The sequence below is a fragment of the Chrysemys picta genome, chromosome 23, assembly GCF_011386835.1.
Source record: "Chrysemys picta bellii isolate R12L10 chromosome 23, ASM1138683v2, whole genome shotgun sequence".
NCBI classification, from domain to species: Eukaryota; Metazoa; Chordata; order Testudines; family Emydidae; genus Chrysemys; species Chrysemys picta.
Window position 1 is genome coordinate 1838970 of NC_088813.1, and position 288358 is coordinate 2127327.

The 288358-nt window shown below is 46.5% G+C and overlaps 5 protein-coding genes and 3 long non-coding RNA genes across 23 annotated transcripts; 6 read left to right on the forward strand and 2 right to left on the reverse strand.

Annotated features, from left to right (window-relative positions):
* Positions 1-13764: 13764 nt before the first annotated feature.
* Positions 13765-145854, forward strand: EYA3 (EYA transcriptional coactivator and phosphatase 3). 13 transcript variants are annotated; one of them, XM_042861690.2, is made up of 19 exons: positions 13774-13921; positions 54844-54942; positions 60804-60876; positions 65605-65648; positions 68262-68341; positions 77231-77297; positions 83652-83794; positions 95119-95256; positions 102456-102541; positions 103902-104085; positions 108498-108637; positions 111969-112052; positions 120666-120755; positions 123759-123817; positions 126611-126771; positions 133396-133510; positions 134371-134492; positions 136320-136420; positions 142386-145854. In XM_042861690.2, exons 3-19 carry the CDS (start codon positions 60844-60846, stop codon positions 142464-142466), a joined length of 1728 nt encoding a protein of 575 aa, XP_042717624.2. In that variant the 5' UTR covers positions 13774-13921; positions 54844-54942; positions 60804-60843; the 3' UTR covers positions 142467-145854. The 13 variants fall into 13 exon arrangements, with proteins under 13 accessions (XP_008171144.2, XP_042717625.2, XP_042717627.2 ...); XM_008172922.4 differs by lacking the exon at positions 60804-60876 and having other exon boundaries at positions 13765-13921; XM_065577220.1 differs by lacking the exon at positions 95119-95256 and having other exon boundaries at positions 13775-13921.
* A 2198-nt stretch (positions 145855-148052) lies between these two features.
* Positions 148053-170581, reverse strand: XKR8 (XK related 8). 2 transcript variants are annotated; one of them, XM_065577227.1, is made up of 5 exons: positions 170149-170581; positions 159135-162311; positions 158014-158115; positions 152184-152380; positions 148053-150624 (listed from the first exon to the last, which is right to left on the reverse strand). In XM_065577227.1, the coding sequence occupies exons 3-5, from the start codon at positions 158091-158093 to the stop codon at positions 149894-149896; spliced, it is 1008 nt and encodes a 335-aa protein (XP_065433299.1). In that variant the 5' UTR covers positions 158094-158115; positions 159135-162311; positions 170149-170581; the 3' UTR covers positions 148053-149893. The 2 variants fall into 2 exon arrangements, with proteins under 2 accessions (XP_065433299.1, XP_005306902.2); XM_005306845.4 differs by lacking the exons at positions 158014-158115; positions 159135-162311; positions 170149-170581 and adding an exon at positions 155184-155690.
* Positions 170582-199058: 28477 nt separating this feature from the next.
* On the forward strand, positions 199059-220487 carry SMPDL3B (sphingomyelin phosphodiesterase acid like 3B). The gene is given in 12 exon segments (XM_005306844.5): positions 199059-199383; positions 207138-207351; positions 213212-213309; positions 215121-215264; positions 216184-216356; positions 216518-216698; positions 218489-218502; positions 218504-218623; positions 219941-219984; positions 219986-220203; positions 220206-220285; positions 220287-220487. Coding segments are annotated over 12 exon segments (1386 nt in total). The 5' UTR covers positions 199059-199316; the 3' UTR covers positions 220320-220487.
* Positions 220488-227715: 7228 nt separating this feature from the next.
* Positions 227716-242934, forward strand: RPA2 (replication protein A2). The gene is made up of 9 exons (XM_005306841.4): positions 227716-228234; positions 229017-229120; positions 231942-232043; positions 232205-232318; positions 235165-235239; positions 236588-236701; positions 240189-240299; positions 240758-240852; positions 242156-242934. The coding sequence occupies exons 1-9, from the start codon at positions 228216-228218 to the stop codon at positions 242238-242240; spliced, it is 819 nt and encodes a 272-aa protein (XP_005306898.1). The 5' UTR covers positions 227716-228215; the 3' UTR covers positions 242241-242934.
* A 4108-nt stretch (positions 242935-247042) lies between these two features.
* Positions 247043-270091, forward strand: LOC103306443 (uncharacterized). The gene is made up of 4 exons (XR_010594637.1): positions 247043-247103; positions 252169-252261; positions 266247-266299; positions 266761-270091. It is a non-coding gene; the product is annotated as an uncharacterized LOC103306443 (long non-coding RNA).
* THEMIS2 (thymocyte selection associated family member 2) lies at positions 247799-282414 on the reverse strand. 3 transcript variants are annotated; one of them, XM_005306843.4, is made up of 6 exons: positions 282235-282412; positions 261989-262129; positions 260065-260475; positions 252725-253758; positions 252202-252379; positions 247799-250148 (listed from the first exon to the last, which is right to left on the reverse strand). In XM_005306843.4, the coding sequence occupies exons 1-6, from the start codon at positions 282326-282328 to the stop codon at positions 250048-250050; spliced, it is 1959 nt and encodes a 652-aa protein (XP_005306900.2). In that variant the 5' UTR covers positions 282329-282412; the 3' UTR covers positions 247799-250047. The 3 variants fall into 3 exon arrangements, with proteins under 3 accessions (XP_005306900.2, XP_005306899.2, XP_042717629.2); XM_005306842.4 differs by having other exon boundaries at positions 252707-253758; XM_042861695.2 differs by having other exon boundaries at positions 249966-250148; positions 252209-252379; positions 252707-253758; positions 282235-282414.
* On the forward strand, positions 250143-251391 carry LOC135977246 (uncharacterized). Its single transcript, XR_010594638.1, has 2 exons — positions 250143-250817; positions 251072-251391. It is a non-coding gene; the product is annotated as an uncharacterized LOC135977246 (long non-coding RNA).
* Positions 270833-271958, forward strand: LOC135977247 (uncharacterized). The gene is made up of 2 exons (XR_010594639.1): positions 270833-270939; positions 271856-271958. It is a non-coding gene; the product is annotated as an uncharacterized LOC135977247 (long non-coding RNA).
* Positions 282415-288358: the final 5944 nt, after the last annotated feature.

The window sequence follows — 288358 nt, forward strand, 5'->3', positions numbered from 1 at the left end:
AGACGTAGCCTAAGTCATAAGGTGTAGTCCCTGGCCCTTTCAATCAGTTCATTCTACAGTTGATGTCCCTTAATGGGCCATCAAGCAGGCTTAGTGCTGATGCTATTTTGTCAGGGGGTGTCAGCCAGAAACACAGCACAAGTTTGGAAATACAGATATACCCTACAGATCTATAATTCCTAATACAAACGTGATACAAACATATAAACAAGATTATCATACTTTGCAAATCGTAACATTTTCAGATACCTATATCTTACATAGCATATCTGGTCAGATTCCTTGCAATTTTACCAATATTGGTATCAACACTCTTATAAAGTGATCCATATATTCCATACAGTGTCATACCGGATACCATACTAATGTGGAGAATTAGAAGAATTCTTCCATTAACTCCGCCTCAAAGAATTCTTGCACAACAGAGATACCACCACACACAATTACCACGTCCTCACATACAGTCATAAAAAAAAAATCATCTTACTGGACACCCCACAATGGATGAAACCACACTCTTAATAATTACATTGATTGTCTCAGGAAAAAATGGACTGTGAAATCCTTAACATCACATCAGTACAATCTCTTCACCACTGAAAGGGCAGCAATACAGCCCGTGAAATCCAACCACCAAATAGTGGTTCAATAGACAAAGGGGGTGCCATTGTAGTCCTCAACCGTGATGACTACGTTACCGAAGCCAACTGACAACTCTCCGACATCACCTACTATAAAGAATTCAAAGCAGACCCCATATCACAATTTACCAAGGAATGTAAGGATATTATCCAATCCTTCTCCAAATAACTCCAAGAGAAACTCTACAACCTCATCTCCCATGAACCTACCCCAGGGACCTTTTTGCTTCCAAAATACATGAACAAGGGAACCCAGGCAGACCCATCAGATCTGGCCATGGCACTCTTACTGAAGGAATATCAGTACTCATAGAAAGCATCCTCAAACCACTCACCACACAAAGAGCCAGCTTCCTCCAGGAGACTACTCACTTCCTCCAGAAACACTGCAACATTAACAACCTCCCTCAGAACACTATCCTTGCCTACCTATACACCAACATCCCTCACAATGATGGCATCATTGCCTGCCTCCAATATTTACAAGATAATGAACAATACTCAGATATCCACCCCAAACACATTGCCAAACTCTTCCATTTCATCCCCTCACCCATAACAATTTTACATTCAACAACAAACATGCTATTCAAACCATGGGAACAGCCAGGGGTACTAGGATGGCTCTCCAATATGCCAATCTCTTCATGGGCCACCTTGAAGAAGAATTTCTGGACAAATGCACCACAAAGCCAATGATATACCTGATCTACATTGATGATATTTTCATCCTCTGGACAGAGGACCTTCATAGATATCCACCACAACTTCAATAACTACCACTCATCCATTGAACTCTCTCTAGAACACTCTCACACTAGTGTCAATTTCCTGGACAGCATGATTAGCTTCAACAATGGAACCCTACAGACAACTATATAAATGAAACCCACGGATTGCCACACCTACCTTACAGATCCAGTAACCAACCAAAACACACCAAGAAATCTGTTATCTACACCAGGCACTCAGATACTACAGAATATGCTCTCAGGAGAAAGCTGGGATATACACCTTAACACACACTTAAAGCCACCTTCACCAAACAAGGACATTCCACCAGAGAAGTAGATTGCATCATGGAATGAGCCACTCAAATACCCTGATAGAACCTGCTTCACTACAAAAATAAAACCTCCTCCGACCACAAACTGCTAATCCTACCACCCCACACTGGAACCCATATGGGGTATCATCAAACAATTACAACCCATTCTCAATGGGAACCACATCTGAAAGAAATCTTTCCCGAACCCCCTCTTCCGGCCTTCAAACAATCCCCCAACCCCTCCAAGCTCATCATCAGAAGCAAGCTCCCCACAGACCAGGACAGCAACTCATAGCAACACTAGACCCTGCCAAGACAACAGATGCAAAACCTGTAGCCATACCTTCACTGCTACAATGAGCAACACTCCCCACAACACACCTTTCAAGATCCACGGGTCCTACGTATGCCTATCACATGTGGTGTACCTCATCCAGTGCATTAATTGCCACAAAAACAACTATGTGGGTGAAATGAGACAATCACTATGCTATCAAATGAACTCACATGATAAGACGATGATAAAAGACAAAAACACCATATCACCTGTGGGTGAACACTTTTCACAAAGCAATTACTCTATGTCTGACCTCTCAGACGGCATCCTCAATGGAAACTGCACCCCACGTTCAAATGGTGACTCTGGGAGCTTAAATTCATAGCTGTGCTAGACACTAAAAATAAATGATTGAATATAGACACTGGATTTGTGGCTTATTACAACTATCTATAGTTCACTAACCCCTCCCCATCCTGACTGAAGAGGTGTTAACAGACCACTTCACCTTGATGGGCTGTGACGGGATCCCCACGGTGCAACCTGGACTGTGGGATCGCTGAGTCCTCTGAACCCACCAACCTGGGTTGCCTCTCACACTGTGATGCTGATGTCAAGCTACAAACCTCTGATAGGCACTGCACTTATACAGACATCCACAGACAGGGACACACCCAACTGAGTTACATGAATGATTTCCCAGTCACGCATGAAGCATCAATACAGAGGTTCCAACCAATTCCCCCCAACTCCGCAGTCTTGCACCCCAAAACTGTACCGTCTTGCATTGGTCAGAAGCCTGGCCAGTATAAGGTCATTACCTAGTTTGCCACTCCGACAAAAGGGTAGTGGGCGTGCAACAGCACTTGTTAACCAGAGCTGAGATTTCCCAAGCACTTCAACCAAAACACACTGTTTTAGGTAAAATATAAAACAGATTTATTAACTACAGAAAGATACATTTTAAGTGATTATAAGTGGTAGGCATAAAGGTCAGAGATAGTTGAAATGAAAAGTAAACACACATTCTAAATCCTAACATTTAGTCTAAGCAACAGTTGAATCAAACAATGTCTCACCCTGACAGATAGTACAAGCAGGTTATAGTTCCTCAATACACAGTCTGGGACTACCTTCCAGCCTGCAACCAAACTTCCCCAGTTCAAAGTCTTTGTCCTCCAGACATTCTTCTATGGTGTTGAGTTAGAGGGATGGGGAGAGAGAAAGAGAGGGGCTAAGTGATTATATCACTTCCATTCTTTTACACTTTCTTCCTCCTTGCTGTGACGAGGAGATCAGGAAGTCCCCACTGGTCAAGCAGTCTCCACTGCATACGTGCCTTCTCTTGTTGTACTTAAAGTACTGCACAGGATCTTTTCAGGGGGAATAAGGCAAAACGCCACATTTATTAGTAATACATGTATTCCTTAACACTGTATCATATGCATATAATATATTACACTTACACTCACACACACACACACACAAACACACTCCGTCTTGTTGTTACCAATTAGTTGCTCCCCTTAACTTCACTGGCCAGGTGAGTTAGATGGGGGAGGGGTGGAGCCGGGCTTCTGCCGATTCGGATCGATGCTCCCATGTTGACAAGATGAGACCCGGGGTCCTCTGCAAGACACCTCACTTTTATAGCAGCTTTCCTCTTATGCAAATCTATACCAGATTCAAACTCTGTGTCTGTGTCCATTGGTCCTTTGTGCTGCTTTCTTTTGAGTGTTGTCCCAATGCTGCAAAGAGGGTGTTTCCAAAAGAAGGTGCTTGCTTCTAACCCCCGAGGCCGTCGGTATGTTTGCTTGTCTTTAATGAGCCCACTTGATACGTTTTATTGTCCTTGGGTCTGGCTCCCAGCCCCTCTCCAACAGTTGAGGCTGTCTGGAGGTGCTGCCTTCCATGCCTTGCTCATCCACACTTCATTCATTCAACAGGGCAATTGATTAAGAGTGGGGGGGGAGAGCTCTTGTTCTACTGCTAGCAAAAAGAAATTTTTCTTCTATCTTATTCTATCCTTAGGGGCTATAATATTATACCAAGGGCAATGCAAAGTTTCTAAATGAGGCTTTGATACAAAGTCCCATGAAAACGGAGGTCACACGTGGGTAGACCCACCACAAGGTTATATAAAGAGGCACAATGTAAAGTCATATGAAAATTATCAGAGATTTATCTACACTCTAAGGAGTCTCTGAGATAGTGGATTCTTTTCTTGATGGGTGCTGATGAGCCATTAATGCTGTCTGGCTACCGATGGCTACTCCTTTGTTGTAACTGAAAGGCTGGTTGTGGGTGTTCACAACATATTTCAGAAACACACACAAATACTTCATAACTTCACGTACAATGATGGTACATACAATCCAACAGGGTATTAATGTTCAACAGATCAAGACTTTTAAAATGATACCTCACAAGGTATACTTTGTACAAAAAATATCATAATCATATCACAGTGGTCAATATGGGGGTTCCAGAGTGCTACTTTGAGGTACAGTGTGTCCTGAGAAATAGGTATTATCTACTTATGCTAAACAATCTGTTCCACCTCGTATTTAGCTGTGACACTCATTTCCCAGACCGGAAGAAGAGCTCTGCGTAAGAATAGAATAGAATATCAGGGTTGGAAGGGTCCGCAGGAGGTCATCTAGTCCAACCCCCTGCTCAAAGCAGGATCAATCCCCAACTAAATCATCCCAGCCAGGACTTTGTCGAGCCTGACCTTAAAAACCTCTAAGGAAGAAGATTCCATCACCTCCCTAGGTAACCCATTCCAATATTTCATCACCCTCCTAGTGAAAAAGATTTTCCTAATATCCAACCTAAACCTCCCACACTGCAACTTGAGACCATTACTCCTTGTTCTGTCATCTGCTACCACTCAGAACAGTCTAGATCCATCCTCTTTGGAACCCCCTTTCAGGTAGTTGAAAGCAGCTATCAAATCCCCCCTCATTCTTCTCTTCTGCAGACTAAACAATCCCAGTTCCCTCAGCCTCTCCTCATAAGTCATGTGCTCCAGCCCCCTAATCATTTTTGTTGCCCTCCGCTGGACTCTTTCCAATTTTTCCACATCCTTCTTGTAGTGTGGGGCCCAAAACTGGACACCCTATTCTAGAAGAGGCCTCACCAATGTCAAATACAGTGAAATGATCACGTCTCTCGATCTGCAGGCAATGCCCCTACTTATACAGCCCAAAATGCCGTTAGCCTTCTTGGCAATAAGGGCACACTGTTGACTCATATCCAGCTTCTCGTCCACTGTAACCCCTAGGTCCTTTTCTGCAGAACTGCTGCCTAGCCATTTGGTCCCTAGTCTGTAGCAGTGCATGGGATTCTTCCGTCCTAAGTGCAGGACTCTGCACTTGTTCTTGTTGAACCTCATCAGATTTCTTTTGGCCCAATCCTCTAATTTGTCTAGGTCCCTCTGTATCCTATCCCTACCCTCCAGCGTATCTACAACTCCTCCCAGTTTAGTGTCATCTGCAAACTTGCTGAGGGTGCAGACCACACCATCCTCCAGATTAATGAAGATATTGAACAAAACCGGCTCCAGGACCAACCCTTGGGGCACTCCGCTTTTTACCGACTGCCAAGCTTGAAAGCTTGTCTCTCTTAACAATATAGTAGAGGCCTCATAGTTCCAAACACCAGAGTTACAAACCTACCAGTCAAGCACACACCTCATTTTGAACCGGAAGTAAACAATCAGGCAGCAGCGGAGACAAAAAAAAAAAAAAAAAAAAAGCAAATACAGTGCAGTACTGTGTTAAATGTAAACTACTAAAAAAAAATAAAGGGAAAGCAGCATTTTTCTTCTGCATAGTAAAGTTTAAAATCTGTATTAAGTCAATGTTCAGCTGTAAACTTTTGAAAGAACCATAATGTTTTGTTCAGAGTTACAAAAATTTCAGTTATGAACAACGCCCATTCCCAAGGTGTTTGTAACTCTGAGCTTCTACTGTAGAAGTTGGTCCAATAAATTCTCATTCACCTTGTCTCTCTAAAACCATAAGCGACAAACTATGTTTAATCGTTTTAAAGGCCGTGTTTTCATTGTGTGAATTATATCATTAAAAAAAATATCTAGTCCAGTCCCCTGCACTCAAGGCAGGACTAAGTATTATCTAGACCGTCCTTGACAGGTGTTTGTCCAACCTGCTCTTAAAAATCGCTAAGGATGGAGATTCCACAACCTCCCTAGGCAATTTATTCCTGTGCTTAACCACCCTGACAGTTAGGAAGCTTTTTCTAATGTCCAAACTAAACCTCCCCAGCTGCAATTTAAGTCCATTGCTTCTTGTCCTATCCACAGAGGTTAAGAACAACAATTTTTCTCCCTCCTCCTTGTAACAACCTTTTATGTACTTGAAAACTGTTATGTCCCCTCTCAGTCTTCTTTTCTCCAGACTAAACAAACCCAATTTTTTTCAATCTTCCCTCACAGGTCATATTTTCTAGACCTTTAATCATTTTTGTCACTCTTCTCTAGACTTTCTCCAATTTGTCCACATCTTTCCTGAAATGTGGCGCCCAGAACTGGACACAATTCTCCAGTTGAGGCCTAATCAGTGTGGAGTAGAGCAGAAGAATTACTTCTCGTGTCTTGCTTTCAATACTCCTGCTAATACATCCCAGAACGATATTTGCTTTTTTTGCAACAGCGTTACACTGTTGACTCATATTTAGCTTGTGATCCACTATGACCCCCAGATCCCTTTCTGCAGTACTCCTTCCTACACAGTCATTTCCCATTTTGTAGGTGTGCAACTGATTGTTCCTTCCTAAGTGGAGTATTTTGTATTTGTCCTTATTGAATTTCATCCTATTTACTTCAGTCCATTTCTCCAGTTTGTCCAGATAATTTTGAATGATAATCCTATCCGCCAAAGCACTTGCAACCCCTCCCAGCTTGGTATTGTCCACAAACTTTATAAGTGTACTCTCTATGCCATTATCTAAATCATTTATCAAGATATTGAACAGAACTGGATCCAGAACCGATCCCTGCAGGACCCCACTCGTTATGCCCTTCCAGCATGACTGTGAACCACTGATAACTACTCTCTGGGAACGATTTTCCAACCAGTTATGCACCCACACTTATAGTAACTCCATCTAGGTTGTATTTCCCTAGTTTGTTTATGAGAGGGTCATGCAAGACAGTATCCAAAGCCTTACTAAAGTCAAGATATACTACTTCTACCGCTTCCCCCCCCATCCACAAGGCTTTTTACCCTGTCAAAGAAAGCTATCAGGTTGGTTTGACACGATTTCAGAAGAGAAGAATGAGGGGGGATTTGATAGCAGCCTTCAACTACCTGAAGAGGGGTTCCAAAGAGGATGGAGCTCGGCTGTTCTCAGTGGTGGCAGATGACAGAACAAGGAGCAATGGTCTCAAGTTGCAGTGGGGGAGGTCTAGGTTGGATATTAGGAAACACTATTTCACTAGGAGGGTGGTGAAGCACTGGAATGCGTTACCTAGGGAGGTGGTGGAGTCTCCTTCCTTGGAGGTTTTTAAGGCCCAGCTTGACAAAGCCCTGGCTGGGATGATTTAGTTGGGAATTGGTCCTGCTTTGAGCAGGGGGTTGGACTAGATGACCTCCTAAGGTCCCTTCCAACCCTGATATTCTATGATTCTATGATTTGTTCTTGACAAATCCATACTGACTGTTATTTATCACCTTATTATCTTCTAGGTGTTTGCAAATTGATTGCTTATTTATTTGCTCCATTATCTTTCCGGGCACAGAAGTTAAACTGACTCGTCTGTAATTCCCCGGGTTGTCCTTATTTCCCTTTTTATAAAGTCTGTTTTCATAAAGACCCCTGCCACCCAGCAACTGCAGATTCCTAGAACAGATCTGTAGGATTTGAGCCACAAGAACATTACTACCTCTTTTGCGGATCAGCCTCTAGAGGAGAGGTTCCCAAACTTTTTTTATTGCGTACCCCTTTGAGATCTACCAGCTCCCCATGTACCCCTTTCCACATCCAGCTTCCTGCGTACCTTTACCCTTCTCATCACTGACAATTTGTGTGTTCTTAACACTACCTGTCTTTAACCATTTGTCCATATTTCACTCTTACCCTCAGATGGATAGCTGCTAGGCAATTGAATCCGTGCTTTACGGTGATTGGAGACAATGGCTCTGTACCTCAGCATCTCTGTGATCTTATTGGTTCAGCTTGAAGTAAATTAACTACCCTATTTATATAACAAATTCCCATGGAGTTTTAAAGTTTCATCTGAGTAGCTTATTATGAAAATACAATAAAATTAATAAATAAAATCCACCATTACACAATTTCTCCCACTTATCCCCAGAGATGTCTCACATACTCCCAGGGGTACACGTACCACCATTTGGGAATCCCTGCCCTAGAGGGAGTCTTGACATATACAGAGAGTAATTCACACACCTATTTGCTAGGCAGAATATCTGCAGTTCTATCCCTGAATCTGGAAAGGAAGTGTAATCTAGTGGTTAGCAATAGGATAACAAAAACACATAGGTGTAGCACATTTAGTCTGACAGGCAGTGCAGATCAGCAGCTAAAAATAGGGTCTATCGTATTAGACACCTATTCCTAGAGTTCTATTCCCAACTGCAACCTCTCTGGTGATTTGTAAAATGGGGTGGCTACCACTTGACTACCTTCTAGGATTAAGGCATGAGGTCTTGGTCTATAATCAGGGCTATGAAGTGCACAGAAATACAAACAACAGTCTGTAAAGTTCCCAACTCAGTGCACCTTCCCTTAAGATGTGTTGATACTTTCACTCATTAGAAGAGGCAACCTGAATAGTCTTAAAAAGTTGAACATTCTGAAAAACTAGTATCTCTAGAGACTTGCAACTATGTTATATAGTCAAGTCAAAGGGAGTGTACTGAATACAATAAAAACACAGTGAATATTGTAATGTGAAATTTAAAAAAGCCTGACAAGTATTAAGGCTATCAAGTATGTTCCCTAATTTCTAACAAAGTCCTCCTGAATGCCACACTTCATGAAAATTAAATAAATACGCTACACTTCTATGGTGCCTTCCATCCATGGTTCTCAAAGTGTTTTACAAACAGGCGTCACAACACTTCTGAGATATGTTTTGCTTACTGAGCAGAGAAAATTATTTAGAAAGTTTAATCATATGCAGAACTTTTTTGGATGATAATCAAAAGCTGAAAATATACCAATGCATTCAGGAGCAATATGAAAAATAAATGGGAAATTTATCATCTTCATTTAATTTCCTCCTTCTCCTCCTCCTCTAAACTTTCTTATATTCTGCTCATTTCACCTGTAATTAGCTTCCAAACCTAACTAATACGCCGACCTCTCTCCCCTTCCTTCACATCCCTCCTAACATTCACTATGGCTTGAGAGTACAATTTTTTTTTTTAAGTAAAATATCAGCGTACCTGTATGATCTTATTACTGCAACCATTGTTCTACCTAGTTTCCCTTCTCTCCCTCTGCTGCCCCCACCCTTTTTTTTTATTAGAGAGACAGTGTGTGAGGTAATATATTTTACACTGCTCTACAGCCAAAATGCTTCTGAAATAAATGTAGTAAAAATTTACTAATTCTGGGTCACTGAGAACGAAAATGATGCTTAAAATTGTTGATTGGCTCTAGTTTTCAAGATATGCTATTGGGTCAGTATATACGACCCTTGACTTGGGAATGGCGGAGGATAAGTGAGTTATAAAGGGAAGGGATCTCAATTTAAACCAGAAATGACTAAAATACATCTTTGACTGGATCTATGAATAAATCTATGATTGGGTTTGGACAGTACTTGCTTTTTAGGCAAAACAATGAATGATGCAATCTGAAGCTGACATTGCGTCATACATGATATGAATTGCATCATGTTATTCCTAGAAGTCATGGATGATGCAATCATAATGAAGCTTACATCACTCTGCTGAACAAATTGCCCTATATCAGCTCTAGAAATCATACAGTGTCGTACTCGCTTATTTGTCAGTGTTTGATTTTGCAAAGGGACACATTTCTGTTTAGCCAAAGTGAGCAGAGATGCCTCGTACTTGTGTGAACAGTGCAGATAACTTCTGCTATATTTGTGGTGAAGTGACTTTTGCATCACAAAAGCGCAGTATAACCACTATGGTTAAGAAAGCCTATCACCTTTATTTTGGCTGCAAAATTGGAGATCAGGACAAGAGGTGGGCCCCAAACATATGCTGCAACACTTGTGCAACAAATCTTCACCAGTGGTTGAACAGGAAAAGGAAATCTATGCCTTTTGCAGTGCCAATGATTTGGAGAGAGCCAACAGATCATGCCAGCAATTGTTACTTCTGCATGGTGCCTCCAGTTGGGAAAGGTGTGTCAAAGAAGAAAAAGTGGACTGTGCATTATGCAAACATTCAATCAGCTATACGCCCAGTACCCCACGGAGAAGGACTGCCGGTTCCTGATGCACCAGAATCATTTTCACTTGAGTCAGACGAGGCAGAGGAATAGGATGAAACTTCTGGTCCTGAACAATCAATGTCACAGGACCCACATTTTCTCCCATCCTCCTCCTCTGAACCACACCTCATAACACAAGGTGAACTGAATGACCTGGTCAGGGATTTGGAACGACCCAAGAGTAAGGCAGAGCTGTTGGGCTCCAGACTACAGCAGTGGAATCTCCTGGCAGGTGATGTTAGGGTTTCCATGTTCCGTGACCGTCAAAAGGATCTTGTCCCATTCTTCTTCATGGAAGGTGATCTTGTAGCCTGCAACAACCTCGATGGTGTGATGGTAGCCCTCAACATCGTTCACGATCCAGATGAGTGGAGACTGTTCATTGATTCATCGAAGACGAGTCTTAAAGCTGTTTTACTGCATAATGGCAATGTTTTGCCATCAATTCCAGTTGGTCATGCAGTCCATATGAAGGAAATCTATGACAACATGAAACAACTTTTGAGGTGCATAAACTATGACCAACATCAGTGGCAGCTTTGTGACGATTTGGAAGGTTGTTGCTCTCTTGCTTGGTCTGCAGACTGGATACACAAAGTACTGCTGTTTTCTCTGCGAATGGGATAGTTGTGCAAGAGATTCCCACTACATCAAGAAAGATTGGCCACTCTGACAGTCATTGGAGCCTGGGCGGAAAAGTGTTCAGCATCCACCACTTGTTGAATCAAGGAAGATTTTGTTACCACCCTTACACATCAAGCTGGGTCTAATGAAGAACTTTGTCAAGGCCATTGACAAAACACAAGCAGCTTTCAAGTACCTCTGTGGAAAATTTCCAAGGTTAAGTGAAGCTAAGATAAAGGAAGGGGTCTTTGTTGGTCCTCAGGTTCGTGAACTTCTTCGAGATGATGCATTTGACCATGCACTGCATGGCAAGGAAAAGACAGCATGGAAAGCCTTCCAGTTAGTGGCAATAAATTTTCTCGGAAACAACAAGGCAGACAACTAGAGGTTGTTGGTGGAAAACCTCCTCAAGGCATACAAAAGCCTTGGTTGCAACATGTCACTAAAGATACATTTTGTGCACTCTCATCTAGATCTTTGTCCACCGAACTGCGGAGCAGTGAGCGACGAGCACGGCAAGCGATTTCACCAGGACATTGCAACAATGGAGAAACGCTATCAGGGCAAATAGAGCCCATCAATGCTTGCAGACTATTGCTGGACAGTGACAAGAGATGCTCCATTTAATGAATACAAGAGACAAGCCAAGAAGCGCCAAGTAGACACTGAATAGGACTAAACTATGTACATAATAGTTTTTTGCCTTTTGTTTCATAATACATTTTATGTATATAACCCTTTTGCTGATTTTTAAAGTGTTACATAAACAGGACAGGTGAAATATTATCATGTAAAACAACCATAAACACATGAAAAGACCTAGGTTTACAATTTATGATTAAAACTCTATCTACACAATATACATAAAAAGAACAGGAGTACTTGTGGCACCTTAGAGACTAACAAATTTATTAGAGCATAAGCTTTCCACGAAAGCTTATGCTCTAATAAATTTGTTAGTCTCTAAGGTGCCACAAGTACTCCTGTTCTTTTTCCGGATACAGACTAACACGGCTGCTACTCTGAAACCTGACAATATACATAGACATAAAATGTAAAAACTTAAATATCTTAGAAACAGTAGCCAATCAGTTGTTTTAATTGTCATATTTGAATTCAGCACATCAAAATACATAATAAATAGCACATTTTATCTCTGAAGCAGACGACTTCTCAAAAATTGTAGACCAGTGTTATTGGACCAACTTCTGTTGGTTGGAGAATCTTTCAAGCTACACAGAGCTCTTCCTCTGGTCGGTGTAGCTCTATGTAGTTTGAAGGCTTGTCCCTTCCACTAACAGAAGCTGGTCCAATAAAAGCCTGAGCTTCACTGCTCTGGGCGGGGGAACCAAAGCCAAAGGGCTTTCAGCCCCAGGCAGGGGGCCTGTGACCTGAACCGTGTCACTAAGGGATGTAGTCCTCAGGTTTCGGACCCAGTCAGTGAGACTCAGGCTTCAGCTTTGGCCCAGTGCAATGGGGCACAGTCTTCAGCTCCAGATGGTGAGGCTTGGTCTTGGGCTTTGACTGCTGACCCCAGAAAGTCTAACACCAGCCCTGGCGACCCCACTGCATGATCAGGGTCTCACCCTGTAAGCTCCCATGGGCATGGCTCACACCTTCACTTGTTCCTGTGTCATGCCTAGCTTGGGTGCTCAGCTACCAGTACAGTAAGCAAACCTCAGCATCAGGCAGGAGTGGTGCTCGCCACCTCGGCAATAGACAGCACGCCTCCTCCACACATCCCGACTGTTTCACTGCATGTCATGACATGCCAGAGCAGGGGGTGGGCAAACTACGGCCTGTGGGCTGGATTTGGGCTGCCAGCCATTTCACTCCTGCCTGTGATTTCCTGCTGGGGAGCGGGGTCTGGGGTTTGCCCCGCTCTGGCATTCCAGCGGGGGAGCAGGGTTGGGAGCCAGAAGCAGCGACATGGCCCTCCGGCTCCTATACGTAGGGACAGCCAGGGGACTCCACTCTGCACGCTGCTCCCACCTCAAGCGCTGCCCCGAAGCTCCCATTGGCCGGGAACCATGGCCAATGGGAGCTGCAGGGACCGTGCCTGCGGAAGGGGTAGCGTGCAGAGCTGCCTGGCCACACCTCTGTGTAGGAGTTGGAGAAGGGACATGCTGCTGCTTCCGGGCACCACTTGTGGTAACCCCAACACACTGCCCCAGTCCTGATCCCCCTTCCGCCCGCCAAACCCATCTGTCCCAGCCCAGAGCCCCCTCCTATACCCCAAACACCTCATCCCCAGCCAGTGCCCTCACCCCCCGAGTCCCCTCCCTCATTTCTGGCCCCACCCCAGAGCCTGCACTCCAAACCGAGCCCTCACCAACTCCAGCACTCAGACCCCAATTTTGTGAGCATTCATGGCCCGCCATACAATTTCTATTGCGCCAGACGCTCGGTCCTAGGCAGGCTGACGAGCCGGCACTGAGCAGCTCCTGGGTGACACCTCGTGGGCCGGACTGGTACCTGTAGGGGCACCTACAAAGGGGAGGCGGGCGGGCCTCAGGCCGAGGTGCCGCTTTCGCCTGGTTTATGGCACTAAGCCAGGTGCCCCGCGCTCCCCACAGCTCGCCCCGGCTCCACAGGCTGATCCGGCCTGACCCGGCCCGAGCGGGCCAGCGTCGCTAAGGCGACCGGCCCAGCTCCCCGCTCGAGCTGAGAACGAAGAAAGAACCAAACCAAGCCGAGCCGGGCCGCTCCTAACCCCACCCTAGCGTCACTTCCGGTTGAGCGGGGTTCTGCTTCCGGGTTACGCTGCCCTGGCTGGGCTCCGAGCTGAGTGTTCCTTGTACCGACTGCCACGGCCGCTGCCATGTCCCCCACGGGACGCATTGCCGGGGTCGGCTCCGGAGCTGCCTCCTCACGGTAAGAGGCTGCTCCGCTGGCCTCTGCAGGCTCCATCTCGCGAGACCCAGGGACCCCCACCATAGCAGCCCCCCCCCCGACGAGAGATACTCACGCGTGTCTTGCCCCCCTTCCGCGTGGATATGCCTAGCCCCTCCCCGGGACCTGCAGGCGGGAACTGAGCGGTCTCCCCGTCACTGTGCCCCCCACGGCGCTGCTGCTACTTCACCCCGCCAGGCCTCCGCTGTGTGTCGGGGCCGGAGCGCCCGGAGATGGATCTCCTGTGGGGCCGCGGCTGGGTGGGAGTGTATGGCAGCTGAGCTTAGGAGACAGGGGGCTTGTGGTCACTGTAGTGACTAAGGGCTGGCTGGGGGAGGGGGGATAACCCCTGAGCGAGCCGTACAAATTAATGTGAAGGTTTCTTTCGTGTACAGCCTCAGTGAAACGGTCAGTGCCTATAAATGTACCAATTTCCTTGCTGAGTCCTTCCATCCAACTCCAATAGCCTCTAAACATGGACTTACTTTCTGTACCTGTGGCTAGCTCTGTTTCTGCAGCATGAAAGCCTATAGAGCATTAACCATATTGTGATGTATTGTCTGGATTCTAAATACAGAGTTCCAGATTGTTAAGAAAGCATGTGCTTGTGGACAATTAAATGAAAACCTCTTCTCTATATGCAGCTACAGTAAAAAGAAAGCAGCAAAGAGTCCTGTGGCACCTTATAGACTAACAGACGTATAGGAGGATGCATCCGAAGAAGTGGGTATTCACCCACGAAAGCACATGCTCCTATACATCTGTTAGTCTATAAGGTGCCACAGGACTCTTTGCTGCTTTTACAGATCCAGACTAACACGGCTACCCCTTTGATAGTAAAAAGAAACAAGATGTTAGGGCGCATAAGAATGGGATGGAGAATTAAAGACAAAATGTAATACCATTATATAAATCAGTGTTACACCCTTAGCTGGACACTGTGTGCTGTATTGGTCATGCCATCTCAGAAAGAATGTTGTAGAATTAGAGGGGTTTTAATTCACTTTTCTCTTATGGTGACTTCTGTCTGTAGCTGTACAGGAATCCTAATTTTCACTATCTGGGAAAAGTTTGCTGTTCTGCTGACATTATGTAGCCGTGGCCTTTCCTTTCCTTAAAATCATGTCATTGTGAATACCGTTGTGCCCTTTTGTGATGTGATTTTGATTGCGTACAGTATATTTCACAAATTTTTAATTAGACCTTAATGCTTCTTATCACTTAAGATTTTAGGAGTGAACACTCATTTATGGCTTAGATGGTTTAAACTTTATGTGAAATTGGACTTTGAAATGGTCACTGGCCCATCAGCCTAGAATTGTGTGCTTTGCATTTTGTGGTACTGACTGCAGCAAGTCCTAGATATTGGCTGACCATAATTCTCAGTCCTGATTCATTTACCATCTGTAAACATTTTTAACCTTTAATGTCTAGTTGTAGGGTAACTTTTGAATTGGGCTGTATATAAAAAAGTATCCGTATTTTGCAGAGTGTGTGGTAATAGGATTTGTGGAAGAATCTCCATGATAAGCTAGCATACTGTTTCTTAGTTTCATGTGCCACAGGCTGAGCTTATTGGTGTAAATAGTGGGCCCCACAAACAGCTGATGACTGTCCTGGATTTATGGTGAGCTTGATCTTGGTCAGGATCCAAAGACACACAGGAAGACTGGGTAAAGCAGATTGGAATGTTTTTGTTTGATGGACAGATCTAGTTATTAAGATAAAGTGGTCCCAAAATGTTGTTCTCCTTGGGTATTGAGGTGTGCTAGAAATGTATACAGTACATTGGTGTCAACGGTATATTGGCAAGTCAAAATTGCCCCTGAATTAATATTTGGAAAAATTCAACCTGATACCAGTAGATTTTTTTTTTTTCATGCTTTGCAGTGCTAGGCTAGTGCAGGAGAATTTGAATGTGAAATTGACTAAAAACTACTTTCATTGTCCTACCTGCGAGAAATGGAAAAAGTAAATGACATTAAAGGTGTAAAGCTAATTAGATTTTTAACATTTTCAGTTTTAATCTTTGTAAACTTGTAAAAATGATACTTAAGATGACTGCCTCTTTAATGTGCCAAATCAGGGTGTAAGGTTACAATATTAGGAAGTCAGAGATACATGAGGTGGTTTGAAATAGTGTCAAGCTTTGCTATAATAGATCTTTATGGTGGGGAGAGACTGCTTAAGGGAACTCTCGTTTCCTAAGCCCATAAACTCTAGAATTACTGGCAGAGACTGCTAATTTTTATTTAGTACCACTGTGGGCAGTGCACGTCTGAGACAAATGACAATGTTCCTGCCCAAGGACTAACAGTCTGAAGCCCTGATCCCACTAGCTAATCCGTACAGACTCCTGTGTCCATGTGGATGAGGTCAGTGGGGCTCTAAATGAACATAAAGATCTATCACTAGATATCAGCTTGCAGTATCACGACCCAGGTTACTACATAATGTGATGATGCATTATAGTGATCAATAAGGAGGTGGTGGGAAAAAAGAGGACAAAGATTACAGCAATATCTACTTTGGCTAGTAATACATTCATGTACCTTGTGGGTTTGTAACTTGGATACTTCCACTATAAGAGCAAGAGTAAGGTTTTATATATCTCACAGAAGGGATTTGTTTTAAGGAGAGTCTTGAGAAAGAAGATGAGGCATGGTGAGCTAGGGATCCCGGGCAGCACAGGGCCAGTAGCCCGGAGCCCCTGGACTTCCAGGAGCTAAGCAGACCTGTCACACTGAGGAGATTTAAACTTCAAGACTCCTTATAAGAAATGGAAAGGGAGGTGGATATTTTTTGCTGTTTTTAAAATGAAATAGGCAGCTAATATTGTTTTTAAAATTATTATGAACAAGTTTAAGCTTTGTTGTAATGTGCGTTGTTTGCCTGAAGACCTGAATGCTTGTGTAGGAGGAACTCTTTGAGTTGGCTTCTTAAATACCTTTATGCTGTTTCACATCTGATACTCCTTGATGAAACACAGGAGCCTTGTCTTATAAAAGGCTTATTCAAAGTGACACAAGCTACGAAAGTGAGATCTTGGAAGAGTGTTGCCATTTTCATAATGTAATAAAAATACTATAATGATTAATAATGGTGTGTAATAAGCATGTTATAAAAACAAATTTTATATTCCCAAGATCACTGCTTTTATAATTTATACTCAGGTAAAGGAGAAAATCCCTGGAAATACTCATTTTTAGGAGGGGGATTGCGAGACTTGACATTTTAGTGAAAGGGGTGTGTTGGGTTGGATCACAGAACCCCCCTTGGGAGCTGCCACCCGATGTGACAAGACTACTTCTACCCCTGCTTTCCCTGCCAGCTCGGGACCCCAGCACCCTGTCTTGCTGAGCCAGACATGCCCGTCTGCTGCAACAAAGACCAAGGTTTGAATTACTTGCCCCAAAGCTGCAGGTTTACCTGAAAGCAGCTAACAGAAGTGTTCCTGCTTTAACACGCAGATGCCCAACTCCCAATGGGGTCTAAACCCAAATAAATCTGTTTTACCCTGTATAAAGCTTATACAGGGTAAACTCATAAATTGTTCGTCCTCTATAACACTGATAGAGAGAGATGCATAGTTGTTTGCTCCCCCAGGTATTAATACATACTCTGAGTTAATTAATAAGTAAAAAGTGATTTTATTAAATACAGAAAGTAGGATTTAAGTGGTTCCAAGTAGTAACAGACAGAACGAAGTAAGTCAGCGAGCAAAATAAAACAAAATGCACAAATCTATGTCTAATCAAACTGAATACAGATAATCTCACCCTTAGAGATGCTTCAGTAAGCTTTTTCCTCAGACTGGACACCTTCCAGGCCTGGGCACAATTCTTTCCCCTGGTACAGCTCTAGTTCCAGCTCAGGTGGTAGCTAGGGGATTCTTCATGATGGCTCCTCTTTTCGTTCTGTTCGACCCATTTATATATCTTTTGCATAAGGTGGGAATCCTTTGTCCCTCTGTGTTTCCACCCCCCCTCACTGGAAAAGCACCAGGTTAAAGATGGATTCCAGTTCATGTGACATGATCACATGTCACTGTAAGACCCCCAAGCCTTCATTCCTCCCAGCCAGACTCACAGGAAGGCTTGCTTGCAAACAGAGCCATCTAGTCAATTGTCCTGGTTGATGGGAGCCATTAAGATTCCAAACCACCATTAATGGCCCACACTTTGCATAATTGCAATAGGCCCTCAGAGTTATATTTCATATTTCTAGGTTCAGATACAAGAGTGATACCTTTATACAAATAGGATGACCACACTCAGTAAACAATAAGCTTTGTAATGATACCTTACGAGAGACCTTTTGCATGAAGCATATTCCAGTTACATTATATTCACCCATTAGCATATTTTTATAAAATCATATAGACTGCAATGTGACGAGGGGTTCATAGGTTGTTAAAGTTTGGGAACCACTGGTCTAAAGGCAGGGAGATGCACAAGGAGGTGATGGCCAGTTTGACTACTGCATTATCTTGATGTAAACTTCCCTTTTCCATTCGCACCCTGACACCACCTACAATGTGGCTATCCATTTTTAATACAGAAACTTACAGCATATTGAGAACTTGGAATGCAGTAAAATATCAAATAAATAATCTGGACACTGTCCTGATTGTGCAGTGCTGTGGGAAAGGACTTAATCAGTGTGTTCAGAATTATTGTTTGATATCTGGATGTATTTGGCACAGTTCAGGGCTAGCTGCACCCATATCCTTCACAGTATTAAGCTGGGTATTGTGAAGTTTGTAACTTGGCTAATTTAACCTGCATTAGGCAGAAACTTGGTGTATAGGATTGTCACAGGGTTTTTATCTCTATCTAAATAGGGGCACCCTCTCTTCAGATGTTTCCTGCACTCACAGCTATAATGCCTTCTGCATTGGCCTCTGGCCTCCTAGTCCTGGAGCACCTGGCCCTTACAACCTCTCCAACTTCCCTCTTGTAGGATTTTATACAGCTGCTGGTCTTGATCAGCTACTCTCACCAAATAGTCCTGTAAGTATACTTGGGTCTCCCACAGTCTCTGTTGATTTTCCAGTATCTGTCCCCATATAGCATGGACCCATCCCTGTTGCTTATGATCTCCCTTCTGTTAGAGTGGCACCTCCGGCATCAACTCTGGTATGGGATAACTTCTCTCGGCCAAAGAAGTCTGTACTGTAGGAATCTCCATCTCTCTTTCCCTTAGGGGTTCTTTCTTTGTTATGGCCCCTTTGTCAAGGTTCGACTCCCTTACAGTATCTAACACCTCACCTTGGGGTGCTCATCATGCACAGTCTGTCACTGATCCCTTTTGTCAGGGATGACTATCATGCCCATATTCACCACCAATTGTGATGGGGTCGTCTACAGTGCTCGATGGGTGCCTCCTCCTGGTGGTTCTGGGTATTAGCTCTGAGGCCGACGCCCCTTCCAGAGGTTGCACTTTGTCATTGTCTCTTTCTCACTCTGTGCCCTCTTTTTCACTGCGGGAGCTGCAGCTTCCTCTTCGGGATTCCACCGTCCGTCCAGGTCACTCGGCAATTTCCCCTTCCAGGTTGGTCGTTAAAGGTTCTCTCCAGAAGGAGCATCAGGCAGCCCTCACGCCTGCCGCCCTGACTGTCGCTCCCGCAGTGATGCCAACAGGCTTTGTATCCACTACCCTTAGTAATACCGGTTGGCAGGGAAACCCAGGCACACCCTCTACTCTGAGGGCCAACCCGGGGCCCTTAGTAAACAGTTAAGGTCTGCATCTACCCCAACCTTACTGTTCTTACCCCTGGACTCCTTCCTACCATGCTGCTTCTCCCCTACTTCAGGCAGAGGGACTGCAGGATTCCTCCCTGCTGATCCTTACATGGTTGTGGGCCTCCTGGCTTTATAGAATCCCCTCCTGTCCCCTCACAGGTGAGCTTCCTTCTAATTAGCTCCCTCCACACAGCCTAAAGGTCCCCAGTTTGCAGCTTAATTGGCTGATTTGGCCCACTGGGTCTAATTCAGCTTTTGCAGGGCCAGTGTGGGGATTACATCCCATCACAAATATCTTCTCCAGCTATAATCTGAGTCCATGTTTACGCTAGAAAGCTTTATCAGTAGCATTTTTGTCCACATACAGCTCTCTGCATTGCAGTATTTCTAGAGCACATGCGGGCATGACTGCCTTTGCCAGTGCCACATGTCCTCACTGAAAGTGGTTGTATCATCAGAAGATGGTATGGGGCACTGTGGGTAGGCAGCCCAGTGTTCCTGTGCCACTGTCCAGTGTGTTTTCTTGTGGGAGGTTTTTGGAGTGCATTGGGGGATACCAGCACTCCTCTCAGGGAATTGTGGGAACTTGGCATTAAACGCCCACAATTCCGTTTGATACTGTAATCTTCTCTTTTTGTGCCATTTATAAAATTCCTAAAGTTCCTCTCTTACATCCATCTGTTCTTCCTCATGCTACTTTTCAATCTTTTTGCCATCTCACTGGCAGAAGCATGGCTGCTGAACAGATCAATGGAGTTCTCATGTCTGTTTTAGAGACTGGGCACCAAATTCTTCTGTGTTTATGGAACTTCAACAGCTACCACAGCGCCAGCCATGCAGCAGTGAAAACCGGAATACCAAGGAGGGAGTGGATGATGCAGATAGTGACTGACAACTGCTAGCTGCTGCAGGCATTCTCTGACCTGGTACATGCAGTGGAGTGGTATTTCTGGGTCTGTGAGTTGAGCACCAAGTGGTGGAATCAGATCGTGATGCAAATTTGGGATGATCAGCCGTGGATGCAAATTTTTCACATGTGGAAGGCCACATTCCTGAAGTTGTGCACTGAGCTTTCTCCAGTCCTCCAGTGCAGAGATACCAAAATGAGAGCTGCTTTTGACAGTGGAAAAGTGGGTGACGATCGCACCCTGGAATCTTGCCATCCCAGATTGCTGTTGATCTGTGGACAATCAGTTTGGTGTCGAAAAATCTACAGTAGGGCTGTCATCATCTAAATGTGCAAAGCCATTCAGCACGTCCTGCTGCCAAGGACTGTGACTCAATCTGGGCAATGTGTAGGAAATAATAGAGAAATATTATAATAGAGATACTATGCAGTGGGTTTCCCAAACTGTGGTGAGATGATAGGACACACATCCCCATTCTGATAATCCTCCCTCCCCACCTTGTTTTTGAGACTATAAATAGAAGGGGTACTTCTCCATGGTTACGCAAGCATCGGTGGATCACCAGGGATGTTTCACTGATGTGAACATTGGGTAGTCAGGGAAGGTGCATTGTGCTCACATCTTTAGAAGTATAGGACTTCTTGAAAAGCTGCAAGCTGGGACACTTTCCCCTGACTGATGTATTAACATTGGTGGGGTTGCAGTACCAACTGTGATTCTCAGTGGTACCCAGCTTACTGTTTGCTTCCCTGGCTCATGAGACCGTGCAGCAGGGACCTGGATGGCAGCAAGGAAAGATCTAACTACCACGTGAGCAGGTGCAGGATGATGACTGTTGAATGTGCATTTAGTAGATTGAAAGGACGCTGGAGGTGCCTCATGATTCGGCTGGATCTCTGTGAGCCAAATATTCCTATTGTTGTTGTTGTTGTTTGTTGTGTTTTAAATAATATTTGTGAAGCAAAGGGAGAAATGTTGTCACGAGGTGGAAAGGAGTGTCTGCTGATCTTTAACAGTGAACTTCCAATATGTTTAAAACAAATTTCAGTAAGGTTTAACTTAATTCAGTAAAGTTCATTCAGGATATTGCAGGAAATTTTCAGTCTGTCACACTGCTCATCCCTCTTGTATCCCAACTGCGACATCTTCTCTGCCATGTCCAAATTATTTCAGAGGGTATTCCTCAGCTGGGCTTGCACTGCCTCTTCTCCCCACAGGCAGACAGAAACCAAGACTTCTTTCCTGGACCAGGCAGCAGCACATGGCTTTCCTGCAGCTTCAGATGGAGCCAGGTGGGCTATCAGGAAGAGAAGCATTTCAAAAACACTCTGGGATTTTCAAAGGCTTCCAGTCAGTCGGCAGCAAAGAACAGAACTGTGGCCAGAGCAGTCACTATTGTGGGGACAGGGGCACTTGTGAGAATGTGCTGGAAGACTGTTTTTACGAATGCAGTGTCGACACAGGCATTTTATTGGTGGAATAGGGCTGGTAGGTGGCTTCTGTCATTTGGGGAGGTGGCGTAATTTGATCAGAAAGTCAGAGTTTTACCAGTAGGATTCAAAATTGAGTATGGATGCTCACAAGGATGTGCCAAAATAAAGCATGTTTTACCAGTAAAACTTTGTAGTGTAGAACAGGCCTAAGTCACCTTAGATGTCTTTTTAGTTGACAGAAACAGTATTTTGTTGTTGTTGTTGTTAAAGCTCAGTGCTCCTCTTTCTACTTTCAACTAAAAAACAAATTGAATTTTAATTAAAACTGAGACTTGGCAGGCTGGTACATGCCATGTACTACACCCGTCCAGTGATTAGGTCTTCTAAAAATCTTTGTTATTCAAGTTTGAAAAGTGACATTATCAGAAGCCAACTAGCTAGAGACCTATGTATAAACGTGACCTTCCAAGCAATGTTCAGGAACAGCGCTCTGATAAGAATCTGAGCAGCTGCAAGTAAGGACCGGTCTTCTTACCAGAGCATTACCTATTGCACTTGCTGGTGGGTCCTATGACTAGTAGGTTTAGGAGAGCCTTTTTTCACTTTCCTTCCATCTTTCTCTTGCTGTGAATTCTCTCTTAGGGTTACCATATTTCCTAGCCCCGCCCCCATCCACTCCCTCCCACTTCCCACCCCCTGATTGCCCCCCTCAGAACCTCCAACCCCCCCTGTTTCTTGTCCCCTCACTGCCCCCTGCTGAGAACGCCCCACCCTAACTGCCCCCTAGGATCCTTCCTGTCCCCTGACTGCCCCGATCCTTAGCCACTCGCATGGGTGGTAGGGTTGTAGAAATTTTGGTGGTGCCCAGAACCCGCCCCCCCCATCTGCCTAAGGCTCTGGGAGGGGGGTTGGGTGGGGGGAGGAGGTCTGGGGTGCAGGTCCTGGGCTGGGGATTAGGGTGCAGGAGTGGTGCAGGCTCTGGGATAGAGTTTGGGTGCTGGGTGCAGGCTCTGGGCTGGGGCAGGGGGTGGGTGTGCAGGAGGGGGTGAGAGGTGCAGACTCTGGGATGGAGTTTGGGGGTGGGAGGTGGTGCAAAGGGAGGGGGTGCAGGCTTTGGGAGGGAGTTTGAGGGCAGGAGGGGGTGTGTGGGAAGGAGGAGGGGGTTTGGGAGGGAGTTTGGGGATAGGAGGGGGTGCAAGGGTGAGGGCTGTGGGGCTGAGAATGAGGGGTTCATGATGCAGGAGGGGGCTCAGGGCTGGGGCAGAGGATTAGGGTTGGGCAATGCTCCCTTATAACCTCGTTTGGCTGCCTGCTCTGGCCACTGTTTGTAAGATTCTGTGGAAGAGCAGTGACTTTACAAGGGAGCATTGCACAAGTTCCTCTTCTCCTCCTCCTCCTCCCCCTCCCTCCCAGCTCTTCCCCCACCGCCAAACTGTTTGGTGGCACTTAGGACTTTCTGGGAGGGAGGAGGAGGAGCAGGAAAGCGCTGCATCTCCACTCCTCCCCCTCCGTCCCAGAAAGTCCTAAGCACTGCCAAACAGCTTAGGACTTTGTGGGCGGGGGGAGGAGGAGCAGGGATGCAGCTGCTCCGGAGAGGAGGTGAGTGGGGGTGGGAAGAGGTGGGCCTGAAGTGGAGCGGGGACAGGAAGAGGCGGGCCTGGAGCATCCCCCGGCAAAGTTGGCGCCTGTTCTTCTCCGGGGAAGTTGCCGCTGCTCCTGTAAAGGTGCTTCCTATTGTTCTTGCCTGCAGCTGGCTGTGCCTGTGTGCGGTAAGCCAGGGGCACTTCCCAACCACAGTACAGTACTGTACAGTATATAATGTCTTTTGTCTGCCCCCCCAAAATTTCCTTGGAACCTAACTGCCCGCATTTACATTAAATCTTATGGGAAAATTGGATTAGTTTAACATCGTTTCACTTAAATTGCATTTTTCAGGAACATAACTACAACGTTAAGTGAGGAGTTCCTGTACATCTCAAAGGGATGCCATTTTACCACTCTGGTACCTCGAGTGTCTGATCTATCTCTTGTTCCAAATGTAGCTGCAGAAAGGTCTTCATGAAGCAGTGCTACTTGTACAAACTCAGCAGATTGCTTACTCACAGACCTACTAGTATGCCATTCAAGAAAAGTGCAAGGTCATACATTTAGGGATTAATAACAAGAATTACTGTTATAAGGTGGGGACACATCAGGAACAGGTACAGAGAAGGGCTACTAGGATGATCCGAGGAATGGAAAACTTGTCTTATGAAAGGAGACTCAAAGAGCTTGGCTTGTTTAGCCTAACCAAAAGAAGGCTGAGGGGATATGATTGCCCTCTATAAATATATCAGAGGAATAAATACCAGGGAGGGAGAGGAATTATTTAAGCTCAGTACCAATGTGGACACAAGAACAAATGGGTATAAACTGACCATCAGGAAATTTAGACTTGAAATTAGACGGAGGTTTCTAACCATCAGAGGAGTGAAGTTCTGGAACAGCCTTCCAAGGGGAGTAGTGGGAACAAAAGACATATCTGGCTTAAAGACTAAGCTTGATAAGTTTATGGAGGGAATGGTATAATGGGATAGCCTAATTTTGGCAATTAATTGGTCTTTGACTATTAGCGGTAAATATGCCCAATGGCTTGTGATGGGATGTTAGATGGGGTGGGATCTGAGTTACCACAGAGAATTCTTTCCTGGGTGTCTGGCTGGTGAGTCTTGCCCACATGCTCAAGGTTTAGCTGATCCCCATATTTAGGGTCAGGAAGGAATTTTCCTCCAGGGCAGACTGGCAGAGGCCCTGGGGTTTTTTCGCCTTCCTCTGCAGCGTGGGGCATGGGTCATTTGCTGGAAGATTCTCTGCTTCTTGAAGTCTTTAAACCATGATTTGAGGACTTCAATGGCTCAGACACAGGTTTGATACAGTTCTGTGGCCTGCGTTGTGCAGGAAGTCAGAGTAGATGATCATAATGGTCCCTTCTGACCTTAGTCTATGGTTCTATGAAGACTGATGCCAAGGTTAGTGCTGTGGGAAGAAAATGCCCACAAATGGCATAACAAATTACTAATGTGGGTGAGGTCTAATTGCTGTGCTCCACTCCTGTTCTCATTCCCCAGCTCTCGTATCTTCTCCTCAGGGTCTTTACTCGTCAGGCTCTCTGGCTAGGCCATGTAACTAAGCTACAGACTGTATATCCAAAAGGTTACACGGTATTGTAGCTAAGCTGATGGGGTTTTCTCTTTCCATTCCTCAGACAAGCCATCATCTTTTACCTCAATAGTTTAAACTTTAACTCAAAAGAAGACTTGAATGATTGTGCAAGGTCTACATCCTTTCTTGGGGATGTCCCAAACTTGATACAACACATGGGTACAGAAGATGGCCTCTCCATCCCCTTGGAGCTGTAAACTACAGCTCTCAAATTGCTCTTGGGCTAGGAAGCTACATTTACTTTCCAAAAGCCACCCCATGCCAAGTCTTGAAATCAGTATTCCTCATACCTGAGACTATCGCAGATCTTTCTCCTCCAAGAACCATAATCTGAAACAAAATCAGGTCAAAACTCACAGTACCGCTTTGTCCTTGGAAGATCATTCTTATCAGCCTAGATGTCATATCATCACAAGGAATTCCTCTCTGAAAATTCTCCAGTATAATCATCTGAGTTGGATTATACTGGTCTTTTCACTGCTGACCTAATCTGCTTGAGAGAGATTGAGAAACTCTCCTCCTTAACCAAATGGGATTGGTTTAAAATGAAATGAAAGAAGAGAACAGTATTTTTTCTTACACCAGAATCACTTGGGAAAAATAGTAAATTATAAATAACTCACTGCACAATGGAAGGAGAGGTTAGAGGTCGCTCCAAAGCAACATAAATTTTTGACCTAGACTTAATCACCAGTTCTTTTACTAAAATGTAGCAAAAATTACTTCCCTATTACAAGTCAGCACAGCTCTCCCTGAGCAGCTCTTGGGAGAACACTCCCAAACAAAGAATTGTTGTTAGCCCAGGAACTTCAAGGATTGAAGGAGAAGGCTGAGATTCTTTTTTTAATCTTTTTTGGGCACATCATCTAATATATGAGCTCTTGAAATTATAGGAGCTCTTAAAATTTCAGGAGCCCCTCACCTTGATTTTCCTAGCTTCTCAAACTCCTGCTCCCCACCCGATCTGGGAGGGGAATAAGCCAAGCCTTCCTAGATAATAATAGTAAAAGATATAAAGGTAATAGTGGATGCAGTACTTCTGGACTTGGGAGGGGGGGTGGGAGGGCTTTAATTCTGGTGGGTCCCAAAAAGAGATTCTAAAGGTTTTACTCCAGTTTCCTATAGTATCCAAAAGACACTGAGGTTTCTCCTTAATGCTTGACCTAGCCACACTAACCCTATTGGTCATGAAGGCCTAATTGGATATGGGAAAAACTGGTTCTCCTGGTCCAGAAAGTAATTGCCCAGACCACACATGTTCGGCTGACCTGAAGGAAGCCTGTCTCCATGTGCCCATATGACAATGACGCCAACACTTCCTCCATTTTGAAGTAAAAGGACCAGCAAAATTGGTTTGGCCTGTGCTTCAGGTCATTACAAGATCAGCAGTACTGTTTTGTCTGTCATCTCTGCTGTGATCAAATCTAATGGTCATTCCGATGATCTGTTTGAGCCAGCAAAGGTAATGATAAAGGTACTGTTGTGCAGTACTCCACACAATCAGGATGACTCCTTAGTGATTATGTCATGATTTCATTATTGACCTGCAAAAGAGTTCCCTTGTTCCTTTTTGAAAAACATTATTCATCAGATAGTTCCCTAAGACATAGAAGACTCCTATTTTCTCAAGAGAAGTTAATCAGGATCCTAAATGTGATCAACCCATTGATCCGATCTCTAATTGTATTGGCTCTGCCGTGTCTGCCCCTGACCAGCATGAGGGAGTTTTGTGTGAACGCCATAATATAGGTCACACACCTTTGGGGATCCCTGCAAATGTTCCTTCTTAAACATTGGAACTTTCAGGACCAATATGTCTCATACTGTTTCTCCCAGAAATGGTGGAAATAAAAAATGAACCAGCTCAGGGAAAATCCCTGGCAGACTCTTTTGTTTGGAGTAGAGCCAAAATCAAGAAAAATGATCCTGTTGGGGAAACTCATCACAATATCAGTTTGTTGGAGCTAAAGATGGTCGTAAATAGTGTAGAGTCCTTACTTCACGAAATTCTGCAGTGTCTCAGCCTGGCATATCAAACATGACTGTGACGGGGCATACACACTCCACACTAGCATGGAAGAGATTAAGGAGCTGTTTTGAGCTGGAGTGGCCCTGCCCCTGTGCATCTACAGATCAGGTCAGGACTGAAGGAGATAAGAGGAGGAAACTGCTCAGATGAGGACAACTCTGGGAAGGTAACAGGCTGTTGAACTTGTCCAACGCTGAAGAGAGGGCTGGCAGCCTGTAGAGCCTCTGCCCTCATAGAATTTGGGAGCAGATTCCCTGAACAAAAAGGGGAAAAAGAGTGAGACTTAAACTGGAGCCCCAGTGACCTCTGGAGTATGCTGTGGAATTCCTAGGGCCCTCTGAAGGAAGAGGGGCCCATCTCCCTGAAAGGAGCTGTCTACTGTTTTTTCTTTTTCTTTCTTTGGTTGAATTTTGTTTATTGACAGGTGTTGTTTCGCATGAGACCCTGAGAGAGGGGCTGAAGGTTTGAGCACTGGCTGTCTAGAAAGACACTCTGCAGTACCCACTGGGGCGGGAGTAATTAGACTCGCATGTGAGCGCACCACATGCATCTCCTAAAGGGGAAGCTCTATCATGTACAGATTCATGACAATTGGTGGAGAATATGGGCATGTTGATAGCCCTTGGGATAAGGGAAAATGGTGTTGCTTAAAAAATAATGGACCTCGATTATTAAAATGGGTTGTGGAGATCCCTCAGTTTGCCCAGCAGCAACAGTAACAGTTGCTGCAACAGTTGGCCACTCAATAACAACAGCAGCAACAATTGATTAGTGATCTAGTAGCCCAGCAACAGCATCTGCAGGAACACCTAGTGCAATAAATGCTGTTCTTTTTCCAGTCTGGGGTGGCAACAGGGAATCCAACAGCACAGACCTAAAACCCAACCACATCGACTGCATTGATCCTGATGAAGCGTATGAAAATGGGCCCTGGTGATGACCCTGAGGCATTCCTTATGACATTAGAGTGGGTGGCGGTAGCAACATGGTGGCCCCAGAGTATTGGGCCATCTTGTTGGCTCCCCTCATCTGACCGAATGTTCCCAGCTAGTCTATTGGGAGATCAACCTGGTGACTACTCAGGATTACCCCAGAATTAAGGCCACCATCCTCAACTACTTGGAGATCACAAAGGAGACACACCAGTGGCTAATGTACTGGGTACTACAACTGGAATGGACAGTATGTAGTCACCTACCTGGATGACTACTGTTATTTATTTATTTATTTATGACATCCTCTACAGTCCGGAGTGGGATAGCCACATAAAGCAGTTCGGAGCAGTGCTCCAGGCCCTCGCACATGCTGGCCTAAAAACTAACCAGGAAAACCATAAAATAGGGAACCACAAAGTCACCTTTTTGAGATACACCATGGGAGGGGTCTGTCTGTGGCCACTAGTGAGTAACGCCAAGTGTTGACAGCTGTCCAGTGCCCACACAAAAAAACAAATCCAGTGCTTAGTGGATCTGGCAGATACTATTGGCGCCTTGTGCCAGGATTTCCCACAATTGCAGCCTGCCTCCCAGACCTTATAAAGAAAGGAAGGTTTGAGTAGTCGGATGACAAGGCTTTCAAGATATTGCAGGAGCTCTGGTCCTCTTTAATCCAGGCTTTTCAAACGGATTTATCCTGCAAGCTGATGCTTCAGACTTGGGTCTAGGGGCAGTCCTTTTGAAGGAGATTGAGGGAGAGGAACACCCATTACTTTATATAAGCCAGAAGCTGTTCCCTCGAGAAAACATATAGTCCATTATAGAGAAGGAAGCACTGGCAGTAAAATGGGCTGTGGACTCCCTATGGTATTATTAGTTTGGGAAACCCCTTTTCTTTGGTCACAGACTGCGGTGAGTTAGATGGAGTTGTCTTCCTGGATTCTGGCATCAATGGTTTTTGCCAGTAACTTTTCATGAAATCTAAAGTGGAATATATCTGACAGCTTCCAGACTATGAAAAATACTAAAGCACAGATAATGTGCTGGTAGCTGTCATTACAGGGGAGCACTCTACCACATACAGATTCATGACTGTGACAAACAAACAAAAAAGGCTTACATAGACTGGCATGGAGGAATAAGAGCAGGTCCTGAACTGAAGTAGCCACCAGGATCTTATTCCTGCTGCCCAAGGCCTGTTGATGAAAGCTATCTACATACAAGGCAAAATGAACTTTCGAACTAACTGGCACGGTCATCGAGACCCGTTACTGAGCAATTGAGAATTAGGTCAGTGTGAGGGGGTGTGCATATCCCACACTATGGGTGGAGGAAGTCCCGCCCCTCAGACCGTACTGGGCATGCTCCAAGTGCTATGCTAGTATAAAAGGGAGCAGCTCGGCTCAGTCTGCGCTGAATGCCAGAGAGGAAGGACCTTTGGTGGAGGCTCCAGCTGAGGAACTGTCACAGCCCTTGCTTGTGGGAACCAGCAATCCCGAGATCCAGATTGGAGATCTGTGGCCAACGGAGCCCCAGGGAAGTACCTGTGCTGAGGAGACCAGGGATCCCGATGCCCCATGAACTGCAGCTTCACGAAGCGTGGTAGGAAGTGAGCGATTGGTATCTCCCACCCAGGGAGAGTGAGCGATTGGTATCTCCCACCTGTGTGAGGTCAGCGGGTTTTGGTGGGATTCCCTGCTGACCCAGTGGCAGACCACTCCACCACTGTTAGGGCCTTGGGTCAGGACCCGGTGGAGTCAGGTGGGTCCAGGCCCCGTACCCGGGCCGCCACCCTCCTGGTGGCGTCCACTCAGGTATTAGCCATTAGACCACACTGCCCTGTACCTGAGGGCTGCTATATTGACCCTGGCTGCTATGCCACCCTGCCCTGTACCTGAGGATTGCTATATTGACTCTAGCCATTAGGCCACGCTACCCTGCACTCAAGGGCCGCAGTATTGACTCTGGTCACCGGGCCAAGGTGCCCTGAACTCAAGGACCACTGTATTGACTCTGGCTATTAGGCCATGCAGCCCAGAACCCAAGAGCTGCTGCTTTGACTCTGACCCTTGGACCTCATCATTGCAAGGCCCAAGACATCTGGTAGACAGTGACCACGATGTCAGCACACCCACTGTCCACGCCACAGTCTGGATGTTTTCAAGGAGCTGAGCACCAAATGGGTTTCTCACTAGGTGAACTTGTTAGTGATCCAGGGCAACAGAAAAATACTGATCTTTTGTTCTCTATATTGGCTTCCAAATGAGGGGAAGATATGGGAATGCGAAATAACCTAAAGTTGCAGCTGTATGCCTTCCCTCCAAGAGCTCCAAGTGCTCACTCCTCACTGTCCTCAGAATTCTTGGCTTCCCAGCCTGTTTCAGATTTCAGTCTAATCCCTGGAAACTTCAGACATGAGAGGACCTCCTTTGCTAGGGTTCTTGAATCATCTGGATGTTTAGAGATTAGTGGCCAATGCTTGGAACCAAAGATTTATTGCAATCAAGATATTCTCAGGATCTTGTTAACTTCCTCCTGAAATCGAGAATCCCTTTGTTCACCTGAGAATACATCAGTATCAGAAGGACTTGGTTTATGTGGTGCAGGAATCAAGGGATTAATCTTCTTGTATTGATGAAAAATGCACAAAAATCTCTTTTGGAACTTTTCTACAGTGGTTGAGGTCTCAACTTCTTTGAAACCACCAGTCTTTTCCGCTCACGTGTTTCTCACTTCTTTAAAAGTTGTAGCTTGGAAAAAATGTTAGGTCAAAAAAACCCATTGGGACACAAACTTAGTTGGTGGGGGTTGGTCCTGCTTTGAGCAGGGGGTTGGACTAGATGACCTCCTGAGGTCCCTTCCAACACTGACATTCTATGATTAGTTCTGCAAGTGGGGCTTTCCAGGCCTGTCATATTTTGTCCAACTTTGTAAACCCTGCATGTTGGCCAGCTATGTCAGTAAAATTGGCAGTCCGGCTGAGGCATAGTCAGGGACTAGCCCATGCCTTACCTGTCACGTGACTACAACTGAACTCCCTCTGCACTCTACTTCCTTTACTGCTGTCCTCTCAGTAAGTCCCCCCACACACTTGCATAAATCCTTTGGCTATTTCTCTTCCCTGCACATAGACTCAGATTAACTTGGATTTGGAGACTCACTGACCGTGGTTAGTGGTGAGCCTCGGGGCCGATCATTTCCACTGCTGCCATCTGAAGGCAGCAGCTGACCCAGCCCAGGCCACTGGCTGCAATTCTGAAGTTACTACTGGGGGAATTCTGTGCTACTGCGGAATGCAGAGTTTTGCAGAATTCCCTGTTTCCCCTGCAGAAATTCTGGCTGCACTAGGGGCCTCTGCACTCTGCAGAGCCCAGTTCACAATGAGCGGAGCGCCCAGCCTTGCGTGGCTGGAGGTTGCATGCTGTTTGATCCCCATTCTCTTGAGAGGAGAGAGGGTCAGAGACCCAGCCAGCTCTTGCAAAAGATGAGGAAGAGGCTGGGCTCTTGTGCGGGGTCATGTCTGGGGCTGCCCCATGGCTGGTCTCTTTGTGGAGGGGGGGGGACTGGTGTCTCGGGGCTGCCCTGCAGCTTGGCTCTGTCGGGAGGGGGGGCTGGTGTCAGGGGGTTACCGCTTGGATGGACTCTGTGTGGAGGGGGCCTGGTGTCAGGGGGCTGCCCCGTGGCTGGGCTCTGCCCCGTGGCTGGGCTCTGTGGGGGTAGGGGGGGCAGCTAGTGTTGGCGGCTGCCTTGCAGTTGGGCTCTGTGCGGGGGGGCTGGTGGCAAGGGGCTGCGCTGTGGCTGGGCTCTTGGGGGGGGGGGTCATGTCTGGGGGCTGCCCCATGGCTGGGCTCTTTGTGGAGTGGGGACTGGTAACCAGGGGCTGCTCCACAGGTGGACTCTGTGGGGAGGGGAGGCTGATGTCTGGGGGCTGCCCCGTGGCTGGGCTCTGGGGATTCTGGCGTCTGGGTCAGGTGCTGCCCTGTGGCTGGGCTCTGTGTGTGTGGGTGGGTGGGGTAGACGGGGCGCTAGTGTCTGGTGGCTGCCCTGTGGCTGGGCTCTGTTGGGGCGGGGGGGAGGCGGCTGGTGTCTGGGGACTGCCCTGTGGTTGGGCAGTGGGGGCGAGGGGTGCTGGTGTCTGGGGCTGCCCCGGTCTGGGGGTGGGGCTTGTGTCGGGGGGCTGCCCTGCGGCTGGGGTCTCTGGGGAGGGGCGCCTGGTGTCAGGGGGCTGCCCTGCAGCTGGGTTGTGTGGGGAGGGGGGGGGTTAGTGTCTGGTGGCTGCCCCGCGGCTGGGCTCGGGGGAGGCTGGTGTCTGGGGGGCTTCCCTGCAGCTGGTTTCTGTAGGGAGTGGGGGTTGGTGTCTGATGGGCTGCCCTGTGGCTGGGCTCTGTCGGGAGTGTTGGCTGGTGTCTGGGGGGTGCCCCGCAGCTGGGCTCTGTGGCGGGGGGTAAGGGAGGCTGGTGTTTGGGGTGGGAGGTGTCCTGTGGCTCGGCTCTTGGGGGGAAGGGATTGTGAGTGTCAGGTCTGGGGGGACAAATGGGAATCTGTCTGTGGGGTGCAGGAGAAGGGAGGAGGAATAGACAGCCAAGGGCTGAGAACAAATGTGTGGCCAAACGAAGTTCCGTGAAATCCATCTTAGTCTCCTCTGGCATTTGGAGAAGAGGCATTTATGTGAACTAAATGAATTGTGGAAGTGTTTATTATCTAGGGGGTTAATCTATTGTTCATGCAGCGATTGAATGGACTGAGTGTGGTGTAAGCTTTTTAAAATGGTTCTTGATGAAAAACTGTTTGTTTTATAAAGTAACCAGATGGCACTTAAATAATTAAAATAAGTAATAGAATTGAAAGACAAGGAAAAAGAAATGGCGGGAGTAGATTGAAGGACAAGGGGAAGGCGAGAGAGGAGAAATAGGTGTCTGTTTTTCACTGTGAAAATCTGGTTACCATAGCTGCAAGCCCTCACTAAACCTCTCGAATCCTTGTAGATGCCTTGCCATTATTTTATGCCTCAAGGTAACCTTTTTGATACTGATTACCTTAGCCAGGAGAGTAAGTGAACTTGATGCACTCTCAGTAAAGGAACCATATACTTCTATTTCTGTTTAGGTAAAGTAGTACTAACCTGGTCTGGACTTTATATTCAGAAAAGTCTCTGGGTTACATCTGAGACTGTCAGCAATAACAACTTTATGCTAACTATGGTTAGGCTTGGCAGAATTCAATTTTTACTTTTTTATAATTTCAATGGACAATAAATACGTTCATTTTTAAGGATTTTATTTTTATTTTTTATTTAAATTTTCAATTGTGGGAAATCATGGAGGGGATCAGACAATTTTTTTAATGACAGTAGATGTTTGAAATTCAAAAAGTTAAAGCTTTATAACCATTAAAGCCTAATTTGTCAATATTGCATGTTGAAGTATACGAAGTAAATAGCCTTAAATTACTCTAATAAATTCTCAAGCAGTATTTTTCTTTCTTTGCCTATCTGTAAGCTTCCATTATTATCAATGGAAATATCTTTTTAATCGGTTTGTGTGTCTGGTGAAATCAACGTTTATTGACATTTGTTGAAAAAAATCTAATCCTTCCAAGCCTAACTATGATTAATACTTGAAAAGATCCCAATGCTGGTAGGGAGGAGTTTTCTGATTCTTCTCCATCCTCTAGAGCAGACCTGCACAACTCATAAAGTGGCGAGGGCCATATTACTCCAAAGAAAACAGCTGAGTGCCGAAACCCCCCGAGAGCTGCCAACCCTGCCCCAGCGCCACCCAAAACACAACACCGCGCCACCCGCCCCACAAAAACACCCCCCCCCCCCAGCGCCACCTGCCCCGCAGAAACAAACCCTCCTTCCCCAGCGTCACCCCACCAAAACAGCAGTATTGAACCTCGGTAATTTGTTATAGCGGGCCCCAAAGTTAGTATAATTAAGGTAAAAGAAAAGTGTCTTTTTGCTAGAAGTAGAATAAGATCCCCCCCCACTTTGTAATCAATTGCCCTGTTGAATGAATGAGGTGTGAATGAGGAAGGTGTGGAAGGCAGGCACCTCCAGACAGCTGCAACCCTTGGAGAGGGCAGGGCCGGCTCTAGGATTTTTGCTGCTCCAAGCAAAAAAATTTTTGGCCGCTCCCCCCTTTTTTTTCGTGTCCCTCTGCCCCCGACCCCGCCACAACTCCACCCCTTCTGAACCCCTTCCCCAAATCCCCAGCCCTGCCTCCTCCCCCGGTGTGCCGCATTTCCCCCCCACCATTGCTTCCTGCGGGCCCCCCGTGACCTTCGCCCTAGCTCACCTGCGCTCCGCCTGCTCCCCTGGTGTGCTGCTGCTCCGCTTCAGGCGAGGGAGGGCGGAGAAGTGGAACAGTGGTGCGTTCAGGGGAGCAGGCGGAGCGGAGGTGAGCTAGGGTCGGGGAAAGCAGGAAGTAACGGGGGGGGAGAGGAACCGCTCCCCACTCCAGCTCACCTCCGCTCCACCACCGTCGCCTCCTCTGAGTGCCCGCCGCTCGGCTTCTCCTCCCTCCCAGCCTTGCTGCACGAAATAGCTGTTTTGCATGGAGGAAGCCTGGGTGGGAGGGGGGAGAAGTGGAGCGGCAGCGTGTTTAGGGGAGCAGGTGGAGCAGAGGTGAGCTAGGGTTGGGGGGTGCAGGAAGTAACGGGGGGGAGGGGTAGAGGAACCACTCCCGCTCCAGCTCACCTCCGCTCCACCACCGCTGCCTCCCCCGAGCGCCCCGCCGCTCGACTTGTCCTCCCTCCCAGCCTTGCTGCATGAAACAGCTGTTTCGCACGCGGCAAGCCTGGGAGGGAGGGGGGAGAAGCGGAGTGGCGGTGGCGCTCTCAGGGGAGCAGGCGGAGCGGAGGCACTATTTCCCTATGCCCCAGAGTCGGCGCCTATGATGGCCGGTGCCAGAATGCCGCCCCTAGAAATGTGCCGCCCCAAGCACCTGCTTGTTTTGCTGGTGCCTGGAGCTGGCCCTGGGAAAGGGGATGGGAGCCAGACCAGATCAGTAGAACAGGTCAGCCACCGACTTGCCGCTCGCCTCCTCAGCCCCCCTCCCCCGGCTCGCCGACTCACTCCCTGCAACTGCCTGCTCATTTGCCTACTCACCCCCCCCCCCCCACGGGCCGCACAGTGAGCCCACCTACTCAACCCACGTGGGCCGCACAGTGAGCCCACGCGAGCCGCATGCGGCCCCCGGGCCACATGTTGTGCAGGCCTGCTCTAGAGTTTCCTACTATATGCTTTTCCCAGTGTTGTGGGTCCTGAATAGGGAGAGAGAGATCCCTCTTGGGGGTCAGTGGGTGTGTGTGTGTGTGAGAGAGAGATGTTGGTCTTACCTTGTGAATAGCTTCAGGTCCTGTTTCCACTGCAGTTCATAGCTTTGCAAAGTAGTAAAGGCATAAACTGACATGATACTTGGGTTTAATCCTCCTCACAGGCTCCTGAACAGCATCAATGAAACTGATAAGAGTTATGTTAATTTTGTTCCGCTTTTTCAAACAGCAGTGAGCCTCAGCAGGCACGCTGGAGCTCTCTGTCTGCAGATCTTTTTGGCAAATTTTTGTTCTAAAATGATGTGACCAATAGAAGGTGTGAGAGAGCAATATAAGCTCAGAAAATAAAGAACTAATAATAAAGCTATTAAATCAGCTGGAGTTAGCAGTTGTAGTAAGTCTTCAAGATTGTTTAAATCCCAGTGAAAGCTTCTTTTCTCCTCCCAGATTAATCATCACTCCCATAGTATTAATTTACAGTAGACGTTAGAGTTGTAATATTCATTTCTTAAACTTATATTGTTTGTTGGTGTCGTCATACGGGCACATGGAGACTTATATTGTTCAAGTGCTGAAATACATGTGAAAGATGAACCAAATACATTTTATAAGAAAAAGTACTTGTGCCTACTAAACACAGTCCCCTCCAGAGCCTGGGATGGAACCCAAGATCCCTGAGTCTCATCCTTCCTCTGCTGTCAGCAAATATCTGTGAAACCCATTGGCAAAGCGTCCCAGCCCTCACTAGTGCTGGTGTACCCAGAGGATAGCAACTTACTCTTACTATCATTTACTCCATTAGCTCAAGTGACAGAGGTCTGTGAGGTGGAATTATGTCAAGGAATTATGATGTGATTGGAATAACAGAGACTTGGTGAGATAACTCACATGACTGGAGTACTGTCATGGATGGATATAAACTGTTCAGGAAGGACAGGCAGGGCAGAAAAGGTGGGGGAGTTGCATTGTATGTAGGAGAGGAGTATGACTGCTCAGAACTCCAATATGAAACTGCAGAAAAACCTGAGAGTTTCTGGATTAAGTTAGTTAAGTTAGAAGTGTGAGCAACAAGGGTGATGTTGTGGTTGGAGTCTGCTATAGACCACCAGACCAGGGGGATGAGGTGGACGAGGCTTTCTTCCGGCAAATAACAGAAGTTACTAGATCCCAGGCCCTGGTTCTCATGGGGGACTTCAATCACCCTGATATCTGCTGGGAGAGCAATACAGCAATGCACAGACAATCCAGGAAGTTTTTGGAAAGCGTAGGGGACAATTTCCTGGTGCAAGTGTTGGCGGAACCAACTAGGGGCAGAGCTCTTCTTGACCTGCTGCTCACAAACCGGGAAGAATTAGTAGGGGAAGCAAAAGTGGATGGGGAACCTGGGAGGCAGTGACCATGAGATGGTTGAGTTCAGGATTCTGACACAAGGAAGAAAGGAGAGCAGCAGAATACAGACCCTGGATTTCAGAAAAGCAGACTTTGACTCCCTCAGGGAACTGATGGGCAGGATCCCCTGGGAGAATAACATGAGGGGGAAAGGAGTCCAGGAGAGCTGGCTTTATTTTAAAGAATCCTTATTGAGGTTGCAGGAACAAACCATCCTGATTTGTAGAAAGAATAGTAAATATGGCAGGCGACCAGCTAGGCTTAATGGTGAAATCCTTGCTGATCTTAAACACAAAAAAGAAGCTTACAAGAAGTGGAAGCTTGGACAAATGGCCAGGGAGGAGTATAAAAATATTGCTCAGGCATGCAGGAGTGAAATCAGGAAGGCCAAATCACACTTGGAGTTGCAGCTAGCAAGAGATGTTAAGAGTAAGAAGAAGGGTTTCTTCAGGTATGTTAGCAACAAGAAGAAAGTCAAGGAAAGTGTGGGCCCCTTACTGAATGAGGGAGGCAACCTAGTGACCGAGGATGTGGAAAAAGCTAATGTACTCAATGCTTTTTTTAGCCTCTGTCTTCACGAACAAGGTCAGCTCCCAGACTACTGCACTGTGCAGTACAGCATGGGGAGGAGGTGACCAGCCCCTCTGTGGAGAAAGAAGTGGTTCAGGACTATTTAGAAAAGCTGGACGAGCACAAGTCCATGGGTCCAGATGTGCTGCATCCGAGGGTGCTAAAGGAGTTGGCGGATGTGACTGCAGAGCCATTGGCTATTATCTTTGAAAACTTGTGGAGATCGGGGGAGGTCCTGGATGAATGGAAAAAGGCTAATGTAGTGCCCATCTTTAAAATAGGGAAGAAGGATCCAGGGAACTACAGGCCAGTCAGCATCACCTGAATCATGGAGCAGGTCCTCAAGGAATCAATTCTGAAGCACTTAGAGGAGAAGAAAGTGATCAGGAACAGTCAGCATGGATTCACCAAGGGCAAGTCATGCCTGACTAACCTAATTGCCTTCTATGACAAGATAACTGGTTCTGTGGATGAGGGGAAAGCAGTGGATGTGTTATTCCTTGACTTTAGCAAAGCTTTTGATCTGGTCTCCCGTAGTATTCTTGCCGGCAAGTTAAAGAAGTATGGGCTGGATGAATGGACTATAAGGTGGATAGAAAGCTGGCTAGATCATCGGGCTCAATGGGTAGTGATCAATGGCTCCATGTCAAGTTGGCAGCCAGTATCAAGCAGAGTGCCCCAAGAGTCGGTCCTGGGGTCGGTTTTGTTCAATATCTTCATTAATGATCTGGAGGATGGCGTGGACTGCACCCTCAGCAAGTTTGCAGATGACACTAAACTGGGAGGAGTGGTAGATACACTGGAGGGTAGGGATAGGATACAGAGGGACCTAGACAAATTAGAGGATTGGGCCAAAATAAATCTGATGAGGTTCAATAAGGACAAGTGCAGAGTCCTGCACTTAGGATGGAAGAATCCCATGTACTGCTACAGACTAGGGACCGAATGGCTAGGCAGCAGTTCTACAGAAAAGGACCTAGGGGTTACAGTGGACGAGAAGCTGGATATGAGTTAACAGTGTGCCCTTATTGCCAAGAAGGCTAACGGCATTTTGGGCTGTATAAGTAGGGGCATTGCCAGCAGATCGAGGGACGTGATCATTCCCCTGTATTTGACATTGGTGAGGCCTCATCTGGAGTACTGTGTCCAGTTTTGGGCCCCAGGCTACAAGGAGGATGTGGAAAAATTGGAAAGAGTCCAGCGGAGGGCAACAAAAATGATCAGGGGGCTGGAGCACATGACTTATGAGGAGAGGCTGAGGGAACCGGGATTGTTTAGTCTGCAGAAGAGAAGAATGAGGGGGGATTTGATAGCTGCTTTCAACTACCCGAAAGGGGGTTCCAAAGAGAATGGATCTAGACTGTTCTCAGTGGTCGCAGATGACAGAACAAGGAGTAATGGTCCCAAGTTGCAGTGTGGGAGGTTTAGGTTGGATATTAGGAAAAACTTTTTCACTAGAAGGGTGGTGAAGCATTGGAATGGGTTACCTAGGGAGGTGGTGGAATCTCCTTCCTTAGCGGTTTTTAAGGTCAGGCTTGACAAAGCCCTGGCTGGGATGATTTAGTTGGGGATTGATCCTGCTTTGAGCAGGGGGTTGGACTAGATGACCTCCTGAGGTCCCTTCCACCCCTGATATTCTATGATTCTAGACCTCCTAGTTCACTACACTCTGTGAAATTACCCAGAAATGTGCGACTTGTACTGCTCAGTATCCTTCTGAACAGTTGACGCTCATAAAGCCTGTCATTTCATCAAAGGAAAATAATAATGCACCAGCCTTGTTATCCCAACTGGAGTTTCCCACACACACTTAACCACTGTGTTTGGATTACAGTATCTTATTGTTTTAACTTATTTACTACAGAAAGATTGGTTACAAAAGAAAATAAAAGGGTAAAACGCAAGCTAATTCCTAATAACAAGCTAAGTGAACTTTAAAGCAAAAGGTTTTGTCTCACCATATTCTGCAGAAAATTTCACAGGTTCGGTTTCCTATCAGCTTGGGTTCAGTTTTTTGAGAGGAGTTGATGTCATGACGTGGGGGAGGGATAGCTCAGTGGTTTTAGTATTGGCCTGGTAAACCCAGGGTTGTGAGTTCAATCTTTGAGGGGGCCATTTAGGAATCTGGGGATTGGTCCTGCTTTGAGCAGGGAGTTGGACTAGATGACCTCCTGAGGTCCCTTCCAACCCTGATATTTTATGAGCAGAGGTGAGAGAGGTAAATTCGAGTCCACTGTCTCTCATTCTTATGTCGCCCTCCCCTCTTTGAGGATTACCCACAGCTGGGGTGCAGGCGACAAGCAGTCTCTGGACTGTCCACATGATTAAATGAAAATTTCTTGTTTATACCTTCCTCTGCTGCAGAATGGCAGCTTAAGCTCTTTAACACCTGGCTGGGGCCAGTGTAACTTTGTCACTGAAAAACTGCTTTGTGAGTGTTACCCAGAATTACAGCATATTTCAGTAACAATCATATAGTAGAGTCTCATAACTGCACATATAGTGTTGCTATACATAGTCCAACAGGATAATGATATTTAGCAGATTGACTTTTCAAGTGATACCTCACAAGGCATACTTTGTACAAAATTTAACATAGTCTTGTAAAAGTGGTGAACATAACAGTATAGACCGTCACACGCTCCTTCCAGCTTCTGCAACAAATGAGGCCAGGGTCCAACAGTCTCCTTCTCAACACAACACTGATTCATTCACTGAGCAACCTCAATCCTGTGCACTGAATGAGGGAAGGGCAACTATGGAAAAAACAGTATGTAATCACGTAATTTAAAGACTGTATCATTATGTATATGCATAGACAACCTTAATTCTGGAATTCCTAACTATGGAGTGCTTAGCTTTGCAACCTTACTAATTTCAGGTTTCATATTAGCAGCCGTGTTAGTCTGTATCCGCAAAAAGAACAGGAGTACTTGTGGCACCTTAGAGACTAACAAATTTATTAGCGCATAAGCTTTCGTGGGCTACAGCCCACTTCTTCGGATGCATATGCATATCCGAAGAAGTGGCTGTAGCCCACGAAAGCTTATGCGCTAATAAATTTGTTAGTCTCTAACAACCTTACTAATATTCTTTTAAAGACTTTTTTGTGTAATTATACTTACACATAACTTGCACTTAATTTTCAAATGGCTATGCTTTCTGCAACATCCTTGTGAGGTGGCTAAATATTACACCTGTTTAAAAGATTGAGTGAGTTAGTGAGGTAGAGAGGTTAAGCGACTTGCTAACAGAGGGAGATAAGTGTCAGATGGCATTAGAACTAATGAGGTCCTGCCCTCTAGTCCTGTGGTCAGACCACTACTTCCATACTATCTTTCTTCTGAAGTAAATTTTGGGAACATGATGGATGTGTTAACTGGCAGTAAAGCTTTGAAATTTGATGTTGAAACAATTTTCTTTTAGTAAAAATACTAAACTACCCAAGAATTCATTCCTTCTTTAAATTTTTGAGTGGGTTACTATGGCAATCTATGGTTGCTAAGACGCAAATTGCTAGATGTCCTAGAACTGCTTGCACCATGATAAGTATCATGGCCACTCCTAAAGCAAAATAATAATGAGAAATCACTAAGTTTGCCATAGTTACTATGTTTTAAATATGGTTGTGGCTTATGGCTGAGCACTTAAACAGATTTGGGGAAATGATGAAAGATCTGTTTAGAGATAAATCTTCAAATGTGCTGGATCTTGGCAGCCCTTTAATAGTCAACATATGAAGTCAAGACATGCATTTGCAAAATATTTATTGCTTCTTGTTGAAAATAAAATTGAGGGCAGCCTAAGGTAAATAAGTACAGGACACTCTTAGTGATTAATATGCTGTGGCTGTGTGAGCTGACCTGCTAGAGCTCTGAAAAGGCTTTTTTCTGGAAAGCTATTTACCTCTTGTGTTTTAACATGCAGTGCAGTCTGCAAAGGTTAGCTACAAGAAAAGTTTAGCAGTGGCCTGTAGAGGGTGGTGGTGGTTTTTTAAAATGCATTTAAAAGAGTATTGTAAACTTTATTTTGGATAGATTTTCCCTCAGAAGATGCAATCCTAGCAATTGTATAGATTTTCTGTGTATGTATAAAAGTACATACAAGCCACAGAGACATGGCTTGCTTGCGTGAGTAGATAGATATGTGTATAGCACATGCGCATAATTTAGTTTCACAGAGCAGTGTTTAGGGACCCCATCATTGCATGTTGACTGAAAACAACAATTATACTCTGGACATCCGATCTATTCAGCACAGTTGTAACTCGATTGTGAATTTAGAAACTACGTGTTTGATCAAGGTGTAAATTCAGTTGTTACCAAAACAGGAAATAATCTTGCTGTTGCTTATAATGTTATGTTTCTGTGACCAAGAGGTTTCTATCAGGTAGCTAAAAATGAAAATGTTGTAAGGGTAGATAATTTTATGTTTGTGATCTAATTCTGTTCTCTCTAGATTAGTTTGAAGGGACATTTGGGATGTTTTAGGTTCAAAATGTAAGGTTTTGTTTAAAGAAAAAATATTTTGCATAAATAAGATGAAAATTGATTTGCTTTCATATACTATGTTTTTTGAAATTCCAGGGAAAACAAGTTTTTCCATTTAAAATTCCCCAGCTGTATTTGCAATCCAAACATTAGAGCACTGTATGAGTGTTAGAGAAATAAAAACAACAAAAATGACCAATATATTCTTTGTTCCAGCTAAGTGTACACTGAAAAGCATTTGTTGTGATAAGTTAATTGGAATTTTAAAATGATCACTTTTAAATACTGATCTTGTGATTCAATTTGTCCACCTGATGAAACCATTTGTTGATGTTATGCTATCCGGTAATGCATCCACATGTCAAACTGCTCTTTAAGGTTTCCAAATAAAGTGATTGGTTTTTGCTGACATTTACTTATCTTCCATAATCTTCATTTCTCTTTGCACTAAACTATCTGCCAAAAATATCCAACCTATGTTCCATCTTTTAACAATGTGACTAGTTTATTATAAGTACAATGAACTTCATCTTCAAATTACTTTGCTTTTCACAACATCCTTGTGTCGTGGAAAGAATCACCCACGCACTGATTTTAGTTCACAGACTCAGAGCCTGAGGCCTTTATTGCAATACGTACCAAACGCATTTGGGGTGCAGTTCAAAAACTGACACCCCGATGGCCGCTCGCAGGCGGGTTTTTACTTCATTAAACCGCAAGCAAAGTACAAACAATACGTCATGAGTTAAGAAACTGGGGTTGGGGTCAGTCCTCCCCCCTCCCCCGGTACCTTCCTCATTATTTTCCGATAAGTGGGTGTTTATTTGGGTAGAGGGGCGCTTGGCGGTTTTCCCCAGGGGTGGTACTTGGCATCAGTTTGGGTACATTTCTCGGCAAGGCACACCTTATTTTCCGGGGGTTTTCGGTTAAGGGTTGGGGGGGGGTTATCATGGGACGCTAAAAGAAGATCTATGGTTAATTTGCAGATAGCTGGAATTGGAAAATGTTGCAGATAGCTGCAACTGCAAGAATGATTAACTCTTTGCAAAAGCAATTTCTTAATGTAAGCGGATATTCTATGTTTCGAGCGGTTTCATAAACTTGCGGTTATTATATTGTTAAAGCAGTTTCTTGCTGTAGCCTTTAGCATTGTTCTGTGTTCCCCCCCCCCCCCCACTCCCCCCTCTGGTCATTACCCTTGACCGAGTTTGGCAGAGAACCGTGTTGTTCAGTCTTGCTCAGGCTAAGGCCTGTACTACTCTGTGTAAGGGCAGTCAGCATAACAGATCTCTGTTGGAGGGTTTATTTCGGGGCCTTCAGATTCAAAGCTCTGGCTATTAAAAAGAAGCCCCCCCCCCCCCGGTTCTATTTCCCCACACTTGTGAGGCAGCTATATATTGTACCTGTGTAACAGACTGAGTTGAGTTAGAGAGGTTAAATGACTTGCTAACAGAGGTAGGTAGTGTCAGACAGGGTTAATAATCAGGAATTCTTGTCCTGCAGTCAGACCTCTACTACAGTATATTTCATCTGAAGTTAATTCTTGGGACATGATGGATATGTTAACTAGCAGTAAGGTTTTGAACCCTGGCATTTGTGCACCGGACTGGACTAGATGACATCTTGAGGTCCCTTCCAGTTTTATGATTCTATAGTTTCTTCTAGTAAAAATGCTACAAAGGATTTCATTCTTTCTTTACATTTTTACACAAGTGTGCAAACTAAATGCTTTAATATTTGTAATCCATAATTCCATTTTAGCCCCAGAGGGTTTTTAGCCTGGACTTTGGCACACTGGATCATTTTCCTTTCAGAAATAAAATAGATGGCTCATATAACACGACTGCTATTTTAAGGAGCAATTAAGGAGATCAGAGTTTGCATCTCAAACTTGGTTCTTTATTCCCTGTCTGGGAATGCTATCAGGCAAGTCAATATAGCCCCTAGCTTCATTAACTGTATGTTTTATTCAGACACCCTTGGTGCAACCTAGGAGGGGTATTTAACTGGCTGTGGAGAGCTAGCTCTCCTCAGCTGGAGGGAATGGATCACCATGATCCTAAGTCAGGGGTCGGCAGCCTTTCAAAGAGGAGCCATTTTTTTGTTTTTTATCTTTGACCAAAATATTTTGAGAGCCGCATCACACGCAAAGCTACTTGTAGAGTTAGAATTTATCTACTAATAATAATTGAACATATTAAAGTTATTATTACTCACCAATACTTTTAATGCGACTTCTGCCATTTGAATTTGAATATAAACAGGAGGGGGCAGGGGATTGGGGTGCAGGAGGAGGTGTGGGGTCTGGGAGGGAGTTTGGGTACAGGAAGGGGTTCTGACTTGGGGTAGGGGGTTGGGGTGCGGGAGGGGATGTGAGGTGCAGGCTCTGGCCGGGAGGAGCTTACCACAGGCAGCTCCCAGCCAGCAGTGCAGCAGGGCTCAGGCAGGCTGCATGCGGTGGCCCTATGCCACTCCTGGAAGCGGCTGGCTAGCGGCACGTCTTTGCGCGCCCCTTGGGGAGGGGGCGGGCGCGGGTCTCCATGCGCTGCCCATGCCTGCAAGCACTGCCCCTGCAGCTCCCATTGGCTGGGAACTGGCCAATGGGAGCTGTGAGGACGGGGGCAGTGCACAGAGACATGCCAGCAGCCACTGCTTCCGAGAGCAACATGGGGCCAGAGCCTGCTGCGCCCCTGGCTGGGAGCCGCTTGTGGTAAGCGCCTCCCAGCCAAAGCCTGCACTTCGCACCCCCTCAAAAAATGGCTGCCCCCATGCAGGCAGCCAAAGGGATCTGGCGCCGCAGGTTGCCGACCCCTGTCCTAAGTGCTTAGGGAATTAAGGGGGGGGGAACTCTATGTGCGGAAATTTTTAAATTACATTTCTAATAAAGCAAATAGAGTGGATTTATTCATGAATGGGGCTCAGGAACATTGTTACAGAGTAGTTCTGTGCATGAAGAAATGAAAGATTCGGTGTATGTTTTTCCCTGAACTGACTTAGTCAATTATACTACAGTACTTAAAATCTTGGTGTACGCAGCTTTTTGGCTTGTTTGTACCTTGGTTTATTTCCTGCCTGGTGTCCATTCTATATAGATTATTATACCATGCTCATCACCATAGTGTCTGAATGCCTTCCACTAGTACTAGGTGTTATGGTAATACTACTAAGCAATGTGACTGTTTATAATTTGTATTAACATGTGTCACATGTTTGTTCTTGGAGTGGAAGGTGATAAGGCTTATGATGGTCCTTAGTTCCTTGGAGAGTTCATTCCACAGTCTTGGAACAGCCCCCAAGAAAGCTCTGCTGTTGCCCTTGATGTCTTTGTTCTTTTTTGTCTTTTAAAAATATATATTAATTTGACTAATGTTAACGTGTTATGGTTCTCCGGTTTGTACTAAATCATAAACAAGAGTTAAATTTACCTCCCAGCTGGGTTCCCAATGTTTTATTTTTCCCATCAGAGATATTCCTCCCTTACACAAACCTCATCTTTTTAAGTGTAGGAAGGCACATTAAATAACACGTAATTGAATGCCCTCAAATTTTGTTAGCCCGTTGAGCTGCTTTATGATCTGGTTGTTTCATGTCCTTCATAATTGCCTGGGGCTGCCAAATAGCATTTTTCATGATCTTTGACTCAGTCTGCATTGCTGGGCCACATGTTTAAGGAATTTCTCTTGTACTTAAATTTAAGACACAAGAGCTGAAGTAAGAAGAATGGCAAATAATTCACTTCTCGTAGGAAAGCTGCGGGCTGTTGGGTTTGTGATGTCTCAGACAGATTTTTTTCAGGTGGTAGGAAGCTTTTAGTATTAGCATAAAGTTTAGAATGTAAAGACTAAAGTTGCCGTGATAACTGCTGCTGATTGTAAGGCTGTTTACATATTGACACATTACTCTTTTAGGTTAACCGTATATCCTAACATGACCTAATCATTCTTGTTTGTGCCATAATGCTGCAGGTAAATGTTTTCCTTCTTAACATAATGTGTAATCATTAGAAAACAAGATTGCCCTTACCAGTAGTGCTACTAACCTCTGTTCACTCATTCATGTCTCCTCATAGGTTGTAACTTATTTTCATAAACCATTTTAAAATAATGCTTCATTCAGGTTAAATATTATTTTTATATTTAAAAAACCCTAAGGGGAACTACAGTCTATTACATTTTAAATGCTTTGAGAAGTTAGATTATTTACTTTCAGAGGTTTCTTAATAAAAATCAGTGACTCAGCAAATCTACAGTTCAGCTGACCTGGATCATAGAATCATAGATTAGGGCTGGAAGAGACCTCAGGAGGTCATCTAGTCCAACCCCCTGCTCAAAGCAGGACCAACACCAACTAAATCATATTATATTGGCTATATTGCTCCAAAGTACTGAAAAGCCATAAGCATTTCTTTGATTATTTACCTGGCAGCGTATGGGATCTTATGAATATTGACAAATCTTTATATATGTTCCTAAGCAATCAGGAATACTCCAGCCTTTCCAAGAGATTCATTTTACTTTTAGTGTTTTTCTGCCTTCAGAATAAAATGATTTTATCATACTAGAACAGAACTAAAATTTCATGTGAAATAGTAAAACACAGATTCCATAACTTTGAAGTTTTAATAACAGAAAGAGCGACGCAATTCCCCCAAAAAGCTATCGTGAAGAAAAGTTGATCTTCTGTTAAAATCTAAAAATGCTAATTTAAAGGGCAAAGAATGCTTCTTTTAATATAAAAGGACTAATTTTAATTAGACTTTTCTAGAACTCTTAAGGAGTCCTGTGCAATTATGGATCTATTAAAAAACACAACCTTTTTCTAGAGTGGAATCCCTAATATTCTAGTTCTCGGGCTATAAGGATTTAATTTCTAGGTTTTATATAGAATTAATAAAATTTAATATGGAGTATAAATGTGGTTAAATGATAAAATGAGAAAGGAGAAATCTCTTGAATTGTGATCCCAAATTTGGAACAGAGCTGTTAACTCACCTGTTGGTGTTTCTGTTAAAGAGAATCACTAAGATACTGGTTCCATGGGGTTTTACAACTTCTCACATGGAAAAGATATTAAAATGTAAATCCAGTGCATTCAGGCAAATATATGTGTGTGGGGGGGTGGAGGGAGGAGAAGGGCTTTCTTCCACATCTGGTGGGAGGGTCTGAAGGTAGCCAAATTTTGGATGTGTATCCTGGATATAATTTTTGAAATTAGTTTTTGAAAATCACTGGATCCAGATGGCATCTGATCCTTCAATCCTACTTCAGGGTTTACTTTTGAAAGGGGAATTATCTACTTAAAAATTCTAAAATTCTCTCATCTCTTAGTGGCATATACATTTTATTAAAAGCCTTTTTTTCTGTATCACTGGAGTTAATATTGGTCACTGAATGCTGCTGCTACTTTTCCTTCTGAGCATGTTTTTAAAGTGAATTTTGTGTTATTGAAAGTTGCCAGATTGACCATTCTAGAGAATCAAGCCCTCTTTTTGTCCACTTAGTTATCTGTTTGCATTGTTTTGGAGGCACAAGCTTCCCCAGGTGCACATCCTGCCATCCCTCTGCCCTTCACTGACCCCTTCAGGGAGAGAAAAAGTGAAGTTTAGTCCTCAGATTTACTCACTCCTAGACAGCTCTACCAGTAAGAATTCCAGCTGAAGCCCTAATTCATTTCACATAGGTCTGAACTTAAAACAAAATGGAAAATTGTCTAAATTTGGAACTAAACTGAGGCCCCTTGCTGGCTGATTCCAGGTAGAACACTGATTAATTGAAGAAAAGGACTTGGATGTGGGGAATAGGATGTCACTAATGGAAATGAATGCTGGGAGTTGAATGAAAAATGGGAAAATTTTGGCCAGCTGATTAATGAAGTAGTGGGAAAACCTGAGGAACCCATCTGAACTGGCCTTTGGGTAGGGACCGGGGCACAAGGAAGTCCTCTCTTGGATCAGGAAGGAGACCTCTCTCTCTCTCTCTGCTTGTATGCATGCCTGCTTGTATTCTGACATGGAGGAACAGAGGTCATTGTGTGGGGAATGAAAAGTTACCATCTTCTGGCTCCAAATTCAGACTAATAAAGCAATTAGCAATGCAAATACAGAAATCTTCTTACCTATTTAAGTGGTTCTACTTCCTGATTCCTCAAAAGAGTGATAGTACAGTATACGTCGGGGCGGAAACATGTAAACCTCCTTGTGATATTTGTACAATAGATTCAGTGCAATCATTGACCTTCTGGGATCTAACAATTTAATACTTTAACTACCTCCTTGGGATAGAAGCAATGACTGAGACTCTTAGGGCTTGTCTACACTGCCACTTACAGTGCTGAAACTTTCCTCACTCAGGGATGTGAAAAAACACCCCCAAATGATGCAAGTTTCAGCACTGTAAATTGGCAGTGTAGACAGTGCTGGGAGCCGGGCTCCCAACTCTGGGAGCTATTCCCCTCGCAGAGGTGGTTTCTCTCCCAGTGCTGGAGCCACGACTACACAGCCACGTTAAAGCACTGCCACGGCAGCGCTTTAATGTTGGCTGTGTAGACATACCCTTATTCAAACTTTTACCTTTGCTTTACAGTGTGAGAGTGGTGAATTGAAAAATACAGCAATCCAGAGGTGAATTTTTGGGTCTAGTCTACTCCACCCTTTAGTGTCAGACTAAATTGAAAGCAGTTTGCATAGAACCTTGTTTGAATAGTTTCTGTTAGCTTTTTTCTCATCAGTACAATTTTTGACAGAATTTGCTGCTGACAAAAGGATTGACTGTCCTGGAGGGCGAGAGCCTCCAACTACTGTGTAGCCACAGAGAGGCTGTAACAGTGCAATCTCGCTAAGTAATCTGCCTCAACCCTGTCCTGAAGGGTCCAGCTCTCTTTAGGATAAGAGAGGAAGTTGAGCGTCCTTGGTCTCTTATCTCAAAATGCCAACTAGGCTAGTCTAGTTCAATTATATTTACTTTTGTTCTGTTAACTAGAACATAGATAGCACTAGACAGTTTTTTCTGTAGTCAGCATTGTCACTGGAAAACTAGGCATATTCATTCTGCAAAGAGGCGATGTATAATAATGTGTACAAATACTGTAAACGGACTTTAGAGGTAGAGTTTGCTAAGAAATGGCTTAAAAGTCTTCAGTGTTTTACAGTTTATTTTAAGTTTTACTGGTTACTTTATTTGTAGTCTCTCATCTTGACAGCATTTTTCCCCTAGGGACTCCTTTTCCGATTGGCAAATATGGATTTTTATCCCCCTGTATATTAATAGGAAATTTTGTCCCTCTGTATTAGTATGGAAAATTTTTATTTTAACAACTTCAGCTTCTGTTTATGCCTACTATCTACAGCCTACTGCACACCAGTATTGCCTATGTTGTAGGAAGCAGCAGCCTTCACTCTACATTTATTTGCTTTAGATTGTTTTAAAGGCAGACCCCTTAAGGTTCCTTCACTGCATTCAGTTTCTGTGTTTTATTTCCTTTGTTGGTTTATGGTATTAAAAAGGCACATGTGGGAATATTGAATTTTTATATTAATAGTGTTTCTAATAGATCCTTTGAGTATAGTACAAAGTGAATGTGAACAGAATTTTTCTTATTGACATTATAGATGGTCCAGAAGGCCACAAATGCTTGAATAATTTGCTGAGATTCTGTGCTATATTATCACTGCTCAAAGACATGCTAATCTAGTAGGTGCTGTATGTATTGTACAATAATCATTGTATGGAGAGAAGGAAATTAAACACCCAGCGCAAAAGTGACAGTAATAAAACAGATTCAATGCATCATAAAGAAATCAGTGGAGTTTGTATAGTATCCATAAAATGTGTGGTTTTCTGTAACTTAATTAAGGGGAATTAGCTATTTCACAGAAGCAGCTTTTGATATCAACTATAAATAAATAAATCCGACGAAGTGGGCATTCACCCACGAAAGCTTATGCTCCAGTACATCTGTTAGTCTTAAAGGTGCCACAGGGACTCTCTGTTGCTTTTTATAAATAAATAAGTCACTTTCCATTTTTTTTCTTTTTTACAGTGTATTAAAACTTTGTATACAAGCCTATAAATCACAATTGGACTTAATTTTAAATAACTACAGTTTTTTTGTTTTGTGGTTCCCATATGGAGTCTTTAACTCCATGTTATGACTACTGCATTAGTGTATCTATGCACCATGACAGTATGGCACAGCATCATTGTTACAGTAGTAAAACTAGCACTCGCTTTTTGGATCTTCTACAATGTCAGTGTAAGAGAACCTGGTAACAATACAGTACATAATACTAATTTAGTGTTCCTGTCCTTGTCTCCCTCTGCTGTATTTTTTAATTCAGTGAAACCCTAAAGGAAATAAAATACAGACACTAAATACAGAAGTGTGTCCTCAGGGATCTTCCACATCTCATTGTGCCTAGGCACTGCACAGTTTCTGAATACTGAGCACTCTGCAATACCATAAATTTTGAAGTGTTGAGGTATATTTTAAGGAATAATCCTGCATTGGTTGGATGATGGACTAGGTGACCTAACAGAGCTGTCTCCTGTCTAATTCCGTCTGCCCATAGGGTAGAGAAATGGGGCAGATCATCATGAAATGTCTCTTTTTCCATTATAGCTCAGAGCCTTAGCATTATTTTAACCCCTTCATTCCAGAATTAATTGCTACCACATGCAGAAACACTATATTAGTGGTCCTTGGAGGGATAAGGGATTGAAATAAATGTGTTAAATGTTGTACATTTTAAAACCTCAAAGTGTATCATAGTGAAATATTTCATTACAGTTTTCTATTTAATAACTTTAATTTCATTATTTGAAATTGTGTAAAATCTGAAAAGTATACATTCAGGCAAATACGGTTTGAGCAAAAAAGCAGGGACTGTTTTTTAATAAAAAAGTATCTAAAGTGCTTTTCACTGATATTTTAATTATTTGGTGGTATTCATATCACAGTATCTTTAACTTTAATCATTTGCAGTTTGAGAGATGTACTGAGTTCCAGCTGACATTTTAAAGACTCAGAGCCAAAGCCTATGGTTCTGGAAAAGGAGATTGCTATTTGCTACTAATATCAGTCTGGGTTGCTGAGGGAATTATCTCCATCCTTACTAAGTTTTAACATTCCAAACTTGCCTGTTTAAGATTTTTAAAATAGGATTTAATGCAACAAGACTCTTTTTACTTGCCAGCACTTTTAACACACGTTTGGCATGGAGATACAGTGTCAGAATTTTGCTATAGAAACAGAAGCCAGAGAAATTGATATATGAAATGTTATAGTCCATGCTTCTGCTTTTTGTGTCTTTTATTTTGAAGTTTAGGAGAATGGTTTTTCAGTAAATTGAACAAACTAAAGAAAATGGTGTGTAAAGAATCTATCTTTTTGGAATTTTTTTTTTTTAATAATACTGGCTCTAGCAAACCGCTATTTGCCCATAATGATAATAAAGTATCTTAAATTAATTAATAAAATTACAAATCAGGTTTAAATAAAATAGCACTAAAACTTTATTAATTTGATTCAGATTTCAGTGTCACTATATTTTCGTAATTCTATTTTGCAGCTGATGAAAATTGCTATTTATTTTTAGTAGAATATTGTTTCTTGAAGTTCAGTTCACTGAACTTGTCCTTTAATAAAACAATTATTTTTTTCACAATTAAAAAAAGAAATGTACTGTTTCACAAATCTTATTCAGAATCTTGAAACTCCAGACTGCCTCCTGTCATTCAGAGTGGTAGCCGTGTTAGTCTGTATCAGCAAAAAGAACCCATTTTTTCATTTTCTGTGTGTGTATATATATTTTCCTACTGTATTCTCCACTGCATACATCCGACGAAGTGGGTTTTAGCCCATGAAAGCTTATACCCAAATAAATTTGTTAGTCTCTAAGGTGCCACAAGTACTCCTCGTTCTTTTTCCTGTCATTCAGTGGCTTGCTGTAGGTTTTTGAATTATTCATGTTTTGTATACAGTACAGCTTTATATTCACAGGTACCAGTTACTTTCCTCCTGAAAATACTCTGATTTCTTAATCTGTTGAGCTGTGACTTCATGTTTTTATGAGGTTAGCCATCATTTGGAAGCTTTGAAGACTACATAGGGGACCTAGGGATGCTGAGGGTGTTTTTTTTTTAAAAACCAATACAATAATATTTTACCGATTGTCCACTGGAAAGTGTGTAGATACAGTTGTCAAAGCATGGTTACCTTAATGGTTAAAAAATCTGCTTTTGAAATTAGTTTGTAGTAAAAATGGTGAAAATTAGAATTCATTTTCTCTAACTTTTTTACCAACTTTCTGCCAGCAAAGGTGTGTGTTTGCTAAATAATATGGCATATGCCACCCATCTTGTGTCCTGACAAAAGGTGAATAAAACATTAAACAGACACTCTAAACTAAAAAGCTATGTTGCTTAGAGAACTCCTAATCCTCTATCCAACTGCACTACAGTTATCCCAACCCCTGTAATGCGTGCTTTCTCTTCCGTTGGTTGTGTTCTGTGTGCTTCTCTGTAACCCTAGCTACAACTTGGATTGGTCTTTATAGGATGTCCTCTGTTTAAATGGCTATTCATTATAGCAAATGTTTCACACTCTCCTTTCCTCTGTGAAACAGTCTTGGCTCAAGTTCAGTTGCCACTTGGACAAGAAGTTTCTCCATTTTGATTTCATTTTGATTTTGGTGTAGTAAATGGTTTGATTTGGAAAAGCTTTCTGCATTCATGGTAGCAAGCTGTCCTATTTATTTGAAAAGGAGGATCTTATTGTAATTGTAACTCTATAAACTAGATGTGAGTTTGGATTAAGTTTTTCAATGCTAATTCCAGCATTTGTGAGAACAAATTTGGCCTTTGATTTATTTGAAAAAAAAAAAATAAAATAAAAAATTTAAAAATCCAGATCAGAAAACTAAGAAAGTTTTCGCTCTTGCTTTCTGTAGAAAACCAAACCAAATAAACTTTTTTTTTTAATGGAAGCATTAGGTCAAAATGTTAGATAGGATTTGAATCAAAATCTGATTTGTAAAGTAATATTCTTCTTTTTGTTTCAGCTGTAAACTTTCAAAGAATTTACTCTGTAGTTCTGAAAATATTTCAAGAATCTTTAAATTCCACAATTTTCCTTTCCAGTCTTTATTTATTAAAAGGAGTAAATTACAATTAAAAAGGAAACGAACTTTTTATATGTAAGATGATGCTATGAATTTAAACTGACAAACTACAAATTCAGTCTACCACCCACTCCTTCATCTGCTGTGCGGTGTGTGCTATACACAGTAAATTTTATATATATATATTTTTATATAAAACGCACGCGCACACACACCCTCCCGACCCCAACCCCAAAATGGAAAACTGAGACATTTCAGGTCAAACAGGTTTTGTTTGACCCAAAGTGAATTTTTTTCATTTTTTGTTTTCCAAGAAAAATTTTAAAAAATTAGTTTTGGTTTGAACTGAACTGGATTATTTGGCTCAGTTTGAGTATATTGTGTAAGGTCATACCTCTTGACCTATTTATTTTTTCATTGGGATCATTTCATTATATGGAAGGTGCTCAGATACCACAGTAAGGGGCAAAATATAAGAATCTAAATGCTGAGAGAACAGCGGCTATATGATATGAATATAGGGCCAGTCCTGTTTCCATTGAAGCCCATGGCAATGTGACAGGATCAGAGTCTAACACAGTCAATAAATTATGAACATTGCTGTTATTTATGTATTCCTAAATTATGATGTATTCTTTCAGTGCTTTTTGTGGTTGCTTTAATCTAGCTGTAAAATGGCTGTGTACTACTTTTGTGTGCTTCATGTGTCTTTTTGTGGGAAAGACTGATTTTTAGGGAGGGTATGAAATTGTTTATATCTTAGTGTACATCATGGGAGAAGTGCCTTACTCCATTGAATGCATATTGAAGGTAAATCAGTTCTTGAAACACTCGTTGAGTTCAGTGTTATGAACAGAGTTTGGCTGACGGTTTTTACGTCAGTGGTTTGGAGATAAAGAGGTAATCGAAGAGAAATTAAACTTTAAACTGTAATGGTTCATATTCAAAGTTGGGTGTCACTATTCAACCTCTTACATTTTGCATCCTGTTGGTACTGTTTGTTGGCATAAGTCTAGTGGATTTTATTTTTTTAAATGCCAAAAAGCCAGCCAATGAAAAAAACACTGCGGAAGTAATGTTTTTTTTATTTTTTGAGTAGCAGACTATAGGAATTCAGTAAAACGATTCTGAAAGTAGTCTCCTTCAGAACGCTCACTTTTCTATGGTAATTCCAGTGAGTCTTGACTCTTGCTTGTTACAGTCGGCACTTAATACAGATAGCATTTAGTACTAAAAGCTTTACTTTCTTTGAAATTAACTTTTTCTTTCAAAGTAAAAGGTCCGACTACTCATTTTTAAGTGTACAATTTAAATAGTTATTGCTAATAATCAGTCTTGCTTGTAGAAACATTTAGTTGTGAGTCATGTCCTGATTTTTTGTGTGACAGTTATGTAAATGTTCTAAATTAAAACAGGTTAGATTGTATCATTCTGTTTACTGACATAGTAGCCTGGAGTTGATCACTTAAATTAACTCTGGTAATCCTAAAGTGTTTTTACAATCACAGCGCACGTGTATGATTGAAATGTTTAATATATTGGCTTCTATAGTGAGTATGTTACAAGTGAAATGCAGTAGAAATGTGCCACGTGCATTTAAAAACCCCCCACCATTGTTTATGTCTTTGGGGCTTAATGGTAAATCTTTGTTTTAGAAAACCTCCATATGCGAGTTTGGTCTCTTATTTTAGAGATGGCAACATGACTTTAGAAAGCTTGAGAGCAGAAAATATAGAAATGAATATTCTCAGATAGCCTAAATGATAAGCACCCCACAAAGTATATAAAGCTATGAACATCTTTTTTAACAGGCTTTGAAGACTGCAGATGAAGACACACAATCTAAACATTTAAGCATATTAAAAATATTAATACTCATGGAAGAGGCACAAGACTTACCAGAACAACCTGTAAGTATATTTGTAAAATCTTATAAATTATTGGAAAATAAGTCAGTAATCTAAAAAAAGTCAATTGTGATTATTCTAATGGATAACAGGAAATATGCCTTACATTTGTTGTGTGTTTCTAGATGTGGGGATCATTCTTCCTGTTGGTAAAATATATTGGGCATTAGCCTAACTTGGGTTATACAAACTACAGTAATAAAACAAGTAGATAGGTACATTTGAAGTTTGTAATATCTTCGTTTAAAATCATGGATAATAAATATTTGCTTTGTTCAGAACTTGTAAAATGAAATACATGGTTTCAAACCATTTATAGAAAATGAAAAATTACTATTTAAGATAGCACTTGTAAAATAGTTACTGTAAACTCTATGCTCTTTAATTTCTTCTGGTACCCTGGAGAGCTTAGAGAAGTTCCCTATTCTCTAATACATTGTGAGCAGCTGTTGCAGGAAAGCAGTACTGTCACCTTTAATTTAATTTAACAGTGTCTGTAGGTAAGAAGTATGGTTGGAGTGATATATGATTTTAAATCCTATTTGCTGCATCCTAAAACCAAAGTTCTGCTAATAAAGATTTTAGGGTGAATAACTGATTTAAATACTGTAACAAAAACAAGACATTTTAATTTTTACTATTTATATTTACAGTTTCAAAATTCCTCAGAGGTGCTTCTTATCACTGACTATGCTCTTCTTGATAGAAAATTTGTCAACAAAGTTCTTAAAGATATTTGAAATGTTAGTGCATATTTGTTTTTTAAATTACTTAGATGGAATGTTATTGTCAGTTCTGGAAGAGTAAATGTGAATGCAGGATAATAGTCAGCATATTTGATATAAAAGTCCTACATCTAACTTTAAAGTAAATGCAACAGTGTAATAATTAAACACATTACTTTACAAACAAAAAAATTAATGACAATGTTATATTTAGAATTCAGTCAAGCTTGATGCAAACAAAACAAGAAAACATGACTTCATTTTTATGGTAGCCTGTGGCTACTTTTTATATTGAAGTTATCGAATGTACTAGAAAACATGGGGGTATTTTTGGGAGGATTGTAGATTTAATAATCTTTGCATAGGAAATATTTTGGGGATGTTCAGACTAGTTAACTGGAGGAGATACAGTTCTTCAATCTGAGAAATCTAGTTAATATTTTGTAACTCTTCGTGTATCACAAGAATGGATAAACTGACATGGGGGCATTCAATGAAACTGAAAGGCAGGAAATTTAAAACTAATCAAAGAAATACTCTCCTATACTACACACACACGAGTGGGAAACTGCCACAAGAAGATTCAGTTGAGATTCAGAGCTCTGTATGATTCAGAAAAGGATAAGACATTTATATAGGTAATAAAAACATCCATAATAGCATCCATAGGTCTATGAATCCTCATGCTTCATTTATAAGCCAGCCACTGACAGGAGTTAGGAGGAAACTTTCTCAATGGGCAGATTATTCCAAAATTACCCACTATGAATTTCCTTGCAATTTCCTCTGAGTCTCCTAGTAGCCACTATCCGAGATGGACTAGTGGAATAGATTGACCACTGCACTGATGTGCTATTTGTATTGCCTGTAAATATTTGTTTGTCACCTGTACCTAGTGAAGGAGGGAACTAATGAATGTAGCGAACATTATTTTTCACAGTGAGAGCATTGTTGAAACCTAGTGTTACCATTTAAAAATAAGGAAAGGAATGAATTCACCCTTGCAAAATTCTACTAGCTCATTAGCATTTGATTGATATTTTATATATCTGGGTTCCCAGTTTTTCCCCCTTTGATTAATTATGGCAACTGTTACTTTGAAAATGTAATCTATTACAAACTATTGATTACTAGTACAAAAGATAGTGTTACATATTATTGATTACTTATCTGATTTATTTTACCAAAATATTTGGAAGAATGGGGAAAAAGGAGTAATTCCAGACAATTTATTATTTCCTATTTCAGTCGGTATTATTCAAATGTGGAATAACTGTAATGTCTGCTTGAAGTTTACATGAATTGCTTTTTATAGATGTTGTGTGGTATGATTGTTACCCATCTCAAAATATCCCACCATAAAGGTTATGTCCTGCATCCTGACATCTTGATAGGCAGGACAATTTAGTCGCTGTTTTTTGCTGTCCCTTCTTTTCTTTCCAAGTGCTTTGCAACAATAAGAGGGGGCTGTCTGCTGCATAGTGTGGGCTGCCACTCAGTGGTTTGGGGTTCCCAGGAGAAGGACTGGGAATTGAAGACAAAGGTGGGGAGGTAGGTATGTGGCAAGAGTGATGGTCAATGATCCAAGGGTTACTGTTTCTTATGAAAAGTTATTGTATTATTTATCGGGATTACAATTTTCAAAAGTAATCCCATACCGTGATCTGTTTAAAAAAAAAAAAGTGATATAATTATATGTAACTTATTCTAACCCAGCATGGCAAAAGGTGGGCAAGTAGATTTTGTGTCACGGCTGGTAAATTTTTCTTGACAGTTTTGCAAAATTGAGATAAAAATTTCAAGAATCAATAAAATCTCATGAGCATGGCCAATTTTAAAATATGATTTGAATACTCATCATAGACATCCAGCATATATTGCCCTCCAATATGGTGATTACTTCCCATAAACACCAGCAACAAGAAAGCTAGAGCTGCTGCTGCTGCCAGAGCAGAGAGGAGGAATAGCCACCATTGGGCTAGAGTGATGACCGAAAAATGCATTGCTCTTCACTTGTGCATGAGCTTTCAGTGTTGGGCAGTATTCTGCAATCTCGGAAGCTGAGATTGGAGCACTATTTTACTGCTGTTGCATTCACAGCCAATCATTCTGTTGTATTCTTTTGCTATAACTAGGAGCCCTATTGTTGGAGTTACAAACAGCATGCAAATGGTTCAGGCTAATCGATTAAACTATTATGGAGACATTACAGTTGCTCTGTAAAGTTGAAACTAAATTTCCATTATAATTCTGACTTTACCTCCAAAATAGATAAAAAAAAAAAATCTCATTCTCAGAACTAGTAGGTTAAGTCTTAGACTGAGGTAGAATTTTTCTACAAAATTTGACGCTTTTGGACAAGGGGTTTTTCAGTTATGAAACCCTAGCATGAGGAGGTGGGCGGTTCATCAGTGTTGTTGTTGTTGTTTTTTTTTTTTTTTTTGCCAGTTGGTAGCAAAATAAAATAAAAACTAGAAAGGAAAGAGATGAGATTTGGATCCTTGGACACTAGATTAGCTGCAATGTAGTTTTGAACCCCGGAGTTCGATCAAATCATGTCACACTTTAATCATTAACTTTTTCATTTGGAACATTGGTGTGGACCTCAACTTTTTTTTTTTTTTTTTTTAAGCTAAATCTTTGTCCATTTCACTTGCAGAGGGAGACCTCAAACTATAGCCTACTCACTGGGTCACTGATTAGGAAGCTTCTTCCAGTAGTCTCACCAAGGGACATAAGTGATGGGGGGAGCTGGTTGTAGGTGTAGGGGCCAACTTACTTTCTAAGGCTCATGGGAGAGGTGGTGTGTAGGGGACCTGATGAGGTGTATGTAGGCAGGATGTTAATATAAAAAAAAAATATGGAGATATACTTATCTCCATAGATCTGGAAGGGACCCCAAAAGGTCATCAAGTCCAGCCCCCTGCCTTCACTAGCAGGACCAGTTTTGCCCCAGATGCCTAAGTGGCCCCCCTCAAGGATTGAACTCACAACCCTGGGTTTAGCAGGCCAATGTTCAAACCACTGAGCTATCCCTTGCTATGATTTACTGGGGGTTCTGCCCTCCTGCAGACTGTCCTGCCAGCAAAAGCTGTTTTCATCCACTCCACCCCCTTCTGTCTTTTGGTGGTTCACAGCAGTGGGACTCCCTGCTGAAACACAAGTGTGCCAGGTGGAGAAGGCAGGGAAGAACTTGTGTCTCCTGGTTGCTTTTTCTTTTTGTGCCTGTAGCTCCTCCTAAGTGCTCTTTTCACTTAGGTCTGTTTGTTCCCTTATCCCTAGCTCTCTGATGAGGAATCAGCTATTTTCTGGAGTTGTGCATTGTGGAAGACAGGTCTCTGACTGGGGGACAAGGGCAGAACTGCCAGGAGCAAATTGCTCTGTGTTGTAAGGGAATGCTCAGGAGCAGGAAGAGAAGACACATCTCCTGTTGTTCATGTCAGCAGGACTCCACAGGAGATTCATTAGGTTCAGAAGTGAAGTACTACCGCTCAGCTTTTCTCTGCAGCACTCCCTTCTATCTCCCCCACCTAGCCCTCGTCACTCTTTGAAGTCTACCTATGTTCCCTTGCTGAATGCCCACTCACCACCATCTTCCACATGCCCCCAAGTTTCTATGGCTTGCAGGAGTGCCACAAATATAAGGATTACAAGGGGTAGATCTTGGGGAGGTCTGACAAGGCTCACAAAGCTCACCTGGTGGATAGCACATTTATGCAGGTAAAGGCCTCCTTATGTGCTCATAAAGTCCGCTGGAGTCTTAACTCCCCTCCTTAGGATGATTGAATTAGTGATACTCCACCTCTGCATGCCTCAAGAATTGGGGGTGTGGTTGGGGAAATGCTCCACAAGATTTGGGAGGCATTGTGGCTAATGAGCTGAACATGAATTTCCAGTGTGATTCTGTGGCCGAAAGGACAAATGTGATCGTTGTTTGTATAAACAGGAGTCCTGAGTAGAAGTAGAGGTTATTTTACCACTGTTTTTGGCACTGGTCTGACCACTACTGGAATCCCGTGTCCAGTTCTGGTGTCCAGAAGTCAAGGAGGATGTTGATAAATTGGAGAGGGTTCAGAGAAGAACTATGAGAATGATTAAAGGATTAGAAAACATGCCTTATAGTAGACTGAGCTTGAGTTCACCATTTAGATTAACAAAGAAGTTTAAAGGGTGACTTGATTAAAGTCTGTAAGTACTTACATGGAAACAAATATACGATAATGGGCTTTTCAGTCAAGCAGACTGTTGAACCTAAACAAATTCAGACTGGAAGTAAGGAATACATTTTTAACAGTGAGGGTATTTGGTTACAGGAACAGTTTACCCAGGGTTGAGGTGGATTCACTGGCAACTTTACAATCAAGACTGATTTTTTTTTTTTTTTTTTTAAGATATGCTCCAGTTCAAACAAGAATTATTTTGGGGAAGGTTTATGGCCTGTGTTGAACAGGATGTCAGACTAGATAATCACAATGAATCTTTCTAGCTTTGGAATCTGAGAGAGAGGGGGGAAAAAAGCCCATGTTAGCCCTTAAAAAAAGAAAGAAAGAAAGTTCACACACAAACGTCAAAGTGTAGGTTGTAATGGCGTCCTTAATTCTGGTATTTTCTAATCTTTGCGTGCTTGACTTTACAATCGTAATAACCTACTTGGTTTTTTGTTTGGGATATAGAGAACTCTTATCTCCATAGTTAAGGTTGAAGTTCAGCTCCTACTTATAAACTTATTTTGACCCCTTTACCCCTAATTTCTCCAAAACTAAACCAATTGGTTTAAAACTTTACTTGTATGATCCTGTGCTAGAGTCAGATTTTTCTGAAGTTTGAGGAAAACTAGATAAGCTATTTTTGGGGAAATATGAAGGTTCAGAAAATGAGGCGATCTCACCTCTTAACAGTTTTTGTAAATGTTAGGCTCATCATACTTCTAGAGGCTTGACTTAGAACTCCCCTTCTGTTTTAATCTATCTGTTTGCAGCGATGACTGTCTTTGACTAGTTTTGGGGATTTGATGGTGGAATTATTTAATTATTGAACTTTCTGCATACATTGCCTGACTTTAACTATGGAGCCATGACCAGTGCCTTCATAATATTGGCTAATTGGAATTTTTTTTATCTTGTCATTATTCTGATGCAGACATTAAACAACTTGAATTTCCCCAGTACTGGTAGGCATTATGGCATGCGGGGAGTCCTGCAGAGCTTTCGAGGTGAGGAGGGATACGTATGGTGAATCAGGGAGGTAGGGTGAGGTGGGAAAAGAGACAACTTGAGAGAAGTTTGGGGAGGAGGAAACTGCTTTCCAAGTACATTCACTTTGCATTTTCTTTCCTCGAATGAGGAAGCAGGGAGTTACGTGGCTACTGGTTGAGCGGTCAGAGGAGGAGCAGAATCTTCCCCCAAACTACGCACAACATCTTTTTATCTGACTCCAAAATTCCTCTATTGATACTGATTGTGCACTCCTGTAGCATTTAAACTGACATGTGACCTCTCTTTAAATTGCTACAGCAAACTATTCCCACTGTATATGTAGCTGCCAGAAAATGAACTGCTTTAGTTCCTATAACATTGTGGAATCATTCACCAGGACAGTTTCTGTAAAGCATATGGGGTATCAAATATAACATTTAAAGGTGATTGAAACACAAACCTATGAGGGGGGAATACCCAGAACTACTAAGTGCAGTTTTGAGAGCACTCGTGCCTTTTGCCACAGCATCTCTGGGAATCAGGATTTTCTGCACCAGTTGCTATTACAACAAATCCCACTTCTGCCTTGCCATTGAAGGTATACACACACTAGACAGAAGCGGAGGGAAAATGGGACTCCCTGTATGAGCAACCTGAAGTAGAAGGAGCAATTGCCTCTTACTGCCTGTCGTGCTGGCCAATATTGTCTCATTGTTTCCTTGTGCTCCCTCATCTGTCTGTCTCCATCTGTTATCTCTTGTCTTATGCTTTGGTTGTGAGTTCTTTGGGGGCTGGGGCTGTCTTTTGATTTTGTGTTTGTATAGTGGCTAGTGCCATGGGGTCCTGCTCCATAGCTGGGGCTCCTAACTGCTGTGGTGTACTAATACTAACTGCCTTGAACCAGCCTCTTTTGAATGCTAGCAGGGCAAGTCTGGAGCCACTCCTGCTGTGGGCTGCAGGCTAGTGGAAGCTGCCACATGGGTAAGGGCCTCAAAGGCGGTTTGGGAGAGTGAATGATGTTGGCATCGGCATCTTGTCTTGGGCCATTGTTAGGAGGTGACCTCCCAATGAAATATTGATTCTTCATTACTGAGCTACTTACAGGCAGGGGTAAAGGGTGTAAGGCATTGGTAGAATTTATTATGTTTTCCCTGATAGGTAAGGAGGCGAGGGGTGGGGACTGGAGGTGAGCATGGGCAGACAGTGGGGTGAGGAGGAGAGTGGTGGGGGAGGGGGGCTGGCGGAGGATTAAGGAGGTAAGCGGCGAGGAGTAAGGAGGCAGCAGGGTGAGGAGGGTGGGGGAGGGTCTGGTTGCAAGCGGGAGAGTGAGGAGGCAAGTGGGGGTGGTAAGGAGGCGAGGTGAACATGGGCGGTGAGGACTGGAGGCGAGTGGCAGGTGGACGGCGGGTGAAGAGGCACGTGGCGGGGGGTAAGGAGGCGAGGTGAGCAGGGGCGGTGAGGAGGAGGGGGTGAGGATTGGAGGCGAGCGGCGGGTGGACGGGGGGGTGAGGAGGCAAGTGGCGGGGGGGTAAGGAGGCGAGAGGTGAGGTGAGCAGGGGCGGTGAGGACTGGAGGCGGGTGGACGGGGGGTGAGGAGGCACGTGGCGGGGGGTAAGGAGGCGAGGTGAGCAGGGGCGGTGAGGAGGAGGGGGTGAGGATTGGAGGCTGGTGGACGGGGGGGGTGAGGAGGCAAGTGGCGGGGGGGTTAGGGAGGTGAGGGGAGGTAAGGAGGCGAGAGGTGAGGTGAGCAGGGGCGGTGAGGACTGGAAGCGAGCAGCGGGTGGATCGGGAGGGGGCGGGGGGAGGAGGCAAGCGGTGAGGTGGGAGGCCCTGGCAGAGGAGTAAGGAGGTGAGCGGCGAAGCATGTGTGGAGGGGCTGACGGAAGAGTAAGGAGGCAAGCGGCAAGCCAGCAGCAGGGTGAGGAGGCAGGAGTGGGATCTGGCTGCAAGCGGGGCAGTGAGGAGGTGAACAGTGAGCCATCAGCGAGTGGGAGTTCTCGTGACGGGCAGGAGGGTGTCTGTGGCCAGGAAGTGAGGAGGGACACAGGAGGCGGGCCCGGGGGGAGAAGGTGAGCGGTGGGTGCATGGGCAGCTGTTGGAGCCCCCTGACTGCACCCCTTCTGCCTGCACTCCCGCCCCCTGCACCTGGAGCTACAAGCCCTGAGCACCTCCCCACCCGCCGTGGCCGGAGGAGCCCTGGGCTGGCCGAAGCCCTGAGACCTGCCCTCCCCCCCACCCTCCCCAGCTGCCCGGAGGAGCAGCCACAACCGTGCCTCCCTTTCCCTCCCCAGACCCAAGCCACCCAAATATGTTTTTCATTATTTGGACTTCTATTATGTAAAAGCATTTTAAATTTACTTCAGAATCATTATACAGACAACCACTTTTACCCAAAAAGCAAAAGAAACAATAATAAAAAAGACAAGAGCACCTTATTTGTGTTTCTGTTCTGTTAGGTCCAGTAAAGAATAGAGATAACTGTGCAAGATTTTTATTATTGAGTCTGCAAAAAAAATAACCCCAACCCTTACATAAATTACAATGATTTGGATGTATATATGTGCATATTATTTTATTAATTTTAGGAAAAATAAATAATTTTAGGAAAAAGTGTAAGTGCGGCCACCAGCAAGAATTGGTGGCCACACTCCGAGGCCACCAAAAAAATTGTTGCAAGAACCCCTGGCCTATGGGCCATATATGAGCTAGTAGAGGGCGATTCTCCTGCCCCACACGACCACTCTTGGTGAGATCTCAGCTACCCCTCACCCCAGCTACCCATCAGTTAGTTATTGCTCTCTAGCATGGTACACCTGAATAACACAAAGGGAGCAGAAGGCAGCAGAGAGAGTGCCCCAAATTGACTGGGCCACTTTGACCTTTCTGAAATATTTTGACTCTCAGTTCGAAAAGGTTGGACACTCCTGCTCTCTGTGTCCTGATCATGCGAATAGCTTATTTGCATGGAAGGAGCCAAAATTAGTGTGATGACAGATCACCATGCTTTGTATTAGAGACATATAAGAATAAAATGAATTGCAGGGGTAATTTTGGATTATGTCCATTATGATACATTCTACTTTGCACAGAAGGGAAGATGGGATGCTAGCATCTCTCGGGGGTAGGTAGGATTAAGAGAATTTAAATGGCTTGTTTGAGAAGTACTGCAAGATCTGGGGACTGGAAGCTGAAGTTATAAAAATTAAAAATTGGAAACAAGACACAAAGTCTTCATAGTATCAGAGGGTAGCCATGTTAGTCTGTATCCACAAAAACAACGAGGAGTCCGGTGGCATCTTAAAGACTAATGGATTTATTTGGGCATAAGCTTCCGTGGGTAAAAAACCCACTTCTTCAGATGCATGGAATGAAAATTACAGATGCAGGCATTGTTATACAGACACATGAAGAGAAGGGAGTTACCTCACAAGTGGAGAACCAGTGTTGGCAGGGCCAATACAATCAGGGTGGATGTAGTTCACTCCCAATAATTGATGAGGAGGTGTCAATTCCAGGAGAGGAAACATTGCTTCTTTAATGAGCCAGCCACTCCCAGTCCCTATTCAAGCCCAAATTAATGGTGTTAAATTTGCAAATTAATTTTAGTTCTGCAGTTTCTCTTTGAAGTCTGTTTCTGAAGTTTTTTTTGATCATGTATGGCTACTTTTAAATCTGTTATAGAATGTCCAGGAAGATAGAAGTGTTCTCCTATTGGCTTTTGTATGTTACAATTCCTGATGTCCGATTTGTGTCCATTTATTCTTTTATTAGAGACTGTCCAGTTTGGCCAGTGTACATGGCAGTGGGGCATTGCTGGCATATGATGGCATATATCACATTAGTAAATGTGCAGATGAATGAGTCCCTGATGGTGTGGCTGATGTGGTTAGGTCCTCTGATGGTGTCGCTAGAGTAGATATGGGGACATTGCCCAAACCATGTGTCAGTATAACAATGCCTGCATCTGTAATTTTCACTCCATGCATCTGAAGTGAGGTTTTTTACCCACAAAAGCTTATGCCCAAATAAATCTTAGTCTTTAAGGTGTCACCGGACTCCTTGTTGTTTTTTTTAAAAGTCTTCATAGGATCCCAGTCCATTTTGGACCAGAAGTGACTGACCAAATCTGTGTTTAAATTGATCCCCCTACAATAGCACATCATGCTACCATTAGACTAGTGAGCCATCCACAAATGCAGTATTAAATACTAGTTTAATTTCTCTTACTCTAAAATGCAATTTGGGACTTCTGATTTGCTACTGTTGTGAACAAAGAAATGATTTAAACTTCTTGCTTCAAGTATTACCTTGCTAGGGAGAGGGTAAGGGAATCTAGTTCATGGCAGCTGAGCATTGGGTGCAGTTTGAGTGCTAGATCTGTTGAGAATAGAATTGTTTTAGAATTAACGGAGTTCCTTGGGTTACAAAGAACAGTCCCTATCAAACCTTGGGAGTTGAGTATCCCAGTGCAAAAAAATGTGTAGGGGCATGGGGGAGGGAGACGGGGAAAAAGCAACCTTGCAAACAAATTCTGGGGTAGAAATAGATGTTTAAATCAGGGAATTTACAGGTTTCACTATTTAACTCCAGGACTCAAACACAAGGCTACTTGAATTTAAACAGCTACTTATAGTAACGGTGTTGCAAACAATGATTAGCTTGTAACTGCAGCCTGTCACTTGTGTACAGAGATTGTCAAGGACAGATCTCTCTCATGGTGTCTTTGAACATTTTCATCTTTGCAGGTGAAAAAGGCCAAGATGCAGGAATCTGGAGAACAAAACTTAAGGTGTGTAGTACTGATTTTGATATTAGTGTTCACCAATTGTCAGTTTCTTGTTTTCATTGTATGCTTCAGTTGAGAAAGCAGTTTTATGTTGCTGTATGAATTTTTCACAAGACATGGGCTTTTATCATTTATCTTCCTTTTGTCAAGTAACACAATTTTGAGAAATTTCTGTTTTAAACAAAAATATTCTTTGAGACACAATGAGCTTTTTTAAGAATGCTAAATCTTGCCAAAAGCATTTTCTGTGAATGACTGCATAGAATTTAAATAGCATCAACTTACATCTTGCTTTTAATATTGCGTTGTAGTGCTTTATTTAATACATTCCATGGAGCAGTCAGGTGAGACAAGTATTCACTGTGTAAGGAATTCTCTGACTGATAGGATCTTTTATTTTGGAATTAATTCAGTGGTACATAGTTTTTGCTTAGTAGCTGCTTTTAAGTACATCTTTACTTTGATAATATTAATCACTATTACTACATTTAGAGAGAAGCACTAAATGTGACGGGTTGGATCACAGAAACCCCCTTGGGAGCTGCCACCTGATGTGCCAAGACTACTCCTGTCCCTGTTTTCCCTGCCAGCTCAGGACTCCAGCACACTGTCTTGCTGAGCCAGACACTCCCGTCTTCTCCAACACAGACCCAGGGTCTGAATTACTTGCCCCAAAGCTACAGGTTTACCTGAAAACAGCTCACAGAAGTGTGCTTGTCTTTAGCACTCAGGTGCCCAACTCCCAATGGGGTCTAAACCCAAATAAATCCGTTTTACCCTGTATAAAGCGTATGCAGGGTAAACTCATAAATTGTTCGCCCTGTATAACACCGATAGAGAGAGATGCACAGTTGTTTGCTCCCCCAGGTATTAATACATACTCTGAGTTAATTAATAAGTAAAAAGTGATTTTATTAAATACAGAAAGTAGGATTTAAGTGGTTCCAAGTAGTAACAGACAGAACAAAGTAAGTCACCAAGCAAAATAAAATAAAATGCGCAAATCTATGTCTAATCAAACTAAATACAGATAAGATCCTCACCAGTTCTAGAATGCTCCCTTTTATAGACTAATCTCTTTTTAGCCTGGGTCCAGCAATCACTCACACCCCCTGTAGTTACTGTCCTTTGTTCCAGTTTTCTTCAAGTATCCTGGGGGGTGGAGAGGCTCCTTTTTTAGCCAGCTGAAAACAAAAGGGAGGAGTCTCCGAGGGATTTAAATAGACTTTCTCTTGTGGATGGAGACCCCCTCCTCACCCTGTGTAGAATCCAGTCACAAAATGGAGATTTGGAATCACATGGGCCAGTCACATGCCCATGCATGACCCAGGACTTGCAGGTAGCAGCCATTACCCACATGCTACCTTGAAGTCCTCAGGTAGACTTCTTATGTGGATTGGAGTCTTCCAAGCTCTTTTGTCTGTTAAGTGCTTCTGACTGAGCACTTAATTTGCACATTCCTTTCCCAAGAAGTGACCAAATGTTCTAACTAAGGCTACTTAGAAATCAAGCAATTATAAAGCCAATATTCATAACTTTGAACACACAAATGGTGCCTGCATACAACTAGGATGAACATAACCAGTAGATCATAACCTTTACATAGATACGTTACATGGCATATGTAGCAAAACCCTATTCCAGTTATATCATACATACATTTCTGAGCACCCTGCCCATAAAGCCTTTTGGGGTACACTGTCACACTATGCATATCAAATTGTATGAGAAAATGAGTGGGACAGCATTGTCTTTTCTGATTGTCTTTCTGTCTTTAATTGGATTGTCATGACCCATGAGTCTCAAACCTGGGTCTGCACGATTTCCAGGAGCAGCCGAGCTCCAGCCCTCCATCTGGCAGTCTGCTGATGCTCGCCTGCCTGGGACCAAAGAAACCTAGCTCCAGTTTGAGGCTTTGCCCCTGCAGTCCTATTGGCAGAGTCCCGGAGCAGCTGACTGGCTGGCTGGTCCTACTTAAGCCAGCAGCAGGAACAGGAAGCTTTCCAAACAACTGGGCTCCACCCCATTCTGGACTGCGGGTCTTGTGCTTCCTGCTCCTGCTGCTTGATTTCCTGGCATCTGATTTGTGGTTTTCTGCCCTCTCGGTGTCCTGATCCAGCCTGACTCTGGTTCCTGATTTGTGGTTCTGATCCCCAGTTTGTCTCCTGCTTCTCAGCTCCTGGTATCCTGACCCAGCTGACTCCTAAACCATGTCTTGTGACCATGGACTCTGGCTCTGACTACTAAGTTTGGCCACCCACAACTCAGCTGTGACATGGATTATTTTTGTCCCTTTGGGATTTTTCACATTTACACATTACAACAAAGCTTATATTAGATTTCGGTGTTCTATTAAAAGTTTATTATTTTGAGAAAATTAGTGAGTTAATACTCTGAAGGAGGTGAGGATTTGAGGTTTGTACAAAGAGATGCAAGGATATCTTTCAGATTCTAGTGTGTTGGTATATGTGAAATAGTGCAGAATGCAGAGTGTTTCCCTAGCAGCCTGTGGCCATTGTTAGCTAGGAAGGTCAAAATCAATTGCTTAAAATTTCCCGTGCTGTTAGTGCACAGATTAGTGATGTTGGTAGCTAATGTGTGCTTTTATCCTTTCAGTCAAGTGAGCACCACAGAAGTCAGTGATCAGAAATCTGAATCTTCAAGCCTTGGCCCAAACCTTCCCATGTCAAGTGAAAGTAAGGCTCGTTCTGACCCTCTCACTCCCTTCTTTGTGTCCATTGGGTCCTCTGCACCAAGCACAAACTTCTTGGTCCTGCACCATTTACCCCACCTTATCTTTCAAATCTAATTACTTATCAGAGGCCATCCCCTGCTTTTGCTTCACTAATGATGCCAATCTCCATCTCCCTCCTGTCAGTTTCTCTCACAGACACCTTCCTGACCTCTCCCACGCACATCCCTGTTCTTGAGAAGAACTCCTGGTCAAAATTCACAAAGGCACTATCGCAACCTCTTAAATCACTCTTTAAAACCTGCCTTTGCTGCGATGCCTACAAATCATTACTGCCTGGCCTTGGTTAGGTTGGTGACCACCTGTGACTACTAATGCAACATTTCTGCCTCTATCATTACCGTGTCTTCCCTATACCCCTGTTTGCCTGTTCATTCCTCTTTGTGCATTGTCTAAATCCTAGATTGTAATTTCCTTTGGGCAGGGACTTTTGTTTGGTAATGACAAATGAATGTGAACCGTCTCTCATAAATTGTCACTACCTCAACACAAACATTGAGTGGAGTCTTTTACAATCATTTGCACTGCTAAAGCACAGTTAATCTGAAGCTCTCAGAGCTTTACAGAAAAAGTTTCTCAAAACCACTGTGAGGGTAAGTAGTTTCATTTTGCAGATGGGAAACTGAGACGCAGAATAAATAACTCGCGGAAGGTCACACAGTGAGACAGTGGCAGAGGTGGGAAGGGGAGTACATCTTCTGTACTTGATGTGGAGCTAAGTGTCATTAGCATACTGTTACCCCTGGAGTTCAGAATGCCTAAAAATGTCCCCTAGTGCCTTTAATACAGATGAACAAGAGGTGACAGAATAGAACTCTGTGAGGGTCCCCGTTTGAGAACTTCCATGGTGCATACTGTCTACAGTCCACTGAGGGCTTGTCTATATGAAGAATTAGTGCATAGCAAGCGGAGGTATAAATCTATAGTGCTTGCTGTGCACTAACTGGCTGTGTGGACCTTGCTACTGCACTAAAAGTTCAAGTGATGGTCCCTGTTGTATTCCACTGTGGTTATGCTTGCACATCATGCGCTCAGAGTCAGAGAATTTGAAAGTAGTGTCAGTTGTTTCCATGCATGTGCCCTGACTTGCCTTGTGCTTCCATCCAAGGTGATATAAAGGGTGGGGTGGACCGACTGCATCTCCAGTTCCTTCTCACCACCACATGGTCTGGGTCAGAACCTTCAGTGTCCTCTCTCATGCTGTTCTAATTGCAGTTGTAAATAGCTTTATCAGTTTTTAAGGCAGTTCACCTAGTTTTATTTAATTTCTAGTTTTAATAGTTAATAGTTTTAACAGTTTAGTGAAGACTTCAGGAGTTTCCTGCCCCCATTCGTACCCCTGTTCAGATACCAGACTATTACAAGGACTTTGGGCTTCAAACTGCGCCTCTTGCCTGCTGTCCCTCTCAGTCAGCAACAACCAATTCAACGCTGCCTCGACTGCTTGGGAGAAGCTCACGTCATGGCTATGTGCAGTCCTTCCCCAACTGTACCCGAGAGGGCTGTGCACCTCATCTCCACAAGTATCTCATGGAGGTGACCATGAGACTGCAGTCAGACCCAGGCCGGGGAACATCCCTCCTTCCCCACCGTACATCAGCCTGATTCTGCGAGGAGTGTGCCTCCTGGTGTACGTCCGACTCTGATGCCAGCGGGAACCCTCACCCCCTCCACCCCGACCCCATGATGAGGCCTTGTTGGGAGATTAGGAAGTACTCCAATAAGCCTGGGACTAAGTCTTCCTCCAAGTTCAGGAAACTGGACATTCCCTCCACCAGCTCAGCCCCAGGGACCAAAGCGCATTCTAAGTCCCACTGGCCCGAGAAGAAGACATAAGACCCCCCTTCGGGGACCACTCTAACAACAGTATTCTTACCCAAAAGGTGAACTCCTTGTTACAATGAGAAGCAATAAAACACGTTTCTCTAGCATATCAAGGAACAGGTTCTACTCTACTTACTTCCTCATACCCAAGAAGAGGGGTGGCTGGAAACCAAACCTCAGTCTCTGCCACTTCAATTGCTTCATCCTCAAACTGACGTTTCACATAGTCACATTGGCAGCAATAATTCCATCCTTAGAAAAAGGCACGTGGTTCCCGGCTCTCGATTATGAAGGATGCTTACTTCCACATCGACAACCCACCCTGCCCATAGACATTTTCTCAGATTTATGGTGGGCTCCAACCATTTCCAATACAGAGTACTACCTTTTGGGATAGCTACTGCTCTGAGTCTTCACCAAAGTATTTTCTGTAGTAGCAGTTAAAATAAATAAAATAAATTAAGTTCACATCAGGCTTTATGGTTTTCTTGGTTTTCCATACCTTGATGACTGTCTCCTAGCCGCCTGGTCCTGCCAAGAAGCACACTCATCTATCTTCATGTTACTCAGCCTCCTTGCTTCACTAGAAGTCAGCATCAACATCAAGAAGTCAATCCTCAACCCCACGCAGTCATTGGACTTCATTGGAGCTACCCTAAACTCTATCACGGCACAGGAATATCTGTTTACAGACAGATTTCAAGCAATGAATGTCGTCATAGTTCGCATCACAAACAACCATTTTGTACCAGCCAAGATGTGCCTCTCTCTACTTGGCTATATGGTTTCATGCACCTACGTGACCCCCTTCATTAGACTTCACCTTCTCTGCCTGCAGACATGGCCTCAGTCAGTGTATTCACTGAATCGTCACTCTATGAACCTCATGCTGACAGTCCCACCCAAGATACTGTCATCCCTCCTATGGTGGACAGGCCCACATCGCATGTGTGTGGGAGTCCCCATTTTTTCCCTCTTCCCCAGACAGAACTGTTATTACTGACATGTCACTATTCGGCTGGGGAGCACATATTGATGACCATACCACACAAGGGAAATGGACACTTTAAGAATCCAGAATGCACATCAATGTCCGAGAACTTTTGAGCAGTAAGAAGAGCGTGTGAATCCTTTCTTCCACTCATTTACTCTCATCATGTCCTGATCATGTTGGACAACACCACCATGGTCTTTTACTGCAACGAACAAGGAGGAGTGAGATCCACCTCTCTATGTGCAAAAGTGTTCAAACTCCGGAACTGATTCATCAGTAATCAGATTAGCCTATCCGCGGCCTATATTCCGGGGACACAGAATGTTCTCACAACGTCACTCAGCAGTCATTTTGCGATCAATCATGAGTGGGAACTTCATAACGCAGTGCTACATGACATCTTCACGCAATGGGGGGCCGCAACCAAGGACCTATTCGCTTCTCAGACAAACAGCAGGTGCACCACATACTGCTCCAGGGGAGCCTTCGGTTACTGCTGTCAGGATGAGGCCCTCCTTCTCTTTTGATCACACCAGCTCAACTATATCTTCCTTTCTGTACCGCTCTTACCTCAAGTGCTCTACAAATTCCATCAAGACAAGGCAACGGTCATTCTGATCGCCCCCTTCTGACCCAGATAATTCTGCTTCCCCAATCTTCTGCTCATGTCATCCTGGCCACTGATCCCCATCTCGTACTTCCTGACCTTTTGACACAGTGCAATGGCGAGATCAAGCTCCCCAATCCGTGTCCACTTCACCTCAGTGCATGGTACTTGGACGGGCATCAACTATAGAACAGGCATGTTCCTCAGTGGTACAAGACATTCTCTCTAACTGTAGGAAAAAATTCCACTAGACAATATTACTGAGCTAAGTAGAGATGTTTTTTGTCTTGGGCACAACATAAGAGTTTTACCAGAAGCAACTGATATTCCCCCAATCCTGGACCACATTCTATCCTGGTACGCATTGGGCCTTGCCCTCAGCGCTTTGAGAGTCCACCTAGCGGCGATCAGCACATTCCATCCTCCTATGGAAGGTTACGCTATTTTTACACACCCACTAACTGCTAGATTTTTGAAAGGCCTCGTCAGAACCTTCCCACCTCTCCAAACAATTGCATCTCAATGGGACCTGAATCTGATACTCTCAATATTAATGAAACCCCACTTTGAGCCAATAGAATCTTGCTCTATGTCCCTCCTCTCCATGAAGGTCGCCTTTCTTGTTGCTATTACTTTGGGGAGGAGGATAGGGGAACTCAGATGCTATGATGGCAGATGTGCCATTTACAGTCTTCCACAAAGATAAGGTTTCCTTATGCCTACACCTGAAATTCTTACCTAAGGTGATCTGTTTCACATTAACCAATCCATTTACCTACCTGTTTTCTTCCCGAAACCACACGCATCTGCAGAAGAACGTCTTCTCCATTCCCTCAAAGTCCAATGAGCTGTAGCCTTCTGCCGGCAGAGAACGAAACCAATCAGAAAGTTTATTTACTGAGGTAGCAGAGAGACTTGGGATAGGCCATCTCCACCCAGAGAATTTTTCAAATGAATTTCTAACTGCATTATACTCTTCTACCATCTGTCGAACCTCACCCAATAGAGGTATGAGCTCACTCCAAGCTATGACCACGGCATCCCTTCAAGTTGTGCCTTTTATAGACCTGTAAAGCATCCACGTGGGGTTCTGTCCACATCTTGGCAACACACTATGCCTTGGTGCAGGACTTGGCAGCAGATGCATCCTTTGGCATGGTGGTTCTTTGCACGACCCTTCCACCCTCATCCTTGCACCTTCTTCCAAGAAGTACTGCTTGCCAGTCACCCACACTGGAATACAATAGGGACCATCACTCAAAGAAGAAGAGGAGATTAGTTCCCTGTAACTGCAGATTCTTTGAGATTTGTAGTTGCTATCTATATTCCACTACCCACCCGCCCTTCCCCTGTGTTTTGAATCTGTCTGATTCACAGTGGAGAAGGAACCAGAGACACAGTCTGTCTGTCCTGCCCTTTATCGCCTTGGACGGCAGCACAAGGCAAGTCAGGGAACATGTGTGGACCAGTGGACTCTACTTTCAATCCAGTCGCATGGGTGCGCATGTGTAACCCACAGTGTAATACAGAAAGGAACCACGTCTCAAAGAATCTCCAGTTACAGGAAAATAACCTCTCCTAGGGTTACCATTCGTCCGGATTTACCCGGACATGTCCTCCTTTTCGCGCTAAAAATAGCGTCCGGGGGGAATTTGTAAAGCACTCACAATGTCCGGGATTTCCCCCTCCCCCGGCAGAGCGAGCGGCTGGGAGGGCTGCAGAAAAATCCCGGGCTGGACTCCTGAGCAGCTGTAGAGGAGCCGGAGCCGCCCTGCATTCTGAGTTGGCCTCTCCTGCAACCCGGTCTGGCAGCACTGTGCAGGGCCAGGGACCGGGTTTTGTTGTGCAGGGCCAGGGACCGGGTTTTGTTGTGCTGGGGAGCGCAGCCACGTGTCCGGCTCGGCTCGCACAGAGCCCAACACCCTGTTCTGAGCAGCAGGGTAAGGGGGACCGGGGGCAGGAAGGTTCTGGAGGTGGCAGTCAAGAAACAGGGGGGGCTTTTGGGGGGGGGGGTGGAGAAAGTTTTGGGCAGTCAGGGTACAGGTAGGGGGTAGGGTCCTGGGGGGCAGTTGGGGGGGGTCTTAGGAGGGGGCAGTTAGGGGACAAGGAACAGGGAGGCTTAGGGGTGGGGTTCTGGAGGGCAGTTAGGAGCAGGGGTCCCAGGAAGGGGCAGTCAGGGGACAAGGAGCAGGGGGGTGGGGAGCTGGGAGTTCTGGGGGGGGGCTGTCAGGGGGCAGGAGTGGGGAGAGGGATCGGAGCAGTCAGGGGACAGGGAGCAGAGAGGTTTAGATGGGTTGGGAGTTCTGGGGGGGGCTGTCAGGGGGCAGGAGTGGGGAGAGGGATCGGAGCAGTCAGGGGACAGGGAGCAGAGAGGTTTAGATGGGTTGGGAGTTCTGGGGGGGGCTGTCAGGGGGCAGGAGTGGGGAGAGGGATCGGAGCAGTCAGGGGACAGGGAGCAGAGAGGTTTAGATGGGTTGGGAGTTCTGGGGGGGGCTGTCAAGGGGGCAGGAGTGGGGAGAGGGATCGGAGCAGTCAGGGGACAGGGAGCAGAGAGGTTTAATGGGTTGGGAGTTCTGGGGGGGGCTGTCAGGGGGCAGGAGTGCGGAGAGGGATCGGAGCAGTCAGGGGACAGGGAGCAGAGGGGTTTAGATGGGTTGGGAGTTCGGGGGGGGGCTGTCAGGGGGTGGGGAGTGGTTGGATGGGGCGTGGGAGTCCCAGGGGTCTGTCTGGGGGTGGGGGTGTGGATAAGGGTTGGGGCAGTCAGGGGACAAGAGGCAGGGAGGCTTAGATAGGGAGTGGAGTCCTGGGGGGCAGTTAGGGGCAGGGGTCCCAGGAGGGGGCAGTCAGGGGACAAGGAACGGGGGGAGGGTTGGGGGTTCTGGGGGGGCGGGAAGTGGGAGGGGCAGGGGCGGGGCTAGGGCGGGGCTCCTCCCGTCCTCTTTTTTGCTTGCTGAAATATGGTAACCCTAACCTCTCCCCTAGTGCACTTTGACCTACTGCTGTTTAGAAATAGGTCAAAGCACACTAGGGAACGTTTAATTTAAGGTTGCAGGACCCACACGGCTGGTTAGTGTGCGGCAAGCTAGTGCGCTGTAGATTTACATCCCGTCTTGCCACACACTAGCCCTTTGTATAGATAAGCCCTGAGACTTTCTTTGTCATCTCTACTCATAGCCCGCAACATTCAATAGTTAATATTAAGCAGCAGAGGGAGCTATTTCATTAGCTTCTATAAGGTCCAGACTATGTTTGCAGGATTGTAATATCAGACTGGATTACATCATATAATTAAACTATATCCCAAAACACTAAGTTAAAAAAGTTATTTTGGTTGCAAAGTCAAAATGTCAATTGAAGGTTGTCTGTGCAACTGTAATTTAGCCCTCTAGTGCATACAGTTTTTTAATTACATAATCACATCCTATTATTTCTACAGAACCCCTGCCTCATTCAGTGCACAGGGCAGACTGCGCTCAGGGAATGAGGCCGCTCTTATGCTCATCATTCAATGTGTGGTCTTTGCCTTATTTACCATGCCCCATCCAAGCCCTGCGCTGACTACAGAGTTAGTAATATGCTCATTGGCTCCTCTGTGGCTCTCATTGATGTAGTACGAAAGCCTCACAGACACTAATGAATTCATATTCACAACTTCCCTTTGAGGTAGGAGAGTGTTTATAATCCCCATTTCATAACTCTGAAAACTGAGACAAAGAGAGAGGTTTATGGATGCATGTTGAATCAGTGGGAGAGCCAGAATCCGAACTCAGGATCCTGACTGCCAACTCCTGTGCCTACAACTCCACATCTTACTGCCTTGCTGCCAGAGGTGGTGAGCACCCACAGCTCCCATTGACTTGACTTACTGTTCTGAGCACTCAGCACTTCTGTGCATCCGGAACCCCAAGTCGTCACATTAGGCACCCAGAAAGTGAGGGGCATGCAGTCAGTGGTCAGCTGCCAACAATATTGGTTTAAGAAGCATGGGAAGTGTGTGGGAGAGCCAGGATAGAAGCCAGTTCTAAGTAGCATTTAACTGCCTTTACCCTAGGACCATCCTTTTTCTTCCTCCAGTTCCCTTCCTCGTTCTCTGTGTGCCTTCCAACTTCTAGAGCAAATGAGGCAAAGAGCCCACAGACTAGAATGACCTCATTTATTGCACAGCCCTGATTCATTCCCTGAACACCAACTGCCCTGTGCACTGAATGAGGCAGAGGAAAAACAGTAGGTGACCATGTAATTATAGAGTGTATCATAAGGCACACGCAGAACATTAAATATGAGATTTCTGCACTTTTGAGTGCTTGCTCTTGCAACCTGAATAACTTTTTAAATTTCCTTTTGCTTTTTTAAACAGAAAAAAGTAAAAACATTGGCATGTACAACTGTAATAAACTTCACATTAACAGTGTTTGAACTGCCCCTCAGATGTACTACTTGAGCTACAGGGCTAACTACATTAGCTGGCAGCAGAAGGCTGTTACTGTATGTGAACAAGCCACTAGAGGAGGATGGATAACCCATAGAAGCAATACTTGACTAAGTAGCCCCCTTTTACTGACAGTATAGCTAAGGACAAGATATAGCAGGTTCTTCTGAACAGGCGTTGAGGCTAAGTGGATGCGTTTTCAGACTGGCCCTGTTATGCTGCCCCTGAACTCTTGTCTCATGTAGTGTCCCCAAGGGGGAGGTGGGCTGCCAGGGCCATGTGAAGGATCCAGAGCAGGTGGTAAAGCTTGGTGCTCTCTCCATTGCTGCTACAGCTGTTCTGGCAGCAGCCAGGCTGTTTCTCAGCTCCATGAGTTCTTGTCCTGTCCCCCAAGAGATGGGTTGGGGGATCCTGCCTAATGTGGTGCCACCAGAGGGAGAAGATGGGCTGCTGGGCCCATGTATTTTGGGGGCAGGGGAGAGGTGTCTGGGGGCAGAGCCTGGCTCAACTTGGCCTCGTGGTCTCTCTATCCCTTAGCCACCATAGCTGCTCCAGTAACAGCTGGGTTCCAGGGGATTTTCAGTGCAGTGCATGCTGAAATGAAGCATTGGTGCACGTGCAGAACTGTAGAATGTTCAGGGGATTTGTCACACTCCCAAAATCAAGGAAATGAAAGCCATAGATTCTGGTCTTATTGTCTGTGAAGGGACAACTTGCTGCTCTGAATGATGCACTTATTTGCAGGGGCAGGAAGTTACATTTTTCACCCTGTTTAAACATATTTGTAAATATTTTTTAAGCCATATATCCAAAGCACTCCAAAAACTTAACAGCTACATGGTTTGTCAGGTTAGAACACCTTGTGGGACGTGCTAATGTTTCACTGTGATTCATTAAGTTTTGTTACTTTTTTGGAAATTGTGTAGTTTAAAAAAATCCTTTCTTTACAATTCTGTTGTATAAAATGTTTCTTTTTCAGTTCTGACATGCACTGATTACATCCCAAGGTCACCAAATGACTATACCTCACAGCTATATTCTGCAAAGTAAGTTGAAAAATTGGTTCTAAATTTTATAACTGCATTTTTCTCTAAACTGTTAAAACCTTTGATTTAGTTCTGAAAGAATTCAAATATGAAATTGCAGAACTACTAACTGTGGTACATAACCTGTCACTTTAATCAGCCTCTGCACCAGATGACTGGAGGATGGCTAATGTGACACTAGTTTTTAAAAAAGGCTCCAGATGCGATCCTGGCAATTACAGACCAGTACTAACTTCAGTACCAGGCAAATTGAAACTATAGTAAAAAAATAGAATGATCAGACACACAGATGAACATGATTTATTGAGGAAGAGTCAACATTGTTTTTGTAAAGGAAAATCATGCCTCACCAATCTATTAAAATTCTTTGAGGGGAGTCCACAAACATGTGGACAAGAGTGATTCAGTGGATGTAGTGTACATGGACTTACAGAAAGCCTTGACAAGGTCCCTCACCAAAGGCTCTTAAGCAAAGTAAGCAGTCACGGGATAAGAGGGAAGGTCCTCTCATGGATGAATAACTGGTTAAAAGATAGGAAACAAAGGGTAGGAATAAATTATCAGTTTTCAGAATGGAGAGCGGTAAATAGCAGTGTCACCCAGGGATCTGTACTGGAACCAACATAATCATAAACGATCTGGAAAAAGCGGTAAATAGTGAGGTGGCAAAGTTTGCAGACGATACTCAGGATAGTAAAGTCCAAAGCAGACTGTGAGGAGTTCCAAAACGATCTCTCAAAACTGGGTGACTGGGCAACAAAACAACAGATAAAATTCAATGTTGATAGTTGCAAAGTAATGCACATGGGGAAAATATAGTCCCAACTATACAAAGAAAATGATTGGGTCTAAATTAGCTGTTACTGCTCAAGAAAGAGATCTTGGAGTCATTGTGGACAGTTCTATGAAACATCTGCTCAATGTGCAGTAGCAATCAAAAAAGCTAACAATGTTAGGAACCATTAGGAAAGAGATAGATAACAAGACAGTAACTACAATAATGCCTTTATATAAATCCATGGTACGTTCACACCTGAAATACTGCATGCAGGTCTGGTTACTCCATCTCAAAAAAGATATATTAGAATTGGAAAAGGTATGGAGAAGGGCAACAAAAACATTTAGGGGTATGAGACAGCTTCCATATGAGAAGAGATTAAAAAGACTGTGACTTTTCAGCTCGGAAAAGAGATGACTAAGGAGGGATATGATAGAGGTCTATAAAATTGTGAATGGTGTGGAGAAAGTGAATAAGGAAGTGTTATTTACTCCTCCTCATAACACAAGAACCAAGCGTCACCCAATGAAATTAATAGGCACTAGGTTTAAAACAAAGAAAGGGAAGTATTTCTTCACCCAACACACAGTCAACCTGTGGACCTCGCTTCCCGGGAGTGTTGGCCAGAAGGCCAGAACTATAACTGGTTTCAAAAAGGAACTAGGTAAGTTCATGGAGCATAGGTCCATCAATGACAATTAATTAGCCAAGATGGTCAGGGATGCAATCCCATGTTCTGTGTGTCCTTAGTCTCTGATTGCCAGAACCTGGGAGTGGACAACAAGGGATGAATCACTCGATAATTGCCCTGTTCTGTTCATTCCCTCTGAAGTATCTGGCATTGGACACTGCTGGAAGACAGGATACTGAGCTAGATGGAACATTGGTCTGACCCACTATGTCCATTCTTATGTTAACCTTCCCCTCCTCCCATCTCAACCTGCATTTAGCAGAACCTTTAACATTGCAGAATGGTATTTTTATAGACAACAAATTGGCATTGCTGCATATGTGACCCAGTCCAGCACATGGTGAAGCCAATGGAAAGACTGCCATTGGCTTCAGTGGGAGTTGGATTGGGCCTTTAGTGATTGCTAAGGTATCATGTCACTTGGTAATGACTGAGAATATAAAGTATTATAGACTCAAGCCCAAGGTATTCAGTGAATGAACAAACTGGACATGAGTGAAAATGAAATAGTTTCCTTATGTATAAAATCAGACACACCGGAGAGAGAGAAAGGAAAGGGGTAAAATTTCCAAACGCATCTAACTGATCTAGGAGCCAAAGCCCCACTGACTTCCAGTGGGATTTAGGCTCCCATGTCACTTATGTCCTTTTGAAAATTGTACCTAGGATCTAATTCACATAGATGAGTGCAGAAGGATTCCCTGTTGTCTCCAGTGCTTTGTTTTCTCTAGTCTTAAATATTCCAAGTGAATGAGCTTCCCCCACTTCCCTTTGGAGACTGTTTCACAGTCACAGTAACTGGATGTGTCCTCTCGTAGTCATCTTTATTGTTCCTTCTCTTAATTTTATTCTATTGCTTCTAGTTCTGCTCCTTTTAGCACCCTGAATAATTCTTGACCCTAGTTACTGACAGTTCCGTTGTCCCTGAGGAGCGAAATTGTCATGGTAGGGCTCTGGAGTAAGGTAGGTGAGGCTCACTTGGTTAAGGGCTGTGAACAGGACTGGGGCTCTGAGTTTGACCGGGTGTTAGGGGGCTGTGTCTGGAACACTGGGTAGATATGTTCCTGGGGAGCAGGCTGAGGGGAGGCAGCAGGGTCAACCGGGGGGGAGGGGGCTCACCTGCTATTTCCCCCACCATTCTCAGAAGGGACAGGGATGCACACCAGAAGGAGGGGGGAAAAGGAGGGGAAAGGGAGGAGGAAAGGCCAACTACTCCTCCCCAATAGGCTGCAAGCAGGGGAGGAGGGCGCCACGGGGGGCGGGGAGCTTGGGGACACCAATCAAGGTAGGGGAGGGACGCGATTACCAACACGTGTTGGAAATACCGGTGCCTGCGGCTGCCCTGGGAAAAGGAAGGACTATAATATCATTGGGGGGGTGCAGTGAACGAAGGAGCTCAACATAAAAGGGGAAGGGGTACAAGCGCATAGGGGTGAGACATGGGCTCGCTTAACGAGGTGACTGGATGGTGGGGGAGGGAAGGCAGTGGAGAAAGGAACGGGCTGGAAGCAGACCGGGGCAGGAAAACTGCAGGGGCTAACTGCAGGGGCCAGGGCAGGGCAGGCAAACTGGCAAATTCCCAGGGACTGGAGCGGGGCAGGCAAACAAACAGAAAAACTGCTATGAGACCTGAGCGGGAGGGCAGGGGGGCAAATATGGGCAGTCAGAGGGCAAACTGCTGCGGGAAGGCCAGTGGGCAAAGCAGAGGGTGAGGGAGGTCCACCAGCTGAAAGGAGCAGAGGAGAGGAGGGCAAGCCTAAAGGGAGGGGAAAGGCATTTGTGCCCACGTGCCCTTGCACAACGCTGTCCTTGTTTGCTGCTGCTGCAGTCCCAAATGGTGGGAAAAAAAGGGTGAGGCAAGTGGCTGAGTGGAGGGATGAGGAACAGGTCCAGGTGGTAGGTGGGGGGTGATGGAGGGGGCAGCAGCAGTGGTGGTGGTGATGGGAGGGAAGGGCAGATGGACCAGGGGGAGGGCTTCACGCTGCTCCCCTTGCACCCCACAGCAACAGTAGCTACCACCACCACAAGAGCAAAGCTGGAAAAAGTCGCTCAGTCCTGCAGTAAGTCGTCCTCCACAGTGTCCTGCAGTGGTCCTGCATGCTCTCCCTGCAGCAAAGGTCCTCCTCTTCCTCCCCAAGGTAGCAGCAGGCTTCCAGACAACAGCAGCATCTACTAGCAGACAGCCAGGAGGGACCCCACAGGTGGTAGCAAAGCAGTGTTGGGGTCCTCAGTCCCCCTCCCCAAGGAGCAACAGTCGCCAGCAAGAGCACCAGCCGGTGAGGTAGTGGGGGGTGGGGAGGGAATCTGGCCCAGACGAAGCTGAAGAGGGTGCTCTGGGCCCAGTAGTAGCAGCTCCACGCCACAAGAAGGTCCTCCTGTTGGTTTCCAGGAGGTGGGCAGGCGCAAGCCCGCCTACAGCTAAAGGACTCTCCCCCAGCCTATGGCGAGGATCCACTGAGCCCAGGACTCAAATAATTACGGTGGACAACAGAAAAAAATAAGGAGGACAGGTGTGAGGGTCAAAAGTAGGAAACCTGGCAGTTTATGTTGATGGGCAGGCAAACTGTTGCCTTCTGAACCATGACGAGCCTTTTCAGTCTTCTGCCTTCATTCTCAGGTTGCAGTGCATCTCTGGTCAAGTGAAAAATTCTCTAGCCCGAAGGTTGTCAGTGCACAGGTCACAGTGCCAGGTCCTCATCCATCTGATTTACCACGGATGAAAAAAGATATCTTTACCAGCTGTGGTTACCTGGATATCTGGTAGCAGTGAGGTATCTAGGAAGGCCCCTCTGGGACTCAGAAGATCTGAGTTCAGTTCCTCGCTTTGCCACAGATTTTCTGTGTGACCCTTGGCAAGTCACTCAGTTTCTCTTTGCCTCAGTTCTCCATCTGTGAAATGGGGATAATACTCCCTTTCTTCTACCTGGTGTATGTCTTGTTGGTTTAGCCCCATGTCCTGTAAACATGTACCTGCTTGACTTTAGCCGTGTGAGAAATTTTGCTGAAATTAGTGGTTTCACTTATGTAAAATTAACCATTTGCATGAGTTTGTAAGGCTGGGTCTAAGATTGGAAGCTCTTCAAGGCAGCAACTGTTTCTTACTGTATACATGTACAGCACCTGGCACAATGGGCCCTGATCTCAGTCATAGGGTCTGGGCACTACGCTGCATATTATCTTGATGATTGGAGAATAGATGCCCTTGATGGAAGATGTTATGGTGTTTGCTCCTTCCTATAGATATTTCCCTCTACCCATCATCATGCCTTCTATCTCACCAATATTTAGCTTCAACTGTCTCCTCTTTATTTAGGCATTGATGACATCTAAGCACTTGCATACCTGGGAAAAGGAGCTGTCAGCATCAAATGTAAAGGAAATGGGAATAATCAGATGGGTTACATCTCCAGTGTACTCTTCGTACATAGTTTGATATTTTCTCAAAAGGGAGCTAGGTATTCTGATCCTAGTCACTGGGACTTGGGGCCCTTTTAGCCTCCTTTGAAAACCCCAGCCTAGATGTTTACCATTTACTTTACATATTAAGTTCCATTTTATTAGGGGTTGAATGTAGAGTTTCCTTTTGGTCATTTCTAGGATCACTTGTCTTTCCTTTTTTGAGGATTGATACTGCCTTCTCCACCCTACCCACCATCCTCTGGTACCTCACCAGTACTCCATAACTTTTCATAAATAATGGTTTGGTAAGCTTACAAGCGTAGGATGCGTTTTCATCCGGAAAGTAGAGAAATGGATCTCACAGAAATCCTAAGTGTTCCCTTGCCTGGTTCTTATTAATATTAGGTCTTCATTACTTCCTAACTGTCCAAACCTCTCCTTTATTTTTCTTGATGAAACTAGATTTAAAAAAAAATTCAGTAAGCCATTTAAGAGGTGTTACTGCTATTTCACCCTCCTAATTTATTAGTGGCCTTACTTTCATGCTAGTTTATTTTTCCTTGATCCTTATTATAAAACCCTTCTCTTATTGTTAGCCTTATTAGCTACCATTAGCTCATTCTGCTGTTTTCTTTCCCTATCATGTATTCTGTCCAGATTTTGTGCCCTTCACTGAGATGCTGGAATGCCTTTATTGACTGTGTATTCTTATTCAGTTGCTCCCTGCTCTGTCCCTTCAGTACAGTTTTTTAAACCTCAGCTCAGAGCTTCAAGCCACATTGTCATCTGCTTGTTCTTTATCTTGTTTTAAGACAAATTGCCATCACCTTGATTTTCATCTTAGGATGTCCCAGCCTTCTTCTATACTTGTAGATTTTAGTATTTTCTCCCATTGCACAATAATTTCTAGATACCTTAATTCTCCATATTTGCTTTCATGCAGTCTCATAACCTCATACTGCAGTCGTGTATTAACGTGTTAAAACACTTACAAATTGTAGTATGGTCAAGCTCTAAGGCATTGCATTGTTGCCAAGCAGATGGGATGGCTTTCATTAACTTGGAATATTTTTTACTTTTTTAACCATTAAACGTTTGTAACAGTGTATCCCTTTGATTAATTGATATTAATGATGCTGGCTGGGATTTCTATGAGAACTCTGTGCTCAAATCCTACTGAAACCAGTGGAGCTTGCTACTAACTCACTTCGACTCTTCCGAAACTATTAAAAACTGTGGGAAAGCATCCTGACTTCCTTGAGGTGCTGAGTACCCACAGCTCTCTAAGACTTCATTTGGAGATGTGGATGCTTGGCATGGTGGAAAATCAGACCCAGAAGCTTCTGTCAGCTGCTATATTATCCTCCTAAGTTCCTTAAAAAGTACATGTCCCTGTATTTATAATTAGCACATGTTTCTAAAGCGCCCTTTCAGGATGTGCATGATGAGAGCTGCAGAATGTGAACATTTTAATTCTTTTTTATAGGCCATATGCACATATCCTTTCTGTACCTATATCAGAAACGATGACCCCTTATCCTGGTCAGACTCAGTACCAAGCGCTACAGCAGACTCAGCCCTATGCCATCTACCCTCAGACAACCCAGACCTACGGACTACCTCCTTTTGGTAAGGAGTCAACAGAAAAGTTGTCAAGTTTTAAATTGTCTCTTCAAACAATGTATATAATTGTACTTCCCATGCCCATTGCTTTTCCAGCAAACTTCCCAGACGTGTTAGAGAGAAGAATTTACAGAAGAGACCGCAGGCGTGGCTTTCAATAATAGAACAGTTGGAAATGAGGGAATAGTGTGTTTAGTTGACAGCTGTTCAGGTTTAAAGTGCATTGTCTCTGTGGTGGGGATGTGTTAAATAGATCTTGTAAAAAAATCTGATGTAGTCACAGTTAATTCTGGTGGACTGGCAAGCTGACTGCAGGGATGTTTGATACTTGAAGATCACAGTTTTCTCGAATTATTACTTGACTGCTTCAGTGCTGATTTATGTACCAGGTGAAATGGGACAAAGCATCTCTCCAGTGTTGCCCTATCTAACATCTCTCCACTAGGTATCATCTTTCTTTCCTTTTTGCTGGTACATTAGTACTGGCCTATTGGCTAGTATTAAAAGACCTGTTGCCTCACCTTGCATTTCACTGCACGTAGATTGCCTGTTACACTGTCTTTGAGATTACTCAGCTAATAATAATATTTAGCTCCATAGCTCCTGTTAGGTATTAAGCCACTGAAACAGATGGTTACATTGCAGTAACATTTAAATTCTGCATTAGCCATTTCAGGGTGTCATGAGTGATTGTATGAGTGAATTTTCCTTTGGATTTTCTCATTTTCTAATATTGCAAACCCCCAAAATTAAAAAATTATGAGTCAGACCCCAAGAAATCGTAAGGGTGTCGCAAAAGTAATGAGAGAAACAAAACTTAATCCTGTCTTTTGGACTGTGTTCTGATTTTTGAACACCCCCCCCCCACCCCCACCCCGCCTCCTCTCTAGTGTGTGGGTGGCAGTTTGCTTCTGTAACTTACATGAAAACAGTGTGGCTTTATCACCCGTTAGCAGCTGGACCACATAGTACTCTGCAGCTGCGTCCATTTGAAGAGATCTAGTTCTTCAGCTTAAGTGGTAGTGGCTCATGATTTTATATCCACGGTCCAGGGATCAGTCCCACCAGATGACCCCAAGAGATGCATCATTACATTTGACTATGCTGTTTAACCAATCCTGATGCCTAGCATCTCACTGCTGTCTTACAATACTTGTGTAGCCCACTGAAATGTGTGTATGTCATGTCTCCTTGTATGGGCTAGTCGACAGAGAGTAACATGCTCTTCCTCTCACAAGAGCTTCTACAGTAGGGGCCAAAACTGCCTCTATCACTGTAAACCTGGGAGAGTTGGCAACACTGTCTAATTTGCCATGTTGCTTCTAAAAGATTCGCAAAGTGGAAGGGACTTGGCTCAGTTTTATTAGAGACCTGGGTTCTATCCCCAGCTCTGTCTGCTGAAATGGTGCAAACTCTGTTATCTCATTTGTGAAATGGGAGAATAATGGTGTTTCTTGGGTCAAAATATGCATGTAAAAAAAAAAAAGCTGATATTAGTGGGAATGATTCCTCATCTAATCACTTATATATTGAGGGTCTGAATCCTCCAGACCACCTTCTTTTCTGCACTAGTGTTGAGAAATTTACCCTTTGATAGAATCATGGAATCGTAGGACTAGAAGGGATCCCGAGAGGTCATCTAGTGTAGCCCTCTGCACTCAGGCAGGACTAAGTATTATCTAGCTCATCCCTGACAAATGTGTGTCTAACCTGTTCTTAAAAATCTCCAGTGACAGATTCATGACACTAGCTGGATGAAAGCTATAGAACTAGGAGTCTTTGGGGATGTGTGTGTGTAGGAGTGGCTGTTAGAAATTCTGGCTCTTTGGAGAGTGGTGGGAATTGGGTGACTTTGAGGACTTGCTGCTTCATCACTTTCAGCCCAGACTGTGTCAGTAATGACCGAGATTTATTACCATTTTGGGGACGTTCATGGAAAGAGGTCAACTGAATTGGTGGTGTCAGCAGAGTCCCTAGTGGGTACCTACATTGGATTTGCTCCCCCCTTGGCATCCATCTTGCTAGATCCTGAGATCCGTGTGGGTGGTGGAGACTGAATTCCCATTTCATCCATGGGGTGAAGCAGGGGTCAGCACAGAGAAACTTACTGTGCTGCAGTTCTCTTGATAGCTAGGTCTTCACTCACAATGTACTGTTCATGAACACTCTGTTCGCTGTAGGAATACATAGAACAATCAGGCTGTATTGAGCAAAATGAAACAAGAATGTCAGTCTGCCTCTGCAGACTTCCCAGACTATGGTCTTGAGTGCATGTGTGTCTGCCTTGCTGTGTATCCGGTCTGTGTTTCAGGACGTTGTTTCAGATTCACATATAGTTTTCTGTTAATTTGAGCATTTGTTTAGAGGTTCATTCAGTTGCTACCATAGATGACCTGCACCCTGATAGTTCATTTACTGTAAACGTGAAGAATATGTATTGCTCTGTGTGTTCTCTTGTCTTCCTACATGTGTTTCATTGATTATCCTAACAGTGTGTGAATTTGGTTGGGGTTTTTTTGTTTTTTGTGAAAGTGTTTAGGCCAAGATTTTAAACAGCACTTAGATTTAGTGTCTAAGTCCATATTTAGGGATCTAAAGAATTGGTCTGATTTCCAAAGCACTAAGAGCCCTGCAGCTCCCATTGCCATTAATGCTTCTGGGGGAATTCTGCACTACTGTGCACATGCAGAATTCATGTCTGGCTGCAGAATTTTTTTTCCACAGAAAATACATTCTGCCTGAGAAGTGCTGCAGTTCTGCCTTTCATCCACCAGAGGCCGCTATGGTGCCAGAACAGCCAGCAGCATGAATGCAGCCAGTTGCTGGCTGTTCTGGCACCACAACAGCCTCTGGTGGGCAAAAGGCAGAACTGCAGCACTTCTCAGGCCGCCTGTATTTTCTGGGGGGCAGAAATTGGGCGCAGTGGCACAGAATTCCCCCAGGAGTAGAAGTTCATCACAGCACCCTGCCCGTGGAGCCTGGTTACGACAAACAAAGTGGGGCACACAGGGTTGCGGGGGGGGGGGGGGGGAAAGAGTGTCACGGACTGGTGTTAATGGCTAGTGAGCTGGATAGACTGGGAGTGTGAGCTCAGGAGCTAGTGGGGTGACAGCATTGAGCCAGAGACTGAATGGGAGTGGGGGTGCAGGGTCACATGGGGATGGGAGAGAGAGGCTGCAGAGCCACATGGTGATGTGGGGTGTGGGAACAGGGCCTGAATGAATGGGCAGGGCCGGCTGTAGGTTTTTTTGCTGCCCCAAGCAAAATTTTTTTTGGCTGCCCCCCACCCCAGCCCTGGGCTCTCCCCCCCGCCCCCCACAACTGCACCCTCCTGCCGCCCCAGCCCTGGGTCACTGGTAACTCGCTCCCAGGGCAGGTCATTCAGCAGGAATTTTGGATGTGCACAGAACACAGATAGGATTGGTTCCCATATGGTTACAGAACTGCAGTAAAGTGGAACAATTTTCAGCTTGTGTGATTGGAGGATATCTGGATGCATATTATAAGACTGCCCTACATAAATGAGAAAAAGTTGAGGTGCCTTTATTATTCTTTTGTTCCATTCTTTGTTTCTATGGGGAATGCACTATCACGGTCTTCCTTTTAAACAAATAAAACTAAAACTTAAAAAAAAAAAAAAGGCAATGGCTGTTGAAAATCGCAATTCCAGTCCTAATAACCACTGGGAAGCATTTCTTGCTCAATTTATTCTACTTTTTCTACAGCAAGTTACAGTGGATCAGTATATTTGATTTGGGGGAAATGAAGTAACAGCTGCCCAAATTGAGCTTGAGCACTCCTGAATTTTGAGGTGTTCAAATCTGGAAGGCAGGTGCTAGATTCCCTTTCTGAATATTAGCTAAATCTGGAAAGGAAAAGTCAATTTCTGCTTCCAGGGCTCAGAAGTGGAAACCCTCCTAAGTGCCCGGTACTGTATCTAAAGCTGCCCAGGTCCAGAGCCTCCCATCCCTTACTTTTCATTTTAAATTCTAGTGGGATCCACATACCTCCCTTGCTAGGCTTCAGATAGAGAGGTGCACCATCCATTTAGTCCCCCCAATTCCTTCTTTGGGGGACAGCCCAGGGCTGGGGCGGCAGGAGGTGCGGGTGGGGGGGGAAGAGCCCAGGAGTGGGGCAGCAGGGGGTGCGGGTGGGGGGAGAGCCCAGGGCTGGGATGGCAGGAGGTGCGGGTGGGGGAGAGCACAGGGCTGGGGCGGCAGGAGGGTGCGGGTGGGGGCCAGAGCTGGGGCGGCAGGAGGTGCGGGTGGGGGGAGAACCCAGGGCTCGGGTGGGGGGAGAGCCCAGGGTTGGGGCGGCAGGGGAGTGCAGATGGGGGGCCAGAGCTGGGGCGGCAGGGGATGCGGGGGGCGGGGGGGGGGAAGAGCCCAGGGCTGGGGCGGCAGGGGAGTGCAGCTGGGGGCCAGAGCTGGGGCAGCAGGGGGTCTGGGCGTGGGAGAGTCCAGGGCTGGGACATTACAGAGGTGCGGGGGGAGCCCAGGGCGGGGGGGGGGGGGAGGGCAAAAAACCTAGAGCTGGCTCTGTTCCTACCATTCACAGCAAGCTGCAGATTTCAGTTCCATACTCCTTCCCCCCACCCTTTCCTGTTGCTAGTGGCCAAGGAAATGCTGGGAAATGTAGTTCTTTCCCTGCTCCAGGGCTGGTTCTATAGGCAGGGAGCTAACTAAGGAACTACAGCTCCCAGGGCCCCCTGTTGGTTCTCAGCTCCCAGGCTGGATTCTTGGGCCCCTTGCAAATCTGCCGCCCCAAGCAACTGCTTGCTTTGCTGGTGCCTAGAGCCGGTCCTGTGAATGGGAGAGGCTTGGGGTCAGCAAGGGTCTGCATGGAGGAGGCTCCCCAACTCCCTAGCAGTCCCTCCCCTCCCCGAAAAAACCTCTGTTCCATACCTCTCCCACCCACACCCAACAACCCACCAGGTTCACTCCAGGCTCCTTTCCTCTCCCTCAGTTTTTCTATTACCCCTAACTCCCCCAAACCTTTGCATTGCTTCTGATGGGTGCAGGAAATACGTTTCTGTTTTGTAGTTTGAATGAATTATTCAAAGTTCTGTATTAATATGCCTAGTAAGGAATCTATTTGTAAAAAAAAAAAAATTACCAGAATCTTTTTTTTTTTGTCTGTATTGTTACAGACATGCTTGCTGACAGGTATTTTGAAATAAATTACCAAAATAATTGAAACTGGCTTGATTATATTGTGTTATTTTGACAAAATATGCAAAATTTTGCAGAATTTTAAAATGTCAGGCACAGAATTTTTAATTTTTTTGTGCAGAATTCCCCCAGGAGTAGCCTTTAGTAGGAGCTGTGGTATTCTGAGCACCATTTAAAACCCGACCAGTTGTCTGAGTATGGATTTAGGAGCCTAATGGTAGGTTCCTATTTTTTTAAATTTTGTCCTTAACCAAATGTGAGGTAGGCATTGAAAGATGTATTGTATTAACATATTTAATAACAGCCCCAGGATGATGTCACTCTCTGGGGATGGCACATGCTGAGGCTGGTCAACAGGTAGGAGCTAGGGGGACTGAGCATACTCCATGTGGATGGATAGAGAATAACCCTGGCAGACTCAACAAAACTCTACTGAGCATGTGCAAACTTGGCTAAATTTGAGCAGACTTTCAGAAGGATGGGAAAAAATGCATTTTTGACCCCAAATGCATGATGGCACTAGAGCTTCTCAATAAAGTGGTTATTCCATTTTTTTAAGGAGAGCAATGAGGGTGGAAAAACAATAACAGAAAATGTGGAAATGGCAGAGGTGCTTAATGACTTCTTTGTTTTGGTTTTCACCAAAAAGGTTGGTGGTGATTGGACATCTAACATAGTGAATGCTGATGAAAATGAAGTAGGATCAGAGGCTAAAATAGGGAAAGAACAAGTTAAAAATTACTTAGACAAGTTAGATGTCTTCAAGTCACCAGCACCTGATTAAATGCATCCTAGAATACCCAAAAAGCTGACTGAGGAAATATCTGAACCATTAGCGATTATCTTTGAAAAGTCATGGAAGATGGGAGAGATTCCAGAAGACTGGAAAAGGGCAAATATAGTGCCAATCTATAAAAAGGGAAATAAAGACAACACAGGGAATTACAGACCAGTCAGCTTAACTTCTGTACCTGGAAAGATAATGGAGCAAATAATTAAGCAATCAATTTTCAAACATCTAGATGATAATAAGGGGATAAGTAACAGTCAGCATGGATTTGTCAAGAACAAATTGGAGGGAGGGAGAAGAATTGTTGTTCTTAACCTCTGAGGATAGGACAAGAAGCAATGGGTTTAAATTTCAGCTATGTAGGTTTAGTTTGGACATTAGGAAAAACTTCCTAACTGTCAGGGTGGTTAAGCACTGGAATAAATTGCTTGGGGAGATTGTGGAATCTTCATCATTGAAGATTTTTAAGAGCAGGTTAGACAAACACCTGTCAGGAATGGTCTAGAGAATACGTAGTTCTGCCATGAGTGCAGGGGATTGGACTAGATGACATCTTGAGGTCCCTTCCAGTCCTGTGATTCTATGCATTTCCCCCTAATGGACAGCTGAACCACTTTTGCTGAAACTTTCATAAATAAATAAATTACATCTGAGGTAGATGCCCAGCATGGAAAATTTCAGCCCAAATGGTTTAAGTTTGGCATTATCCTTGCTCTCTATAACAATAATGTGAATGGCTTTGTAAGATATGTTACATCACCTTAACATATGTAGGTATTTTTATAGCAGTTGTGCTTAGTGATCACTGTAGTTAGGGTTGAAAAAGGAGTTTTCTTCTGAACCCCTCTTTTCATGTTTGGTCTCAGCCCAAAAATGAAGAGTTTTCTTCAGCAAATTTGAGCCAGTTGTGTTCAGCCATCTTTGAATTACCGTATATACTCATTCATAAGCTGAATATTTGTGGTAAAAAAGTGACGCATCAAAGAGCGGGGGTCAGCTTATAAACGGGTCTACACCAAAATTTGATGATTTTAAACTCTATAGAATCATTGAATTGAATATCTAATACAGGAATTGGCAACCTTTGTCCCACGGCCCGCCAGGGTAAGCACCCTGGCAGACCGGGCCAGTTTGTTTACCTGCTGCATCCGCAGGTTCAGCCGATCGTAGCTCCCACTGACCGCGGTTCGCCGCTCCAGGCCAATGGGGGCGGCAGGAAGCGGCGGCCAGCACATCCCTCGGCCCGCGCCGCTTCCCGCCACCCCCATTGGCCTGGAGCGGTGAACCGTGGCCAGTGGGAGCCGTGATCGGCCAAACTTGTGGACGCGGCAGGTAAATAAACTGGCCCGGCCCGCCAGGGTGCTTACCTGGCATGCCGCGCCACTTCCCACAGTTCCCATTGGCTGGGAACGGCTAACCGTGGCCACAGGGAGCTGAGGTGCTTCATGCCTGCAGACACTCCAAGTAAACAAAACGTGCCGACCCGCCAGCGGCTTACACTGACGGGCTGGGAGCCAAAGTTTTCCAACCCCTGAAATATAGGGGCGGCTTATGAAAGGGTCATACAGTTTTTGCTATTTTTACCTATCCATTTTTGGGGGGGTCAGCTTATAAACAAACGGGCTAATGAATGAGTGTATATGGTATATCAAATTGGGAAAAGTACACTACTTCCTACTTTTAAAAACTAGTTTCTTTCACTGTGATAACTCAAACCCAGCTGAGCTGTGAAGGTTCTGTCATGGGCTTCTCATGGATACACACATCACTGTGCAATTTCCATCAGCATTACATAAATTCATTAAGGCCACATACAAAGATGTGAAGTAGTCTGTAAGGATGAACAACCGAGCAACAGAGTGGTTAAGTGTGGACAGTGGCGTGAAACAGGGCTGCATTTTATCTGCGCTCTTGGTTGGCATCACCATATACTGGATAATGAAGAAGTGTATTAGCAACACAAATACTGGTATACCATGGATAGGTGGCAAATGCCTAGAAGAACTAGACTTTAATGATATTGTGCTACTGAACAACATCCCCTGAAAAGTTACAAACAGAGACAGACAACTGGGCAAAAAAAGCAGACCAAGCAGGGCTCAAAATTAGTTATGCTAAAACAAACATCCTTGAAACCCAGACAGCAATCATTAACATCACATTAAAAGGCAGAAATATCAAGAAAGTAGAACAGTTCATCTACCTGGGAATCACCATGTTAGCCAATGGAGACCTCAAGAAGGAAATGACATCAAGGGTAGGAAAGGCATCCACAGCATTTACTAAACTCAACAACGTATGGAAATCAAATATATACATCACCAGAACAAAACTCTGAATTTTCAGTTCAGACATAATTTTGGTGCTAAAATACGGCTGCGAGAGCTGGAGGTCTATTAAGACATTAGACAGAAAATTAGACACCTTCAAAAATAAGTGCCTATGAAAGATTCTGGACATTGGTTGGAAAGATTTCTTCACCAGTTAAAAGATCTGAGAATCACCAGCCAGCAGCTTGTTTCCACCAGAATCGGAAGGAAACGCTGGATATATTTGGGGCATGTAGAATTATAGAATTGTAGGACAGGTGTTTGTCTAACCTGCTCTTAAAAATCTCCAATGGTGGAGATTTCACAACCTCCCTAGGCAATTTATTCCAGTGCTTAACCCCCTTGACAGTTGGGAAGATTTTTCTAATGTCCAACCTAAACTGCCCTTGCTGCAATTTAAGTCCATCACTTCTTGTCCTATCCTCAGAGGTTAAAGAGAACAATTTTTCTCCGTCCTTCTTGTAACAACCTTTTATGTTCTTGAAAACTGTTATCATGTCCCCTCTCAGTCTTCTCTTCTCCAGACTAAACAAACTCAATTGTTTCAGTCTTCCCTCATAGGTCATGTTTTTAGACCTTTAATCATTTTTATTGCTTTTCTCTGGACTTTCTCCAATTTGTCCACATCTTTCCTGAAATGTGGCGCTCAGAACTGGACACAATACTTCTGTTGACACCTAATCAGCATGGAGTAGAGTGGAAGAATTGCTTCTAATTTCTTGCTTATAACACTCCTGCTAATACATCCCAGAATGATTTTTTTTTTTTTTTTTGCAACCATGTTTCACTGTTCACTCATATTTAGCTTGTGATCCACGATGACCCCCAGATCTCTTTCTGCAGTACTCCAACACACAGACTCCCACATGAAGCTGTCAAGTGGAAACCAACTGGTGTGAGGAAATGAGGGTGCCTAAAAGAAATCTTAAGAAGAACCCTTAGCAGGGACGGCCGAATAGTTTATCTCAACACCACAGAACAAATGGAAGCAGCAGCAAATGACTGAGGAATGGAAGAAGCTGGCTTCTGCCCTATACACCAACATTGGCACAGGAAGGATTTTTTTTTTTAAAGGTAAAGGAAATGTCTAGAAGCTGGTAGCTGCCCTTGAGCCAGACAAATGAGACTGTTTTGCTTTCCTCTGTCCTCTTCTACTTAAAAGTAAAAGAAGGAACTTGGAAATTAAATACAAACAAACAAAAGTAATCCTACTTGTAAGATTTCCCAGTTAAAATGGGGAAGAGGCTGTCAGAAAATGAAGAGTCTCTTTAGCAGTTCTATCTCAGCCCCTTGGCCCTTGTGCAAATCCGTGCTGTTACTTATCACCTTATTATCTTCTAGATATTTGCAAATTGATTGCTTAATTATTTGCTCCGTTATCTTTCCGAGTACTGAAGTTAAGCTGAGTGATCTGTAATTTCCTGGGTTGTCCTTATTCCCTTGTTTTATAGATGGGCACTATACTTGCCCTTTTCCAGTCTCCTGGAATCTCTTCCGTCTTCCATGACTTTTCAAAAATAATTGCTAGTGGCTTAAATCGCTCCTCAGTCAGTTCCTTGAGTATTCTAGAATGTATTTCATCAGACTCTGGTGACTTGAATACATCTAACTTGTCTAAGTAATTTTTAACTTGTTCTTTCCATATTTTAGCCTCTGATACTACCTCATTTTCACTGGTAGTCTTTGTGTTAGATATCCAGTTGCTACTAACCTTTTTGGTGAAAACTGAAACAAAAAAGTCATTTAGCACTTCTGCCATTTCCAATTTTTTTGTTATTGCTGATGTTGGAGTTAGTTCAGAAAGCAGCTGAAATCAGGAGCTTAGGAGGTCTGCAGAACCCTGCTCCTGACTAGGCTGCCTTGTTGAGATGCTGTTCGTGCTGATTCAGTTCCCACCTGAGTGCAGTAGGCAGAACCTTAAAGGGACATGTGCATTGAGAAGTCATACTGCTATATGTGTGCCACTATTGTTACAATTCCAGTGATCTTAAGGACAGGTTTCAGAGTAGCAGCCGTGTTAGTCTGTATCTCGATTATCACTTCAAAGGTTTTTTTCTCTCTCCTGCTGATGATAGCTCATCTCAATTGATTGGCCTCTTACAGTTGGTATGGCTACTCCCACCTTTCATGTTCTCTGTATGTATAAATATCTTCTTTCTGTGTGTTCAATTCTATGCATCCGAAGAAGTGGGCTGTAGCCCACGAAAGCTTATGCTCAAATAAATTTGTTAGTCGCTAAGGTGCCACAAGTACTCCTGTTCTTTTTAGTGATCTTAAGCAATACCTGTAAGAGATTTGAGGAAAAACTTATTCTCCTGTTTGCAGTTTGTTTACTTTGTGCATTTGTGAGCCCTGCCTATGCAGTCAATTTCACTGTTTTCCCCTGAAGGCAGTCAGTCATTTCCCCCCCATTTGTCAGTTTTTGCACAGAAACAAGGGAAATAATTTTTTAAAAACAAATAGTCAAGTGTAATTGTAAAACTACATGAATCGGCAGGAGATTCAGGGTCAGGTATAGGATCTGACACTACTTTTAATTCGTCTTTTTTTTTTTCTTAAGTACTAGATAGGAAGTTGAATTCCCCTTTAATGCTGTAGGAGCCACCCAGTGTCCATTGACGCCATTGGAAGGACTGCCATTGACTAAATGAATGCTGGATCATTATCTCACTGAGTAGCAGTCTGGGCTACTGAGAACACTTTGTAGCAGTCCAAGTCCCAGAGAATGATGAGTGGCTCCTTGGTGCCAGCATTGCAATAGCTCCTATTGTTGAGTCAAAGAATTTTCCATTGAAAGGTTTAGAAACTACCCTTGCTGGTCTCTAAGCTTTTCTTTTTCAGCTAGCTTTATCTCAGCAGCTCAAATCCAACCCGAGAATCAGGAATTTGCTATTGCAAAATAAAAGCAATATTATTTTTTATATGTGACTTTGTCAGTCATTTACTTTGGTAACAAGCAGACAAACTGTTCTCAGGTAGTAAGCATTCTGTTTGGTCCCAGCGTATTTGTTTGTAACTGGTCCAATTTATCTGATTCAGGTGCACTGTGGCCAGGTATGAAACCTGAAAGTGGTTTAATTCAGACTCCATCTCCAAGTCAGCACAATGTTCTTACCTGCACTACAGGGTTAACCACAAGCCAGTCCTGCCCAGCACATTATTCTTATCCTATTCAAGGTAACTTGGCATGGTTTTTATCTACATCTCTCTTCACCTATTCGTGTCCAGATACCACAAATAAAGAGGTCAGCATGTTTGCTCTTGGTTTGTGCATGCTTCTCTGTGCCTTGCAAGCCATATTTTTCTCTTCTTGTACGCTCCAGACCCTGTGTGTTGTGTGTGTGGTTTGTACTCTATATAGAGCTCTGCCTGCACCCAGCCGGGTTATGCCATGCTGATGAATCCTAACAGGGTGAAGAACAAAAGCGGGGTCGGAAAGAGGAGATTGAATGTTGTTCACTTGCATGCCGCGCCTCAGAATGCTCTTGTAACTCAAGCTGTTTCTTAGCAGTCCTGGGCATGAGTTGCACTAAGATTCATGTGTTGCTTCTTGAGGAAAAAGGGTATTCTTTTCTGTGTGCTAGCTAGGGTGGCAGAGATGGTCTGCACTGGGTACCAGTGTGTGTGCTTGCTTCACTATACAAGGTCAGCTAGAAAGTGAAGCTGTAGACACTGGAGCTGGATACAAATATCCACCCACCCACCCCCTGCCAGGGACTCACATTTTAATATTGGGAAGTAAAAGTGCTGCTTAGTTGAAAAAAATGTATGCAAAGTTACTTGTTTCAGGTTTGATTTTTGCCATTTTATTAGTGAAAATGTGTTTTCCGGTGAAAATTCATCCTTTGACAAATTTCTCGGATTTTTGAGAACCTCCTAGAAATGCCTTTTCAGAAAGGAATTTCAAGAAGTGCTAGTTTCTCATTTGTGTGGGCTTTAACATGACTTAAATTGTACAGCTGATGAAGTGCAGCATTAAGGCGGATGCTTTCTCAGCTCACTGCATTGTGATCAGGAAAGGCCCAAGGATGCATTTATCCTGAACTCATTTCCCATCATAGGGTTAGAAGGGACCACTAGAAACATCGATTTGTTGTGAGTTAAAATGGAAAAGTGACTGTCTGTCTAGAAATGGCACCTTTCAGTGAAGCTGCTCTGCGTGTACCTTTGCTGACAAAAATAAATTTTCACTTCTTTGGAAATTGCCATAAAAATAAGATGATATGTAAGAGGTTGCTGGATGCTGTCCTGTGTCCTGCACCATCACTGGAATTGCCATCTAAGTTCCAATTGCAGAATACAGGCTCACCGGGGGTGATGTGAGAGGTAGAAGAAATCCAACTTGACCCTCAGATTCTTGGAGTTTGAGGTTCTTCACTTACAAACTGTACGCATTTGATACGCAGTGAGAGTATAAATTTGGAGCCCCATGTTATCCTTTGGATGGAACCGCCTTTCAGAGCATAATTATGCTTTCTGGAAAGTGTCAGTCTTCCCTTTGAATTGTCCAGCTTTTTTCACGGTCACTATTATCGTCTCATCATATAGAGATAATGACATTTTCTAGAGAGAGTTTTGCAAGCTCCGATAAGAGCTATTTCTTACTTCTGTCATACCCCATATCACCACCATCAGAATGAGACAGAAAGACAAGACGTGGGACGGCAATTCAGGAGAAAGAGAGGCGGGGATTAGTAGTGAGGAGAAGGAAGGAGGGATTATTTATTTGTATTGTAGTAGCACCTAGGAGCCTCAGTCAATGATTATGACCCCATTGTGGTAGACTTGGTACATGTATAACAAAAAGATAGTCTCTGTTCCAAAGAACTTCTAATTGAAGTCTCAGATGAGAGAACAGGTGAATAGAACAGACAGATAGGGGAGAACCAAGAAACAATCATACAGCACTGCTCACCATGATAGGCAGTGGTCACAACCTGCCTAACCGTTGTAGGCATCAGGGGGTTTTCAGGAGGGATTGGAAGGAAGATACTGAGGTGCTTTGCTGATGGTTCCAGGCAGCTCCTCCCAAGTGTTAGAGGCAGCCGGGGGGACAGCCCAAAGGTGCGTTTGAAAGGTTAACCAGTAGGCACTGAAGGCCAATATCGTGGGCAGAGCAGCATCACCATCACGTGACAGAGAATAGATGGGTGGGGGTAAGGTTTGAAGGGCCTTGGAAGTGAAGACAATAGTTTTGTGTTTGGTGCAGTGGAGAACGGGGACCCAGTGGAGGGATGCAGAGAGAGGGGTGATGTGCTCGAAGCCATGAGCTAGGAAAATGATCTCTGCAGCAGCACTTTGAATGGATACAAATGGGGCAAGATGGGATTTGTCCAGGCTGGAAAAGAGGAGGGTACAGCAGTCAAGACACAAGGTGATGGGAATCTGGATGGGAGTTGTGGATGGAGAGGAAAGGATGTTACTCAGGAAAAATTGGCAGGGTTTAGGCACTGCCTGGTCATACGTCTCTAGAAAGAGGGCCGGGTTGAAGATAACCCGCAGGGATGGGCCTGAGTGACATGAAGGATGGTAACTTCATCCATGGTGACTGGAGTTGTGGGAGGAGATTAAGAGGTGTGGCTGAAAGAGAGAGAAGGCACTTGATGAGGAGAGGGAGAATGTTCTGGATTTAGGGCAGCATGATAAAGAGGGCAAAGCCAGAGGGGGCAAAAGGAGATAGGCTGGCAAGAGGACAGGGAAGGGAGAGAGGAGTGAGTTGGGATTTAGCTAGGCAGGCTCTCCATTTAGTTTTAAGCCGGACAGTCCTGCTTTTCTAAGGATTGTCCCCCGTCCGGTACTGAGACCAAACTGGATGTGGTTTCACCAGGTATTGGATGGGGGATGTCATTTTGAAGAGCCCCCTGCCCTCTGGCATAACCTTGCTGCATGGGTTTTCAAAATGGTGTCCATCATGTGGCATGGTGCGTGCGAGATCTCACAAGTGGGGGTCGGCCCACATCATTCCCAGAAGTACTGGAATGTCTGGTGTTCTGTGGCTGTGTGAGTGGCCATACTAGATGTAACCAGGGGCAAGCGTAGGTAGGGCTTGTTCATGATGACAGGAAGTCTGAATGAAAAGGCTGGTGTGGTCTGAGCAGGGGAGATGCAAATTTAGCAGCGGCATTTGGCCAGGCGGGAGATGGTTAAAGGGAAAGATGAGAGAGGTCTTTGCCTTGGGGACAGTGAGGGGAGGGTGAATTTGGGGGATAGTAGGAAGAAAAACTTTAGGATTTAGCAAGGCACTGGATGCTGGGAGGAGGAGGGAGCACTGAGATATGAGCCTGGAAGAGCGGGAGGGAGAAGTTGTCAGTGTAGACAGAAAAGGAAGGGAGATGGAATGGTGGGGTTAGGAGGAAAGATCAGGTCAGTTTTTGGAGTGAATGTGGTAGATTTGGTAACCTCACCATAGAGGTGGTAGTTGAAAGTATCCAAGAAGTTATGGTCACTGGGAGAGGAGAAGAGGTGGATATTGAGAACAGAACGAAAGCTTACGCCCAAATAAATGTGTTAGTCTCTAAGGTGCCACAAGGACTCCTCGTTGTTTTTGCTGATACAGACTAACACGGCTGCCACTCTGAAACCTAGAACTATTTGGGACACCAAGAGAGAGCTGCTCCTCCCCTATTAAAGGACATGCTGCAGAATAAGATGCTGTCAGCAAGGTAAGAGGAGATGCCGGAGATCTCTGACACACAGAAGAGATGAGATTGGAAGAGAACATGATCAGCTGTGTCAAAAGTAACAGAAAGCAAGAAAGATGAGGGCAAGTGAGATCCCTGTAGATGTAGCTATTAGAAAGCCAGTAGTGGTGATCCTGGAGAGGCCATTAATGTAGTGGAAAGAGCAGAATCCAAAATGGAAAGGATCAAGGGCAGAGCTGGAGGAGTGGAAAAGCACTTTAGTAGAACAGACTGTTCGTTTGTTTGACTTCAGAGTCAAAGGGGCTTAGAGAGATAAGGTGGCAGCTAGAGTCTTAATGTTACTTAAGCATAATTATTCAGAATAAATGCTCTTTAAAACAAACCCTAAAAACCTGACAGAAATTACAGGAGAAATATGTATTCAGTGGTATGTGGTTATGCTGTATTATTGGCCCAGTTGATATGTATTTTAGTTCAAGTTCTGCATGTTTTGGTCTTCAGACTTCTGCCTAAGTAATGCCATGGCTCAGGACTCTGGTGAATGCCCAGGTGCACTTACTGACTTAGAAAACTTGGGTAGTGTACTCAGATGAACATAAAAGCTCCCCCTGGAGCTGAAAAGCAGATGATTTTCTTTGAGCTAATTTTGCTAATGTATACACCTGGGAACCCGCAACTCCCACCCTGCATGCCAGAGGGGGCACAAACCACTCTGGTCAGATGTGGAAGGAACCGCTGTTCCTTGCCTCCCTCACTGCTCCACTCCATGTAGGAGCAAAGCAGCCAAGTCAAACTTACAAAATTTGTCAATTCCACTTCTGCTTTGCTCTGCTCTCTGTTATTAGCATGTGAAGCAGAGCAGGATAGGGCATTTTAGGATGGTTGAAGTAGAGCATTCTGGGGTAAATGGAGCAGTGAGGGGGGCGGTGAAGATGCAGAGTCTGGAGAAGCAATCTGGAAACAGGAGGGAGAAATAAAGAAAACTGGGGGTGGGATAACAGAAGGAAGACACAAACCTCTGTGACTCCATTTAAACATGGGCCCTGGGGATAATTCCTTTTGGCATGTCAGAAGGGCAGAACGATGTTGCTGTATTTGTGGCACTCACACACACAGAAGAATTGTTGACCCTCAGGGTAACCTGTGTCAGGCGGTTGCTGAAAGAGCATTGCTGACACAGTTTAATATAACCCTGTTAAAGACCTGGTACATTACAATATGTAAACAGGTGGGCCATGACAAGGCGATATCCTCAGGGTGTTGGGTAACAAGAGGAAGCATGTCTGTGTTGCTACCAGAATCCCAATATGTTTTTTTCCTTTCTATAGTTTCTTTGACCCATTTTAATGGAGCAGCAGCCTCCTGTCCCTGGTTAAGGCTGAGAGTTGCTTTCCATTGTAAGCCTGATCTTGGCCTCCCCTCTAACTCCTCAAAAATCTTTTATTTCAACTTTGGAAAGTGTGTGTGTGGCCTGTGACCATAGACCATTCCTTGCTCAAATCTGAGATGCTTCTTTGATCCCAAGGGGTAGGCAAGGGCAAGTCCTGGGACTTGAGATAAAGATGGAAAATCCTGTTATGGTTAGTGTTACAAAACCATTCTGTACTGTTCACAAAGGTGAGGGATTTACAATGTGCCACCGTAGGTACCCATGAACAGTGGGGGCACAGCAGCAGCACAAGGACTTCACCTCACCTTGACCCTAGTGACTCCTGTAGCCCTACAGAGCTCTTAAGCTTTGCAGGTTTCCCCAGAGGATCCTACAGGTGTCCTGGCTTCCTGACCAGCTTCCCCAATCATTCCCTCCCTCCCCCGCTCTGCGGGCTCTCAGGCTTCTCCTAGCTCCGTACTGGGAGCAGGAATCAGATTTTCCTCCCCACAGACTTTTCAAAGGAGTTTCTGTAGGCCTTAATGGATTCTGCATGGGGCCAATGGCTCTGCCAGTGTGGGTGGAGCGGAGGCAGGGCACTAGATGTTTCCCATTGAGAGATTCCACCCGAGTGGGGCTCACAATAAATAATTGGTTCTCTTTCTCCAAGAACACATCACCTTGTGCAGTTGTTCCCCATGTTCCCCTTTCCTTGCTAAGGCTTCTGTCTGGGTGCAGGGATCCCAAGGTGATGAAATTCCTCTGAGGCTTCCACAGGATCCATTGCAGAGTTCTGCTTCTGGGTTGGTGAGGAGAGTTTCCAAACAGCTGTGCTGTGTGTGTTGTTTTGAGAAAGGGCATCTTCTAAATGTGCTAAACTCCTCTTTCTGTGGGGCTTCCTCTTCAGGATGGCATTCCTGCACCAATGGTGTCTTTAGAGAAGAGAGAATTACCTCACTGTCATTCTGCGTTTCTTGAGATGCCATCTTGGAGGGTTCTCTCTCACCTCTCTGAGGGAAGGTCACCTTTCTTGGGTATTTTTTTCTTGCACCGGGATTTTCCTTTTTCTCTAAGGCACATCTTGGATCAGTTTTTCTTTTCGGGAGCTTCAACTCCTACTAAATTGAAGGAACTGACTGGAATCCTCAAAGGGCAGCATCTAGACTCACCAGGAGGCAGCATGCGATGACCAGGAAGGGCCTGGTGTGAGTTCTTCCCTTCCGCTGCCTCCCTCAAGGATGGGAAAACACCAAACCATTGAAGAGCCTGGGTTGTTTTCCAGTCTCGTGCTGAGATTCCTCCACAGGTGGTATCTGTAGAAAATGATTATTTTTTTTATGGCAGGAGATAAGATGGATGATACTGTGCAGTTTCCACAAAGATTTCTTTACAGTCTGTGCTACCAGGAACCTTTGTTTTTATGGAGTTTGGGCAGGCATGACGGAGGCATAATGGCATTCTCTGATTGCACCTAATGTGTACGTTTGGATTTCACTGGACGTGTCATTTTGGGTTTCGGCCGCCTGAGACCCAAAGCAGACCGCAGTCTAATCTGACTATTCTGCTACTTGAAAACCATAAATGCTCTAATTTACATCCCTCCCCAAAGGGAGGCGCCTCCAGGGCTTCAGGTGAACTAAAATTGGCTGAAAATGCAACCCTTCTATAGATCGGGTTGCTAAGCATCTCAAAATATTTGTACTAGTAAAATTGTATCTGTAAGTGCATGGTCTGTCTCACAGAGCTGCTGTCAACAGTAATCTCAAGGGACCTGTTCCAGAAAATACTTGTAATTTCACATGGATTTCAAAGGTTAAATACCAACAGTTTCTCAGTATGAAGTAGCTTTATATGTAATGATTTAAATGGGTTTTAGTATTTCCTGAAGTTGTTGAATTCAGTGGGATCAAATATTTTAAGGCCTCATCCACAATGTTGGATAAAAATGTTATCAGAACTAATTTAAATGCTATTCAGATCCCTTACTGTTAGTATTGATTTATTTGTTTTCATCTGTTGTAACAAATACAGACAAATACATCTTGTGTTCTGGTCTTTGTTGTCCCAAAATTTGAAATACAAATTAATAGAAAAACACATGACATTAACCTAATTAGCACTATTTGCATGGCAGGAATGGAGGGGGCAAGGCCTTATGAAAAGTGTGATATAGCATATTATAAAAACATAGTTTTAAAACATTACGCTCCATCCCTACTGTCCTGGCAAACTCTGTTTAAGCTATTAGTTAGTGTAGTTAGGACTAGAAATGTGACTGCTTCACAGTTACAATAGGTCTTCTCCCTTTTACATTATTAAAATATATTAACATATGGTCATTCTTTGATTTATTTATTTTTTTACAGCATCAACTACCAATGCTAGCTCAGTCTCCACGTCCTCGACTGTTGTCAATATTTCAACACCAGCTGTAGCCAGCATCTCGCACCAGGTAAAACATCTTGCTAGCTTTTCTTCTCTCTGGCACATCTGGTGTAGCTTTTATTTTCAAATATTCTGACATCACAGTAGTTGGAGTGTAACTGTTTATTCATTTTTTTTTTAAGTACTTGAGTATTTTAAGGCTAAATATTTGTCACCACTTTAAATGGTCCCCAGAGCTTGTTCACTGCAGCATTTTCTTGCCAATGGGGACACCTAGTTGGGGCATGAAGTAAATTCAAAATTTTGTTGTTGGGCACTGGATTTACAGAGAGCAAGTTCACTGTGTGTGGAGAATTACTTCTGTGGTTAAAGTACAGGGCTGGGAGTCAGTAGATAGCTGAGATAGCTCAGTGGTTTGAGCATTGGCCTGCTAAACCCAGGGTTGTGAGTTCAATCCTTGAGGGGGCCACTTAGGGATCTGGGGCAAAAATCTGTCTGGGGATTGGTCCTGCTTTGAGCAGGGGGTTGGACTAGATGACTTCCTGAGGTCCCTTCTAGCCCTGATATTCTATGATTCTGTGATTCTCCTGACCACCACAGATTTCCTTTGGGACCTTGAGCAAGTCACTTCACTTCCTTGTACCTCAGTTTCCCACCCTGTCAATTTAGAGAGAAGTGAGGGTCAGTAACCATAAAGCACTTGGAGATCCCTGTGTGGCAGGCACTACAGAAGTGTAAGTAGCATAACTATGATTAGCTTAGGGCTTATCTACACTTATAACACTACAACAGCACAGCTGGAGCGCTTCAGCGTAGACGCTACCTACACCACTGAGAGGAGGTCTTCTGGTAGTGTAGGGAATCCACCTCCACAAGCAGGAGTAGCTAGGTCAATGGAAGAATTCTTCTGTCTACACAGTGACTTAGGTCAACTGAACTACGCTGCTTAGGGGGGTAGATTTTGAACAGCCCTGATCGACGTAGTTATGCAAACCTAATTTTCAAGTGTAGAATTCTACAGCGAAGAATATAGTCACACAGCTTTTTAAACCCTTCTCAGTCTCCCTCAGCAAGGAAAGGGGAAGGGGATGCATCCAAAGAGTCTGACAAGATGGTGAGCAGAGAGGGAGAACCCTTCTGATATAGTTGGAATTTAAAAACCATTCATTAGCAGGCAACACTATTTCTTCTCCCTCCGTAAGTTTGGAGTGGGCGATCCTGTCTGCCTACTTGCTCTTTTCCCCTTGGGGACCAGCTCTTTCTGCCGTAGAGCGCTCTCACGGTGCTGGGGGCCAAAGCAGAGAGAGCCTGAACTTTTGCTGGCGCTTCTCTGTCCCAAAGGCATTCTAGCCCAGCAGCCCATTTGGTTTTCAGTGTTTTCTGAGGAACAGCCTTTTCCTACCTTATTTGATCCTTTCTTTGAATAGGAATATCCTACCTACACAATTCTTGGCCAAAGCCAATACCAGCCATGCTACCCAAGTTCTGGCTTCGGGGTTATAGCGCCAGCAGATAGCAGCCTGGAGAGTACCATGTTAGCAACCACCACATATCCAATTGAAAAAGCAAATGCCATGGTGCCTACGCGGACGGCGCATAGACATTTATCTGGTAAGTGCTGCAGCTTTAGTAGGGTGGATTTCAGACCCCCTCTGTTATACAGCACGCTGGCGGGCCTAGCAGGGAGTGCAATTCAGAAGTGTAATGAGGGGCATCGTTGTGTGTTGATGTGTGCAGCGCATATTCCGTCCATTTTCAGGGAAGGATTTTTGCCATTTTGTTTCTCCTTTGGGCCTAAAATATCTGGTTTCCTGACCCATTCTTTATCCTATGCTCCCACTACACACCCTTCAGTATGATGTGGAAGACTGTGGAGGTCATATGGTTATAGGTGCCATCTGCGTTAAACTTCTGCAGTCTCTGGTGGCTGCTGTCAGGTGGGAATTAAAGATCCCTTGGAACACTTCAAATAAAAGTTAAAGATAATTTTGGGGGAATGGCCAACATTCCCTCTCTCAATAACATGCTCTCATGTATGAGCTAGTGCAGCTGTGTCACTGCACTGCGGGCATCTAACTCAGTGTTGTGCAAAGCATCTGGGATTCCTTAGCTCTGAAAGTCTCTGCATGAGAACAAGTTCTTTCCCAGCATTGCTCATGAAATTCTTCCCTTGCCTTCCTCCAATCCTCTTTGTCATATTAACTGGCACTGATGAAGGCAGCTCTGCTTGTTGCCTGTTCCCCCATGGTGACATCCATTTTTCACAGTGCTTCTGAAGCAACTTTCTTCTTCCAGTGAGGGGAAACAAACGTGTGCTAAGTAAAGACTCCTTTCCGAGTGGATCAAGTTTCACACAGTTCCTCTAGCTCTAAGCGATACCCAGAGCCATCCCATTAGTTGTTTCTAAGGCCCTTCAGGGAAGGGAAATGAAAGTTAAACCAGGCTCTGCAGAGGAAGGGGAGCTGACATTTTCTTTTCTAAATTAGCAGATGTTTTGCCCCTCTCTACTCTGATAGACCCAACTTCCCCGTGATGACCACTTCCCTTAGCTATGGTAGGATGAGCTGGTGAAAGTTAGGGTTGGGAAGGTTATGAGGAGAGATCCTGAGGGAAAAAGACACACTCACTTTGCACTTATATTTATGGGCTGAGCTTGAGGCCTTACGCTCAATTTGATGGTATTTCCCTGTCTGTCTGTCACAGGATAACTTCTGAATGCCCTGTCCAATTAATTCCAAATTTCAGCAAATGTTCTAGGTATCAGTGTGCACCCTGTTGTGTTGGGGGGGAAATTGGAAAACCAGGAAGGGGAAAATGGGGGATACATGGAGCCGTTACCGTGTGTTTAGCACAGCCACAGCTTCATGTACCTGTGCAATTGGCTGTAGATCAAAGAACTGACAGATTACACCGATGAGTATCTTCCAGCATAACAGTACCCTGCATATAATCTCTGCCCCCCCCAATAGAGTGTAATGTGTTAACACCCTGAATTACTTTACTCCCAGACAGAAAGAAGAGAAATAATAATGATGAATAAAGGTGGGGGGTCATACAGAGCCATGGTTGGGGGTGAGAAGAATGGGGGCATGCACAGTGCCCCTGACATGAGGGGGAAAAGGGGATAGCAGAAAATCCCAGTGGGGAAAAGAATGGGGGACCTTGGTATGGGAGTAAGGGGGATTCGAACACCTTGGGAATAGGGGACCCTAGCTGGGAGGGGGACCCTGGTATCAAGGAAAATGGGGTACACACAGGGCAAAGCTACTGACATAGTAGGCAGAATGGGGAATCCTGGAATGAAGAGAGGAAGAAATGGTGGCCCCTGGCCTGAGGTAGAAGGGGGAATGGATTGCACACAGCCCCTGACTTGGGGGTTAATGGGGGACCCTGGTATAGAGGGAGGAGGAAATGGGGGCACACAGAGCCCCTGGTATGAGGGGTGTGTGGGAGAGTTGCTGGGAGTCCTTAAAGTAGAGGGGGATGGGAGGGTGGCCCACAGGGGGCTGATGGAGGGATACAGTAAGCCCCTGGTGGGTGCAATGAACTCAGCCTTCACAAGCTATGAAGCGTCTTATCCCCTAGTATGTGTCACAGTCTCACACAGAGATTTCATATGTAGAGGGATAGGGTTGCCAACCTCCAGAATTGTCCTGGAATCTCCAGAAATTAAAGAAACATCTTTAATTAAAGATTGTCATGTGATGAAACCTTCAAGAATACGTCCAAACGAAATTGGCAGCCCTGTCAGAGGATGTGAAAGCACTTTACAAAACCCACATTGTACAGCTGGGAAAATGAGGCACCAAGAGAGGAAGGATGTTTTAAAAACAGAGAAAAGCTGTAAGAATAATTCAAGGCCTAGAAAACCTGCCTTGCTGCGAGTGGTGAAGGAGCTCAACCTGTTCATCTTATCACTCATCTATAAATATTTACAGGGACAAGATTTCTGATTGTAGCAGGCTCTTTAATCTAGCATTCAAAGGCATAACAAGATCCAGTGGCTGGGAGTTGGCCAGCAAAGTTCACCTGGAACTAAGATGTACTTTTTTTTTTAATAGTGAGTGTAATTAACCATTGAAACCGATTGCTAAGCAATGCAGTAAATTCTCCATCATTTGGACTCTTTAAATCAAGATCAGATGTCCTTCTAAAAGAAATGCCCTAATTTAACTACAACTCATTGGCCTTCATGCTGGAATTGTTGGGTGAAATTTCCTCATTGATCTGAGGTAGAAACCAGGAAAAGAGAAATTCCAGAAAGCACTTTGTATATAAATGTCTTTGTGTGTCCCGTTAATTTCCCCAGTCTTTTGTCAGGTATTTTAGTTAAAAGATGCAGCAAATGTAGCCGAGAAGGATTTAACTGTCGGTCTAAAGCTGTTTTCCTGTTGGCTGGCTGACCTTTTTTGCTGATGTCATGTCATGATTCAACTCACAATAGTGCGTGATTGGGACCTCATCACCAAAAAGCCCACATCCCTTTCTTACAGGGGTAGAGACGGCTCTATTACTTCCTGAGCCCCTCACAGTAGGATTGAGGGGGCAGTGGTGGTTTCCCTTTTGATGTGCCACTGTGGGAGGAGTGTTAAGCCAGAGCCTGGCTAGGCTGCTTGGCAAAGGCTGAGAAAGTTGTGGGGCCGAGTTTAACTAGCTGCTGCTTAAAAAAACCTGATTTTAGATTTAGGGCTCCCAGTTCAGTAGCTTAAAATACTTTAAAGAGGGAAATTAATGCCTACCATTGCACCTCACCTGTTAGACCTGCTGCCTTTTCGGCAGGGTCTCTTGGCCCTTCAGCAACAGTTAACTAAACAGGGGTGGTTTAATACTCCCTGTTGAGTCTCTCCTATTTCACACTGCATTGAAAGTGGTACAAGGTACTAACTGCTGGGGGATGGGCAGTGAGGAAAGGCATCCAACTAGCCCAGGAACCTGGGGGAAACGAGATGTTAGATGAACTAACTTAATAATAAGTGTACTCTAAAATGGGTCAGAATCCTTTCCAAGAGAACTCTTTCTCAGGGCTCAGGGTCTTGCAGGAACCCTCTACAAATATTGAGTTACCATTTTTTAAATTAAATTTAAATAGAAGTAGCTCTAATAGCAGTAAGGCAGAGGAGGGTTTTATTCTTGGTACAATTCTTAGGTGGCTGGAGGAACTCTGCCATTGATCTTGTACCTTACCCAGCTAACAGCATTCATTTCTGGGTATGTCTACACCAGGGGTAGGCAACCTATGGCACGCAAGCTGATTTTCAGTGGCACTCACACTGCCCGGGTCCTGGCCACCGGTCTGGGGGGCTCTGCATTTTAATTTAATTTTAAATTAAGCTTCTTAAACATTGTAAAAACCTTATTTACTTTACATACAACAATAGTTTTGTTATATATTATAGACTTATAGAAAGACACCTTCTAAAAACATTAAAATGTATTACTGGCACACGAAACCTTAAATTAAAGTGAATAAATGAAGACTTGGCACATCACTTCTGAAAGGTTGCCGACCCCTGGTCTACGCTATTTAAAAAAAAAAAAAAAATCTATGGCACAAATCTCAGAGCCCAGGGCAACTAACACAGGCTTGGGCTGTGGGGGTAAAAATTGCAGTGTCGACTCTGGCTGGAGCCCAGGCTCTGAGGCCCTCCCATCGTGGGGTCTCAGACCCTGGGTTGCAGCCCAAGCGTCTACATTCAATTTTTAGCCCCATATCTCAAGCCCCACAAACCTGAGACACCTGATCTGGGCCAGCACTGTAGATGTACCGTCTGACTGTGCCCCCATCATGGCTTACTGCTGAATTGACTGGGGAGATGGGTGTGTATTGACATGACTGGACAGAAAAACTATGCATTTGCTCTATGTAGGTATTCAACTGCTGGTGCCTCAGTGAGGTGCAATAACATCTCATGTGTCCTGACTCTGATATATGGCCAAGAGCTGTCAGGAGGAGAGGTGTGTTGGGACTGGGTGCTTATTTTGTATGATCATGAGATGGGAACAGTGTTGTGTGTTTCTTCTAGGAGATCCATCCACAAGTCCATCTTTGCCAAGAGCAACAGCCAGTAAAGAGTTAGATGAGCAGACTAGGAAAAACATGGCTGGGAAAAACAGGGGCAAGAGGAAAGCAGATGCCTCCTCCCCTCAGGACAGTGAACTGGAAGTAAGTGAACAGTCTGGTTTTCTGATTAGTCGTTTTGGAAGAGCAGTCATGCCAGCGTGTTTCCCTTCCCCTTTCTGGCAGGGGAAAGGGGCTGGGATAATTGGGTAAAAAACAGGAGGCGCACTGGAAGTCCAGAAATGCCGCTCTCTAACCAGAGGCACAAAATTAAGACACTGTTGATGGAGCTCGATAAAAGAGCGGTGGGCCATTCCTATAGGGGACACTCCACCTAACCACAAAGTGGGTGACAGAGCAAGCTTGGCCTGATGAACTTCATCCTAGGGTACTTAAGGAACTAGCTGAAGCTATCTTGGAACTGTTAGCAATTATCTTTGAGAACTCCTGGAGGACAGGTGAGGTTGCAGGGGACTGGAGAAGGGCAAACCTTAGTACCTAACTTTAAAAAGGGAAGCAACGAGGATGTGGGGAATTATAGACCAGTCAGCCTAACTTTGGTACCTGGGAAAATATTGGAACAAATTATAGAATCATAGAATCATAGAATATCAGAGTTGGAAGGGACCTCAAGAGGTCATCTAGTCCAACCCCCTGCTCAAAGCAGGACCAATTCCCAGCTAAATCATCCCAGCCAGGGCTTTGTCAAGCCGGGCCTTAAAAACCTCCAAGGAAGGAGACTCCACCACCTCCCTAGGTAACGCATTCCAGTGTTTCACCACCCTCCTAGTGAAATAGTTTTTCCTGATATCCAACCTGGACCTCCCCCACTGCAACTTGAGACCATTGCTCCTTGTTCTGTCATCTGCCACCACTGAGAACAGCCGAGCTCCATCCTCTTTGGAACCCCCCTTCAGGTAGTTGAAGGCTGCTATCAAATCCCCCCTCATTCTTCTCTTCTGGAGACTAAACAATCCCAGTTCCCTCAGCCTCTCCTCATAAGTCATGTGCTCCAGACCCCTAATCATTTTTGTTGCCCTCCGCTGGACTCTTTCCAATTTTTCCACATCCTTCTTGTAGTGTGGGGCCCAAAACTGGACACAGTATTCCAGATGAGGCCTCACCAATGTCGAATAAAGGGGAACGATCACGTTCCTCGATCTGCTGGCAATGCCCCTACTTATACAGCCCCAAATGCCGTTAGCCTTCTTGGCAACAAGAGCACACTGTTGACTCATATCCAGCTTCTCGTCCACTGTGACCCCAGAACTGCTACCTAGCCATTCGGTCCCTAGTCTGTAGCAGTGCATGGGATTCTTCCGTCCTAAGTGCAGGACTCTGCACTTGTCCTTGTTGAACCTCATCAGGTTTTTTTCGGCCCAATCCTCTAATTTGTCTAGGTCCCTCTGTATCCGATCCCTACCCTCTAGTGTATCTACCACGCCTCCTAGTTTAGTGTCATCTGCAAACTTGCTGAGAGTGCAGTCCACACCATCCTCCAGATCATTAATAAAGATATTAAACAAAACCGGCCCCAGGACCGACCCTTGGGGCACTCCGCTTGAAACCGGCTGCCAACTAGACATGGAGCCATTGATCACTACCCGTTGAGCCCGACGATCTAGCCAGCTTTCTATCCACCTTACAGTCCATTCATCCAGCCCATACTTCTTTAACTTGGCGGCAAGAATACTGTGGGAGACCGTATCAAAAGCTTTGCTAAAGTCAAGGAATAACACATCCACTGCTTTCCCCTCATCCACAGAGCCAGTTATCTCATCATAGAAGGCAATTAGGTTAGTCAGGCACGACTTCCCCTTCGTGAATCCATGCTGACTGTTCCTGATCACTTTCCTCTCCTCTAAATGTTTCATAATTGATTCCTTGAGGACCTGCTCAATTATTAAGCAATCCTTTTGTAAGGATTAAGCAATCCTTTTGTAAGCACCTAGAGGATAATAAGGTTATAAGGAATGGCCAGCTTGGATTTTTCAAGAACAAATTATACCAATCCAACCTAATTTCCTTCATTGTTAGAGTTACTGGTCTCGTGATTAAGGAGGAAGCAATGGATATGATATATCTTGCTTTTTAGTAACCTTTTGACAGAGTCCCACACAACATTCTCATAAGCAAACTCATGAAATGTAGTCTAGATGAAATTACTTTAAGGTGGGTGCACGGCTGGTTGAAAGACTAGTCGGAGTACGTATCAATGGTTTGCTGTGAGACTGGTAGGGTGTGTCAAATCAGGTCCCGCGGGGATCTGTCCTGGGTGTGGTACTGTTCAATATTTCATTAATGACTTGGATAATGGAGAGTATGCTTATAAAATTTGTGGACGATGCCAAGTTGGGAGGGGTTCCAAGCGCTTTAAAGGACAGGATTAGAATTCAATACAATATTTCAGAACTGTACTGAATTCCACCTTGTTGATTTCAGACAAAACTAGTGCCAAGTTATATACTTAAAAAGCAAAAATCAAATGCACAGCTCAAAATGGGGAATAACTGCTAAAAAGAATCTAGGAGTTCTAGTGGATCACAAATCGAATATGAGTCAACAATGTGAGGCAGTTGGTACCATGCTAGGGAGTGTTAGCAGAAGGTGTTGTATGTATGAAAAATCCACACCCCTGAGAGATGTAGCTATGCCAACCTAATCCCTGGTGTAGACACTGCTAGGTCAACAGTAGAATTCTTTCATTGATCTTGCTACTGCTTCTCGGGGAGGTAGATTAACTACTTCGCTGTAGTGAGTGTCCGCACTGAAGTGCTACAGCAGCTCAGCTGCACCATGTGGCTTTTTACATGTATACATATCATCGGACACAGAAGGTAATTGTCCCGCTCTACTCGGCACAGGTGAGGCCTCAGCTGGAGTGCAGTGTCCAGTTCTGGGTACCGCACTTTAAGGAAGATCTGGATAAATTGAAGAGAGTCCAAGAGGAGAGCAATAAAAATGATGAAAAAGCTGACAGTGAGGAAAAGCTGGACATGTTTAGTCTTGAGAGAAGAAGACTGAGGGAGAACTGATAAGTCTTTAAATATGTTAAAAGCTGTTATAATAAGGATGAGGATCAATTATTCTCTATGTCCATTGGCGGTAGAACAAGAAGTAATGGGCTTAATCTGCAGCAAGAGGGATTTAGGTTAGATATAGGGAAAACTTTTTAACTATAAGGGTAGTTAAGCTCTGAAGCAGGCTTCCAATGGAGGTTGTGGAATCCCTGTCATTGGAGGTTTTTAAGAACAAATCAGACAAACACCTGTAAGGGATGGTCTTGGTTTACTTGGTCCTGCCTCGGTGCAGGGGGTTGGACTTGATGACTTCTCGAGGTCCCTTTCAGCCCCACGTTTCTATGATTTTTCTGTTTGCTGCAGCATGGTAGTTGGAATATCCCAAGATTAACCTCCTTTTGTAATTCCTTTCCCAGCGAGTGTTTCTATGGGACTTGGATGAGACCATCATCATTTTCCATTCCCTTCTCACAGGGTCGTACGCCCAGAAATATGGAAAGGTAATATTGTCTTACCTCTTTCTCAGAGGTAAGATCATAAATGTTATCAATAAGTATACATTAATTGTAGGTGAAAGAAGTAGAAAATGCATACTCCTTCTTCGAGTGATGGTCCTGTTGTATTCCACTGAGGGTTATATGCATGCCTTTCCTTTCCTACCCGCACCCAGGAAGTCAGACTTCTCTGTGCCTTAAGAAGCACCTCATGGAGGTTGCCATGGGACCGCAATTGGATCCTGGCTGGGGAACCCTCACCTGCCCCCATACATTGGCCTGAGCAATCCAGGAGTGCACCTCCTGCTGTGGAGTCCCAGTCCAGTTCTGCCTGTACCAGCACTATGGACCCGATGCTGGGGCCTAGCCATGAAACACAGAAGCATGCGCATAAGCATGGCAGTAAGTCTTCCTCCAGATCCAAGAAAGATGCTACACTGCCGTGAGTTCTGGCCATGGTGGAGCCCACAAGAGTGACAAGAAGTCACATCGTTCGCCAGATCCACCAATCCCGGTTCCTGAACCACGCATCCCTCCTGCAATGGCTTCGCTGGCGCAGCGTGAATTGTCTGTCCTGAGGCAGGTACCCTTACTGGCCCTGGTTCCGTCCGTGAACCAGGTGCCGTTGAAGCCAGGGAGAATTGGATGTGCTCTTGGGCCTCACAAACTTATCCTAGAATGGATAAGGTCTCCGTGTGTTCTGGTCCATTCACCTGCTAAGAGGACCCCCTCTCCTACATCAGATCTGCCTCCTTCTGGTCATGTTCCTACAGCATACCCTATTCCATCGGCACCCCCATTCATTTAAGACTCTGGTTCCTCTGAGTCTGAGGATTCATATGCTACCTATGGTCCACCACTTTCTCTTCTTTCTATGAAGGTCACTTGCCTGGTGACTATCACCGCTGCAAGAAGAGTTGGCAAACTGGGAGCCATGATGGCAAACCCCCCTTTCACCACTTTTCATAAGGATATAATTTTGCTGCACTTGCATCCTAAATTTCTACCAAAAGTGGTTTCCCGCTTCTACTTCAATCAACCTATACATTTGCCAGCCTTCTTTCCCAAACCACACACCTCAAATGAGGAACGGCAGCTTCACTCTCTCAATGTCCATAGGACCCATGCCTTTTACCTACAGAGGATGAAGCCCTTCTGGAAGTCTCCTAGACTGTTAGTTGCCATAGTGGAGAGAATTAAAGGCCAGACCATCTCCACCCAGAGAATCTCAAAGTGGGTCTCAGGATGTGTTACGCTCTGCTATCAATTATCGGAACAGTCCCCACCAGGTGGGATATGGGCCCATTCCACAAGAGCACAAGCATCAACTACCTCCATACTCCACAACGTGTCCCTTGCAGACATGTAAGGTGGCCACATAGATTTCGGTACACACCTTTTCTTCTCATTATGCTTTAGTTCACAATTCTGCAATGGACACCTCATTCAGTGCAGTAGTCCGCCATTCCACGGTTCTCCATCATCTTCCTTGCACACTCCTACTACATAGGTACTGCTTGTTAATCACCTTCAGTGGAATACAATAAGGACCATCACTTGAAGAAGAAGAAGAAGAAGAAGAAGAAGAAGTGGAGGTTACTTACCTGTAACTGGAGGTTCTTCTTTGAGTGATTGCTCATGTGCATTCCAGTAGGTATGTGCACGCTCCGCATGCACGATAGCTGGAAAGCTTTTCCCCTAGTGGTACCTGTTGGGTCAGCTGTGGAGACCCCTAGAGTGGCGCCTTCATGGCTGTGTATATATGTCCCTGCCAACCCACCGCCTGCTCAGTTCATTCTTACCGCCCATGACGGTCATTGGAACAGCTCAGTCTCTTGTTTCTGCAAGTGCCTTACTTAGTGGTTCCTTTGTTTTTCCATGTAAATAGTTCAATAGTTGTTAGTTAGTTAATAGTGTAGGTTAGTTTAGCTTACTTTGGGGGGTTTCCCCCCTGCTCTTCACTCGCCGGGGCTTGCCTCGGTCTTGGGTTTAAGGCGTGCGAGAGGTGTGAAAAACCTATGCGAACAAGTGATCCGCATGCCACCTGTCTAAAGTGCCTCGAGGAGGGTCATCAGACAGATAAGTGTCCTATTTGCAAGAGGGTCAGACCTAGGACTAAGAGGGAGCGTGACTGTTGCCTGAAGCTCCTCCTGATAGAGTCGGCCCTTCAGCCAGAGCCAACACTGGCATCCTTGGTGTACAGTGCACCGGCCTCGGTGCGGGATGTCCCGGCACCGAGGAAGGACTCCGCCAGGGAGCACCGGCACTGCTCCCCAGCCCGCAAGGCCAGTGCCATGTGGTGGCACCGTTCACAGTCCCCGGTGCCACATAAGAAAAAGAAACCAGAAAGGGGATGTTCCCCTGCCAGGAAGCCGAGGAGAGATTCCAGTGGGGTGCGTCCTTTGGTGGGACACCCGTGGTCTGGTCCCCAAGAACCGGCGCCGTTGTCTCCGGTGAGAACAGACTCTCCTAACCGGGACGATTTGGAGGACAAGCTTGACCTCCCCTCCATTCTGGACACATAGGAGGCGGCTCGAGACCTCATTGCCATGATGGTGCAGTACCCGGCTTCGCAAACTCAGGCAATGCCAGTAGCACCAGTGACGGCATTGACTGTGGCATCGTGCCTGGCACCCCAGACAACTCCGACACCCGTCACAGCACCGATGGTGGCACCGCCGTTGATTCATCATTGGGGGAAGCCCATGATGTTACGGCGCCGATCTCCATCTCCCCGGTCCCGCTCCCTGGCACTGTCAGGCTCTGCTCCCCCATGGTCGGGTACAGAGTACTCGTCAGAGTCAGACGCAGAATTGTCTGTGTCCTGATGCAGCCACCACCGTTCCCGGTCCCGGCACCGATCCCAGCACCATAGGCGAGCGGAACAACCGGCACTGGCCATCACTTGGCCACCCCAGTGGCAGGGCCGAGTGCAGTGGCCTTTTTGGGCCTACCACCAGGCTCAAGGTCAGGGATCTAGGCCGGTATCGGTGGTATCGGCCCCCCATGCCCCTCCATCAGTGACGTCGATGGCATGCTACACCCCTAGGGCCCCTGAGGACCCAGCACGGGACATGGCTGTTGAGTGGCCACATACAATCACAGCCCCATCTCCACCGACGTCAGTGGCACCTGATTCTCCGGTCGTGGGCCGCTCCAAGGTACTTGGGAACTAGAGAACCTGAGGGGCAGGAAGACCCCGTCCCGGGAACCAATTCCTCTTCCTCACCGGACGAGGTGGTGGCGGGCACCTCCACCACTCTACCACCAATGGACACCAAAGGCCACCAGGACCTCCTTAGGAGGATGGAAGTTAACCTCAACTTCTAGGCAGAGGAGGTTATGGAGGATTCAGATCCGATGGTGGACATCCTCACTCCCGAGGGTCCTTCTAGGGTCCCCTCATAAGGACAATTCAGAATACCATGAAGGTGCTCTGGGAAACCCCGGCCTCTATACCACTAATGGCTAAAGGGGTCAAGAGACGCTACTTTGTGCCGCAAAACGGCTATGAGCACCTTTTTACCCACCCCCAACCGGGGACTTTGGTGGTTGATGCGGCAAACCGCAAGGAGTGACAAGGACAACCAGGTCCCGCACCTAAGTCACGTGACGCCAAGAAACTGGATCTCTTTGGCCGTAAAGACTATTCAACTGGTGGGCTCCAGCTTCACGTAGCAAATCAGCAGGCAGAACTTAGCCGATAGCTTTTAATTCTTGAGCTTGTTGGCTAAGTTTCAGGAGTTAATCCCAGCTGACTCGTGCAAGGAGTTTGGTGTGCTCCTTGAGGAGGGTAGAGTAGTATCTCGGACTGCTCTCCAGGCAGCCCTGGACATGGCAGACTCTGCGGCTTGAACCATGGCCACCGCAATAGCAATGAGGCACAGTGCATGGCTACAGGTTTTGGGTATCCCGCCAGAGGTCCAGAACACTATACAGGACCTCCCATTTGACTGAGGGCCGGTTCACCCAAAATACGGACACACGCCTGTGCAGCCTGAAGGACTCTCGGGCGACTCTGGAGTCTCTGGGCCTACACACCCCAGCGCCTCAGAGAAAGCCCTTTAGACCTCAGCCCCCGTCCCGCCTCTACCCGGGGCCTCCTTGGCAAGATCCCCCTTGGAGGAGGGGCAGAAATAATAGGAGGTGCCCACCTCAGTCCTCCTCAGGCCAAGGCCAGGGTTCAGCCAAACAACCCCCTGACCTCAAGCCCAACTTTTGAAGATGCGCCCGAGGCTGGTGCACCAGTTGCCATCTTTTATCCCTTCCCCCCCTTGTGAATCAATTCTCTCGCTTCTACCGCGCTTGGTCTCAGATCACGTCAGACCGCTGGGTCCTCAGCATGGTGGGGGCAGGATATTCTATCCAATTCTGTTCCCTCCCGCCCTCCCAACCCCCTTTCTCGTTCCTCTTCAGGGACCCCTCTCACGAGCAACTCCTTTTACAAGAGGTGCAATTGCTCCTCGCTCTACGGGCAATAGAGGAGGTTCCTCAGGAATTATGGGGCAAGGGGGTCTACTCCTGGTATTTCCTCATCCTCCAAGGCCAAGGGTGGGCGTTGGCCTACCCTGGACCTATGAGACCTCAACACATTCATAAAGGTGAAGTTTTGCATGGTCTCTCTGGCCTCCATCATTCCCTCCTTGGATCCGGGAGACTGGTACGCCGCCCTCAACTTGAAGGATGCATACTTTCACATTGCTATTATCCCAGCCCACAGACGCTTTCTCAGATTCATGGTCAGTGGCCGGCACTACCAGTTCAGGGTACTCCCATTTGGCCTGTCAATGGCCCCCCGGGTGTTCACCAAGTGTATGGCAGTAGTGGCGGCCTTCTTCCGCAAGCGCCAGGTGCAGGTATTCCCGTATCTGCATGACTGGCTCATCAAGGCCGAGTCCCAAGCACAGGTAGCAGAGCACATGTCCGTGGCCTGGGCTACGTTTCACAGGCTGGGACTTGTATTGAACGAGCCCAAGTCCACACTGACCCACACACAAAGGATAGAGTTCATCGGCGCTCTCTTGGACTCCACGCACATGAGGGCGTGCCTTCTGGAACCGCATTACAAAGCGCTCACAGACATTATCCAGACCCTTCTCCACTTCCCCACAACCATGGTCAGAAATTGTACGAGACTATTGGGGCACCTGGCGGCCTGTACATACGTGGTACAGCACGCCAGGCTGTGCCTGCGGCCCCTCCAGGCATGGAAGGCGCAGGTGCACAGGCAGGGCAGGGACCCATTGGACTCAATAGTGACCCTCCCACCTCGCATTCTCTACTCTCTCCACTGGTGGCTGCAACCACAGATGGTTTGTGCGGGTGTACCCTTTGCAAAACCCCAACCCACGCTTTCCTTGGTTATGGATGCCTTAGCGCTCAGTTGGGGAGCGCATCTGGGCAATACCAGAACCCAAGGCCTCTGGTCCCATGCAGAGAGATCACTGCACATCAACGTGAGGGAGCTGAGGGCGGTTCGCCTGGCAAGCCAGGCGTTTCAGGCTCGTCTTCAGGGCATGTGCATATCAGTGATCATGGACAATACTGCAGCGATGTTCTATATAAACAAATGGGAATGCTCACTCCTCTCCCCTCTGTCAGGAAGTCCTCACGCTGTAGGACTTCTGTATCGCCCACTCCATACACCTGCAGGCGTCATACCTTCCGGGGGCGCAGAAGGAGCTGGCAGACCGCCTCAGCCGCTCGTTCCATGGCCACGAGTAGTCCCTCAGACTGGACATTGCTCACTCAATTTTCCACAGGTAGGGCTCTCCCCACATGGACCTCTTTGCAATGCAGAGCAACAGGAAGTGCCAGAGATTCTGCTCCTTCCTGAACCACAGCCGAGGCTCCACCGCGGACACCTTTCACTTATCATGAACGGGTCAGCTGCTGTACGCGTTCCTGCCATTCCCCCTCATACACAGAATGCGCCTCAAGACTCGTCAGGACAGGGCTTCCCTGATCCTCATAGTGCCAGCGTGGCCTCGCCAGCACTGGTTCACCATGTTACTGAACCTCTCAGTGGACGGACCAGTAGCGCTCCCTCTCTCTCCGATCCTAATCACGCAGGACCACGGCTGTCTACATTACCCCAACCTGGAGTCCCTCCACCTCATGGTGTGGAAACTCCATGGCTGAATCCTCTTGAGCTTCAGTGCTCATACTCAGTGAGGGAGGTCCTGTTGGGAAGTAGGAAACCCTCCACATGAGCCATTTACCTGGCTAAGTGGAAGCATTTCTCCATTTGGTCTCGACAAAGGGGAACTGAGCCACAATCAGCCCCAATTCTCCTTATTTTGGACTATCTTTTATATCTCAAACACCAGGGGTTAGCAATATCATCCCTGCGGGTACACCTTGCGGCCATTTCGGCCTTTCACCCGGGAACGGCGGATGGGTCAGTGTTCGGTAACCCCATGGTGGGCAGGTTTCTTAAGGGCCTGGACAGACTTTATCCTCCAGTATGTCAGCCTGTTCCCCCCTGGGCCTCAGCCTGGTCCTATCCTCGCTCATGGGGCCCCCCTTTGAGCCCCTGGCTACCTGCCCTCTTTCCTCCCTTTCCTGGAAGGTGGCTTTTCTGGTGGCTATAACTTCCACTGGAAGGGTATCCGAACTCAGGGCACTGACCTCTGAACTGCCTCATACGGTATTTTATAAAGACAAGGTGCAGCTACGCCCCCCCACCCTGCATTCCTGCCTAAGGTTGTCTACCAGTTTCATGTGAACCAGGATATATTCTTACCTGTGTTCTTTCCTAAACCCCATGCCACTAACAGGGAGCACATGTTCCATTCCTTGGACGTTAGATGTGCCTTAACATGTTACATTGAACGCACAAAGCCGTTTCGTAAGTCACCGCAGCTCTTTATTGCTATCGCAGAAAGAATGAGGAGGCTCCCGATCTCGTCCAAGCACATCTCATCATGGATCACATCCTGTATCAGGACTTGCTATGACCTGGCCAAAGTTCCAGCCCCTCCGATTACGGCGCACTCTACCAGAGCGCAGGTGGTGTCCGCAGCTTTTCTGGCGCAGGTCCCTATCCAGGACATCTGCAAGGTGGCGACCTGGTCTTCAGTTCACACCTTCACTTCCCACTATGCCATCACCCAGCAGTCGAGGGATGATACTGGGTTGGTAGGGCATCCTACGCTCAGTGATTAGGTGAACTCCGACCCCTCCCCCAGGGTAACTGCTTGGAAGTCGCCTATTGGAATGCACATGAGCAATCACTCGAAGAAGAAAAAAACGGTTACTTACCTCTCGTAACTTGTTCTTCGAGATGTGTTGCTCATGTCCATTCCAAATCCCACCCGCCTCCCCACTGTCAGAGTATTCTGGCAAGAAGGAACTGAGCAGGCAGCGGGTCGGCAGGGACATGTATACAGCGCCACGAAGGCGCCACTCTAGGGGTCTCCATAGCTGACCCGACAGGTACCGCTAGGGGAAAAGCTTTCCGGCGATCATGCACGCGGTGTGCTCACACACCTATTGGCATGGACATGAGCAACACATCTCGAAGAACAACAGTTACGAGAGGTAACCGTTTTTTCTTTGAGATGTGTGGTTCCTATCTGTATTCCAATTCCACCCTCTTTCCCCTCTGCGGTGGAGAAGGAACTGGAGACGCAGTTGGTCCGCTCTGCCCTTTGTCGCCTCAGGCGAAACCACGAGGCAATGCAGAGGCACTTGCACAGACTGATGGACACTACTATTTTGAAAAGCTCCGGCTCTGGGCGCATGGCACATGCGCATAACCCTCAGAGGAATACAGATAGGGACCACGCATCTTGAAGAACTGCCAGTTTACAGGTAAGTAACCTCCCCTTTTATTTGAACAAAGGGGTAACCACTTCAAAGAAGAGAATACTAGATCAAGTACCTACAGAGCTAGGAGGTGAAGACTGCAAACACATTCATTTTAATTAAGTACAAGGCTATGAATTGATGTATTTTTGAAGTGCAGATGCTGGCAGAAATTAAGGATCATGCCCTGTGTAATTTCAGCCCCTTTGTGCTGAGATCATATAATAACTTTAATCATTTGGAGGTTTCATTTGTCAAATATTTTAAGTGCTTAAATGTAAACTAAAAATAAAAATATTTGTTTTACATTTTAAAAATATGTCAGTATTACAGCTGCTATATAATTTTCAAAATAAATGAGCAAAGCACATTAAGCTTGCTTTTTTATTGTGTGGTCACTTTCTTGCTAACTCCAGTAATTAACAAAGCATGTCCCTGGCATTAGTATGAATAAGTGAAGTTCCAATATAGAGTGAAGATAAACAGAGCCTCTCCGAAACATACTGAACAATCACAAATAATTTTTCTGTTTTGCTGCTGGAAGTATGTCTGTCCAAACCGTAGAGCGCTGGAGTTTGATTTGTTTTGCTTTGATACTTTACTAGAATCTGGCTTTTCTTCAAGTGCCCACAATATTTTTGGAATATTACAATCCATACAATTGAATGGTATGAAAAAAAAAATCCCCATGCCAGCACATTCTAGCCTTGGGATCCAGTGGGAATCCTGTGAAACTTCATTGGCAAGAGGTTTATCTCTATTTTAGTACAGAACCAGGGCAAAAAAAATTTTTCCTGTCTTGTTTTCCAGGACCCAACTCTAGTGATTGGTTCAGGTCTGACAATGGAGGAGATGATTTTTGAAGTGGCCGACACACACTTATTTTTCAATGACTTAGAGGTATGTGCCAGTTGTTTGTTCCGGAACCTAAACATCAGAAACTTCCTGATGAGAATACTATTTCTAATGACAAACACAAATGTGAAGCAGAACTTAATATGAAAATCTAATAGCATCTACCAGAACTAAAGCTGTACAGGAACAAAGCTGATTTGTGAGCCAAGATCATACAAAATGGAATGTACTCTGTCAATCAGCTTGCTGTAATTGACAAATACAGAAATGCTGTTGAGGTGTGTAAGGCCTCGCTTTACTCAGCCAATCATAATCATTCATTATAAATTAGAATATTATATATAATAAATATGGCTTACCCCAAGGAGGTGTGGAAGTACTTCAGATTCTGCAAATAAATGGTTGGGAATAGAAATCAGATCTTACTGACGTCTAGTCCCTTACTATAAATTCTAGTCTACATTGCCCCTGAGAATACAGTTCTATTTTTAAAAAATAACACTATAGCTGCTGGGTTTAGATCAGGAACCATGAGCTATTACATGTGTGAGCATCTCAGTGTACTCCACAATTGCTTTTAAAAATGCAAAGATTAGAAAAATTAAAAATATTTCATTAGTGTTTTCAAAAACGTATTTTTTTGTTAATTTTCTGCTGGCCCTGTTCGGCTTTGAGCTTTACAAAGAAAGTCAAGTTATGTCACCATTCCAGCTCATGATGCTTATCAGGTCTCCTCCGCACAGTGCAGTCTGGATGGTCTGAGATGGTAAAGCCCAAAATACAGTCTCTCTTGCTGGCAACTCAGTGTTCCAAGGTAGAAGGAGCTACGTAAATGATTTTGCCTTGACATTTATAAGCGATTGCTTAATCTTGGCTGCATTAACCTGAATTTGATACAAGTGTAAACATGTTCTATGATGTTACTACTGTAGGAAATGCACTTTGGGCTAATTAAAGGCATTGAAGTGAGGATTTTGAATTGACTATAATCTCCCTATTGCCACCTGTCACAGTTTCCGACGTTACTGCACTTCTGACTCTTTTGTAGACTCTTTGCTGGCATCCCACTTAACTGATGGGTAGAGTCTGAGACATTTCTCAGGGCAGAGTCCTGTGAGTTTCTCCCTCTAGACTGGGGATTTCAGCTGCAATTTCTCCTGCAGTTCACTGTGGTTGTCCCAGCACGTCTGAATTTAGATCAGCACCTGCAGCTCTACTGTCTCTGAGGCAATTGACTAGCCAGCCTTCATAAAGCAAAGTATTTATTCAGAACAAAAGTATTACAGAAAAAATGTATCTTAAATACAGTCAGCAATTCACCTACAATATTCAAATGGCCAGACAGGTAGGTAGATATCTGTTACCTCCTGCCTGAAAGGAGAAAGGAGCATGTCGCAGCTCTCTCACATCCTGGTGACCTGCCTTAACTTCAAGACTTTTAAGAACATAATTTTTAGTATAGATACATAATGCCTTAAATATTATCTGTACACACATTTCACTATGATTATTAAGAATCATATCTCACATGCCACCCTCTGGTGAACTATTATGCAGATCTCTGATCCAGGGGATCCCTGTAAAACCCCTGCACTCTCTGTGCCCTCTGCCAGTTGGCACCAAGGGGTCCATGGGTCCCAATTCCCATCAACAACAATGCGAGCTCTGCACTCAGGTTTGTGTCCTGCACTATATTCAAAGTTTCCCCTGGTCCCTTGGTGGTGTCTGTTCTGGGCTCTTTCTCCAGTTCCTCATGTTTGCTACCACTGGTTCAGCTCAAATGGGCAGAGCGATGTTGGGATCAGTAGTTTAGACGGGGCTCCAGGCAGCCACCAGTGTTTTAACTAGACCGAGCCAATGACTGATTTGTTTGTTTGGTGTCCAAACAGAAACATCATAAAAAACAAAATAAAAAGGTTAGTTTCAAACCAAAACTGATTTTTCTCTGTTTTTCTCAACGAAACAAAAAAACAAGAAAAAAATTCATTTGGCTCAAACAAATGTTTTGAATGTCAATTCGAACCAACATTTTATTTGAAATGTTGATTTGAAACAATGTCAAATTGATGTATTTTTAAATTTTCAAAATTTGTTTTCAGGTTTGGGGTTGCTTTTTTTGGCTGAAACTGTTCAGACTGAACAGAGATGCTGGATTTATGGCTGCTTATAACAATCTGTAACCCACTAACCCCTTCTTTGTGTCCTATAACTGCAGAGGTGTAATGGGCCACTCTACCTTGAATTGTCCCTTACAATAGGTACTAACTACTTATGCTGAACAATCTGTTCCACCTTGCATGTAGCTATGATGCTCGGAGTACCTCCCCCAGACCTGAAGAAGAGCTCTGTGGGTATGTCTACGCTGCACTAGACACCTGTGCCAGCTGGCTTGGGTTGGGACTGTGTGGCAGTTTAATTGCAGTGTAGACTTCCAGGCTCTGGCTGCAGCCCAAGCTCTAGGACCCTCCCACCTCGCAGGGTCCTAGAGCCTGTGCTCCAGCCCAAGCCCAGAAGTCTACACTGTAGTAAACAGCCCGACAACCCAAACCCTGTGAGCCTGAGTCAGCTGGCATGAGCCAGTTGTGGGTTTCTAACAGCAGCATAGACATGCTGTGTGGGGCTCACAGTTGGTCCACCTCACTCACTTTGTCACTCTAAATGAGCATCAGAAGTTCAGTCAGGGTAAACTCCGACAATTTCAATTATTTGTTCAAATGTTCTGAACCTTTGAGTCGCAAACCTGAATTGAAATGTCATGGGAGCAAACTCTGTCCAGACATTTCTGGTACTTTAAGTTCCAGTCTTGGCCAGAACCTGCAAGTGCAGAGGTGCTGAGGAATGAAATCTGAAATGTGAGAGGCGAAGATAACTGAAGTTCTTTGAACCTCAGAAAGGTTCGTTTTGGGAGACAGGATGGAAGATTTCATCTAAACCAGTTTGCTAATCCTATTGGGTAATCTAAGATTTGTACATATACAACCAGCCAATTTCTGTTCTATCAGTGCATTCCTCAGCTACAGCAATCTGTGGGTCTTTTGTCTTCAACAGGAATGTGACCAGGTGCATGTAGAAGATGTTGCATCAGATGACAATGGACAAGACTTAAGGTGGTATATTCAAGATGTGTGTGGAGTGAGCACCTGGTTTAATGCTTCTCTGTTTGAGAGATTTACTACAAGAAAGGCTGTGGGGGAAGGGGAAGCTTCTTAGCCAAACAATCCAGCATAACCACTTGTGTGCTCAGTTGTACTATCTGGTGGTTGAAACAGGCTCAAAGTCTGAGATCTTGCCCTCTGAAAGTCCTGCCAGAGTCTTTGACATGACACCGTGCAGCTGTGACCTAGGGTGAATGGTTGACACAAGCTAGAAAGGCCTTCTAGATCATTTTGGCCAGCACAGGCTTACTCCTTTGTTTGTGGTTCTCACAGTTTATCATAGAGGGGCCATCTCCCAATCTAAGCTTCCCACTTTCCCTGGGCCAACTCTACACTTTGATTCAAAGTAAAGCAATATTAGAACAGTATTGAGGAGACAAGATGGGTGCAGCTGTTTGGGTTGTATCTGTGCTTCTCCTTATGGGAGGGGAGGTGGCGGTGGTCCTTGGCATCTCATTTCTTCTCCCTGGCAGGGGTGTCCTTCACACTTGCTAGGCCTGAATCTCCTCCCATACAGGCAGCTCTGCTCTCGCCAGACCATTCTGCAGTCAGGTTTTGGACTGGCTGCTGCCCCTCCATATATGATGGTCTTTGCAAATTGGCTTGATTGAATTTACACCAAAGAAACTGTCCACAAAGAGATGAAGCAGCCATAGAGGGTTCAGAAAGTGTTTTCCCCCCTCTCCCAGTTTACCCAGATTGGGATAGTGAGAGCAAGTGCACAGTGCTGAGAGAAACGAAAGACAAATTTCTAAAATTTCAGCTATTCACATGGAAACTGGTCAGCTGGGATAGGGTTTAGCAAAGCAGCCTCTTGACCCCTTACACAAAGGGTTTAGAGCACACAAGAGGAGAGGCTTTTTGTGATCTGGGTTCACATAAAACTCAGGTGTCGGTCTGAGATATAACTATAGTTGGACCATTAATTAAGTGACACCAATATAATTAAGTTAAAATGGTCACAGAAGACTGCAAGGAACTTCAGAGGAACCTAACACAACTAGATGACTGAGCAACATGCTTGCAGATGAACTCGGGTATTGACAAGTTCAGGGAAAAGCACGTTGAAAGGAATAATTTGAACTACTTTGGCTTCCAAATTAACCCTTCAGAAAAAGAGACCAGGCTATGGTTGTGGTCATGTTTGTGAATGCATCGACTCGGTGCAAAAAAGCAAACAAGGTGTGAAGTGTAAACAGGCTAGAGAATACCACTGACAGCATTTATAATGGCATGTCCTTACCTTGGAAATTGTACCCTATCACCTGACAATTGAAAAGGCAGATTCGGTTCCAGTCTATTTAATGGGAGAACTACTGACACATTAGTTTGAGTGTAATACAGTACCAGACAATCTTGGACTGAATTATGAAAAAATTGTCTAAATACCTAGAGGAAAGAATTATGGGTAGTAAGCAGCATGGGCTCAGTAAACCTAGACTGCACTTGACAAATCTGCTGGCCTGAGGGAGACAGGTAACACAGTAAGGGCTGGTCCACACTAACCCCCCACTTCGAACTAAGATACGCAACTTCAGCTACATTATTCACGTAGCTGAAGTCGAAGTATCTTAGTTCGAACTTACCGCGGGTCCACACGCGGAAGGCAGGCTCCCCCGTCGACTCCACGTACTCCTCTCGCGGAGCAGGAGTACCGGCGTCGATGGCGAGCACTTCCGGGATCGATCCCAGAAGATCGATTGCTTACCGCCAGACCCGGAGGTAAGGATAGACGTACCCTAAATGTGACTTAACTAGATTTCAGTGAAACCTTTTTGTATAGAAGCCAATGAAAGCAGGAAGTCAGAAAGCAACTGCAAAGAAAACTGGAACACATTGGCTGAGAGGCAGCAAGATCTTAATGGGGAACCACCAAATGAGGGAGATAGCTAATGGGCTCCTATAGGCAGTCTCTGGCTTGTGCATCTCAATACAATATGATCTGAAGTGCAACGTGAGGTTAGTGAGATGCCCTAAACCAGGAGGGATTCTCAGAGGTAGCTTTTATGTAGTTTAGGTTCTAGATACATATCTGTGAATTTAAACAAATTTATTAGAACTTTTCACTTAAAAAAAAAAAAAATCCAGTGTCTCGAAGCCAGGAAATGTGGCAGTTCGAGCTCAGCAGTGAAAAAGGGAAAGTGACTTATTTAGAAAGCCTTAGTGCAGAAACAAGTGCCATTATGTGTGTGTAGAGAGAGGCATTTCCAGTAAAGCAAAGACCTCTTGACCTGTTCAGACTGTGCTGGGGACGCTGCGTGGAGTGCTTCCTGTCTCCTCAGTTGAGGGTTGAGAAGAATGATGCCAATGAGAGAAGATGAGACCTATGAAAAGAGAGTGATTACAATTGATTACTATGGCCTGGAGGAGAGGTGATTAAAGGGGAATATAATGCTATATAACTGGGAGGTGTTAGCTGAGGGAGGAGAAGACGGTTTCTGTAGTTGAGGGAGTGCAAGAGGAATAATCTCACACTTCAAATGCAACGGTTCAGGTGCAGTAGTGAGACCAGTTGAGCATTGAAGTAAATTGCCCAGTGAGCGCACAGAGTCCCCATCTTCACTGGTGCTGAGGAACAGGCCCGTTTAGTGTAGACAGGTCCTGCCTGCAATGGGGGGAAGGACTGGTGGTCCCAGAGGCTTGATCAGCCATGGTCAGAGAGTGAAACTAGAACACCACCAGTTAGGAGGGTGTCAGCCAGCCTGCTGCTGTAGCTTGTGTAACAGGTTTGTTTTTCTGCTCTAGTAACTACAGTTTCTCCACGGACGGCTTCAGTGGCTCAGGAAGCAACGTAAATAACAGCTCCACCGTAGGGGCACAGGGGGGAGTGGACTGGATGAGAAAACTGGCTTTCCGCTATCGTAGAGTGCGAGAGATCTATGACAAGCACAAAAGCAACGTTGGAGGTGAGTGCAGGCCACACGTGTGTGCACAAGTGCTGGAACCTTGACCACAGGGTGGAGTTTGAGCATCATGCATAAAGCGGGGTTCTTGCTAGAAGCTGTTCCACATTCAGTAACTTTTACTTGTCCTGGTGCTTGGGCATTAGCAAAGTCACGACCCCTTAAGGCAGCATATGGGATCCACCCTTTGGGAGAGCCCAGACCCTTCATTGTTTCCATTTCCTAGCTTCAGGGACATGGCCACTCTTCCGGTGACATGTTTCATCATTTTTATGTGTTGAAAATGCATTGGCCATAAGAACGGCCGTACTGGGTCAGACCAAAGGTACATCTAGCCCAGTATCCTGTCTTCCAACAGTGGCCAATGCCAGGTGCCCCAGAGGAAGTGAACCTAACAGGTAATGATCAAGTGATCTCTCTCCTACCGTCCATCTCCACCCTCTGACAAACAGAGGCTAGGGACACCATTCCTTAGCAATCCTGGCTAATAGCCATTAATGGACTTAACCTCCATGAATTTATCCATTTCTCTTTTAAAACCCTGTTATAGTCCTAGCCTTCACAATCTCCTCAGGCAAGGAGTTCCTGTGTGCTGTGTGAAGAAGAGTTTCCTTTTATTTGTTTTAAACCTGCTACTCATTCATTTCATTTGGTGGCCCCTAGTTCTTACATTATGGGAACAAGTAAATAACTTTTCCTTATTCACTTTCTCCACATCACTCACGATTTTATATACCTCTATCATATCCTCCCTTAGTCCCCTCTTTTCCAAGCTGAAAAGTCCTAGCCTCTTTAATCTCTCCTCATATGGGACCTGTTCCAAACCCCTAATCATTTTAGTTGCCCTTCTCTGAACCTTTTCTAATGGCAATATATCTCTTTTGAGATGAGGAGACTACATCTGTACGCAGTATTCAAGATGTGGGCGTACCATGGATTTATATACGGGCAATAAGATATTCTCTGTCTTATTCTCTATCCCCTTTTTAATGATTCCTAATATCCTGTTTGCTTTTTTGACTGCCGCTGCACACTGTGTGGATGTCTTCAGAGAACTATCCACGATGACTCCAAGATCTTTTTCCTGATTAGTTGTAGCTAAATTCGCCCCCATCATATTGCATGTATAGTTGGGGTTATTTTTCCCAATGTCCATTACTTTATATTTATCCACATTAAATTTCATTTGCCATTTTGTTGCCCAATCACTTAGTTTTGTGAGATCTTTTTGAAGTTCTTCACAGTCTGCTTTGGTCTTAACTATCTTGAGCAGTTTAGTATCATCTGCAAACTTTCCCACCTCACTGTTTACCCCTTTCATTTATGAATAAGTTGAATAGGATTGGTCCTAGCACTGACCCTTGGGGAACACCACTAGTTACCCGTCTCCATTCTGAAAATTTACCATTTATTCCTACCCTTTGTTCCCTGTCATAGAATCATAGAATAGAATATCAGGGTTGGAAGGGACCTCAGGAGGTCATCTAGTCCAACCCCCTGCTCAAAGCAGGACCAATTCCCAACTAAATCATCCCAGCCAGGACTTTGTCAAGCCTGACCTTAAAAACCTCTAAGGAAGGAGATTCCACCACCTCCCTAGGTAACCCATTCCAGTGCTTCACCACCCTCCAAGTGAAAAAGTTTTTCCAAATATCCAACCTAAATCTCCCCCACTGCAACTTGGGACCATTACTCCTTGTTCTATCATCTGGTACCACTGAGAACAGTCTAGATCCATCCTCTTTGGAACCCCCTTTCAGGTAGTTGAAAGCAGCTATCAAATCCTCCCCCCATTCTTCTCTTCTGCAGACTAAATAATCCCAGTTCCCTCAGCCTCTCCTCATAAGTCATGTGGTCCAGCCCCCTAATCATTTTTGTTGCCCTTCGCTGGACTCTTTCCAATTTTTCCACATCCTTCTTGTAGTGTGGGGCCCAAAACTGGACACAGTACTCCAGATGAGGCCTCACCAGTGTCGAATAGAGGGTAATGATCATGTCCCTCGATCTGCTGGCAATGCCCCTACTGTCTTTTAACCAATTCTCAATCGTTGAAAGGATCTTCCCTCTTATTCCATGACAACCTAACTTACGTAAGAGCCTTTGGTGAGGGACCTTGTCAAAGGCTTTCTGGAAATCTAAGTACACTATGTCCACTGGATCCCCCTTGTCCACATGTTTGTTAACCTCTTCAAAGAACTCTAATAGATTAGTAAGACATGATTTCCATTTATAGAAACCATGTTGACTTTTGCCCAACAATTTATGTTCTTCTACGTGTCTGACAATTTTATTCTTTACGAATCTTTTAACTAATTTGCCTGGTACTGACGTTAGACTTACCGGTCCGTAATTGCCGGGATCACCTCTAGACCCCTTTTTAAATATTGGCTTTACATTAGCTATCTTCCAGTCATTGGGTACAGAAGCTGATTTAAAGGACAGGTTACAATCCATAGTTAGTAGTTCCGCAATTTCACATTTGAGTTCTTTCAGAACTCTTGGGTGAATGCCATCTGGTCCCGGTGACTTGCTACTGTTAAGTTTATCAATTAATTCCAAAACCTCCTCTAGTGACACCTCAATCTCTGACAATTCCTCAGATTTGTCACCTACAAGAGCCGGCTCAGGTTTGGGAATCTCCCTAACATCCTCGGCCGTGAAGACTGAAGCAAAGAATTCATTTAGTTTCTCCGCAATGACTTTATTGTCTTTAAGTGCTCCTTTTGTATTTCGATCGTCCAGGGGCCCCACTGGTTGTTTAGCAGGCTTCCTGCTTCTGATATACTTAAAAAACGTTTTGTTATTACCTTTTGAGTTTTTGGCTACCTGTTCTTCAAACTCCTTTTTGGCTTTTCTTATTACATTTTTACACTTAATTTGGCAGTGTTTATGCTCCTTTCTATTTACCTCACTAGGATTTGACTTCCACTTTTTAAAAGATGCCTTTTTATCTCCCACTGCTTCTTCTACATGGCTGTTAAGCCATGGTGGCTCTTTTTTAGTTCTTTTAGTGTGTTTTTTATTTTGGGGTATATATTTAAGATGGGCCTCTATTATGGTGTCTTTGAAGAGTGTCCATGCAGCTTGCAGGGATTTCACTCTAGCCACTGTATCTTTTAATTTCTGTTTAACTAACACCCTCATTTTTGCATAGTTCCCCTTTCTGAAGTTAAATGCCACAGTGTTGGGCTGTTGAGATGTTCTTCCCACCACAGGAATGTTAAAGTTGTTATTATATTATGGTCACTATTTCCAAGCGTTACCGCTTGGACCAGATCCTGTGCTCCCCTCAGGACTAAATCGAGAATTGCCTCTCCCCTTGTGGGGAGCTGCTCCATGAAGCAGTCATTTAAAGTATCGAGAAATTTTGTCTCTGCATTTCGTCCTGAGGTGACATGTTCCCAGTCAATATGGGGATAATTGAAATCCCACACTATTATGGAGTTCTTTATTTTGATAGCCTCTCTAATCTCCCTTAGCATTTCATCATCACTATCACTGTCCTGGTCAGGTGGTCGATAATAGATCCCTACTGTTATATTCTTATTAGAGCATGAAGTTACTATCCATAGAGATTCTATGGAACATGTGGATTCACTTAAGATTTTTACTTCATTTGATTTCACATTTTCTTTCACATATAGTGCCACTCCCCTGCCCACCACATGACCTGTTCTGTACTTCCAATATATTTTGTACCCCGGATGATTGTGTCCCATTGATTGTCCTCACTCCACCAGGTTTCTGTGATGCCTATTATATCAATATCCTCCTTTAACACGAGGCACTCTAGTTCACCCATCTTATTATTTAGACTTCTAGCATTTGTGTACAAGCACTTTAAAAACTTGTCACTGTTTATTTGTCTGCCCTTTTCTGATGTGTCAGATTATTTTTTATGTGAATGTTTCTTGTCTGATCTGGCCCCTACTTTATCCTCTTCCATCCTCTCCTCCTGACTAAAACCTAGAGAATCTCTATCAATAGAAAGAACAGGAGTACTTGTGGCACCTTAGAGACTAACAAATTTATTTGAGCATAAGCTTTCGTGGGCTACAGTCCACTTCTTCGGATGCATAGAATGGAACATATATTGAGGATATATATATACACATACAGAGAGCATGAAAAGGTAGGAGTTGTCTTACCAACTCTGAGAGGCCAATTAAGTAAGAGAAAAAAGACTTTTGAAGTGATAATCAAGCTAGCCGAGTACAGACAGTTTGATAAGAAGTGTGAGAATACTTACAAGGGGAGATAGATTCAATGTTTGTAATGGCTCAGCCATTCCCAGTCCCCATTCAAGCCTAAGTTGATTGTATCTCGTTTGCATATCAATTCCAGCTCAGCAGTTTCTTGCTGGAGTCTGTTTCTGAAGCTTTTCTGTTGCAAAATTGCCACCCGCAGGTCTGTCATTGAATGACCAGACAGGTTAAAGTGTTCTCCCACTGGTTTTTGAGTGTTATGATTCCTGATGTCAGATTTGTGTCCATTAATTCTTTTGCGTAGAGATTGTCCGATTTGGCCAATGTACATGGCAGGGGGGCATTGCTGGCACACGATGGCATATGTCACATTGGTAGATGTGCAGGTGAACGAGCCCCTGATGGTATGGCTGATGTGGTTAGGTCCTATGATGATGTCACTTGAATAGATATGTGGACAGAGTTGGCATCGGGCTTTGTTGCAAGGATAGGTTCCTGGGTCAGTGTTTTTGTTCAGTGATGTGTGGTTGCTGGTGAGTATTTGCTTCAGGTTGGGGGGTTGTCTGTAAGCGAGGACAGGTCTGTCTCCCAAGATCTGTGAGACTGAGGGATACAGACTAACACGGCTGCTACTCTGAAATCTATCACTAGACTCTCCTCTAAGAGAAGTCTCTGTCCGATCCACGTGTTCCTCTGCAGCAGTCGGCTTTCCCCCATCTCTTAGTTTAAAAACTGCTCTGCAACCTTTTTAATGTTAAGTGCCAACAGTCTGGTTCCACTTTGGTTTAGGTGGAGCCCATCCTTCCTGTATAGGCTCCCCCATCCCAAAAGTTTCTCCAGTTCCTAATAAATCTAAACCCCTCCTCTCTACACCATCGTCTCATCCACACATTGAGACTCTGAACTGAACTGAAAGGCCAGAACTGAAAGGCAATCTGATGCGATTTGCTAGTTATGTAAGTCACCTTGATCAGCCTCCAGTGTCTTTAGCAGTTATCTTTCCATTAAATGTAAAATGTCCCATTGGAGCTGCTTTTGTACAAATAGCTGCATATTGCCCACCTTAAATAGCTTGAAATAAATCATTCTACATTCAACATTTATTTTCACAAACCTTAATTTGTTTCCCATGTGAAAAAGGGAGATGTTCGAAAGGTTGTTCAGCAGTACAGAGTGCAGAATGAGATTGGTCTGTGATGTGAGATAGAGAATCCCATGACTGGAATTGCAGCGTGTTAGGCCTTGTTTGCATTAACCAGGCTTAGCTTGTGTTGGTATGGTGCTGGACTAGAGTTGCTGGAGGTCAGGACTGAGGTGAATTGGCACAATGTTAGCTGGTGAGGAGTGTGAAATGTTGCACGTTATCACGCTGCCTAGGTCTCCCTAGGTTCACTGGATTCATCCTTAACTGCAGCGAGTTTTCCTGAAATGTGCGCTGTGTGCACTGTTCAGACTGCTGGGCCCACAGTCTGGTGCGTCTTTTTATTAAAATTTGTTGGCAGAATTCTTTGAATTCCTTATCCAGTTTCTTCTCTTCCCTTCTTCCCACAAAAAGTGTTCTCCTAACAACCCCAAAACTCTGTATTGCCCACACTAACCCAGGAGCGGTAGTGGGATGTGCAAATGTACTGGTGATAGCACTACTAACCCTTGTATTTACGTCTTTTAACTAAAGTTGAAAGTCTCTTTCTAAAAGATCTGTATTCTAGCTCTCAAACCTACATTCTGGGCTTGGTACAGGATTTACTGGATGGAATTCTCTGGCCTGTGCTATGCAGGAGGTCAGACGGGATGATCAGAATTGTCCCTTCAGGTCTTATGAATCTATAAATATAGTGCTTTACTGCTTCAGTGTGCTGCACAGATATCTCTGCCCCGATGTCGAGGATGTTAGGTCAGCATTTTTCCTTTCTTACAGATGGGGAAGTTCAGGTACATAGAGATTATAGACTTGCCCAAGGCCACACAGTAGTAAGTCAGTGTCAGGACTGGGAATACAACCCAGGAGTTCCTACCTAGCTCCTTGTCCTTCACTCAGTGCACTTTGGAATGGAACAAAATGGAACAGATTGTACTGTCAGTACTCTAAGAGCTAGTTTTACACAATCATGTCAAAGTATCATGAAATGCCTGCCCTGTTTCCTTTTCCCCACACTCCTTAGAATTCAAACACCAATTACAATCCTGACTTCCCAGCCATGTCATCTGTGTGCATGGAAACTGATTTACCAGCTGTTGTTTTCCTAATCTCACAGCCAGGTTTGAAACAACCCTTCTAACATGCCTTTTCCAGCCAGTCAGACCAGAAAGCACCGCTGTTACCTTGAGGTCCGAATGGGGCAGTTCTCTGCATTGGACAATACTTCTACTTGGGGAAATATGGTTTTCTAAGGAGCTTTTTGTTTGTCTGCACCTCCTATAGGCCTCCTCAGCCCACAGAAGAGGGAAGCTTTGCAGAGACTACGGGCTGATATAGAAGTGTTAACGGATTCCTGGCTGGGAACTGCATTAAAATCCCTACTTCTCATACAGTCCAGGTATGGAAATGGGGCCAAGTTACTCAACAGTAACTGTCCGTGACCAGCTGCCCAGGCCCCGCTGCAGTGCCCATGCCTCTATCAGAACAGAGAGTAACTCAGCAGAACTTGTGGAGGGGCAGGGTGCTCAGGCATAGTGATCTTCTTACCTTGCTGCTTGCCTAGCATTATGGCAACACACCAGTGCCGAAAAGCAGAGCAAAAGGTTGCAGCTAATGGTTGCAGTACCCATGCACCACTTCCTCTAGCTACCTATTCCTTAGCAGCATTTGGATCCCCTGGGCTCTCTCTGTTCCCTCCCACTTTGTGTTTCCTCCCCCCTCAGAGACCTGGGATACAGCAGCCCTCTGTTTGTAGGCTGGGCCTGGCTTCGGCAGGTGTTTGTTAATGTCTTGAAAGTGCTCAGAACAGAAACTGAGTGCTCCTTTCCCAGTGGCCAAAGGTGCTGCCTCCCCCACCCCAGGGGAGTGAGGGACGGACTTCTGCATAACAGCATATTGCCTTGCTGCTGTGTTCTTAGCTCAGACTCAAACTGACTTGAGTGCTGATGTCAGTGACTTGGAACAGAAAGCAGTAGTGACAGACAGAGCCCAGCTACTGTTAAAGGCACTGAATGCAGTGTAAAGAAGAGGAGGGATGTACAAAAAGTGCTAAATGTAAGAGAGGGATGAAGGGGAGAGCAAGGAGACTTTTTCAGCAGGCAAAAAGAGAGAGGCTAAATCATGATCTGCTTTGAAAAGTCCAGCAGTGTCCAGCAGAGCACATGGCCCCTGCTATGGTTGCCTAAGCCAGCTGTCCAGAGCCAGCCCCTGCACCCTCTGCCATGGCTGGTTTTCATTGTTTCTTCTTTTACCCTTTAGAAAAAATTGTGTGAATGTCCTGATCACGACGACACAGCTGGTGCCAGCTCTTGCCAAAGTTCTCTTGTACGGCTTGGGAGAAGTGTTCCCCATTGAAAATATTTATAGTGCTACAAAAATAGGTATGGTTATTGCTCCAAATAGCTCTTTGTTGTTGCCAGGGGTGCCTGTTTGAGAGTGCTGGCTGGGACCTCTAGAGGAAGAGCCAGGGCTCAACTATGTCAGGGATTTTAGCACTGTTGCTACATTGCCAGTGTGGATGGACTGCACTAGCATAATGCAGTGCTTGTACCTTCACAGCTTATCCTGGGGTAAACCCCATTTTACACTGGTGCAGAACATTCATGCTAGTTTGGCACTTGGGTAGCTGCCCAGATGCAAAAAACCCTAATGTAGACAAGTCCCCAGTAACACAGCTAAGTTTGAACAGCACTGCCCAAGACTGCCAATTGAGGACTTCTGCCCTCATCCTTGTCATTGGGCACTCCACAGACAGCACAGAATATGGCTTCAGTACAACTCCTGAAGTATTCAGATTGTTTTAACACATTCTTATCTGTAGATATTTGAGATTTAAGACTCTTCAGTAAAACCTCTTTAGGAAATAAAGAGTCTGCAGCCACCTGACATATAGTGTTGCAGCAGACAGAGAGCCATTGCTAAAGGGACTTGAAAGAGGCTTTGCTCAATTGGCAGAGTCTCACTGTCCCTCTCAATCTCCAGTTTTGGTCAAGCCCTGTGTTGGGATGTGCAGGAGAAGGGAGGGCCCTGGTGCTGCTGGCCAGAATCCCATGGAGAGCACAGGCCCTGCTGGCATGCCTCTGGGAGCTAGATACCTGACAGAGTATGAGGGTAGGCCATGACTTTACCCTCCTCAGCACCGGACAGTAGAGCCAGCTGGGTGGGGGAGTGTACTGCACCCTCTCAGGAATGGCATAGCAGCTGCGTGATGTCTGAACTGGCTAGCAGTCCTGTTGGGGAACCCCTTGGCTTGCATCCCTCAAATGGCCTGGATATGGCAGATGGGCCCATCTAGTCACTGGAGCTAGATCTATAGTTGCTTGGTGTTTCCAGACAATCCTTGGGGAGGGAGTGGCAGGCACAGACAAATCTCTCCCTGGTGCCCAGCTCCTCTAGTCTGCAGTGGCTGTGAGCTCATCCTTCTAGACAGCCCAGTACTGGATTTGAAAAAGACATGGACTGGGGCTCCCCCATCAGAGAAGGAGCCAGCATTTGTATTGTGTGCTTTGAAAATGACCATCTCTCTATCCTGCAATAGGAAATCAGCACTGTGCAAACGAGAAATCCCTGATGCCTGGCTCTCTCCAGCTGCTCCTGTGAATAGGAACAGCTTAGAATCATAGAATATCAGGGTTGGAAGGGACCTCAGGAGGTCATCTAGTCCAACCTCCTGCTCAAAGCAGGACCAATTCCCAGCTAAATCATCCCAGCCAGGGCTTTGTCAAGCCGGGCCTTAAAAACCTCCAAGGAAGGAGACTCCACCACCTTCCCTAGGTAACGCATTCCAGTGCTTCACCACCCTCCTAGTGAAATAGTGTTTCCTAATATCCAACCTAGACCTCCCCCACTGCAACTTGAGACCATTGCTCCTTGTTCTGTCATCTGCCACCACTGAGAACAGCCGAGCTCCATCCTCTTTGGAACCCCCGTTCAGGTAGTTGAAGGCTGCTATCAAATCCCCCCTCATTCTTCTCTTCTGGAGACTAAACAATCCCAGTTCCCTCAGCCTCTCCTCATAAGTCATGTGCTCCAGTCCCCTAATAATTTACCAGTAGAGTCCAAAGCAGGTGTTCTATCCTTGCCGAGGAGATGGTAGCCTTGTGAAAGGAACCAAACGAGAGTCTGCCCTTGGCCAGGCAGGGTGGGCCTGTGCTGGGGTGGATAGTGCTGCTCCCACGAGCATTCACCATTGGGGTGTGTTTTGGCAGGTAAAGAGAGCTGTTTTGAGAGGATTGTGTCACGATTTGGAAAGAAAGTAACATACGTGGTGATCGGAGATGGGCGCGATGAAGAGATAGCAGCTAAACAGGTGAGTGTCTGGGATTGCAGCCCAGGTTGTGGGGCTGATGCGAACTGGGAGGCTGGGCTGCCACTGCTCTTCTTTTCCACAGACTCTGCTTCTGGGGCTTGGCTCTTCTTCCCTGGCTGCTTCCCAGTGGTGTGGAGCTCCTCCCCGATCCTCCTGTGACGTGCACTCCATCCCTGCTCTTCCCCTCTTGCCTCTATGTAGCTGTGATCCCTTGGCCTCTTCACCTTTTGGTGCCGTTACCAGCATTAACTCTGTCACATTGCACTCCTGTAGTGTTCACCATTGTGTACGTCGGTGAGGATCCACTGTAGGTGTGCATGCGTCTCACATACATGACATTGGATTCTTTTGAATTGCAGTACTTGGCAGGGACAAGCATGTGCCCTGTGTCTCTTTGTGCTCCCCTGCCAGGTCAGAAAGGACAGGCAGTCGCAACCCTCCCTCAATTCCCTCTTACCACCCATGGCTGCGAGACAGCCTAGATGGTGTCCGACCCACTAGTCTTTCACTCCAGCTAAACTTATCAAAAAACTCCTTCAGATCTTCTGAGATTCTTCAGAACCACCTTCATTCTTTATTTTTATTGGCCTACTCTGTTCTTAGCGCTTGTCAAACTAACAGTTGCTTGCAGCTCCCCTGTACAACCTGCCCATAGAGACAGCCCCCCTGTACAGGAGCTTCGAATGGCAGACTCAAAACATGCTGCCTTCTAGCCCCACTCCTCCTGCGATGGGCTGATTCCTCTGAACGACAGGCACAGCAGGTACCTGTTCTGCTGGGGAGAGCCTCGCATCCCAAGCAAAGACTCGGTTTGCCTATCCTCCCCTGCAGGAACCCACAAGTCAAGGGATATGAGGCTGAATCTCTGTCTTCTGGAGCAAGCTATGAGAGTGGCATTGGATGCAGAAGAGCCAAGCTCAGACCCCTTTAGTGATCAAGCCTGCATCTTCCAGTACAACAGGCAGGCCATGCCAAAGACCTGTGCAAACAAAACAGCACCAAAGCCAGAGCCAGCACTGGCAGCAGTGTGGACATTAGGGCCAAGCCATCAGTAGCCCAGACCTGGAAATAGGGTTTCAAGAGGGGTCTCCCTAGCCATCAGGGCAGGAGCTCGGTGTCCTCCCATAATAAGGATCACAGGAAGACATTGGGAGACAAGCCGACCAAGTCGCATGTGGCGCCGAAGATGAATGGAGAGGAGAACACTGTGCTGCAGCAGACTCCACTGGTACAGGTACCAGAAATACCTCCATTGATGTCGATTCTGGTACTGGCAGTACAGACTGGGAGTGCACCAGAGCCGCAGTCGGCACAGACATACGCAGTAGCACCCACACACTCCTTGATACCAGTGCCACCTTTTCTATCAATGCTGCCTATGGAAGAGATGTTGTCCTCTTCGCTATCCCCAGGACATGCCTCTCTATTGGAGTCTAGCAGAGACCCGTCACCACTGAGGTCTATGAGCAGTGCCACCAATAAACCAGAGGGTCTACAGACTTAACCTCCAGCATACTTGCATTGGCACTGGTCTGGCCAGCAACCTACCAGAACTTGCCCTTTGAGGCTTCAGAGCAGTTCAGTGAATGGACTGAGAGCACCCTACATTCACTGATTCCAATGCGACCTATGCTTTCTGGGAAACTACACTCCCCACCCTCAAGAAATGCATACTGCTCTCAATCATTGCACCAACAGAGACTGCATATCCCGTTTTACCACAGACATTCAGAGTACCAGGCCAGCAAAGGTACAACAAGGCATGTCAACAACCTTCCTGCTCCTCAGCCCCATGATGACCCATCAGCACATTTGATTGGACAGTCAAGAACTGCATAACCAGTCCACTGAACACGACCTTTGGAAGCCACCTCACCCCATTCCACTGGGCATGGTCTGTGCTAACAACAGACAGATGGGGCCGGAGATCATCGCCCAGAGCTACTCTGTCCAGTTCCATTCCCTACCTCATACCCACCTACCCCCGCCCCATCCCTCTTCAGACACCCTTTTAACAAGAGCCTATAACGAACAGAAGTGGCCCCGTTGCCTTGCCTAGGAGCCATAGAAGAGGTACCTCAGGAGTGCAGGGGAAGAGGCTTCTAAACCTGATATTTCCCTGTCTCAAAGAAGAAAGGGGGTCTTCACCTATCCTAGACCTGAAGAGACTCAGCAAATACATATGCCATCTCAGGTTCAGGATGGTAATATTTGCCTCCATTGGCTCCAAGCTCCACTGGTTTGTGGCTCTTGATTTTCAGGATACATACTTCCACATCGCCATCCGCTCAGCCCACAGGAAGTATCGAGCATCTCAGTGGGGCCCGACCATCATCAGTACAGGGTTCTGCTCTCTTGACACTCTACGGAGTGAAGAATGTTCACCAAGTGTCTGTCTGTGGTGGCCAACCATCTAAGGAAACAAGGAATCTGTCTCCCCTTATCTAGACAATTGGCTGGTCAGAGGCAGATCCTGAGGGGAGACCAAAGCAGCTCATATCCTCACTCCATTCTCCCACTTGGGACTCCTGGTGAACCATGAGATGTTGTCTCTTGTACCGGCACAGACGTTAAGAGTTCAAAGGAACTCTGCTCAACTCCTTTGAGGAAAGCTTTTGCCAAACTGAGGACAAGTTCCGGTCCCTGCAGTTGTAGTGTGTGACCCGCAGACAAGGCCAACAACCACAGTGTGTACATGTCTAAGACCCTTGGCCTCCGTGTGCACATATGTGGCTCTACTTGCCAGACTTCACCTCAGCCTCCTGCAACACTGACTGAGGACAGTCTATTCCCCATCTCGGCACCTTATGACCAAACAAGTCTCGGACCTACCCCATGTCCTGCAGTACCTCAAATGGTGGCTAGACCCATTGTACGTAAGAAAAGGGGTACCTTTCTTAGTCCCCTCCCTGATGATGGTGCTGGTCACAGGCTGGAGTGTCCACCTGAACCACCTGCAGATGCAAGCTTTCTGGCTTCAGGATGATCTAAAACTCCATGTGAATGTCTTAGAACTGAGAGCCATCAGGCTGGCTTGCATAGCATTCTTGCCTGCCCTCTGGAATGCCACAGTGCAGATCCTTATGGACGATACTCTGGTGATGCTCTACATCAGGGGTAAGCAACCTATGGCATACGTGCCGAAGGCGGCACACGAGCTGATTTTCAGTGACACTCACACTGCCCGGGTCCTGGCCACCGATCCAGGGGGCTCTGCATTTTAATTTAATTTTAAATGAAGCTTCTTAAACATTTAAAAAACGTTATTTACTTTACATACAACAATAGTTTAATTATATATTATAGACTTGTAGAAAGAGACCTTCTAAAAACGTTAAAATGTATTACTGGCACGCAAAACCTTAAATTAGAGTGAATAAATGAAGACTCGGCACACCACTTCTGAAAGGTTGCCGATCCCTGTGCTACATAAACAAGCAGGGAGGTACTCAATCATCTCCTTCCTGCCTGGAGATGATCGTGTTCTGGAAGTGGTGCCACTGACACCCAGTGATTCCAGTAGCTCTGCACTGAACAGGGGTCAGCAACAACCTGGCACCTTCCTGAGCAGGAACGCGGAAATCCATCCCTAGACCCAGTGTTTTGCTGGTGGGCTATTCCCACCATAGGCCTATTTGCATGGTGAACAATGCCACGTGCAAGGACTTCTGCTCCATGGGAGGTTTTAGTCCCACTCCCTTACAGACATCTTTCTACTTCAGTGGTCTCAATACCCAAGATCAGATGGGACCAAGCTATGATCATAATGATAACCTCTTACAGGCTGAGACAAGTTTGGCTGTCAGGTCTCCTGTAGACATTCCCACTAATACACTTTTCCACCTACCTGGATGTGCAATTGCAGAACCAGGGGCTGGTATTGCACCTGGACCTGTGGTTGCTGCATCTGATGGCCTGGATGTTGGAAGGTTCAACAGGACTGATGGAGACTGCTCCCTGCAGGTCCAGGAGATCCTTCTACAGAGTCAGAAACCCTCCTGTGGGAAGACTTGCTCCTCAAAGTGGAAAAGATTTTCCATGTAGACAACTCAAAATGATGTAAACCCAGCTAAGGCCCTGATACCAAAGATTCTGGACTACATACTGGTCCTTGAAGCAGGCAGGACTAGGCCTTAGCTCCCTTAAAGGCCATCTGGCAGTAGTATCAGTGTGCCACACTCCAATGCAGTCACACTCAGGTTTTTCACACCATTATAGTGTCAAGATTTCTCAAGGGCCTTCTCCAGACCTGCCTCCAGTAAGAGACCCTACTCCCACATGGAAGATTCATGTGGTTCTCCTATAGTTCATGGAGTCCCCCTGAGAATAATTAGCGGAATGCTCATTGTGCCGTCTCACCATCAAGACTGCCTTTCTCATAGCCTTCACGTCAGCACACAGTCAGTGAAGCGCAAGCTCTCATGGCTGGACTGCCATGTACACCCTTCCACAGAGACACAGTGGTGATGAAACTGCCCTAAGTTCAGAATTCCACCTGAACCAGTTTCTATCATTACCAGTCCTCTTCCCAAAGCTGTACTCATTGCTAGGAGAAAAGAAACTTCATGCTGTGAATGTTCCAAGAGCCCTGCTTTGTTACATCAACAAGGCCAAGCCTTTCAGACCTCTCTCTGCCTCTTCGTGGTCATATGTGATGTGTTGAAAGGCCAAGCCATCTCATCCCAGCAAATCTCGAAGGAGATCACACAATGCATTTCCACTTGCTATCAGATGGCTGCTGAGCCTGCCCCTCCGAACATCAAGGCACACTCCAGCAGGAACAGGCAACATCTCTGGCCTGCTGCAGAACTATACTGATCTCTATAGGGCAGCCATGTGGAGCAACCCACTGACCTTTGTGAAACATTCCACAGGTTCGGGACAGCAGTTCTTCAGTTCAATCCCTGTTTGATACAGCCAAGACTCCTTGTCCCGCTATCCAGGGAGAATTACGAGAGAACTGAAGGAGGGTCATGGCTGTCCTTCCCTTTATGCCCTCATATGGGGGCATGGGACACATGCACAGCCTCGATGGATGCTGCTCAAAAGACCCCAATCTCACACCAGAGGTGCATCCGAACCTACAGTGGGATCCACACTGACCACATCATCTCAAAGAAACATAATTGCTGGGAGGACAATAACCCTACTTTCCCTTCCCCCAAGCTATGCTGTTTAACAGTGGGTATACGTATAGTAGAGTTAACGTGGTGGGAGATCCTTTAATTTGGAGAATTACCTGACTCTTGAGGGCTTGATTTCTCAGCCTTAATGTCTCCCTTGGGTGCTTCCTTTTTTGGTTGCATTTAACTTGCATTCATAGACTGTTAGTACAATATCATCCTCAGAGAATGTTACTATATTACATTGATTGGTGAGGTGCAAGGTCTCTGAAATGAATGAGGACTCCGTTCCTAACAGTCGTTAGATCACTAGATTGCTCCTGGTTAACCCCTCTCAGTTTTACAAATTAGACTAATAGTGGGTATTGACAGTTTGGTTAAGCAAGCTGTTCAGGCTTGTTCAATCCAATCCTGCTAACTATGTGATCTGAGACACTCTCACATGCACTAAGTCACTGTCTGAACAGTCATTATGCAGACATGACTTGCATGCATGCTGTGAGCTTTGTGTGCCATGCAACTGCTTTCTCATCTAAGCATGCTCCTCCTGTAAACTATGCAGCAAACTGTCCTCTGAGAGCAGCAGCAGCTTGCCCAAAGCCTTCTGTAAGGTCAGCACCTTCTGTAACCCAGCTGACTGCAGCCTTGTCCACCCTGAACACACAGGTGTGGGTAGCACAGGCGTGAACAGGCCAGCGGAATCCTGGTGGCCCAATCCTGGTGTATGTTAGGGCCTGTCAGCTTTGGGACTGCATTGTCAAACTCGACCTGTGCTCTTTGATGTGACTATGTGGAGATGGATAGCTGTTCTGTAACAGTGGTTTTGTAACTGTCTGTTGCAGCACAACATGCCCTTCTGGAGGATCACGAACCATGCAGACCTTGTGTCCCTTCACCAGGCCCTCGAGCTAGACTTCCTGTAAGAAGCTGAGAAGAGCAAATGTAGCTCCTTTCAAGCCCCTCTCCAGGAGGGGCAGAAATCTTGTCTATCTGGGAGCTTTCTTTTCACCTTGATGAAGAAATGTAGCTTATGCAAACTCTACAGTAGGAGGTGACACCCAGTCACTTCCTCAGGAGCATGGGTACTGCCAGGTACAAAGGGGTTTACCCAAAGCAGCAGACACAGTATAGCTACAGTCTTTAATGGTTCTCTGTTTTCTAAAGAAGGGAATGGCTGAGGTTAAGGAGCTCTTGTTGGTAATCTCCAGAGATTCACTGTGCATATCCTTGTGGTAATATAATAGCAGCAGACTTTTGTAAGATCCCTCTCCCATTCTAACCAACTTAATTATAGACCCCACAGTGAATGTATAGACATTATTTTTATAGAAAAGAGTCTAGCATCTAGGGCAGGATTGAACTTTCCCCATCTTGCAAGGCCAAAAAGTCTGTTAATTTTTCATGGGAAATATTAATGAAAATGACAAATATACCTCTGTCACTGTGCAAATGAGCCCCTCCCCCGCCCCGTCTGTTCAGAAGAGTTAATTTAGTGCCATTTCTTTAGATTGTTTTGTTCCAAGGCAGCTTCACTGAATAGTAACAAGGGAGAAGGGCATGTATCCGGGACTTGTAGTTCCCGTATAGGAAAAGATCGGCTTTCCTAGTGAACCCTTGGGTCTCTATTCAGTCACCACAGACCCCTTCCCCTGGGCCCTGTCTCCCAGCTAAGAATTACCAATTTCTAGCCTCGCCAATGGCCAGTGATCGGGACTACAGAGTGATGGGCACTATAGGAACATGTGCTGTATTTCATTCAGCACTGCTGATGTGGTGGGAGGTTCTTCACTTGGCCACCAGTGATTTAAGGCACAATTATTCTTTCAAATTATATTAGGAAAAGAAATGTCAGTGGGCTTTCTGGGCTGTTTCTTCCAGTTCCATCCGTGTCCATTAAGTTCCTGTTGGCAGAATCAGGTTCAGTTGCTTGGATTTCTCTTTCCACTATGCTACAGCCCCAGTTACACCCAACAAAAATCCATTTGTCAGTGGAATTCTGTTTTCTAGGACAACTGAGACCAAGAGCCACTAGCAATGAGTGGAGACACTCACCCATCCACCCCCACTGCACCCAGACACGGATTGTAGCTACATTGACCTTTCTGCTAGGGCGTAAGTGACATCAACTCCCAGTGAGAAGACCTGTATCTTAGCACCACCCTGCTCAGTACCAGCCATGTGTTAGACCTTGGAGATTGTCACCTCCAAGTCAGGGGCTTCATGTCAGAGGCCAGTTCCAGTGTTAGCTGCAGGGCTTTGTTCCGCATAGCTCTCCCCATCCCATGTGAAATTCTTCTGCCTCTTTCCTAAGCATGTGCCATGGCAGCACCTGAACATGTAGCTACTCGGAGGTTCCTGTGTACAATGTAGGAGCCTCTCATGCTCAGCAGCAGCGCATCCTCTCTGCTGTTCGTGCTCAGCTGGGATACGAAAGGTTTGAGGTATCCAGAGGATCCCATCTTTAGACATCCTGAGCTCCCTAGACAGCCCTTGATCCCTGATCTGGAGCCTATAGAGGGGGTGGTCTGGGAAGCTCAGCACTTCACTCCACAGAGCTACGCACTGAGAGGGACACTGAGCAGCTGCTTGGTTTGGCCATAGCTACCAAAGTGTCTGTCCTCCTCCCCCATGCCATCAAGCTCATGCATTTCTAAGGAAAGTGTCTGTGCCAGAGACACTTTCTGAGAATTCGGCATTATGGCTAGCACCAGCTCAGCTGTACGGGTGTTGGCAGTGCTGGAGCCTCCTGTGGAGAGCCCGCTGGCTGCTGCCACTGTTCTAAGCACTGTCAGCTCTGAACAGGGTCAGGAGAAACAATGACTGAAAAACTGGTGGCAAGCAGGTGGCCCCTCTAGACTAGGGCTCCCAACCCTGCTAACCCTGGGACAGCTGGATGGGTTTGCTAATCTAGGCAGAGCCAAAGTGGTGAGAACTGGGAAAGCATGGAGGTCTCTGGATTTCAGGTATATTTAGATCTTTGACCTCCTTGATAAAACAACAAATAAGCAATGTCCTTTCCCAACTGCCAAAGGGAGCTCTGGGACTAGGAGCCTGCCTTTCTTGTAATATCCACTCACTAGGCACTAGCTTTGCACTCTGACCTTAAGCTGATATACTCCAGAGCTGGGTGCATTTGTAGCTGGCTCCCCAGGAGACTTCTTCCATGTGTTTAGTGCCGTGTACATAGAAACCATTCAGTCTGGGAAGCATCTTCCCTGGTAGAGAATCTGTGACGCCAGTTTCAACAGTGAGTAGTTACTTTATGGCTCATTATATGGGAATTGTCCTAATGTTTGGAAATACGTCTGTATTTGTAACTACTGCTCTGTTCCCTGCATTGGCGGCCTGAGGGAGGCTGCCTGGTCATGTAGTGTTCAGATACACTAGCGTCTCTTGCTCGTGTTGCTGCCATTACCCCAGTGAGGTTTACACACTGACATTGGGAGGAGACCCCATTGACCCTGCTCTTCCTAACATGTTGTGTGCTGGGGGAGAAGGACTCGGGGCAGGGTAGGCATGCACTGTATATGGTGGTGCCCCTGTGTTTGGGGAGGCTAGAGGAGTGTGGCGAGGGGTGTCCTATGTGTGACAGGAGGTCCTGGAGTTGCCCTGTTCTCAGCTCCTTAAAGCACCTGTTTGTAAAATAAAGCCCATAGAAGGGTTAGCTACTACATTAACCACTGAGAATGGAGAGGAGCCAGCAGGAAATTAGCCACATGAAAATGCATAGTTTCCAAAGACACAGATGCTGTGTGCGTCTGAAGATGAGAAGTCTACTTTGGATGATCAAAGGAGAATCCGTTCTGGTTTCCATAAGCATCTCTCACTGGTGAGGGTCACTAGCTGGCCAGAAGCTGTCTTGTAAACATGCTTGAGGCACTTTGTCCTGTGAAACTGAGCCTATTTGGAACATGTGTCATACTTCAGTGAGCTTAACTTGGGATTTGAAACCTGTGCCTTAACCTTGGAAAACTCCCCCTTCACTTCAGTCATTGTACAAAGTAGAACTGCAGGGGAGCCCTGCCTTGGGGGGGATCCCCCGGTGCTCGTAGTGAGTGTAGAAGCCAAGGTACTGAGCAGTCAGATAGCTGGCAGGCTTTGCTTTGTGTTTGTTTACTTCCGATTATTTTAAGGAACCTTTAAGACCTCAGCAAAACTTAGGCTGAGTGTGAAACTATTGCAGCCAGTGATATTTCTTAGCGATATTTATACGATGTCTCCTCGAATGTATGTAAAATACTTTTCTACCAGGAGGTTGATGGTACATTTCTGTGTTACATTAATAAAGGTTAACCTGGCTGTTTTATTCTTTCCACGGCTGGCTGCATTTGTGAGACTTGTCCCTTCTCTAGGGAGCTGGCAGGCGTGGGATTCTCTTCAGAAGAGGATTGTTTGAAAATGCCTGCTGTTTTGTTGCTTTTTGATTATTTTCGATTTGATTGTAATTTAAGCAGCACAGCCCCCTAAGATGCTCCCTCTGAGTATTCCTCTGTCCTCCAGGCTGAGTCGGTAAAGTCTGTGTCCTCAGCTTTGCTGTAGCTCCATTACTTTAAAAACCAGCCTGTTGATGCTTGCTGGTTCCCAGTGCCCTGGCAGGGCTGCATTACCCCTTTGTACTCGAGTATATTAGCAAACAGGTGGTTCCCTCTGGACCCACCAGATGCCTTACACAGAACCAGTTGTTGGTTGCAGTGTATGTATGTGACTGAGGGCATTAATGGCTGTGGATTCCGTGACCAGTCATGTTCTGTGAGATGGGAACTGTCCTATAAACTGGAAAAATAAAGTCTATTTTCTGTAATAATTGCTATGGTCTATTCTCTGAAAACCTGACTGTCACATCCCCGCCCAGCAGGAATTGTGCCCTGACAGGGATGGTGTCCCTAGCCTCTGTTTGCCAGAATCTGGGAATGGGTGACAGGGGATGGATCACTTGATGATTACCTGTTCTGTTCATTCCCTCTGGGGCACCTGGCATTGGCCACTGTTGGAAGACAGGATACTGGGCTAGATGGACCTTTGGTCTGACCCGGTACAGCCGGTCTTACGTTCAGTGTAAATGGCACTAAAGCCACCCAGCTGGCTTTAAAATCCAATATGACAGCCCTGGAGCTGATTATAGGCCGGGGAGAATTCTGAACCCTGCCCTGGAGGGGCCATCTCTCAGGGCGAATGAGGAGCGTGCTGTTCATGGTTCATGCAAGACTTTTGCTTCTGTGCTGTGGCTGCCAACATGGGGTAGTTCATGCTTGCTGCGTGGGCTGGACAGAGAACCACAATTGCTCATGCCGCAACATTGATGAGTTCTGTGACTTACGTGGAATTTTTTTGATGTTTAAATTGTTTTTATTTTTAAAAATAAACCTGTTTAAAATGAAATCTAAATTTAATACAAAATCTGTTACAGCTAAAACTTCTTCTCTCTTAAACATTTAAATAAAAAATAACTGCTGAATCCATGAGCCTCTAGCAAAACCTTTAGGTTAAAGGCTGTTTTTCTGTAGAAAGAAAGATGTTTTCCCCGATTCTAACTTCTGAGGTCAAGCTTTATAAATATGGCACAATAGGTCTGGAGCTGCGTTAATGGCTTGATCCTGTGGGGGACCTGGGGATGTGCTACTGGGTGCAAAAGACCCAGTCTCTGACTCTAGGATATGCCATCATGTATCTCGTCAGGCTCATCCATTGAGCTTTCTCGGGGGTGGGGATCTCATACTCCTTTTTTTTATAGCTTGCCCCTACCTGAGCCCTTATGGCCTCAGTTTTCAAATTATGAATATTTATGACTCCATCCGCTATGGACACTTATTCTCCAGCTCATGAAAAAACACTGATCTGCCTAGTAACTCCTAGCCCTCGCTTCTGAATGGGGCTGGGCACTTCCAGTAAATGGCCTCGCGTGTGTGCACAGACATCCACTAACTTCTGAACTGCCTCCCTCTGTCTCTAAACAAGTGCAATACTGCAGTGCAACAGGCATGTGGGTTACACAAGCAGAAGTCTTGGATTGCTGTTAGTTCTTTGGGCGGGCAGGGAAGTTATGTAACAGGGGAGAAGGAGCAGATTGTGCAACCAGAAAGGAGCAACACCAGTGTCAAAACTGCACTGGGAAGAAGGGACTACATTCTTGTGTGCAGCCTTAGTTCTGATTTCAACACCTGGAAACTGGGGGAGAAATAGCTACCATGGCTGCAGGTTGTAAAAAAGACCCTATTAGAATAGTTTTGAGAGATTCCCGTACCTCTGGGTAAAAAAAAGAACACGTGCTGAATGTAAACAGTGCACCGAAAAGATGCAAGGCACACCGATCTTGGTATATTAACTTCTGGCTCCATCATCTGTTTTTAACAAGCATAATTTCAACAGGCTTTGGATTATATCAGAATGGCCTTTTTGGTTTACTTGGTCTGGTTCTCTTGCACCTGTTTATAACATGCTTTCTTTATTGAAAATAACTTGCCCTGCTTTCCATGTAAATTCCCAAGAAGGCAAAAGTTTTAGACCAATTATCACATCTGAAATAATCAGTTTAATTCACTGACCAGTTAATCCCTCTCTTTGATAAATCATTGTTATAAATGTGAAACATGTTTTGATAAGACATTTATGTAAAACAACTTTTAAGGTAGTTTTGTTTAATAAAAATAAATTTTATATTGTTTTGTTTGTTTAAATTCCAGTTACCATCCTAACAAAGCTTGACACAAATGAGCAAGAAGTTATCTAGTAAATCACCATTTTCTAACATACTAAAAATGTACAGTTAAGAATCTGAAAATATTAAGCTGTATAATTGCTTACATAAATGTATATCGTTGTAGTGTACTCTCTGAGGTAGCAAAAAGCTGTTCCAAATCTAGTGTCAAGCCTCTCTGGGGTTGTAAGTCAACATGTTTATCTCACTTCCTTTAAAAAACGACTGAAGCACAAATGGAGAAATTGATTTAAATAATTGATTTTAATCAATCCACCCTGCTTTGCACAGGCCAGCTGGGAGCAGTACTTGTCCCAGTCCAGTCCAGTGTGCAGTTACCCCCATCCCCACCTGGGTGGGCCCAGTCTCAGTGCTGCCAGTTCATGACGTTTTCCCAGGCATGTGCTTTGGGCTGCAGCTACCCGGCAGTGACACAAGACGCTCCAGGCCGCTAGCAAATTTGAGTCCTGCCTGGGGGAAAAACCCCTTCTGAGTGTCTGCCTGACTCATTTGCCCACCGTCTGGGGCTCTAGCAACCCACAGTCATTCTCACAGGAGGTATGGAAAGAGGAGGAAACAAATTACTCCACAGCCAAAGACAGCACCCCTCTCGCCTGTGAATAATAGGGACAGCGCCTCCACTCCTCCCCCACCCATGGGCCTGGAGGACGGTGTGGAAATACCATGGGTCCATGCAGGGTGGGTGGGGAAAGCCCCCCCTCCAGGTGCAGGGGATGTTTCACCAGTATGGGCCATGTGGGGAAAAGGGTTTCCCTCCCTTGCCCCACAAGGCACATCTCTGTAGACCCACAGCTCCCTGCCCTGCCCCTTGGGGTGGTGTGAGATTGGTGGGGGCGGGGATAGGGCTGAGGCTGTGGGGGAAGCTTTTGATCTGGATTTCCAACCCTCCTGCACAACACCAGATGGGTGGCTACTAGGGGGTGGGTGTTCAGGGTCACCCTGTACTGCTTGGGCATAAGGGGCAGCTGGCACCAACAAGTCATCCATCCTGGCCTCCAACTCCCTCCCACCACACTGTTTCAGCTGGTACTGACCTTTTGCAGCTGGCTGGAAAACCCTCCAGCAGTGCCATGGGTTACCCACTACTACAGGGAAGCTTTGAAATCAGCAACAAAACACAAGTGCAGGGAAATCCCAGACAAATGGAAAATCTAGCAGGTCCTGCCAAGAACAGCACAGTTTCCCATTGAACTCTGCTGAAACAAAGCAGGGGAGAGCGTGGCAGGGAAATGGGGATGGGGCTCAACAGGGCAGTGGGGGGAGGCCACAGAAACCAGCAGGAAGAAGTGAGGAGTTTGCTGTAGGGGAGCAGGTCCCAGGGCAGAGGCCTGACAATAAAGGGTTAACTTGCTGCTGAGCCCACTCGGCAGCCAGCACTCTTCTAGCGGGTTTCTCCTGACACTTGCTGCATTGCCTTTCCCACGGGAAGAGCCAGCCCAGAACAGGGGTCACAGCTACTAAGTGCCAGTGCTCTCGGCCCGCCCAGCTCTCTCCAACCTCCTCTCCCTGCCACAGCTGCCCTTTCCGTAGGTGTGGTGCTCGGGCCCTGGAACGCTGGAGCCAGGTCTGGAATGGGATCCCCCAGCACAGATCCCTGAGGTGTAAATCCCTCTGCCTGGAGCAGGACAGCTGTGCTCAGAGAGACATGTCATCTAGGACACCATTCCCCCAGTTTTGTCCGGCCTGCAAAGAGACCAAGAAGTGGTTCTGGGACAGCTGGTACATTCGTCTGTTCACAGGGGCTGGCGCTGGGCTAGCTCGGAAATGGGCTAGTCCTTCTGCAGTGTCTACTTCATCATAGCTCGCCTGGCGCCGGGTCTGCAGCGTGGGGTGGAGCCACTTGTAGTAGATGATTCTCAGCAGCAGCCCGAGCACAGAGCAGACCAGGGCAGCGAGAAGCACAGGGAGCAGATAGGAGCGCTCACGCAGAGGGGCATTGTACCAGAGCCAGGAGCCAGCGAGGAGCACACTGTCCACCAGGATGAAGCTGTGATAGATTGCGCTGCGCTGCCGCGTCTGCCCCTTGGCCACGTTGAACCAGCAGAAATATAGAATCACGGCCACCGTTGCCCTGTAGAGCCATTCCCGCCTGGGGCACTCCATGAAGGCAGTGTCCTGCAGCCAGACCCAGAGGAGCATGGCAGTCCAGATACCCAGGAAGTGCAGGCCGATGTAGGACGGGAAGAGTGTGGCGAAGAGTGCGATTGCCAGGACGCGGGGGCAGAGGAGGAGGAAATTCCACAGAAAGTAGATGGTGGAGGAGAGCGGGCCCAGCTCATGCTTGTCCAACAGGAAGCAGCGGAGGGACTGGTGATAATCCAGTAGTGACCATGCCACGCATAGGGAGGCAGTGCAAATCCCAAGCCCTATGACAACAGCGGGAGAAAGGGTCACCGGGGAACACAGGCAGTGGGGGCAGCTGCATGGGGCATCAGGCAGTGGCTCAGGCCCGGGGCAACAGTGACCAGCCTGGAGAGGTGCTGGCTTCACCCCAACCAGGCCCTAGATCAACAAACAAAGCCCACTGCTCTCAAGGGCCCCCCAGCAGGACGGCTCTGTGTCACAGCTGCTCTCAGGTCCCTTGCACACCTCGCTCGCCCGCCCCACAGGTCTGCGCTGAAACATGCCACTTCCTGTTTCAGGGAGCCCCAGAAATGCTTAGGAAGTACCCAGCCACAGGCCAGCCCTTATTCTATGCTCTGCGCCCTGTGAGATGCCTGGAATGGGAGTTCCCCACCCCCACGGGGCAGCACCAGAAGAGAAGTGCTGCCAACAGCCGGGGGGAGGGGCCTGGGGGGCACCATGGGGCTGGGAGAATGACTCAGCCATCTCCATTTAGGACCGAGTCGGGTATAGCCACAGGACCTGGGCCACAGTGACAAGCCTCTGAGGCCAAGGCCAGAGGCACTCTGCTACTTCCTGACTAAGGGGGCCCAGCCTGGAGGGAGGGATTGAACCAAGCCTGATTTGTGCCGCCCCCTGCAGCCAAGCACTAAACACTCAGGGGAAATCCTGACCCACTGGAGTCAATGGAATAGCATCTGGCCCTCAACTGAGCTGGGGTCTCAGGGTTGGCCCAGTTTTGTGTCCCACTGGGAAGCTCTGAGAGCCAATCAATCTCCAAGGGCACTGCCCACCCCACATGTGCCCAGACACAGGGAGATGCCACGCCTGTACCTGGCTAGGCACACGGCTCCATGGGCCCAACACACCCCTTTCCCAGCTGAAGCAAGGTCTCGGCTAAATGCAGGGCCCTGCTTTGGCCCCTCTTGTTCAGTGTGTTCTGCCTACCACCTCCCAGAGAGGATCCCTCCCCATGGGCACCAAAATCCCAACCCCTCCCCTCTTCTCAGAAGGCTGCTTTGCAGCATCTGAGATGGGCACACTAGCATGAAATGGAAACACCTGCGACTAGGTAACAGTCCAGTCTCCCAGCAGCCAGAACCCCCTTCCTTGCAGCACAGCACAGCACAGCACAGCACATCCCAACCTCCCTCCTAACGCTGCAGGGTCTGGCCAGAGGGCGTCCCAGGTGCAGAGCCAATGCAAGCAGAAGGTACCGAGCCTCTAGGGATTCACCGCCCTGCTACACTGGGCAGCTCTGTAACTGGAGCCCGGCCCTGCACGACGCTCAACCCCAGCTCTGAGCTAATGCGATGCCTAGCGAGAAATCCCCCAAGGCTGGGACCACAAGACACTGTGGGCAGGAGGGGTCAAGCTACATTCCCAGGGAGAATCAGCACCTCCCCAGTCTGACTGATGGGCTCCAGAACGAGGCCCAGCTCTCGTATCCTTTAGAAGCCAGAGCTGAAGAAGCTCAAGGAATTGTTCCCTTATCCCACTCACCCACTCCTCACCAGGTGGCTCTGTGATAAGGAATCCCCAGTGCCCTGCCCCCACCATGCCCAGGAGCTGTGCCACTCACCCTGGAAAAGCTCCACCTTGTTTGTATGCAGAACAATGGAAAGAGCAAGCGTGAGCTGAGGGGTGCTCTCCAGGAAGGTCTCAAAGAGGCGCAGCATGCTGATGTCGTGGGACAGGAAGACAGCGTAGCCTCGCTCCTGCTGTGGTGCAGTCTCTGCCCTGCATACTCGCCAGCCCACTCTCAGCATACGGAGACACCTGTGCAGACATCACGGCCCTGCCATGAGAGGCTGCTCTACACCAGGCAGCACCTCAATGTCACAAACACACAGCTCTGTCTGTCCGTCACTAGTGCGTGGGATTCCAGAGCCAGCCTGCCCTCAAGACAGCTCTAAATCTGTGCTGGACAAAGTGAATGGGACACTCATTCATGCCCTTCACGTCAAGGGAAATCTCATTTTAATCCCCAGTACCTGCCTTTCCCTGACTTCTATTATGGACAACTATCTATGTCGCCAGTCAGCATTCATGATATGGATGCTACAGAGCGTATGCTAATGCCAGGGTCCCACAGCAGGTTACGTTTCCTGCATGAGTAACTTCAGAGTGTCACTCATTTGGGGGGCTTTGGGCTGCGTTTGACAGGCTGAGATCTCACGCTCACTTGTCAAGTCACTTTAGGCCCAAAGTTTAGGCTGTATTAATAATCCACCATCAGAAGAAAGAAATCCAGGGGCATCATTTTCTCCCCAGTTCCAATGAAAACAATTTTTGGCTTGGGTTTAACATTCCCCTGAAGTATTTGCAACCCAAACACTGCAGCGAGGAGCACTGCATAGAGTGACCTGAAATCCACTAGAACCAGACCAGAACCAAAAGAGAAAGTGACTTGTCTATTTTCCTTGTCCCAGCTGAACAAAGCACAACCCCCAGCAATCAGCTGAAGTGGTGAACAGCAAACAGTCCGCCCAGTTTTAACCACCATAGGTTCAATTGCAGGAAGTGACATTGCTTTTTACACACAGGATACTGGCGGCCTGAAACACAGCCCCAATGTGCAGAGAACCCTGGGAACTTCAGCAGTTTGTTTCTGTGCCCTGGGCAGAGAATGAATGAAACACTCCACCAAGAGAAGAACATGGGGAACTGCCAGAGGCAGTGCTGGAGAGGGACAGGCCCACATGAGCCCAGCGCAGCATTGAGGCTGTCTGCATCAGCCTTTTCTTAGTTACTAGCTCTGCAGCACCCCCTGTGACCTCAACAACTAGCGTATGGGGGCTGCCAGCAGAATACCCAAGCAGGTCTAGGAAATGGGATGGTGGCCTCTGAGTACTGTCTACACTAGCATTCTTGGTGCTACTACTCCCAGCAGAGCAAAACCAGCTAGCAAAGGTGGGACATCTTAGGGGAAATGGCTGGAACTGACAAGGCAGCTGCAGTAGCTTAGGTCTCCTCTGCACCAGAAAACAGCACAGCGTCAACAACTAGGTTAGCTGAACCACTGCTCTCTGCGCTTGCCGCTGGACTGTACTGGTGCAGCCAACCCCAGACCTGAGGTCGTGCAGGCAAGGCCTGAGGGAGCTGAGTGTGTTTCACACTTAGGCCTAGTTCAAGCAGAAAAGGTTTGCTGGTATAACTGTGCCAGTGTAGCTATACGAGCAAACCCTCCTCCTGGAGGTATAACTTCTGCTTATACCAGTTCCACAAGCAAAGTCACCTATACTGGCTAACGCACTTTTATATATACAGCCACATCTATACTAGGTGATCTGCCGGAATAGCAGCGCTGCAAACAAATCCACCTCTGACTGTCATTGCTACACCTGCAGAAGTGTAAGGGCCTGTCTATACCTAAGCGCTGCAATGGCACAGGGTGCAGCTATGTCACTGTGGCACTTAGTGAAGACACCAAGGGAGAGCTTCTCCCACTGGCACAGGAACATCACCTGTCCAAGAGGCAGTGGCTATGGCAACAGAAGAGGCCCTTCCATCAACAGCACTATCTACACTGGGGACTAGGTCGCTCTCAGGTGTGGGAGATCCACACCCCTGAGGGACGTTGTTATACCGATATAAGTTGGTAGTGTAGACCAAGCCTTACTGTAGACCTGGCCTTCTTGTGCATGCTGGGAATAAAGACAAAAACATGCACTGTTTTGTATGCGTTAGCACCAGGGAGTCACACAGTTCTGACGTTTCCTTATGTTGTCACCTATTGCAGTTGCCTCTCTGCAACCAAGCCCTGCCACCTACCGAACAAGTCCCTGACCAGCACATTAATGTTTGTATAATGGAGGGGCACCAAGGAGGGGAAAATGAACAAAATTACGTTGTCTTTCAAAATCAGCTTCATCTGGGACCACAACCCTACAGTGCACTAAGAATTACTGAGGGGCCTCGCTACCAGGCAGGAATACAGGTGCCTTGACTGTGCACTTCCACACCCTCGCTCTTTGGATTTCAGTTGAACCTTAACCCTGAGTTTGTAACAGCTGGTATGGGGATAATTACAGCCGCATTGTGATATTTTAACCCTTTGGTTACTGACATGTACTCAGCCTCAACTCCAGTGTAGTGTAGTTTTTATTTGTAAATTATAGTGGGAAATTCAAATCTAGCCTATATGGAGCAGGCTACCTACCCATGGAAGTGACAGCAGCTGTGATGATGAAGGGCAAGGCAAGGCGAAATGTGTGTTCACCGCACTGGGGAGAAGGCTGCGAATGCAGAGCACCAGTGGCACAGGGAAGGTGCTGTTGGATGTGCAGACCAGTCCAGCACCTGCCACCAGGCTAGTGTTGCAGTTCTGAGCCAGGGGAACAGGTAGGGGTATTCCCACCCACTTGTGCCTAAGGAAATTACCATTCACTCTGGCACCATTAGTTTCCTCCCTCCAGGATCTGTGTGTGCCCAGCAGCAGGGCCTGCAGGAACCTTCTGGACCCCTCTCCAGTTGAGGTCAGCGTGAAGGACAGGTGGCCCTGGGCTGCAAGATCTCAGCAGAGGGTGAGTTACTGGGCAGGGGGCACTTAACCTGCCTTCACCCTCGGCAGTGCCCTTACCTGTAGAGATAGCCCAGCTGGAAGAGGTGCACCACAGCCAGGCAGCAGCAACTGGGAAGGTCCTGCTCGATGTTGTCCGTCTGGTACCAGGCCCAGCTGAAGAACTGCATGGCCAGGGAGGAGAGGCCCAGCAGTGCCAGCACCAGCCCCCCCCAGAGACAGTGCCCAGCCTGCATGTAGCTGGAGGCCACCCACAGATCAGCGACCAGGTCTACCAAGAAAGCAGCAGTGCCCAGGACGGCGAAGAGCAGGTCCAGGTACCGGTAACGAGGGGATGAGGGCTGGGGGCCACCAGAGCCATGGCCTGACCCTGCCATGGCACAAAGGGGCCACAGCCCCACTCTCCCTGCACAGCCCTGCTCTCTGCCTGCTGTGCCCAGAGCCGGAGGGGCCGGCTCCTACCCCCCGTCTCCGGAACCCGGCTGCCCTGGGGGACCCCCCTGAATCCCCTCCTGCCCCTTGAACCCTCCTCCCCGGCTCCCTCCGCTCCGGGCTCACCCCGATCGCTCCCCGGCCCCACAGCGCCGCACTAGACAAGTTCCCGGGCCGCAGGCGGCAGCGGCTTGTCCGGGGGCGGAGACAGGGAGGGCGCGGCCGAGCGGCCACGGGGCAGGACTTAGGCCGCCGCGCAGCCCAGGCCCGACCCCGACCCTCCAGCCCGGAGCTCGGCGGCGCCCGGGCAGGAGCGCAGCCTGCAGGGCACGTCCGGCCGGCGGCTCCCCAGCGCTGCCGGGGCGGGCGGGCGGCGACCTGCGAGCCCGCGGGGGAAGCTCTCCCCGCACAGCCTGGGCTCAGCGAGGGCCCCGGCGCAGCGCGCCTGGCTCTCACCGCCCCACCGTTAGCCGCAGCGGGGCTCGGGATGCTTCGTAATGATTGAAATCTACCTGCAAAACGTATTGAAACGACCAGGGAACGCATAAGACACGGGGGAAAACGCGTTTAAAATGCTCAAAAACCTGGTCTTTATCTTTGAATTATGCATTACATTGTTTTTAACGCCCAGGAGTCTGGTCCATCTGCATATTAAACACCAATATTTTTCTCATTGGTCATACAAAGGGATAATGTCACAAGTGCAATAACAGCTGGATTGGTAATAATCTCTCTGTCTTGGTAAAGTTACTGGGGCAAAACATTACCCCAGCCCGTAATTTATCTATCTTCAGCAATACTCATGGTTCAGTAGAGCTGTTCATTATTCCATTTTAACTCCAGGCAAAGAATTTGGATGATAAATGCATATTTTAAATTAATTTCTTCTAAATATTCATAGTCAAGTGTTTTCATGGCAAACAGCATATTTTCCTTGACAGCAGTGTTGTAGAAAAATGGCACAAAGTCTACATCTTACAGGGAAGTTTTGATGTCTCAAACGGTGATACATTTAATTTCAAAGAAAAAAAAAAAGACAGGGTAAGAACACAGCGCCACCACATTTTCCTTGCAGCAACTATTAATATCAGTATTTTAGGGGATACTGCAGGCACAGCAATGAACATTATCAACCATGTCAATTTTCAGGAAGTGACTTCATTGTAGTCTCCTAGACCAGGGGTGGGCAAACTTTTTGGCCTGAGGCCACATCAGGGTTCCAAAACCGGAGGGAAGGCTGTGCCCCCCAGACAACCTGGCCCTCGCCCCCTCTTCTCCTCCTCCCAGTCCCCTGACTGCCCCCCTCAGAACTCCTGCCCCATCCAACCCCCCTGCCCCTGACCCCCCCCCCCCCGGGACGCTGCCCCTATCCAACCCCCCCTCCCCCACTCCCTGTCCCCTGACTGCCCCAACCCCTATCCACACCCCCGTCCCCTGACGGGCCCGCCGGGACTCCCACGCCTATCCAACCCCCCCCCATTCCCCATCCCCTACCACCCCCAGAACCTCCGCCCCATCCAACTGCCCCCTGCTCCCAGTCTGCTGACTGCCCCCCACCACCCGCTGCCCTTATCCAACCCCCCACCCCTTTACCATGCCGCTCAGTGCAGCAGGACTGGCAACCGCGCCACCCGGCCAGAGCCAGCCCTGCCGCCACGCTGCCCAGCAGGAGCTCGCAGCCCCGCCGCCGACAGCACGGCAAGCTGAGGCTGCAGGGGAGGGGGAAGAGCAGGGGAGGGGCCGGGGGCTAGCCTCCCCGGCCAGGAGCTCAAGGGCCAGGCAGGACGGTCCCATGGGCCAGATTTGCCCACCTCTGTCCTAGACCTTGCTTTTTTTTTTTTTTTTTTTTTTTTTTCCATTTCCGCACCCAGGGTGCAAATATGGGAAAGTTACAGCAGTACAGAGTCAGCCCCACATCATGCACCACTTTAAAAGAGCCAGTAGTACAGTTAGGAGGCCTTGGATTTGACCAGTTAACATGTATTCATGCAGAACCAATATGGCCAGCTCAAGGGTAGTGACAAAGACCAGGAAATCCCTTGTCGATCATCTGAGATTCATAAGAAATTGTTAGTCTCTAAGGTGCCACAAGTACTCCTGTTCTTTTTGCAGATACAGACTAACACGGCTGCTACTCTGAAACCAGTTTTATAACTGTTTGCATTGTTAGATGCATCTAGCCTCAGTAAAGAAGGAGTCCACTTGACCATTTACATGTGGCAGGTGGAATAAATACTGTGATTGTGCTCAAGCATGGTTGAACTTGCCTGGTGATAACGGATCCATTGCAGAATCATTTCAACAGCACCTGTCAAAAGAATTTGATGGCATTCCCAGTGACACGGGGTTCCACCTCACCTGCTATAGGTATTTTATAGACAAGCAGTGCAAAGAGTGCAAGAAAATGCTGTGCTCAGCATTTGATATCACCGGGGAAATGGGATGATGCACAGTCTACCTCTTCCAGCACCAGCTCCACGCCTTTGTCCAGGCCCAGAAAGACACTTCATTCAAGATCTGGCCTCCCAGTTTGTGCATCTGGACCAGTACCCCCAGCCATCTGTGGAGAAAGAAGTGGTTCAGGACTATTTAGAAAAGCTGAATGAGCACAAATCCATGGGGCCGGATGCGCTGCATCCGAGGGTGCTAAAGGAGTTGGCTGATGTGATTGCAGAGCCATTGGCCATTATCTTTAAAAACTCGTGGAGATCGGGGGAGGTCCCGGATGACTGGAAAAAGGCTAATGTAGTGCCCATCTTTAAAAAAGGGAAGAAGGAGGATCCAGGAAACTACAGGCCAGTCAGCCTCACCTCAGTCCCTGGAAAAATCATGGAGCAGGTCCTCAAGGAATCAATTCTGAAGCACTTAGAGGAGTGGAAAGTGATCAGGAACAGTCAGCATGGATTCACCAAGGGCAAGTCATGCCTGACTAAAATAATTGCCTTCTATGATGAGATAACTAGCTCTGTGGATGAGGGGAAAGCAGTGGACATGTTATTCCTTGACTTTAGCAAAGCTTTAGATACAGTCCCCCATGGTATTCTTGCCAGCAAGTTAAAGAAGTATGGGCTGGATGAATGGACTATAAGATGGATAGAAAGCTGGCTAGATCATCAGGTAGTGATCAATGGCTCCATGTTTAGTTGGCAGCTGGTATCAAGCAGAATGTCCCAAGGGTTGGTCCTGGGGCTGGTTTTGTTCAATATCTTCATTAATGATCTGGAGGATGGCATGGATTGCACCCTCAGAAAGTTTACAGATGACACTAAACTGGGAGGAGTGGTAGATTTAGTTGGGGATTGGTCCTGCTTTGAGCAAGGGGGTTAGACTAGATGACGTCCTGAGGTCCCTTCCAACCCTATGTGACAAAGTTCCTCCTCTATCTTGGTGAGTCCTGCACTTATTGGCGGATTTTCTTGCCTCAGAGATTCACCAGGTGGGTTGGGGAACAGCCCAGAGACCTTCCCCTCTGAGAGAACCCACAGTCCAGGTCAATTGGGAGGTTTGGGGGAAACCCAGGCCCACCCTCTACTCCGGATTCCAGCCCAAGGCCCTGTGGACTGCAGTTGTCTATAGTACCTCCTGTAACAGCTGCATGACAGCCACAACGCCCTGGGCTACTTCCTCATGGCCTCCTCCAAACACCTTCCTTAGTTCACCACAGGACCTTCCTCCTGGTGTCTGATAACGCTTGTGCTCCTCAGTCCTCCAGCAGCATACGCTCTCAGCTCCTTGCGCCTCTTGCTCCCAGCTCCTCACACTCCCACCACAAACTGAAGTGAGCTCCTTTTTAAAACCCAGGTGCCCTGATTAGCCTGCCTTAATTGATTCTAGCAGCTTCTTAATTGGCTCCAGGTGTCCTAATTAGCCTGCCTGCCTTAACTGGTTCTAGCAGGTTCCTGATTACTCTTGTTGCCAGCCCAAAGGGCCCGAGGAGGCAAAGAGCGAGGTTTGTTGCCCGGTGTGCTTGGCACCAATAAAGACACCGAGGGGAGAAAGCAAGCCAAGTTTATTTCAGAGCTCTGAAAAGGCACTAGGAGACCAGCATGTCTCAAATCAAGTGCAGCACATATTAGTACGTTGTATTTTATATTCCAAGCAGTTTTTGTGTAAGCCTTTGTCTGTTACTGCCTCTTACCCCTTCCACCCCTCCCTTTTCGAGCAGTTACAGCAGACACACATTGTGGCTTATTAGAACAGTTCCCATTTGTATGCTTATTTATGGCCTTGTAGATTTATGCGCACGCAGTCTTACACAGTCTTTCCCTCCCCATTTTCCCCCACATTATCACTACAAGTTTTGCTAGTGTGAACAAAACTACAGCTGTCTGCTTTAGCATGTAAGTAGTTAGCATAGAAGAAGTAGGTGAAAGTTCTCAAGATGGAGTCACTGTGGCTGGCTTAGACCCAGAGCAAAGGAGTTTCATTGGCTCGTCTGGCCTTTCACTCCCCCGAGTTACCTGGTAGCTATGCCTAGTGACACCAACAATCCCTCCTTTGAGAACACTCAACAAACCTTTGTCAGAGTTTTCTCATACTCTAAAGACAAAATGCAATTAAGTTCCATAGAATTGAGATTATTAATGAGAGAATATAAAGGAACCTCTGGGGAAGGGGAGGTACAGATTTTACATAGGAGCACTTTACAACAAGCGAGCAAAAGGAAAAGAACAAAACATACCACAACACCTGTGAGCAAGATGCAAACAATGCTTCCCTCTAGTCCCCTTAGACCAGGTAACCAACCCCAAAGGGAATTAAAAATAGTGGGTTCCCCTTCCTGGGCCTTCCACTGGTTCAAGGCCTGTTCGGCTGACAAGATATACTTGTTAATATCCTGTGAAAACTTTGGGACATAGGTACAACATTTTTTTTTCAATAAGGGCACATACTCCGTTCCGTGAAGCTAACACATAATCTATGGCCTGGCGGTTTTGCAAAGCCAGCAGTCGAAGCTGGTACAGCTTAGCACTTATGCGTTTCTCTATGGCCAGGGTATCATTGGCAAACTGAGAAATTTAGACAGTCTCCTGTAGAGTTGGGTTAGCCATCCCACCCCATAGGTAGGGAGGGATATTATCCCAAACCTGTCTCCTTCACCAATGGGTTCAATGGTAGCTCTCAGGGACCAATAGTACCTAGGGCGACCTGATGGAATCTTGGTGAGAACATGGAGGGGAGGAGCGAGATAGCCTTTGTAACAGTTACCATGCCAACCACGAGGGAGCCATGTATAGGCACTATTACTACAAACCCAGAATGCTTCACCATAACTAGCCTTTCCATTGTTACCTTGTAGGTCCCGTAGGGTGGCTTGTGGGGAAAGGGCAAAGAATGCAGCGCCGGTTTGCCAACTGGTGGCATTTAGTAAAGGAACAGTGAGCTTTATACCAGGACCAATATAAAATCTACATGTATTACTGCCTGCAAACCAGGTATGATTACTTGTACTGGCTTGCTGATAACATATGAGACCAGCGGGTGGAGAACGTAAACAAATAGGCTGGGGCTTAAGAGTGCTACTATAGTGGGAATTCCAAGAGCCATTGTGTAGGCCATAAGGAGCTTCCACAGTACAGTTAGATTGCAAACTCAAATTGTCAGAGGTGCTACTACGGGTAACCATCCACCTTTGACAATAGTCTGACCAATTTTGGGAAACTACTTTCCAGGGCAATCCCGCTGAATGGTGGGGAGTCTGGGCACATATCCAACAGTTGGAAAGATTGAACTCACGGGCAAAGGCAATTTTCAGGGCCTCATAGGTATTGATAGCCATATTTGCAGGGATGGCTCCCCATCCTGCATGCAATGTGGATGAAACATTAGGTTACAGGAGTGCTTCTGTGACAAAAAGGAATGTTGTGAGAGACCCTAAACCTGAACCCATATTGAGATTACAACAACCCAAATGCCCAGTGAATAAGAAGTATTGATATCAAACAAATAAAAAAATAAAAGGACCAGGACCCTAGGTTAGGTTGGCCTACTGTGAATAGATAAAAAACAATGTTCAGGGTTCTTGCGGGGAGTGTGCTGTGGCTGTTTAGAGAGATTACCAGACATTCCCAGTGACCCTCACTGTCTTTTGAATAACAGCTTAAGTCCCAAATCGTGGTTAGCAGTCTTTTCAGCAGGCTGGACAGTTAGACTCATAGACTTTAAGGTCAGAAGGGACCATTATGATCATCTGGTCTGACCCCCTGCATGCTGCAGGCCATAAAACCGTCCCTACCCCTTCCCTGGACTCTGCTGTTGAAGTCCCCAATCCTGTTTTTAGTGACTGCAATCGGCAGAGACCCTCCTGCTAGAGATCCCTGCCCCATGCTGCGGAGGAAGGCGAAAAACCTCCAGAGGCTCAGCCAATCTGCCCTGGAGGAAAATTCCTTCCCGACCCCAAATGTGGCGATCAGTAAGACCCCGAGCATATAGGCAAGAGTCTCCAGCCCGACCCCGTTAGCCATTATACTATTTACCCACCATTGCTTGGCTTTCCTTGACTACTATGTTTTACCATTAAACCATTAAACCAGTTCACTGTTCAGGAGCGGGTACTGCTTTTAGTCGAGAGTGATGAATCCAGTTTTTGTGTCATTCGACTTTGCCGCTGTGTGGGAAACAAGCTGGATCGTGTGGGGTCCCTACCACTTCTCTTGGAGAGGTTCGTCCTTCCAGGTCCGCACGAGAACGGAGTCACCAGGTTGCAGGGAGTGGACCGGGGTATCCAGCAGAAGAGGCTGTGAATTTTTGGTGTATCTGTGAAGAGAAGAAAGAACAGCAGACAGAAAACACATGTACTGAGACAAGAAACCATACCCCTTCTCCCACTCCCCTGCCAGAACCGGTGTACCATTCAGAGGCCATGCCCTTCCAAACATAATCTTGAAGGGACTAAGCCCTAACCTACCCTTGGGGAGAGCACGAATGCGGAGTAACACGAGGGGCAAAGCATCAGGCCACTTAAGAGAGGCCTCCTGACAGACCTTTGAGAGGTGTCGCTTGAGTGTCTGATTTATGCGTTCCACTACTCCACTGGCTTGTGGTCGCCATGGTGTGTGGAGCTTCCAGGGTAGGGTTACCATTCGTCCGGATTTACCCGGACATGTCCTCCTTTTGTGTGCTAAAAATAGCGTCCGGGGGGAATTTGTAAAGCACTCACAATGTCCGGGATTTCCCCCTCCCCCGGCAGAGCGAGCGGCTGGGAGGGCTGCAGGAAAGTCCCGGGCTGGACTTCGGAGCAGCTTCCTCCTCCCACCCCCCCCCCCTGCATTCTGAGCCGGCCGGCAGCTCCTCCTCCTGCAGCCCGCTCCGGCAGCCCTGTGCAGGGCCAGGGACTGGGTTTTGTGTTGTGCAGGGGAGCTCAGCCATGTGTCCGGCTGGCACAGAGCCCAACACCCTGTTCTGAGCAGCAGGGTAAGGGGGGGCAGGAGAAGGGACAGGGAGGTTCTGGAGGGGGCAGTGTAGATCAATCTCTGATAATTTTCATATCACTTTACATTGTGCCTCTTCATATAACCTTGTGGTGGGTCTACCTACGTGTGACCTCTGTTTTCATGGGACTTTGTATCAAAGCCTCATTTAGAAACTTTGCATTGCCCTTGGTAGAATATTATAGCCCCTAAGGATAGAATAAGATAGAAGAAAAATTTCTTTTTGCTAGCAGTAGAACAAGAGCTCTCCCCCCCCCCCTCTTAATCAATTGCCCTGTTGAATGAATGAGGTGTGAATGAGCAAGGCATGGAAGGCAGCACCTCCAGACAGCCTCAATTGTTGGAGAGGGGCTGGGAGCCAGACCCAAGGACAATAAAACGTGTCAAGTGGGCTCATTAAAGACAAGCAGACATACTGACAGCCTCGGGGGTTAGAAGCAAGCACCTTCTTTTGGAAACACCCTCTTTGCAGCATTGGGACAACACTCAAAAGAAAGCAGCACAAAGGACCAATGGACACAGACACAGAGTTTGAATCTGGTATAGATTTGCATAAGAGGAAAGCTGCTATAAAAGTGAGGTGTCTTGCAGAGGACCCCGGGTCTCGTCTTGTCAACATGGGAGCATCGATCCGGATCGGCAGAAGCCCGGCTCCACCCCCTCCCTCATCTAACTCACCTGGCCAGTGAAGTTAAGGGGAGCAACTATTTGGTAACAACAAGACGGAGTGTGTTTGTGTGTGTGTGTGAGTGTAAGTGTAATATATTATATGCATATAATACAGTGTTAATGAATACATGTATTACTAATAAATGTGGCGTTTTGCCTTATTCCCCCTGAAAAGATCCTGTGCAGTACTTTAAGTACAACATTTTGGTGGAGAATGCGAAAGGGGGAGCAAGCATAGAATCCACAGTTATTATAAAACTGGTGTGCACACCGCCAGCTTTAGCAAGCCTGGCGCTATAGGAAAAAGAGCGTAAACTTTCAGTTAATTAACCAAACTCTGAAGGATATAGGAGTTTAGGTTTAAATTGTGTTTCTCACTGTGATCCGGGGAAGGATCTAACCAAACTCTGAAGGATATAGGAGTTTAGGTTTAAATTGTGTTTCTCACTGTGATCCGGGGAAGGATCTAACCAAACTCTGAAGGATATAGGAGTTTAGGTTTCAATTGTGTTGTAGAGGTACATACACCCTCAGCCATAGGAAGGCTGAGCTAAAGAGGAGAACTTAGTGTTTCTCGCTCTGATCCGGGGAAGGATCTAATCCGGGGAAGGATTTGTATAATTGGTGTATGAACCCTCGGTGGTAGCAGACCGAGCAATACAGAGGGAAGCTTAGTGTCTCTCCCTCTGGCCCAGAGTGGGTTAAAAACATAAGATACAGATCTTATTCTGTTAAAACAAACTCTGAAGGATATAGGAGTTTGGGCAGTGTAGTGTGGTTTATGTTTGTTTGTTTTTTTTGTTTTGTTTTGTTTTTTGTAAGTAATATTGTGGTAATTTCACAATTTTGAAGAAAATGTTTAAGAAATGGGACCAGGAAGGGTGGGGGCTAGTTGGAAAGCCCACCCTCCTTGCTAAATTGTTAGTGGAACAAGGCTTGTGCCCATGGAAAGGAACTGTTTATTGGAAAAAGCAGGATTGGGCCCAGGCAAGCAACAGATAGAGAAACTGAAAAACAGGTTGGGTACAGAGAGTTAAAACAGCACTCTCAAATCTTACAGCAGCAGTAACATCAGGAGAAGAAACATTTGAGACCCCAGAAGGGGGCAGACCTTTGGGACCCCTCTGGAGATTGGGAAGCGGAATATTTGGGATATTTGGGTAAATTCCTCCTCCCAGGGCCAAAATGCCATTGAAACAGTTAACAACAGTGCCTGCTTCTGCCTCAGATCTCCAGGCCATGGCAAAATGGCTGAAAATTTTAAAACAGGATTTTTTTTTTCTAAATGGGGTGTTAACGCCCTTTTACTGAGAGAAAGGGAGAATTTACACTCACAAGAAATGCACCACTTAATTAGCATTTGTGCAGCCCCAAGTACCAAACACACTGTGGCAGAGACCAAGCAGGTTCTGCCATGGTGAAAGCACTGTGCTAATTTGTTTCCAAGCTTCTATCTTTCAGGTTCTGAACCAAAACATCAGGAGAGCTGGTACCAGCTGAAGAGTTATAAAATACCATGGTTATAGTGTCATGACAAAGTCTGTGTTCAGTGTTCTGTGTTGCATGTTCTGTGTCTGTCTCTAGTGGTGTCCTGTGCTAGCATTGGGTCCAGAAAAAGAGGAAATACTACACTAGACAGGGCAAATGTCTTTTCCTCTCTCTACTTCCCCCATCTCCATCCAACTTATCAATCACCACTTGTCTCCAAGAGACTTTGGTCCCCAGTGCATCAGGGTTGTTTTGTTTTGTCAGGTTCTCTAATAATCATTTTGTTGTTGATTTTTGTTCTTAATACATTTGTATTGTTAGTTACATTTGCTTGTATTATTATTCATTCCACACTTTCCTCTATGCACTCTGGTTCTATTTCCCCAAGCCCTGAAGGGTAGTTCTTGGGCCCCCATAACCTGTAAGACCTTGGCCCATAATTGAATGGCCCCATCTTTCAGGTCCCCAAAAACCTCTAAGAACAACTATTAAAAATAGGAAATTCTACAACATTTTAGCAACTGAATGTTAGTTTAAGTCCAAATCAGCTTAACCTTGCATAACAACTGTGGTACTCCTACAAAATCTTATTTGTTGTGTGTGCTTAAGAAGGTCCTGACCTCAGTGACTTTTATTGTTTGATGGCTATTGCAGCATCAAACTTGGGCCTCATTTTGTTTGTCAATGTACCCAATTATTGAAATGGTAACGGTTTTGTTGTATTTCCAATTATTATAATTATAATTGTTTGCATTTGTGTTTATGTTATATCTGGTGTTTAGTCAATTGTAATGGTTTTAGTTATATTCACCTGGTTATAATTGTTTGGTTTGTTTGCAACAAATACAAAAGATTTATATGGTGACCACTCAAGAATTGTTCTTGAGAGGTCAAAAGGGGGACAATGTAGATCAATCTCTGATAATTTTCATATCACTTTACATTGTGCCTCTTCATATAACCTTGTGGTGGGTCTACCTACGTGTGACCTCTGTTTTCATGGGACTTTGTATCAAAGCCTCATTTAGAAACTTTGCATTGCCCTTGGTAGAATATTATAGCCCCTAAGGATAGAATAAGATAGAAGAAAAATTTCTTTTTGCTAGCAGTAGAACAAGAGCTCTCCCCCCCCCCCCTTAATCAATTGCCCTGTTGAATGAATGAGGTGTGAATGAGCAAGGCATGGAAGGCAGCACCTCCAGACAGCCTCAATTGTTGGAGAGGGGCTGGGAGCCAGACCCAAGGACAATAAAACGTGTCAAGTGGGCTCATTAAAGACAAGCAGACATACTGACAGCCTCGGGGGTTAGAAGCAAGCACCTTCTTTTGGAAACACCCTCTTTGCAGCATTGGGACAACACTCAAAAGAAAGCAGCACAAAGGACCAATGGACACAGACACAGAGTTTGAATCTGGTATAGATTTGCATAAGAGGAAAGCTGCTATAAAAGTGAGGTGTCTTGCAGAGGACCCCGGGTCTCGTCTTGTCAACATGGGAGCATCGATCCGGATCGGCAGAAGCCCGGCTCCACCCCCTCCCTCATCTAACTCACCTGGCCAGTGAAGTTAAGGGGAGCAACTATTTGGTAACAACAAGACGGAGTGTGTTTGTGTGTGTGTGTGAGTGTAAGTGTAATATATTATATGCATATAATACAGTGTTAATGAATACATGTATTACTAATAAATGTGGCGTTTTGCCTTATTCCCCCTGAAAAGATCCTGTGCAGTACTTTAAGTACAACAGCAGTCAAGAAACGGGGGGGGGGCTTTTGGAGGGGAGTGGAGAAAGTTTTGGGCAGTCAGGGTACAGGTAGGGGGTAGGGTCCTGGGGGGCAGTTGGGGGGGGTCTTAGGAGGGGGCAGTTAGGGGACAAGGAACAGGGAGTCTTAGGTAGGGGGTGGGGTTCTGGAGGGCAGTTAGGAGCAGGGGTCCCAGGAGGGGGCAGTCAGGGGACAAGGAGCGGGGGGGTGGGGGGCTGGGAGTTCTGGGGGGGAGCTGTCAGGAGGCAGGAGTGGGGAGAGGGATCGGAGCAGTCAGGGGACAGGGAGCAGAGGGGTTTAGATGGGTTGGGAGTTCTGGGGGGGCTGTCAGGGGGCAGGAGTGTGGAGAGGGATCGGAGCAGTCAGGGGACAGGGAGCAGAGGGGTTTAGATGGGTTGGGAGTTCTGGGGGGGGCTGTCAGGGGGTGGGGAGTGGTTGGATGGGGCGTGGGAGTCCCAGGGGTCTGTCTGGGGGTGGGGGTGTGGATAAGGGTTGGGGCAGTCAGGGGACAAGAGGCAAGGAGGCTTAGATAGGGAGTGGAGTCCCGGGGGGCAGTTAGGGGCAGGGGTCCCAGGAGGGGGCAGTCAGGGGACAAGGAACGGGGGGAGGGTTGGGGGTTCTGGGGGGGCGGGAAGTGGGAGGGGCAAGGGCGGGGCTAGGGCGGGGCTCCTCCCGTCCTCTTTTTTGCTTGTTGAAATATGGTAACCCTATTCCAGGGGATTTGCAGAGCACTTGATATTTTTTGAACAACTTGAGATGTGAAGTGTGTTTCATTATCAGATTCCATCCACTGGGGGAGGCCGAAGCGAGGAATGATTTTTTTAACAAACTTAAGAGCCACTGTCTTGGCAGTGTTGTTACGACATGGGAAGGCCTCAGGCCATCCACTGAATCGATTCACCAAGACAAGGAGGTACCTGTACCCTTGGGCCCTGGGAAACTCAGTAAAGTCTATTTGCCACACCAATCCTGGGCCTGGGGTAGGTTTCAGGGTGGCTGGTAACACTGCTACTCCTGGTCGAGGGTTGTTCTTTTGGCAGATTAAACATTCAGCCTGTACCTGTGATGCTAGGGGTTTAAGTCTAGAGGTTAGAAAATATTTATTCATAAGCTGGGTAAGAGCCTCTCTGCCTGCGTGGGTGGTTTGATGCAGTTTCTGCAACACTGGTCGGATCAGGCCCTTGGGCAGGAGGTTTTTTCCCTCTGTGGAATAAAGCCATCCCTCCTTTTCCTGGAGACCGAGCCTGTCAGCCAGGTTTCCGTCATCATGGGAGTACTGAGGAGCTGCAAGCTCACCTACTGATGGGATGAGGGCATGCCTTTGGGCATTCTCCTCTGTTGGTGATTTTAGGGTAGCAGCATGCTTGGCTTCCCTGTCTGCTCTGGCATTGCCCTTGGTTACATCTTGATCTTCCCTTTGATGGGCTTTGCAATGCACCACTGCTACTGCTGAGGGGAGTTGTACTGCTTCTAATAGCCGAAGAATTTGAGACCCATGCTTAACCGGAGAACCTTGGGCTGTTAGCATTCCCCTTTGCTTCCACAAACCAGCGTGAGCATGCAATACCCCAAAAGCATACTTTGAATCAGTAAAGATATTAACCTGTTTGTCTTTTGCCAGCTCGAGTGCACGAGTCAGGCCACTGGTTTAGCAAGTTGGGCAGATGTCCCAGCAGGTTAACTTCCAGCTTCCACGATATTATGAAGAGACACAACAGCATACCCTGCCCTCCTTTGCCCATTTACAAGAGCACTACTGCCATCCGTATACCATTCCAAGTCAGCATTTGGGAGTGGCTGATCTTTTAAATCTGGGCGGCTAGAGTAGTGGGCATCTATGATTTCCAGAGAGTCATGTTCCTGCTTTTCTGTCTCTAGTAGCAGGGTCGCTGGATTAAGGGAGGGACAGGTTTGTAGGGTAACTTCAGGATTCTCTAACAGTTTCGCTTGGTACCGAGCAACCCGAGCCTGTGTGAGCCAGAGTGGGGGAATTTTAAATCCCTGGGCCAATACTGTCCAGCAAAGCTGCCTTTTAACCCCTCTGTTGTCCTCTTTATGCCTTGCAGTATTTTGCAGATCTCACAGTTGCTTGGGCACATTCAGGCCTCCCTTTCTCTTGGTTGTCAGCCAAGTCTTGGCTGTGAACAATGTCCTTGGATAGGGCCAGCATGACTGAGCTGCTAGCTATATTTTCCTCTCAGTTAACTCATTCTGTGCTTTTTCCTTCTCTCTTTCTCGGCTTCTTCTAACTTCCAAAGGAACCTTCTACTTTTCACTCATACACCTTTTCTCCAACCATTAACACATACACATTACCATTATACATCCTTCCAGTAACATAACTTCTGTACAGAGCTTTGAAGCAACAAACCAGGACAAGCACACTCACTTCTGAGGATTCCACTCTGTACAACCTCTGGTGTCCAATAGCTTTCCTTTTTAAAGCTTAAATGCCTTCTCTGTGCCTTCCTTCTTAGCCTTGGCTATAACCTGATTCCGCTCCACCTCAGACAACAAGGTTCTCATCAGAATATTGCAATCATCCCAGTCAGGCTTATGGCTAGCCAGACACCCTTTAAAGATTGAAATAAACCTGCTTGGATTCATCGAGAATTCTCCTGCGTCTGCCTTGAAAGCAGCTAGGTGTACAGGGTTAAAAGCAACATGAGAATACACAGGCATAATCTGGGCTGCACGCTCCTGTGTTCCTGGACGGGCTACCACATTCTCAGTAATCAACGGATACAAACCCACCGAGGGGATACTCTCTGGAGCCTGTGGGGGTGGAGGAGCCGAAGGGGACACCGATTCTGCCATAACAACAGTGGGAGGGTTCTGGGGTTTAGCAGCCATTACTACCGAGCCTGTCAGAGTCAAATGGCACTTAGGACTGATATTTTGCATATCTCTTAACACCATAAACGTATACACATAGAGATGTTCATTCAACTTACCTGTTCTCTGACAAAACAAAAGCAACTGAAGGATCGTGTTGTAATTGAGTGATCCTTCCGGTGGCCACCTTTCTTGGCACACTAGCTGATACTGAGGCCAATCAACTGTACAGAACCTTTTCAATTTACTTTTAATCAACTGGTCAAATCCAAACACTTTCCAGTTCCCCAGAATGCATTCTAAGGGTATACACTGTACCCTGCCGGCTGTACTCTGTTCCTGCCCCATAGGGAGACTCTGGGCGTCCCCAGGTCATAACAGATAAAGTCCCCACTGGACTGTTCCTACCTTATCCAAGGGTCCGGTTCTGCACCGTCGCCCTATCCATGGGACTGGTTCCCCACCGTCGCCCGCAGCTGCTTCTCCACTGTCCGAGTGCATTGCACTGTTGTGCCCTCCGGGGTCGAGCAAACCACGTCTCCACCGAGGCCCCCGATGAAGTCACCGGTGCGCGCTGGGTGTCGGTCGTCGCTGTAATCCGTCGGCCGCCAGGAGGGATCCGAGCAAGGCTAAATTTCAGCCTCGAGCCCACCCAGGGACGCCAAAACTGTTGCCAGCCCAAAGGGCCCGAGGAGGCAAAGAGCGAGGTTCGTTGCCCGGTGTGCTTGGCACCAATAAAGACACCGAGGGGAGAAAGCAAGCCAAGTTTATTTCAGAGCTCTGAAAAGGCACTAGGAGACCAGCATGTCTCAAATCAAGTGCAGCACATATTAGCACATGTTTCATTTTATATTTCAAGCAGTTTTTGTGTAAGCCTTTGTCTGTTACTTCCTCTTACCCCTTCCACCCCTTCCTTCTCAAGCAGTTACAGCAGACACACATTATGGCTTATTAGAACAGTTCCCATTTGTATGCTTATTTATGGCCTTGTAGATTTATGTGCACGCAGTCTTTCCCTCCCCCTTTTCCCCCGCATTATCACTACAAGTTTTGCTAGTGTGAACAAAACTACAGTGTCTGCTAGAAAAGCTGACCCTTACATTTCTGCTTTAGCATGTAAGTAGTTAGCATAGAAGTAGGTGAAAGTTCTCAAGATGGAGTCACTGTAGCTTACTTAGACCCAGAGCAAAGGAGTTTCATCGGCTCTTCTGGCCTTTCACTCCCCCAAGTTACCTGGTAGCTATGCCTAGTGACACCAACACTCTAGTGCAGCCCCTGCTCTGGTCACTCAGGGATCAGAAAACTACTCATCCAGTGACTAGTATATTTGCCCTCTACCAGACTCCTGTACCCCACTGGTCTGGGTCTGTCACATATCCCTCCCCCCTGCTCAACGCCAAGGGGTTGGGCAGCTTGGGACGCCAGACAGTGCACACGTGACAAGCCATCGGCGTTGCCATGACGGCTCCCTGCTCGGTGTTGCACATGGAACTGGAAAGGTTGGAGGGATAAAAACCATCTGGTCACCCTTGTTTCTTCTCCTTGTTCCGCTGCATCCATTGAAGAGGGGCATGGTTGGTCATGAGGACAAATCTGCGCCCGAGCAGGTAGTAACGCAATGTTTCCATGGCCCATTTTACAGTGAAGCATTCTCTCTCCACCACTGCATATTTTTGTTCCCTTGGAAGGATTTTCCGACTGAAGTATAGAATTGGGTGTTCCTCCTCCCCGACCATCTGTGATAGAACGGCCCCCAACCCTACTTCCGAATGCTTCTTCTGCTGCGTCAGACCATCTCACCAGATCAGGTCCACGGGCTTCCACTAGGTCTGTCAGGGGGCTTGCCCTTGTGGCAAAGTGGGGGATAAATCGTTGGTAATACCCCACCACATCTAGGAACACCCGGACTTATTTCTTGCAACTTGGTCGGGGCCAATTTTGGATGGCTTCTAACTTGTTCACTTGGGATTTTACCAGACCTTTTCCCACAATGTAGCCAAGATATTTGGCCTCTGTAAACCCTACAGCGCACTTGGCAGGGTTTGCTGAAAGTATCGAGGACTGCCTCCACCTTCTCCAGGTGGGTTTCCCAGTCTGGGGTATGAATGACCACATCGTCCAAGTAGGCAGCAGCATAAATGTTATGCGGGCGTAATAGCTTGTCCATGAGGCGCTGGAAGGTAGCTGGGGCCCCATATAGTCCAAAAGGGAGGACAGTATATTGAAAAAGACTCTCTGGTGTAGAGAACGCAGTCTTTTCCTTTGCATCTTCTGCAAGGGGAATCTGCCGGTACCCCTTTGTCAAGTCTAGGGTAGTCAAGTACCGGGCATTACCCAGACGGTCCACTAGCTCATCTATGTGAGGTCTGAGGTATGCGTCGAACTGGGATACTTCGTTTAGTCGCCGAAAGTCATTGCAAAATCTTGTGGTGCCATCAGGTTTGGGCACCAGCATGATTGGGCTGGACCACTGACTGTGGGATTCTTCGATGATCCCCAACTCCAGCATTTTTTTTACTTCTGCTTTTATTTCCTCCCTTTTTGCCACTGGCACCCGATAGGGCCTCATTGTTACTCGGGCCCCAGGGTTCGTGACGATGTGGTGATATGTCTCGGTCGTTTGACCCGGTTTTATCAAGAACACATCTTGGTTCCGGAAGATCATCTCAGACACCTCATTCTTCTGGTCTGGTGTTAAATTGGGAGACACTCTCACCTGTTTGGAAGGCTTGTTTTCCTGGGTTAGGTCTTTTTGGGCCGTTGTGCATGCCTCTTGTGCATGCCAGGGTTTCAGAAGGTTAACGTGATAAATCTGTTCTTGTTTTCTGCATCCTGGCTGCCGCACCTTGTAGGTTACTTCCCCCACTGGTTCAACCACCTCATAGGGCCCCTGCCATTAGGCCAGAAGCTTGCTTTCTGCCGTGGGTACCAACACCATAACCTGATCCCCTGGTTGGAACTGTCGCACTTTTGCCTGGTGATTGTAATGGGTTCACTGGGCCTCCTGTGCCTTCTCCAAATGTTCCCGTACAATAGGGGTAACCCGGGCTATCTGGTCTTGCATCTGCATTACATGCTCTATTATATTTCTCCCCTCATTGGGTTCCTCTTCCCAGATCTCTTCGGCGATATCTAGTATGCCACGGGGGTGACGCCCGTATAATAACTTGAAGGGGGAAAACCCAGTTGAGGCCTGTGGTACCTCCCAGATAGCGAACATAAGGTAGGGTAGTAGGGTGTCCCAATCCTTCCCATCCCGACTTACCACCTTCCTTAGCATAGCCTTGAGGGTTCGGTTAAACCTTTCTACCAACCCATCAGTCTGTGGATGGTAGTCCGAAGTTCTCAGGGTATGTATATGGAGCAGCGTACAGAGGTCCTTCATTAGCTTCGACATAAATGGGGTTCCTTGGTCGGTTAATATCTCCTTTGGTAGCCCCATTCGGGCAAAGATCCCCACCAGCTCTTTGGCTATAGTTTTAGAGGCCGTGTTCCGCAGCGGGACAGCTTCTGGGTAGCGAGTAGCATAGTCCAAAACAAGTATATATTGGTGGCCCCGAGCCGTCTTCTCCAGGGGTCCCAGTAGGTCCATGGCTATTCGCTTGAAGGGGACCTCTATGATGGGAAAGGGTACTAAAGGTGCCCTCAAGTGGGGACAGGGACTGTGCAGCTGACACTCCGGGCAGGAGGCACAGTACCTCCGCACTTCTTCATGTACTCCGGGCCAGAAGAACCGTCATAGGACTCGTGCCAGGGTCTTCTCTACCCCCAAATGCCCCCCAAAAAGATGAGTATGAGCAAGACTTAATACAGCGTTCTGATGTTTTTGAGGTACTAGGATCTGCTGTACCTTCTGCCCCTGTACTGGTGCAACCCGGTATAAGAGATACTTCTTCATTATGAAGTAGGGTCTTGGTCCCTGGGTTTTTCCTTCCACGGGGACCCCATCTATTTCAGTCACCTCCTTCCTAATGTTGTCATACCTTGGGTCTTCTGCCTGGTCCTGTCCAAAATTTCCTCTCCCAGGGCTAATCTGCCCAAGATCTAGGGGCCCAGTCTCTGTTGCCGCTACTGGTTCAGAAGCATTAGGGTGGGGGGGTCAGACTCAGGTGCTTCTCCCTCCTGCGTAGCCTCCTCTTCAGCTGCGCGGGTCCGCCTATCTACAAGAGCGACCCTCTGGCTTTGGGTCAGTATTCAGGTTCCCAAGGCCTTAGCTCCCCTTCTTTCCCTTTTTGTCTTTCTACCTGTAGTAGTCTCGGCCGAGGTTCGGCCCTCAGCAGGGCTGTGGGGTATCCCACCGCCTCGCTCTAGTCCGCCGGCAGTCCTGGCCCGGCGGCAGTCTGGGATAACGGACACACGGTTAGGGGGCTCAGGCCCGTAAGCAGGGGCTGAGCCAATAGGTCCGAAAAGAGCCCCGAGCCCTCAATCAGGGCGGGGCAGTAATCACGCAGTCTGGGCTCCGGCCCTCAAGCAGGGGCTGAGGCAACGTCTATAGCAGCCCAGGCCCTAGGTCAGGGCGGCGCAGCAAGCAAATAGTCAGTCAGAAACCCAGGCGTTTAAGCAGGGGCTGGGTCAGGGTTTGTAGCAGGTCCCAGCCTCTCTAGGCCAGGGAAAGGGGGGGAGTCTGCCACCCAAGGGGTGGGTGGCAGGGGGGACGCAGGCCCTCCCACTCCACTGTGTCCCAGCCCGGGGCTCTAGTAGCGGCGGAAACCCGCTGCTGTCAGTGGGGATCCTGGTCGCAACACACTGACATCGGCTCTGGCAGTGCAGCAGCCAGACTGGGATCGGCTGCCCCCGGGCTACTTCCACACTCCCCCTTGTATGGTACCTGGGCCGTCCTAGTGTCCTCGGTGCTCTCCACCAGCATCGGCTCCTCAGGGTACCGGGCAAAGGGCAGGCTCGGCTCCTCCTCGGGGTAGCTGGCACGGGGCAGGCTTGGCCACTCCTCCTCAGGGTAGTGGGCGAGAGGTAGGCTCGGCAGGCCTGGTAAGTCAGCAGGCTGGTCGTGGCCTGCAGCTGTCTCCCAAGCGGGAGCTCGGCCAGAGACGTCTGCTCTCTCCACCGGCGTGGGCTCCACTGAGCTCTGCGAATGGGCTTTTATACTTCCGGGTTGGCACCGTGACCTCTGAGGGGCGGGTGCCGGACCCGGTGGCTCCGCCCACCTAGGGGAGGTTCTGCCCTCAGCGGGACTGTGGGGTATCCCACCGCCTCGCTACACTACCCTGTCTGGGAGTGGAGAACAAATCTGGGGATATTTCAGAGACGATTGGGGGTTGACAGTCTGCTGTGGATGCCTCATCAATTTTAGGGTCCCCATCTTTCTCCAATTCCCCTACTGGGAGTAAGTTTCCAAACCCTGGGAAGTCCCTCCCTATGAGCACCGGGTATGGGAGTTTAGGGACTACACCTGCTGCTACCTCAGTAGTGTTCCCTTGGATCTCGATTTTTACTGGGATGGTGGGGTAGTAACTAACTGTCCCATGGACGCATGTTATCCCCGTACATTTAGCCTGCAGCAGCTGACCACGAGCTTCCCTGAGATAAGCGTGATAGCACTCCCCGACTCAACCAGTGCCGTGGTCCCTACCCAATTTAGTTTCACTGGTCTGGTATACATATGTGGGGTTAGTGAGACCCCCACAAGGTGGATTAGGGAGCATGGATCTACCCAGTTCCCCAGGTTACACTGCATAGGCTCCTCAGCATTGGGACATTGTGCAGCTATGTGTCCCCACTCCCCGCAGGCATAACATCTGTATGGAGCCTAGGCGTTCCCCGGTCTCTTGGTTTGGGCAGTCTAACATCACGATCCTCTTCTCCCTCAGTGCTCCGATTCTTTGTGGCCACTAATGGGCCTTCAGCCTCTCTCTTTTTCCACCTGGGCCCTTCTGGTGGCCCAGTCACCCAAACTTTAGGGCTTGGTGCTGCTAGTTTAACCTGGGGTGCCTCTTCCTTAACTGGTCGGGTCAGCTCCCTCGCTGTCCTTTGCCTCTCTACCAGGGCGACAACCTCATCATAGGTGGGTGGTTCATTCTGGATTACCCAGGCACGAAGGTCTGGTGGTAGTCCCCTCATGTATCGGTCGATGACCAGAACCGCTAGTATCTCTTCCGGACTCTGGGACTCTGTTTGCAACCACTTTCGTGTGAGATGCATGAGGTCATACAATTGGGACCGCGGGGTTTTGTCTTCCTGGTACCTCCAACTGTGATACTGCTGGGCCCACACTTCTGTCGTTACCCCAGATCTGGCCAGGATCTCTGCTTTCAGCTGGGGGTAGTCTGCCTGTCATAACTATAAAGGGAAGGGTAACAGCTCTCCTGTGTACAGTACTATAAAATCTCTCCTGGCCAGAGACTCCAAAATCCTTTTACCTGTAAAAGGTTAAGAAGCTCAGGTAACCTGGCTGACACCTGACCCAAAGGACCAATAAGGGGTCAAGATACTTTCAAATCTTGGGGGTGGGGAAGGCTTTTGTTTGTGCTCTTTGTTTGGGAGGTTGTTCGCTCTTGGGACTGAGAGGGACCAGACATCAATCCAGGTTCTCCAAATCTTTCTGAACAAGTCTCTCATATTTCAAACTTGTAAGTAAACAGCCAGGCAAGGCGTGTTAGTTTATCTTTGTTTTTTCAACTTGTAAATGTACCTTTTGCTAGAGTGTTTATCTCTGTTTGCTGTACTTTGAACCTAAGGCTAGAGGGGGGTCTTCTGAGCTCTTTAAGTTTGATTACCCTGTAAAGTTATTTTTCCATCCTGATTTTACAGAGATGATTTTTACCTTTTTCTTTAATTAAAAGCCTTCTTTTTAAGAACCCGATTGATTTTTCCTTGTTTTTAGATCCAAGGGGGTTGGATCTTGATCCACCAGGAATTGGTGGGAGGAAGGAGGGGGGATGGTTAATTTCTCCTTGTTTTAAGATCCAAGGGGTTTGGATCTGTATTCACCAGGGAATTGGTGAAGAGTCTCTCAAGGCTACCCAGGGAAGGGAATTAGCACATTGGGAGTGGTGGCAGCGGACTAGATCTAAGCTGGTAGTTAAGCTTAGAAGTTTTCATGCAGGCCCCCACATTTGTACCCTAAAGTTCAGAGTGGGGAAGCAGCCTTGATACTGCCGCAGCCTCTTCAGGCAGATCATGGTAGGCCTTCTGGGCCTCCCCACACAGGAATGGGGCAAGGATGCCAGACCACTGATCTCGAGGCCAGGCCTCCCGTAGGGCTGTCCTCTCAACAGCCAGAAGGTATTCCTCTACATCATCCTCCCGTGTCATTTTCTGCAGCCAATGGCTGGCCCGTATGAGCCGCATCCCATCATGGCCGCGATTCAGCTCTGTAAGGGACTTTACCTGGTTTACCAGTTCCCGCAACATAGCTCGGTCTTGAGCAGCCTGGTCCATCAGCAGGCGATTAGTCTCTTGCTGCAGCCGCACTGCCTCCTGTTGGGCGGCTGCCTGGACACGGGTAGCCTCCTGCTGGGCCGCTGTAGCTTGTATCAGTGCCTGCACTACATCATCCATTGTGGTGAAAAAAAAAAAAAACCTCTCCCTTTTTTTTTTTTGTTTGTTTAAATCACCCTCCTTCTTCCACCGCGCTGTGCACCCCAAGATCCCACTGCTGACACCAGTGTGACAAAGTGCCTCCTCTATCTTGGTGGGTCCTGTGCTTATTGGCGGATTTTTTTGCCTCAGAGATTCACCATGTGGGTTGGGGAACAGCCCAGAGACCTTCCCCTCTGGGAGAACCCACAGTCCAGGTCAATTGGGAGGTTTGGGGGAAACCCGGGCCTGCCCTCTACTCTGGATTCCAGCCCAGGGCCCTGTGGACTGCAGCTGTCTATAGTGCCTCCTGTAACAGCTGCATGACAGCTACAACTCCCTTGGCTACATCCCCATGGCCTTCTCCAAACACCTTCCTTATTCTCACCACAGGACCTTCCTCCTGGTGTCTGATAACGCTTGTGCTCCTCAGTCCTCCAGCAGCATTCACTCTCAGCTCCTTGTGCCTCTTGCTCCCAGCTCCTCGCACTCCCACCACAAACTGAAGTGAGCTCCTTTTTAAAACCCAGGTGCCCTGATTAGCCTGCCTTAATTGATTCTAGAAGCTTCTTCTTAATTGGCTCCAGGTGTCCTATTTAGCCTGCCTGCCTTAACTGGTTCTAGCAGGTTCCTGATTACTCTAGTGCAGCCCCTGCTCTGGTCACTCAGGGAACAGAAAACTACTCATCCAGTGACCAGAATATTTGCCCTCTACCAGACTCCTGTACCCCACTGGTCTGGGTCTGTCACACCTGATATTCTATGATTCTATTATGGCCTGGATTACTGGAGTATCAGAGGCACCAACACTGGCTGGCTATGTGATCTTCCAGTTGATGTGGACTTCCCGCATATCACTTTGCCAAGACATTGTTTATCTTGCATCCAAGGGTTGAAAACGGACCCCTAAATCCTTTTGCCTTGTACTGACAATTAGACACTTGACAGAATCCTCTCAAGTTGTCTCCATGCTAAACAAACTGGGACACTGTCCATTGGAATACAGTGATTTGCCATGACATGAGCCTTGCTCAACTACAGCTTGTTCAAGGGTCTGATGAGGTTCCAGTGGACTTTACAAAGAAAGCTCCCAAAGTTCTATCTGGGCGTGGTACCACCCATCGTGCAAATAGAATAATGCTGCAGAGCTACGTCACTGAATCAACCCCAACATCAGGCAGAGCCCCACTGCCGAAAGGTGAGTGTATTCTCTTAAAACACCTCCTAGTTTTGCAATAGAGCAGTGCCACCAGAACAAGAGGCAAGGTTCCCAAAATCTGAGTCATGAAGCACATGCCCCATTAGAGGCTGACAGGTGCAGCGCAAACCAGGAACCAGCACTTAGAACTGAACTGGCAGACATTCTTATGAAGGCTCTCAATGCTGACTCATGGACACTTCCTGGCTGGACAAGTTTTCATATTGCTCTTCAACATGATTGTACTCTCGAGATGTCAGCTATCCATTACCTCCCAGGCATCGAGGCATGACCAACAGAGATGTCTACTGTGATGGGCTAGATCACAGAAACCCCCTTGGGAGTTGCCACCCGATGCGCCAAGACTACTTCTACCCCGCCTTCCCTGCCAGCTCGGGACCCCAGCACTCTGTCTTGCTGAGCCAGACACTCTCTTCTGCTCCAACAAAGACCCAGGGTCTGAATTACTTGCCCCAAAGCTGCAGGTTTACTTGAAAGTAGCTAACAGAAGTGTTCCTGTCTTTAACGCTCAGATGCCCAACTCCCAATGGGGTCTAAACCCAAATAAATCCGTTTTACCCTGTATAAAGCTTATGCAGGGTAAACTCATAAGTTGTTCGCCCTCTATAACACTGATAGAGAGATATGCACAGTTGTTTGCTCCCCCCGGGTATTAATACATACTCTGAGTTAATTAATAAGTAAAAAGTGATTTTATTAAATACCGAAAGTAGGATTTAAGTGGTTCCAAGTAGTAACAGACAGAACAAAGTAAATCACCAAGCAAAATAAAATAAAATGCGCAAATCTATGTCTAATCAAACTGAATACAGATAATCTCACCCTCAGAGATGCTTCAGTAAGTTTTTTCCTCAGACTGGACACCTTCCAGGCCTGGGCACAATTCTTTCCCTGGTACAGCTCTTGTTCCAGCTCAGGTGGTAGCTCGGGGATTCTTCATGGTGGCTCCTCTCTTCCCTTTGTTCTGTTCCACCCCTTTATATATCTTTTGCATAAGGCGGGAACCCTTTGTCCCTCTCTGGGTTCCCACCCCCTCCTTCTCAATGGAAAGACACCAGGTTAAAGATGGATTCCAGTTCAGGTGACATGATCACATGATCACATGTCACTGCAAGACTTCATTGCCCACTTGCCAGCACACACGTATACAAGAAGACTTACAGGTAAAACACACCCATCTGCAGACAATAGTCCTGGTTAATGGGAGTCATCAAGATTCCAAACCACCATTAATGGCCCACACTTTGCATAATTACAATAGGCCCTCAGACTTATATTTCATATTTCTAGTTTCAGATACAAGAGTCGTACATTTATACAAATAGGATGATCACACTCATAGATTATAAGTTTTGTAATGATACCTTACGAGAGACCTTTTGCATGAAGCATATTCCAGTTACATTATATTCACTCATTAGCATATTTTTATAAAATTATATAGACTTGCAACGTCACATCTACTGTCTACATTGTTTTGAAACAAAGTATGTTTAATTTCAAGATGATCAGTTTGAAATTAAACATGTACTCTTGGTCTTTGATGGAAAGACAATGGCCAGACAAGACATTTGATAGTGTGGCTTGGCGAATTCCGTACCTGCATTTCATTTCTGTGTGTCTGTGGCAAAAGATTTGTGGATGCAGGGACTTTGCAACATCTTGACAGAGTCAGAAGTTGTCACTCTAGGATCAGTCAGTGGTGTTCTAAGTGGTCACGATTAAAATCGCAGTATGAGAGCACACAAATTTCTGTATGAAAGCATGCAGTGTCTGAGATTCCTGACTTTTCTTAAATTGTCACCACTGGATAAAGCAGATGAATACCTAGAGGTCTTCAAAAAGATGAGGTGAGCATTCCCTATTGACTCATTTGATGTTCTGTGTAGAACAGTTTCCTACCCTCTTGCTAGTGCTGACGGTACTCTGGCAAAAACCAACAAATCAGCTCTGCTTAATCTTCATCAATCCAAAGGTGGACATTGCCTTATTGACCATGTTCCAGAGAATGGTGCAATAATGTTTGGTGGAGTGGCTGTCATCCAAGAACTATGTGATGGTCCTTCAACATTTGGTGAACCTGCAGACACCACTGTAATGTACACGATGAAGCTTGCAAGAATGTACAAGTGTACTTGTTTGGATGTCATCACAGATCAGTATCCCAATGTGAGCAGGGCTGGCTCTAGGTTTTTTGGTGCCCCAAGCAAAAAAATTTTTGGCTGCCCCCACTCCAGCCCTGGGCTCTCCCCCCCCCCCAACTGCACTCTCCTGCCGCCCCAGCCCTGGGTCACTGGTAACTCGCTCCCAGGGCGGGTCATTCAGCAGGAATTTTGGATGTGCACAGAACACAGACAGGATTGGTTCCCATACGGTTACAGAACTGCAGTAAAGTGGAACAATTTTCAGCTTGTGTGATTGGAGGATAACTGGATGCATATTATAAGACTGTCCTACATAAATGAGGAAAAGTTGAGGTGCCTTTATTATTCTTTTGTTCCATTCTTTGTTTCTATGGGGAATTTGCCAGTACACTATCACTGTCTTCCTTTTAAACAAATACAACTAAAACTAAAAAAAAAAAAGCAATGGCTGTTGAAAATAGCAATTCCAGTCCTAATAACCACTGGGAAGCATTTCTTGCTCAATTTATTCTACTTTTTCTACAGCAAGTTACAGTGGATCAGTATATTTGATTTGGGAGAAATGAAATAACAGCTGCCCAAACTGAGCTTGAGCACTCCTGAATTTTGAGGGTGTTCAAATCTGGAAGGCAGGTGCTAGATTCCCTTTCTGAATATTAGCTAAATCTGGAAAGGAAAAGTCAATTTCTGCTTCCATGGCTCAGAAGTGTAAATCCTCCTACGTGCCTGATACTGTATCTAAAGCTGCCCAGTCTAGTAGAGCCTCCCCTCCCTTACTTTTCATTTTAAATTCCAGTGGGATCCACGTATCCCGTGCTAGGCTTCAGATAGAGAGGTGCACTGTCTATTTAGTCCACCCAATTCTTTCTTTGGGGGAGAGCCCAGGGCTGGGACAGCAGGAGGTGCAGGGCGAGGGGAAGAGCCCAGGGCTGGGGCAGCAGGAGGTGCGGGTGGGGGGAGAGTCCAGGGCTGGGGTGGCAGGAGATGTGGGTGGGGGGAGAGTCCAGGGCTGGGGCTGCAGGGGAGTGCAGGTGGGGGCCAGAGCTGGGGCAGCAGGGGGTGTGGGCGGGGGAGAGTCCAGGGCTGGGGCAATACAGGGGTGCGGGGGGAGCCCAGAGCTGGGGTGGGGGGCGGCAAAAAACCTAGAGCTGGCTCTGTCCCTACCATTCACAGCAAGCTGCAGGTTTCAGTTCTATATTCCTTCCCCCTCCCTTTCCTGTTGCTAGTGGCTGAGGGAATGCTGGGAAATGTAGTTCTTTCCCTGCTCCAGGGCTGGCTCTATAGGCGGGGAGCTAACCAAGGAACTACAGCTCCCAGGGCCCCCTGTTGGTTCTCAGCTCCCATGCTGGATTCTTGCGCCCCTGCAAATGTGCCACCCCAAGCAACTGCTTGCTTTGCTGGTGCCTAGAGCCGGCCCTGAATGTGAGCATAAAAAATGTGGAACGGTCATGTTGAGCAGCTGGCGGTTCTCAAACTATACAAATCTATGGAAAGGCCCAGAAAACCCCCAGTCAGCGGAAGAAGTTTATTTCTTTCTGATTGCAACAGTAAGGAAGCACTTCCTAAATTCTTGTATACTGTGTGGAGAGATGCAGATTTACAAGCTGTAGGCAAGGACATCACTCTCTACATAGCCCATGGACAGGAATGTCACTGCCTGGCAGCGCAGGAGGGTTCAGTGACAGTCACAGATGTTGATGAATTCAGTTGTGACATGAAGAATACTACACACATGTATTTCATCATGTGAAACATGCAGCCAAGGGCGACTGGAATGTGAAAATTAGGAGCCCAGATCCAGATTCTGCAGTCATAAGCACCAATCTTAAGTCACTGCCAGTCAACTGGCTTTTCTTCACAAGTATTGGGATCAAAGCCACATGACTGAAGTGGAAAAAGTCACTTCAGCTCTAGGCCCACAGGTCTGTACCTCCCTTATTGGACTCCACACATTCACAGGATGTGATTTGGCAAGTGCCTTCTATGGGGAGGGAAAGAGACAGGCATTTGCTGTGGCCTCTGAGGGTTCTTGATGCTCTCACAGACCTTGGGGAAGATTTCACACTTCAAGACTCAACATTCCTTGTGCTTGAGTAATGTGTGTCCATCTGTATGGTCAAGCTCCAACACAGGATGTCTATGGGGTGTGATGCAAGATGTCCTGCCTGGCATTGTCTTCACTGCTTGAACAGAGCCTGCCATCACCATGTGATGCTCTACACCAGCACAGCAAGCAGGCAAATTACCAGCCTGCTCGAATGAGGCACAGGATGAATGCTCTTTCCCCTGCTGGCCATGGATGACATTTAATAAACAAGGAGCTTGCCCTCACCTGGATGACATGAGTCCAGCACCAGACAGTATGTTGCAGGCAGTGCATTGTCCAGTGGTGCTGGAACAGTTTTTAGAGTGGGGGTGCTGAGCTGCGCCCCCCACACACACACCTGTGTGTGCCCCTCACTGCCCCCTAGAGCTGGGACCAGGAGCAGGGCTGTGGCTTCAGGAGTGGGGGACAGAGATGGGGTAAAGGAGCCGAGGCTGGGGCCACAGCTGGAGGTGGGTGCAGAGCCCCAGGCTGGGGCCAGGAGCGGAGTCCCGGGTGCAGAGCTTGCAGCGGAGTCCCTGGGTGCAGGGCCTGCAGCAGAGCCCCCAGGCATGGGACTAGCAGCTGGGGCACAGGGCTGGCAGCGGAGTCCCTGGGTGCAGGGCCTGCAGTGGAGCCACTGGGCGTGGGGCTGGCAGCCAGAACCCTGGGCATGGGGCCAGCAGCCGGGACCCCATGCAAAACCTGGGGAAGCTGCAGCACCCCCTGCACCCCTAGTTCCTGCACCTATGGCATTGTCCCAGCAAGCATGTGAAATGTTAGACTGGGAGGGGTTCCTGTCTTGTTGCTGGACTTTCATGCACACACTATGTATAGAGTCAGAAGTGCAAGACCACTGGACCCACCACTCACAATGATGAAGTGTCCAATGAGAGTGAGTTTGATGAGTAGAATGCCATGACGGTCAGCCTGGGAAATAAAAATGTATTTTACTTGGTGTCACGGAGTCCCCGGGTGATGCTCTGGAACTGCTCCCCACAAAGCCAGTCAGGACTTTGGGGAGCCTCCTCTCCCTTGGAGCAGACCGTCTTCTGGGCAAGAAGCTTACACGGCTTCACCTCCTGGGTCTCTCCTGGGTGTATTCAGCATATGCCCCTCCGTGCACTTCCCACAGCGAGTCCGCCCAGACGGGGTCCTGGGGAAGCCAGAGGACCTGCACGCACCCCCACTTTGCAGTCAGACGTGAGACTCAGCCAGCCAGTAAAACAGAGGTTTATTAGATGACAGGAACGCGGTCTAAAACAGAGCTTTTAGGTCCAGAGAACTGGATTCCTCAGCTGGGTCCATTCTGGGGCCCAGCGAGTCAGACACCTCCGTCTGCCCTCACTCCTAGTCCCCAGCCAGCTCCAAACTGAGCCCCTCCTTCTCTGCTGAGTTCCTTTCCCAGGCTAGGAGGTCACCTGACCTCTTTGTTCTCCCACACCTTTAGCATCCCCTTGCAGGGGGGAAGGGCCTGGCCATTAGTTGCTAGGCAACAGAGGGTTGGCCAGAAACTGAGGCACACACACAGTATTCAGAGGAAACATTAAGAACAGTCCCACTTCATCACACTTGGAATTCAAAACAAGCACTGGATTTGAATAAGAAAATCAAATGTTGATTTATGTCAGTAATTAGTCAGTCCATACCAATCCAGATAAACTGTTATCTATACATACATATTTGAGAAAGAAATGCCATATGCAAGGGGATTCCAGTAAAAGGGTTTGTGTTTTACTTTTGTCAGTGCTGTTGCTGAGGAAAATATGCTGGTTGTCAACGAAAATAGTAATATTTTAGGTATTTACAAAATGCATCAGATGTATTTACATGTATCATTTCACTTAGTTGGTTGGCGTATAAATACTTCTCTTCAGGGTAAATGGTAACATAGTCTGGCCTACAGTGAAAGGTGAGTGCTGCTGAGAAAAATAAATGGGAGAGGGAGGGTTATACAGTACTATACAGATCTATACTTATTACCAAAAGATAAACATGGTAATTTATTGCAAATTAGCTGTTAGACTGATGTCTGTAGAAAATATTGATGTATAGAACATCCCAGTAGGGCAAGAATTTTTAGTTCTTTAGCATATTTTATTGCCCACAAATACTAACAGATAAAAGAATTTTCACCCAAATGAGCTATTTGCAATATTTTTTCTTGTACATGACTTCTGAGTTGCTCAATCCATTGTCTTGCCTTTAATATACTTCCATATACATTTCAATCATTTTCAGCTAATTTGGGATTTTACAGGGTTAACATTAATGAAGTTGTGAACAAGAACTTTGTTGGTGTAGTGTCAAAATTAGTAACTCTGGATAGGGTGACCAGATGTCCCAATTTTATAGGCACAGTCCCGATTTTTGGGTCTTTTTCGGTAGGCTCCGATTACCCCCCACCCTGTCCCGATTTTTCACACTTGTTGTCTGGTCACCCTAACTCTGGATGTGCCATGACAGAAAACTTCAGGGTTTCTTGTAGAGAACGTTTAACAACAAAGCCTCAGTGATTATTGGCTATATAACTCTGCAGAGAGTAAGTAGGATCCCTGTTGCCAGAATGAAATTCATTTTCTAAGTACAATAATGAGCCTCACCATGTGGCCTAAAATGGGCTGAGCACCAATTGGGTCTGACTCTTCCATTTTAGATTCTCTCTCACTCTAACTCTCTGTTTTAATAATGTTCTCAGCCCCATCCCACCAACCATCAATTTCAAGGATTTTTTTGAAAATTCTGAACAGTAATTTATTATGTTCCAGATTCTGTATGGCCCCTACCCAGCCGCCTAGTGAGTGGAAGAGGGAGGCAGTGGCACAGCTTGTTTGCATCACACGTATGACTTAGGCCCCAGTCCTATGAACACTTGCATAGCTGAGGAGCTTTACACAGCAAAGTGGTCCCGTTATTCACATACAATAACATCTGTAGGATCAAACCCTTCATGCCTCAGAAGCCGTTTCTCTGAGAAGGACGTGTCCAGAGTTGTGTTAACACTGGGGATATATTTTATGCTTGTGTCTAACAATTCATTTCACTCTTCAAAATACCTTAATAAAGTTCAAATATTAGATATACTTTCCTTAAAACATTGTTAAACGCTTTCCAGTATTGCCAACCCCAAAAGTTCAAAAATCATGTCAGAATCCAAATAGCCAGGAGATTGTCCAAAATCCATTAGATTTTTTAAAAAATATTAAATTGTGGGTGTTTCCCCCACCCCGTCTTTTGATTTGCAGACTTCCTCTGTGTGCGTGAGTGTGTGTGTGTGTGTGTGTGTGTGTGTGTGTGTGAGAGAGAGAGAGAGAGAGAGAGAGAGAGAATTACCATGGTGCTGATTCTCACAAATTTATTGTAATTTTGGCCCCCATGGCAGCAACTCGTGCTTGAGCACTCAACTGAGCTTGGGGGCCCTCTTGTGCTGGGCACTCTGCAGACAGAGACAGTCCCTGCCCACACCCCGGCAGAAGTGCCGGGCAGGTGGAGCGGGTCAGGGCACAGGGGTGCCCATTTTTCTGGGAGCCCCCAGTTGGCCGGGGTCCCTGGGCATGGGCCCCATTGACCCAATGGCTAATCTGTCACTGACTAGATGGAAGAACTTTTACTCCCTGCTGAACTGGGCAGGATTCAGACTTGTGCCCAACAGACAGAAGGCTCTGTAGCTTCTTAGCCATGCCCTGAGGCAGCCAGTCCCCAGAAGCTCTCATGTTGCACCTTTGAGAACGAGGCTGCTTTCTGAAATCACGTTCTGCCCATGGTGGAGCTGACACAGGCAGGGTCTGCCACATGTTGCGGTCAGGCTCGGACACACTGTGCACTACAGTGTCTACCAGTTCTTAAAGAGACAGCGCTCATGAACAAGACAAACGCTGAAACAAACATTAAGACAACAACCAAATTAATCTCTCAACGTGTTTTCCAAAATAAAAGCATCCCACCCATTATAGTCAACCTTAAGCTCCTTATACTAATTTTTGTACATATCTATTTTTCACACACACCCAAAATCATAGGCAGGGTTTAAACCCAAAACTTTCTAATCCACAGTAATGCCAGGGATGATATGCTGTTATTTCCCACATAGACTGGCTTATACAGGGAAACAGAACATGCACATTGTCAGTGGGTCACACAGCTACTTAAGAGACAGCAGTAAAATGTTGGGCATGAGGATTCCACATTTGTATTCCTGGCTGTAGAAGCAGAGCATAGCCTTGTGGTTAAGAACATGAGAACGGCCTTACTGGGTCAGACCAAAGGTCCATCCAGCCCAGTATCCTGTCTTCTGACAGTGGCCAATGCCAGGTGCCCCAGAGGGAGTGAATCTAACAGGTAATGATCAAGTGATCTCTCTCCTGCCATCCATCTCCACCCTCTGACAAACAGAGGCTACCTTACCCATCCTGGCTAATAGCCATTAATGGACTTAACCTCCATGGATTTATCCATTTCTCTTTTAAACCCTGTTATAGTCCTTGCCTTCACAACCTCCTCAGGCAAGGAGTTCCACAGGTTGACTGTGCACTGTGTGAAGAACTTCCTTTTATTTGTTTTAAACCTGCTGCCCATTAATTTCATTTGGTGGCCCCTAGTTCTTATATTATATGAACAAGTAAATAACTTTTCCTTAAAAAACGACAAAGAGTCCTGTGGCACCTTATAGACTAATAGAAGTATTGGAGCGTAAGCTTTCGTGGGTGAATAACCACTTCGTCAGACGCAGCAAATAACTTTTCCTTATTCACTTTCTCCACACCACTCATGATTTTATATACCTCTATCATATCCCGCATTAGTCTCCTCTTTTTCAAGCTGAAAAGTCCTAGCCTGTTTAATCTCTCCTCATATGGGACCTGTTCCAAACCCCTAATCATTTTAGTTGCCCTTCTCTGAACTTTTTCTAATGCCAGTATATCTTTTTTGAAATGAGGAGACCACATCCGTACACAGTATTCAAGATGTGGGCGTACCATGGATTTATATAAGGGCAATAAGATATTCTCTGTCTTATTCTCTATCCCTTTTTGAATAATTCCTAACATCCTGTTTGCTTTTTTGACTGCTGCTGCACACTGCATGGATGTCTTCAGAGAACTATCCACAATGACTCCAAGATCTCTTTCCTGATTAGTTGTAGCTAAATTAGCCCCCATCATATTGTATGTATAGTTGGGGTTATTTTTCCAATGTGCATTACTTTACATTTATTCACATTAAATTTCATTTGCCATTTTGTTGCCCAATTACTTAGTTTTGTGAGATCTTTTTGAAGTTCTTCACAGTCTGCTTTGGTCTTAACTATCTTGAGCAGTTTAGTATCATCTGCAAACTTTGCCACCTCACTGTTTACCCCTTTCTCCAGATCATTTATGAATAAATTGAATAGGATTGGTCCTAGGACTGACCCTTGGGGAACACCACTAGTTACCCCTCTCCATTCTGAAAATTTACCATTTATTCCTATGCTTTGTTCCCTGTCTTTTAACCAGTTCTCAATCCATGAAAGGCTCTTCCCTCTTATTCCATGACAACTTAATTTACGTAAGAGTCTTTGGTGAGGGACCTTGTCAAAGGCTTTCTGTAAATCTAAGTACACTATGTCCACTGGATCCCCCTTGTGCACGTTTGTTGACCCCTTCAAAGAACTCTAATAGATTAATAAGACATGATTTCCCTTTACAGAAACCATGTTGACTTTTGCCAAAGAAGTTATGTTCTTCTATGTGTCTGACAATTTTATTCTTTACTATTGTTTCAACTAATTTGCCTGGTACCGACGTTAGACTGTAATTGCCGGGGTCACCTCTAGAGCTCTTTTTAAATATTGGCAGTACATTAGCTATCTTCCAGTCATTGGATACAGAAGCTGATTTAAAGGACAGGTTACAAACCATAGTTAATAGTTCCACACTTTCACATTTGAGTTCTTTCAGAACTCTTGGGTGAATGCCATCTGGTGACTTGTTACTGTTAACAAGCATGGTCACACAGCATGGTCACATGTAGAAATGCCCAATTTCGATTTGTCTCTAGGGATTGAATCCAGGGCTCTGGATGTAAACATATGAGCCCAAGCTGCTAAACAGGGCACCTCTGTTAGCATGAGGACAGTAGCAGAGGCCTACATCTCTTTACATGCTCTATCCATTAGAGCATGTGACAGAGCAACATTGGGTCAGTGTCAGTTACACAAGTACATCATTTCACATAATTCTTCTGAAAGGTGATGAAGCAAAGCATATGAAACGTGGCTCTGGTATATTAGAAATGTAGATTCTGTTCCCCACTCTGCCAGAAGTAACCTCAGATGTGAGGAAGAGCTCTGTATAAGCTTGAAAGCTTGTCTCTCACTAACAGGAGTTGGTCCAATAAAAGATATTATCTCACACACCTTGTCTCTCTGAAGTAACCTCAGTTATTTGTAAAAGCTAGGCTTCATAATAAGGAATAGTAATGGTACAGAAGTATTAACAACCACCAGTGGAAGAGCTAGGCCTAGACCTCGGTCTCCTGTCTTATAGCTCAGGGAACCATCTCTAGGCTACAGGACATTAGCTGAGGGGAAGAAACTATTGAGCTATCTGTAGCACATAAAAACTTGCCCCTGCAACAGGGGACAAACTCCTGAGAGTTGGCAACACTTGTTTCTTTAATGAATATGAATGTGAGTACAGATCTACAGCTGTACCTTACTGATGGGGAAACTGTCAATTGAATTCTAAATGGACAAGTGAATTGAAAACTGAATTTTTCCTTAATCTGACATAAAATATATTTTTATTTCTAGTCTAGGTCAAAGTAAATTATGGTAAGATGCCCTAAATGACATTGCCAGTGCTGTAGCCAGGAAAAAGTGAGCGTCCCAATTCAGTTCTAACCTTTTTCTCTGAATACTTTACAATTTGTTACACTTCATCTGTAGCATGTTTTCTAAGGCTGATTTATGGTGTAGCTGTCATATAAATTACTTTGATGTTAAATTGCTGCTTACCATGCACAGAGCAGGACCACACCATGGGACCATTTCAGGTGCAGAAAGTTATACATTTGAATGTTTAAGCACACAACTTTCACATTCTCTCAAAATACTTTTGTATGGAATTTCCAGCCGTTTTGTTTGTTTGTTAAGGACAGGAAAGGGGGAGAAAAGTCAACAGAAAGAGCCACAGCATTCCAGGGCTTTGCAACTCTGCTGCCATGCAAAAAAGTGGAACTAGTGCACATACATTTCATAATTTAGAACCATATGGACAGAGGCCACCAGAACCCAGATGCCTTGACTCAGCATCCCAGGTCCTAAGGAAAACACCCCCCTTAAACTTTATTAGATATTTGTGCATTAAGAGATCTGATTTCAGCATCTGGCACCTGGCACTAGCTACATTTATTTCAATACTGTTCCAATTAAGCAGCAGTTCTTACCTTTAACTATCATTAGGCTAAACTGGCTTCCTGGGAGACATCCCATTATAGTAGAACTTGAACTGAAGAGACTGTAATAATATTTCACTTTTATAGACACAGAGCACCCTGCTATTAATTGATTTATCTCGTTAGACTGACCTCACACTTGGTAAAGCAACCCCCATCCTTTCATGTATTTTTATACCTGCTCCTGTATTTTTCACTTCATGCATCTGATGAAGTGGGCTGTAGCCCACGAAAGCTTATGCCCAAATGAATTTCTTAGTCTCTAAGATGCCACAAGGACTTCTCATTGTTTTTTCTCTAAGCACTGCTTCATTTGTATTAGGAGAGAGAGATCTTCCAGAGACTTAACATTTGCTCCTGATATCCAGGCATTCAAATTTTTTACAATGTGGTAGGCATGTCAGGAAAATGCCACGTCTGGTTTCTACCTTAGGGCTCTGAACTGCTGACAGGCATGCTCAGGTGTTAGCCCCATTCTAATTCTGGCCTTTTGTTTTAAAAGTTCGTACGCATTCATGTGTTCTTTAGGCATTTCAGCTGCCACCTCTGCTAAGGGTCCACTGAGTTGTGGTCTCAGCTCCACCATATACTGGTTTGTAGGGATGTTGTACCCAAGGCAGGCCCTTTCAAAATTTTCTAAGAAGGCCTCTGTATCATCGCCTGCCTTGTATGTCTGAGAATGGCGAACCGCGGCCACAGGGAGCTGAGGGGCTCCATGCCTGCAGATGCTCCAAGTAAACAAAATGTCCCGACCCGCCAGCAGCTTTTACCCTGATGGCCGGGAGCCAAAGTTTGCCGACCCATTTATTGATGTCAATACTGCAGTCTTTTAAAGTTGCAAAGGCTTTGTTTAAACTAGATTGGCTTTAAAGGAATACTAAAAGAGCAGTGCTGCAGAACTGCATGACATTTGACCCATGCATTTCACAAAATGCTACGCCTTACAAGCCAATCAGAAAAATACAATTAACTATAGTACTATAGCACTGGTGTTAGTCCGCTACTGTGTAATTTGATCTCTTCATGCATTTCTACCATTGGACCTCATAAGTCTCGAGCCAATATGAAAATATAATGTGCAGAATCGATGACATCTCTAATAAAATTGAAATAGCCTGTTATCCCCACAGACATGCCAATATACAGGGCTCTTTAAAATAAACAAAGAACAATAATAATTTGACAGTGATAAAGCAGGTGACATTCCTATATAAAGTCCTACTAAATCTATAACTACAATAATAATAATCTATTTTCATACTAGTATTTAAAATGAAGAACGGTGAAATTAAATTGGCTTCCTGGGAGACATCCCATTATGGGTCTGCTTATCACACAGCGTTCAAACTTAAAGTTGTTGAATATGCAGAAGCAAACAATAATTGCGCCGCTGGTCATGAATTCTGTATCAATGAGAAGCAAGTAAGAGAATGGCGAAAAAATAAAACAACACTAAAAGACATGCCAAGAAGCAAGAAAAAATGTCCAACAAGGTGCACTTCATTTCCTGACTTGGAGAAAGATCTCAATAATTGGGTTGTTGAATGTCGACAAAATGGGTACATTGTCACTAGAACTGGAATTCATCTGTGTGCTCTGCAAATGTCGAAAGATGACAAATACAAGTCAGTAAAGCCGTCAATGTTTGTTGCATCAGCGGGTTGGTGTACTCGCTTCATCAGCCGTCATGGTCTCTGTCTTCGGCAGTGAACAAAGATAGCGCAGAAGCTGCCGAGAGATCTGGAAGAAAAAAATCAAATCTTTCCAAAGGTTTATTATAAAATATCAAAAGGAATATGCATATGAACTGTCACAAATAGGAAATATGGACAAAACACTGATGACATTCGATCTCTTGAGCAACAGAACGGAAACTGGTGTTGGTGGAAAAACAGTTTTAATTAAAACCACTGGCCATGAAAAAATCTATTTTACAGTGGTTGTATCGTGTTTGGCAAATGGATCAAAGCTCCCTCCTGTTGTTATTTTTAAAAGAGAAACCTTGCCTAAAAACATGAAATTTCCTGCTGGTGTCATCATACGTGCATACAAAAAGGGATGGATAGATGAAAGTGGGACTGTTGAATGGCTGGAAAAAGTGTGGAATAAGAGACCAGGAGCACTTTTCAAGAAACCAGCTATGCTCGTTTAGGACATGTCAGGGCACACAAGATGGATGAGGTGAAAAATGTGACCAAAAATATGAAAACTACTTTGGCTGTAATACCTGGAGGCTTAACTTCAGTTCTATAACCACTTGATGTCTGCCTGAACAAACAGTTTAAAGACAGGCTACGCAAAATGTGGTCTGAATGGATGTGCACAGGCATGGCGACGTTGACAAAAGGCGGGAATCTTAAGAAGCCCGAAATCAATCTGGTTGCCCAGTGGATCAAGGACATGTGGGTGTCCATTCCCTCGGAAATGATAGAAAAATCATTTAGGAAATGCTGTATCAGCAATGCACTCGACGGGTCAGAAGATGATGCCATATTTGATCATGACACAACAGAGGCGGATGATGAGAAGGAATCTGAGTCTGAGGATGACACTGCCGACATCTACGATGACAATGCAGGTGCAGCTGTGACTGAAGCTGAGTTTAATGAACTGTTTGGTGAATCAGAGACTGCGTCAGACTTTGAAGGATTTTAAGACTTTTTAAAGTCTCATATTGTTCTAAGTTAGTTGTTTTAAATATCCATTTACTGATTTTAAATATTGACTGTAATTTTGAAGGTAATTACAGATTTGTTCTGTTATTATTATAACAACAACAGATTTTTTGTTAGATTACATTAAAATAATTCTAGCAAAACTTTTGAGTGTTTCTTGTGATGTCAGCTTTTAAAATATAGCAGGGGTTGGCAAACGTTGGCTCCCGGCCAGTCGGGTAAGCCGCTGGCAGGTCGGGACATTTTGTTTACCTGGAGCGTTCACAGGCATGGAGCCCCTCAGCTCCCAGTGGCCGCGGTTTGCCATTCCCAGCCAATGGGAGCTGCAGGAAGTGGTGCGCCGATTGGCTGGGAACGGCAAACTACGACCACTGAGAGCTGAGGGGCTCCGTGCCTGTGAACGCTCCAGGTAGACAAAACGTCCAGGCCCACTAGAGGCTTATCCTAATGGACCAGGAGCCAAAGTTTGCCAGCCCCTGAGATATAGGGTCGGCTTATGAAAGAGTCATACGGTTTTTGCTATTTTTACCTAACCATCTCGGGGGGGTCGGCTTATAAACGAACGGGCTAATGAACGAGTATATACAGTATATGTGCATATATTTCTGCCTCAACAAATAATGCAATTGCAAACAAAAAGAATTCTTTTTTATCAATCACAGTTGTGTTTTGTTTTTTAAGGTTTTTTATTTGTTATTCAAAGAAAAAATGTAAAGTGAAACCTCAACATTAAGGTAAAGATAATATTAACAAAATGTCAATTTCTTGTGTGGGCTTTTTATAAACTTGTTTGCTCTTTTGAATATCGTTATAAGAATGTGATTGCAAAAATGTTTAAAAATAACAATTTATGCATAAAGCTAACAAAACAATTTCAACAGGTTTCCACATTTTCAACAGGTTTCTACCTTTGGCTCCCAAACACAACAAAGCATCATGAAAGTTTAATACCCTTAAAGTATTTGCATGGACCTGTATTTAAAATGTATTTTGGTTTAATTTTATAGTTGGTTTAATTTTATACGCTTTTCTTGTGTTATGTTATGTTAATGGGAAGCCGTGGTTGTTAAAGTTAGTGCTTCTAAACAGTTAAGAAGCATGAAGTTGGTATCACAAGCAAATTAACTCTAAAAAGCTTGTTAAAATTATGTTACTAACTCTTTTGCTGAAACAAAGTGTTCAGCAAGGGAAAGCAATACACCTTCTCATGGAAGATTGTGAGCATTTATTTTAGCCGTTAAGCATTACATTTAGTATAAAATATTAGTAATGCACCTTAAATGAAAATGAATGTCTACACAACAATTGCAAAAGTACAGCTTGTGTTATAAAAGACTCAGTCCCTATTACATTGTTCCTATTACATTGTAAACAAACTAAGTAAAACTTTGTATTAAGTTTGGGTTACTGAAAACAAAAAACAAAAAAGGAAAACAAAAACTTTACTATGTTAACTGACAAAAGTTGTATCCCACCGACCAAAGACACCAGAAAATATCACACCCTGAAGACACCAGAAAATATCAGTATACAGTGAAGAAACCCCCAAGCATCAAGAAAAGAAAAATTAAGTGCTTTATAAATAAGAGACTGGTCAAATACACCTCTATCTACCATATATGGACAATTAAGTTAACAATCAGCTAAAAACCACTAGCTGGACCAGGATAAACTGTCTTTTAATTTCCACTTGGTTACTGTGTAAAACAACTGTATTATTGCTGAACTACTGTATTATCATTGTACTGCTGTATTATTGCTGTATTGTATTATTGCTGTACAACATGTACAATGTGCATAGCCTTGGCTAAACTGTTTAACCAACACACAGGTAAAAATCAACAAATGAATGGCAGCAAACAACATGAAGGCAAGGAGAAACAAATTGGTTAAAAAAAATTGTTACACAATAACTACAAATTAGATAAATAAATTGCCTGTTAGTACTGGTCACAATTTGGGTCAGTGACACTGCATCCTAACTGAGTCACATGTTATTCAAAACAATTTTGTTCAGTGCCTGGGTACCAATACTACATCCTGACTCAGCAATATTTGATAAACTGGTTACTGTCCATTCAGTAGGTTATCTGGAAGACAGCATCTATAAAAAACAACTGGATCTACATCAACTACTGGTGCATCACAGAGCAGTTCAACCAATGGAACAGAGAAGCTAGCCACTTCTGTTTCCTGCCCAGTGAAACTTACCAGAGTGTGACAACCAGCAGTAATCTATAACATGAATGAACAGTACTGTGTAGTAACTAATTACAATAGATTTATATATAAAGGCCTCAGTGGTAGTGTCACTACTCCAAATTTCTGTTTTACTTATATATATAGCACTGTGGGACACATTATCACAATCCCTATCCCAGTATTTCAAAATAGCCTACTACTAATAATGATAGAGATAGTAACTGTAATTGCCCTGATAAAAGTGGGTTGCTATCTGCAGTACCACGAGGGCCAAACTACAACAACAGATTGGAAAAGAATTGTTATGGTTGGATATAAAGTGCTGTTATATGTATACATACATACATACTATACATATATGTCCATATACATTACAAATATATACGCCATATCCATATTATTCATATATATTAATTATTTGGGAGTACCTCTATGGCTCAATCATAATACTACATTCCTCAGTATTGGTCCCGGGCCTAAAATTCCCAAGCCCACCATAAGGGACTAAAAAATAATTGGATAATAAAAGCTATCAATCGTACGAGGGAATGTGCAGACTAAAAAGACAGATGGGGCATGAGTGTATGGATGGTAAAATTAGATAACCACATAACAGTGTTTAGGCCACTGGGTTATCTTTAGTCCATGCATTATGCTTTTCTGGGACGATGGGTAAACATCCCCCACCCCATAAAAAGACAAAAAGTGGGGGAATGTAGTAAGATGAGGCCCTGAAACATAAATAGGGTTACCAGAAGTCCTCTTTTTCCCGGACATGTCCGGCTTTTCGACAGTCAAACCCCTGTCCGGGGGGAATTGCCAAAAAGCCGAACATGTCCGGGAAAATGGCGGCTCTGCTCCTCCCCGACTCTTCGGCTCTTGGAGCAGCCCGGCTCTTAAACAGAGCCAAAGAGTCGGGGAGGAGCAGAGCCGCGGCGGCTGGAGGCTCTGCTACTCTTCGGCTCTATTTAAGAGCCGGGCTGCCCGAGAGCTACCGGCTTCGGGCAGCCCCCGTGCCTCCAGACCCTGCACCCCCAGCCGGGCACTTCCCCGCCCGGGCTCCGGCGGCGCAGGGTCCGTAGGCACGGGGGCTGCCTGAAACCGGTAGCGCTCGGGCAGCCCGGCTCTTAAACAGAGCCGAAGAGTCAGGGAGGAGCAGAGCCACCGTGGCTGGAGGCTCTGCTCCTCTTCGGCTCTGTTTAAGAGCCGGGCTGCCCGAACGCTACCGGCTTCGGGCAGCCCCCGTGCCTCCGGACCCTGCGCCGCCGGAGCCCGGGAGGGGAAGTGCCCGACTGGGGGCGCAGGGTCCGGAGGCATAGGGGCTGCCCAAAGCCCGAGCGCTACCGGCTTCACGGTTTGCCGGGCAGCCTCCAGACCCTGCGCCCCCGGCTGGGCGCTTCCCCTCCCGGGCTCCAGCTGTGCTGGGGAAGCGCCGGCTGGGGGCGCAGGGTCTGGGGGCTGCCCGGCAAACCCTGAAGCCGGTAGCACTGGGGCAGCCCTTTCCCCCTGGCTGGGAGTGGGAGGGAGGAGGGGGCGGGGAAGGGGCGGAGTTGGGGCGGGGCTGGGGTGGGGAAATGGGTGGGGCCAGGGCCCGTGGAGGGTCCTCTTTTTTTATTTATGAGATATGGTAACCCTAAACATAAACCCTTATATCAGAGGCCCGGTCTGAGGCCTAAGGCCTGAACTAAAGTAATGGACAAGACTTTGCTAACATAAAGCTAGGGTTACCATTTGTCCAGATTCCCCCGGACATGTCCGGCTTTTTAAGCTAAAAATAGCGTCCGGGGGGAATTTGTAAATGTCCGGACTTCCCCCCCCATGCAGAGCGCGCGCGGCTAACAGGGCAGCCGGCCGGATGGTGCCACTTACATGGGGCTCCGACAGCCAGAGAGAGCCCCTCCTCTGCCTCCTCTGCAGCAGAGATCACTCCCTCCCTCCCTCCCTGCATTCGCAGATCGCCTCCGGCAGTCTGGAGCTCCTCCCCCACTGCTGCCCAGCGTGCCGACGAGCGGCTCAGGCAGTTCCTGAGCAAGTTCACTGAGACATTAGGCGAAGAAAGGCCAACAACAAGGGGGCCAGGGGGTCGGAGAAGGGGCAGGGAGGTTCTGGAGGGGGCGGTCAAGAGACGGGGGGGGTCGGGAGTTCGGGGGGGTCTTTCTGGGGGTGTGGATAAGGTTTTGGGCAGTCAGGGTACAGGTAGGGGGTAGGGTCCTGGAGGGCATTTGGGGGGGTCTTAGGAGGGGGCAGTTAGGGGACAAGGAACAGGGAGGCTTAGGTAGGGGGTGGGGTTCTGGAGGGCAGTTAGGAGCAGGGGTCCCAGGAGGGGGCAGTCAGGGGACAAGGATCGGGGGGTGGTGTTTGGGAGTTCTGGGGGGGGCTGTCAGGGGGCAGGAGTGGGGAGAGGGATCGGAGCAGTCAGGGGACAGGGAGCAGAGGGGTTTAGATGGGTCGGGAATTCGGGGGGGGGGCTGTCGGGGTGGGGAGTGGTTGGATGGGGCGTGGGAGTCCAAGGGGTCTGTCTGGGGGTGGGGGTGTGGATAAGGGTCGGGGCAGTCAGGGTACAGGTAGGGGGTAGAGTCCTAGGGGGCCAGTTAGGATGGGGGGAGGGTCTCAGGAGGGGGCAGTCAGGGGACAAGAGGCAGGGAGGCTTAGGTAGGGGGTGGAGTCCTGGGGGGCAGTTAGGGGCAGGGGTCCCAGGAGGGGGCAGTCAGGGGACAAGGAGCAGGGGGAGGGTTGGAGGTTCTGAGGGGGGGAGTGGGAGGGGCAGGGGCGGGGCTAGGGCAGGACAGGGGCTGGGCTCCTCCCGTCCTCTTTTTTGCTTGCTGGATTATGGTAACCCTAATAAAGCAAAATTAAGCTGTGAGCCAGAGGCAGGCCCTGCTCCCAGAAGCTGGCAAGGAAAGGGCTGATGATGCAAAAAGATGCAGACCTAAAAGGTACTGGACACTAGATATCAGAACATTCGCATACTTGCACATTCCACACAGATAACAAGGAACAAGCTGACCCATCCCAATGACAGGGCCAAAAGGGTAATATGATGGATAGAGTTATTTTGTTCGAACCAACATGTACAAGGTGAGAGGCGGTACCTTGCTACGTAGTGGGGTTGTACCTTGCTATGTAGTGGGGTTGCACCTCAATATGTCAGGAATGATGTGTAACTTGTTTGTACCTGTGTACAAGAATGCATCCCTGGGGCAGTGTCTTTGTCCGGCCTAGGGGGCAGTGGAGTGTCCCGCCACTGACTGAGCTGTGTCCATTGTCAGGGGCACATATTTGTAGTATGTCCTGTAGAGTCTGCTGGAAACTATTACTGTGCTTCGTTTGACGATAAACCTGGCTGGGTGCCTTCGTACCTTATCAGCGTCTGTGGTCATTGGGGGTTCTCTTGGGGTCTGCTGTGCCAGCGATCTGCACACAGAGGGAACACACACATGCAGCCAACTGTGATCAACATTGAACAGAGCAAAGCACCATACCACTGGCGTCTGACAACAGAGGTGATATGTCCTTTCTGTGGAGCAACAAAATCCTGAACTCTGCATGCCGTTCTAGGCACCTTCCCCCAGAAAGGTACCAAGAAAGTAGAACAAATTCTGAGGACAGCAACAAAATTGATGAGGTGGGAGGGGAGTGGTTTGTGAGGGAAGAGAAGAGCTAAGCATGCTGAGCCTGGCTACGAGGTGAGCAAACAGGCCACCTGAAATCTGCACTGCAGGTAGGTATTTGAGATATCTAAATATTCAGACCCCAAGAGGGGAATTCACCCCTGCACTGTGCTTCCTTTTTGCTGACTTAAGCAGCCGAAAGAGGCTGGAACGCCTCCCTGGAGAATGCCACCAGCTCAGAGGGTCCTGTAGTTCACCCTTGCCTATGCCAGGGATTGAATTGGCCCTCAGAAGCTGTAGAGTGGGGGCGGTGCAAGCCACCACTCCTCTGTCCCTGCATGGGTGCTAGGGCCTGTCGGGTGAACGTCCGCACAGGGGTAGCTAGACGTATTAGAAGGAAATAGAGCAAAGTGAGCATTCAGTTAAATATGAACAAACAGCCCCCCTCTCCCTGCATAGACTCCCAGCAGCAGCATTGCCCAGACTTGATTGCAATTGACCCTCCATTGGCTGAGAATATCTTTCTTGAGGCAAGCTGGAGGTGCTCCCACTTCACACATTGCCACGGAGTCAGGTGAGGTGACAACGTCCTGGGATTGGTTCTCTTCTCTACAACGAAGTGGGTAATTAGTCAGAAGCAGCAGCAGCAGCTGTCAGAGCTCCCTGTTCCAGATGGATTCCTTGAGATTCCTGCTGCTTCTAATGCACAGCAGAATTGCTGCCGCTGCCACCGTCCAAGGTAACAGCCTCCTTGAGCTTTCTGTGGCTAGGGAAAGTGCTCCTTCTTCCAAGGGGTGGTTTGCCATAACTTGATTTCTAAACTAACCTTGGCTTGCTCACATCTCTTTAAACAAGCTGCAAGATACAAACAAACCCATGACTTCTGGGGCAGTGCATGGCTCTCCTGGCATTCATGAGGTTTATTTCCGTCTGGCCACTGACATAAGATTGTGTTGAGACCTCCCCTGCCTTGAGGCACAGGCAGAAAGCATTGGGCTAGGTAGGATGGCAGAGAGCTCAGCCCTGCCCCCGTTACTGGAAAAACATGTCGAACTTAAGAAAAGACACCCTTCTGTACTTGTACCTTGTGTATTGACTATCCCAGAAACCCCCAAGTTACCCCCAAAGTGACAGAGAGATTAGAGGGCGAAGGCCTTCTCTGTCCAGTTTGTTCATGTGGTCTATTTGGCAGCACAGTGAGGCTGGTGACTAAGGGAGCTGATTCTGTGTGTGTGTGCGTGTGTGTTTTTCACTGGGCAATAGGGGAGAGAATGATATTAAAAAAAACAGGATTGTAAAAAAGATTGTTAAAAAAAAACAAACCATTGACAGGTCCTTGGGGCTGGGGGAGAGGCCTGGAACAACCTAATTCATTAATTAGACTGCAAGCTAACAGTGTTCCTTTAATTGTGTTGGGTTTAGGGACCATATGTCGGCTCCAGACGATAACAGACACGCACTCTGCCCTGAGGAATGTGCAATTCAAGTATAGTCATAACTCAAGAGAAGGGATTAGGGTGGGGGAAGGGCTAGTGAGGTATATAGCTGTGTGTGGTTATGGGACTGCTTTGAATTGCTATGGCTGCACTGAGAGTGCTTGTTTGTGGCTAGTAATTCTATAGCTGTATTAAATGCACCTCACAGTTGGAGCTTTAAAGGAGGCAATGCGCCTGGTATTAAAATTCTGCCCTTCCAAGTGCGAGGCCCCCTTGGGGAGGTGGAAGCTGTGTGCTTGCAGTTAAGCCAAGGATCCCTGACCCATTCCAGCTGCACATTCAGCATTGCAGCTCCAGTGAGGAGCAGAGTGCACTTCCCTGCAACTTGCATCATGCACGGATCACAGACATAAGTCCATGGCGCATTGCCAGGTTTCTCAGCCAGGGCCGGCTTCTAGTGCTCGAGACGCTCTCTGCTTGTATCCTGTCCTGCTGCTACACAGGTTCACTGACGGGGGGGTCTCTGCCCCCCAGCAAATCTGAGTGAGACAGGCCAGAAATTTGCCCTAAGCAGCCAGGGCAGCCACCGAGGGCAGCATCTTTCCAGATGATGTCATGGTGTCCTCTCACACTGAGGATACCCCTCTGGGGCAGGGGTCCCCACTTATTAGGAAGAGACAGGTAATAGTAGTGAGGGATTCAGTTATTAGAAATATAGAGAGTTGGGTTTGTGATGACCAGGAGAACCGCATGGTGAATTTCCTGCTGGATGCGAAGCTTGCGGATTCTTGAGACATCTAGATAGACTTAAGTGCAGTGCTGGGGAGGAGCCAGTGGTCACGACATGTAGGTACCAGTGACATAGGGAAAGGTAGGACAAAGGTCCTGGAGGCCAAATTTAGGCTGCTAGGAAAAGATTGAAGTCCAGGACTTCCCTAGTGGTATTCTCTGAAACATAGGTGCTGACTCCATGGGCTGGAGCACCCACGGGGAAAAATTGGTGGGTGCGGAGCACCCACCGGCAGCTTCCCGACCCTTCCCCCCTCGCCCCAGCTCACCTCCACCTCCTCCCCTAAGTGTCCTCCTTCTCCCCCCTCCCACCCAGCGCTTGTGCCGCGAAACAGCTGTTTCGCACGGCAAGCCTGGGAGGGAGGCGGGAGGAGGAGGAACGTAGCGCACTTGGGGAAGAGGCGGGTCCAGGGTGGGGATTTGGAGAGGGATCCAATGGGGCAGGAAGGGGGCAGAGTCGGGGCAGGGCTGGGGCCGGGGGGCATGAGCACCCACAGGTGCCAACTTTTGTTCTGTGCTCTGAAATACTTCCAGTTCCATTCACAGGGCCAGTTAGACAGGCAGCACTGCAAGATCTCAATGTGTGGGTGAGACGATGGTGTTTAGAGGAGGGGTTTAGGTTTATTAGGAACTGGGAAACCTTTAGGGAAAGGAGGAGCGCCAAACGACAGGCCTTAACCTGCTGGGTGATGGATGTGCTGCCAACAGAGTAACATGTCTCAATCAGTCCTGCTCCAGCCTGTCAGCTATCCTGGAAATACTGTACACCAGAACTTTGGGGACTCTGCTGCTGCTGGGACGTTGGAATCTCAAAAGAATGGCTATACTGGGTCCGACCAATGGTCCATCTACCTAAATATCCTGTCTTCCGACAGTAGCCAGTGCCAGATGCTTCAGAGAGAGTGAACAGAACAGGGCAATTTATCAAGTGATCCATCCCCTGGCGTCCACTCCCAGCATCTGGCAGTCAGTCACTTAGGGACACCCACAGCATGGGGCTGTGTCCCTGACCATCTTGGATAATAGATATTGGTGGACATATCCTTCATGAACTTCTCTCATTCTTTTTAGAACCCAGTTATACTTTTGGCCTTCACAACATCCCCCTGGCAACAAGTTTCCCAGGTTGACTGTGCACTTAGGGTGACCAGATGTCCCGATTTTATAGGGACAGTCCCGATTTTTGGGGCTTTTTCTTATATAGGCGCCTATTACCCCCCACCCCCGTCCCGATTTTTCTCATTTGCTGTCTGGTCACCCTATGTGCACTATGTGAAGAAGAACTTCCTTTTGTTTGTTTTAAACCTGCTGCCTATTAATTTCACTGGGCTAGGGTTACCATATTTCAACAATCAAAAAAGAGGACAGAAGGAGCCCCGCCCTAGCCCCACCCCCATCCTGCCCTAGCCCTGCCCCTGCCCCTTCCACTCCCTCCCACTTCCCGCCCCCTCAGAACCCCCAACCCTCCCCCCCACTCCTTGTCCCCTGACTGCCCCCTCCTGGGACCCCTGCCCCAACTGCCCCCCAGGACTCCACCCCCTACCTAAGCCTCCCTGCTCCTTGTCCCCTGACTGCCCCCTCCTGAGACCTTCCCCCCATCCTAACTGGCCCCCTAGGACTCTACCCCCTACCTGTACCCTGACTGCCCCAACCCTTATCCACCCTCCCACCCCCAGACAGACACCAGGGACTCCCACGCCCCATCCAACCACTCCCCACCCCCTGACAGCCCCCCCCAAAACTCCCGACCCATCTAAACCCCTCTGCTCCCTGTCCCCTGACTGCCCCCTCCTGGGACCCCTGCCCCTAACTGCCCCCCAGGACTCCACCCCCTACCTAAGCCTCCCTGCTCCTTGTCCCCTGACTGCTCCCTCCTAAGCTCCCCCACCTATACTCTGACTGCCCAAAACCTTACACCCCCAACCCCCAGACAGCCCCCCCCCGAACTCCTGACCCATCCAACCCTCCCCCCTGCTCCCTGTCTCTTGACTACCCCCTCCAGAACCTCCCTTCCGCTTCTCTGACCCCCTGGCCCCCTTACTGTGCTGCAGAGCAGCGCGCTCGGCAGCGGGGGAGGGGAGCAGGGTCGGAGCTCCAGACTGCCGGAGGCCGAGGCGAACGGCCGGCTGGCGATCTGCGAATACAGGGAGGGGGGGAGGGAGGGAGAGAGAGGAGGGGAGTGGTCTCAAGTTGCAGGGGAGAGGAGGGGGAAGTGAAGGAAGGGCTCAGGCTGCCGGAGCCCCATGCGAGTGGCACGATCCGGCCAGCTGCCCTGTAAGCCGCGCGCGCTCTGCATGGGGGGGAAATCCGGACATTTACAAATTCCCCCCGGACGCTATTTTTAACTCAAAAAAGCCGGACATGTCCGGCAGAATCCGGACAAATGGTAACCCTACACTGGGTGATCACTGGGTCATATCCTACGTTATGTAATGTGAAGGGATAAATAACGCTTCTCCACACCATTCATGATTTTATAGACCCCATCATATCATATCCGTCTTCTCTTTTCCAAGTTGGACAGTCCCAGTCTTTTTAATCTCCTCATATGGAAGCTGTTACATACCCCTTATGATATTTGTTGCCTTTCTCTGTATCTTTTCCAATTCTAATATATCTTTTTTGAGATGGGGCGACCAGAACTTCATGCAGTATTCAAGATGAGAGCATACCACTGACTTATATAGTGGCATTATGATATTTTCTGTCTTATTTTCTATCCCTTTCCTAATGGTTCCTCACTTTCTGTTAGCTTTATTGACTGCCGTTGCCTATTGAGCAGACGTTTTCAGAGAACTATCCATGATGACTCTAAGATCTTTCTTGAGTGGTAACAGCTCATTTAGACCCCATCATTTTGTACGTATAACTGGGATTGTTTTCCATTGTGCATTACTACTTTGCATTTATCAACATTGAATTTAATCTGCTATTTTCTTGCCCAGTCACCCACTTTTGTGAGATCTCTTCGTAAATCTTGACAGTCTGCTTTGGATTTAACAATTTTGAGTAATTTTGTATCATCTGCAAACTTTGCCACCTCACTGTTTACCCCTTTTCCCAGATCATTTATGAACATGTTGAACAGCACTGGTCCCAGTACAGATCACTGGGGGACCCTGCTATTTACCTCTCTCTGCTATGAAAACTGACCATTTATTCCTACTGTTTGGTTCCGCTTTGTTTGTAACCAGTTATGATCCATGAGAGAACCTTCCCTCTTTGTGTCCATTTATTCTTTTGCGGAGGGACTGTCCCGTTTGGCCAATGTACATGGCAGAGGGGCATTGCTGGCACATGATGGCATATATGACATTAGAGGATGTGCAGGTGAATGAGCCCCTGATGGTGTGGCTGATGTGGTTGGGTCCTCTGATGCTGTTGCCAGAGTAGATATGGGGACAGAGTAGGCAACGAGGTTTGCTACAGGGATAGGTTCCTGGGTTGGTGTTTCTGTGGTGTGGTGTGTAGTTGCTGGTGATAGGTTGTAGATCCTGGAAAATGATCCCTCACTCTCACAGACCTTGGGAGGCAGGCCAGTCCTCGCTTACAGACAACCCCCCAACCTGAAGCAAATACTCACCAGCAACTACACACCACACCACAGAAACACCAACCCAGGAACCTATCCCTGTAGCAAACCTCGTTGCCTACTCTGTCCCCATATCTACTCTGGCAACAGCATCAGAGGACCCAACCACATCAGCCACACCATCAGGGACTCATTCACCTGCACATCCACTAATGTCATATATGCCATCATGTGCCAGCAATGCCCCTCTGCCATGTACATTGGCCAAACCGGACAGTCCCTCCGCAAAAGAATAAATGGACACAAATCGGACATCAGGAGTGGTAACATACATAAGCCAGTAAGTGAACACTTCAATCTCCCTGGTCATTCTATTACAGATTTAAAAGTCACTATCATTGAACAAAAAAACTTCAGAAACAGACTTCAAAGAGAAACAGCAGAACTAAAATTCATTTGCAAATTCAACACCATTAATCTGGGCTTGAATAGGGATGGGAGTGGCTGGCTCACTACAGAAGCAGCTTTTCCTCTCCTGGAATTGACACCTCCTCATCTATTATTGGGAGTGGACTACATCCACCCTGATTGAATTGGCCCTGTCAACACTGGTTCTCCACTTGTGAAGTAACTCCCTGCTCTCCATGTGTCAGTATATAATGCCTGCATCTGTAACTTTCACTCTATGCATCCGAAGAAGTGAGGTTTTTACTCACGAAAGCTTATGCCCAAATAAATCTGTTAGTCTTTAAGGTGCCACCAGACTCCTTGTTGTTTTTATTCTGAGAGTGTCCACTAGGAATGGTGTTTGTGTGCATGCACAGAGTAGACAAGGGCTCAGTCACTGCAGGAGCTCAGGGAGTCAGGGAAATGGTTCCCCACAGAGAGAAGATCAAGTCAGAACTAAACTCTTCCCCTGAAATGCTACTCAGCAGACAGCCAGGCCGGGCTAACATTTTGTAAATGGAGGGCAGGGGCTCCGCTTCACTGCTACAACCAAGAGGAACAAAAACCAGAAGGGAGCCCATAGAAAGGGGATTGCTGGCTCTATGGCCTGCTCCTCCATTCTCCCACTCCACTAAACTGCAGCTGCTTCTTTGTGGATTCCACTGGGGGGTAGGGTCCTGGCAGCAGGAGGTGGGTGTGGCTGTGGGATCAAAAAACATTGTGGGGCAAAGAGCTTCAGCTCAGAGAGTGCTGGCTTCCCCAGAACCCCCATGTGCAGAGAACACAGTAAAGAATTGCAGAAGGAGTCACTTTCTTCCAGCACTGAACAAGGAACTTGATTAGCATAAGGACAACAGTCATCTCCCTGCAGTTGCCTGGCATCTGTCTGTTCCTGCTTCAGCATGCAGCTACTGCCTGAAAACTTCCTTACCCTTGTCTTGCTGCAGATTTTAAAGAAACAGTTCACTCATCCTCGCAGAATCCAGGACAGCCTCTCCAGGGGAAGGAACCAGCAGAAACGCTGCCAGTTCGAGCCCTGTGCAGGAATAGCCAGCCTGACAGTGTCTATACCAGCATGTTTAGAGATCTCCCACTGTTGCACTGCCAGGGTGGCCAAGTCACCTGCACAGAGCAGTGGTGACTAACAGCACCTGAGCTCCATCTGCAGGAGGTTCCTCCAAAACGCTGGAGTTCACCAGGTCTGCACTGCCCAAGAAGAAAGGGCTAAGGCACTGCACGGGAGTTTGCAGTTAAGAAAACCCAAAATCCTCTCTGGGTCTTCCACTTACAAAGGCCTTGTACCACCAACACAGCCCCAGTCAGCAAAGCCTCTGCCACATTCCCCTTCTGCAAACCCCAAGCAACAACAGGGAGATGAACACAGGGCAGCTTTTCTGTCCTGGGGAACAACCCCCATCTCTCCCTCTTCCAGATTGCTTAGTTCAGGGAGGCTCCTTGCTTTGACTCTGACCCTAGCCTTGCTTTAACCCCAGCTGAAATTTAGCTGCCCAGAATCCACGTACTGCTCTCTGGCTTGGCAAGGGGTTCTACTAGGCTATGTGCTGGGGGCTGCTTTTGGAAAGTCACACTGATAATAATTCTGTTTATCATTTGCCTGACTGTAGTACGGGGTCTTATGGTGGAAGTAGAAGCCCCCAACCGACTCATGATGCAGCACTGCTGAGTTTATTGAAGGCACAAGGCATGTTTAACTTTCTGGTAGGGATTACCTAGGTCAGGGATTGTCCACCCACTGCAGTTACATTGTGTTGTTAGCTCTAACTGACCCTCAGTCTCTGCAGCTGTGTGCACTGAGTGCTTAGTTTGAATTGCACTGCCCAACAGTGTGTGTTTGTTTGGACCATGCTGTATTATCCTGTCTGTCTATGGTACTTACCTGGCCCCCATCAGTGCAGTATCTGAACACCTAACGCTCTGTACTGTATTTACCCCCGGGACACAAGGCACTGCTATTATCCCCTTGTGACAGATGGGAACTGAGGCTTGGAGAGATTACATGACTTACCCCAGGTCACACAGTAAGTCTGTGGCAGAGGAGGGAATTACAGCCAGGTCTCCCAACTCCCAGGCCAGTGCCCTCCTCACTGAGCCTCTACTGCGGGCTTGATAGTTATGTCAGTAAACTTCCCGTATGAATGACGCTGGTTTTGGAATAAGAAGTAGAAGTATAGCTGTATAATGATCTCTGACCCCATGGCTTCCCAGCTGCCACAGCTACTTCAGGTGTTTGATTGCACTGCACTGTGGTGTTTATTCTGTCTTTGGCAGGTCACTTTTGGCATATCACAGACCTCCATTTGGACCCAGAATACAGAGTGGCAACCAACCCTCTTCATGTGTGTCCGTCTGCTGGCTCCAAGCCAGTGTCCAATGCAGGCACATGGGGAAATTACATGTGTGATTCTCCTTGGAGTCTCATAAACTCCTCCATTTATGCCATGAAAGCGATCCTGCCTGATCCGGACTTCATCCTTTGGACTGGGTAAGGAGTACATCCAGGCATAGCAGTGAAAGATAGGGCATGATCACACGATAAGCTCCATGAATGTTGTGATTAGATGTCACATGCAGAAACCCTTTCAATTCTACTCACAGTGCACATGAGCACCTTAGTGTAACAGCTGCTACTCTGCAATTCGCAAATGTGTGGCTGCAGAGAGAGCCCCACTCAGTTACAGTGGAACACAGTAGGGACTTCCCGGGTCATCAGATCCAGTCTCCTTCTATCATCATATCATCCTGTTCATAAACTTATAAAGCTCCATCTTCAAACCAGTCAGGTTTCTTGCCCCCAATGCTCTTATTGGGAGGCTGGTCCAGAGCCTCATTCCTCTAATGTTTAGAAACCTTCTTCCAATTTCCAGCCTAAATTTATTCATAGAATATCAGGGTTGGAAGGGACCTCAGGAGGTCATCTAGTCCAACCCCCTGCTCAAAGCAGGGCCAATCCCCAACTAAATCAACCCAGCCAGGGCTTTGTCAATCCTGACCTTAAAAACCTCTAAGGAAGGAGATCCCACCACCTCCCTAGGTAACCGATTCCAGTGCTTCACCACCCTCTTAGTGAAAAAGTTTTTCCTAATATCCAACCTAAACCTCCCACATTGCAACTTGAGACCATTGCTCCTGGTTCTGTCATCTGGTACCACTGAGAACAGTCTAGATCCATCCTCTTTGGAACCCCCTTTCAGGTAGTTGAAAGCAACTATCAAATCCCCCCTCATTCTTCTCTTCTGCAGACTAAACAATCCCAGTTCCCTCAGCCTCTCCTCATAAGTCATGTGCTCCGGCCCCCTAATCATTTTTGTTGCCCTCCGCTGGACTCTTTCCAATTTTTCCACATCCTTCTTGTAGTGTGGGGCCCAAAACTGGACACAGTACTCCAGATGAGGCCTCACCAATGCCAAATAGAGGAATGATCACGTCCCTCAATCTGCTGGCAATGCCCCTTGTAGCGGGGTGGTCACACCTTTTGAGAGGGAAGGACCTAGCTGCCTGGGAGCTGAGCAGGGACCTGAGGTAGGGCAGTGCTGGGGGAAAGGCAAGAGGGGCTGGGGAGCTCCAGCCTGACAACCCCCCAGGCTGCAGGGCCTTGTGTGGGGCCTAAACCAGGTACTGGGGGTGCAAAGGGGTAGCCTGGGGCTAGGCAGTGGCAGCAGGTCCTACCCCCCCTTGCCAATGATGAGTGGCCATTACAGGCTGCAGTCTGCCCCAGGGACCGGGGGCTAAATGATGACTGGCAGTAGGCACTGAGACAAGGTGGGATTAGGGGGTTGGGGGTTCCTTGGGGAGGGGAGATCCTGAGAGTGAGGGGTTACTGCAAGGGGGCAGCACCCCAGATAAAGGGACACTGGGGTCCGGGAGGGACACGGGGGGCCAGCGAGCGGCGACAACACCAGCCTGCCGAGGGCGCTTCGGCGCTGGAAAGTGAGCCAATTCCCAGACAGACAGCAGGAGGCACCGCAGGGGTGAGTCCCGCATCGCTACATCCCTACTTATACAGCCCAAAATGCCTTTAGCCTTCTTGGCAACAAGGGCACACTGTTGACTCATATCCAGCTTCTCGTCCACTGTAACCCCTAGATCCTTTTCTGCAGAACTGCTGCCTAGCCACTTGGTCCCTAGTCTGTAGCAGTGCATGGGATTCTTCCTTCCTAAGTACAGGACTCTGCACTTGTCCTTGTTGAACCTCATCAGATTTTCTTTTGGCCCAATCCTCTAATTTGTCTAGGTCCCTCTGTATCCTATCCCTACCCTCCAGCGTATCTACCACTCCTCCCAGTTTAGTGTTATCTGCAAACTTGCGGAGGGTGCAGTCCACCCCATCCTCCAGATCATTAATGAAGATATTGAACAAAACCGGCCCCTGTACCAACCCTTGGGGCACTCTGCTTAATACTGGCTGCCAACTAGACATGGAGCCATTGATCACTACCCGTTGAGCCCGATGACCTAGCCAGCTTTCTATCCACCTTACAGTCCATTCATCCAGCCCATACTTCTTTAACTTGCTGACAAGAATACTGTGGGAGACCGTATCAAAAGCTTTGCTAAAGTCTACTCCACTGCTTTCCCCTCATCCACAGAGCCAATTTCATGGCCAATTTATAACCATTTGTTGTTGTACCAACATTGTCTTCTAGCTCAAATAGCTCTTGGACCAGATCCTCAAAGGCATTTAAACACCTAACTTGCAGTGGGTGTTAGCCACCTAAATACCTTTTAGGATCTGGGCCCTTCTCCCTCCCTGGCATTTACCCCTGATGGGTTTATAGAGAGCAGTTAGATCCCTTTCAGCCTTCATTTTGCTAGGTTAAACAAGCCAAGCTCTTCTTGTCTCTTGTTGTAACACAGGCTCTCCATTTGCCTGATTGTCCTAGTAGCCCTCTCTGCTCCTGTTCCAGGTTCTTAAACCCATACTTCATAGAATCATAGAATATCAGAGTTGGAAGGGACCTCAAGAGGTCATCTAATCCAACCCCCTGCTCAAAGCAGGACCAATTCCCAGCTAAATCATCCCAGCCAGGGCTTTGTCAAGCCGGGCCTTAAAAACCTCCAAGGAAGGAGACTCCACCACTTCCCTAGGTAACGCATTCCAGTGTTTCACCACCCTCCTAGTGAAATAGTTTTTCCTGATATCCAACCTGGACCTCCCCCACTGCAATTTGAGACCATTGCTCCTTGTTCTGTCATCTGCCACCACTGAGAACAGCCGAGCTCCATCCTCTTTGGAACCCCCCTTCAGGTAGTTGAAGGCTGCTATCAAATCCCCCCTCATTCTTCTCTTCTGGAGGCTAAACAATCCCAGTTCCCTCAGCCTCTCCTCATAAGTCATGTGCTCCAGCCCCCTAATCATTTTTGTTGCCCTCCGCTGGACTCTTTCCAATTTTTCCACATCCTTCTTGTAGTGTGGGGCCCAAAACTGGACACAGTATTCCAGATGAGGCCTCACCAATATCGAATAAAGGGGAACGATCACGTTCCTCGATCTGCTGGCAATGCCCCTACTTAAACAGCCCAAAATGCCGTTAGCCTTCTTGGCAACAAGAGCACACTGTTGACTCATATCCAGCTTCTCGTCCACTGTGACCCCTAGGTCCTTTTCTGCAGAACTGCTACCTAGCCATTCGGTCCCTAGTCTGTAGCAGTGCATGGGATTCTTCCGTCCTAAGTGCAGGACTCTGCACTTGTCCTTGTTGAACCTCATCAGGTTTTTTTGGCCCAATCCTCTAATTTGTCTAGGTCCCTCTGTATCCGATCCCTACCCTCTAGTGTATCTACCACGCCTCCTAGTTTAGTGTCATCTGCAAACTTACTGAGAGTGCAGTCCACACCATCCTCCAGATCATTAATAAAGATATTAAACAAAACCGGCCCCAGGACCGACCCTTGGGGCACTCCACTTGAAACCGGCTGCCAACTAGACATGGAGCCATTGATCACTACCCGTTGAGCCCGACGATCTAGCCAGCTTTCTATCCACCTTACAGTCCATTCATCCAGCCCATACTTCTTTAACTTGGCAGCAAGAATACTGTGGGAGACCGTATCAAAAGCTTTGCTAAAGTCAAGGAATAACACATCCACTGCTTTCCCCTCATCCACAGAGCCAGTTATCTCATCATAGAAGGCAATTAGGTTAGTCAGGCATGTCTTCCCCTTGGTGAATCCATGCTGACTGTTCCTGATCACTTTCCTCTCCTCTAAATGTTTCATAATTGATTCCTTGAGGACCTGCTCCATGATTTTTCCAGGGACTGAGGTGAGGCTGACTGGCCTGTAGTTCCCCGGATCCTCCTCCTTCCCTTTTTTAAAGATGGGCACTACATTAGCCAGAAAAATTAGCAGGACCAAGTACTGATTTTTGCCCCAGATCCCTAAGTGGCCCCCTCAAGGATTGAACTCACAACCCTGGGTTTAGCAGGCCAATGGTCAAACCACTGAGCTATCCCTCCCCCTACTTCTTTCTTGAGAGTGGATAACTAGAGCTGCACAGAGAATCCCAGATGTCTTGCACAGTGGCATCATGAGTCAACCCCATTTAAATCATGAGACTGGCTTTAAAATCATGAGATGTAAAAGATGATAAAGTCGGGGGTGGGGGTGTTATATGCAATCTGTCATTGAGGGGTCCATAGCCATGAAAGCTAGAAATTTCTGTGTTAAAGAACTGAAAATGGAGATTCTCACATAATCACAAGACTCCAGGAGCTGGGGCTTTAAGAAAAAGACACTGCTTATCTGTTTATTTCTCATAATTATTTGTAGAATGGCCATTCCTGCCGCATGCCTCAGTAGTCCAGAGCTCCCAGCAGTGTTGGTAGAAGGTACAGGCTGGGCTGGGACAATGGTTAGGGAAGAGTGAATCTCAGAACTGTATTTGGAGGCTATTCAGATTCCAGGGTCCTGCTACAGTATCCACTTGGGATTTGGACATGCTTGTAACGTGAGACCTGTGTTGAGTTGGGGAGCAAGGGCAGCAGCATCACAAGACAGAGGAGATATGTGGCTTTGCTCCCAAGTTGCTGCAGCAGCTGCATGCACAATATAGGGGAGACAAAGATAAAGAAGCAGAAGTTGCTGTCCTCACTAATGAAGAAGCTGCTAAATATGGCCAGCCATTCCAAGTTCTCCCTTGTGTATTATTCAGGGCATTTCAACTACCTAGGAGTAAGGCATGTGTTGCTGTCATCCGTTGGACATTTCTTCTCAGGCAAGAGTGCTCCTTTGCAGGTTTCTCTGGTTCGAGATAACTAATTCTGGAGCCTTCAGTAGGTATTTAAACAACAGCCTTTATTATAGAAGTGAAACCATAAACACTTGAGCTGTGTTGGTCAGGCAGAGTCACAGTGGGGCAGCCTGGCTAGTACATATGTCTTGGCCAGATAACTGGTAACGTATACAGTATATGTATTAACAATTGACCAATACAGAGCATGAAGGAGTTATTGTTAGGTAAACAGATTAACAACTCAGGAACCTGTTGCTGGTGGAATGAGACTAGTACCCCACACAAACCAGATCCATGCACCTCAGGCCAGGAGTCCCTTCTGCACACATATAAATCCACAGCGGTCACACAGTGGGCACCATGATTGACAGCCCCTAGGCTGCACTCACTCTCCTGGCCCGATGCTGTTAGCACAGCCATTGGAGCACAAAGTTGTGCATTGTTAAAGGCACCAGAAGAAGGGGTTTGCAAACAGCTTTGTGCCCCTTGGTATGACACTAAAGAAGAGTCTGGAAGGTTTGGTTCGAAAAGGGGCTGTTTGACATATGAGGAATGTTAAGTCTGCTCTGTGGGTTCTGCCGGAGGTCCTTCTTGGAGTACCCAGAGAGAGCAGGGTTGGGAACCCTTGATTAAAGAGGTGGGAGTTTGTATCTCTAACAAATGGGCTTTTCTCCAGCTGTTCAGTCAGGCAGGTGAGTTACAAACAAACAGAAACAAAGAGCTTTATTTCCCCTCAGTTAATCAGGGTTCACTCTCTTGGTATGTGTAACTCATAACCTCATGGCATCTTCCAGAAACAACACAGTACAGCCAGATCCAGATTTCTAATGTAAAAAGAAAAAGCTGAACGAAGTGGAACAGATTCTTGCCCTGAACAGTTCCCCAAATGTTCACCTGAAATCACACCCCACATGCTAGGCATAAGTTACCTACATGCTGCCTTTTCTTTTATGTGTGCAGGCGCTTCCCGGGGACAAGGTGGGTGAGGAAATATCTTTTATACCCACCCTCCTTGTCTCTCTAATATCCTGGGACTGACACGGTTAATACTGCATACAGACTCTTCCCTTTCAGACCGCTAGCTGCATGTGATGTTTGTGCTGTTTTCCAGTGATGATACCCCTCATGTCCCCAACGAGAAACTTGGAGAAGAAGCAGTGCTGGAAATAATTGCCAATTTGACTGCTCTGATAAAACAGGTGTTTCCAGGTACGATTTACCTGAGCTGACAAACCAAGAAGGTGGCAGTGCAGAGAATATCTGACTCAGCATCCCACTGGCAGGAAAGACCAGCTCAGCCAGCTAGAGATGGCAGATCTAGAGAAGGGGCAGCCATCTAAGGGGTCAAGGAATCTAGTACATTGGGGATATGAGAGCATATTTGTCCCGCTTCCTATGGTTTATAAACTCTATGCATGGGACCTTATGGTCTCTGATTTAGCTTCACTCTTGAATGGGCAACACACTGCAAGGGGGAAGTTTGGAAAAGCAACAGCCTTTGAATAATCAATAGTGGAAAAAATCATTGGAAACCTCCTCTCCTGCTTGAACATCTCAGCAATGGGGAGAAGGAATTATCCCAACACTAGGGCCAGACCCACCAAATCAGGGGAGAGATGCTGGCCTAGCACTGGAATGCCCCAGCAAAGTACATCAGGCCCCTAATTGAACTGGGTCTATGGTAAACCAAATGTGGGTTTACCATAGACCCATAGCCACAGCTGCCCACTGCCCATTTGAGAAACCTAGTGCAAAAGGCCCACTCCTGAATGAGCGTTGTCCCTCCAGTGCTCCTGCAGGGGTCAGATACGCACAGCGTGGAGTCAGTCAGCATTTCCCGCAACTGACTGCACTGTTTGCAAAAGGTGCCAGGCTGGGGCTTTGGAAATTAACAGCTTCCATTTGCCCGCAGATGCCCACCCTGAACAGCTCCTCGCCAGGGGCTCACCCTAACCCCCCCCCGAGTGCCCACCCTGAACAGCTCCTCACCAGGGGCTCACCCTACAGCCCCTGCCCCCGTGTGCTCACCCTAAGCACTCCCTGTCCCCTTTGTGCTCACTCTGTCACTCACTATAAATGGCTCCCCAGGTGCTGACTTTAAGCAGTTCTCCAAGTGCTCCCCCTAAACAGCTCCTCCCCAAAGACTGACCTGCACAATTCCTCCCTAGACTCTACTTAAAGCCCTCAAAATAGCCCTTCATTGGGACATAGAATCATAGAATATCAGGGTTGGAAGGGACCTCAAGAGGTCATCTAGTCCAACCCCCTGCTCAAAGCAGGACCAACACCAACTAAATCATCCCAGCCAGGGCTTTGTCAAGCCGGGCCTTAAAAACCTCCAAGGAAGGAGACTCCACCACCTCCCTAGGTAACGCATTCCAGTGTTTCACCACCCTCCTAGTGAAATAGTTTTTCCTGATATCCAACCTGGACCTCCCCCACTGCAACTTGAGACCATTGCTCCTTGTTCTGTCATCTGCCACCACTGAGAACAGCCGAGCTCCATCCTCTTTGGAACCCCCCTTCAGGTAGTTGAAGGCTGCTATCAAATCCCCCCTCATTCTTCTCTTCTGGAGCCTAAACAATCCCAGTTCCCTCAGCCTCTCCTCATAATGTTGGCCCTCTGCCCCGGGGGGGGGGGGAGGGGGGGGGGAAGGGTTTCTCTCCCTAAGTTTGCTACAGGTATTTTGGTGGAGCTGCAGCAGTTCAGAAGACCACAATTTTCCCCAATGTAGCTGTCTCCAGGCATGAGAGGGGAATTCACTCCAAACTCTATCCAGTCCTGGCCTCAGGCTGCTCATAAGAGGCCTATTAGCGTTTTTGTTCCCCAGCCATTGGGTTGAGACCACCATGTTGGTCATTCAGCCATTCCTGCCCTGCGAAGGGGTGACCTAGCATTGATGGGCCCCATAGCCTCTTGCCCTGCCCCTAAGTCATTCTGTCCTCTCCCTTAACTCTCTTGCACTCCAGCACCAAAACAGGCCACATGTTCCTTCACGTTTTCTCTTGATTTTCTCCAGACACTAAAGTCTATCCTGCGATGGGCAATCATGACTTCCATCCCAAGAACCAGTTCCCAGCCAAGACACACAGGATCTACAGTGCAACAGCTGAACTGTGGCGCTCATGGCTCAGCAACGCCTCCATCCCAACATTCAAAGCAGGCATGCCTATAATTCCGGATGGCTAGCTCCTGCTGTCTGCACTGCTGGGGGAAGAGGGCGGAGGAATCCCCAGTGACATGCTGCCCATGCAGTGCTGCCTTCTACAGATAGGGCAGTTTGGGGCATATCTGCAGTTAAAGGAAGGGCCCTAGCAATAGGCTGCCAACCTGGCACCACTCGCCAGCTCTGAATTCACTTACACATGAGAAAAGGAAAGATGGTTCCTTGTGCCTCAATCTCTCCTACTTTCTCACAGTTGCACTAGAAGGGTGGCCCAGGAGTGTCCCTTATAGTGCAGAAGATGTAGGACTGGGCTGTAGTGAATATGAGGGTCTGAGGCTGTTGGACTCAGAGCCCGTGGTTCTCTCTGGCTCTCGAGCTCCTAGACTCACTTGCGCAGATTGTGCAGATCACCACTCAGGGCCTCCCTTATCCTGGGCTGACATAAGCAGCCATGGGTGGAAGTGCTGGTTACACTAGAGTCATAGGCTGCCCTGAAATAACTTTACTCCAGATGAGCTTGTCCTCCTTGAACAGGAACAAAGGATGTATTTACAAACCGACATACTGGAGAGCAGTGGGCTGGACCACTTTGAGCTTCTTTACAAAATGTTTCCCATCATTGCATGACCAGCACTTCAGCTGCATGGCTGGAAGCAGCTTTGGAGCACTGATGCAGGCAGGGCTCTAGGAAGCCTCTGGTCTTCTAACTACCATAAGCTAACCCTGCTCAGATCAGGTCCACAGCACATGGTGTTCAATGTGCTGGCAGCCACTGGCACCTTGCCCAGTCTAGGGCCCCCATCACAGCTATCACCGTGGAGCTGAACCTGAGGTAGAAATAGGAGGGGAATTTGGGGCACAAAAGCCAGCAAGTGGTGTACCGTCAGATCCTTCTCCTGCTGGTTGTGTTTTGCAGGCGCTTTCTACAGCGAGAAGCTGCTTGGTCCCAATACCAAAGGACAAATGATTGTCCTCAACACCAATCTGTACTATGATAGCAATAATCAGACAGCTGGCTTGGAGGACCCTGGTGGGCAGTTCCAGTGGCTGGAAGATGTGTTGACCAATGCGTCAAAAGCAGAAGAAATGGTAAAACTGTTTCTTTCTTGACTTCTCCCACCCTGGAATGTCCTTCCTGTAAGCCCCTTCTGCTGCTGAGCTCCTCCTCCGTCTATAAACCCTGGAGAGCCTCTCCTCTGCTTGGAAGCATGCACTTAGTCTGTACTCAGCCCGGCTCTTTTCTGTTGTAGGTCTACATTGTGGGGCACATTCCACCCGGTTTCTTTGAGAAGAAGCGGAGCAAACCCTGGTTTCGGAAGCACTTTAACAAACGATACACAGAGATCGTGCAGCAGCACCATGGAGTGATAGCTGCCCAGTTCTTTGGGCACCATCACACTGACAGCTTTCGGATGTTTTACAGCAATGGAGGTACCGTTCCTTGGCTTGTTATGCGCCGTTCACCCACAGCCCTGCCCACTCTAGGAGAACATCCCATTACTGAATGTGGTTCTCAGTGATCGTTCCCCAAATGCTATTGAAATTAGTCCAAATGCTAAGAAAGACTTGTTCTGCATCACACTTTCTGAAACTGCATGGAAAGCGGTTTGGTCCAGTCTATTCTAGCACATAGACTCTTTTCAGTACCAAATCAGGGGACCCTTTGCTGAAAACCTTTTCACCATGATGTAGCAAGACCCATAAACATGCCTATGTTACAGTTTGGCGAGTCCGCCTGCCTCCCAGCACTGTGCAGCAGGACATCCCAGAGTGCACTGCCCCACCTGAAGCTGGCAACTGTCCTCCAGGCACTCTGTCCCCACCTGCTGAGACACTGTGGGATAGCAGCACAGATCTTTCCAGCCTGTGTAACTCACTGGTCAGTGTCTGTCATGGAGCTCTCTGGTGTGCCACAGACAGGGCACTCTCCTGGGGGTCCGAGGTTATTAGATTTTGTGGGGTCCCTGTAAAAGTCTTTTTCCTAATTTAAAACAAAATGATCACAATTATGGCATCGAGGCTATTAACGGTATACTAAACTTGCCTTTTAATTAACATGAAGCCATTCTGTGGTTACATTTCAGTCTTAAAACATGTAGAATATAGTTAAATTAATTCAAAATAGTCGACTTCTTACCTTAGAACAGCTGTTATATTAGTTTCTTTCTGGGAGGGAGTTTGGGTGCAGGAGGGGGCTCAAGGCTGAGGCAGAGTCAGGGTGCAGGAGAGGTGCAGGCTCTGGGAGGGAGTTTGCTGCAGGAGGGGAGTTTGACCTGGGGCAGGGGGTTGGGGGACAGGAGGGGATGCGGGGTCTGGGAGGGAGTTTGGGAGCAGGAGGGGAGTCTGACCTGGGGCAGGGGGTTGGGGTGCAGGTTCTGTCTGGGAGGTGCTTGCCACAGGCGTCTCCCAGCCAGTGGCGCAGCAGGGCTCAGGCAGGCTGCCTGCTGTGGCCCCATGCCACTCCCGGAAGCAGCTGGCTAGTGGCACGTCTCTGCGTGCCCCTTGGGGAGTGGGGGGCAGCAGGTCTCCGTGCGCTGCCTGCACCCACAAGCACCACCCCTGCAGCTCCCATTGGTCAGGGATGGTGCTGGGGCAGCACGAGGAGCCTCCTCCCCCGCCTTGCTAGGGGCTGCACACATGTGCCAGCAGCCGGCCACTTCCGCGAGCGACGTGGGGCTATGGCAGGCAGCCTGTCTGAGCCCTGCTGCGCCGCTGGACTTTTAGCAGTCCGGAGATCGCAATGGACTGGCAGAGGCTCCAGGATCAACCAGTCAATTGCAATCGACAGATTGGTGACCACTGAATTGTATATAATTATGGATTTATTTTTGTGGGGGCCCCTTAGCCCAAGGCCCTGGGTTGCAGCCCCTAAAGCCCCTGCGTTAATCTAGCCCTAGCCACAGAGGATGTTAATCTGTTGCAGTCCCTAGCTGCAGAGCCTGATTCTTTAGCTCAGGCTGTAGAGGGTTGTGCTTTTAGCTGAGGAGGGCCCCAGTTCAATCCTGGTGTCAGCCCAGATGTTGGCTGTTGCTCATGCACTGTAGATGTCATTAGGTAGCATTCACAAACACCACTGACACATGGTTGAGGTAAGTGGCTCAGGCAGCAGCGTCCACAGAACTAGTTACCAATACAAGCACAGAGGTTGTAGCTGGACTGGGTCTGCCACATGCCAGGCTAGCCTTTCACTCATACACGCTTTGTTTTGCCTTTCCATTCAGGTTCCCCAATCAACCACCATGTTCTTAGCCCCAGGAGTGACGCCCTGGAAAACATCGCTACCCGGAGTGCACAACGGTGCCAACAACCCTGGGATCCGGGTCTTTGACTATGACCGAGGCACCCTGCAAGTGAAGGTGGGAGACACCCCCACACTGCATGGTCTGTCCCCTTGGGGCATGACTGCAACAGCCCAGGGGCTGCTCACTCAACACCTCAAGTTGCTCTATCAAATCAGAGCCAGCGCTAATCTAAGCCAAAGGAGAGAGGCAGGGGCGAAATATTCCAGTGTCACAGTGCACGTGAAGGTTTGATTTCAGTAGGACAATGGCAGTAAGTTCCAGGGACCTTGGGAGGGTGATGTGGGCCTTAGCCAGCTGCTGGGATCAGAGCCTCCCGGTGCAGTGCAGGATTGCTCCTCCCAGTTTATTCTGCAGGTCTTTACCCAGTCTGGTTTTAAATATCCCAAACAATGGGTCTTCCAACACTTCCATTTGGGGAATAAAATCACAGCTGACTAGAGCTCACATGCAAGACTCTAGCTCCATAGAGAATATGGTTTAGGTCTGATCTACACTGTGAACGGGACCTCTAATAAAGGAGAGATCACAGGAGCCCAGAGAGTGAATGCTGGGAGACAGAGCAGCAGGGGTTTTAACCAGATTGTTTAAAGCTCTGCTTTCACTTTTTGTTAACACCCGGTAACTTTGCTGAGCAATGAACAGTTTGGCAAAAGGCAGCCTTAAGCAAAAGTATAAAGATTCCGCCCCCATCTCCTCCAGGAAGGGCTCATGCTTACAGAAGAACAGGAGTACTTGTGGCACCTTAGAGTACACCTTAGAAGTACTCCTGTTCTTCTTTTTGCGGATACAGACTAACACGGCTGCTACTCTGAAACCTGTCATCATGCTTACAGTAACCCTGCGCCTTCCCCCACGCCCCCCTGCAAAGTGCCACAAGCCTGATATTTCTGTGGCTAAAAACAAACACCACAAGCGCCCTGCTGGCCCTTCTCCATCCAGCATAAGGATGCAAAGTGGGGCACAAATCCAGTTTTGGTCAAACTCTTTTAAAGTTGGCCCCTGCAGGATACTCAGGTTTGAGATACCTTTAACCTGGCCCCATTAACAGCCCTTTGTACATGGCCTGTTACTTGACAGGATAAAGCCCCCAGCATGATGGCCAGGCCCCCAAGCAGAGCCAACATCCAGCCAGAACTGCCTTGCTGGAATTGTCCAGAGCCTGCCAGATACCTACTCACTGCTAGGCAGCTGGTGTCTCTTCCAGGCTGGGTTTGGAGTGATCGGAAGTGCCCCGCCCCACACCAGCACCAGTGATGGGGAAACTGCTGAAGCCCAACCCCATCACAGCCCTGGCTGAATTGGTCATTCCCAGTGTTGTTTCTGTGCTCGTTTGCCCTAACACTCCTCTTGGTCTCCTCTTTCTTGCTGTAGGATGTAGTGACTTACTATTTAAACCTAACCCATGCTAACCTGGTGGCCCAAGATGGGAGAAAGGTATCGGCTGACTGAAGCCTTCCAGATGCCTGATGGGTCAGCACGCTCCATGCACATGGTGCTGGAGAAGATATCAAAGGACAAGCACTACTTACAGCAGTACTATCAGTTTAACTCAGTCAAGTATGACCTCACAGAATGTGACGAGAGCTGCCAGACTGATCATGTCTGTGCTATCAGGGAAGTTGATTTTCTAAAATATGCGAATGCATTAAAGCCAGGAGCTTCACAGCTGTATCCACTCTTCCAGCAAAACCCTTTTTATTTCTCTGCTCCCTGCTGGGGCCTCCTCAGCTTCCAGGGGCACCTCTGGTGACTCTGACTAGGTGGAGCCCTGTGCAAACAGAGAATGCAGCACATAAATCAACATCAGCAAATGCCTCAGTGGGTAGAACTTACTCTGGAAGAGGATGAAATCTGTTGTCACTGCAGGGGTTTTATGACATGATTTTGACCCCTTCTAATAAGATTGTTGGGTTTGGAAGGGATGGTGTCCTGCTTGGTGCTTTCTAACCAGGAAGGTGGGCGAGGAAATTGCTGTTCACCCCACCATGACATGAGCGGGGACCTCACGAGTTCCATAATCTTTAACTCGACCTGCTAACAAGTGTGGAACTACACCCTGCCTTGTCACTAGGATTGTAGCCCAAGTGCAGTAACTTGAGTTAAGAACATGCCTTTTTTCCTAGTGACAAGGAGACCACAGAGGCTGACTGAGTGGCATGGGTGGGTAACAATGTGGGGCAGCAGGATAGGTTGCGATGCATAAGCCACGACAGCTGGGTGCGGTTCCTTATTCTGTACTCATTTACCATGTGAACTTGAGCAAGTCTCTTAGGCCAAGATTTTCCAATGTCAATGCCTAACCTTAGGTTCCAAAATAATGGCCAATTTTTAAGTGGTGGGCACTCAGTGTCCCCAGGAACAGATCTAAGGGTCCCAGAGTAGCCCTTCTGTTGCTTACCTCTCATGGTATTGGTAACTGGTTAAAAGATAGGGAACAAAGGGTAGGAATACATAGTCAGTTTTCAGAATGAAGAGAGGTAAATAGTGGTGTCCCCTAGGGGTCTGTACTGGGACCAGTCCTATTCAACATATTTATAAACGATCTGGAAAACGGGGGTAAACAGTGAGGTGGCAAAATTTACAGATGGTACAAAAATACTTAAGATAGTTATGTCCAGGCAGACTGCAAAGAGCTACAAAAAGATCTCTCAAAACTGGATGATTGGGCAACAAAATTCAATGTTGATAAATGCAAAGTAATGCACATTAGAAAACATAATCCAACTATACATATCAACTGTTGGGGTCTAAATTAGCTGTTACCACTCAAGAAAGAGATCTTGGAGTCATTGTGGATAGTTCTCTGAATACATCCACTCAATGTACAGCAGCAGTCAAAAAAGCGAACAGAATGTCTGGAATCATTACGCAAGGGATCATAGAATATCAGTGTTGGAAGGGACCTCAAGAGGTCATTTAGTCCAACCCACTGCTCAAAGCAGGACCAATTCCCAACTAAATCATCCCAGCCAGGACTTTGTCAAGCCTGACCTTAAAAACCTCTAATCTTAGCCTTAGCATAGCTATCCTCCAATCATCTTTACACCCTCTCTGATGGGGCCATACTTACAGACCAATCACAACTGCTAAAGCTGTCTCTCAATCAAAAATGTTACACAACACTAGGGCTACCATATGTCGGGATTTCCCCGGACATGTCCGGCTTTTCGGTCTATAAATAGCCGTCCGGGAGGGATTTTTTAAAAATCTAAAAATGTCCGGGATTTCCCCCGGTCGGCTATTTATAGATAGAAAAGCGGTGGCCAAGCGCCGCTGGGCACCCAAAGCCCCTTCCCGGCTCCCCCCATCCCCTGCAGCCTTACCATGCTGTCCGGCCCGCAGCTGTCTTTCCCCCTCCTCCCCTCCCCTGAACGCTCCGCCCACCTGCTCCTTCCCCTCCCCTGCTTCCCGCAAATCAGATCTTCGCGGAAGTCTGAAAAGAAGCAGGGGCAAGCGGGAGGCAGCAGCAGGTAAGCGGGGGGGGGGGGGCGAGGAGGAGAGCTCCGGGGAGGCGCGGCCTTGGCCAAGCGGCTCCCTCCGGCCTGGGCTGAGCAGCGCCCGGCTGCCCCAGCGGCTCCAGCCGCCCCAGCGGCTCTGGCCCAGCTCGGGCCCCAGCACGCCAAGCCTGGACCCGGCCCGGCTTGGGCCCCGGCACCCCAGGCCCGGACCCGGCTCGGGCCCCAGCACCCCTGGCCCGGACCCACCGACTGCAACTCCAGCCGACTGCAACTCATCACACCAGGGTCTCACCGAGAGCCTTCAGGCCCAGATGCCTTGCAGAACCCCCGAGAGCAAAGGGAAACTGTGAGTGTGGGCGGGAGGAAGATTACTGCGTGGAGAGACACTGGAGCACAGGTGTCAGCTATCCACCAAACCTTAGTGGACCCCAAATTCATCAACCCAGAGGCCCAAGTAACGGTGCAACCCTTTATGGCCAACTCTTTTAACTTGTCTACAGCCAAGTCGCCTGTCCAGTACCAGGGCTGGTCAGGAATATGGACTTTTGCAGTCTATGACGATTATCCCATGCCCATGTTGCTGGGGGCAGACTTGGCCAACCATGTAAGGCTACAAAAAGGATGGGGATGGTCACCTGCAGCCAGGCTAAACAGGCCTCCACACCTAACTCCGTTTCTGAGCCTCTTACAGGGACCAAGCCAGAGGTGGTGGAACCAAACCCCAGACCAGAGTCTATGACAGCAGTTGTAGATCCAGTTCCTGAGACCCAGGCAGACCCAGCCCAAGGATAGGAACTGGCGGAGCAGTCGGCATCACAGCCCGTGCCTGCAACTCCACCAGAGTCAGGGGAGCCAGCACCAAAGGGCGCCACAGAGCCTGCACCTGCAGCAGCCGCTCAACCTGTGCAAGAGGCTCAACCGGAGCCTGAGATACCACCTAGTGCACCAGCGGAGAGCGGTTCACAGTCGATGGAGACACCCCCATCACCAGGATCGCTTCCAGTGGGACCAAGCCCAAGTCCACAATCCAGTGAGGAACTAATGTCTCCAGCATCAAGGGAGCAGTTCCAGGCAGAGCAGGAAGCAGATGAAAGCCTCAGGGGAGCTTGGACAGCAGCACAGAATGACCCACCACCTCTCAGCTCTTCTAATAGGTCCAGGTTTGTTGTAGGAGGAGGACTCGTATACAAGGAAACCCTTTCTGGTGGGCACCAGGAGGACTGGCATCCTCAGAGACAGTTGGTAGTTCCAAGTAAGTACTGGGAAAAGCTCCTGAGCTTAGCCCACGATCACGCTAGTGGCCATGCTGGGGTGAATAGGAACAAAGAACGTTTGGGAAAATCATTCCCCTGGGAGGGAATGGGCAAGGATGTTTCTACCTATGTCCGGTCTTCTGAGGTGTGCCAGAGGGTGGGAAAGCCCCAAGACCAGGTCAAGGCCCCTCTCCAGCTACTCCCCGTAATTGAGGTTCCATTTCAGCGTGTAGCTGTGGATATTCTGGATCCTTTCCCTAAGAAGACACCCAGAGGAAAGCTGTACATACTGACCTTTGTGGATTTTGCCACTCGATAGCCGGAAGCAGTAGCTCTAAGCAACACCAGGGCTAAAAGCATGATCCAGGCATTGGCAGACATTTTTGCCAGGGTAGGTTGGCCCTCCGACATCCTTATGGATTCGGGAACTAACTTCCTGGCAGGGACCATGAAACGTCTTTGGAAAGCTCATGGGTTGAACCATTTGCTTGCCACCCCTTACCACCATCAAACAAATGACCTAGTGAAGTTTTAATGGGAATTTGGGGGCCATGATATGTAAATTTGTGAATGAGCACTTCAAAGACTGGGACCTAGTGTTGCAGCAGTTGCTCTTTGCCTACAGGGCTGTACCACATCCCAGTTTGGGGTTTTCACCCTTTGAACTCATTTATGGCCATGAAGTTAAGGGGCCATTACAGTTGGTGAAGCAGCAATGAGAGGGGGTTAAATTTTGGACTTTGTAAGCAACCTGCAAAACACCCTCAAAGATTCTCTAGCTCTTGCTTGAGAAAATCTACAAGATGCTCAACAAGAGCAAAAGTCCTGGTATGATAAACATGCAGAGAGCGTCCTTCAGAGTAGGTGACCAAGTCATGGTCCTGAAAGTGCTCCAGGCCAATAAGATGGAAGCGTTCTGGGAGGGGCTATTTATGGTCTGAGAGCGCCTGTGAGCTGTTAGTTATCTCATAGTGTTCCCAGACCCTACCCTAAAACCTAAAGTATACCATTGTAATTCTCTAAAGCCCTTTTATTCCTGAGAAATCAAGGTTCTCCAGTTTATAGCCCACGAGAGAGACGACGCTAAGTGGCCTGAATGAGTCTACTATGAAGGGAAAAGCAACGGTGGTGTAGAAGAGGTGAGACTTTCCATAACCCTTGGGCGTAAGCAGCGACAGTAAATCCAGGAGCTGTGCACCAGCTTCGCGCCAATGTTTTCAGCCACCTGAGGATGGACAGAACGGGCGTACCACTCCATTGACACAGGTGATGCTCACCCAATTCAAGCCCAACCCTACTGGATGACTCCTCAAGCCAAAACCGCAATAGAAAGGAAGATCAAGGACATGTTACAGATGGGTGTAATCCACCCCTCCAGTGGTTCTGGTTCCCAAACCAGATGGGAAAATCCACTTTTGAGTGAACTATCATAAGCTAAATGCTATAACTTGCCCAGAGAACTATCCAATGCCACGCACAGATGAGCTATTGGAGAAACTGGGACGTGCCCAATTCATCTCCACCTTAGACTTAATTAAGGGGTACCGGCAAGTGCCGCTAGATAACCCAGCCAAGGAAAGGTCAGCCTTCATCACCCATGTAGGGCTGTATGAATTTAATGTGCTCCGTTTTGGACTGCAAAATGCATCCGTCACCTTCCAGAGACTGGTAGATAACTTTCTGGCTGGATTTGGGGAATTTGCAGTCGCCTACCTTGACGATGTGGTCATATTCTCAGATTCATGGGCAGAACACCTGGAACACCTCCAACCTGTCTTCCAGTGCATAAGGGAGGCAGGATTAACCATTAAGGCCAAAAAATGTCAAATAGGCCTAAACAGGGTAACATACCTTGGACACCAGGTGGGTCAAGGAACTATCAAGCCCCTACATCCTAAAGTAAATGCTATCCAACATTGGCCTGTCCCTAAGTCAAAGAAGCAGGTCCAATCCTTCTTGGGCTTGGCTGGGGATTACAGACGATTTGTATCACACTACAGCCAAATTACCACCCCACTAACAGACCTAACCAGGAAAAAACAGCCAAATGCAGTTCAGTGGACTGAGAAGTGTCAGAAAGCTTTTAAACAGCTTAAGGTGGCCCGTATGTCTGACCTGTACTAAGGGCCCCGGACTTCAACCAACCTTTCGTTGTAACCACAGAAGCAGCCGAGTGTGGTGTAGGAGCAGTTTTAATGCAGAAATGACCAGATCAACAATTCCATCCTGTCGTGTTTCTCAGCAAAAAAATTTCTGAGAGGGAAAACCACTGTTCAGTCTCAGAAAAAGGCTGTTATGCCATTGTGTATGCCCTGGAGAAGCTATGCCCATACATTTGGGGACAGCGTTTCCACCTATAGACTGACCATGCTGCACTGAAGTGGCTTCACACAGTCAAAGAGACTAACAAAAAACTTCTTTGGTGGAGTTTAGCTCTTTAAGACTTTGATTTTGAAATACAACACATTTCAGGAGCCTCTAACAAAGTGGCTGACGCACTCTCCCGGGAAGGTTTCCCAGAATCAGCCGGGTAAAAATGTCCCTGTAGTCTAAGTCATTCTAGTCCTTAAAATGTGGAAAATACTGTTTAGTTCTTCATGTGATTAGTAGTAAAATTAGAGGTGCATGTATCTTATTAACTCTGTTTTCTTAAACCTCCAGGAAGAAATCCCAGCAGTGTGGACCCGACCTGAACCAGGTTGGCCAACACTGTCTGTGATTTGGGGGGCATGTGATAAATGGAGGGGGAGGGTAGCTCCCTTTTATGGACACCCAGCCAGCCAGTACCTATAAAGTCCCTCTGAGTAGCTGTTAATTGCTCTATCTGTAAAGGGTTAAAAAGTCTCACTGCTATGCATAGGAAAAAGGAAGTGAGTGGGCACCTGGCCAAAAGAGCCAATGGGAAGGCTAGAACTTTTTAAAATTGAAACAAGATTCCCCTTTCCTCTGTCTGTGGCTGTTCTCCCGGGGAGAGGCAGACAGGGCAGCTATGCTGTAAGAAGCTTGGGCCAGGTATGAAAAATCATCAGTATTATTCCTAGAAACTACTGATTTAAAACCCCAGATATATAAGTAGATCAGGAAATGTCTAGGAAGATGCAATTAGGTTTATTCCTTTTATTTTGTTATGGCTTGTGGATTCCTCCGTGCTAACCCCAGGTGCTTTTGTTTTGTTTTGTTTGTAACCTTTAAGCTGGATCTCAAGAAAGCTATTCTTGGTGCTTAATCCTTGTAGTTGCTCTTTTAAAATCTAGCAATAGCCTGAGTTCCCAGATGTATTTTCTTTCTTTTTTTTTTTAATTAATAAAATTTACCTTTTTTAAGAACAGAATTGGATTTTTGTATCTTAAGAGGTTTGTGCACATTTTGTTTAATTAGCTGGTGGCAACAGCTGATTTCTTTTTTTTCTCTCTCAGCTCTTCCCCAAAGGGGGGCGAAAGGGCTTGAGGGTACCCCACAGGACGGAATTCCTAAGTGCGCTTTCCTGGGCTCTGAAAGGGGTTCTACATTTGGGTGGTGGCAGCATCTACCAATCCAAGGTCAGAGAAAAGCTTGGGAGTTTAATACAAGCCTGGAGTGGCCAGTATTAATTTTTAGAATCCTTGTGGGCCCTCATCTTCTGCACTTGAAGTGCCATAGTGGGGAATCAGCCTTGACAACTGTATTGGAGGGTCAGTCCATCTGCTGCCTCAGCAGCATCCCCCACACTGTAGAGAGAATGTCAGTTACAGGCTACACAACTAGGCTGTGCCCCCTGCCCTGAACTCTGCTCCCAAATAGATACACTTAACTCTCCATACAGCTCCAGCACCCACTCATTGCCAGAATAGCCCCTACCAGCCCACGAGTGGGGGAATGGCAGTAACTGACTGGGCACCATGGTAGGGTCTGGGGGATGTCATAGAATATCAGGGTTGGAAGAGACTTCAGGAGATCATCTAGTCCAACCCCCTGCTCAAAGCAGGACAAATCCCCAACTAAATCATCCCAGCCTTGTCAAGCCTGACCTTAAAAAAAAAGTCCTTCCTCTGTACCCTGATCCAAACGGCTTCTGGTGCTGGATCCTAGAAGGAATTGTTCGGCCTGAGGCCCTCCAAATTCACAATGGGATGGCATGTAAGGATGCCCCAGGGAGCAGACGGAGTCACAATGCCTCCATATTGCTGAGCTGAGATTCCAAACTCTCAGCAGTTAGGCAGGGCAGTGCTCCCAAGGGAGCCCCTGGGACGCAATGCATTGGTGCTGGTTCCCAGGGAATGGTGGGTGCTCCCAGGGGAGCCTCTAGGATGCAGCAGGTGGGTGCTGGCTCCCAGGGAATGGGGGTGCTCAGAGGGGAGCCCCCAGGATGCAGCGGGTGGGTGGGGACTCCCAGAGGAAAGTCCCTAGGAGGTAGCAGGTGGGTGCTGGCTCCCGGGGCAGCAGGGTGAGGTAACCCACGCTAGGTTTGAGGGCAGCAGCCAGGCTAGGGCTACGGGCTCCACTCTAGTCCGAAGGGCGACTCGGTGCCAGGCCCGGTTTAGCACCCGGCGCCAAGCCCGACCCGTGTGTGGGGACTGGGCTATACAGGCCGTTAATCCCGGAGCCTAACGATGGCAGGGCAACGCGACAGCTAGGCCGCCGGGGCGACCAGGTCAGCCCCCTGGCACGTGCCCGCAGCGCGGGGAGGAGCTTGGCAGACTCGCCAGAGGGGGCAGTGCCAACAGCAAAGATGGCGGCGGCTGCCCATCCGCTCGACGGGTCTGAAGCCACCGGAAGGAGCGGGCTGCGCCTGCGCTGCCCCTCACTAAGGTGGGAGCCGATTGGCTGGAGCGTGGCGCGAGCCCTGAGTGTCGGGCTCGCTGACTGGGTGGTTGCTTGTGGCGCGCAGAGGAGCTGTTAGAGGCAGGAGCCGAGCGTGTCCTGGGCTGAGTGTGTGGCGGGGTGTCCGCAGCACCCATGATGTGGAGCAGTCACGGTGAGGGTGTGGCGGGGGTGAAGGGCTGGTAGCGCGGTGAGGTGGTGTAGTGGGGGGAGGGGCTGGCAGGAGGGGAGGGAATGGGGTGATGAAGCGGAGGAGGGGCTGGCAGGGGGTGATGAGGGGTGGTGGTGGGCTGATGAAGTGGGGCAGGCAGTGGGTTCCTCTCTCCCCTAGCTGTGGGGCTGGAGGCAGGTGTCTCTCCCTTGTGAGGTGCCTGTACGTGGCTGAGCCCACGATGCTGCCCTTCTCCATGGCCTGCTGCCTGGCATCCCCATGAGCTCAGCGTTCTGGTGCCTTCTCTGATCTGTGATGGGGTTTGGACTTGGGTGCAGGTTAAAAACACAGGAGGCTGGGGAGCAAGGCTGGGGGGTGGGGGGAGTGTTCTCCTGTCTTTCCTGATGGAACCCCCTCAGCTCCAGTGCAGAGCCTCATGTTATTCCTGGCTGGAGAGCAGGCTGATTGTCAGTGGGGCTAGCGCTCACTGTTTTATCACAAGTCTAATAACATTGGGAGCTTTTTTAAAGCTCCAGTTCCTGGAGTTATGTGAACATGTGAGAATCTCAACTTTCCCTCTAGTTGACATGGTTGCTGCAAAACACCTGAAATTATGACCCCAAAAGCGCAAAAATTATAATGTCAATACCCCCCCCCCAACTTACTATATTTTGTTTAATTTTAAGCCAGTTGCATGACTTTTTTTGGGTGTAATTTATGGCTTTTGAACATTTGGCGTTAGCAGCACTGTGTTATTAACCCTGATTCTTTCCCCTCTCCCCCAGGTGGCTTTGAGAGTGGCTATGGAGGGTCTGCAATTAGTGGAGGATACACACAGTCCCCAGGGGGGTTTGGATCTCCTGCAGCCACCCAGGGAGAAAAGAAACAGGTATGTACTGCTTCCTAGTCCAGATAAGGGTTTGAGAGAATGGGAGAGTTGGGCTTAGCCCACAAGTGCCTGGTCACGCTGGGGAGCTCCCCTTGGGGGTTTTGGTCTCTACATTCCTGTCATGAGAATGAGAAGGATTATCTACACCTCTCCTAGCACAGAACAAATCGTGCAGCGTTAGGAACAAACTTCCTAATATAACATAAGCAGTGATGGGAGGAGTACAACAGCCTAGGAGCGACCACTGATTTGTTTTGTGAGCTTGGGCAAGTTATTTATACTCTACTTTGGTTTCCCCATTCAGAATAGATATTTACCTCATTCACAGGATGTTGTGGCTTAATTAAACTTCACAACTGTGCTGTAGCTGCAACCATCATTTTATGACTATTGACCTGGTTACATCAAACATGGCTGAGCTGTGTCCACTCTGCGTTTTTACCTCCACAACAAAAGAATGTATAAAATACTCCTTTGTCTCAACATCTACCATGTTGCCTACTGTGTTTGTATCAGGGAAAACCAGGAGAGCTATCCCATATGTTCTCAGCAGGGGATAATGGAGCATGAAGGACATGCACCTGGACCAATACCAAGAGTGCATAGGGAAAGCTGTAAGGAAGGAGGAAGACAGGCCAACTCTGTTACACAAACTCAGTTAGGCTGTCCCTTCTACGCAGTAAAAAACAAACCCAATGTTATCCTTTGGTTGAGGAAGATGACTGCGTGCCAGCCTAGGCCACTAGGAAGGGCAGCACATACTTAACTGTTGTGATTCCTAAGAGTATCAATTATGAGTGATGTTAGGGGGCTTATTCCTTCACTCTTTTGCTTCTCTGGTCCTTCTCATATGAACAGAGAGCAACAATACCCAAAGTCCGAAGGTGCAAACAATTCAGTGTTTATTGGGGTGAACTTCCAGCAAGCATGATTCCAGTTTCCTTCCTCAGTATCCCCCTTCCCAGCTCTGACACCACAGAGCCTTGCCTGTGTCCCTGTTCCCATTTCCCCCTTAATGAAACATAATTCCAATTCCCCCCCTTACTTCCTGATTGACTGCAGACAATATAGTAAAACTTGAGTTCTGCTTAGCTATACCTTAACCAATCATTTTACTGAAATTTAACTAACCAATCCTAACATATTGTAACATGATTATTTAACCAATTATATCCCACCACCTTAATTGGTTTACACCCAACAAAATGAATTCTACAGCAGACAGAAACAATCACAGAACCAGACAGAGATTATACAGACAAACAATAGGGAAGTGAAGACTACAGTGATAGAACAATACAGAAATGAGGATTTCACATCCCAGCTATTGATAAGTGAGTTCTTGCCAGACAGGATGCTATCAAACTAAGTTTCCTTTTACATCTTTTAGGCTCTTCCCTTTCTCTGGAGGTGACAGGAATATCAGGACAGGATTCTATTCTTAACAGCCCAATAGCACCTTATTTCAATGTGACTAGTTTGGAATGTGAGGATGTGACCATACACTTCCCAGTTGATGGCTGCCTCTGCTGCTTAGCCGAAGGCCTTAGCCTAAGAACAGGGCTCAGACTGTCACAGTAAGAGAAGGCTCTTAGACAGACAGACAGTGATTTTGATTCTTTCTTTTATACCTCTATAACTAGCTTAGTGATAAGAATTCACCTACATTCTTAAAGTATAGGCCTTTGCAGACAGGCCTGAATATCTCTATCCTAACAAGTGAACTCAAACCATGGTTCGAGCTGCCTGTGGTACTAACTGGTCACAGACTCAGTTAAAAATCCTAATGCTGACATGGCCTCAATGTTTGTAAATCACTTTGAACATCTCAATCTCAACATGAGTCAGCAATGCGATGCTGTTGCAAAAAAAGCAAATGCAATTTTAGGCTGCATTAACCGAGGCATAGCATGCAAATCACGGGAGGTGATGGTACTGCTCTACTTAGGGCTAGTTAGGCCTTAGCTGGAGTACTGTATCCAGTTTTGGTCACCAATGTATAGAAGGGATGTAGAGAAACTGGAAAGGATCCAGAGGCGAGGAGCAAAGACGATCAAAGAGGTGGGGAGTGCAAGCCATATAAGCAAAGGCCGAAGGAACCAGATATGTTTAGTTAGGAAAAGAGGAAATTGAGGGGCAACATGATAGCAGTCTTCAAATACTTGAAAGACTGCCATAAAAAAGATGAACAGTTGTTCTTTGCCACAGCACGCAGGACAAGAGGTAATGGGTTCAAACTACAATGTAGCAGATTTAGATTAAATCTCAGGAAAAACGTCTTAACTGTAAGAACAGTAGGACAATGGAACAGACGCCTCGGGAGGTTGTAGAAGCTCCTTCACTGGAGGTTTTCAAAAGGAGGCTGGATAGCCAACTGTCTTGGATGGTTTAGACAACAAATCCTGCATCTTAGCAGGGAATTAGACTCACTAGCTGACCTTTGTGGTCCCTTCTAACCCTTCTTCTGTTAGTCTTAAAGGTGCCACAGGACCCTCTGTTGCCTTCTAACCCTATGATTCTAGCTGGACCTTTGGTCTGACCCAGTGTGGCTGGTCTTATATTCTTATGATCTAAAGTGCTTTGCTGAGAATTAACTAGAACAGTGTTACTTGTTTATGCTGACTTCATAAGAAACATACAAAGGTTATGGAGACACGGTCTTAGTCTTCAGGTAAAAGTGCTTTTAGTACTTAACTTAAGACTTTAACAAGTGTATTTCAGCATTTACAATTTGTGGAAAAATAAAATTTCTAGTCTTGTTTTTTCTTTTTCAAAGATCAAAAGGTGAAATTTTCAGTCTTCTTTAAATTCTCTTTTGCAGAGATCCCGCTCCCAGAATATTGTGCCATGTACAGTGTCTCAGTTACTTGCTGCTGAGCAGATTGATGAGACGTTCAAGATCCGAGAAGTAGAGATCTCACAGGTAAGTGAAAAAGGCTGGTGAGTAGGTATTTGTTGTGCAAATGGGTGGGAGGGAAGGTGGTGGTGTGTAAGTGTTAAATATTAAACTTCTTTGTCCTAAGTCTCCCCCCCCCCCCCCCCGTCCCCCCCACTAAACTGATCTCCGTTTCTTTTCCAATGCAGGTTGTTATCATGGGAATAATCAGACAGGCAGAGAAAGCACCAACCAACATCCTCTACAAAATAGATGATATGACTGCAGCCCCGATGGATGTCAGACAGTGGGTTGATACTGATGTAAGCACCAACTGGGGTTTAGGGTTGAGACAATAAGTATGAATTCTGATACTTTCTATCCAGGAATGATGGAGGAAATAGTATTTATCTTGTAAATGTAAACTAAGACTATAGTATAGCTAACGAGCAGGACTAGAGACTGATGTCACAAGTTTAAACTCAATTAAATATCTCACTGACTGCTTTTTTTTAAACTGAAAAGACACCAAAGGCCCAGATTCTCATAGGTACTTAGGAACTCATGTCCACCATTTAGGTGCAACTGACATTCTCAGAACTATTGTCCAGCTGCTGCCTAACCCTGTAGGTGCTTATGTTTCCACTGGTGAACATGTGCAAAGCCACCCAGTCCTGACACCACCCCACAGCCAATGAGCAGCTCAGAGCCTTAGTTCAAGCCAAAACCCCAGAGCGATTCTCAAATTAGGGTTTCCCACGCCTATCTTGCCAGAGGAGCCCAGTCTGGCAGGTGTGCTCAGAGTATGTCTAACCCTCACAAAAGACTGGGGGTGGGATGGGGACAGAAGCAAGTGAAGAATGTTCCAGGCTTGGGTATGTGTGTCCATCTGTCCCAGAATACCCAGTAGTTAGGTCAGGATATGGGAGATACAAGTTTGAATCCCCAGTTTGATGTGAAGCAGGGAATTGACCCTGATTCTCCCACTATTGGTTATAACTGGAAGGGTGTTGTCTCTCTGGCTTTTCGTGAAAGGGCTGACCTGGCTTGGGGGCCTAACTCCAGGAAAGGGCTGAGAATCCTGAGCGGAGGCAGGTGTTTCCCTGTGGGCCATAAGCCCTGCCTCTTTCCTTCGTATTTCACTCTTGGCTGGCTTAGACATCTCCCTGCTCAGCTTGCTGGCTTCTGAGCATCCCTTTCTTAAGTGTGTAACTCTCCATACAAGATGTGAGAAGCCTGGGTGTCTAACTTGGGGTTGAGAATTCCACTAAGTAGCAGGGAGCTAGGAGTGCATCATTGCAATGCCTCGGCAATTCCTTTGTGAATCTAACCCCGAATGCCTGATCTGATTCCAGATATGTTGAGGTACTTCTTAGTAATACTTCCTTTGAATAGGTCTGTTGAGCACTGGAAAATTCTCCTTTACCTATTCTGTTATGGAGTCTGCTTTCCCTGTCTACATGTACTTATTGCATGGGAGCTGTTTGTGTTCTGAGAACAGAATAGATCCCCCAGTGGATAATTTGGCTGTATCAAAAGAGACTTGTTATCAGTACTTTATCTGACCTATGTAAACCTAGAAGAGCATCCCTCTCGCAGGGATATTTAGTGTTCCTGGGGAATTATTCTATTGGACTCCCAACATTGTAGTATATATCCTTCAGGATGTTGATGATGGGGCAAGATTCTTAAAGAATGTTGTTCCTTAACCAAACTGAAGAAGTCAGTATTGAACACCATGAGCATGTCTTCCTCTTCCCCTTTTTAAAAAATAAAAACATTCCTGGTGCCTCTGGGGACTTAGTTTGAATACCTACTGGTGTCATGCATGGCTGTGCTTAAGCAAGCCTAAAACATGTACACTGACGAGCTGCTTGTCTTATTCTCACATACACTAAGCCAGTTTGTTCTCAGCCAGAGGTATACTTAGCGGTACTGGGCAGTACATCAGCTCATCTAGATATTTGCCTAGTTTTACAACAGGCTACATAAAAAACACTAGCAAAGTCAGTACAAACAAAAATTTCATACAGCTAATGATTTGTTTATACTACTCTGTATGCTATACACTGCATGTTCCAGGCTCGGGTGTTTTGTGTCCATCTGTCCCAGAATACCCAGTAGTTAGGTCACTCATCCAGGATGTGGGAGATACAAATTTGAATTTCCACTTTGCCTGATTGGGTGTAACTAGGAGGGTGTTGTCTCTTTGGCTTTTCGTGAGAGGACTGAAATGTAAGTACAATATTTATATTCCAATTGATTTATAGTTACATGGTAAAAATGATAAGGGAAGCAATTTTTCAGTAATAGTGTGTTGTGACACTTCTATATTTTTGTCTGATTTTGTAAGCAAGTAGTTTTTAAGTGAGGTGAAAATTGGGGTACGCAAGACAGATCAGACTCCTGAAAGGAGTACCATAGTCTGGAAAGGTTGAGAGCCACTGCACTAAGCGTATCATTTGAAGAGATGGAATCCCTCTCTATCCTGAAACCACTTTATCTTAAACTAAGACATGTCTCTAGTTTCCTTAGACTCTCCCATACCAATACAGTAATGCAGGCTGGCATTGACTGATACTTAAAAGAGAAGTTACAACATATAACTAAAAGCAGCAAAGAGTCCTGTGGCACCTTATAGACTAACAGACGTATAGGAGCATGAGCTTTCGTGGGTGGATGCCAACATATAACTACAGGCAATACCTAGCCGAGGTGAGCAAGTTTGAGACAATTAGACACTGTAAACTTGAAGTGCAATCAGCAGAATAAAAGGCGGTTTTATGTCTGCCCCAAGACCCCCAGTCAATGTATATGGCTGCACAATTGCATCTTCTTGTACAAAACATTTTTTCTCTTGTGTTGCTGTATGAAGGACCTTCGAAATGGGACAGACTGACTGTATAGACATAGTGTAACTGACTAAACAAAGTGCTGTGAAACGCATAATGTAAACAAATAGAGAAGTATGTTTTCTCCTACTGTTAAAGCTGCAGTGATCATTAGGGTTACTTGTAACAACAGTAGATAAAAGAACTTCCAAGCAGGAATGTGTGGCTTTTTTTAAAAGATGGGTGTCTCTCTTTATGTAACTTGATATTGCTAATAATTGAGACAGGAACTACAAGGACCAAGAAAATCTTCCCCCCCCCCCCCCTCTCTTTTTAAGGAGGCAGGGAGTGAGAATGTTGTGGTGCCCCCAGGAACTTACGTGAAAGTGGCTGGTCATCTTCGATCGTTCCAGGTAGAATCCTGTTCTTTACTTGTATGACTACTTCTAAATAGAGAGTCTCAAATGATTGCTGAAGGCGTAGTGTGCCCTATCTGCTGTTTCTAATAGAGCCTGCTTAGGGATTCTATTGCATCCTATCTGGGAGCCTGATTGTGTTCAACCCATGTCTATAGCAGCTTCAGTGGGGCTTGATCAGGTCCCTGGTGAAACACAGTTCAGAGGCAATATTTCATTTTAGACAAACCTTGTCACTTACCAGCACAGCCAATGCCTGCCTTCAGGAATCTGTTCCCAACTTGGTTACTAACTATTCTGCCTTCTTACAAATGTTGCATTAATAGGTGCCCATTCCAGGCACCCTGATAACAATTCATATCAACAAACGTATCGCCATCCAACATTGACATGCACACCATTCATTTTTATCACAGGTAGGTAACTAGGTACACCCACCCCTGCCACTGTATCTGCAGTAGTAAACATAAGGGAAAAATCTCTCCTTTCAAACTGTCCCCTTCCCAAATGCAAGAGAGAGAAGAGAACCTTCAAGTCACGCTGCATGGCTCAACAAGTTGTTTGCTACTGACTAAAGTACTTGGCTCCGATATCTAATCTCTCAGCATCACTTTGACCTCTCATAATGTCACTCATATGATGCTTTTGTTTGTATGGTAGTAATTCCCAGAGGCTCCAGTCAGGTTACTGGGGAACCTATTATGCTAGGCACCACACAAATGCATGGTCCCTGCCTCAGCAAGACTGCAGCCGAAGAAAGGAGCTGAACAGTCGTCATTTCAGTAACATTATAAGCACTTATGTGGCACTGTATGTGTAAAGCACTGTACAGATACTAGTTTGCTTGAAAGCAAGCCTGTGCGGTTTTTCCCCCCTCAAACTTCTGACTCTGTCTTTATCATCTAGTCCTAAAAGAAAAGGCACTATTTTGCCCCTCCATTAATACAGCTTTAAAAAGGGGATGAGTTCTAATTCTCTCTATAGTATTAATACCTCTTTTAAAGGGGCTCTGATATACAGGACTTTCCAGGATTTTCTGCTGTGGACAGCCACTGCCACCTTGTCTGTACAATGCTGTTGGAGTGGTGTGGTGTGGTGGTATATCTTTGAGATAAATTACTCCTATGAAGGTCTGTCACATTCATATAATGTGAATCTGTTCCTGGATAAGTTTCAGATTAGGGCTAACTTCAATAACTTTGTCACTGATTTTATGGAAACAAACACTGTTCCTATCACTGCCCCTCTGCTCTTTAGGGCTATAGTTGCAATGTGTTTTTGCAGACATATTAAACATGTTCCTAGTGTTGTAATCTTTCCAATTGCTTTTTTTCCTCTCCAAAAGAATAAAAAGAGCCTGGTAGCATTTAAGATCATGCCTCTGGAAGATATGAATGAGTTCACCACACACTTATTGGAAATTGTCAACGCACATATGGTCCTCAGAAAAAGCATCATGGTATGTCCTTGTATCTCTTCTCTGTTCCAGCCCTTATATAGAATACTGTTCCAGGCTGTCTCTATAAGAGGTTCTTGGGGGAAGAGGGGTTTAATGTGGCAGCATAGATAACTTCAGGAAGTAGGAGGTTGCCGTGATCATGATGCAGTCACCCTGGCTTCCCCAGAGAGATTGTTGCCACTGTGGTACAGCCAACTTCCAGTAGTCTCTATTTGGGATCACTCTATTTGGATCGAACAGAGACTTCTCTTAGAGGAGAGTCTATTGATAGAGATTCTCTATCCTCTTCCATCCTCTCCTCCTGACTAGAACCTAAAGTATGGGCCAGATCAGACGAGAAACATTCACCTAAAAAAGAATCCGACACATCAGAAAAGGGCAGACAAATAAACAGTGACAAGTTTTTAAAGTGCTTGTACACAAATGCTAGAAGTCTAAATAATAAGATGGGTGAACTAGAGTGCCTCGTGTTAAAGGAGGATATTGATATAATAGGCATCACAGAAACCTGGTGGAGTGGAGACAATCAATGGGACACAATCATTCCGGGGTACAAAATATATCGGAAGGACAGAACAGGTCATGCGGCGGGTGGCACTATATGTGAAAGAAAATGTAGAATCAAATGAAGTAAAAATCTTAAGTGAATCCACATGTTCCATAGAATCTCTATGGATAGTAATTTCATGCTCTAATAAGAATATAACATTAGGGATCTATTATCGACCACCTGACCAGGACAGTAATAGTGATGATGAAATGCTATCAAAATTAAGAACTCAATAATAGTGGGGGATTTCAATTATCCCCGTATTGACTGGGAACATGTCACCTCAGGACGAAATTCAGAGACAAAATTTCTCAATACTTTAAATACTGCTTCTTGGAGCAGCTGGTACGGGAACCCACAAGGGGAGAGGCAACTCTCGATTTAGTCCTGTGTGGAGTCCAAGAGGTAACTATAACAGGACCGCTTGGAAATAGTGACCATAATATAATAACATTTAACATCCCTGTGGTGGGAAGAACACCTCAACAGCCCAACACTGTGGCATTTAACTTCAGAAAGGGGAACTATGCAAAAATGAGGGGGTTAGTTAAACAGAAATTAAAAGGTACAGTGACTAGAGTATCAGAGGGGTAGCCGATGAGGTTGATAGATTTCCATTTCATACGGCTAAATGCAGTGCCTTGCAGTGACTAGAGTGAAATCCCTGCAAGCTGCATGGACACTTTTCAAAGACACCATAATAGAGGCCCAACTTAAATGTATACCCCAAATTAAAAAACACAGTAAAAGAACTAAAGAAGAGTCACCATGGCTTAACAACCATGTAAAAGAAGTAGTGGGAGATAAAAAGGCATCTTTTAAAAAGTGGAAGTCAAATCCTAGTGAGGTAAATAGAAAGGAGCATAAACACTGCCAAATTAAGTTTAAAAATGTAATAAAAGCCAAAAAGGAGTTTGAAGAACAGCTAGCCAAAAACTCAGAAGGTAATAACAAAACGTTTTTAAAGTACATCAGAAGCAGGAAGCCTGCTAAACAACCAGTGAGGCCCCTGGATGATTGAGATACAAAAGGAGCACTTAAAGACAATAAAGTCATTGCAGAGAAACTAAATGAATTCTTTGCTTCAGTCTTCACGGCTGAGGGAGTTAGGGAGATTCCCAAACCTGAGTCGTCCTTTGTAAGTGACAAATCTGAGGAATTGTCACAGATTGAAGTGTCACTAGAGGAGGTTTTGAAATTAATTGATAAACTCAACAGTAATAAGTCACCGGGATCAGATGGCATTCACCCAAGAGTTCTGAAAAAACTGAAATGTGAAATTGTGGAACTATTAACTATGGTTTGTAACCTGTCCTTTAAATCGGCTTCTGTACCCAATGACTGGAAGATAGCTAATGTAATGCCAATATTTTAAAAGGGCTCTAGAGGTGATCCCGGCAATTACAGACCAGTAAGTCTAACGTCCGTACCGGGCAAATTAGTTGAAACCATCGTAAAGAATAAAATCGTCAGACACATAGAAGAACATAACTTATTGGGCAAAAGTCAACATGGTTTCTGTAAAGGGAAATCATGGCTTTTTAATCTATTAGAGTTCTTTGAAAGGGTCAACAAACATGTGGACAAGTGGACATGGTGTACTTAGATTTCCAGAAAGCCTTTGACAAGGTCCCTCACCAAAGACTCTTACGTAAATTACGTTGTCATGGGATAAGAGGGAAGATCCTTTCATGGACAGAGAACTGGTTAAAAGACAGGGAACAAAGGGTAGGAATAAATGGTAAATTTTCAGACTGGAGAGGGGTAACTAGTGGTGTTCCCCAAGGGTCAGTCCTAGGACCAATCCTATTCAACTTATTCATAAATGATCTGGAGAAAGGGGTAAACAGTGAGGTGGCAAAGTTTGCAGATGATACTAAACTGTTCAAGATAGTTAAGACCAAAGCAGACTATGAAGAACTTCAAAAAGATCTCACAAAACTAAGTAATTGGGCAACAAAATGGCAAATGAAATTTAATGTGGATAAATGTAAAGTAATGTACATTGGAAAAAAATAACCCCGACTATACATGCAATATGATGGTGGCTAATTTAGCTACAACTAATCAGGAAAGAGATCTTGGAGTCATCGTGGATAGTTCTCTGAAGACGTAAACACAGTGTGCAGCGGCAGTCAAAAAAGCAAACAGGATGTTAGGAATCATTCAAAAAAGGATAGAGAATAAGACAGAATATCTTATTGCCCTTATATAAATCCATGGTACGCCCACATCTTGAATACTGCGTACAGATGTGGTCTCCTCATTTCAAAAAAGATATACTGGCATTAGAAAAAGTTCAGAGAAGGGCAACTAAAATAAGGGGTTTGGAACAGGTCCCATATGAGGAGAGATTAAAGAGGCTAGGACTTTTCAGCTTGGAAAAGAGACTAAGGGAGGATATGATAGAGGTATATAAAATCATGAGTGATGTGGAGAAAGTGAATAAGGACAAGTTATTTACTTGTTCATATAATATAAGAAGTAGGGGCCACCAAATGAAATTAATGTGCAGCAGGTTTAAAACAAATAAAAGGAAGTTCTTCACACAGCACACAGTCAACCTGTGGAACTCCTTGCCTGAGGAGGTTGTGAAGGCAAGGACTATAACAGGGTTTAAAAGAGAACTAGATAAATTCATGAAGGTTAAGTTCATTAATGGCTATTAGCCAGTTTGGGTAAGGAATGGTGTCCCTAGCCTCTGTTTGTCAGAGGGTGGAGATGGATGGCAGGAGAGAGATCACTTGATCATTACCTGTTAGGTTTACTCCCTCTGGGGTACCTGGCATTGGCCACTGTCAGTAGACAGGACACTGTGCTGGATGGACCTTTGATCGGACCCAGTATGGCCATTCTTATGTTCTTATATGTTCTCTGTCTTATTACTGTGGCCTTGAAGTAGCTTGTGACCACAGCTGTTTTATTCTGTAACTTTAGACAACATCAAAAATGCCTCCGTCTCTGGGCTCCTTTGGGATGGGTGATATGGCAAGCTATGGATGTGGCAGTAGTGTGCCAGTGAATGGACTTACAGCACATCAGAGTCAGGTAAGTGTGAACAGTAACTTGCCATTACAGCGATCAGGATGCATGAACACTGAGTGATGCTGAATTCAATGTGATACAGGGCAAATCAAAGTTTAGTTATTACATAGAGGTCATATTCTATCCATCTTTTTTGTAACCCTTCCATTGACTGGTGGGAGTTCAGCTGTAGGCTGAAGGTAGTAAGTAGTGCTAGACTTATGGCAGACTCATGGACTGCAACTAAAAATGGAATTCAACTCTCCCTGTGGAAGGAATATGTCATCCTCCAGTAATAGGAAAGGTTGCAAGCATTCTGCAAATGGAATGAATAAATTTGTGCTCAGTAATAGCAACGTGCATGGAGTGGAGGCAATGCTGTCTGGAGTTTTTTACCTAAGTCTGTGGGAATATTAAATGGAAGAGTCTGCTGTGCTCCTGAGTGTACTGCTAACCATGTCTATAACTTCTTACTTTGTCAGGTGTTAAATTTGATTAAAAGCTGCTCTGATCCAGAAGGCTTGAGCCTGACGGAGCTGAAATCCCAACTACATAACATCAATATGATAACAATCAAGTAAGTATATAGAGACAAAGGATGTTCTGGAACCCAAAGCTGTCCTCCCTGAACCTACTTAGTAGTATCTGACAAATGCAGAGTGAGATAAAGAAATGCACTGGCTCACTGTAACATGCAGGTGTGCTGGGACTCCAGATATTGCCTCACTTATCTTGATGGATGGAACAGGAGTGAATGTTGGGGCAAAGATCCCATTAATTCTTTCAGGTCAAGAATCTGCTTTTTCCTCAGCATATCTGTGTAGCAGTGCACCATTAATTCTATCACCAAGGTGTTGGTGGGATACTCACTCTCATCCATTATTTACAATAGAGGTTAATTTGAAAAGACTTCTCTAAAACAGAGGTGCCCTGTTAGCAGGTAGCTGTCAGAGAATGACTTCATCTGAGGACTTAACAGGCTTAAAGGTGAATTCCAGAGATCTTGCTAAAAACTCAACTTATCTAGGAAGATTCTCAGAAGGGATGAGTCTGTCCAAGACAGAACATCACTGTCTTTAAACAGTTTGATATCCTGAAATGTTTGTTTACTGTGCACTCCTGGTTCCTCTGCCACAGCAATATTGCACCCCCTGCCCTTCCTTCCCTCCACATTAACATAGAGCAAGAGCCATTACCTTCCCACACTTTCCTTTCACACTGACCAGTTTCTCATGCTTGGTGTCAGCCCAGATCTAAACATTTCTTAAAACTTCAGAAAGATGAGCTGAGTAGTTGGAGTTGAGTGGGGCACCAATGAGCTGTATCAGCTTGTAATAATACTGTTTTTACATTTGTGTAAGTTACTTGTGACTGAAAGTAGTATGGACAATGTGTCTGTTTCTGTTATGTATCTGAATTTGAAGCCCATCTTGCATACCCTGGATATCAGGCAGAATTCAGTGGGGTGGACTGGCTTCTTACCCTCTCCCCCCCCAACCCAGCCTCCCTGAGTGTTGAGGTGCTGGGGCTCAGCATGTCATTTTAGATCTTGCCATTTTCTATATCCCATCTCATTTTGCAAAAGGTAGCCATAGCTACTTCCTCTAGCTGAACAATGTTAAGTGGTGGTGTTTTCCTCCCATAGATGGCAGGGGCTGGAAGCTATTGGGTGGGCCATGTAGGCTTGCCCTTGGGAAGGTGTGTGCTCATCCTGAATAACTTTGTTTCCCTTTGACACATGGAGCAATTTGGCTTGCTGTGGAGAAAGGGCTGCTGAAGCATTTGGATGGGATGCTAGAGGAGAGCAGTGGCAATGATCTGAGGACATGCACCCCAGAAAGAAGCTGTCGATAATGAAATGGTTGTTTTTCCTTCCTCAGGCAAGCGGTTGAATTTCTTAGCAGTGAGGGACACATCTATTCCACTGTGGATGACGATCACTATAAATCTACAGATGCTGAATAAAGGTGCTTCTGAGAGTTGCCCTATCTTGCTGGGTTTGGTTCCATGCAAGCACCAATTTATGCTGTACTTACAGTACTATGTGTACATATCTTAAAGTAGCTCTGCCAAGCTTTTTTCTGCAGAAGGTGATCTCTGCTACTTACATCCCTTGAAAGCAGCAGCTACTCTGTGAGCATACAGAATTCTCAAACCAAGAGCAGCAAAGTAAATGTACAGTATTCCCCTAACCAGACTCAAATAATATGAGACCGAGTGACCAAAGCTTAACCAGGTGTTCAGGGGAGAAATGACCTCCATGTGAAGAACTGGAAGCTTCAGAGCCTTTGTTCATCTAGTATCCATCTCATATAGCACCACTGGTAAGGGGGGGAGAGAGTGGGTCTGCCCAGCCTCGTCACTGGCCGATTGTTCTGAAATGGCTTCTCAGCTTGGCCAGCCTTCAGCCTGTTTAATTCATAAAGGTGGGTTATTCTTAGAGAGCCTGGCAAGGTACAGTGCTTAAGAATAGTTGTCTACTTTCTGCACTTCTTACATCTATATTTGTATTACAGGATGATCCTGTTAATGAAACTTTTGATATTCCAATAAAGCTTTTTAATTTGGGTTAAATGTGCTTGTGAGGGGCGTTCTCAAAGGCAGAAAAGCTTCCACCTTGATGGAACTTACCCCTGGCATATTCCCTGAACTGAATAAACAGATCCTGTACTTTCTCCCACTGCGATGGAAAATGCATGAAGCCTTTGGAGTAAACTTTTTTTAAAGGGTTAATCTTTCACAAAAAATGTGAACACAGTAGAAAGTTCAGAAACTAAATGTAACACTCCAGATTTTTGTCTTTATTAAAAACAAAGATAACTTCAAAAGTTCCAATTCTGCTGATGACCCGTGTGGAGCTCACTACACAGTTCATGTTGAACTTTTTTTTCCTCTCTTAAAAAAAAAATAATTTCCTACTTTTAAAATAAAAATAAGGTTGCAACAATAAAGCACTGATATTTAGGAAATGCCAGAATTAAGGTTGCCTACATGAACTTTGCTTCAGCCCCCTTGTGCTTATAACTATTTACATGACCATTTTATATTTTTTCCACAGGTTCCCCACCTCATTCAATGAATGATGCTCACTGTATGGGTACCTAGTCACTAATTTTTTTTTTAATCCTCATTCAGTGTGGACCTCATGCTTATTTACTGCACACCATCCAAACCCTGCACAGAATAAGACATTTTCCCAGGGGCATTTTTATAGCATTCGTTACTGTAGCACCTGCATGGTGCTGATTACTGAGTGTTAAAAAACTTAGATGGGGAACTGTGGCTGAGTTTAAAGCCAAAATTATTAAGTGCCCAACTTTGGATGCCTAGGGCCTGATTTTATTTCTGAGTGTTTAGTGTTTTTTAGCACTTTGTATATTCACAGCTCCCACTGACTTCAGTAGCAAAAGTGAGTGCTTGTCCGGGCCCATGTATGGGCACCCAGAACATAAGGAACACATAGTGGCCCTCTGGGAGAAGTTTGGTTTAAGTGACTTGCCCAGCATCAAGGAAGAACTATCTGGTGGAGGTGGGAATGGAATCATTTTCTAGGGTAGCATTCAACTGCTTTGACTATGAGTCCCCTGCCTCATTTGTAGTAACCCACCTTCCAACTTCTGCAACAAACAAGGCAGGTATCCCTGCCTCATTTGTAGTAACCCACCTTCCAACTTCTGCAACAAACAAGGACAGACAATAGTTTTCATAGACTCTAAGGTCAGAAGGGACCATTATGATCATCTAGTCTGACCTCCTGCATGATGCGGGCCACAAAACCTGACCCACCCACTCTTGGAAGAATTCTCTCCCTTGACTTAGCTGTTGAAATCCCCAAATCATTATTTAAAGACTTCTAGTCGCTCAGAATCCTCCAGCAAGCGACTCCTGCCCCATGCTGTGGAGGAAGGCGAAAAACCTCCAGGGCCTCTGCCAATCTACCCTGGAGGAAAATTCCTTCCTGACGTCAAATATGGCGATCAGCTGAACCCCGAGCATGCGGGCAAGATTCTCTAGCCAGACCTTCTGGCAAAGTTCTCTGTAATAACTTTTAATATCCCATCATTGACCATTGTTATCGACCTATTGACTAAAATCACTGTATCCCATCAAACCATCCCCTCCATAAACTTATCAAGCTTGATCTTAAAGCCAGAGAGGTCTTTCGCCCCCACTGTTTCCCTCGGAAGGCTGTTCCAAAATTTCACCCCTCTGATGGTTAGAAACCTTCGTCTAATTTCAAGCCTAAACTTCCCGACAGCCAGTTTATATCCATTCGTTCTAGTATCCACATTAGTACTGAGCTGAAATAATTCCTCTCCCTCCCTGATATGTATTCCTCTGATATATTTAAAGAGAGCAATCATATCCCCCCTCAGCCTTCTTTTGGTTAAGGTAAACAAACCGAGCTCCTCGCGTCTCCTTTCATACGACAGATTTTCCATTCCTCGGATCATCCTAGTGGCCCTTCTCTGTACCCTTTCCAGTTTGATTTCATCCTTTTTAAACATGGGAGACCAGAACTGCACACAGTACTCCAAATGAGGTCTCACCAGTGCCTTGTATAACGGAAGCAGCACCTCCCTATCCCTACTAGAAATACCTCGCCTAATGCATCCCAAGACCGCATTAGCTTTTTTCACGGCCACGTCACATTGCCGACTCAGTCATCCTGCGATCAACCAGGACTCTGAGGTCCTTCTCCTCTTCCGTTGTTTCCAACCGATGCATCCCCAGCTTATAACTAAAATTCTTGTTAGTTATCCCTAAATGCATAACCTTACACTTCTCACTATTAAATTTCATCTTATTACTATTACTCTAGTTTACAAGGTCATCCAAGTCTCCCTGCAGGATATCCCGATCCTTCTCCGAATTAGCAATACCTCGCAACTTTGTGTCATCTGCAAACTTTATCAGCCCACTCCTACATTTGGTTCCGAGATCAGTAATGAATAGATTAAATAAAATCGGACCGAAAACCGAACCTTGAGGAACTCCACTGGTAACCTCCCTCCAGCCTGACAGTTCACCTTTTAGTACGACCCGCTGCAGTCTCCCCTTTAACCAGTTCCTTATCCACCTCTGGATTTTCATATCGATCCCCATCTTTTCCAATTTAACCAATAATTCCTCATAATTCCGTATCAAACGCTTTACTGAAATCGAGGTATATTAGATCCACCGCATTTCCTTTATCTAAGAAATCTGTTACTTTCTCAAAGAAGGAGATCAGGTTGGTTTGGCACGATCTACCTTTCGTAAAACCGTGTTGTAATTTGTCCCAATTGGCATTGACCTCAAGGTCCTTAACTACTTTCTCCTTCAAAATTTTTCCCAAGACCTTGCATATTACAGATGTTAGACTAACAGGCTTGTAGTTACCCGGGTCACTTTTTTTCCCCTTCTTGAAAATAGGAACCACATTAGCTATTCTCCAGTCCAACGGTACCACCCCCGAGTTTATGGATTCATTAAAAATTATCGCTAACGGGCTTGCAATTTCCCGCGCCAGTTCTTTTAATATTCTCGGATGAAGATCATCCGGTCCGCCCGATTTAGTCCCGTTAAGCTGTTTAAGTTTGGCTTCTACCTCGGATATGGTAATGTCAATCCCCACTCCTTTATTCCCATCCGTCTCGCTTCTACTGTTCCTCGGCCTTTCATTTGCCTCATTAAATACCGAAGCAAAATATTCATTTAGGTATTGTGCCATGCCTAGATTATCCTTAATCTCCACTCCATCTACAGTCTTAAGCGGTCCCACTTCTTTCTTTCTTTCTTTCTTTCTTTTCTTCCTATTTATATGGCTATAAAAGCTCTTACTATTGGTTTTAATTCCCCTCGCAAGGTCCAACTCTACTCGGCTTTTGGCTTTTCTCACTCCATCTCTACATGCTCTGACCTCAATAAGGTAGGTTTCTTTGCTATTCCCCCCCCCCCCCCCCCCCCGCTTACACTCCCTGTACGCTTTCTGTTTTTTCTTAATGACCACTCTGAGATCCTTGTTCATCCAGCTAGGTCTAAATCTCCTGCCTACGAACCGTTTTCCCTTTCTTGGGATACAGGCCTCCGACACCTCCTGCAACTTCAACTTGAAATAATCCCAGGCGCCTTCCGCCTTTAGATCCCTAAATATGTTAGTCCAGTCCACTTCCCTAACCAGTCCCCTTAATTTATTAAAGTTAGCCCTTTTGAAATCATAAACCTTAGTCTCTGATTTAATTCTGTTAATCTTTCCATTTAGTTTAAACTGAATTAGCTCATGATCACTCGAGCCAAGGTTGTCCCCTACAACCATTTCCTCAACTAGGTCCTCACTACTCACCAGCACCAAATCTAAAATGGCTTCCCCCCTCGTAGGTTCAGCTACTACCTGATTGAGTATCTGAGCAACAGCTGTCCAGTGCACTAAATGAGGTAGGGGTTCTGTGACCCTCCCCTCCAAAAAAAGGGGCGGGAGAGGCATATGTTCATGTATTACAGACTATCATGATTGGAGCTGGGTTGTAATTGGCAACCTTAAATCTGGCACTTCTACATTTCAATTGCTTCAATTTGCAATCTTAATGTTTTCTATGTAGTCTTTTTGTATGTAAATGAGAGTAAGATTTTACTGCTCTTTTGGCACTGCAGAAGCTGTCCAGCTTTGGAAGCTGGAGCTGGATTATTCCTTGTTCACACATCAACAGAACTGGCTTTGCCCTCTAGTGTCTTCAGATTCTGCTGTGTTACACTTGTGCAAGCCCACTGAATGCAATATTTTATTCAGGTTCTTGTCGCAGCAGAGCTGTAGCCAAGGGTATAAGTTTGAGGACAAGTGATGTACAGGTATGTACGGCAGCTTTGGGGGTATGGACTCTAGTGATGCACAAACCAGAAGCACTAACTTGATTTTCATGTCTACACTGCAATAAAAAACCCACAGTGCTGAGTCTCAGGCACACAGCTTGGACTGTTGAGCTAAAAATTTGAGCTTGGGCTGGAGCCTAGGCTCTGAGACCCTCTGCCCTATCACTAGCCCCAGATCCCAGTCTGCTTTCATAGATTTAAAAAAAAAAAATCTTTGGCTGGCAAACTGAGCAGACTTGCTGGAGAGTAGACAAGAATAAATGTGGAGCACCACAAAACCATTGTTAAAGTCACATTACAGAGTATAACCCTCCCTTTGGCTGGATGAATAGCAAAAGGGCCTTGCTTTCAGTCAGATGGAGGGGTTAGGTTTCAGTTCTCTTTAGATTCCTATTTCTACCTGTTTCTCAAAGCAGTCAGCAGGTGTCTTCCAGCCCTGCTTCCACCAAGCCTGTCATGCCTGCATTGTGTCCAGATTTCAGGGGGAAGTGCTCTCCTGCACTGCATGATGCTACCGTCGAAGAACCTCAATTTTTATACCATTAAAATCAAACAAGCCATCCAATTATTTCTCTTCCCTCTCCCTTGATGCAGTTTGTGCATTTTGTTGCATAGAGAATATTGATCCTGAGGCTTCAAGATATTTTTCCAAACTTTAAATAAAACCGCTGGGGTTGCATTGTGACACTTTTTATTTTTATTTATTTTTTTGTTGTTGCCACCTTATAAATGAGAGCCAAAGACCAAGGGCGCAGCAGAGTCATCACAAGTATCACACTGGGCATGCCAAAGGAAGATAGGCCAACAGGCTTGTTCACAAGCACGAGGTACCCTGTGAGCTGAAGGACGGGTGGAATGTTGGCAGCTGTGAGCAAAGATGTAGCCTCTGGTTGTCTAAAAATGGCTGAGACAAACCAGCAAATCACTGAAAGTAACGGGGGATGGGGTTCACAACTGCAGCTTTTTACAGTGTCCTCAAAAGGAGAAATGAGTTCAGCTGGAGCTGTAGAATGTGTTTAATTCCAGCCCTCAAAGTGTTTCTCCATAGGACATTGTGCCTTGGTGTTTGAGTTGTGTCCTCAGAACCAGGGCAACCGGGGGGGAGGGATAGCTCAATGGTTTAAGCATTGGCCTGCTAAACTCAGGGTTGAGAGTTCAATCCTTGAGGGGGCCACTTTGGGATCTAGGGAAAAAATCTGTCTGGGGATCAGTCCTGCTTTGAGCAGGGGGTTGGACTAGATGATCTCATGAGGTCCCTTCCAACCCTGATATTCTACAATTATGTAAATGTGTGAGCAATTTGTGTGGGTCCCAGCTGTAGCCAGCACTGCACTGTACTGTACAAAATATGCTAAACTAACCCAGTGCCCTGCATGCCAGTGCTGTACTGATTCTCACACAGGAGGAGAGATTCTGAGGCTTACATTGCCAAACCTGGATGCCTAAAGTTAAGTTTCTAAATACATAGTGAGGAACCTAAACAAAGTAGCCTAATTTTCAGCAGGGCCATGTACCCACAAATCCCACTGACAGTAGTGAGAGCTGCTCAGCATCTTCCATAATGAAGCTTCGTTCTATTGAGTCTAACTTTAGGCACACAGGGTAGAAAGCTTTGGCCTGCCTAGATGACCTACAATATTAAACCACACCCAAAACAGCATGCAGCAGCTGCAGAAAAGTGTTCTTTGTTATCCATGCAGTGAGGGTGAAAGATCACTCAAGCGCTGCCACACCAACTGGTAGATGACTGCCTATGGGCCTCCTCAGGGTGTGAGTGCACACAGGTGAGACTCCAGGGTCAGGGCCGTCCCTAGCTATTCTGGGGGCCTGGCTGGGTCTGGGTCCCTGCACTTTCTGCCGCCGGTGAGTGCAGGCCCTGCCCTGCTGCAGTCCTCAGGGGCGGGAAGAGGTGGGGCAGGGGCTGAAGCAGCATGCAGCTGCGCAGGGCACCAGGAAATTTGGTGCCCCAAGTTTCCTGGTGCCCCACACAGTTGCATACGGGTAAGGACGGCCCTGCCAGGGCTGCTGCGTTTCCAGCCCCTTACTTAAAGCTCTGAATTAAGGTGCTTCAGATCAAGTATAAATGCAGAAAGAGAGCTCTAGCACCAGCACCACATCCCAGAAGTTTACAATGGGGTATACAGGTTTATACAGGGGTAAGAACATGGCGCATCCCTTGGGTAACTACTAAAACTGTTCCCCAAGTATATTGTCTTGGGGTCACTTCTGAAATGTCCTAGAGTAGGTGCAGGAGAGCAGCGTGCCCTGACAGTCCCCCAGCTGGCATGCTGATGCAGGATCAGCTTTGCTCTGCTCAGCTCAAACGTGTAGATCTCAGAGTTCAGAGGAGCTGAATCCACACAACTCAATTATTGAAGGGAGACTCCCCTAATACTGGGACTCTGTGCCTGCTAGGGGAATCATTGGAGAGACTTGGTTAACCCGCCTATTTGTCCTGGTGCACCAGTGTAAACCAGGGGTTCCAAACATAAGTGCTGGAACTAGGGGTGCTGGGGGTGCTGCTGCACCCCTAGACTTGAAGTGTTTTCCCTCATAAACAAGATTTACAGCTTGATTAAATGGCTCTCAGCACCCCCCACTATACAAATTGTTCCAGCAACCCTGGTTCCAAACTGCACAGCTAAGGACAGCACTTAGCTTACCATAGGACCAATAACACCAGCCCTCTGCTTTAGTACATAGAGGACAGGTCTCTGAATGTGCAGGCTTGCTTGCAGCACAAGGGAGCAGTGACTGCTGGAACCCAGCTGTCTCTTCAGGCTGCACTGGTGAGGGCAGTTGGAAGCCACTTCATAGGACTCAGTGCTGCATTTAGCTTTTGCAAGTGCTCATCTCTGAGTTTAAGAACTGGGAGTGGCTTTGGCGTAGGCTGGCTTCTTGTCATGTCCTGCATGCTGGAGTCCTAGTAGTGAAGAACAGCCTTCTGCATTTTATCAATTGTTTTTGTAAGGTCATCCTCAATTAGTTCATAGTCGTGGTCAGAGTCATCACTGACATTCGCATCTAAAAGGAAAAGGAAAGAGAATACCATGCAGGTGCTGTGACAGCGTTTGGGATGCCCTGGACGACTCCATGTGCTAAGATACTAGGGAGGTACAGGCTATAGAAACCCTTTAGAGAGGCAGATTCTTGGGCTCTCCTTCTCCTTCCCTGCCAGTGTTGAGAGGCAAGAGTAATACTTTTATCTGAATACAATACTAGCAAAGGTGACTAACAGCAAAAAGCCCAGGAGCTAAGAGCATAAAAAGCAATGGGCAATATAGTGTGTTTGCATGTTGCTAAGAATGCAGCATATGTTGTGCTCAATCAGACCAATGACCTAACCAGACTGGTGTCTGGCTTCTGTCAGTGGCCGGTATCTGATGCTTTGAGGGGGATGCCAAACAAAACAGTTCAGTGAACCTAGAGCCAGTTTTGGGGTGCTGTTAGTGGGAGGGCACATCCTTTCCAGCCCCTGCAGAGATCCGTTCCCACCCTCAAGCATGAGATTTGTTTTTATGATCGTAGCCTACTTCTCTTTATCTGCACTGGCATGAGGTTTACCCCTTTCTGCGTGTGCTCCCTGAGTTAACAAAACAGCCTGATTTCTTCTTACATTATATTAACAAAACTTTTAAGAATATGAAAGTTGAAAAATCGAGCACTCGAAAGTTAAGAAGCATCAAAATTAAGGTTTCAGAGTAGCAGCCGTGTTAGTCTGTATCCGCAAAAAGAAGAACAGGAGGACTTGTGGCACCTTAGAGACTAACAAATTTATTAGAGCATAAGCTTTCGTGGACTACAGCCCACTTCTTCGGATGCATATATGTTCCATTCTATATGCATCCGAAGAAGTGGGCTGTAGTCCACGAAAGCTTATGCTCTAATAAATTTGTTAGTCTCTAAGGTGCCACAAGTCCTCCTGTTCTTCTTTTATCAAAATTAAGGTTGCTTGCCTGGACAGCCTCAGTGAGGTGAGGGGTGGGTGGGTATTGTTCCTGTTTTACACATAGGGACCAGAGACACAGAGAGGTTAAGGCCAAAATTGTTATATGGTCCACTAATTTTGGGTGCCCAATTTGAGATGCCTAGGCCCTGCTTTCTTAGAGTACTGATATGCATTTTATAGTACTGTGTATGTTCAAGCACAGATCCCACTGACCCTAGAGCCGATCAAAAATTTCCTGCTGAAAATGGTGTTTTCTGAAAACCAACGATATCTTCCCATGAAACATTTAATTGTCAATAAAAATGTTCTAAACAAAAATTGTAATCTAATTTCTGTTCAAATTGAATTTTCATTTTAATGTTTGAAATAATTTTTTTTGAGACCAGGTTTTTTTCCCCCCTTTCTCACTCTTTTGTTGTTGTTGTTGTTGTTACTGAATGCAGTAGAATGAATAAGGTCTAGAATTTTTTTTTCTCCCTTTTCTCCTCTGTAAGTTGTCAAATCTTCTCCAACTTTAGAAAAGTTACCAAGGGACAAAAGGAGAAATGAAACTGTCATTCTGTTACTTGGAAGCTTTTCCAAAGTTGAAACACTACAGATTGGAAAAAAAGGAAAAAAGGACTGTGTGAGGAAAACCCTGGACCACATTCATTTTATTGCACTCAGTGGCAAAAAGGGGAGAGCTAACTTCTGACTATTCAAATTTTTTGGTAAAACAATTTAAACATTTGAACCCTTTGAAACAGGAAGAAATTCCAAATGGCCCAATGTTTTGCAAAGTGGTTTTTCCACTTCTTGGTCAAATCTAATCTCTATGCAGGCTGATAGGAGCCGGAAAGTTGATGCTGCAGAGGCAGGGGAAACCCCCTAATAACGAACTTCCCGGCCCCTGCAGTGGTCTAGCACTCCCAGACCCCCTCTCCAGCACTTGGAGTAATTGTTTCCAACTCGCCTTTTTAGAATTGTGTCCAACATTGCGTCCCAAGCAATGGGGGCACCATGTCACAGCCCAGTAGTTTTCCCTTAGCGTCATCAGATTAGTCCTAATAATTTTGCCACAGTGAATCATGCTGTGCACTTCCTTTTCATCTTTAGTGCTACAGCAGCAAGTCTATTGGACAGTCTCACCTCTGACCTCTTTGAAGGGTTTCTTAGGCTTGGAGGCCATCTGCGAGCCAATCTGATGTGGTGAGTACTCATTCGGGGAGCTCCGGACAATCGAGGGACTCCTCACATTCCTAGGCTTGGGGGACAGCGGCCCAGACTCCTCGGGTGTGCACTTCGACTTGGACAAAGGGGGCAGTGGCTAATGGGAAGAGGAATAAGATGGATTTTAAAAATAAAAGGCTGTAGCTCAGTCTGTTGAAGATGCTGGTAGCAGGGTGTGCGGACTACAAGCCATGGGATAGTTGCCAAGAAAATCCAGTCCCAAATGGACACCAGAGAGCTGGGGTGCAGAATTTAGACTAGAATTTCTGCAGGGAAGTGGGGAGACCAGCAAGGACCCCAACCTCTGCAGGGGTCCCCTTCTTTCCCAGCTCCTCCTGTGCTTTGCTGCCCGGCGGAGTCCTTCTGTGATGCAGTAAAAGCGCTGCGCACACACACACACACACACACACACACACGTTCGTACCTTTGGTTTCTCAGTTACCTCGTTGGTTCCAGATAGTTGGGTGCCTGCTTTGTCCCTGACGTCCCTTCTTTTGGGGGGCCGCGGTGGGGGAGCCTCATTGCTAGGCATCAGCTTTAGCAAATGATAATAAAAGGATTCTGTCAGCTCTTCAACTTTTGACCTGTCTGTCAGGGGTGTCTGTGGTGGGGCAGGCTCCTCTGTGAAGAACACGGCCATGTCCAGCCATTGGGGGGGGATCTGGAAGCTCACTGACGGCGCCTCGCATAAGCTGGTCACTAAGAAGGGCTCAGTGATTTGCGCTTCCAGCCGCAGAGCGGAGAAAGAGCCCAGGACATCATTGGCAAGGGAAGAATCCTTGGTTGCCACCTTGACCTCGCAGGGCAGCTGAAGCTGCTCCACTATCTCGGGGAGGCTGTATCTCCTGCTGTCGCTGACCTCTTCCACAAAGCCGCCTTCCAGGTGCAGCGGCAGCATGAGCTGCTCGCTCTCCTCGTCCTCGCCGCTGCTCCTGCTGCACAGGAGGACATCGATGGACTTGTGCTCTGCCTGCCTGCAGACCTGGGTCTTGGCCAGGTGCAGCACCTCCAGCCGGTCCCCCATGCTGAGAGACGGCAGATCCTCCTCGGGGCTCTCACAGTCTTTAGTCACCACCACCCGCAGGCACTTACCCTTCTCCAGACTCGCTGTCAGGTCAAAGACTGTGGGGAACTCCCGGGGGCGTCTCCGAAACTTGCCCTGGTAGGTGCTGGAGAGCAGGAAGTGCCGGGAGCCCCTCCTGCCCTTGCTGGACGAGGCGAGGATCCTCCAGGCACAGGACTTGCCATGGATTTGGATCTTCTGCCCCTTCTGCAGGCGGGGAATCCAGTCGTTCTCGAAGATAGGTGGGTACTCAGGACCCTCCAGGATCTCGGCCTGCATGGGGAAGGCCCCCTCCAGCCCCAGGACCTCGCTCAGCATCAGCAGCTTGATGAAGTGGATGTGTTGAGACTCCTCGGTGACATCCTCCACATCCACTTCCAGGGTGGAGGGGATTTTCACCACCTCCTTCCGCACTGCAGGGGCGAGACATGCAGCAGTGAGAGACAGCAGTCCCAACCCCAGCCAGTGCCACCCCATTGACCCTGGTGATGCCAGCTGAGAATCAGGCCCCAGATGCTTTTGCAGCCTACAATAACCAGGGGTTATCTCCCTGCCAGGGAGAGCCCGGGTCTGCACTGCTGCTCGCGCCCAGGCTGAGATGCTGGCAGGATGTACTGACCCTGGCTCCAATACTGGTTAAAAACTCAGCATGACAGCTGTCATCCTGAGACCCTGTGGAATGAATAGGGGACATCCAGAGCTGAAAGCCTGAGCTGCTGTAGCATGAGCTAAAGTTTCTACTTGGGCTAGATCAGAATCCTATCCTCTGTGGATCAGCACGGAGAGGTCCAGTAACACACTGATCAGTGGGTACAGAAACACTGTGTAGAGTTGCTTGCCCCCACTGGTGGCAGAGTGCGTGTGTGGCTAACTACCTGGCCAATATGGACAGAGATAAATGTGTTAGGTCAGCTGTTCTCAAGCTGTGGGTTGCGATCCCATTTTAATGGGCTTGCCAAGGCCAGCTTTACACTTGCTGAGGCCTGGGACTGAAGCCGAAGCCTGAGTCCCACTGTCCCGGGCTGAAGCCAAAAATCACACCTGGGTCACGTAGTAATTTTTGTTGTCCAAAGGAGGTCGTGGTGCAATGAAGTTTAAGGACTCCTGTGTTAGGTCACTGCTATTCTAGGCAGAGGCGTGTTTTATAACATAGTTCCAGTGTTGTTTGTGCCCAGCTCCAAGTGCTGTTAGATCCCCCAATTGGCTACAATCAAGTTTAAACCACAGTTTGAGAGGTGAATGGGGTCTATGGGGGCATGGCCAAGACATCCATCCGCTACAGAGATCTCCAGCTGCAGGATCAGTTCCTTGAGACTACCAGCAGCCTGTGCACCACGTGGGGGACTGGTCCAGCACGCAACCAGCCTAGGACTGGGGAAATACAAAGGCAGGGCTCTAGGGGGAAAGGTAGTGGTACTCTTCCAAGCTCCAACCACAAAATAGGCCCCACCCATGTTAGTCACCAAAATGAGTCGCCGCTCACACAAGATTGTGCAAATTTAATTTAATTTAATTTAATTTAATTTAATTTAATTTAATTTAATAATGGTGCTCAGGAGTGTGACCCCCTAAGCTTCGCTGGGCTCCTGGGGGCTGGTTCCTTGCTGAGGGAAAACCTCTCAGTGAAGCATGCAGGTCTGCAGCCTGACCCCGTTCTCCCGTGCAGCTGGACACTGACAGGCACAAGACTGGGCCCTCACCCCGCCCTGGGGGGACTGCAGCGTCGTCAGTGCTGGTGGATTTCAGCCGGGCTGGAGCCAGCTGCTAATGTCAGAAACTCTGCCCCTCTATGAATTTGAGCGCTCTGATTGGCTGCCTGCCCCACTTGCCTGCCTCCTGGGGCTGAGCAACCAATCACTCTGCTGTAGGAAGAGTTGTCTCCCCACCTTCAGAACCTGAAGCCATTCTCCACGGTCAGGCAGCAAGAGAAAGAGCCCAGCAGCTCAGGCTGGCTCCTATGAACCCTGGGGACAGGTGGCACACTTCTGATCCCCCCTGGGAGGGGGAAAGGGGACCCCAGAAGCCCCCCTAGCCTGGGAGAGGGGTTGGAGAACCCCAGGAAGAGCAGAGGTGAAGCTGTGGAACAGAACTGAGAGATTAGGGGCTTGGTGAGTGAAGTGACATGGGGCTGAACTGATAGGAGGTCGGTCCTCGGGGGCAAGCTTGATTTGGACACTGAGGGGTAATATTAATTGCTGGACAGGTGATGGGCAAAACTGGGGGTGAGAGCTCCTGCAGCAGGGGCCAAGATCCCCCAACCCAATGAATCTGGGAGTGTGGGCAGCCCCACTTGTCACCCCACACGCTGGGCAGCCCTGCTTGTCACCCCACACATGCTGGGCAGCCCCGCTTGTCACCCCACATACTGGGCAGCCCCACTTGTCACCCCACACACTGGGCCCCACTTGTCACCCACACACTTGGCTGGGCAGGGGGAATTTGGCACCCAGAAGACATACCAAAACACATAATCTTTTTTTAAAATCTCATGAATTTTGGGTGTGAGTCATGATTTTTGATCACTTGAGTTTGGCACTATTGAAACTACCCCATGCCTCTAAGAGAGATTGGAGGAGCAGATAGCCTAGAGCAGTGCCATTTTAGCAAATGGGTGCGTGCCAGATGTTTCCAAGCCCTGTCCATAGCTGAACGTTACACCTCCCATGACTTGTGGTGAGTGCACCTGGGCCATGAATAAGATGGGGGCTCATAGGTCTAATAGGAATCCCTAATTCCTATTGTGCTAGCCAGTGTTGTAAGGAGTGAGACTGTTATGGCTGCTCAGCTCAGGGCCCAGGAGCAGCTGGTGGCAGCCAAGCACGGTACCGGCACCGCTCAGACGTGTTCTGTGCTCCACAATCCGAGCTTTCAGCTTTAAGAAAAGTCTGTAGCTGTTATGATTGTGAAGACAAGCTCAGAAACATGAACCAACTGTAACTAATGCAGAGCTGAGTCTGCAGAGAGCCTGAGAAAACAGCTTGGAGAGGTGTGGAAAAACCCCACTCAGATCAGTGAGGGATTACCACAGGCATCCATCGATGATCATTTAAGATGTGGAACTCATTGTCCCAAGAAGTTGCTGAGGTGAAGAATTTAACAAGATTCAAAAAGGGGTTGGATAGTTATAGACCTCTCTGGCTTTAAGATTAAGCTTGATAAGTTTATGAAGGGGATGGTTTGATGGGATAACGTGATTAGTCAATAAGTCAATAACGTGCCATCGCTGGTAATTAGTAACAATGGTCAATGATGGGATATTAAAAGTTACTACAGAGAACTTTTTCCGGAGGGTCTGGCTGGAGAATCTTGCCCGCATGCTCGGGGTTCAGCTGATCGCCATATTTGGGGTCGGGAAGGAATTTTCCTCCAGGGTAGATTGGCAGAGGCCCTGGAGGTTTTTCGCCTTCCTCCGCAGCATGGGGCAGGGGTTGCTTGCTGGGCAGGGGTCGCTTGCTGGAGGATTCTCTGCGACTTGAAGTCTTTAAATCATGATTTGGGGACTTCAACAGCTGAGTCAAGGGAGAAAATTATTCCAGGAGTGGCTGGGTCAGCTTTTGTGGCCTGCATCATGCAGGAGGTCAGACCAGATGATCATAATGGTCCCTTCTGACCTTAAAGTCTATGAGTCTATAAGGAGACCAAGAATATCCAGTTATTTCAATACTAAAAAAAGTGTTGGAATATTAGAACAGGCTAGGGATACACAGAACTGGGATGTTAAACCTTGTGCTTCAGGATTTAAGCAATCTCTAACTATTAGAGACCATGTGAGACCTGGGAGAGAAGGCACAAATTATATCACTTTGGCTACTGTGGGATTCTTATGCCTTTCTTGGAAGCATCTGGTGCTGGCCACCCTTGGAGGTGAGATTATTGTATGTTTGGTCTGATGTTGGGTTCCTCAGTTGGGAGGAAAAATTTTATCTGAAAAATGTGAATGATAATTGGAAATTGTTTAAGAACACTTTTCTACATGCCCAAAAAGCCAAAATCCCACAACTAAGGAAGAAGGCCATATTGGTTAAAAGAACAACCTGGTTTAAAGGGGAAGTGAAGGCAGTTATACAAAATAATAATAATAATAATAATAATAGAATATACAAAAAATGGAAGAAAGGGGAAGTTGATAGTAATGAATATAAATCAGAAGCTAGGAATTGTATAAAATGGAGAAGGGAAGCAAAGTGACACAAGGCGAAACCTATGGCCAGCAGAGTTAAGGACAATAAGAATGAGATTTTTTTAAAGTACCCCTCTACCCCGATATAACGTGACCCGATATAACATGAATTCGGATATAACGCAGTAAAGCAGCGCTCCAGGGAGGTGGGGCTGCGCACTCCGGCAGATCAAAGCAAGTTCGATATAACGCGGTTTCACCTCTAACGCGGTAAGATTTTTTTGGCTCCCGAGGACAGCGTTATATCGGGGTAGAGGTGTATATTAGGAACAAAAAGAATGCAAACAATGGTATTGGTTCATTACTAGATGGTGATGGTAGAATTATCAATAATATTGCAGCAAAAGCAGAAGTAATCAATAAATATTTCTGTTCTGTATTTGGGGGAAAATAGATGATGCAGACATATCATCTGATGATAATGCTAACACTCTTTCCATTCCACTAATATCTCAGGAAGGTGGTAAATAGCTGTGACTAAAGTCAGACATTTTGAAAGCAGCAGGTCTTGTCTGGATAACTTGCATCCAAGAATTTTAAACGAGCTGACTGAGGAGCTTGCTGGACGATTATTGTTGATTTTCAGTAAGTCTTGGCGCACTGGGGAAGTTTCTGAAGCCTGGAAGGAAGCTGATGTTGTGCCAATATTTAAAAAGGGAAAAGGGGATGAGCTCGGTACTTAAAGGCCTGTCTGGCTGATCTTAATCCTGGGCAAGATAATGGAACAGCTGATATGGAACTTGATTCATAAAGAATTAAAGGAGGGTAATATAATTAATGCCTATCAACATGGTTTATGGAAAGTAGATCCTATCAAGCTAACTTGATATACCGTATTATTTTGATGAGATTACACGTACTGATGAAATATACTTAGACTTCTGTAAGGCATTTGACTTGGTGCCATACAATATTTTGATTAAAAAGCTAGAAAGATATAAAATTAACACGGAGTGCATTAAATGGACTAAAAGCTGGCTAACTGATAAGTCTCAAAATGTAATTGTAAACAGGGAATTGTCATCGAACGGTATATTTCTAGTGTGGTCCCAGGGAGACTGGTTCTTGGCTCTACTCTATTTAACATTTTTATCAATGACCTGGAAGAAAACATAAAATCACTGACAAAGTGTGCAAATGACACAAAAATTGGGGGAGTGGTAAATAATGAAGAGAACAGGTCACTGACACATAGTGATCTGGATCACTTGGTAAGCTGGGGGCAAGCAAACGATGTATGTTTTAATATGGCTAAATATAAATGTATACATCCAGGAACAAAGAATGTAGGCCACACAAACAAGCAAAGAAAGGTGTAACACAACAATGGCTAGAAGTTGAAGCCTGACAAGTTCAGAGTGGAGTGGAAATAAGGTGTAAATTTTTACCAGTGACAGCAATTTGCCATTGGAACAAATTTACCACGGGTCATGGTGGATTCTCCATCACTGACAATTTTAAAATCAGGATTGGATTTTTTAAAAAAGCTCTGCTCTAAGGATTATTTGGGGGCAGGTTTCTGGCTTGTGTTATACAGGAGGTCAGATTAGATGATCACATGCCCCCCTCTGGCCTTGGAATGTGGGACTCTATGAATCCAGGCTGGCAGTTCCAAGGTTCCCATGTAAATATCAGCATTGTTACCATCCCATTGCTCATGTGAAAAAGGAGAGTGTGGGGTGGGGCAGGTTTGTACAATTCACTGGGACTGCTCGGTTTGGTGTCTTACATGGGTGGCGCTTGGGAGATGCCATGACTTATCCCGCCCCCCAGGCAAGAAGGAGCTGAGCCCAAGGAGCCCCATCAAGGTGAGCCAGGGCCAAGGAGCCCAGGGGAACCCAGGGGCAACACCATCATATTCTGAAGATCTGCACAATTTACTGTGAGCAGCAGCATCCCATTTTGGTTACTCACATCGGTGCTTGGAAAAGTATTGCCAGCTTTGTTATCCAGTCTGGCCCACTAGCTTAAATTGTCTGATGTGGATTATTTGGGCTCTTAATAGCTTCAGTTAAATAAATGCCTCAGTTCATTGAAAGGAAAGTTCTTCCCCAACAAAGTCACACAGAGACAGCAACACACACATTGAGATGGGCACACACTATGGGACCACCTTTGTTGAATGGAAATAAGGAAAAACCACAACTTTAAGGGACATTAAGGGACATTTTAGGGAAACACTATTTCCCTTCGCATAGCATGGATTGTTCTCTCAAGTGTACAATTCAATTATCGTAAGCTTCAACTTAAAGTTTAAAACGTACTAATGATCTGTTTTAGTACATTTCAGTACATTTTACAATAAGGGCTGAGTGGTTGCCTTAAGGGATAAATCAATGAAATAAGGGGCTGCCCTTTAAAAGAAGGGATGGGTGGTCACCCTAGCACACACAGAGACTCCAGGACACACCTCCCCCATAAACTGGCCCAGAGGCACGGAGCCATACACACACCACTCCATCCAGCTCTCTCTCTCTCTCTCTCTCACACACACACACATACACACACCCCCAGCAGCCCCGGCTGCACCCGTACTCACTGTGCATTATCGCCTGCACTTCGTACACGGGGCAGAGGAGCAGTGAGTGCCTGCCAAGTGCAGAGCATTTCAGGTGCTGGCCCCTCAGGGCTTCCGACTGCAGCACCTGGCTCAGCGTGTAGCTCTGCTGCCTGCTGCACTCATAGAACTGACCCTGGAGGGAGAAGGGGAGGCAGAGCAAATGCTGCCCGTCCTGCCCCGTGGTTGTGCAGTTGGCAAACTCCTGGCCCTCATGCCTGGCCACCGAAAGCAGGGAAATGGGCTGGCCCTTGGGAATGACCTGCCCATCCACGGTCAAGTCAACTGCTGAGGTGAAGGAGAAGGGCATGTCCTGGAGCCCTGCTGGCCTGGTCCTGGCAAGCTTCTTCAGGCTCGTGTATGACAGCTTGTCTCGGCTGGGCTGGAAATGCCCTGCAGGAGGGCCAGAGGAAGCTCACCGTTAGTGGGGCAGGTAGAGCTGCCGCGTCTGGGATGATCCTGAGCCCATCACACTGGACAGTTGGCCGTGTGCACTGGAACCCAGGCAGGCCTTCCAGGACAGCTACCTCAACAAAGGGACAGTCCTAGGAAAACCTGGCCAGGCAACCCTGAACCAGGGACCCCAGGAATGAGGAGCCTCAATGGAGCCTCATCTGTACACAAGCCTGAGCCATGCACAGATCCCAGCAGCACCTGCATGAGGGGCTGCCCCACCCCACCACCCACCCCACAACAGCAGCGGGGCTGGGGATTAGCCACGCCCACCTCAGCAAATGCGGCCAGAGTGGGGGTGTGGCCTGGAGGTGATGGGCATGTGTATATGTGGCTGGGTGTGTGTGTGTGTGGCCTGTGCAGGGCCACTGGGTGAGGTGGGGTGTGTGGCCTGCATGTGGTGGCCAGGGTGTGTGTGGCTGGGGCATGTGTGTGGGGCTAGGGTTGCCAGATATCCGGTTTTTGACTGGAACACCCGGTCGAAAAGGGAACCTGGAGGCTGCTGACCGGGCCATTGAAAGTCCAGTCGACAGCGCAGCGGGGCTAAGGCAGGCTCCCTACCCGGCTCTGTGTGGCTCCCGGAAGCAGCCGGCATGTCTCTGTGGCCAGGGAGGCTCCGTGCACTGCCCCCACCCCGAGCACCGGCATCTATGCCCCAGGGTCCCTTTCGACCGGACACCTGGCAACCCTAGACAAGCATGTTCAGTTTTCTGCAATCAGAACGTTGGCAACCCTAGCAGGGCCTGTTTGTGGTGGGCAGGCTCTGTTTGGTTATACATGGCTGGGGAGTGTGTGGGGGGGTGATGCCTATATGTCATGGCAGGGTACGTGTCTGGCCTATATATATTGGTGGTGTGGGGATGGTGAGACTGTGTGTGTGTGTGTTTACGTCTGGGATGAGGATGGCTGGTAGGTAATGGCGGGGGTGGGGGTCTGTGAGGAGGCTGGTGTGTGTGTGTGTGTCTGTATGTGTATGTTTCTGTATGGCTGGGGTGCGAATGGCCTGTAGGTAGTGGTGTGTGTGTGTGCACGTGTGTGTGTGTGTACATTTGTGTTTGTTTGTGTGTGTGTACAGATGGCTGGAGGTAGTGTTGGGGATGTTTATGTGTGAGGGAGCTGATGGATGAAGCCTGGAGGCAGTGTGTTGGGGGAGAGGGGAGGGCTGGTGTGTGTGTGTGTGTGTGTGTGTGTGTGTGTGTGTGTGTGTGTGTGTATGGCTGGGGTGCGGATGGCCTGGAGGTAGTGGGGGTTGTGTGTATGTGTGTTTGTGTGTCGGGGGGAGCTGGGAGTGTGGATAGCCTGGAGGCAGTGATGTGTGTGTATATATTTGTGTGTGTGCGGATGGCCTGGAGGTAGTGGTGGGGGTGTGTATATGAGGGGGTGGTGGATGGGTGTGTGAGGGGGAGGATGGGGTGTGTTTGTGTGTGGTGGGGCGTGGGGTGTCCCAGTTTACCTTTGAAGTTCAGAGGCAGCTCTGTTGCTAGCCCGGTCTCTGGATCCTCGCAGGTGACCTTCTGCAGGCGAAGGCCAGTAATTTTCATCAGGTCCCCTGTTGATAAGCAGCACTCTCTGCCACTCATCTCGTACACAGACCCTGCAGGGGAACATGGGGGCGGTTTATGGGTGTTTCTGCGGTTGCAGTGAATCAGCCATCACTGACAGCGCTGCAGTCACTCAGCCCGTCTCCGGGGTGGAACCTCACTGTCCCCCAGCAAGGCCCTCGCTCCCCAGGAAGCACCACACCTTGGAGAAGGAAGGATGGAAGGATGGCCCACTCCTGCTCTGCCACAGGCAGCCTGTGAGACCCTGGGCAAGGCAGTGCGGCCCAGAGCCTCCAAAGTGCTTAGGTGCCTAACTCCCATTGATTTCAGTGGGAATCAGGTGCCTAGTTACCTCTGGGGTTCTGGACCTTAGTCTCTCTGGGCCTCAGCTCCCCATCAGTACAGTGGGTTAAGAGCTCTGTTGCACCCCCGGAAGGACAAACAATAAAGACTGTGATGTTCCCAGGTATGACAGTGCTGGGCCCGCATCAGTTCCCACCCTAGACAGCCAGAGCCTGTTGGCTAATGAGCTGTTACTGGTGGAGGACAGCCACCAGGCCGATCAGGAGGGGAGCGGCTGCACAGGCCTGTGCAGTCCAGGCCAGGGAGCATGCTCCTTGGTGGGGCAGGGGACCCCTCCAGCCAGCAGCAGGACTGAGGAGGGCTGGGAAGGAGGTGTGTGCAGAGCAAGAGTCAGAAGGTCTCCCTGTGGGCAGTGACCGTGCTCTCGTGAGCCTTTCCCCTCCAGAAAGAGGGACATCCACATTAACGGGCGACACTGGGGCCATGGCTGTGAGCACGGTAGCTGGGGGCCGAGGCGGCACTTCCTGAGTCAGAGAAACGGCGAGCAGGGAGAACGCCTTCCAGAGACTGCCCCACCCAAGGGCGGGGTCACTGTAGACAGCAAGGCCACGGGAGCACCATGGCGTCTGTGGCTCAGGGCTTGAGGGACTCCACTGCAAACGATGCCGGCTCCCAGGACCTGGGTACCAACCTGACCTGGCCTAGACACCAGCAACTGTAACAAAAGTCTTGTCCTGAGGGGGGAGATAGCTGACATAGAACCCCCAGGCTTCCAGGATGGAGCCACCTGTGGGGGTCAGTGGTCATGCCTGCTGGAGGCAGGGGTGGAGGGCCAGTCACACCTGCTGGAGGCGGGGGTGGGGGGCCAGTCGTGCCTGCTGGAGGCAGGGGTGGGGGGAAGCAGTCGCACCTGCTGGAGGCAGGGAGGCAGCCATTGTACCTGCTGGAGGTGGGGGAGAGGAAGGGGCGAAAGTAGCTGAATTGTGGAGGCTCCTGGGGGGCACCTCTTGTTACCCTGCAAGGTGAAGGCAGGGCTGGCACAGCCCGGAGGAGAGTGCTGGAGTGGCCAACAGGCTGGTGGTGTGACGGGGCTAGTACCCAGCCACCACGGCAAGGCTCTTGCTAGAGGCTGACTTGCAGTCCTGGGTACCTCGAGAATTGTCACATTCTGGCCTCCCCCAGAGCTGCAGGCTGCCTGGCCAGGTGTCCCCTTATATGTGCAGTGAACTGAAGCACACGGCCTAATGGTTATTTTAAAGCTTATGGGAAGCTGCTGACTAATTTTTCTCACACTGATTCATTTCCCGTCCTCATTCAGTGCCACAGAGATTAGCCACCCCCACTCAGAGCCAAGAGTTCTGCTTTTGCTGAGCCCTGCGTGGGAGTGATCCAGCAGAAAGGGTCTCAGCATGAGGGCTGGTAACAGACTGTCAGGGCACCTCCATCCCTGGGACAATGCTCCCCGCGCTGGCTCGAGCCAGGCCCCGAGTCCATCCCAGTGGCATGGGGACAGGAGAGCAGTGCCTCCTGGTCCTGAGGAGCTTGTGGGGCAGCTTCCAGCTGAGGCTGGAACTGGTTCCTCATTCCTAGTGCCTTATTCGGAGGCCAAAATGTTGTAAAAGTTCATCAGTGTAAGATTACATAAATGTCACCAAACATGTGATTGGATTATATAACTGGTTACGTTAGTAATTAATGCGTTATTAATTACTTACTGTCCAAATAAGGAATTGGCCCTTGATTGACTGAGTGACAAAATAACTCTGGGTCAACCCAGGTGCCATGGCCCTGTGAACATCAGAAGGAGCTGGACATGTCCTTTTCCTTTGTCCTGTGTCACGAGCACCTCACCTCCGAAAACATACCTACCTGTATGGGCAGTGGGTATCGTAGGCAGGGGAAGGCTGTGCCACCCCAAACAGCCTGGCATGGCCCCGCCCACCCTCCACCCCCAGCTTCTCTCCTGCCTGCCATTCCCTTCTGTGGCTGAGAGGCTGGAGCAGGCAGGCTGGTGCCGCAGTGTGCACAAGACCCCCCGGCTGAGGCCACCCACGCCACCCATCCTCCCGGCGCTGGGGCCAGGTGTGGGGAGGCAGCCGTGTGTGGGGTGTGCGCTCCGGGCTCCAGTGTGGGAGGAGGGGCAGAGGAAGCTGGGCCTTGGGCAGAGGGGGAGGGGCCGGGAGCTAGCCTCCCCCAAGGGCGCGTTCACCTGCTGCCCATGCCTACATGCGCACACAGTTATAGTGAGCAAATTATCCTTTAGTAAGGAACTGGGGGTTCAACCCCCATAAGTGACAAAATTATCCGTTAAAACTACTTTTCATCATATAATTGGGTTTGCCACTAACCAATTTTTTCACAAGAAGTGTCTGTTTTCTGCAGAAAAATTCAACTTCTTGTCCAAATATCTAACCCCTGAAAACTGAGACATTCATCTCCCAGTGTGATGCTGTGACAAAAAGGATTAATGTGATCCTTGGATGCATAAACAATGGCGACATGAGTAGGAGCAGAGTTGTGATTTTACCTCTGTATACTGCATTTGTGAACCCAATACTGGAATGCTGCACACAGTTCTGGGGTCCACATTTCTAAAAGGATGCAGAAAAATTGGAGAAGGTGCAGACAAGAGCTACAAAAATGATTCAAGGTAGGGTGACCAGGCATCCCAGATTTAAGGAGACAGTCCCATATTTAAACCCTCCTGCAGCTGTCCCAACTTTTTCTTAAAAACAGGCAAATTGTCCCATATTTTCTGTCTCCCCCCACTCAGTACTGGCGGGTCCTGCTGCTGGCTGGATCCCTGCTCACCAGCCGCCCGCTCACGAGTGGGGGGTGGGGGTCCAATGGTTGACAATGGGGTGGGTGAGCAAGGCTGTTGGCGGGGTGAAGATGCAGTGCGTGGGGCTGGCCACTCTTTGTGTGGCTGGGCTCACAGACACAACACTCAGCAGGATGCATATTTTTAAAGTTGTTACATAATTAAACACAAGGTGATAAATGTAGCCATCTTCCTCAGTTCTTAATTTATCAAAGAAGAACATGGGGGGAGGGATAGCTTAGTGGTTTGAGCATTGGCCTGCTAAACCCCAGGTTGTGAGTTCAATTCTTGAGAGGGCCACTTAGGGATCTGGGACAAAATCAGTACTCAGTACAGCTAGCAAAGGCAAGGGGCTGGACTTGATGACTTTTCAGGGTCCCTTCCAGTCCTATCAGATAGGTAAAACAGGGTTCCTATTGATTTCTTAATTTGTAACTGTCCATACAATTTCTCTGCAACAGTTTGGGACAAATTGTTGGAATACTGGGTTTGAGTTATTTGTATGATTACTTAGAATGAAAATGCAAAATAGAAATGTGGGTATGATATTTGGCAGAGTTTTGCTCAGTATTAAACTCCAGCTCTGGGAATAGCAGAACCTTATCTTTCCATGACAGGATAATGGTCACATGTGACTTGAGGTGACCTGAGAACTATTTTGTAATTTACAGTCAATCAAAACATAGTTCCTTATTTAAGTGCTATTTGTTCCCTTCCTCCATGGACCCTCTGACTCCTCTCAACTTGCTTCCTCCACGGTCCTTGTGACACCCCGCCCCGCAGCTCTCTTCCTTCTCAGATCTTGTGAAATGCCCCCAACCTCCTTCCCTTGGGACCCTGCCATGGACCCTGGGTACCTGCTACTGTCCCCTTACTCTATGGACCCTGTGACCCACCACACACACACACACACCCTTTCTCCACAGACCCTGGGACACCTCCCCATAGTACTGTTAACTTTTATGATTTTTATATACTAAATGTTCATGATTCTTTTACATGCTAACCAAAATCCTTTTTATGTTGTGTATCTATATATATTTTAGTTTCCTGTCTATCTATGAAGCTGAAAGTTCTGTCCTGAACCTGAAGTTAGCAAGTAAGCAATTCTCAGGAATTTATGTAATTGGGCTGCATCTAATTATTCCCTGCACCTCTAAGACTATGAGACTCCAGGTGTCCAGGAAAAGGATCTCTCAAAACTAATGAAGGTCCCTGCAAAAGTGTCTTATAATGAACAAAGACTGGGTAATTGATAAGGAGGCACATATAATTCAGTTACGCTCTGATTGATAAGAGGTATTTGTTGTTGCATATGTTTTCTGTGATATGTGAAATAATGACAAATCGAAAGATGTTTTAACTCGTAAGGAAGTGCTTGTTGCAACAGTGTCCTTAATAATAACTGAGTTAGGAATCCCTTCAGCGTATCTGGCATACAAGATGCCATACAACCTAAGATGCCATACAAGAAATTCCATATGTAATTAGGTAAAATGAGAATTTGAAAACAACACACAGTGAAATTAACTGTAGGGAAATAATTTTTCCCTCCAAAAGGGAATGGCTTTGTCTCACATCCTACAAAAGGACAGAGGTATGGGGAGTTAGATGAGGATGAACATCTAGCCAGCACCCCACCAGTGGGAGGAAAGGGGCCAGCTCTTCACCTTACACACAGAGAGGTAAGAGAGCTTTTCTTTCTCTATATGCTGTGTTAATCGTTGATTAAATAATTCCATTTGAGCCTGTTGTTTTGACAATCTTGCATTGTTATTAAATTCAGACACACAACAGCACCTTCCCCAATGGACCCAGCAATCCATCCAACCTCATGAACCCCGTGACACTTCCCCCACCCCCTGTGACCTCCTCCCCCCACAATCCCCTTCCCCCACAGACCCTGTGACACTCCCCCACAACTCCCTCCAGGGGACTCCTCCAACACCTTTCTCCCCCAGACTCTGCCTCCCCCATGAACCCTAGGCAACCCACAATACTCCCTTCCACCATGGATGCTGCAACCCGCCACAGCCTCCCCCTCCTGGACCCTGCAACAGCCTCCCCCCACACCTGCGCTCTGCCTGGAAGGCCCACACTGTGTCTGGTATCAGGTCTTTACCGCTCCTCCTTTTCTGAAATCTCCAGATGGTGACTCCTGGCTTCTGCCTACCCCATCACACCCTTTGTTCCCATCCAGGTTTCAGGGGCTGTGTAAAATCTGCAGGCCCCTGACTGGATCTCGGTGAGGAGCAGCATTAACCACACTAGCCAGCAAGGCTGGCCTTAGGAAAAATGACGCCCTGGATGAACTTGTATTTTGGTAGCCCGCCATCACCCCTGGGCCCCACGGGCTCCCTGGGCTTCCCCTCCCCCCCCCCCCCACACCTCCAGGCACCATAGCCTTTCCACAGTGCTTAATTTGTATTGAAAGAGGTGCCAGAACTCAGCCCTGGCACAAATTAAGCACTGGCAGGGTGGCCTGATACCGACGGGTGCTGGCTGGGCACCTAGCTCTGAAGGCAACACCACCACCAACAGCAGACAGAAGTAATGGTTAAGCATTGGTTAAGTAAGCATTGCACCCTTACTTCTGCACTGCTGCTGTGGCTTGTGGTTAAACAGTTTAGCAAGGTTATGCACATTGTGGTGCCACCAGACTCCTTGTTGTTTTTGTAGATACAGACTAACACGGCTACCCCCTGATATTGTACATGTTGTACAACAATAATACAATACAGCAATAATATAACACTACAACGATAATACAGTAGTACAGCAATAATACAGTTGTTTTTACACAGTAACCACGTTGAAATTAAATTGCAGTTTATCCTGGCCAGTTCATCCTGGAGAATTTGTGCTGCTCCTGAATGGGGTAAAGCAGCCAAAGTGCCCTGGGAATCTGGCCTGAAAAGCTAATCAGAAAAACAAGTGTGGAGGTTCCTTTAATTGTAAGAGTTAATACTAACAACCCTCTTCGGAAGGGACCATCAGAAAGCTCACAACTGTCTGCCCCAAGAGCAAGGGGCATTTCTCTGATCTTGCCGTCTCTAATATAAACATCTTGCAATAGGTATATATTTATTTAAACAAAAACACCCTACCAAACCAAGACACTCCTCTGCACAGGTCTCCCTTTGGGGAAAAGCTGAGAGAACAAAAACACACGACACATGTGCAGTCATGTGGCTTAATGCACTCCTGCAAAGTGCTCAGATACTATGGTGATGAGTGTGGTATAAATACCTATACAGCATAGAAGGGAAATCAAACCTTCAATCTCTAATGATCAGTCTCTGATTAGCAGGGATTAGGATGAGGCCTTAATTGGGCAGATTATTCCCACATCTGCCTGCTGTGGTGTTTCTCACACCTTCAAGTTTGCGGATGACACTAAACTGGTGGGAGAGGTAGATATGCTGGAGGGTAGGGATCGGATACAGAGGGACCTAGACAAATTGGAGGATTGGGCCAAAAGAAACCTGATGAGGTTCAACAAGGACAAGTGCAGAGTCCTGCACTTAGGACGGAAGAATCCCATGCACCGCTACAGCTGGGGACTGACTGGCTAAGCAGCAGTTCTGCAGAAAAGGACCTGGGGACTGTAGTAAGATGAGGCCCTGAAACATAAACCCTTATATCAGACAGCCGGTATGAGACCTGAGGCCTGAGCTAAAGTAATGGTCAAGACTTTGCTAACATAAAGCAAAGTTAAGCGGTGAGCCAGAGGCAGGCCCTGCTCCCAGAAGTTGGCAAGAAGAAGGCTGTTAATTGCATGTATACACATACCTAAAGGGTATCAAGCTGTAATAGGATAAACAGGTGCCAGGTTGGCACCAGAACAGTCCAGTACGAACACATTCCACAGAGATAATGAGGAATAGGCTGACCCATCCTAAAAGACAGGGTCGAAAGGATAATATGATGGATAGACTTGTTGGTTCGAATCAGCATGTACCAGGAGAGAAGCAGCACCCCAACACGCGGAGGGATTGTACCTCTATGTGTCAGGAGTGATGTGTAACTTGTTTGTACCTGTGTACAAGAATGCATCCCTGGGGCGGTGTCTTTGTCCAGCCTAGGGGGCAGTGGAGAGTCCCACCACTGACTGAGCTGTGTCCATTGTCGGGGGCACATATTTGTAGTATGTCCTGTAGAGTCTGCGGGAAACTATTACTGTGTTTCGTTTGACAATAAACCTGGCCGGATACCTTCGTACCTTATCGGAGTCTGTGGTCATTGGGGGTTCTCTCGGGGTCTGCTGTGCCAGCGATCTGCAGAGCCGGGGCAGCACACAGAAGGAACACACGCAGCTGACTGTTATCAACATTGAACAGAACAGAGCACCACACTTATGACGTGTTACAACATTGGTGACCACAACTGCTGATCTGGTGAGTAAGCGAGCTGTCCGCTGTAGGAATCGCCATCTAACATGACAGAAAACCACAAGCTAGGAAACCCCCTTAACCCCTCCCTGCAAATCCCCACAAAGTTTAAAAAATATAATGGGGAAGAAACATGTAATGTAATTTGTAAGGCTAGGGCAGAGACAGTAGCCTTGAAATGTAGACTATTGCAAACTATAACCATGGCTGTTAAAACAGCACCGCTCTGAACTGGTGGGGCAAGTAACAGTAACCAAAAAAAAGAGTTAAAAGAATGAAAAGAAGCTACAAAGCCCTGGAATGCTCCCACCCCTCTTGCAGGGGGATGAGCAGCCCAGAGACAACCAGCACAGGAACAGAACCAAACATTGAAAACAGCTGTAAGAAACCTACAAAAAAGAGATACGCCATCCGCTGCTATAAATATTTGTGGTCAACAGCAGGCTTCAGGTAGCTCCCCTGTGCCTGAAGAATGGACACAGAAATGGAAAATAGCAAAATTAAAAGATGAACTGTGGTCCACTGCATTGCAACCACTACCTTATAATAAAAGCCAGGTTCCGGTTAAACTGAAACTGACACCTAGACTGGTGCCTGTCAGAACAGGAGAAGTAAGTGCCCAAATGGAAAAAGTAGCACACAATACTTTCTCTGAATTGGTAAATCAGATGAAGGAAAAAATGGAACAGTTCACAGAGCACATTAGGAGATAGGAGCTGCGACTCAATCGCAGGGAAGTGAATAAAAAAGAATTTCAAAGTAAAAAACCGAAATTAAGCAGATTAACACCTAGAATTAATGCATTAACACATGGAATTGCCCAAAAACAGTTAACTGCAGCAAAAAAGGGTACCCCAGCCATCCATTTGGCATGCACACAAAAGCAACAGACACTGGGGGAACAAATTCAGGTTTTGTAAGAGCAAGTAACTACCCCCACTCTCCTCTCAAAGCCAGGATAAAAACCAGGGGTGCAGTTCCCAACTCTGCTGGTTCCCAACTGCTTTAACCCACAGAACCACACTCTGCGCTCATATCTAAAAATATAACCTTCTGTCTCAAATATTTTTACATACCGGTTAAGTTTTTTTCCTTTATATGCTTCCTCAGTTTGCTAAATTCGCTGCTGCTGCCTGTACTTTTAAATACCTTGATAGAGTTAATCTCTCTTGACTCAGGTCTCGCTACCTTCCTAGGCTGCTCTTCACCCCCCGTTTCCCCCGCCTCTCCTCACTTTGGTTCTCTCTCTGTGTGTTAAAAGTTAAAAGTTATAGTTTTTACAGAAACCTCCAAAAGATAAAGCAATTGAAAACAGAACAAAACAACAAACAAACAAAGAAAAAATAAGGTAAAAACTTTAAATAAATCCAGTAAGTTAATTATTTTAACCCTTTTTAATTATTTTAACCCTTCAAGAATGCAACAGCTGGAATTATTCCTAGCTTTCTTGAAGATATGGTTGCCAAGCAACAGAAATGACTCTGCTTCTAATCCTAACCACTCACTAATATTTGAAACATGGACTTTTCTTATTTCCATATAGCAGAGTTTTAAAATAATGTTAAATATAAAGTAATGCAAAATTCCTTGTAAATTTGGCAAATATTAATATATATTTTTATCAATTTATGTTAAAAGTTTTAAATAATGTAATAACTAGTTTATTCAAATGTTTAACCTTTTTTATTATTTTTTTTTGTTTGCCTTATTTTGTATAGTTATGAATACAATTCTGGCACCATTTGTTTTTAATTGTAAGTTAGTCCTGTATGTCACGTGTGTGGTCTTGTGTGTGTCACATGACTCCTTTTTATTATTTTTATTTTGTTGCAACAAAAGTCAATTTTATACCCATTTAAAAATATATGTATATGTGGTATCACACTATGTTAAGTTCCTGGTTGGGGTATAATCATAGTATTATTAGCTCCACTTTTTTTGTGCAAAGTTCAAAAAGGTTTCAGTTACAAATATGTGTACATATATTTCTGCCTCAACAAATAATTCAATTGCAAACAAAAAGAATTCTGTTTTATTAATCACAGTTTTGTTTTGTTTTTTAAGTTTTTTTAATTTGTTATTCAAAGAAAAAATGTAAGGGGAAACCTCAACATTGAGGTAAAGACAATATTAACAAAATGTCAATTTCTTGTTTGGGTTTTTATAAACTTGATTGCACTTTTAAATATAGTTATAAAAATGTGATAGCAAAAATGTTTAAAAATAACAATTTATGCATAATGCTAACCAAACAATTTCAACAGGTTTCCACCTTTGGCTCCCAAACACAACAAAGCATCATGAAAGTTTAATATCCTCAAAGTATTTGCATGGACTTGTATTAAAATCTGTTTTGGTTTAATTTTATATGCTTTTCTTTTGTTATGTTATGTTAATGGGAAGTGGTTGTTAAAGTTTGTGCTTCTACACAGTTAACAAGAGTGAAATTGGCATCACAAGCAAATTAACTCTAAAAAGCTTGGTAAAAATTATGTTATTGACTCTTTTGCTAACACAGAATGTTCAGCAGGAAAAAAAAGCAATACACCTTCTCACTGAAGATTGTGAGCATTTATTTTAGCCGTTAAGCATTACATTTAGTATAAAATATTAGTAATGCACCTCAAATGAAAATGAATGTCTACACAACAATTGCAAAAGTACAGCTTGTGTTATAAAAGACTCAGTCCCTATTACGTTGTCCCTATTACATTGTAGACAAACTAAGTTAAACTTTGTATTAAGTTTGGGTTACTGAAAACAAAAACAAAAAAGGAAAACAAACAAAACACTTTACTATGTTAACTAACAAAAGTTGTTTAAGTTGCATCCCACCGACCAAAGACACCAGAAAATATCACACCTGAAGACACCAGAAAATATCAGTATACAGTGAAGAAACCCCCAAACATCAAGAAAAGAAAAATGAAGGGCTTTATAAAAAAGAGAATGGTCAAATACATCTCTATCTACCGTTTAATTGTCCATATATGGTATCAACAATCAGCTAAAAATCACTAGCTGGACCAGGATAAACTGTCATTTAATTTCAACTTGGTTACTGTGTAAAACAACAGTATTATTGCTCATAGACTCATAGACTTTAAGGTCAGAAGGGACCATTATGATCATCTAGTCTGACCTCCCGCATGATGCAGGCCACAAAAGCTGACCCCCCCACTTTCCCTTAACTCAGCTGTTGAAGTCTCCAGATCGTGATTTAAAGACTTCAAGTTGCAGAGAATCCTCCAGCTAGTGACCCCCGCCCCATGCTGTGGAGGAAGGCGAAAAACCTCCCGGGCCTTTGCCAATCTACCCTGGAGGAAAATTCCTTCCCGACCCCAAATATGGCGATCAGTAGAACCCCGAGCATACAGGCAAGATTCTCCAGCCAGACCCTCATTGACCATTGATACTATTTACCAGCGATGGCACGTTATTGCCTAATTGACTAAAATCACGTTATCCCATCAAACCATTCCCTCCATAAACTTATCAAGCTTAATCTTAAAGACAGAGAGGTCTTTCGCCCCCACTGTTTCCCTCGGAAGGCTGTTCCAAAATTTCACCCCTCTGATGGTTAGAAACCTTCGTCTAATTTCAAGCCTAAACTTCCCCATGGCCAGTTTATATCCATTCGTTCTCGTGTCCACATTAGTACTGAGCTGAAATAATTCCTCTCCCTCCCTGGTATTTATCCCTCTGATATATTTAAATAGAGCAATCATATCCCCCCTCAGTCTTCTTTTGGTTAGGGTAAACAAACCGAGCTCCTCGAGTCTCCTTTCATACGAAAGGTTTTCCATTCCTTGGATCATCCTAGTGGCCCTTCTCTGTACCCTTTCCAGTTTGAGTTCATCCTTTTTAAACATGGGAGACCAGAACTGCACACAGTACTCCAAATGAGGTCTCACCAGTGCCTTGTATAACGGAAGCAGCACCTCCTTGTCCCTACTAGAAATACCTCGCCTAATGCATCCCAAGACCGCATTAGCTTTTTTCACGGCCACGTAACATTGCCGACTCATAGTCATCCTGTGGTCAACCAGGATTCCGAGGTCCTTCTCCTCTTCCGTTACTTCCAACCGATGCGTCCCCAGCTTATAACTAAAATTCTTGTTAGTCATCCCTAAATGCATCACCTTACACTTCTCAGTATTAAGTTTCATCCTATTACTATTACTCCAATTTACAAGGTCATCCAAGTCTCCCTGCAGGATATCCCGATCCTTCTCCGAATTGGCAATACCTCCCAACTTTGTGTCATCCGCAAACTTTATCAGCCCACTTCTACATTTGGTTCCGAGGTCAGTTATAAATAGATTAAATAAAATCGGACCCAAAGCCGAACCTTGAGGAACTCCACTGGTGACCTCCCTCCAACCTGACAGTTCACCTTTCAGTACGACCTGCTGCAGTCTCCCCTTTAACCAGTTCTTTATCCACCTCTGGATTTTCATATCGATCCCCATCTTTTCCAATTTAACCAATAATTCCTCGTGCGGTACTGTATCAAACGCTTTACTAAAATCGAGGTATATTAGATCCACCGCATTTCCTTTATCTAAAAAGTCTGTTACTTTCTCAAAGAAGGAGATCAGATTGGTTTGGCACGATCTGCCTTTCGTAAAACCATGTTGTAATTTGTCCCAATTGCCATTGACCTCAAGGTCCTTAACTACTTTCTCCTTCAAAAATTTTTCCAAGACCTTGCATACTACAGATGTTAAACTAACAGGCCTGTAGTTACCCGGGTCACTTTTTTTCCCTTTCTTGAAAATAGGAACCACATTAGCTATTTTCCAGTCCAACGGTACCACCCCTGAGTTTACAGATTCATTAAAAATTATCGCTAATGGGCTTGCAATTTCTCGTGCCAGTTCCTTCAATATTCTCGGATGAAGATCATCTGGTCCGCCCGATTTAGTCCCGTTTAGCTGTTCAAGTTTGGCTTCCACCTCGGATACTGTAATGTCAATCCCCCTCCTTTATTCCCCTCTGTCACGCTGCCTCTATTCCTAAGCCCTTCATTAGCCTCATTAAAGACCGATGCAAAATATTCGTTTAGATATTGTGCCATGCCTAGATTATCCTTAATCTCCACTCCATCTACAATCTTCAGCGGTCCCACTTCTTCTTTCTTTGTTTTCTTCCTATTTATATGGCTATAAAACCTCTTACTATTGGTTTTAATTCCCCTCGCAAGTCCAACTCTACACGGCTTTTGGCCTTTCTCATTCCATCTCTACATGCTCTGACCTCAATAAGGTAGGTTTCCTTGCTGATCCCTCCCCTCTTCCACTCTTTGTACACTTTCTGTTTTTTCTTAATCACCCCTTTGAGACGCTCGCTCATCCAGCTCGGTCTAAATCTCCTGCCTACTAACCGTTTTCCCTTTCTCGGGACACAGGCCTCCGACAGCTCCTGTAACTTCAACTTGAAATAATCCCAGGCGCCATCCGCCTTTAGATCCATAAATATGTTAGCCCAATCCACTTCCCTAACTAGTCGCCTTAATTTATTAAAGTTAGCCTTTTTGAAATCGTAAACCCTAGTCTCAGTTTTAATTCTGTTAATCCTTCCATTTAGTTTAAACTGAATTAGCTCATGATCACTCAAGCCAAGGTTGTCCCCTACAACCATTTCCTCAATGAGGTCCTCACTACTCACCAAAACCAAGTCTAAAATGGTCTCCCCCCTCGTCGGTTCAGCTACTGCTTGATGAAGGAATTCATCAGCTAGCACGTCTAGGAACATCTGAGCCCTATTATTGTTACTAGCATTTGTTCCCCAATCTATATCTGGGAAGTTAAAGTCTCCCATAATTACACAGTTCCTATTAGTTTTTACTTCCCTAAAAACATTAAATAGTTCTCTGTCCGTATCCAGGCTAGATCCCGGTGGTCTATAGCACACCCCAAGCACTATCCCAGAGGAGGCTCTAGTAGTTCTTTTACCCAGTGTGAGTATTGCCCAGACAGACTCTGTCTTATCCATTCCATCACTTATTATTTCTTTACGGTTTACCTCATTATTGACATACAATGCCACCCCCCACCTTTACCTTTGATCCGGTCGTTCCTAAACAGCACATACCCTTCCATACCTGTACTCCAGTCATGACTACCGTTCCACCATGTTTCGGTTATTCCTACGATATCTGGTTTCATTTCTCGGACCAGGAGCTCCAATTCCTCCATTTTGTTACCTAGGCTTCTCGCATTGGTGTATAAACATCTTAATGTATGCTGTTTAGCCTCTCTCCCATTAGTTATGCAATTTGGTACGGACCCCGTACTGTCCATCCCCCCTTCCTTCTTATGTCCAATCCCTTACCCCTAGCTATATCTGTGCTTATCTCATCACCCTCCTTTTCAATGTTGGAATGTGGCGTGGAGATTAACTGGACATCTCCCAACCATCTCCCCCAAATTCCTAGTTTAAAGCTCTTTTGATGAGATGAGCCAGCCTCCCTCCCAGAAGTCTATTTCCTTCCCTACTCAGGTGAAGTCCATCCCGTGAGAACAGTTGTCTGTCCCCGAAAGCCTCCCAGTGGCCATACATCCCAAAGCCCTCCTTATAGCACCACTCCCTTAGCCAGCTATTTATCCTCACAATTCTGTCAGCCCTTTGCTGCCCTTCCCTGCTGTACTACTGTATTATTGTATTGTTATATTATTGCTGTATTGTGTTATTGTTGTACAACATATACAATGTGCATAACCTTGCTAAACTGTTTAACCAACACACAGGTAAAAATCAACAAACGAATGGCAGCAAACAACATGAAGGCAAGGAGAAACAAATTGGTTAAAAAAATTGTTACACAATAACTACAAATTAGATAAATAAATTGCCTGTTAGTATTGGTCACAATTTGGGATCAGTAACACTGCATCCTAACTGAGGCACATGTTATTCAAAACAATCTGGGTACCAATACTAACTCCTGACACAGCAATACTTGATAAATTGGTTATTATCCATTCAGTAGGTTATCTGAAAGACAGCATCCATGAAAAACAACTGGGTCTACGTCAACTACTGGTGTATCACAGAGCAATGCAATCCATGGAACAGAAGCTAGCAGTTCCTGTTTCCTGCCCAGCAAAGCTTACCAGAGGGTGACAACCAGCAGTAAGGGTAACCTATAACATAAATGGGCAGTACTGTGTAGTAACTAATTACAAGACATTTATATATAAAAGCCTCATTTGTAGTGTCACTACTCCAGATTTCTATTTTACTTCTCATATACATAATACTGTGGAACACTCTATAACAACGCCTATCCCGGGATTTCAAAACACTCAGCCTATTACTAATGATGATACAGGTGATAACTGCAATTGCCCTAATAGCCGCCACCTTCAGCCCCCAATTGAAACCTCTCCAGCGCATCATCAAAGATCTACAACCTATCCTGAAAGATGATCCCTCACTCTCACAGATCTTGGGAGACAGACCAGTCCTCGCTTACAGACAGCCTCCCAACCTTAAGCAAATACTCACCAGCAACCACACACCATACAACAAAAACACTAACCCAGGAACCAATCCTTGCAACAAAGCCCGGTGCAGCTCTGTCCACATATCTATTCAAGTGACACCATCATAGGACCTAACTACATGCCATCATGTGCCAGCAATGCCCCTCTGTCATGTACATTGGCCAAACTGGACAGCCTCTACGCAAAAGAATAAATGGACACAAATCTGACATCAGGAATCATAACATTCAAAAACCTCTCTAATCACTCAGTGACAGACTTGAAGGTGTCAGTTTTGCAACAAAAAAACTTCAAAAACAGACTCCAAAGAGAGACTGCTGAAATCAAATTAATATGCAAATTAGACACAATTAATTTAGGCCTAAACAGAGACTGGGAATGGTTGGGTCATTACACTAATTGAATTTTTTTCCTCCATGTTAAGTTCTCCTCACACCTTCTATGGGTCATCTCGATTATCACTTCGAAGTTTTTTCTTCTGCTGCTACTGATAGCTCATCTCAATTGATTGGCCTCTTACAATTGGCATGCGTACTTCCACCTTTTCATGTTCTCTGTATGTATAAATATCTTCTGTCTGTGTGTTCCACTCTATGCATCTGAAGAAGTGGGCTGTAGCCCACGAAAGCTTATGCTGAAATAAATTTGTTAGTCTCTAAGGTGCCACAAGTACTCCTGTTCTTTTTCCTAATAGGAGTGTGTTTCTATCTGTGTCACCATAGTAAAAGGGCCAAAGTACAACACCAGATTGGAAAAACATGGTTATGCTTGGATATAAGGTGGTGTCATATGCACACATTCATACTATACATATATACCCATATACGCTACAAATATATACGCCATATCCATATTATTCATATATATGAATTATTTGGGAGTACCTCTAAGGCTCAGTCATAAAACTACATTCCTCAATCATGGCCCTGACATTCAGAGGCCCACCATAAGGGACTAAAAATAATTGGATAATAAAATCTGTCCATCAGTCATACGAGGGAATGTGCAGACTAAAGACAGGTGGGGCATGAGTGTATGGATGGTAAAATAAGGTAACCACATAACAGTGTTTAGGCCACTGGGTTATCTTTAGTCCATGCATTATGCTTTTCTGGGACGATGGGTAAACATCCTCCCCAGAAAAAGACAAAAAGTGGGGGAATGTAGTAAGATGAGGCCCTGAAACATAAATCCTTGGTATCAGAGGCCCGGTCTGAGGCCTAAGGCCTGAACTAAAGTAATGGACAAGACTTTGCTAACATAAAGCAAAGTTAAGTTGTGATCCAGAGGCAGGCCCTGCTCACAGAAGCTGGCAAGAAGAAGGCTGTTAATTGGATGTATACACATATCTAAGGGTATCAAGCACTAATAGGTTAAACATGGGCCAGGATGGCACCAGAAAAGTTCAGTACGAACATATTCCACAGAGATAATGAGGAACAAGTTGACCCATCCTAAAAGATAGGTTCAAAAGGTTAATATGATGGATAGACTTGATTGTTCGAACCAATATGTACCAGGAGAGAGGCAGCACCCCAACATGCAGAGGGGTTGTTCCTCGATGCGTCAGGAATGATGTGTAACTTGTTTGTACCTGTGTATAAGAATGCATCCCGGAGTGGACGTCTTTGTCCAGCCTAGGGGGCAGTAGAGAGTCCCACCATTGACTGAGCCGGTCCATTGCTGGAGACACATATTCATAGTATGTCCTGTAGAGCCTGTGGGGAACTCTTACTGTGCTTCGTTTGACAATAAACCTGGCCAAGTGCCTTTGTACCTTATCAGAGTCTCTGGTCGTTGGTGGTTTTCTCGGGATCTGCTGTGTCAGTGATCTGCGCAGAGCCAGGGCGGCATACAGGGGGAACACACGCAGACAACTGTTATCAACATTGAACAGAGCAGAGCACCACACTGGTGACGTCTGACGACAGGGATTACAGTGGATGAGAAGCTGGATATGAGTCAGCAGTGTGCCTTTGTTGCCAAGAAGGCTAACGGCATATTGGGCTGAATTAGTAGGACCACTGACCAGCAGATCGAGGGAAGTGATTATTCCCCTCTATTCGGCACTGGTGAGACCACATCTGGAGTATTGTGTCCAGTTTTGGGGCCCCCACTAAGGAAGGGATGTGGACAAATTGGAGATAGTCCAGCGGAGGGCAACAAAAATGATCAGGGGGCTGGGGCACATGACTTACGAGGAGAGGATGAGGCAACTGGGCTTGTTTAGTCTGCAGAAGAGAAGAGTAAGGGGTGATTTGATAGCAGCCTTCAACTACCTGAAGGGGGGTTCCAAAGAGGATGGAGCTCAGCTGTTCTTAGTGGTGGCAGATGGCAGAATAAGGAGCAATGGTCTCAAGTTGCAGTGGGGGAGGTCTAGGTTGGATATTAGGAAAAACTATTTCACTAGAAGGATGGTGAAGCAGTGGAATGGGTTACCTAGGGAGAACATAAGAACATAAGAATGGCTGTAATGGGTCAGACCAAAGGTCCATCTCGCCCAGTATCCTGTCTACCGACAGTGGCCAATGCCAGGTGCCCCAGAGAGAGCGAACCCAACAGGTGATGATCAAGTGATCTCTCTCCTGCCACCCATCTCCACCCTCTGACAAACAGAGGCTAGGGACACCCTTCCTTACCCATCCTGGCTAATACCCATTAACGGACTTAACCTCCATGAATTTATCCAGTTCTCTTTTAAATGCTGTTATAGTCCTAGCCTTCACAACCTCCTCAGGCAAGAAGTTCCAAGAGTTGACTGTGCGCTGTGTGAAGAACTTCCTTTTATTTGTTTTAAACCTGCTACCCATTAATTTCATTTGGTGGCCCCTAGTTCTTGTATTATGGGAACAAGTAAATAACTTTTCCTTATTTACTTTCTATATATCACTCATGATTTTATATACCTCTATCATATCCCCCTAGTCTCCTCTTTTCCAAGCTGAAAAGTCCTAGCCTCTTTAATCTCTCCTCATATGGGATCCGTTCCAAACCCCTAATCATTTTAGTTGCCCTTCTCTGAACCTTTTCTAATGCCAGTATACCTTTTTTGAGATGAGGAGACCACATCTGTACGGAGTATTCAAGATGTGGGCGTACCATGGATTTATATAAGGGCAATAAGATACTCTCCATCTTATTTTCTATTCCCTTTTTAATGATTCCTAACATCCTGTTTGCTTTTTTGACCACCGCTGCACACTGTGTGGACGTCTTCAGCGAACTATCCACGATGACTCCAAGACCTTTTTCCTGATTTGTTGTAGCTAAATTAGCCCCCATGATATTGTATGCATAGTTGGGGTTATTTCTTCCAATGTTCATTCCTTTATATTTATCCACATTAAATTTAATTTGCCATTTTGTTGCCCAATCACTCAGTTTTGTGAGATCTTTTTGAAGTTCTTCACAATCTACTTTGGTCTTAACTATCTTGAGCAGTTTAGTATCATCTGGAGGTCGCGGAATCTCCATCCTTAGAGGTTTTTAAGGCCCTGCTTGACAAAGCCCTGGCTGGAATGATTTAGTTGGTGTTGGTCCTGCTTTGAGCAGGGGGTTGGACTAGATGACCTCCTGAGGTCTCTTCCAACCCTAATCTTCTATGATTCTATGATTCTTCTGAAGGTGCTGGCCACTGCTGGGGACAGGAGACTGAACTAGACCAGCCGTTTCTGTGTTGACTCTACAGCTCTTCAGATCATCACCCATCAACATCCCCGTTGGGTTTGTTGTTAGCGGTCATGGGTAGACAAGGAGGGTGAGATAATATCTTCTATTGAACCAACCTCTAATTCCGAATGAAGCTGGTGCAGTAAAAGATAATACCTCCCCCACCTTGTCTCTCTGATAGCCTGGGACCAACACGGCTACAACAATACTGCAGTGACCATGGATGACATTTTTAATGTAAAAAACAAGGAAATTCTTCCAATGAAGTTAAAGCTGAGAGGACATGTCAGTAATTTAGGGTAAAACACATTCCAGGGAGGGGGTAATTATCCCAACCAACCATTATAAACCCAGACAATTTAAAGTTAGTGTTAAACTGAAACAAAATTTAAACATGCTAAAATATGGAAATGCACAGCTAGGGTACGCAAACAACCTTAATTTTGCCCTGCAGAGAGATGTGCGGGCTGGCACACGCGTGTGCGCGCACACACACACGCATGTATGCACAAACACTCATGCATGCACACACAGAGAAAGAAAAAATTAGATGTGCCTTTAAAAATCAGTTTTATCTAATCTGGGCCCATAACCCTACAATGACTTAAATATAATAAATCTTAAGCTTAATCAACACCATAAAACCCATGTGCTGTCACTACAGGGAAGAGTGCGCTGCATGTTTTCATGCTGTTACATATTCTTAACTCCATCTTAACATTGCCTGCCTTAGTGCTAGCTGGTCTCTCTCTCCAGTTCGACATCTGCCTCCGGGAAGTGTTCCACCTGAGAATCAACAGCTCCAGCTCAGCGGGCAGGTCTGTGCCTTGTGGCACAGCGCAGCTGCTTTATAGGGACTTTGGAACCAGAGGCCAATGTATTGTCTCGTCCTACTGCCCATTGTGCAGTAGCTGAGAACCTCCGTAAAATCAATAGCAACAGCACATTTCCTTCATGCAGTCTCTGCCCTTCTTCCATTACGGGATAAAAACTGTGATTGGGGAGGGGCTGTGTTTGTCATTGTTCAGATTGTATTAATTTCCCTTTGGGCAGAAGAGAGCCAGTGTCACTCCAACAGACAGGCTTTGGCGGGGGGAGTGCATGGGGTTTCAGTGAATTGCAATGGTCAGATCACAGCCCACTCCACAAGCTGCTTGGATACAAGTGAAGGCTCCCTGCCCTGGATTGGCAGAAGGACCCTTCCCCATTGCCGGGTGTTGTCACCACAGTATCTCCTGCTGGTGTGGGGAGGTGGCGCAGCGTGGTTGCTATCGAAGCACTCTATGCTGCTAGCACAGAATGAGGTGAGGCTGGGATGGGCTGCAGTGACTACAGGCAACACCCTGCTTCCCCGGCTCCTGAAGGAGTTCAAGGCTTTGCAGATACGGGTCTCTAGGCCCCACTCTATTGGCACCAGCAGCAGAGACATCCTGGCTGTGGTCAGGAAGCAGGCAGGTACTCACCTTGGAAGTACACCCCGGAACAAACCTTCAGCACCCTGGGCAGGGATGCAATGTCCAGGGATAAGATATACTCCTGGAAAGAGAGGGCCTCCATGGCTCCGCACCCTCCCTGTGATTCTGCTGGGATCTGAGTGTAAGGGGAGACGGGGCACTCTGGACTGCACTGTGTCTTTCACTTCTGCTTTTGACTGAAATAACTTCCTTCCCCAAGCAGAGGCGGATGCTGCTGGCAGTGCTCCAAGCCTCTTACAAAGCCCTGGCTGCCTCAGTGCCAGGAATTCCACCCCTTCTCTTTAGGCTCCCGTGCATTATCCCCACCAAACAGTATTTTCCCCCCCTGCGATGGCCTCACATGCCAAAATTCATAGTCCCCAGCAGGGCCACTGGACCAAGCCACTGAACGCACGGCGGCCATCCTAGCCAGCGTTTACAGGTTTGTTCAATGGCTTTCGCCTCCCCTGCTATAAAAATTGTTCCAGCACTCTGGGTGCTCGGGCCTTTCTGTGCTGCTGCTGCTGCTCTGCTTGGAGGGGTTTTCGTCTGTGAGCCCTGAGATGAGGAACTGGGTGCATTGGCTTAGCAGAGGTCCTGGCATCTCGGCCTGTCCAAACCAGACTGTCTCCACACTGTGTCTCCTTGGCTTGCGCTGCGCCTTGCTGTCTAGCCAAGGCCAAGCTCCGAGTGCCCTGGAATAGAGGCCAACCTGCCCCCTGCCAGGGCCAGCTGCAACCACTCTGGAGTAAAGACTGGGGCCCTTGCAAAGGGAGGGATTGGTAGCAGGGGAGGGATGTGTGTCTGGGGTTGCACATACACCAGCCCTCCATCTGCCTCTGGGCCCCCTAGCTCCACTCACCAGCCCCCCAACCTTCCCCTGGAAGGATACCCAAGGCTCTTCTCCCAGCCAGGGCCCCGCTGGGTCTGCGCTGTGCATGGCCTGGCAGGGGGAGTGCGGGATAGGGCTTAGAGCAGGAGGCTGCAAGTCAGCACGTCCAGCTTGTGCCCCTCACTCTGCCCCAGCATCCCTGTGGGTGCTTGAGTGAGTCACATCCCCGGGCTTGCCTGAGCCCAGCCAGCACTGCCCAGAGAGGCAGGCACTGCAGTTTGGGGCCCCCTTTTCCTGCCCAGAGGGACAGCTGGGCCCCTCTGCTTGGGAGCAGCAGAGGCAGTCACAGGGCCGGTGCAAGGAAGTTTCGCGCCCTAGGCGAAACTTCCACCTTGCGCCCCCCCTCCCCCGCCCTATGGCAGCTCCCCGCCCCCCCTCCACCCTGAGGCGCCCCCCTGCAGCAGCTCCCCCCTGCCCTGAGGTGCCTCCCCCTGCGGCATCTCCCCCCCCCAGGGAGCTGTGCGGCAGCTCCCCACCCCAGCTCACCTCTGCTCCGCCTCCTCCCCGAGCACGCTGCCCCTGCTCTAATTCTCCTCCCCTCCAAGGCTTGCAGTGCCAAACAGCTGATTGGCGCTGCAAGCCTGGGAGGTGGGAGAAGTGGAGTGGTGACCGCGTGCTCGGGGAGGGGGCATAGGAACGCTGTAAAAAAAAATTGGGGGCACTGCTTTTTGGTGCCCCCAAATCTTGGTGCCCTAGGCAACCGCCTAGTTTGCCTTAATGGTAGCACCAGCCCTGGGCAATCATGTGGGGTCCCCTCACCCCAGAAGGGCTGATGAGGCTGTAGGGGCCCAGAATCTACCCCAGGAACTGGGGTGCCTCTGCTGAGGAAGTGGGACAGGCCCCCGGCACCATTCCTCTCCAGCCGCACTCAGAGCATAACATCCCACACCTCCTTGCTGGATGTGCTGGCAACAAGGCTGCGCGGGAGCCTGGAACAGCAGGTAGCAGCGTCCCTCCCACGGGGAGGTCCTTAGAGCCTAGCCTGGGTGAGTGCTCAGACATGTAGGGCCTTCACTGTGCTGTAAATGGTAATGACCTCCAGTCGGGTTCGGGGTGAGATGCTGTATCATGTCACAGTGCTTCCTCACTGAGTTCCTCATGCTCACCTGCTGCCTGGGCCACAGACAGGAGCAGTACAGAGCAGGGAAGGAAAAGCTGTCTGGGCTGCCTGGACTCCCCTCTGCAGCACTCCACGGACCGCGCAGCAGCCTCACCATGCTCCGTGCTCAGCATGACGAGGCACTGTGTGACCAGAGCTGTCTGTGGCAGGTTTCACCACAGCTCTCAGCCTGCTCACGTCAATTTCCTTCTCTGCTGTGGTTGTAGCCTCCAGGTGATAGTGGAAGGCTTCAAAGACAACCATAGCCAGCCCAGAACCTAGGAAATGCATCTCTGCCACTGCCTGCTCAGCCACCCGCTGGGGAGCCTGCCCTGTGCCCTGGCCACGTCTGCGGCAAGTGGGGTGTGGCAGGGACAGCAGAATGGTGGGGAAAAGGTCCCTGGCTGGGCGTCTCTCCTGTGGTGAGGAGGAAGCCAGAGCAAAGGATGCAGGAAATTAGCCTCCATTCCTGTCACTATTTATATGCTGGGAGTGGCCAGGGTCCCTCTGCGCTGAGCACTGCATAAACATATCCATAGCTTAGCCCCAGCTCCTCATCTCCCTGTGATCCCCACAGCGCCCTCCGTCCTGGGCGGCACTCTCTTTTCATCTCCACCCACAACTCCAGCGCTGGGCTCCCATGCTCCAACCATCCCTCACTGCACTCCAGCCAGCACCATTGCCCTGAGGCTCCTGCAGGCAAAGCTCACGCTGGGCGGCTCCTGTGCACTTCTCAGGGCAGAGCTGAGAGCTGTGGATGTAGCACCAGGCCTTGTCTACACTATCAACTTTTGTCGCCAAAACTGTCATTTGTCAACCGAAACAGTGAGTGCGTACACACTGCTAGGTGACTTTTGTTGGGAAAAATGCCCAGTTTTGGCAACCAATACATCCACCCTCACAAGAGATTTACATCTTTTTCCTCTACATTTTTGTCGACAAAATGCAAGTGTAGACACCACACTTGATTTCATCGCTTGAATTGGCCTCCAGGAGGTGTCCCACAATGCCTATCCTGACCACTCTGGTCAGCAGTTTGAACTCCACTGCCCTGCAGCCAGGGAAACAACCATCCGCCCCTCCCCTTCCATCCCACCATCAACCTCAGCCTAGATCAATCCACACAAGCGGTCCATTTCCTGGACACTACTGTGCTAATAAGCGATGGTCACATAAATACCACCCTATACCGGAAACCTACTGACCGCTACACTTACCTACATGCCTCCAGCTTCCATCCAGGACACACCACACGATCCATTGTCTACAGCCAAGCTCTAAGATATAACCGCATTTGCTCCAATCCCTCGGATAGAGACAAGCACCTACAAGATCTCTATCAAGCATTCTTAAAACTACAATACCCACCTGCTGAAGTGAAAAAACAGATTGACAGAGCCAGACGAGTACCCAGAAGTCACCTCCTACAAGACAGGCCCAACAAAGAAAATAACAACACCACTAGCTGTCACCTTCAGCCCCCAACTAAAACCTCTCCAGCGCATCATCAGAGATCTACAACCTATCCTGAAAGATGATCCTTTACTCTCACAGATCTTGGGAGACAGACCTGTCCTCGCTTACAGACAACCCCCCAACCTAAAACAAATACTCACCAGCAACCACACATCACTGAACAAAACCACTAACCCAGGAACCTATCCTTGTAACAAACCCCGATGTCAACTCTGTCCACATATCTATTCCAGTGACATCATCATAGGACCTAATCACATCAGCCATACCATCAGGGGCTCGTTCACCTGCACATCTACCAATGTGATATATGCCATCATGTGCCAGCAATGCCCCTCTGCCATGTACATTGGCCAAACCGGACAGTCTCTACGCAAAAGAATTAATGGACACAAATCTGACATCAGGAATCAAAATACTCAAAAACCAGTGGGAGAACACTTTAACCTGTCTGGTCATTCAGTGACAGACCTGCGGGTGGCTATATTACAACAGAAAAACTTCAAAAACAGACTCCAACGAGAAACTGCTGAGCTAGAATTGATATGCAAACTAGACACAATCAACTCCGGTTTGAATAAGGACTGGGAATGGTTGAGCCATTACAAACATTGAATCTCTCACACTTGTTATCTAACTGTCTGTCTGTACTCGGCTAGCTTGATTATCACTTCAAAAGTTTTTTTTCTCTTAATTAATTGGCCTCTCAGAGGTGGTAAGACAACTCCCACCTGTTTATGCTCTCTGTATGTGTGTATATATATCTCCTCAATATATGTTCCATTCTATATGCATCCGAAGAAGTGGGCTGTAGTCCACGAAAGCTTATGCTCTAATAAATTTGTTAGTCTCTAAGGTGCCACAAGTCCTCCTGTTCTTCTTTTTGCGGATACAGACTAACACGGCTGCTACTCTGAAACGGAAATTTTTGAAATTCCATTTCCTGTTTGCTCGGGGTGGAGAGCTCTCATTGCATCTTCCCAGGTTTCCGGGAGGTAGTCGACAATCTTCTGCCGAAGGTTCCATGGCAGAACAGCTTTGTTCCTTCCCCCATTGTAGGAAACTTTCCTGTGCCATTCGGCAATCACTTGTGCAGGGACCAAAGTGGCACATAGGCGAGCAGAATAGGGAGCAGGGTGGAAGCCACAAGCATGGAGTAGATGTGCCCTCATTTCCCTGCTTACCCTTAGCAGTGAGATGTCTGCTAGCATTACCCCCGCCTGTGGAAAAATGTGGGAGTATTTTAGAATTTGTTCCCCAGAATACAGCACCATGACCCTTGCAAAGAGTGTGTGCTTTTTTCCCCATGTGGAGTGCCCTCTCCCCCCTGCCAACACTCACCATGCTTTGGGTGTTTGCAGAGATGTGTGCCTGGCTAGGGTCAGTGAGAAAGTGATAGGTTTCAGAGTAACAGCCGTGTTAGTCTGTATCCGCAAAAAGAAGAACAGGAGTACTTGTGGCACCTTAGAGACTAACAAATTTATTAGAGCATAAGCTTTCGTGGACTACAGCCCACTTCTTCGGATGCATCCGAAGAAGTGGGCTGTAGTCCACGAAAGCTTATGCTCTAATAAATTTGTTAGTCTCTAAGGTGCCACAAGTACTCCTGTTCTTCTTTTTGAGAAAGTGATGGCAATGTTACAAAAGGTGCATTTAACTGAAATGTTTCAGTGCGTGAACTTAATCCTGCTTCTGTGCATTGTCCCCTATGCTTCACCAGATGTGGCCTTGAGGAACACCCCACGCACTCCAGCTGAGCGTCTCCACCAGATCAGAAAGCGCCCAAGACACAGCAAAGAAGACCCGTTCCAGGAGGTCCGGCAGTGCTCCAATGCAGAAAAAAGGGAATGCAAGGAGTGCCGGGAAGCCGAATGGCAGGACAGAAAAGAGAATCACGCATTTGTTAAGGACACAACTGAGCAGATGCTTAAAGTAATGGAGGAGCAAATGCAGATGCTGAAGTCCTTAATAGTGCTGCAGACTGAGCAAATCAGTGCTCGACCTCCACTGCAGCACATTCAGAACTCTTTTCCATGCCCCTCCAAACTCCACCCACACATTTTTTTCCATCTTCTATGACTTCTCAGTTTCCCCTTCACTCCACCCCCTCGGATAACTTTCACGATAGCTGGACCTACACACAGTTGTGAAAGTCTGTACTTCACTGGTTCTTCTTTTCCCGGAAAGCATCTGTGTGTTTGTGTGTGCTGTTTCTTCTGCAATAAAAACAAAGTTTTATAATGGTAAATCATCTTTATTTTTTTCTACAAGGTGAGATTGCAGGCACTGCCAATACATACATTTTAATGACTTTATCACTGGAATATAAGGCCCCAAATGTCACCATTGCCCCCCAGGAAAACTACATGTAATGTAACATTGAAGCAACTCAGACAGAGATATCTGTTTCTGGTGCACATTGTCAAAGTGCTGCCTCAAAGCCTCCCTGATTCGAATAGCTCCCTTCTGAGGTCCTCTGACAGCCCTGGTATCTGGCTGGTCAAAATCAGCAGCCAAGTTGTCTGCCTCAGCACTCCGCCCCTGAGCAAACCTTTCACCCTTAGCTTCACAGAGATTATGCAACATACAGCATGTGGCTATGACCATAGGAATATTATCCTCAGTGAGGTCCAACCTGCCATAAAGGCATCGCCAGCGTGTCTTTA

Bases quoted from the DNA above. Each gene is read 5' to 3' on its own strand.
- EYA3 (XM_008172922.4), top strand. From the start codon at position 54,910: ATGGAAGAGGCACAAGACTTACCAGAACAACCT. The intron at 104,086-108,497 runs GTAAGTGCTGCA...TGTTTCTTCTAG, and splicing joins GGCGCATAGACATTTATCTG to GAGATCCATCCACAAGTCCA. The intron at 112,053-120,665 runs GTAATATTGTCT...CTTGTTTTCCAG, and splicing joins ACGCCCAGAAATATGGAAAG to GACCCAACTCTAGTGATTGG.
- RPA2 (XM_005306841.4), top strand. The intron at 232,044-232,204 runs GTAAGTGAAAAA...TTTCCAATGCAG, and splicing joins GAGAAGTAGAGATCTCACAG to GTTGTTATCATGGGAATAAT. The intron at 240,853-242,155 runs GTAAGTATATAG...TTCCTTCCTCAG, and splicing joins ATCAATATGATAACAATCAA to GCAAGCGGTTGAATTTCTTA.
- THEMIS2 (XM_005306842.4), bottom strand. From the start codon at position 282,328: ATGGAGGCCCTCTCTTTCCAGGAGTATATCTTATCCCTGGACATTGCA. The intron at 262,130-282,234 runs GTGAGTACCTGC...GTTCCCCTGCAG, and splicing joins TTCCGGGGTGTACTTCCAAG to GGTCTGTGTACGAGATGAGT. The intron at 260,476-261,988 runs GTAAACTGGGAC...GCCCTCCTGCAG, and splicing joins GCTGCCTCTGAACTTCAAAG to GGCATTTCCAGCCCAGCCGA.
- XKR8 (XM_005306845.4), bottom strand. From the start codon at position 155,500: ATGGCAGGGTCAGGCCATGGCTCTGGTGGCCCCCAGCCCTCATCCCCT. The intron at 152,381-155,183 runs GTAAGGGCACTG...ATGTCTGCACAG, and splicing joins CAGCTGGGCTATCTCTACAG to GTGTCTCCGTATGCTGAGAG. The intron at 150,625-152,183 runs GTGAGTGGCACA...CTGTTGTCATAG, and splicing joins CAAGGTGGAGCTTTTCCAGG to GGCTTGGGATTTGCACTGCC.